This window comes from Rhinatrema bivittatum, chromosome 2 (genome assembly GCF_901001135.1).
Source record: "Rhinatrema bivittatum chromosome 2, aRhiBiv1.1, whole genome shotgun sequence".
Taxonomy (NCBI): Eukaryota; Metazoa; Chordata; class Amphibia; order Gymnophiona; family Rhinatrematidae; genus Rhinatrema; species Rhinatrema bivittatum.
Window position 1 is genome coordinate 50,054,849 of NC_042616.1, and position 271,637 is coordinate 50,326,485.

General features: G+C 44.7%; 2 protein-coding genes and 2 long non-coding RNA genes across 6 annotated transcripts; 2 read left to right on the plus strand and 2 right to left on the minus strand.

Annotated features, from left to right (window-relative positions):
- Positions 1–10,735: 10,735 nt before the first annotated feature.
- LOC115083924 (zinc finger BED domain-containing protein 4-like) lies at positions 10,736–40,172 on the minus strand. 3 transcript variants are annotated; one of them, XM_029588029.1, is made up of 5 exons: positions 40,022–40,172; positions 21,102–21,228; positions 17,630–17,848; positions 12,541–12,873; positions 10,736–11,964 (listed from the first exon to the last, which is right to left on the minus strand). In XM_029588029.1, exons 2-5 carry the CDS (start codon positions 21,148–21,150, stop codon positions 10,742–10,744), a joined length of 1,824 nt encoding a protein of 607 aa, XP_029443889.1. In that variant the 5' UTR covers positions 21,151–21,228; positions 40,022–40,172; the 3' UTR covers positions 10,736–10,741. The 3 variants fall into 3 exon arrangements, with proteins under 3 accessions (XP_029443889.1, XP_029443887.1, XP_029443886.1); XM_029588027.1 differs by having other exon boundaries at positions 10,736–12,873; positions 17,630–17,814; XM_029588026.1 differs by having other exon boundaries at positions 10,736–12,873.
- An 18,168-nt stretch (positions 40,173–58,340) lies between these two features.
- On the minus strand, positions 58,341–229,815 carry LOC115083208 (zinc finger protein 845-like). Its single transcript, XM_029587014.1, has 9 exons — positions 229,687–229,815; positions 219,227–219,349; positions 218,958–219,075; positions 212,371–212,610; positions 208,819–209,037; positions 197,380–199,152; positions 85,419–85,622; positions 70,653–70,862; positions 58,341–61,671 (listed from the first exon to the last, which is right to left on the minus strand). The coding sequence occupies exons 2-9, from the start codon at positions 219,284–219,286 to the stop codon at positions 59,987–59,989; spliced, it is 4,509 nt and encodes a 1,502-aa protein (XP_029442874.1). The 5' UTR covers positions 219,287–219,349; positions 229,687–229,815; the 3' UTR covers positions 58,341–59,986.
- Positions 229,816–242,425: 12,610 nt separating this feature from the next.
- LOC115086017 lies at positions 242,426–258,838 on the plus strand. Its single transcript, XR_003855008.1, has 3 exons — positions 242,426–242,691; positions 244,358–244,748; positions 258,544–258,838. It is a non-coding gene; the product is annotated as an uncharacterized LOC115086017 (long non-coding RNA).
- A 3,660-nt stretch (positions 258,839–262,498) lies between these two features.
- Positions 262,499–263,757, plus strand: LOC115086018. The gene is made up of 4 exons (XR_003855009.1): positions 262,499–262,621; positions 262,726–262,838; positions 262,987–263,115; positions 263,355–263,757. It is a non-coding gene; the product is annotated as an uncharacterized LOC115086018 (long non-coding RNA).
- The last annotated feature ends 7,880 nt before the right edge of the window (positions 263,758–271,637 follow it).

Consider the following 271,637-nt stretch of genomic DNA (forward strand, 5'->3'; position numbering starts at 1 on the left):
AACAAATTCAGCCCTTGATCTCAAGAGTTTACTACATTCCATTATTTGAAAAGGTTTCATCAGATCAAAAGGGGTTCCAAGTCCTTTCACCAATTAAATCTCCTCAGATTGATCTATCAAATATGTTGGAGACCACTCAGAAGGACTTGATTTCACCAGCTACATTAATTGTTACTTTCTTACTGGAGTCTGACCAAGAATGGATACTGAGGATGTTTTTTTGCCATTGTTTTTATCTATCCAGACTTGGCTAGGCAAACCCAAAAGAAAAGAAAGCAATTTTTACTATTTAGACTTAGGGTACTAGAAATAGGAGCCTTTTTCCTCCTGAAATTTCTATGCAAATGTATCAAGTTCCAGAATGTGTCCTATCTTTTCTTTCCACCGGCTCAACTTTTATTTTTTTTTGCCTGATAAAGTTCCACCTGCTTCTAATCTAATTTCTTCTCCTATTGCCCTAGATTGAGTGTAAGAGTCTAGCATTGTTACCCGTTGCAAATAGGTATGATTCCCGAATGCCTGTCCTTGTTCTTATTTGCAGTGTTTCCTAAGGTAGTGTTATGGATCCTCTTGTAGAGGACTTGGATATAAGAGACTATTATTATTAATTTCCTTTTCTGTTTTTTATGGAAGCTGGTATTCTTTTTGTCTCTTTATTTGCAAATTCAAGTGTATTTCTTGAAATGTATCTGGAAAATTAAAAAAAAAAAAAAAATCCAGAAGACTGGAACTGTCTTACCAGGTGTAAGTTGTCTTCTGGCACACCAATTCCCAAAAACTCTCCAATCTGAACATAAGCTAAAGTAATGGAAAACTTCCTCAATCTTAAAGGATCATTCACTACACTATGGGGCAGATATTAAAAGCTATGCCCGATTTTATAACATGCGCACGCAGCCGCGCGCACGTTATAAAATCCGTGGTCGGCGCACGCAAGGGGTGCACACTTGTGCAAGCCGAGCTGTGCAGCCTTCCTCCGTTCCCTCCGAGGAAGCTCCGAAATCGGAGTGGCCTCGGAGGGAACTTTCCTTCCGCCCCCCCCCCCCCCCCCCCCCCCCCCACTTTCCCCTTCCTTCCCTTACCTAACCCGCCCCTCAGCCCTACCTAAACCCCCCCTTACCTTTATCTGATAAGTTGTGCCTGCCTCCGGGCACGCGTAGGTTATGCGCGCCGGCCAATGACCGGCCTGCGATCCCGGGCACAGCAGCAAATGGCCTCTGAGCCTGGTGGCTCCAGCCCCGCCCTCCCCCAGACCGTCCCACTCCCCACCCCCTTTTTCGAGCCCCGGAACATAGGCTCGGCGTGCACAGGAGTGGATTCTCGGGGGTTACGCGAGTAACCCTTTGAAAATCCGCCCCTAGACTCTGATACACCAAATCCACCCCTAGACTCTGATACACCAAAATCTTCTGAATCACTCTCCGTAACATAATCAATGTAGGAAAACCAAAAATCACAGCACTTCCAATGACCAATGTTGCATCAGAACATTAATACTTGATGAGCGAATGTCTCTTGCCTGGCTGAAAAATTAATCTACCTTCATATTCTTGATGGCCACAACAAGATCTATCAGAGGAACTGCCCATCCAGTCACAATTTGCCCGAGGCTTTTCAGACAGGTATCATTCCCCAGGATCAACAATATTGCCACTGAAAAGGTTTGCCCAAGGTGGCTGCAATTACCTCACACATAGCAGCTCCACTTCCTAGGACACCTGAGGTATTTTATGCCTCCTTGATGACCTATATATGCCACCACCATGACCTTGTTAGACATTGCTCTGATTGACTGACCCTTCAATAGAGAAGCAACTTCCATGACAGTAAACCAATAATAACTCTGACCTCCAACCAACTGATGAACCATCTTGCTTCTTTGAGAGTCCACTGGCCTTGAATCATCGGTCCTAGGCAATGTGTCTCCCCAGCCAGTCAGACTGGCATCTGTTGTCACCATCACAAGTTGGGTGTTCGAGATGCTCCCTCAATTCCAATTTTCTGCAATTTAGTTACCTTTGCAAACTTATCCTGACAAATTTCAATATTCTCTGAAATAATTTTGAGATTGGGAATTCCAATGGGAAAGCAAGGCACTTTGCCAAGGACTCATATTTGCCCACACCCGGGGCATCAGATCCAGTGCCACTTATCTACATAACCACTGGATTCCTGGTGGATACAGTCTATCTTGGAGCTGAACAAAGCTCCCAGATACTCCAGGGCAAGAGAAGGCTGTAGACTGCTCTTGGAGGAAATGACTATCTAACCCAGTTATCACAAAACTGAGCTGGATAACTATTGACCGTGAACCCAGAGTTCTCCCCTGGACTGACTTTGCCCTTAACAACCAGTCATCCAGATAAGGATGAACCAACATCCCTTCTTTGTAAAGCACTACTGCCACAACCACAGTACCTTTGAAAAGGTCTTTGGAGCTGTGGCTAACCCGAAGGTAGAGCCTGTATCTGAAAAATGTCATTCTTATGAGAACATAAACAAACAGGACCAAGGAGGTCAGAAATCCTCCCCTTCGCACTGCCATAATCACCGATACCAACTGTGTCATTCTAAAATGAGCTATCTTGAAAAATCTAGTGACCTGTTTCAGACCCAGGATGGGATGAGAGGATACTTTTTTTTCTCTTTCCAGGACCACAAATTAAAGGGAAAAAACGAACCAGTCCCCACTAATCCATTAGGAATGGCACTACTATCTTCAGACCTAGGAGTCTTCCTAGTGTCTCTCATACAGCAATTCACTTCCTGGCAGAGGGACAGGGAGAACCACAAAGGCATCTGGAAATGGGTCAAGAGACTATCAAAGCACCTTGTTCATATGATTTCCATTACCAAATACCAACTTTCTTAGGAACCGGAGATAAGGCCCTTGAAAACTCATCAGGTGGTACAGAAGGGATCTGACAAAGGGCCCTGATTTATCTTCCCTTGGGCTAGAATGAAAGAACTGATATCTTCCAAAGGTTTCTAGGCTTTTGAACACCAGCAACAGAGAAGCTGACTGAGCGACGCTCTGTCAGCTCCTTGCTTCTTGGTGGACCGACAAGGTAGAAACGACCAAGAGAAAAAAAGGAAACATCTGACAATGTACGGGAGCACTCTAGGACGGAACTGCCCCATAGGATCACTAAAATCAGTGAAATGATGCAATATGGACTGAATTCTGACCAAATTACAATAGACAGCATTCATTACCAGACCTGGAAAATAGATTCCCCCAAAAAACTGCTTTGACATGTTGAGAGATATTTAATCCTAAGGAACCCTTTGTACTACTGAACTAAGTAAACACTGCTAAACTGAGGGAATGAGAGCTGATCTTTCACCTCAGGAGCTGCCTCTCATTTTTCTTTCTTTTTGTTTCTGAAGCTGGAAGCTTATTTTCTGCAATAAACAATGTAAACAAGAACCAAACCAAACATTAAGTCACAAACTTGACCATATGGCAGAGGCATAGCATATCCCTCAGGGGAAAATCTGGGTCCAAGGTCAGTTTCAAACAGAGACAGTATCAAAAGTTGACTGTGATCTCTGGACCATTTTGAAAAGGCCGCGATTAAGTGCAACAGGGCAGACCTTTCCTCTATACTGCTGATAGTATGACGCTTAAAATGGCAACTACCAGCAGGCAAGACTCTGACTCAGTCCTCCTACCCAGCAACTCTATACAAGCTGTGCTTCCTCTTTGGAAACCGCAATTGCTAGTAACCCCAAGGGTAAAAAAAAGACCAAAAGATGGGTTACCACAACTCTAACTTCTGGTGCCACTTATTAAAGGTGCAGAAGATCCTTATCTGCTTTATCTAGAGGAAAGGATCAAAACAGGCTTTCAGTGCTTAAATCACAAAAAGTTGGATATTATTGATAATTCTAAGTTGGCCAAAACATGGACTCCCATCGCGCTAGCTTCTGAGAACACCCATGCAAGGTCCACAAGATCTTAAACTGTTTTATGCAGCACAAAGAATTAAAAGGGCACAAGAATGCTTAAGAACATAGACTCCACTGCATTGTCCCAACTGTGGCAATATAGAGTGCACCGTGTAAGGCATGTCCCCTATTTATTTAAATTTTTTTTCGATACCGTCATAACGGTAAACCATCATAACGGTTTACAAAAAAGGCACATAATTCAAATATTTTGGAAGAAAGTTTATCATGCTGCAAATAAAGTTGTGGGTTATAAAATTCCATTTTCTTCATTGGTGGCACTTTTTGGAATCTTTCCTAACTCATTCAAAAGAAATAAGGTCTCGATTCTCTGGATTACAAAAGTTTTTTTATTAGCTTGCAAAGCCATACTAACAGCCTGGAGAACTTCAGAAGGACCATCTATATTATTATGGCGTTCTTCTATAATAAATCTACTAACCATGGAAACCTTGGCTATTAATCACCTGTCTATCAAGACTAGAAGAGCAATAAATGCAGTCTGGCTTCCCTTTATTCTAACCTTACCACATGAATCTAAAAGTCTTTTTTTAAATCGTATAGATATTTGATATGTGATCCTTGTGCTTCTTCGATGCAGGGAGGGAAAGAAGGATGGGGGGAGGTAGGGTTATGGGAGGAGGGGTAAAAATATGGATAGAGTTAAGAAAATATGTACCAAATGTTATGCTTTGGTAATGTTCATTATTTATAATAAAAACAGATTTAACATAAAAAAGGCACATATATTAGGGTATAGTTAGTACTTTACAAAAAAAGGTGCCAGTAGTATTCGGTAACATAGAAATGTTTAAAACTAGTTGAATAATGATCCAAATAGCGTATATTATTTGAATCATGTAACCGAAACTCTATTGGCACCTACTAGTTAATTTATAATCCTAACCAGACTTATTTATGTGCCTATCTGTAAACCGTTGTGATGGTATACTACTAAACGACGGTATAGAAAAGTTTTTAAATAAATATATATTACCTATTGATACATGACTCATGGGTGAAGCATATGTGATTCATTCTAGACTTTTCAGTTGTTATTATGATTATCAGTGTGATAAAAATAATTTCCAGGTAGGTATCTGGAGATTATGTGTTGGGTGCTTTATGCCAGCTTTACCTTACTTATTTTCACCGTTTTCTTTGTAAAAGGCTTGTTTGAAAAGCCAGGTTTTCAGATTTATTTTAAACAGTTTGAGATTTCTCTGTAGTTTTAGTTCTAGAGGCGGAGAATTCAGTGTGCCTTCGGGCAAGTGCCCTTGATCTGGATCTGATCTTATAGAATAAATCCCCAAGGAAGCAGTCAACCTAGGAAAAAGTTGCAAAAGGTTTGCTGACAAGTTTGAAGATTTTGCACCCCCAAAGCTCCACTGAAGCCATCCTTACTTCCTCTTAGGTCACTAATAAAACTGGGGAGGAAGGTGCTGCAAGCCTAAGAAGGACAGCTACCATGTGCAGCAGGACAAGACGAAGCTGTAGACCCATGAGACTAAGAGAAGGGGCCTTGTACCTGGTTTCTCTCCCGTGCAGTACAGAAGGCCACCGCTCCCACCCGTGACCAAACTTCCCAGTGGGAACCGAAGAAACATGTCTGAGCCTGTTGATGTGGCTCTCCCCAAAGTGACAGCAATGGCACTTTTCATCCCCACCTGATATAGGGCAGCAAAAAAACTTAGTAGTTCCCTCCGACTACAGTCGACGTGTCCTGATCAACTTTCCTGCACTCTTCCAATGCAACCCAGACTTAGACATTGGTGCTTGCCCAATAAAACAAACTCATCATTGCTACCAGCACAGTGAACATAAAGGGAAGTTTTCCAGAACCCAGACAAACATTGCTGTTCCCCCCGAAGAAGTCTTTATCACAGGAACGGAACTTGTCTCCCCCCCCCCCCCCCAGATGATACAGAATTGTTCAGAGTAGTTAATCACAAGCAGATTGTGATAAATTGCAGGAAGATCTTGTGAGACTGGAAAATTGGGCATCGAAATGGCAGATGAAATTTAATGTGGATAAGTGCAAGGTGATGCATATAGGGAAAAATAACCCATGTTATAGTTACACAATGTTAGGTTCCATATTAGATGCTACCACCCAAGAAAGAGATCTAGGCGTCATAGTGGATAACACATTGAGATCATCGGTGCTGCGGCAGTCAAAAAAGCAAACAGAATGTTGGGAATTATTAGAAAGGGAATGGTGAATAAAATGGAAAATGTCATAATGCCTCTGTATTGCTAAATGGTGAGACCACACCTTGAATACTGTGTACAATTCTGGTTACTGCATCTCAAAAAAGATATAATTGCGATGGAGAAGGTACAGAGAAGGGCGACCAAAATGATAAGGGGAATGGAACAGCTTCCCTATGAAGAAAGACTAGAGAGGTTGGGACTTTTCAGCTTGGAGAAGAGACTGCTGAGGGGGGATATGATAGAGGTGTTTAAAATCATGAGAGGTCTAGAACGGGTAGATGTGAATCGGTTATTTACTCTTTCAGATAATAGAAAGACTAGGGGGCACTCCATGAAGTTAGCATGTGGCACATTTAAAACTAATCGGAGAAAGTTCTTTTTCACTCAACGCACAATTAAACTCTGGAATTTGTTGCCAGAGGATGTGGTTAGTGCAGTTAGTATAGCTGTGTTTAAAAAAGGATTGGATAAGTTCTTGGAGGGGAAGTCCATTACCTGCTATTAATTAAGTTGACTTAGAAAATAGCCAATGCTATTACTAGCAATGGTAACATGGAATAGACTTAGTTTTTGGGTACTTGCCAGGTTCTTATGGCCTGGATTGGCCACTGTTGGAAACAGGATGCTGGGCTTGATGGACCCTTGGTCTGACCCAGTATGGCATGTTCTTATGTTCTTACCCATCTGCTGGAGACAGAAAATATTGAGAGACTGAGGTCAGTATGGATGCATATATAAGGTGAATTTTAAAAGCCCGATGCATGCCAAAATTTGGAGATACAGGAGTATGTCGGGCCAGCGTGTGCTGAGCAGATTTTAAGTCACCCAAGTAAGCGCACAAATGAAAAAGTCCAAAAAAGGGGTGGGGCATGGTCTGGGTGGAGCTAGAGTGTTCCTGGATTTATAAATGAAACCAGCACGTTAAAACTTACTGCGTAACATTATTTCTGCTATGGTTGGTGTGCAAGTCCTAAAACAAAAAATATAGGCATGTAAGCAGGGTTATAAGGGTCGAGGTTAAGAAGGGAAAAGGAAGACTATTTAAATATGGGGGTTAGGAAGTCCTATCCCTTATCTGGTCAAACCGAGAACGAAGTAATTTAATTGGTGATTGCACTGGCGCATGTTTCTAAAGTCCCCCTACTTTACATGGCAGAGGCGTCATTTGCGCGCACTTACGTGCATCCATATAAAATTGTGCACACATGTCCGCGTATTCAGTCTATTTCATACCATGCGCACATATTATTTATTTTATTTATTTATTTATTTAAAGTCTCTTCCATACCGATAGCCGTTCGCACATCGCATCGGTTTACAAAAAACAAGAACTTTTGGGCGGAGCCCTTACATATAACCGATAGAAATACATATATACATGTATGTTATAATATGGCTGCGTCTCTGGATGCAAGCCAGCATACATAGTACATGAGCAGCCGCACACAGGTATTAAAGCTACTTTCATAAGGAGTGACATCAGCGAACTTGTTAGCCTCTGTCTCCATCTGCTGGCTTGTGAGCATAGCCCAGTCATCTGGACTAGTCTGACTGGATGAAGAGGAATTCCCCCTCTCTCCAATTTTATAATACCACCATTTCCACCTTGCTCAGCCATCAGAGTACCATTTCCTGACCAAGGGCCTTGCTCCTTCAGAACAAAGCCCACGTGCATGCTCAGTCTGGACACTAGGTGCTGCTGTTGTATAATAGATAAGGCTTCCTATCTCAGGACCTGTGAATGCAGTTCCTACCGTAGCCACAGCCCTAGCCAGCCTGAGAAACAGGAAAGCTCTTTATTTTGAGATGAAATATTTCAGTTTTATTTCAGCATTCACTGCTCTCTCTTACCCCCTCTAGGACTTCTGCCTGGACCCAGACCAGAGGTCTGAAGAAAAGGGATGGAGCTAAGCGTCATCTCCGCATGACACTTCCAACCCGGAGCCTTCTTCGTCCAATCCCAAGATAGTGAGCCTCTGCTTATGGTCACAACTAAAGGGACATACCCCTTTGGACAGCCTCTTAGTGAGACCTGTAAGCCCCTGGGCAACTATCTACCTTTCTGCAGGAGCAGGAAATATGATTGTGAGTAACAGAGTTTAGCTGTTTGAGGATGAATCCTGGATAACAATTGTTTTTCGTTTTACACCAGGTGACTGCTTCAATCTGCTTACTATCCTGGTTTGTTATGTGGTTTTTGTGTTATTCATTGTCCTCCAGATGAGACATGTAATACTTTATCCATGCTGGTAGAAAGGTTGGCTGATCTGGTGCTGCTAGAAAAACCTAAACTCTTGATTTAGGAGATTTTAAATTGCATGTTGATAATCTGCTCTCTAAATTAAGAGACTTTTTAGAGAATTTAGAATGGTTGGGTTTTTGTCCAGTTAACAGGTGAGACAATGCACTCAGTTGGCACATAGTGTATCTTTTATTTGGTGGAAAAGCAACGTACAAAGGTTAAAGCTTTAAAAATTCTTACACTTTCTTGGACGCAGCATTGCCTAATTAAACAGAATTAAAATATTAGTCAATTTACAACACATAATACGTCTAGGTCAAAGTACCTAGCCCAGAGGGTTTTCTAAAGGAGACAAATATTACATCAGAATTAGAGTTACTCTCAGTAGAAGAGTTAAATCCCTAAAATATAGAATTATCTAGAGTACTTGAGGTTCTGGCACCTGTTGAATGGCATACTGTGCAGAAAAGCACAGTATACCTGCCCCAGGGAAGGTACCCCCACCCTTCAAATTAAAAACTCACAAGAGCTGGAATCGCAGAGCAGCCACGCACATGCGGCCTCAAGTCTTCAGTTTTCTACCAAGTGTTCTAGCGCCAACAGGACACATTCAATAGGAAGTCCTTTGCCCTCCATAGTTTTGCAGGTATTGTGTACCCCGTTTCTTCTGTAAAGTGCTCTAGCTTCCACCCCGTCTGGTAAACCCTCGGATGCCTGTGGTGTGGAAGCAGGTCCCAGAAAAGGAAATTCATTTTACTAATGATTTGGCCCACATTTAAAACTTATTTTTTTTATAGACAGCTTTTGATGCCTGACTCCAATGCTGAAGCCAAGCTTTGCAACTAGCTAAGTTTTCTGTATTCTTCTTATTCAGGATTTAGATGATATTTTATCAGTTTTAAAATCTATATTGCTATGATTTGTTGGTTTTAAATGTCATCTGTGCTTTCATTACTAATTGCATATTTTTGATGCTATCTTTAGAATGGTTTTCTGTAATTGTGTAGTAATTATATTTTCATGATTTATTGAATAATTATGATTTAGTGATTATTTTGGCTTTTATTATGGTATTTTGATATGTAATAGTAGTATATTTATATTCTGTATTGTTTTTATTATTTGGATATATATTGGATTGAATTTAATACTTGTCCTTGTTGATCCATGCTTCAAACTTGAATTCACAAGCATGAAATGAATGGATTGGTGATTTCCCTCTGCTAACCCTACTCTGCCCCTTTTCCTTGGCAGATAAAAATGTGCACATATACTTATACCTCACTGGGGTGCAGCGAGGAGGAGGAAAGAATAATCAAACTGTATTCTTACACAGGTAATTACTGCCCTCATATGTTATTTTCCCATTTTGCCCATCTTATGCGCAGATGGGTAATCTCTCTTGTTCTGTTGCCTCTAACACTTGACAGGAGTCACATTCCAGAATAAGGTGAAAGACTTAACATCGATAACATCTCTATTAGATTTCTTTTACTTGATAAAGATCCTTGATCAAAATATGTGCCAGAACCTAATGAGTTTTGAACTTTTTGTCCATAAGTTGCTTCTTTCTTTGTTTTCATGGTTTTCCAGGTGTTCTGTATCACTTTTCTTTGATTATATGAAGAACGGGATCTCAAAATAAAAATATTCATGTATACTTTTGCTTTAACATTTGCTTGGTTGACAGCAGTATCTTAAGTCCCTGTTGTGACATCATAAACTGCAGATTGTTCAACCTACCCTGCTGTTCTATTGCCATCAGCGATGTACCTTTTTATTCTGTTTTGACAGCACAAAGGTTTAGGCATGTTCAAGAAAAAAAATGTTGTGTATCATGTTGTTTGGGTTTTATCATTTATGTAATTTGTGTTGCTTCCATTAAAACCAATGAGGGAAGCAATGAGCATACTGGTTTTGCCAATACCATTATGGGTTTCCCATTCGAACTTTATAAAAGTTTCAGGCATTAAAGGAGGTCTACAGATCACTGTAGGCACTGAGTTAAGGGCAGAGCAAACAACAAGGGCAGCATGGAGGAGGCAGAAACAGGCTACCTAGGAGCCAAAGCAGAAGAGGCAACAGCACCCCCAAAGCACCAAGAGAGAGGCAAGGCAGCACTAACAGACATCAACATCCCCAAGGCATTGAGTGAAGTGTACAACATGCAGCAGAGACATTAACACCCCAAGGCACTAAGGGGGAAAAAATGTGGACAGTGGTGTTCACTAGGGCTGAACCTCTAAAGTTTTGGGCACTGGTGTTCAGCGAGTAGGAACCCCGGCTCCCCCCCCCCCCCCCCCCAAAAAAAAAAAAAGAAATGATGCTGCATACTCAGTCCTCTTGCCACTCACATGGAAATTCAGGGAAACCCAAGAGAGGGAGGTTTATCTTAATGAAGACCAACTGTTCCACCAACTCTGGTGCCAGCTGTGCATGGTGTGTGTTCACGTCTCCCACCATTGAAAAAACCCGTTCACTAGGTACACTGGTTGGTGGACAGGAAAGGAAATGCTGGGCAACTTTGGCAAGGTCTGGCCAGACCTCAGCCTTGTGTGCCCAATACGCCAAGGGGTCTGTGGCCATGTCCTCGATGGGCTCCGCAAAGTACCGTTTGACTGAAGTTTCTGCAGGAGTCTCCTCTGGTGGGTGTTGATAGAGGCCTCTGCTGCCAACCGCTGATGCTATGGCTTGTGTCAGGAAATCCTGTCCAGCCACCACTCCTCCTTTCACACTACAGAGGGAGGAAGAGACAGAAGCCAATAGAGTACTGCTGATAGTGCTACAAGGGGAGCCCACAATTTCCCCCATATTGCCCCTCTGCCTCATCTGCTCACATTCCTGCACCCTAGCCACTAGCTTCTCCTTCCAGTAACACAGAGTGTTGGACTGGAGCGCAATACTGCCTTTGACCCTTGGATCACACATGGTGGCCAACATGTAACAATCCAGCTGGGTAAGAGGTTTGAGCCGATTCTGGAGCTGCAGCTGCAAGCACTCAATAAGCACCAACACCACCTCTGCAATTCCCTGCTTCTGCCGGAAACCCTCCAATGTCTGTTCCAGGAGATTGATGATGGGGATGACCCAGCCCAGGGTGGCTATGTCCGAACTCAGGGCCTCCATCGCATCCTTGAAGGGCTCCAGTACATACACCACCTGAGTCATGTGCAACCAATCCTGATGCCCAAGGGGATGATCCAATCCTATCTCAGCCTCCAGAGACAACTCGTGAAGGGGTGTCTGCTGCTCCAATAATCTCTGTAACATGAGGTAGGTGGAAGTCCACTTGGTGTCCACATCTTGAATCAGGTTGTTCAGAGGTGCCCCAACCAATACCTGCTTCTGCCGAAGCTGCTGCCCACCCGTTACACTCTGGTTGAAATGTCTGGATATTTTCCTGCATCTCTCTATCAAATCATTCAGGATAATGCTGCAGCCATCCTTGCCCCCGAGCCCAAGGGCATCCTTTACTGCCAAGTGCATCAAATGTGCAAAGCACTGTATCCTTTTGTTGCTTCCATCATCCACTGCCTTAATCAAGTTATCTTCACTGTCTGTAATGAAAAACCCTTTATTAATGTCTTTGCTTCCTAGCCAGTCCTCCATCATTCCCTGAATTGCTTCCAGTATACGAGGCGAGGAATAGCTCTGGTCTAGTACCTGAGTATGCAGCACAGCCCACTTGTATCCTACTGGTGTGCTCCCTCTAGAGCTGATGCCAGTGCCTGCCTTGTCCATCTGCCACCAGTGTGCTGTCAGGGACAGGTAGGCGTGCAAGGCATTCTGGCTTCTGCAGATCTTGGTGGTGAAATGTACGCTACTCCCCTCTGCCTTGGCCAGCTGCTCCTGCATCTGTGCATGGCACTGTGCATACAGGGTGGGTATAACATTCCTACTGAATGTGGTCTGGCTGGGCACTTTGTAGTCGGGGGCTAAAAGGTGGAGCAGCCGCTTGAAACCCACATTCTCAACAATCTGCAGGAGCTGGTCGTCCAGAGCAATCATTTCCCCAATGTACCTGGTGACGACCTTGGGTGATGCCTGCCTCTTACCCTGGGGCAGTGTTGCGGGACACCACTCCATCTGGTCCTTGAGGGCTTGCCACGGTGGGAGGGGTGGAGGCTGCTCACCTATGTCCTCACCGGGGAAAGGTGCCAGGGAGACAGTTTGGGAGATTGACCTCCTCTTCTCTGTTCGTCTGCTGTAGCTTCTTGTAGCCGAGCTCCCCAGAGTTCCTGTGTCCCCTGCAAGCAGCACTTCCAAATGTTCTTTTTTCAGATGGTATTGCATCGAGGTGTTCGAAAGGTGTCCCATTATCTTTCCCCGGCTGACTTTCTTCCAGCAGTACAGGCACTCGGCAAACCGCTGATCCTTCAGGACACGGAAGTGCTTCCAGACCTGCGATTTCTTCCTTGAGCTCCTCTGTGGATCCATGGATGCCACTGGAGAATCTCTTGGCAAGGCTGGGGGTTAATAAACAAGGACAAGAAAACAAAACAAAATATTTGAAAGAAGAGCATTTAAAATGAAAAGGTTTAAACCAAACGGCACTAGAAGGGGAAGCAAAAGGACAAAGGGGAAAATGGAATGGATTAAATGGGAGAATAAGCAATGTCTCACGCACTCAAACACTATCAAGAAAAGTAACTTTAAAAAAATTACAGAATTAAAGTGAAAGCAAGGGAATGGGTAATATGAATTTGAGGAAAATAGACATAGAAACATAGAAATGACGGCAGAAGAAGACCGAATGGCCCATCCAGTCTGCCCAGCAAGCCTCACACATTTTTTCTCTCATTCTTATCTGTTTCTCTTAGCTCTTGGTTCTATTCCCCTTCCACCCCCACCATTAATGTAGAGAGCAGTGATGGAGCTGCATCCAAGTGAAATATCTAGCTTGATTAGTTAGGGGTATTAGGGGCAGTAACCGCTGCGATAAGCAAGCTACACCCATGCTTATTTGTTTTACCTAGACTATGTTGTACAGCCCTTGTTGGGTTTTTTTTCTTCTCCCCTGCCGTTGAAGCAGAGAGCCATGCTGGATATGCATTGAAAGTGAAGTATCAGGCACATTTGGTTTGGGGTAGTAACCGCCGTAACAAGCCAGCTACTCCTCGCTTTGTGATTGCGAATCCTTTTTTTCTTCACCCCTGTCGTTGAAGCTATGCAGGATATGCGTGAAGCATCAGTTTTTTGTTTTTGGTTTTTTTTTTCCCCTGCCGTTGAAGCAGAGAGCTATGCTGGAAATGCGTGATGTATCAGTCTTTCTCCCATGCCGATGAAGCAGAGAACCATGCTGGATATGCATGGAAAGTGAAGTATCAGGCACATTTGGTTTGGGGTAGTAACCGCCGTAACAAGCCAGCTACTCCCCGCTTTTTGAGTGCGAACCCTTTTTCTTCTCCCTTGCCGTTGTAGCAGAGAGCTCTGCTGGATGTGTGAAGTATCAGTTATTCTTCTCCCCTGTCATTGAAGCAGAGAGCTATGCTGTATATGCATTGAAAGTGAAGTATCAGGCATATTTGGTTTGGGGTAGTAACCGCCGTAACAAGCCAGCTACTCCCCTCTTTGTGAGTGCAAATCCTTTTTTCCATTACCTCTTGCTGTTGAAGCTTAGAGCGATGTAGGAGTCACAGTAAGCATGTGTATGTTTATTTAATAAGGGTATTGTGTCAATAGCCATCATTCTGGCGAGTCACCCACTCTTCATTGGCGGCCTCTTGACTTTATGGATCCGCAGTGTTTATCCCACGCCCCTTTGAAGTCTTTCACAGTTCTGGTCTTCACCACTTCCTCCGGAAGGGCATTCCAGGCATCCACCACCCTCTCCTTGAAGAAATACTTCCTGACATTGGTTCTGAATCTTCCTCCCTGGAGCCTCAAATCGTGACCCCTGGTTCTGCTGATTATTTTCCTACGGAAGAGGTTTGTCGTTGTTTTTGGATCATTAAAACCTTTCAAGTATCTGAAAGTCTGTATCATATCACCTCTTCTCCTCCTTTCCTCCAGGGTGTACATATTTAGATTCTTCAATCTCTCCTCGTACGTCATCCGATGAAGATCCTCCACCTTCCTGGTCGCCCTTCTCTGTACCGCTTCCATCTTGTCTTTGTCTTTTTGTAGATACGGTCTCCAGAACTGAACACAGTACTCCAAGTGAGGCCTCACCAAGGACCTGTACAAGGGAATAATCACTTCCCTTTTCTTACTCGATATTCCTCTCTCTATGCAGCCCAGCATTCTTCTGGCTTTTGCTATCGCCTTGTTGCATTGTTTCGCTGTCTTCACATCATTAGACACTATCACCCCAAGGTCCCTCTCCTGCTCCGTGCACATCAGCCTTTCCCCCCCCCATCGAGTACAGTTCATTCGGATTTCCACTCCCCATATGCATGACTTTGCACTTCTTGGCATTGAATCTCAGCTGCCATATCTTCGACCACTCTTCCAGTTTCCTTAGATCCCGTCTCATTCTCTCCACTCCTTCCGGCGTGTCCACTCTGTTGCAGATCTTAGTGTCATCCGCAAAAAGACAAACCTTACCTTCTATCCCGTCCGCAATGTCGCTCACAAAGATATTGAACAGGACCGGTCCCAACACCGATCCTTGCGGTACACCACTTAAAACCGCTCTCTCTTCAGAGAAGGCTCCATTTACCATCACACATTGTCTTCTGTCCGTCAACCAATTTGCAATCCAGGTCACCACCTCGGCACTCACTCCCAAGCTTCTCGTTTTATTCACCAGTCTCCTGTGCGGAACCGTATCAAAAGCTTTGCTGAAATCCAAGTAGATGACATCTAGTGCTCTTCCTTGATCCAATTCCTTGGTTACCCAGTCAAAAAAGTCAATCAAATTTGTCTGACAGGATCTTCCCCTGGTGAATCCATGCTGCCTCTGGTCCATCAATTCTCCAGACTGTAGATAGTTCACTATTCTCTCTTTCAGCAGTGACTCCATTACTTTTCCCACCACCGAAGTGAGGCTAACCGGTCTGTAGTTGCCTGCCTCTTCCCTGTTCCCACTCTTGTGAAGCGGGACCACCACCGCTCTTCTCCAATCACTCGGCACCACTCCCGTTTCTAGGGATCTATTGAACAGGTCACACAGCGGACCCGCCAGAACATCTTTGAGCTCCCTCAATATCCTTGGATGAATCCCATCAGGCTCCATGGCTTTGTCCACTTTCAGGTTCTTTAGTTCTTCCCACACATTTTCTACTGTAAAAGGATTTTCATCTATTCCCCTTCCCTCCAGTTTCTTGTTGTTTAGAGATGGTCCTTCTCCAGGGTCTTCTTTAGTGAACACAGAGCTGAAGTATTCATTTAATATTTCTGCCATTTCTTCGTCTCTCTCCACACATTGATCATTACCACCTTTCAATTTCACTATACCACTTTGGACCTTTCTCTTTTCGCTGATGTATCTGAAAAATGTTTTGTCACCATTTTTTATCTCCTTGGCAATCCTCTCTTCTGCTTGACTCTTTGCCAACTTGATTAATTTCTTTGTCTCCCTCAGTTGATACAAATATTCTTCTTTGTGCTCCTCCCTTTGGGATCCTTTATATTTCTTGAATGCTGTTCTTTTAGCTTTAATTTTGTCAGCCACCTCCTTTGAGAACCAGATAGGTTTCAGTTTTCTTTTGCTTTTCTTTACATTTCTAACATATAGAGCAGTTGCCTTGGTGATTGCTCCTTTTAGATTGGTCCACTGCTGATCCACATCTCTCTCTTCTCCCATCCTTTAAGTTCTTCCTCCAGGTAGTTCCCCATTTCCTCAAAGTCTGTGTTTTTGAACTGTAAAACTCGGGTCTTTGTGGTTCTTTTCCCTCTTCTTTTAGTGATATTAAACCATACCGTTTGATGATCACTGCTGCTGAGGTGGGCGCCCACCTGGACATCTGAGACATTATCTGCATTAGTGAGCACTAAGTCGAGTATAGCTCCTTCTCCTCGTGGGGTTCCAACACCATTTGTTTGAACAAAGATACTTGCATGGCATCCACTATCGCTCTAACTATTTTTAGTTTCTGCAGATGGGATTTTCCAGTCTACATCTGGCATATTAAAGTCACCCACGATCACCACTTCTCCCTTCTTACCTATCTTATGGATGTCTTCAACCAGATCTCTGTCCAGCTCTTCCTTTTGGTTTGGAGGCCTGTAAACCACTCCAATATAAATGGACGCTCCGTCATCTTTTTTTAGGTCGACCCATAGAGCTTCTTCAATATCCCAACTTCCTTGTAGCTCAGTTGCTTGGATGTTGTTTCTGACATAAAGAGCCACACCTCCCCCTTTTCTATCCTCTCTGTCCTTCCTTAACAAGTTGTAGCCTGGTATTGTTGTATCCCATTCATGAGATTCTGTGAACCATGTTTCTGTGATAGCAACAATGTCCAATTCTGTGTCAGCCATTAGGGCCTGCAGATCTGGGATTTTATTTCCCAAACTATGAGCATTTGTGGTCATAGCCTTCCAGGTACTCTCTTTACGGTTGTTGCATTTCCTGGACTCCTTGTGAGATATTTGTTGAGATTTTTTATTCACTTCACTATTTCTTTTTGCGGTAGTGCCACTGTTGACAGAGTTATCCATCTCAATTAGATTTTTCTTTTGCTTATGGATCTTGAAATACTGCATGCATTGTGTTTTCTCTCTCTTTTCTGGTAATACTGCAATGCTTTTCTCAAGAAGCATTGCAGTACTACATTGCATTGCATGTACTACAAAGCATTGCATTTACTACAGTAAATAAGAGCCAAGAACACAATAAGATCACTTTCACAAAATTAAAATTCTCTCTCCTTTTTTTTTTTTTGGAGGTAGGAAGTTTGGAGCGGCACACAAGCACCCAGAGGTAGTCTTGTATATATATTATCAGTAATTCAAATGTAAATGAAACAAAACAAAAAAAACGGACAAGCCACGATTGACCAGATTCAAGCTCTGATGGGCCCTGGCTCCATCTCCCCTGCTCTCCCTTCCCAACTCAGCTAAAACAGGAAAAAAAAATTCAAAAACTAAGCTAAACTAAACAATCCACAGCTCTGCAAATTCAAAAGTGAAGCAGCTCTGGAACAAAACGACATGTCATTAGTTTCTGCGTTGTGTCAGATGGCAAATGGCACGGACATTTTCATGGCAGTTTAAAATGACAGCACATCCCTACAGGAGTTTACCTCTTAATACTTGTTAAGCGCTTAACATACTCACTTGACATGAGAGCGTCTCTTCTCTCGGAGCCAGGATGCTCTATGGCGTACGGCTCTTCCTCCTCTTTGATGATGACTGAAAACACAGGCGTGGTATCCGAGGACGTGCTGCTGGGGCTCGTGTAGTTTTTCTTCCCATCAGAGGCAGCACGAATACTGCAGCACGGCTCATCTTCTTCTTTAATCCTGGATAAAACCTCAGCATTGGCAACTGTAGAATCTGGTGCGTGCATTAAAACACAGATACAATAATGTTCAAACTGCGAGTTTGTCATCTGATACTTAATCATATGGAAAGGAACAGGAAAGCACCACACCTCATACAGGGGCCGATGCAATACAGTGCACTCAGCCGGACGCGGGTTAAATAGGCACTAATCCATGCAAATGCATGTGAATGAGGCTATTACTCATTCACTCCAAATGCAAAAAGATAAATGTGCGTCTCAGATGCACATTTATCGCTCAGATATTGACGCCTGCCTGGAGCAGGCGTTAATAGCTGAACGCACTGAAAAAGTACAGAAAAGCAGAAAAAAATGTTTTTCTGTACTTTTTTAAAAGTTAAAAAAAAAAAGAAAAAAACCCTTTGCCGGCCGCTTTGAAGTCCGATGCCAATATGCTCGGCGTCAGTTTTCATAACTGGTCGGCTGCAGTTATGAAAACAGATGCCGAGTTTATCAGCGTCGGTCACTTTGCAGATTAGAAAAACTTGTAATAAATTAAATTAAACAAACATACACCGCTGCTGCCATATGCCTGAGGACAATCAGGTTTTCTCAGGCCAGGACCTGCTCCTGCTATAGTAAATTCTGAATTAATGTTCGAAGGCAGAAAGCCTGATCCGATGAGAGGAAGGCTTTCTCCTCCAGACAATCTAACCATGCCCTAATAAAAACTTGATTCTTCAGGTAGAAACAAGGCAAAATTGATTAGAAAACTAGCAACTGAAGGAGCTGGACCATCTTCTGCAGGGAGCCAACACCCCTAATTGGGAAGGTCCCATCAATAGCCAGTTGTCCAGGTAAGGAAAGAAACAAATCCCCTGGCAACGAAAGTGTGCAGCCACTACTGTTAGGCACTTCCTGAGGATCCTTGAGGCTGCCAAGAGCCTGAGGGAAGAACTTTGTATTATTAGTAAGAGGAATCCACCACGAGGTATTTCCAATGAAACTGATGGATGGGTATGTGAGCATATGCATCTTTTAGACCTAGGGCACACATCCAGTCTCCCGATTGAATGAAAGGCAGAATGGTGGGGAAGGAGTTCAGTTTGAACCGCTCCCATAACAAGCTCTTGTTCAGTCTTCATAAATCCAGGATGGGTCTCAATCCTTGACTTCTTGGGAATAAGGAAATAGAGGGAGTAGAAATCCTTGCCAAGTTCTTTGGGAGGGACAGGTTCTATCACCCACTGACTAAGCAGTGCCTCCACCTTAAGATGGAGCTGGATCAAGTTATACAGATCCGGATTGAAGGCTAAATACCACTGGAGCACTGGAGGACAGGGAAAAAGCAAACGGTAACCAGATACTACAATTTTGAGGACCTAACAGTCCTTGGGTGATCTTCCACCACCAGAAGGTGTTGAGGCCTGAGGGTCAAGCCTTGTCAAAAACTAGGCCCAGGTTTAGGCTGGGCCTTTTATGGTGCCGTGGCCTAAGTCTTTCACGCGGACATCTGCATTCTGGAAGCTTTTGTTGCAGCGACGTAAGTGGTGGTCTTTGGAAGAAGAATTTAAAAGTGAAGGATGCCCATAGGAAGACAGCTGCTCAGTTCCCGTTGATAGGATTGAATGGCAGCATGTTGCTCCTTAATCTGGGCAACTGTTTCTCTGACCTTGTCCCCCAAACAAGGGACATCAGCAAACTTGTCAAACATCCTAATGCAAGCTGCTGGGTCTCAACTAGGTCACCTAGCTTGCTCCAATGGCTGCTGCAGAATACTCCCAGGGAACGCTCCAGACTCTGTTGTTCCATATTCCATCCTCAAATTGGCTACACTCCTCCGCAGAGAGGGATAGCTAAGGGCTAAAATTTACAAAAACATTTTTTATAAATATTGAACAACAGAAAATGTAATAAAAATTATATCGAGTGGATGGTAATACAGGTAAAGCTGTACTGATGTTCCCCTTTTTGGAACATTTTTGTTGCATTTGGGAAATTATATGCTCTTTTTTTTGATAAGTAAGGACTTAGCCAGCTACATCAAAGTCTTGGAAAATTCACCAAGGTTGAGAGGATAAATTTATTCATCAAAAATTCTGGGTGGGGGCTTGAGGGTGGGACAGGTCAGGGGAGAAGAAGTTAGGTGCTAGCCAAATCTAAATATTTGAATAGCAGACCTGAATCTGACCTGCCAGCTCCTCTCTCCATCCCAAAGTTCCAGTACAGAGGGGAGGTGATTCTGCAATCCTCCTTCCCCCCCATGATTTTCCCCTCCCATCCAAACTGACTCTCATAGTTACGGTGGGGGAGAGGAACAGCCCCTCCCTACATCTCCCCCCCCCCCCAACCGAAGACAAATGTTGGCAAAGGGGTTGATATCCTGCCCATCTTACAAAAAGAGAGAGGTTTGGTAGGGGGGCTAACATATTCCCATCCCACCCCCCAATAATACTACCAGTACAATTCCTTAAGAAAATACCCAATTACCAACCTTCTTATCACAGCACCACACCACCCCTCTGCCCCCCCCCAAAAAAAAAGGTCTCCTTAAATCTCCCCAAGCCAGAAAGAGGTTACAGGCTTGGTATCCAGCATTACTCTGATTAATGTTTTTACTGTAAGATAATAGCACCAGAAAGCTTTACAGGGAATAATTTTCAAACATCATGCATAAGTTAGCTGGCAAATATGCATACAAGTTACACCAATTTTCAAAGCTGACTTAGGGGCACAAGTCCACTTTGAAAATGATCCCAGCAAATCTGCAAAAGTATCACCTGCTAAAACATACACACAAATTTCTCATGAAAATTTACACACATACTTTTGAAAATCCACAAAAGCACGTGCCTATTTGTAAACTCGTCCCCAGAAATGCCTCTGCTAAGTCCGGGTAACCTTACAGCCAAACAGGACATAAGCATGTAAGGTCACCCACATTTTAGGCTGGACAATTAAAAAAAAACAAAAAAAAACCCGACAGCTTCTGCAGTTGAAACATGGTTTTCCTATAAGTGAATTACAGGATTTCCAAGCACTTTTTAGCACTGGGAGAACACTAGTCTTAGTCTGGAGGTTTGGCAAAACAGTACCTAGACCACATTGTACCAAACTTGTTAGAGGGATCAAATTCCAGATGGCTCACAAAGTTCCCTATAATGCGCTTACAAAGAATCTCAGGATTTCTATAAATCGTGTAAAACAAACATCAAATGAAAAAGGAAGAGGATCCGCAACATCAGTGGCTATGACTGACCCTTCCAGTCCACCAACACACTTCTAAAAGAGAAAAGAGATCTTTACCCAGTAAGACTGGAGCTTCAGAATGATCCTTCACCATTTCTCTGTGCATTTTCTTTCAACCTTCATCTAATCCCTTCTACTCTTCCTCTGAGAAATAATCTGTGGCGACATCAAAGATCAGCAGCACCTGAAAAAGAAATGTGGAACCCCATTCATCATGCTCTTCAGCTTGTTAGACCTCTACTTTATTTTAGCAGATTTTGTCATGAGATCAACTAGGGTATGTGGCATTATAAACAGAATAGCTAGGCCTTATGGTCCAAATCTGAAATCTAGCAGAGGAGGCACAATGAGAGAGAAGGTAAAACTTTGGCAACTGTAATAAAGAAGCATAAAAGCTGGATGGTAAGGAAATCTGTATTAGTTTAGTCTTTCTCCTTTTTAATTTTATTTTTATAAGAAACATTACCTAGTTTCATAACCAAATGAGACAAGATTTGGTATGTATTTTTCCTATAAATTATAATTGTGAAGTCAACATGGATATAAGATAAGCTAGGGGCCTCTCTTAAAAAAAAGTCACAATGTCAGAGAAATTGAGTACCCAACACAGTATAATAAACACTGAGGGTAATCTCTTAAATATAGCTCTCTATATCTCTATCATAAACTCAACCACAAAGTTAGAGAGACAACACATTTAACCTGTGTAGTATTTATTGTAAATATCCACATATATACCTACATAGACATTTAAAACCAAGCTAGCACATTCATACAACCCAATTAAAATAACAAATGTTCATTCGAGATGTTAGATTTAAATAACATAAATCACTCCTTCCAATGAGGATACTAATTTAACTGAGAATGAATGTTTAACAATACAAAGTTTAAACCCACTAGAATTTCAAGTCTCAATTGTAACCATTATATCTTCTTCTCTGATTTCATATGTGATCCACATTCGATGTATCTTTAATTGAGTACAGCATTATACTTCTGATGGTGATTCACAAAATGAATTGAATTTATGTGCTTAGGTCTGGGATTTGTCTCTTTTGTAGTTTTTCCCCCAAAACAATATATTTGAAATAAATAATATTTATATTCCACTGTCATTATTGTGGCTGTCTTACATATAAATAGCACAGGAATGTTTCTTGCTTAATATCATTCTCTCATTGTATCGGTTTTTAGACACGCCCCTTTTTGATGAGTGACAGATACCCTTTTCGTTATCTTAGTGTAAAATGCAGCGATCTTTCCACCTAAATGGGTAGTTTTTGAAATTTTCTACTTAATTGGTTTTATATAAGCACATTCTTTCACATTGTCACTAACAGCATTCTTTCTGTTCCAATTGCCTTTAGACACACCCCCTTTGATGATTGACAGACACTGTTTGTTTTCTTAGGTTTAAATATAGTGATTTTTTCTTTAAATTGAGTAGTTCATATATAACACTTTTTCTTACCCTGTCAATAATAGATTTGTATATTAATATCGGACTTTCACGATATTCACATTTTTCTAGACACACCCCTTTGATTTTGACGCCTTTTTTGCCTTTATAAAAGTATAGAAAATAAGCGAGCACTAATACAAAGACAAGAGTGGATATTACATTTCTGGATTTCAGCACACTGGTAAGAATCGATTTATTTTTTGGCGTTCTTTTCCTCTCTGATTGGATGTTTAAATGTCCCGCTGTAAGTTTAAGCTTGTATCACCACAGCGATCGCGGTTTTAGCGTTTTTTAATAACAGGAGACATTATGTGGTACTATCTTCATCATTACCATTTAGGAAAAGTTTGAGAATTAGTTTTTGAATAGAAAGTAAGTTGTTTTTGAAAAAATAGCACATTTACCGGCTTACTACGGTTTCAATTTATACGGGTTGCCTGACTGACAATAGTGAAGCAGGCTATAGAACCATCAGAAAGGTGTAAATGTACTTCGAATATTGATGTATTACAAGAATAAATGGACCACTAAATAACTGTGTTATATTATTTAGGATTGACAAAGATACATATAGAGTGAATAGAAAAATTAGAAATCTAACATTCATTGCCTTATATTTTGAATTATCTATTACAGATAGATACTGATTGGTGTTTCATACCTTCACAATAAACGATATATGCATGTTCAAATCCTTGAACTAGTCAGGTAATCTCTTCGTTATTCAGAAGTTTTTCTTTTTTTTCACCTTGAACAGCATGGTCTTTTTGGTTTTATTCATCTTCACATGTGCATTTTACATTATAATTCACAACATCACGTATATAGCCATTTTAAAGTGTGTTGTGATCAATATCAGCAACCTTCATTTATGTCCATGTTACTCAATTTTTTAGTTGTGTACCTTGCTCATTGACATGGTTGGTGTATTTATAATTTTTATCTATGTGATGTTCTTGTATTTATGATTTTTATCTGCTATATGTTATGTCACCACAAGAGGGTCAAGAGGGTTCAAAGCATGTTACAATAGGTTTTGAAGTTGTAGCAGTTATAATACACAGAAATTACAATTAGGTTAGGAAGAGCCCACATTTTAATAAATAACAAAACATTACAATTTGTAATAAAAAGAAGTTATTGACAGGGGGACCAGTCAGTTCAAAAAAGGAAAGCAGTAGAGCAGAGGAGGACAAAGCATGCAGTTTCAGTAAAGAGAACTTAAAAGGCAGAGGGACCAATCAAATTTAAACTATAACAAGGCATTACTGTTACAATATAAAGAAATTAATAACATGGAGACTAGTTGGTCAGATGAAGAACAATTAGTACAGTAGATGAGGGCTGGGGAAGTCATGGTCTGATTAGGGGTGTGGACCATGTGCTCCTTCGAAGAACAACGTCTTTAAAAGTTCTTCTAGAGCAATGGATCCTACTTGGTCATACCATCCAGGAAATGCCAGTGTGAATCATGAGGGGTCACCAGGGATAAACAGATGGAACCCAGAGTGTGAGTTCATTACCTCTGAGGCACAATGAAAATACTGCATTAACACCCCCCCCCCCCCAAAAAAAAAAAGAAAATTGGTTCTTACCTGCTAATTTTCGTTCCTGTAATACCACAGATCAGTCCAGAAAAGTGGGTTGTGTATCCCTATCAGCAGATAGAGTCAGAGAGCAAAACCCTTGGGCACGCTATATATACAAGAGTATCACCTGCAGTCCCTCAGTATTGGCCTGTACCCAAGATTACACTAGAAACAAACGGGCAAAAGGGTGGTTGAAACCCAACCAAACTCAAAACCAATTTGCCCCCAAAACTCAAGAAATCGTAAACACCCATGAAATTGCTCCTTCAAACATGTCTGCAAAACGGAGCTTCTGAACAAATAGGAAACAACTTAGCAACGGCAGTCTTTTGGATTCTGAAGTAAGGGGTGGGCCTCTGGACTGATCTGTGGTATTACAGGAATGAAAATTAGCAGGTAAAAACCAATTTTCATTTCCTAAACATACCCAGATCAGTCCAGAAAAGTGGGATGTACCCAAGCCACCATACACTGGGCGGGAAGCCGAAAGACCCGCGCGTACGACTCTCTCACCAAAGGATGAATGTTCAGAAGAATTAACATCCAACCGATAATACTTAGTGAAAGTGTGAAGAGAAGACCACACTGCTGCTCTGCAAATCTCCTGGGGCGACAGCAACTGTCATTCAGCCCAGGAAGTAGACTGTGCCCTAGTGGAATAAGCTCGCAGTCCCACCTGCACCTGACGTCCTCGAGATATATAGGACGAACAGATAGCTTCTTTAATCCAGCGGGAAATTGTCGCTTTCGATGCCTTGTCCACTCTCTTTGGTCCGCCGAACAGAATGAAGAGATGATCTGAACGGCGGAAGTCATTGGAAACCTCCAGATAGCGTAATAAAATGCGGCGAACATCAAGAGGAAGATCCCTCTCAGTAGCTGACTCTCAGGACCACTGCGGGAACCCAGGAAGCTCCACAGTCTGATTAACAAGAAAAGAGGAGACCACCTTGGGGACGAAGGACAGCACCATGCGCAACGATACCCTATCATCATAAATCCGAAGAAAAGGGTCGCGACACGATAATGCTTGTAATTCCGAAATCCGGCGCACCAAACAAATGGTCACCAAGAAAACGGCCTTTAAAGTCGGATCCTTAATGGAAGCTCGACAAAGAGGTTCAAAGGGTACTCCACAAAGCACACGAAGCACCAAATTTAAATTCCAATTCGGACACATCGGGCTCACTGGAGGACACAAATGCTTGACCCTTTTGAGAAACTGAGCAATATCCGGGTGAACCGCCAGCGAAGAACCCTGAAACTTGCCTCACAGAGCCCCCAAGGCCGCCACCTGGACACGCAGGGAATTGAAGGCAAACCTCTTAGTCAGTCCTAGCTGTAAAAAGTCCAACACCATGGGAACATCGACAGCCAACGAATTGCAGGAGCGCTGAAGACACCAAGTCTCAAAAAGCTTCCAAACCCGAATGTACGCCATGGAAGTAGACGGACGTCGCACCTGAAGCAAGGTGGAAATGACTTGTTCTGAATATCCCTTTAAATGTAAACGTCTCCTCTCAAAAGCCAGGCCGCGAGAGAGAAGCGATCCTCCCAATCCGAATATATGGGCCCTTGACGCAGCAGCCACGGAATGTGGGCGAGGTGCAGAGGCCCCTCCAGTGCCATGCAAACAAGATCCGTGAACCACGGGCGATGCGGCCACTCCGGAGCCACCAGCACCGCCCTGCTGGGATGGAGTTCTATTCAACGAAGGCGACCGATGAGGGGCCAGGGAGGGAAGGCGTACAGAAGAATTCCCATGGGCCACAGACATACCAACTCGTCGAGACCGACTGATCCCTGTGCCGACTGAAAAAGCTTTCCGTTTTCACATTTGCCCGCGTTGCCATCAGATCCAACTGCGGTACGCCCCACCTGGCGCAAATGAGGTTCCAGGCTTCGGTCGACAGCTCCCACTCCCCGGGGTCGAGTTGTTGCCTGCTGAGAAAGTCCGCTTGAACATTCTCCACTCTGGCGACATGTGAAGCCGCAATCCCTCGGAGATAGCGCTCTGCCCAGGCAAACAGGCGCGCTTTGAGCGCCACTGCAGGACTTCTGGTTCCCACTTGACGGTTTATGTAAGCCACCGTCGTCGCATTGTCCTGTGTTCGAGCAAGGGTAGGAATGCCTGGAGGGCCAGACGAACAGCCCTCGACTCGAGCCGATTGATGGACCAGAACGTTCCGTCGTTGACCAAAGCCCCTGTGCGGCCCCCTGCCTGCACAGACTGCTCTCCAACCGGAGGAAGAGACTGGCATCGGTGGAAACTACTACCCAATTTGGAGGGTCCAGATCCACTCCCTGACCCAAATTGTCGAGAGACAGCCAGCATGAGACTGAGCCTGGACTCTGGAAGCAACGGCATAGGCAAATGGAATTGCTCGACACTGGACTCCACCATGACAACAGAGCTCGCTGCAACGGTTGTAAGTGAGCAAACGCCCACGGGACTAAATCCAAGGTGGAGGACATTGATCCCAAGACTTGTAAATGATGCCACACTGTGGGGTTCTCCCTTTGCAGTAAGTTGCGGGTCTGGCCCTGCAACCTTGTCACCTAGTCCGCCGCCAGAAACACCTTGTCCTGAAAGGTATCGAACAGTGCTCCCAAATATACCAGTCTTTGGGATGGCTCCAAGTGACTCTTTTGTACATTTATTATCCAGCCGAGCGACTGCAACGTGAGCCGCATTCTGTAGACCGACGTCTCGCAGTCTTCCCGAGACTTCGCCCAGATCAGCCAGTCATCCAGGTACGGGTGGACTAGAATGCCCTCCCACCTGAGGAAGGCAGCCACCACGACCATTACTTTGGTAAATGTACGAGGCGCTGTAGCGAGTCTGAAGGGAAGCACACGAAACTGGAAATGTTTGACCCAACACTTGAAGCGCAGGTAGGGCTGATGGTTCCAGCGGAACGGAATGTGAAGGTACGCTTCCGTGAGGTTCAAGGACACTAGGAACTCTCCTTTTCGAACAGCCGCCATAACTATCCACAGGGTTTCCATTCAAAACCGAAGGACCCAGAGACTCCGATTCACCTTCTGTAGATTGCGGATGGACGAAAGGTGCCCTCTTTCTTGGGAACCACAAAGTACACGGAGTACCTGCCCCAACCCTGCTCGGACTCCGGAACTAGGACAATGGTCTGCAGCATCGAGAAGGCGGTGCAAAGTGTCTCGAAACGCTTCGTGCTTTGCAGCGGGAGGACACGCGAGATTCCACAAAGGCTTCTGGAACTGGACGGGAAAACTCCAAGATTGTAGCCGTCCCTGATCACTTCCAAGACCCAGCGATCCGAGGTGATCCTTTCCCATTCCATGTAAAGTTGGATAATCTGCCTCCGACAGCTTCGACGACGAAATAGGTGCTCGTGGCTTCATTGGGAGGATTTGCCTCCCTCTGTCCCGAGACTTCCCATGTCCCGTCCGGGGCGACGACCCCCACTAAAGGACTGCTGGCATCCTGGAGTCTGTTTAGATCCAGAAGAAAGAAGAAGAAGAATATCTGCCAGTCCGAAAGCGGCGCGTATCCCGGTAAAGGGGCCGAGGAGGAAACACCTTCTTTGAGGATCGCCTATCCTCAGGCAGACGATTGCCCTTGGACTCCACGAGTAGCTTAATCAACTGGTTGAGTTCCTCCCCAAATAGGAGCTTGCCCTTAAAGGGGAGGTTACAGAATCGGGATTTCAAGTACAAATCCGCCGCCCAGTTCCGCAACCAAAGGAGTCTACATGCTGACACCTCGGACACCATGCTACTTGCCGAAGTGCGCACCTGCCACATATGCAATACTGCTTCCAAGCGAGCAGACTGCAACGGCCCACCACCAGTCGCTCCAGAGCCGGGCGCTGCCTCCTGTACCCAGCAAAAGCAAGCTCTTTGCATAAGGCTGGCGCAGTCTGCCGCTCTGAGACCCAGAGCAGCCACCTCAAATACCCGTTTCAACTGGATCTTCAGTTTGTGGTCCTGCATGTCCTTTAGGGCAGCGGCCCCAGTCACTGGAATGGTGGTTTTCTTTGTAACCGCTGAAACTGCCGCATCCACCTTCGGAATCTTGAGGAGATCCACAACATCTGACGAGAGAGGATAAAGCTTGGCCATAGCCCTGCCAACCTTGAGCCCCGCATCCGGGGCAGCTTGCATACCTTTTTGGGCAAAGGAAAGGAAGAAAGTCGGTCCCCGAATACCATCGGATTAACCCCCTTCATTATCTGATTCCTCCTGAGAAACTTTAAGCCCCAAGATATCCAAAACCTGAGGAATAAGGGGGCATAGCTCGTCGCGCTTGAACAGAAGAACCACACTGGGGTCGTCACCCTCTGTGAGGATAGGATCGTCCCCATCCGAATCATCGTGTGGGATATCACCCAAATCCGAGCTTGTGTCTGGATCCCCATCTGGATCAGTATCTGGCGCAGTATCAGGATCCGGTGCAGGTCCTGGTGCCGGTCCCGAGATCGGGTTTGGCCCTTGAGGCCCCCTGGGAGAGCTCCCCACTGGAAGAGGCTGTTGTGCCAAAGGCTGCTGGGCCTCCATGGGCTTTCCCCGTTTCGGAGGTGGCTCCGAAAGATCCAGCGGCTGTCCGGGTCCCCTGTACACCGCCTGCCTCCTAGCCAGGAAGGCTTGGTGCATAAGCAGAATAAACTGAGGAGAAAAATCTTCCGGATCCTCTGCTGCCCCAGTAAAGGCATCTGGGTCCCCACAATCCATACCCAATGGAGGATCTTCCCCCATGGGGGCTAACTCTGGGGGGGCATCCCCCCCCCCACAAATCGGCCTGTGCCTCATTCCCCTCCCCCATGGGAGGGGAAGTAATTCCTGACGAGCCCTCCCGGCCTGAGGAACAGTCAGGGCAGAGAGTACCCTCATCAAAAAGCTGACCGCGCGCTCCACAAGCACGGCAGGGTGCCGACATGGTCCGGGGCACCATCTCGAAGCTCGCGCTGACACGCGGTGAAAAAAAAACACAGGGGTCGTCCGGTCTGAAGAAAAACTGTGGGCAGCAGGTCCGAAGTTTACTGTCTGTGACGGAAGGCAGGCCGGCCCCGAGTAAAGCGAGCGCCTCAGCGGGGCGGGAAATTCTCGCAGGCAGGCCAAAAATAGTACAGCCTGCGACGGGAGTAAAAAGACGGAGACTGCCGCTAATCAACACTCCCTACCTCACCAGCCAGCCCGGAGCCCCGGGAACGGAGGAAAAAGACGGGGGGAGAGACCTCCGACACACCCCCGCTGCAGGAGAAGGTCCCCGACTCCTTACCTCAAAGCCGAGACGCCGTGTAAGCCGAGGCTGCTCTTTTATTATTATTTTTTTTTACTAAGAAACTTTAAGCTCACAAGCCTGGAGTCGAGGGAGCAGCTTCAGAGGCGGATAGCCAGGAGCCCCTGGCCTAACCACCAAACTGGAGCGGGCGAGACCCAAGTCAGGGGTGTCCAACCCCCCGGACGCCCGGCTTCCGATGAGGGATGGCCCACGAAGGTGCCTAACACCTCAGGAAGCAGCCAAAGAAAGGAAAAACAACAAAAAAGAAATTCCTCTCTCCCTAAACTAAAACTAAGACTGCAGGAGTGCACAACTACCAACTGCTGGAGTCAGAGAAATACTGAGGGACTGCAGGTGATACTCTTGTGTAAATAGCAGTGCCCAAAGCTTTTGCTCTCTGACTCCACCTGCTGGTAGGGATACGCAACCCACTTTTCTGGCCTGATCTGAGTATGTTCAGGAACCTAATCTTCTATTCAAAGCCAGACCCTCACATTCTTGACTTTTGAGATGCTAATATAGCGCAACCTATTATGACCCCCAGCAGAATTTTAGAAAAGGAACTTTGACAAATTAATTTCAGCCCATTTTTGTTGATGCTGCCGGAGGTAGTTCTAATAAGATCAAACAATTTCAACTATCTAACTCACTGGTTTCCACTTACTCGGAAAGGAATGGACACTGACTGCTCAGTCGAATCTCTGCAGGGCAAGGATAATGCTTACGACGCACATAAGTGAAAGATTCATGGATCCCCACGTAGCCAAACCACTCAGCAAACACAGCAGTAAATTGCACCAGTTCTCAAAGCGGACTCGTGGGCATTACTTCCACTTTAAAAATTATCCTTACCCAATTACACCTGCTATTATGTGCATGTTAAATTTGGGGGGGGGGGGGGGAATTTACACGCGTACTTTTGAAAATCCAAAAAGATGCTCGCAAGTTCAAACCTCCGTCCTCCCAACTCTGCTCCCAGGAACATCTCCACTCAGTCCAGGTAAACGTAGGGTACAAACAGGCAGTGTGCACGCCAGTTCAACCCGCTCTATCAGTTGGGGAACTCTGTAAAGGACCATTCTGTGGTTAAAATAATGCTTTACCCATGGCAGTGCTCTTGAACCTTACCCTCTCTTTAGTGTGTGGCCAAGTCCAAGCCCAGCTCATCCAAAGACCCAGAATATAGGTTTGAAGAAGGAAAACCGTGTTTTGTGTTATGTCATTTTGTTTCCCCGATGTATGCTGTTTATATTGCTTCACTGGCCCCTGTGTATCATTTGTATTAAAGCCAATAGGGGAAAGACCACATGCTCTTTTTGCCCACAGCACTGTAGGTTTTCCTTTTTAAGAAGTTTGCAGATGGGCCGACACAGAGGTAAAAGAACCCCACGGCAAGAAGAGCAAGGAAGCATCAACGCTCAGAGGCAAAGAGGGCAAAAAAGCATGGGCATAGGTGTTCCTAGTCTATAATGAACCACAAAAGGTTTGGTTATTGCTTGTCCAGGGGGTGGGAAGTCCTCAAAATGGAGAAATTACTTACCTGATAATTTTGTTTTCCTTAGTTTAGACAGATGGACTCAGGAGCAGTGGGTTTATGCTCCCCTGCCAGCAGATGGAGATGGAGCAAGCTGACATCACAGTATATATAGCCCTGAGAGTGACCCCAGCCTGCCAGTATTCTCTTCAAAAGCAACTGCGGACAGACTAGCGAAAAACCTGATTAAAAACGGGTAACCAGAACTGTACTCAACCACCATGCAACACTGAACATAAGAACATAAGAACATAAGAAATTGCCATGCTGGGTCAGACCAAGGGTCCATCAAGCCCAGCATCCTGTTTCCAACAGAGGCCAAACCAGGCCACAAGAACCTGGCAATTACCCAAACACCTAGAAGATCCCATGCTACTGATGCAATTAATAGCAGTGACTATTCCCTAAGTAAACTTGATTAATAGCAGTTAATGGACTTCTCTTCCAAGAACTTATCCAAACCTTTTTTTGAACCCAGCTACACTAACTGCACTAACCACATCCTCTGGCAACAAATTCCAGAGATTTATTGTGCGTTGAGTGAAAAAGAATTTTCTCCGATTAGTCTTAAATGTGCTACTTGCTAACTTCATGGAATGCCCCCTAGTCCTTCTATTATTCGAAAGTGTAAATAACCGAGTCACATCTACTCGTTCAAGACCTCTCATGATCTTAAAGACCTCTATGATATCCCCCCTCAGCCGTCTCTTCTCCAAGCTGAACAGCCCTAACCTCTTCAGCCTTTCCTCATAGGGGAGCTGTTCCATCCCCTTTATCATTTTGGTTGCCCTTCTCTGTACCTTCTCCATTGCAACTATATCTTTTTTGAGATACGGCGACCAGAATTGTACACAGTATTCAAGGTGTGGTCTCACCATGGAGCGATATAGAGGCATTATGACATTTTCCGTTTTATTAACCATTCCCTTCCTAATAATTCCTAACATTTTATTTGCTTTTTTGACTGCTGCAGCACACTGAGCTGACGATTTCAATGTATTATCTACTATGACGCCTAGATCTCTTTCTTGGGTGGTAGCTCCTAATATGGAACCTAACATCGTGTAACTACAGCTAGGGTTATTTTTCCCTATATGCAACACCTTGCACTTGTCCACATTAAATTTCATCTGCCATTTGGATGCCCAATCTTCCAGTCTTGCAAGGTCCTCCTGTAATGTATCACAGTCTGCTTGTGATTTAACTACTCTGAATAATTTTGTATCATCTGCAAATTTGATAACGTCACTCATCGTATTCCTTTCCAGATCATTGATATATATATTGAAAAGCACCGGTCCAAGTACAGATCCCTGAGGCACTCCACTGTTTACCCTTTTCCACTGAGAAAATTGACCATTTAGTCCTACTCTCTGTTTCCTGTCTTTTAACCAGTTTGTAATCCACGAAAGGACATCGCCTCCTATCCCATGACTTTTTAGTTTTCGTAGAAGCCTCTCATGAGGGACTTTGTCAAACGCCTTCTGAAAATCCAAATACACTACATCTACCGGTTCACCTTTATCCACATGTTTATTAACCCCTTCAAAAAAAATGAAGCAGGTTTGTTAGGCAAGACTTCCCTTGGGTAAATCCATGTTGACTGTGTCCCATTAAATCATGTCTTTCTATATGCTCTACAATTTTGATCTTGAGGATAGTTTCCACTATTTTTCCCGGCACTGAAGTTAGGCTCACTGGTCTATAGTTACCCGGATCACCCCTGGAGCCTTTTTTTAAATATTGGGGTTACATTGGCCACCCTCCAGTCTTCAGGTACAATGGATGATTTAATGATAGGTTACAAATTTTAACTAATAGGTCAGAAATTTCATTTTTGAGTTCCTTTAGTACCCTGGGATGCATACCATCCGGTCCAGGTGACTTGCTACTCTTTAGTTTGTCAATCTGGCCTACTACATCTTCCAGGTTGACAGTGATTTCGTTCAGTTCGTCTGACTCATCACCCCTGAAAACCAACTCCGGAACTGGTATCTCCCCAACATCCTCACTAGTAAACACGGAAGCAAAGAATTCATTTAGTCTTTCTGCAATGGCCTTATCTTCCCTAAGAGCCCCTTTAACCCCTCGGTCATCTAATGGTCCAACCGACTCCCTCACAGGTTTCTTGCTTTGGATATATTTTAAAAAGCTAGGGACTGGATGAACACTTACCAGTAATCCCTTGGGATCCAGAGCCCCACAGGACTACTGACACACTCATGAGGCAGCCAAGGGTGGCAAGCTGAGTCCATCTGTCTACATTAAGGAAAACGAAATTGTCAGATAAGTAAGTTCTCCATTTCCTAGCGTGTAGACAGATGGACTCAGGACTAGTGGGATGTACCAAAGCTACTCCCCAACAGGGTGGGAGGCTGCCCGCGGTCCGGTCATCACCACCTGAGTATCTGACCTGACGGGATTGGAAGGGATTGAGGACTGCGCCTGGAGAAAGGATTGCAATCCTTGAAAAAAATTCTAGCCAAGACAGACAGAAGGATCCATGCGAAAACCAGAAGGCACTTGTGCAGCGCCCACTGAGCTGCCGGCCCCTGCTGAGGAAGTTAAGAGAGTTCCAAGGTCAGGTGTCCCTCCTGCAGGGCCGGTGCAAGGGGATTTGGCGCCCTAGGCGAGCCTTCTCCCTTGTGCCCCCCCGTTGCGCCGCCACCCCCAGTCTTGGCCCCGATTCCTACCTCATTCTCGATCACGCCCGTTGACTGTGTGGTTTTCCGGTCACAGGCAGGTTGGGCACTGCTCGCGGCCCACCAAATCTCCACTCCTCTTTGCCACCGCTTGCGGCCCCATATGACTCGCACCCAGTGGCGCACCAAGGGTCTCCAGCACCCAGGGGCCAATGCATTTGTGTGCCTCTCCAGCATCGCCCCCTTAATCCTTCTTGTACTAATGCTTAAGGTCACATAAAATCAGTGGTGTCGCTAGACAGAAGAATTTGCGGGGGGGGGAGCCAAAATGACATTTCTTCATCACACCCACCTCTATAGCATGGATCCTGCTTTCAAATTGGTTATTAAAAAAAAGTGTTAATAAAAAAGTCCAAAGGCTCTTCTGGGTAATTTTAAAAAGCTGGCCAGTTTCACACTATTAAATTATTTGATAGCCTCATTCAACTAATTCTATAGGGCTATGAGAGTGAAGTCAGGAATATATAGGAAGGAACAGAATGTCAATATAAATCCTGCACCTCCAGTTCTGTAACTCTCTGCATCCACTGAAATTCCCCTAAACAATGGAGCTTGGATGTTTCCCTTACAGCTCATCATACTAAAAGATATTTTCAAATTCTGGTGTCACCTCACAGTAACAGCAGCACAAACACCTTCCACTGCCAGGCACATTGTGAACTAACACAAAACCCAGCAAAAAAGACACTCAAAATCTATACTGCAATCCCATCGTAACATAAAGCCACATAAAGTATAAACAGAAATGTGCAGACAAAAACCGAACTGTAAAACGCATCACGCCAGACTCTATACAGTATAACAATGGAAAAAACAAAAATTTCACCATTCCTTGTGAAACAAATCAATAATATAAAGATATATAAATCATTAATCATAATTATAAAACCATACAAATAAGATAATTTCAAAACAGCTGATGAATAGAATATCCAATAATTAAAGATTAATGCAAATTTTGAAAGCTTTACCAAACACCAATAAAATATTTCAAACAGCAGACACATCACATACTACCCAATAATTAAAATGATAGTCAATCAAGAAAAATGAACTTAAAAAGCCACCTTTACTTACCCTCTCCAGCAGTTCTCCTACTCCTTTCCCTTGCAGGCCATACCAGAAGCAGCAGTGGCTGCTGAAGCTGTCCTCACAGTCCTCTTCCTTAGGGACCACAACCAGTCTCTTCTCTCTCTCTCTCACACACACACACACAAGTCACACCCTCAGGACCAGTTTCTGTCTCTCACACATCACTCATCTCCCCAGCCAGTCTCTCTCTCTCTCTCTCTCACACACACACACACACACACACACACACATACCAGTCATCTCTCTGGCCAGTCTCTCTCAATCACACAATGCTCTCGCTCTCTCTTACTAACACACAGGCTTTCAATCACACACATGCTCTCTCTATTTCACTTCACACAAGCTCTCAATCACACACGTTCTATCTCACTTACAAACAGGCTCAATCACACACATGCCCTCTCTCACAGCCACAAGCCAGCCAAAAACATGCTCCATCTCTCTCGCACACACACACTGACACACACAAGCACCCTCCCTGACTCACATATACACCACACACATACAGAAGCATTCTCCCTGTCTCACATACACATTACAATCACAGAAGCACCTTGCTTTCAGACTTACAGCATTTTTCACTTTTACTAAAAGTGAAAGTGATGCTCCCAACCATTAAATAAGAAAACCAAATTCCTATCAGAAGGCGAAATGACACCCTTCCTTCAGGTTCTGTCCTCCCAAGGGACAGCCACCTACACCTTCTCTTGTTTTATGCTTTCAGGCAATAAAGCAAGTGTGTTTCTTCAAACTATCAGTCGTATGATTATTCATGTGGGAGATATGGAACAGAAAGACATCCTTAGTCAGCATCCCTTTTAAATGGAAGACTCCAGTCTTAGTCATTTAAAAATATACATTTTCTAAAGGCTTAAAAAAATAAAAAAAAAGCAAAACTGTTTCAGGTTGGAACTATTCTAGTCTTCATGCTTAAATTATGCTTAAAAAAAACAACAAAACCCCACCTGGCATCAGTATCTTAAATTTGTGATTTTGCTGAGATGAACATTTTAAATACTTTAATTTTTTTTTTTTTTACTTTAGTATTTGTCTCTACCCACTTTGTTAAATTTTATTTTCCAGCAGAGGGATTCTTAAAATTTAGTAATTTCATCTTTCATCCAACTTTTCAACAAAATCAGCACACAAGTTGAGGTATATGTATTATCACACTTCATTTTTTAAACTGGCAGATTCCTTTCTCACATACACATCACACACACAGAAGCTCCATTCCTTTCTTACATACACATCACATACACACACAGACACACAGAAAGAAGATCGGCGCAGCCGGTCTAGCTGATCACGTGGCCGAAGAAAGGAAGATCGGTGCAGCCGGAGACCAGGCGTTGAGACTTAGGGGGCGCCGCGGCAGGCAGCCAGCCCCCGACTCGCCCTGCCTCCCCCCCCAGTGCCACACTCCCGACGGCCCCCCCCCCCCCCCCGGTGGTCCAGCGGAGGCCCCGGGAGCGATCTGCCGCTCCCGGGGCCTCCGCTGCCACTCAGCAAAATGGCGCCGGTGGCCTTCAGCCCCTGTCACATGGTAGGGGCTAAAGGTCACCGGCGCCATTTTGCTTAGTGGTCCAGCGGAGGCACCTCCGCTGGACCACTAGGGGGGGGCGTCGAGAGGGTGGCACTGGCGGGGCGGCAGGGCGAGTCGGGGGCTGGCTGCCTGCCGCGGCGCCCCCTAAGTCTCGACGCCCTAGGCACAGGCCTAGCTCGCCTAGTGGTTCCGCCGGCCCTGACCTCCTGACATGTCCTTAACCAGGCCATCAATAGGCTGGGAAGAACCAGGCTTAGTAAAATTAGAGGAAGATAATTCTCCCTGAGCCTCTAAGCAACGCTGGAACAAGTTAGAGGGCACTCCAGGCTGAGATGCCCGACTATGACAGGCAACATCATAAACACAAGCTGAAACAAAATTTTTTTCAAAATATTTTTGGCAAGAATGTGATACCTCATTTGTCAATTGAGCTTCTCAATGTTTATCAGGGAATGCTCACAGCGAATGTGTCAAACTTGCGCAAAGACTGTTCGCCAGTATGTTTGAGAGCTGTTTGACTAGATTAACCTTGATTTTAATCATTGGTATCCACATTCTATAGTTTGCATTTTTTTCTTTTTTATGTTTTGTTATTTTGAGAGACAAGACACTTATCGTTTTGCGTAGCGTAGGTGGTGACAGCTTTTTGACAAACACCGGCCTGACCCGACACGATACGTGTTTCGTAGGCTTCTTCAGGGGTAAGACATTGCTGCGGTGTATTTATGAAGTCTGTACCACAAATAATGGTATAATGGTATAATGAAGCATGTACCACAAAATCCTTAATGTTTTTACTTCTTTGGTATGAGATTAGGGGTAATTCTGAAAAGGAAGGGTGAAGCTGTAAAATGTGCCAATGTTTTTTTATGCTTTGTACTATCAAGTAGGATTTGTCAGTGTGTGGTAAAACACAGATATTAGCTGTGACCGGTGTTTTTGACCAATACTGAAGTAATGTGTCACATGAAGAGTAGTAAGCACGTTTATAGGCTTTGTAGACTATTGAGTATGGATACCCTCGATCAAAAAATCTTTTTGCTAACAATTGCGCTTGTATTTTAAATTCTTGATCCGATGAGCATAAACGACGTATTCTGAAAAATTGACTGATCAAAGTTAGGTTACGTGAACACAGGAGCCGCGTTAATACTGCCAACATTGAAGCTCCTATTGTTAAGCATTGTCTTCAATTTTCCCACCCATTTGATCAACTTCAGTGGACAACATTGGAGCAAGTTGCAGCAAGTGAAAGAGGGGAGACATCAGCGGCCATCTCAACTATCGCGAGCAATGGTGGATTTTCACTCTCGCAACCGAAGCCCCAGCCGGTCTTAACGACAGCGTTGAATGGTCATCGCTTCTTTAGTTTCTCATTGGGACACGTATTTCTCCTCTGCGCCCTCATTGGTCTGCTGGGAATTCAATGATCCTTTTAAATAAAGCTCGGTTTAATAATGGCGGATCCTGCTTTCAGTAAAGCTGAGATCATGCTACAGCGTAATGCAATGGGACAGACTTCATAAATACACCGCAACAATATCTTACCCCTGGAGAAGCCTACGAAACACGTATCGTGTCGGGTCAGACCGGTGTTGTCAAAAAGCTGTCACCACCTACACTACGCAAAACGATAAGTGTCTTGTCTCTCAAAATAACAAAACATAAAAAAGAAAAAAATGGAAACTATAGAATGTGGATACCAATGATTAAAATCAAGGTTAATCTAGTCAAACAGCTCTCAAACATACTGGCGAACAGTCTTTGCGCAAGTTTGACACATTCGCTGTGAGCATTCTCTGATAAACATTGAGAAGCTCAATTGACATATGAGGTATCACATTCTTGCCAAAAATATTTTGAAAAAAAATTTTGTTTCAGCTTGTGTTTATGATGTTGTATGAAATATAGTCTATCAATACATCATACATTTTACTGTTCCTATTTTCAATCCGTGACTATGACAGGCAGCACAGAGAGAAAGGCGATTAGGTTTCTTAAGTAATCAGTACACTTAACAGGCAACTGAAGATGTGTGTCTAGCTGAGCTCCTGCTGAAAAAATGTAGGTGTCCCAAGTCTTATGCGACGCAAAACTAGGCACCCTGTCACCGCTCCAAACCTGGGCGCACAATCGATATGTGCCAGAATGTGCACACATGCAGTGCGCCTAAAGAAACTGGATGAACAATTTGCACAGCTGGACACACTTGTGCGCATCAACAGTCCTGTAGAAGGCAGCAGAATGCACAGAAAAAAGGACATGAAAACGCTACCGTGGCCTACTACATGGCGTACAGAAAGAAGCCTAACAGCGGGGCCTAGCCCACCCGGGCTACACAACCCACCAGGCTGTCCAGTTCCTTTAACCCCCTTAGGAGCGTGAACCAATGTCAGAATGGCATACCAAGCACGGAGACTGGAAGTCCTACAACAACCCCTCTATCTGTCTCTGACTTTCTTTTTTTGTTTAAAACTTACCTGAGCTCAGCCTTCCCAGATGAGTACAGAGATAATCTCTGGCTGCAGGGGGGGAAGAGGGCATATACAGTCACCTCCGCGCTTGGCTTCCTGCACCCGCTGCCTTTCAGCTGCTTAATTCAGCTAAGTCCACGCTGGCTGAAGAACCAGCTACCGGACCAAGGCACTCATCGGAGGGACCGTGGAAATCACCTCAAAAATTCTCAACTGGGGGAGGGACCATTAGGTATCATCGCAGGAGAGCAGGGCAACTCAAATCTCCAATTAATTCTCCTCTAAATTTTAAAGCAATACCCAGTAAGGAAATTCACATCCACCATTTGCTGGAGATGGAGAATACTGGCAGGCTGATGTCACTGCAGGAGTATATATACTGTGATGTCAGCTTTGCTCCATCTCCATCTGCTAGTAGAGGTGCATAACCCACTGACCCTGAACACATCTGTCTAGATGCTAGGAAAAGGAGCATCTCTCAAGCTCTTAACCACACTGGAGGGGTTCTCTTGCTGGGGGTGGGTGTGTGGGGGGTAGTTTTGGCCTCAGCAGTATCGGTTACATGAATGCAAGTCTATTCATTGGACTCCATCATGCACATTATAAGGCCAGCAGGATCTCAGTTATACTCATGTCCTGCATATTTACTGGATAATTCTCCTCAAGCTATGGTTTCTATTGGTTGGTTAGGTCTCATTCCCTTCCCCCCCTCCTGGCTGATGCAGCAAAAACAACCCACCCACTATATTACATGCAGAAACACAGCAGGCACTGCTTCCCTCACTGGTTTTAATGGAAACAAAGACATTTTGTTGTTTTATGTCATTTCAGATAGGAAATAAGAAAATGAAACAGTTGTGGTTGACATTTCATGTAGATTAAAAATAAATTAAAGCACATCCCTAGTTTAAGGGGGACTAGATTAAGCTGCACCAGGTTTCTGAAAGAACGGCCATTTGACTGCATGATTTGGGTCTTTCACTTTTGCTTCTGTCTATATTTTGCTGAAGTGTTTTGTTGATCTGTTTCTGTCCCAGAGGACGGTAGGAGATGAGATACTTCTAGTTTTCTGCACTGTAACATATAGCATCTTGCATTCAAAACCACTCCCATCATAAAAAAAAACTCATACAGGAATAAATTCAAATTCCTACAGTCACAGATGCAAACTGTACTTTAATCTTAGTGAAATCCTTTGTATAAAACTTCTGTCCCACAGAATACGGGAGCTCTCCCTATCTGAGGTAAATCTATTGCTGGGGACTCTCCAGTGTGTTTCCTGTACTCAGGCTCATTCCCTGCATACTCCTACCTGAGCAGAAGCCCCTGCAGGCATTTCCTGCTCTGCTCTTCCCCGAGATTTGTCAGATGATTGCAGACTGAAGTCCCGGGGCTGGATCCTGAGCTGGAACATCAGAAATCCTAAGGACAGAGCTCCCTCCCTCTCCTCATGGCTGCTGCCTCTCAGGAAAGGTTGTGCAAGCCATGCTGGGACTTGGAGTCCTTCCTGAACAGAATCTCCTCCCCCAAATGCTGAACATGCTCAAAACTACAACTCCCAGAAACACCAAGAACATCCTGTTTTCAGATTCAGGAAACTTTATTGGCATGACAATTTGCACATGTGCTGCCAAAGTGATATATAACGTGGTTATAATAAAAAGAAAAAGGGAGGGCAGATTTTATCCTTATGCAGGCTGTCTGAAAATTAGCCTTTTACACACAGGCTGGTCAGTCACAATCACAACCCACTTTTTTTTTTTTTTAGCATGGGGAGGCGTAATCTGTGTTGACTATAGCACCCTCAAACATTTACAAAATCTGGCTCCTGAATTATGGGCCACTTCACTGATGTCAGGGTACCATCGGCTTTTTTCTCTGGAGTGCAGGCACTGGAGTCACCAGCAGGTACAGGCGTTCCGCCGGCTTCTCCAGGCCTCGAAACATTGTCTAGCCCAGGGAAGCAGGCATGGATGAGATTCCTCCATTAGTCCCTCTGCTCTGATGCCTACTGATGATGTTGATTTCCTCAGAGTGGTTGAAGGAACGTATGGTGCAGGAGATGGACCAGCAGCTTTCCTGCGGGTCAACACAGAGAGTCCCAGCTGATACGTGGAGCTTCAAACATGAGTGTGGGAGGTTTATTCTGCATCGTGAGACAGAGACAGAGGATGGAACACCACAGCTAGCAACTGCAGGTTTGACTTTTCAGGCTCTATGTAATCAAGAACTTTTTTTCTTTACCATGACTCAAACAGTTTAGTAAAAAAACTATTTGAGACACCGTTGCTAACTTTGGAATGTCTATCTGGACAAATGCATACTTTATTATCTTGAGCAGAATGCAGAGAGATGCTGTAATCTGGGTCTTGTTTATTTTCCTAAACTTTCAACTTTCTCCATTTGAGGTTTAGAAGATACATGACTGAAATTTTGAAGATTCCATCTGATAAACTACTGCCTGTATCCAGGATATGCTACATACAATCATTTATGAAAAAAGCAAGCAGAGTTGCTTACCTGTAACAGTTGTTCTCAAAGGACAGCAGGATGTCAGTCCTCACAAGTGGATGATATCATCCAACAGAGCCCGGCCTGGTACTTTTATGTCAAAGTTTCTAGAAGTTTCACTGTGCCTCACTGGGGATACTCACCTTCCCCTTGAGTCTTATTTCTCAGGTTAATTAACGAGAAGCCAACTCCAAGGGAAGACAGGGGGGGGTTTCGTGAGGACTGACATCCTGCTGTCCTTGGAGAACACCTGTTACAGGTAAGCAACTCTGCCTTCTCCAAGGACAAGAGGATGGCAGTTCTCACAAGTGGGAGAATCCCAATCTACAGACTGCCCTGAACAAAACCAAAAAGGAGGAAAGAAAAGTGCCAATGAGCACAACAGTAATTGTTTTTGTTGGCAATAGGTCTTTTTTATTATATATTTTTCGAAAGAAAGACAGCCTGGAACAAAAACAGACTCCAGGAGGGATGGATTTGGGTTCTATACCTCAAAAGAGATTCCACAGGACAGACTGGCTGAACCTGTCACATTGGGAATCCCTATCTAAACAGTAGGGCAATATGAATGTGTGGTGAGCTCTCCATGCCACAGCCTTGCAGATCTCCGTGGATCCTAGGTGGGCTACCAATGCTATAATGCTGACACGGTGAGCCTGGACATGACCCACCAGATTCAGGCCTGCCTGAGCATAACAGGAGATGCAATTTGCTAGCCAGTTGGATGAAGTGTGTGTTTGGCAATGGCAATCCCCAGTTTGTTAGTATCAAATAAAACAAAAATCTTAGTGGACTTTCTATGGCTTCAGTCCGTTCCCTGTAGAAGGCCAAATGCTTGTTCACCTTGGGGGTCGTATGGCCTGGGAAAAACTGTTGGAAGGACAACTGACTGGTTAAAATGGAATTCCCACACCACTTTAGGATTGGTGCACAGAAATGGCCTATCATGAAGCTAAGTATAAGGTGGATAAATAAATAACGTGAATAATACGTACTAGGGCCTTGAGCTCATTGACCCTGTGCTGAAATGACTGCCACCAAATATATGACCTTCCTGGTCAGGTTCTTTAGAGTACAGTGACTCAAAGGGAGTTTTCATCAGCCGGGTCAGAACCTCGCTGAGGTCCCAAGATACAGTGGGAGGCCTGATGGAAAGTTTCAAATAAAGCAGGCCCCACATAAATCTGATAACTAAACGCTTTACAGGGATGGGCCTACTTTCCACATGTTGGGAACAGATATCATATGCATCAAGGTGAAACCTTAACTGATTTGGTCTTGAGAACGGACTCGGACAATTGTAGAAAGTAATCAGTTTCTGTGCGGAGCAGGAGAAAGGTTCTAAAGCCTTTTGCTCATACCACAACAAATCTTTTTCCATTTTAGTCCATAGGACTTCCTTGTGGATTCCTTTCCTAAAGCTAAAGAGCACCAGTAACATTCTCTGACAAATCCAAGGGTTGCAGATTTACTCACTCAATATCCAGCCTATGAGAACCAGATATCCTGAGTGATGAGATCAAGGGGAATTCTCCAGCCTGATCGGTCTCCTGATGACCATATCCCTCAGAAGCAGGAATAAAACCTGTCTCAGCCAAAAGGGGGCTATGAGAATCAAGGTCCCCCTGTTCTCTCTTAGCTTCAACAAAGTCTTCACAACAAGCAGAATCAGAAGATACATGTACAACAAGCCCTCGCTACAATCAAGGGCAAAGGAGTCTGAAGCTAGATTATCTTATGTCCCTTTTCCTTGAAAAGAGAGGGACCTTCCTGTTCACAGGAGACGCAAACAAATCTACCACAGGTGTGCTCCACTCGCAGAATATCTGGTTTGCTACTCCTTGATTCCAGGACTCAAACAAAATAAGTCCATCAGGATATTCTCCTCACCTAAAATAATTGAATTGGCTTTGTTTGTATTCTCCTTACCTGCCAGATATGTGGCTCCTAGGACCACTGCATGAGAGATGGCCTCTATCCCACATCTGGACAGTCTCCTGACAGCAGAGATACAATCCCGTGCATCCCTGCTTGATGATGTGAATCACCACGTCATTGGCCATCTAGACCAGACCACTCTGCTGGCCAACGAACCTCTGAAAGCTTTGAGAGTATACCTAACAGTTACAGGAAGATTCTCTCTATTTTTCTCCTGTGCAGACCAAAGGCCTAGAGCACAGAGCCCCTCACTTGGCTTTCTACCCTAGGTTGGATGCATCTGTGGTCAGGAAAATTTGAACTGGAAGAATTACCTCTGGTCAGATTGGAATTATCTTGTCACCAGCACAGGGAGTCAATGAGTAGCTTGAATCCACTTTGATCTGAGAGTCCAGTGGGCCAAGAGAATAATATGGACTATTGATGCCATGAGGTCCAACACCCTAAACATGTCCCATACAAACACCTGCTAAATCAATTGGGTCTTTTCCCCTGAGGATGTCAACATGATAGCCCTGTGTTGTGGAAGGAAAGATTTTGTCTGAGTCATATCTGGCAGTGCTCCAATAGACTCCAATTGAAATGACAGGCTCAACTGGGACTTGGGAAAATTGTTGATGAAACCTACTAACTCCAACTCCAGATAGCTTTGCGCATTGATTCTGTGGCACCTGCCTGAGATGTGCTCTTGACTAGTCAATCATCCACACAGAGGAACACCAGCACCCCCAGTATGACAAGATATTTGGTAAAAACATGAGGGGCTGATGACAGGCCAAAAGGAAGCACGCGATATTAGAGGTGACTGTCCCCTACTACAAATTTGAGATATTTTCTGTGACATGGAAATTTCTCAATGTGGATGTAAGTTTCCTTGAGGCTGAAAGAGTATAGCCATTTCCCCTTTTGTAAAAATGGTATTAAGATGCCCAAGAAAATCATCTTGAGCTTATCTCTTCTCAGAAACATGTTCAAAGCCCTTAGGTATCCTAGACCTTAGGTATAGGATGGGACAGAGTCCCCATTTTAATTGGAATCAGGAAATACTTGTAATAGAATCCCCACCTTTCTCTTGCTGGAGCAGACTTGACCGCAGTGGTCTCTAAAAGGGAGAAGAGCTCCTTCTAAACCAATTCCTTAAGTGGAGAGTGCCCCCAAGCAGGATCAGAAGGTTGATTTGGAGAGGCACCCAACAGATGTAATGTATACCCTTTCCTGATAATGCTGAAGACCAACAAGTCCAAAGTCACACTGGGTCCTTGGTTTATGTAAAACCTCAGGGACCCTGCAACAAACAAATCCTGCCAAAATTAGGCTTGAAGAGCAGGACAATGAACATCTATGACTGGTGGGCTCCACGGAAGAGACTGAAGGGGCCCCTGCGTGGACACGTGTCATAATGGCAGGCCATGCATACTTAATAAGGCGCAATCAAAGTTCTAGAAACTTTGACATAAAAGTTCCACGCCAGACTCCATCGGATGATGTCAGCCACTTGCGAGGACTGCCATCCTGCTTGTCCTCAGAGAACTGGGAGAACGAATAGAGATTCCCCACAAGATCTGAATGAATTGGACTTGACTGGATATTTAGGAGAAACCAGATATAGATGCGACAGATTCTCCTACTTTGGTAGTACATTTGGCACTGGACTCAAATAGAGATGGTTGTTGCATGTTTTCTTTAAGTATAGAGTTGTGAGCTCTTAAGTTGTAACGTTTCCTAATGTTGCTAGGGACATTCAAAACAAAAGGCTGCAATTTTTGCCATTGAGACTTAATGTACTGCAGATTGGTGCTTTTTGCTTTCCCTTGTAAATGTATATTTAAATATCGATCTGTTTGATATATTTTTATGAGCCATCACAACTGTCTGCTTTCTTGAGTAACAAAAAAAAAAAATCAAGATCTCCCCTGGCTTTCAATCTCCTACCTAAATTTTGCTTCCAGAACTTCCCTCCTGCACTTTCAAATGTGGTTAATTCCTACATGTACCATGACAGCATATTCCCCCCAGCACTTTCTAAAATTCTATTTATCCCACCTAGGCTGTACCCCAACACTCCCCACTTCCCCTGTGGAATCCACAATCTCTCTCTTTCTCCCTCAGAACATTTCTATAACGCAAAGTGTATGCAATGCTGCCCAGACACATTGAAGAGACAATGCCTTCTCTGCAGAAAAGAAAATTGGTTCTCACCTTCTAATTTTCTTTCCTATAGTACCAAGGATCAGTCCAGAGAAGTGGGTTGTGTATCCCTACCAGCAGGTGGAGTCAGAGAACAATTAGAACTTTGGGCACTGCTACATAACGAGAGTGCCACCTGCAGCCCCTCAGTATTGACCTGTACTCAAGCCAAACAACCAATACTAATGGGCGAAGGGGTGATCAAAAACCACTGTCCTCCACTTCGCCCCAAGGAAACAACATGAGTAAATAAACCGTTAGAAAAAAACTGCTCCAACAATCGTATTCTGCAAAAAAGGAGCTCTATGAAAAACGAGGCAAACTGTAGCCAACACAGTCTTTCGGTGAGTGAAGTAAGGGGTGGGCCTCTGGACTGATCCTTGGTACTATAGCAATGAAAATTAGCAGGTAAAAACCAATTTTCTTTTCCCTATACGTACAAGAATCAGTCCAGAGAAGTGGGATGTACCCAAGCCACCCTACACTGGGCGGGAACCCGAAAGACCCGCGTGTAAAACACTTGCACCAAAGGACGCCTCATCAGAGGCCTTAACGTCCAAGCGGTAATGCTTAGTAAATGTGTGCAAAGAGGACCACACCGCCGCCCGGCAGATCTCCTGAGGTGATAGCAACTGACACTCCACTCAGGAAGTAGCCTGAGCCCTGGTGGAATGAGCTCGGAGACCCAAAGGCACTTGGCGGCCGTGGACAAAGTATGCTGAAGTAATAGTCTCTTTAATCCATCGAGAAATGGTCGCTTTAGACGCATTGTCCCCTTTCTTTGCACCCCTGAAAAGAATGAACAAATGATCGGGACATCAGAAGTCATTGGTAACCTCCAGATAATACAATAAGACCCGGCGCAAATCCCAAAGATGAAGATCCTTGTCCTGAGGCGACCCCCAAGACCACTGAGGGAATCCCGGCAGGTCCACCGTCTGATTAACATGGAAGGCCGAAACTACCTTAGGAACGAAGGAAGGCACCGTGAGTAAACTCACCCTATCGTTGTGGATCCCAAGAAAAGGGTCCTGACACAACAGGGCCTGCCATTCTGATATCCGACTCGCCGAACAAATGGCCACTAAAAACACTGTCCTCAACATCAGATCCTTCAGGGAGGCCCTGCAGAGAGGATCAAAGGGAGCGCTACACAGCACGTGCAGTACGAGATTTAAACTCCAATGCGGACACACCGCACGGACCGGAGGCCGCAAATGCTAAACCCCTTTGAGAAACCGAACAATGTCCGGGTGTGCTCAAAGCGAGCAGCCAGCACACTGTCCCCGCAAGGTACCTAGGGCTGCAACTTGAACTCGAAGAGAATTGAATGCTAAACCCTTAGTGAGCCCCTGTTGCAGAAAATCAAGAACCAAAGGGACCTCGACCGTTAAAGGATCACAAAGACGCTGGTGACACCACGCCTCAAAAAACTTCCAGACTCTTACATAGGCCATAGAATTGGTCAGACATCTCGCCTGCAGGAAAGTAGGAATAACCGCTCAAACGTAAACGTCGCCTCTCAAAAGCCAAGCTGCGAGAAAGAAGCGATCCTCCCAATCCGAAAATATAGGACCTTGTCGAAGTAGACGTTGGAGATGAGCCAGCTGCAAAGGCCCCTCCAGGGTCAAGCGAATCAGATCCGCGAACCATGGGCTCGCGGCCACTCTGGAGCCACTAGAACCACCCTGCCTGGATGAAGTTCAATACGAAGGAGAATCATGCCGATGAGAGGCCAGGGGGGAAAGGCATACAACAGAATCCCCGTTGGCCAGGGGCACACCAGAGCGTCGAGCCCCATGGAGCCTTGTTCTCTTCGACGGCTGAAGAAACGTTCTGTCTTCGTATTCTCCTACGTTGTCATCAGATTCAACTGTGGGATGCCCCACCTGGCGCAAATGAGGTTCCACGCTTCGGGAGACAGTTCCCACTCTCCCGGGTCGAGTTGTTGTCTGCTGAGAAAATCTGCCTGCACATTCTCCACTCCGGCAACATGAGATGCGGCAATTCCCCCGAGATGACGCTCTGCCCAGGTTAATAGGAGACACGCTTCGAGTGCTACCGCGGGGCTTATCGTCCTGCCCTGACGGTTGATGTAAACCACTGACGTCGCATTGTCAGAGAAAACTCGAACAATTCTGCCCTGAATCCAGGGTAGGAAAGCTTGCAGGGCAAGGCGGACAGCTCCCGTCTCGAGCTGATTGATGGACTATGAGCCTTCCGTTGGAGACCAAAGACCTAGAGCAGATTTGTCGCGAACACTGCTCCCCAACCGGAAAGGCAGCCAATTTGACAGGTCCAAGTCCACCCCCCTTTCCAGATTGTTGCGCGAAAGCCACCACAACAGACTGAGCCTGGACGCGGGAAGCAGGGCCAACGGGGGTGGAACTGTTCCGACACCGGACTCCATTGTGACAACAAAGAACGCTGCAACGTCCGCAAGTGAGCGAACGCCCATGGGACCAAGACCAAGGTGGAAGTCATGGAGCCCAGCATTTGCAGATGATGCCATACAATGAGACATTTCCTGAGCAGAAGCGCCCGGATCTGGCTTTGCAAATTCGGCATGCAAACTGATGCCAGAAAGACTCCGCATTGTAAGGTATCGAACCGTGTGTGTTCCAGGTGACACTTCTGCACCTTGATGACCCACCCAAGAGACCGTAAGGTGAACATTACCATGCGAACTGATCTTTCGCAGTCCTCCCGTGACTTGGTGCGAATCAGCCAGTCGTCCAGGTACAGATGGACGAGAATCCCTTCCTTGTGAAGGAAGGCTGCTACCACCACCAGAACTTTGGTGAATGTTCGGGGAGCCGCTGCGAGAACAAAGGGAAGGGCTCGAAACCGGAAGTGTTGCCCCAAAACCTTGAAGCGGGGAAACCACTGCTGTCTCAGCCGGATTGGAATATGTAGATATGCTTCTGTGAGATCCAGAGATGCTAGGACCTCCCCTGTTCAGACAGCCGCCATTACCATCTGTGGTGTCTCCATGCGAAAACGAGGTATTCGAAGATAACGGTTCCCCTTCTGGAGATTGAGGATGGGATGGAACATGCCCTCCTTCTTGGGAACCACAAAGTAAAACGAGTAACGTCCCTGGCCCTGTTCTGCCTCCGGCACTGGGACAATGGCCTGGAGATCAATGAGGCGCCGCAGAGTCTCCGCACCGCATCCTGCTTGATGCGTGAGACCACGTGGGACTCCACAAACACCTTCCGCACGGGATGGGAGAACTCCAGAGCGTATCGTCTCTGTTCACCTCCCAAACCCCAGAGGTCTGAGGTAATCCTTGCCCACTCCGTGTAAAAGTTGGATAATCTGCTTCCGACAGCTTCGACGACGGAATGCGGACTTGTGGCTTCATTGGGAGGTCTTACTGCCTCCTGTCCTCAGGTGACTCAAGTCCCAATTGGGGCAACGACCACCTTGCTGGTGACCTGGAGCCTGTTTGGGCGTGGACGACAAAGAATATCTGCCGGATCGAAAACGGCGTAAATCTCGAAAATGAGTCCTAGAAGGCAAAACCTTCCTGGTAGACCTTCTACCTTCCGGCAACTTATTGCCCTTGGATTCTCCGAGCAGTTGCACCAACTGAGCAGGTTCCTCCCTGAACAGGAGTTTACTCTTGAACGGGAGGTTACACAGCTGAGATTCCGAGGACAAATCTACTGACCAATTGCGCAGCCAAAGCAGTCGACGAGCCGCCACCACAGAAACCATGTTTCGCGCCGAGGTTCGCACCAGGTCGTAAAGCGCATCTGCCACATATGCAATGCCCGCCTCCAAACGGGCGCCCTCCAGGATGGCAGCTGAACTGGCGTTAGTGTCTTGAACCCAACACAGACATGCCCTCTGTCTAAGGCTAGCGCAAATCGCTGGCCGAAGAGTCAAAGCAGACACTTCAAAGACTCGCTTCAACTGGATCTCCAGCTTGCGGTCATACCTGTCTTTCAAGGCAGCAGCCCCCGCCGCCGGAATAGTGGTCTTCTTAGTCACTGCCGATACCGCCGCGTCCACCTTCGGAATCTTCAGCTCCAAAACATCCACCGAAAGAGGGCACAGCTTTGCCATAGCTCTGCTCACCTTCAGTCCCGAGTCCGGAGAATCCCTTTCGCAGGTCACCAGCTTGCGGACCTTCTTAGGCAGCAGGAAAGATGTGGTTGGTCCGCATATGCCTTCGAGAACCGGATTAACTCGAATACCTGGGGAATAAGTGGCCGCAATTCATCTCACTTAAAAAGACAGACCACATGGGGATCATCGCCCTCCGCGGACGGTAGATCATCCACATCCGTGTCCGCTGGATCGATGTCCCCCAGATCAGGACTCTGAGGCAGATGCCAGGGCTAGACCCTGTTGGCCTCTGGGAAACCATCATCTATCCTGCTAGAGAGCTGTTCCGTGGGTCAACGTCTCTTCACAGATTGTTCCGTGAGAACAAGCAGTTGGCCGGACTTCTTAAGCACCTCCTTCTTCCTGGCAAGGAAAGCCTGGTGCCTGAGGAAGATAAACTAAGGGGAAACCCCATCCGGGTCCCCCTCCCTCTCCGAGGGGTCAAGCTCATCCACATCAGCTGCCCTCACATAGACATCCTCCCCCATGGGTGCCAAAAAAGGAGGGGATCCCCCCCCAGCAACTCGCAGTGAAAGGCACCTCCCCCATAGAGAGGGGACACCGGCCCCGACGATCCCTCCATCCCCGAGGTGCAGTCCGGGCAGAGGGAGGCATCCAATGATTGTCCGCGTGCCCCACACGCACGGCAGGCTGCTGGTTTGGAGTGGGGCCTCATTAATCACCAGGCAGCCACACGGTGATAAGGCTGAGAGAGGAGAATGGAGGCCGGGATCGATGCCGCTGGCATAGGAAAAACTAGCATCTCCTTTTTGACAGGAGCGGCGGCTGTCAGCGGGTTTGACAGCCGATGCTCAATTTTGCCAGTGTTGGTTCTCGAGCCCGCTGACAGCCACGGGCTCGGAAACTGGACGCCGGCAAAATTGAGCGTCCGGTTTTTGGCCCAACAGCTGCGGGCCGAATTACATTTTTTTTTTTTTTAACTTTTTTTACCTTTCAGGACCTCCGACTTAATATTGCTATGATATTAAGTCAGAGGGTGCACAGAAAAGCGCACTGTACTGTATCGGCCTGTCAGTCAGCAGGCAGAAAACTGTGAGGCAGCAGTCGGCTCCATCTTTCTGCTGCCCCCCTGGGATCGTGGCGCCTAGTTTGCCAAGCGCTTCCACCAGCCCTGCAGGCATAATAGACTTGCTCCAGGCCGATTTCGCCCCCTTGCTATCGTGTGTGTACATTGGGAGAAATCGACCTGAAGCGGGATAAAACGGACGCTCGTATTCAGCGCCCGTTGCAATTGCGGGCTGGAGACGCACAATTCTTTCCTAGCGCGTCCTTTTTAAGGCAGCAGCTCATTTAAATATTGCCATGGGCGCTGTGTGTGTGTTAAGAAAATGGGAACTCAATACGAGCACCCGTTTGAACGCGTGTCTCATTGCATTGTCTCCCAAGCTTGGATGGTAAACTCTACAAACTAACACAAAAAATACACGCAACACCCATGTAGCAAACCTGCCATACCAGAATAGCACTAACTCCCAGGAACCACATATCAACAATTCTACCACACTGACAATGCAATCTGGCCCTGTAATGTCCATATGTTTTGTACCCTAGCCCTATGGAGACCGACATTCAAAAAAATGATGAGCACCTACATTTAGTCACCTAAATTAGATTACTAAATTATGCACCTGCTTTCAGCTGAGAAGTCACCTAAATGTAAGAGCCTAAGGGTCTTATCATAACAAACCCTCCTGTACATGGTGACTGAGGGAAAATGTTATAGTTGTAATAATCTGAGAGGTTTTTCTGAGATGGATCCGCTCGCTGAATGCCACAAAAAACCCTCCTCTTTTTCCTTGTTAGATTCTGGAGATTAAAGGGGCTGTGTTAAGTTTGGCGGCTCACGGAGCACTCCCGTGAGCCACCGCACTCACTCCAGGATGCTCCCGGCAGCTGAGAGCACCCCAGACTGTCCCATGCGGCACGGACGCCACCAGCCTCCCTTCCTCTGCTGTGCTGAGTTGCTTCGTAGGTGTGCGGGCGCACGACGCTCTGAAGCTTAAAGGCCCAGCGGCAGGAAACCTCAACTTCAGTGCCTCTTGATGACATCGTGTGGTTGGGTATTTAAACCCAGCTGTAACTCCAGTACTTCACCTCAGCCACAGATCTCCTGCCTTGTCTTCTCATCTATCCTTGCCTTCCACTCCAGCCTAGACTTACTTATTTGTCCTGTTCAGTGTTTTTAGGGTGTCTTCGTCCACTCTTGGCCTGACCCTCCGGACCTGATCTCTTGCTTGAACCTGATCGCGATTGTCTGCCACCTGGACCCGACTCCTCGCCTGGATGTCACTATTCCTGCCCCGACCTTGGCCCTTCTCCAACTCTGCTATACCTGCTGCCTACTCTGACTCTCGTGTGTCTCTCTGGACCCTGGTTACCACTTCTGCCTTAGGGACCTGCCTAAATCCCGCCGGCCCCCAGAATTCGTAAGCTCAACCTGCGGAGGAGGCATTGGTAAAAGTGAAGCTCCAGACTGTCCCGCTACAAGGCACGTTCTTCACCTGCTGGTGCGGGCCTGGGGAGTTTGCCCTCGAGGCTGCGTCAGCTACACTGCGGCACTACACACATCCACTACTCCTTATAGGCTGTTCATCTTGGAGAAGAGATGGCTAAGGGGAATATGATAGAGATCTATAAAATCACGAGTCTAATAAAATGAATGAATGTGAATTTATTTACTCTTTCGAAGAATAAAGAGATTAGGGGAGATTCCATGAAGTTAGTAAGAAGCACATTTAAAACTAATTGGCTGAAATGTAAATATTTCTTTGTTCAATTTCTTTGTTCAATTTCTCCCCCTTTCCAGATCCTAGTTAATTTTCCCTGTTTTATTGTAACTTTCTCACATCCATATTATTGTTTTACTGTATTTGAAGTTTGAATTGGGAATATTGTTTACTATGTTACTCTCTGCCTTACACACATTGTTAATTGTAAACCGGGTTGATGTGATTCTAGTCATGAAACTCGGTATAACAAAAATAATAAATAAATAAATAAATAATTGGAGAAAATTCTTTTTCCCTCAAAGTACAATTAAGCTCTGGAATTCATTGCTGGAGGATGTGGTAAAGGCAGTTAACATAGCTATATAAAAAAGGCTTGGATAGGTTTTTAGAGGAAAAGTCCATAAACTGTTATTAACCAGATAGACTTGGGGGAAACTACTGCTTATCATTGTGCGAAAGCAGCATGAGATCTATCTGCTGGTTGGGATCTTGCCAGGAACTTGTAGCCTGGATTGGCCCCTATTGGAAACAGGATGCTGGGCTTGATGGACCCTTGATCAGACCCAGTATGGCAATTCTTATGTTCTTACATAACTTAAGTAGTCGCGCCTTCTCCTGGACCTCAGCATACATATTAATTTCCACATGAGATAGGAGGTCAACTACTTAGTCCTCCATCTTCAGGTTTCTCTCCTGCCTTGCCTCTTCACTCTGGTTCTTGACCTGTCTTCCATTGCTTTCATTCTCCTGTGTCGCCCCTTATCTTTCACTGGTATCTCACCTGTAACATTTTCCAATTGTTCTGGCTGTTTGGCACCTCTCTTCTGGCGCTGATCTTCAGATCTCCTTTTTCTCCTGCCGGTTTTTTTTTTTTTTTCTGCATCTCCTCTCAGCTGTTTTAAGGTGTCACCTCTTGATTTAAATGTAGGTTCTGCAGCATGAAAATAGCAGTACATTATCTCCTTTTTATCTTCAGCAGGGCTGCCTAACTGTAGTTAGTCCTTTTAATTTTTTTCATTGGCTTCTGTGGTCTGTCTCCCGCATTAGCGGGTTCACGAACATGTTCACCATCGCTTGTAACTGCACCGAGGCTGTTACCATCCCCTGAATATTTTGCATGGTTGCTACTTCCATCATCAGCCCTAGTGCTGAAGTTAGGTTAATTCTGGGTGACGTGCAGCCTGTATTAAGTTTTCTTTTCCCTTCCTTTTGCACTTCGGCACTAACGGTTGCCTTGCTGAGATATCATCTGAATGTTATACAATGAGATCACTGTGTGAAAGTACTCAGCAAGATCTGGCGAGAGAGATGCAACGCTATTTGATTATTCTCATCCCTCTCAGACCTCACCTATGTGGCTCCTCTCAGGTGTTTTCAGAACCAATTTCTGACTTAAGCTTTTATAACACTTAGAACATTTACATGGTTTTTTTTCCCACCATTCATTTAAATTTAGCTTCAACTGTGATTTCTGATGGAATGGTTTATTATACTCAGTATAGTTAGATATTTGTTCCCCTTAGGGTAGAATATCCAAATTAGTTTATTTTGTGCATATAAAAAATAAACAAAGCTAAAAAACTCAGTACCCAGGTATCAGCTCTACAGAAAATGTATTAGTGGTGTGTTAAAATGTTTATTTATAATTTATAAATTTATTACAATAAATAAAATGATTTCACAGAATTGCATGTATTATTATGTAAATTATGAGAGATTTTTTTGCATATAGTGTGAATTCATTTTCTGTTTTTGTAAAGAATTGTGGTTGCCATGTTAGTCCTCTTGGATGTATGGAATTGAAGGTCAACAAATAAGGTATATGTGTTGCCTTTTGTTGCAACCGTCCCTTCCCGACGGCTTCACTCCACCTACCTTTCTTTCCTGGCACCTCTTCTTGCTGTTGATGGACGCCTGGCTGCCGCGGTGTCTGCCTGCCGTCCTCTCTGGCGTCCCCGGACCAGCTTGGGCGCTGCTTTCCGCCATGCTCCGCCTGTACCTTAGGGTGCACGTGCCGCACGGCCCTCACTCTTATTTCCTACTTGGCGCGAACCTCAGGGGCGTCCCCCTGTGATGACGTCACGCTGCCCGGATATTTAAAGCCTACTTTATTTGCTAGCCTTTGAGATAGCAAGGGGGAATCTTATGGATGGGATTCGCTCTCTGTACCCAGCTACTCTGCCTCCAATCTACCACTGGACTCTTAATGCAAACAGGGTACCCGCTCCTCGGGGGCCTCACTTGCTTTTCAGGTCACTATCAGGAAACCGGTACTCGCTTCTCGAGGGCCCATGTTCCCTGACTCGCTGCCTGCTCCTACCTTCTCTTCTGCCTGGAAGGATTCGCTATCTACAACACCAGTGGGTACTACCATCTTCTCCTCAGAGCTGTTCCCTGGAACCAGGCACTCGCTCCTCGAGGGCCTGCCTCTGTTCCAGCCCTGGTGCCATCTCCTACGTGGAACCGCTGTGTGACTACATCACCTTCAAGCCTCTCAGCTCTCAGGGATCAGGTACTAGCTCCTCGAGGGCCTGCTCTCCCTATCCTGGGGTTCTCCATACTGGGGCTTTGTGCATATTCCACTGTATTCATTATTCTCAGTTCTTTCCACTACAGCACTGCTACCGGAGGAGTCGCTGTTCCAGTGCCTGAGGGATACTGGCCCAGCCGGGCTACTTCAACTACTCACCACTGCCACCTCTGGTGGCTTCACCACATTGTTTCATAAAAGATCAAACTCTGTGTTTGTGTGTCCTAAGCTGAGCCTGACCTGTGGCCCCTCACGGGACCTCCCCCCGTGGGCGTGGTTGGCTGCCACAGTGTCCAAGGGTCCACCCAAACCTCACTAATTATAACACCTTTTGTATTTAAGCTAACGTCATACATCTGTTAAGAACTCATCCCAGATGAATTATATTAGTCCATTTAAAAAAGTATCACAGCTTGCATGTTGACCCCATTTTTGTATTAAATGTATACATTCTAAAATTAAAAATTGATCATTTGTGCATTTATATGTTACATACATTTTTTTTTGATAAATTTAATTTAAATTATTTTTCAATTCATTTTAAATTTGATTGTTTTTGTACGCCATGAATGTTTTCTGCATATCATGATAGTAATGAGGTTCATTCCTAAACCAGACAATGCTGGACGTAATCTCTCGGTGTTTCAGATTTACTGCTAGTGCTCATCTTAATAAACAGAAAGTCTCCTTCTGGAGCTTATAAGGTGCGATAGAAATAGGGGGGAGGTGGAGGCAAGATGGCGTGCTGGAGCTCCAACCTTTTTCTTGAGACTTTTCCTCAGTTATAGCTCACGCTAAACGGAAGGCTAAAGTTTGGGAGCTGTTCCCAGCTGCTCCCTCACCGGACCCTTCCCAACCTAAGAGCGTCAGATTTCTAGCCCCTCAAGCTCCTTCTTTGCCAGAGGCTGGATCTTTGGTCGGAGGTCCAGAGGAGGGCGCGGTCCTCCTTCCGGAAGCTGTTACCTTGAGCCCCCGCGTGTTAATCACTCCGTCTCCTCCACGGCCGGGCTCCCTAGCAGGACTAACGTTGTCGTCGTGTAGGCTGAATCAGTGCCCTGGATCGGCGACTTCTGGGGAAGCTTTTCCCGCTTCGAGAGTGTCCTCTGTGGATGTGGACGTGCCAACTGGTCCCGCGGCGTTTCCGGGATTGTTTGGAGAACCCGGGCTTGCCGCTGAGTCAATGTCGATTTCGCGAATCCAAGTTTCAACACCTTTGTGAAGTACAGAGGCTTCTAGTGACCTTCCTATGCCCTAAAATAGACAAGGCTTGGAAAATCTACTTCATTCTCCCTTATTCCTAAGCCTTCTGTGGTTATGTTAGATACGGGTTGGTCAGCTTTGATGACCTTAGAAAGGTCTATTTCCTCGCAGGTCTCAGTTATCTCTGATATTTATAATCGTTTTCAGTCTACTGATGTTTGACTGGCTCAACAAGGGGAAAAGATATCTGATTTAGAAAACCAAATTTCTGCGTGTCAAAATGTTCAAGCAAATTTGATTCATTCTGAACTGGCTCACTCTAGAAAACTGGAAAATATTGAAAACTCCTTTCCTTATTTAAATCTGAGGGTTTTGAATTTTCCTATTTCTGAAATGCTTTCTCCAATGGAAATTTTCAAGAAATATATTACTGAAGTGCTTTGAATTCCATCTGATACTATTGCCAAGCTTAAGTTCCTGAAGGATTTGAAAGTGGACTCTAACGTCTCGAGTTGCCAGCCTATAGGGTAATTCATCAAAATGCGTCATGGCGTTAACGCATGCGAAACTTTATGAACAATAATGCACAGTGCAAATGCAAATTTTTCGGTGGGGTGGGATCAGGGAAGAGTTTGGGTGGGATTTAGTTAAATTTAGTTAAATCGATCATTCACGATAGCTGGAATCAACATTTGGAACAAAATGCCCACAGATCTGTGCCAAGAGCCCTACTACAAGAAATTTAAACAGAACCTGAAAACCTGGCTGTTTAAACAAGCCTACAATTTATGAACACTTCCCCTACTAATCATATGACTTTTATGACACATATCCAATAACATCTATCCATACCACACAGTTTCTTTCAATATCACCAAACACACCCTATATACTTGCAAGACTCTTACTATTGCAAAGAATAATATGATCTAACCTGTATATAAATGCCTGACTCAAGCAATCTCCATCTCCCATTCCTTATTCCAGTATTGTAAATATGTGTATTATAATGTTAATTAGTTTATAGTTTTAATTTTTATCCGATATGTACCATTCTATAATTGCTAGATCGTATAGATTGTTGCTAATTTAATGTTCATTGTAAACTGATGTGGATTGTAAAGCTTGTTGCTAATTTAATGTTCTCTGTAAACCGAGGTGATGTTTCCCAACATGCCGTGGTATATAAAAACCCTTAAATAAATAAAATAAATAAATAAATGAGGGGCAATATCGCACCATCCAAAAATAATGCATGCTATTGCACGATTTTAATGCTGGAAATAACTACACCTTTTTTCCTGGCATTAGGCTGTGCGATATGCCTGAGATAGCCATAATGCAATTCGTGATAAATTTTTTGAATTGCATTTTGGCCATTTCTGGGCTTAGGGAGAGGGGCAAAGGGGAGAGGGAGTGGAGTGGAGAGAGAGAGAGAGAGAGCCTCTGGGGAGGGCCTCACTGTGTGCACCTATTTATATCTCTATAGGAGGGCCATCTAATAAGTCAAGGTGAGGTGTTGGTAGGGTGGTTTAGGTTTAGGGGCCAGTTTCTCATGTAGAGTGAGATGTACAAACAGCACAGTAACACCTTGGTGAAGATTTGACATCATTTGGAGTGATGAAAGTCTCACAAAGATGAAATTTTATACTTTGTTATCTCACCCTAGCTTGATGGTACCCTGCTATAGAGTCCAGTTTCCAAAAATGCCCCTTTTTGTTATCACGGGTGTTATCAATGCGTTATTATCATTTTTTGATGAATCTAGGGGTTTATTTGAATCTAACAGATTTCTTAGAATCTTCTATTGACTTGTCTGTCTCTAAATGAGGGGCATTGCTTGTCTCCTTTGTTTTTTCTAAGAAGCGGGATTTAATCTTGAAATTGTTTTTTCACCACAGACCATCTCTTTTTCTTGGTCAGCATGTTTGGATTTTTCCAGTTATTACATGAGCTACTCAGGATAGGAGGAAAAAATTTCTTTTGATGCTCCAATAAGTTATTTTTCTTGGTGCTAAATTCATTTTCTTGCAAATATGTTCTTATTCACTCAAATTCTAAATTTATTTATTTTTATCCTCCACAGTTAAGGCCATATCTGAATGCTCACCTTGTCACTCAGTGATTGGATAATTGGTTTATTTGTCTCTGCTTTTCCCCTTATGTTTCACATTTCCTTTGATCTTGCTTCCCCCCCCTTTTTCTTATAAACTTGAGACTCTAGTATTTTATTTTCCTGATTAAAAATTATAGTTTTAATACCTTGTATGATTGTGTTCTTAGAGTCTCAATTTTTTTTCTGTAACAAGTCTGATCTTGTGTATTTTGAAATCATAAATAAAAAAATAAGGTGAAATAGAAATATCTTGGAAATGCTTCTTTTTAAATCAAGATTACAGTTTATTAATACATTAAAAAAATTAAAAAAACACAGAGAGTGATATTGCAGGAAATAAAATTATAACAATTATCAAGGACAAATAAAAACAAGAAAATAAATTAAATACATAATGTAAACAAATTAATTTAAAAAAGAGAGAGAAAGTGGGAAGTCCTACAGAATAAAAATGAAATAATTCAGATCAATACACAATAAAGTGTTCACACAGCAGAATACAAAGAGAATGAAAACTTATTATAACACATCACTCTACAGAACTATGCAGGGTCCAAGGGAGGCCTAATTGATTTATCAATAATAAAACCCTTTATATATTTTGCATTAAAAAAAAACAACAAATAATTTATTCCCTTGAAATTTAAATATATATTTATAGGGATATTCAAGGAAGAACTCAGCTCTGACTAAGATAACCTGTGAGTCCAATTCCAAAATTCTCTTCTTTAAGGCATGAGTTGATCTAGAAATATCCAGAAATCCCCCCTCACTTAAAGAAAAGGCACAGGACAAAATTCTTATCCATGCCCAAAGCAAAGGTTGCTGCAAGAGTAATCTGCACACACTTCTCTCCCTGGAAAATCTCCAGCAATGCAGAAATATCCAAATTATTTAGAGAAAATTTAACATAGTCCTATCCTCATCTTCTGAATTAATTACACATTTGAACAGAGGAATATAATAAACTTGGAATACTGAGGGGATAACTTCAAATGAAACTGCTAATATGTGCAAAAAATATTTGCATACATAGCATTAGAAAAAATCATTTTTCACCAAAGGAAAATGAATAAACCACAGATTTCTCTATCCAGATACATTCTCCAAAACTTCAAGTTTACCTTGCAAGACCAAATTATCCTTGATCAGAGCTTTATTGGGCTTCTACAAGTTGGAAGTCTGTTCTTGACAAATAGATAGATTAAAAGATATATAAATATAATTCTGTGCTTGGAATTTAGCTTCTGCATCTACTGTAAATTCACACAGTTTAGAAAGGCAGCTAGCCAGAACTCTCTCCATTCTGGTCATTGCATGCCAAAGCTCCTCCAGAAAAACCCTTCCAGAAACCAGCAGAGTCATCTCTGGAGCTGCTTGGGTCTGGAGTAAGGGCTTTTTCTGCCTTCTGGACTTTGATGTGCACATGCTTCACAGTTAACTCACCAGCAGTCCCCGCCACACTCAGGGAAGATATAAATGCTGGCAGTCCCAGTTCTTCACCTGTGATGTGAAACCCGGATCCAGTGCACAATTGCTTTGTTGGACCTTCTCCTCCTGGCTCCAGGTTTCCAAAGACTAACATTTTGGCACCCCGCCCCTCTGACTGTGTCTGATGCTTGGCTGCATAGGTCCATGGCAGGCAAAGGCAAGTTGAAAGAAGCCCACCAGGGTGGAGTCCTAAGTTCTGAGCTCAGTGAGGTCACCAAGCAAGAAAGGGATACCTGCACACCAGACTCAATCACCTCCTTCTTCCCACAATAGAAATGTTAATGGACTGGGAGATTGAAGAAGGGCCCACAAAGTTGTCCATGAACCAATGTTAGAAATTTGCAAAGTCCGTTCTCAACTTATTTTTCCTTTTAGCAATTTTTAAGCAAGGCATTACCAAGCACAGAGGGAAAAAAAAGGGCTGAGGTCTATCAAAGCTTACTTCTGAAACTGCTGCTGTGCAGATTCCATCCTGCTATTTTCTACTCCACCCAGAAGTTCTGTATAATCAGATGGGTGATGCTGAAGACAATTGGGACTATTTCTGAATCTTTCAGCCATATTTTCTTGGTCTCTAATTGCATCTCCTGGTTCTTGATTATCTTCTCTCTTTTCATGGTCATGGGTTATTTCATGTAGGCTAAGTTTTGATACCAGATTAAAACTATTATCACACTCACTACATTCAGTAGGCTTATTTCTTAAGTGGATCATTTCATGCCTTCTTAATTGTGATAATGTACAGAATTGCCTATCACAATTGTTACATTTAAATGGTTTCTCACCAGTGTGACTCCTCTCATGAGTTTTCAGAGTTGATTTCTGACTGAAGCACTTATCACACTCAGTACATTTAAATGGCTTCTTGCCTGTGTGGATCATTTCATGTGTTTTCAGAGTTGATTTCTGACTGAAGCTTTTCTCACACTCTGAACATTTAAATGGTTTTTCACCAGTGTGGGTTCTTTCATGAAGTCTCAATATAGATGCAACTGTAAAACCTTTATCACACTCAGTACATTTAAAGGGTTTCTCGCCTGTGTGGCTCATTTCATGTCTTCGTAAGTGCGAAATTCTTCTGAAACTTCCATTACACTCAGTACACTTAAATGGTTTCTCTCCTGAGTGGATCATTTCATGTCTCTTTAGGTGTGATATTATACTGAAACTTCTTTCACAATTACTACATTTAAATGGTTTGTCACCAGTGTGGCTCTTCTCATGTGTTTTCAGAGTTGATTTCTGCCTGAAGCTTTTACCACACTCAGGACACTTAAATGGTTTTGCTCCTGTGTGGATCCTTTCATGTAATCTCAGACATGATTTCAGACCAAAGCATTTATCACATTCAGGACATTTATATGGTTTCTCACCTGTATGCCTCCTCTCATGAGTTTTCAGGTCTGATTTTAACCTGAAGCTTTTATCACACTCACTACATTTAAATGGTTTCTCTCCTGTGTGAATTTTGGCATGCAATCTCAGGTACGATATCATACTGAAGCTTTTATTACACACTGCACATGTAAATGGTTTCTCTCCTGTGTGGATTTTGCTATGTAGTCTTAGGTATGATATCAGACTGAAGCTTTTATTGCACTCAGTACATGTATATGGTTTTTCTATTGCATGGGTCCTCACATGGGTTGTCAAATGTGATTTTTTAATGAACCTTTTATCACATATAGTACATTTAAAGGGTTTTTCTCCTGTGTGTGTCCTAGCATGTGCTGTCAAATTTGTTTTCTGACTGAATATTTTATCACACTTTGTACATAAATATGTTTTTTCTCCAGTACACCTCTGATGATAAAAAATAAAGGGGTCTTTACTGATGAAATTTTTTCCTAACTTAGCGCCTGTGTATAATTTCTGTTTTATTGTATTATTCTGGTATGTAGTTGTGTCACTGCTGTAATTATAAATGGCGCACATGTCTCCTCTGCTGTCTGGAGGGCTGATCCTGTCCTTGATTGGTTTAGTCTCACTTTTGCACTCTGCTTTGTTTTCAGATTTATGAAAATCCTTGCAAAAGGGTTGTCTGTCTATCGCAGGATACATCTTGTTTCGTTCCAATTTCACAGCACTTTCCTCATGGTGGTTCTTATTTTGGGGTCCATTACCTATTGGGGAAAAAAAAAATCCAGGCATTAGTTTCTATTTTTTGCACAAAGAAAAGTCCAAACGCTCTACCATTATAAAACCGCATCCAGGAACCTGAGGTTGATATGTAAGCAGGCTTCCTGATGTGAGGACATTCCATTTAGCTCCAGCGAATCATGATCACAAAATCCCCCTCTATCTATATATATATATATATATATAGGGATTTTGTGATCATGTGTGTATATATATATATATATGGGGAGAAAAGAGCACTAAGTTTGAATTTTCTTCAACTAAAAGTATATATCTTCATTAAATTTGATAAAATAAAATAAATGAACACTTACAGATGTCAATTTGTGACTGTACACAAATTCTTAGATTAAGGACACATATATATAAAACATTGGTATCATCACATACATTTAATATAATAATGTTGTGCTGTATTGTTTAAACAACGTGACAAATATATACAATAGTTGTAAACGTTTCATTGATTTGATATTACAATACCACACCTATGGCTCACTCGCAGAAGAACTTAACAAGTGCAATGTCAAACATGATTGTAAACCTTCACCTTGATTCAATGTTGCAATATCAAATATGTGGAACAATATTATGAGAACTGACAAGTACAATATCATATCAAAAGGCTACAAATATATATGAACTGATTATGAACCGGGGTGCTGTACTTCTTAGGGATGTTTCTTAGTTATGAGTTGAGCACTTCAATCAGTACCAACATTATATAAATCCTCTAGATATTAGGCACTGTAGGTACTGAAATAAACATTTAACAAACCCTAGAATATTTTGCTTAATTATACATAATCCTTGTCATTTTCTTAATATTGTATTGTAGATTTGACATGATTGTGGGCCCTTGGCTGCTATACTGATGACTCCTCCCACGGGAAGGGCCCCCATGGGGAAAATACAGCAGTAGGCCGGCTCTACAGTAAGCAACACAGAGAGAATGGAAGCTTTATTAGACAGCAATAGAGCAATGGCCGTGGAGCGGGTAGCTCTCTTCAGCCAAGGAATTGTCTCAGATGACGGTGTTCAGTCCAGGCACTGGTCTCACCCGATGCTGGAAAGTGAGGGGTCCGGTAGTGGTCCTCAGAGCGGGGTAGGCCGAGAACCCAGTCACAGATGACGTAGCCAGCAGTTGTAGATCCGGTAGTGGTCCGCGGAGCGGAGTACGCCGAGAATCTGTTCTGTGGTGAGACAAGGCATAGAGAGACTGAAGAGTGAGGGTACTCACAAGGCGGGTAATGCTGTTGGAGAGATGACCTCCGCAGTGCGAAGGTAGTGGCGAGGCAAGGCCCGGAGCGCCAGTGCCAGAAAGTCCTTGTAGAAGCAGGTCGACCCAGGAAGTAGACAGGAGCGAGGCAAGGCCCTCGAGGAGCGAGTACCTTTAGGCATCCTTGTAACTGCAGGGTGACCTGGAGAGTAGATAGGAGCGAAGCAAGACCCCCCGAGGTGCTGGTGCCCTGAGTGTCCTTGCTGGACCAGTGAAACCCCGGAGGGTAGGTAGGAGCGGCAAGGTCCCCGAGGAGCGGGTACCTAGAGCGTCCTTGCAAGTCAGCGTAACCCCGGAGGGTAGGAGCGAGAACTCAGAGCGGAGCGCCTCTGAAGAGTCAAAATTAGCTGGACCGGAATCCTTGCTAACTCGTAGCTGGATTAGAGATCGGAGGCTGAGTACCCAGAGGTAGTGAAGTCATGTGGTGGGGACGCCCCCGAGGTTCCCGCCCTGACGTATTCAAAAGGGAGGGCGACGGGCGCATGCCCTAAGTGACCTCAGTGTAGGAACGGCGAACGCAATCGCCCATACCGGTCCGGGGACACGGAGAAGTTGGCGAGGTGAGGCGGAGGCAGCCATCTTACCCAGAAGAGAGGAAAGAACGAAAAAAGAAATGAGACAGAGAGGGCTCAGCCGTCTACAACCGACAGGTGCAACATATTTTTTGGATTATTCACAGAAGGAGAAACTAACAAGAAAGAAAACAATGATCACTGCCCCATCTTGTCTGGATTTAGGCACAGGGCACAAAGGCAAAGTGACTAGGACACCAAATTCTGAAGGCACCCAAAAACTGGAACTGCCCTGCTGCTCTTTAAATTTCCGGGTTGAAATCACCTACCTCTGGTATTCTGGCTATGAGCACCATAATCTTAAATCTGGCGGTCCTGGTTCTAGAGTCTCACACATCATAAAACAGTGACATTAATTTATTGCACTGGCAATAATGGACAGAAAAAAAAACCCCAAAACAAAAACTTGGACTTTTCTTGACAAAAAAATTAAATGCCAATCAACAGACAGAATCCACGAAACCCTGCCAGTAGCACCAGGCTACTGGTGCTACTGGCAGCAGTAGCCTGGTGGCCCAATGGAACAGCAGTGGCATATGGTGCTGTAAGCACCATATGCCACTGCTGTTCCATTGGGCCTTTGCTCCCCCTTCCGCTTCCTCCCTACCTCCTCCCAGGTTGGCTACCTTCCTGGGTACCTTTGCTCCCCTTCCTCTACCTCTCTTGGTCCCTTTGCTCCCTTTTCTCCTCCACCCAGCGTCACTGTGGTGCACTGAAGCGTGTGGCATTTATAACAGATTTTATATGAAAAAGGACAAAGTACAGTCTTCTGAGAAATATATTTATAACATGTACCTTAATATTTACGTGCACTGCTGTGGTGCCAAACAAAAAATTACACTTGGAACCCATATGGAATCAGGCATATTATAAAAGAAAGAGAGAGAAGCGCCTCTGGAGTTAAATATCACAAAGCTGAGATTTCTACAATGTTCTCTCACCCTAGCTTGATGGACTCTCTACCAGGGTACTATCAAGCTAGGGCAAGACAGCTTTGAAGTGATCGCATGTTAGTCTGACTTTCCTCACTCCAAATCATGTCAGATCTTCACTGAGGTCTATTTGCTGTTTGTTGTAAACTGTGAGGTTTGGGTGGACCCTTGCACACTGTGGCAGCTGACCATGCCCACGGGGGGGAGTCCCGTGAGGGACCACAGGTCAGGCTCAGCTCAGGACACAGGAACCCAGAGTTTGATCTTTTATTAGACAGTGTAAGGAAGCCACCAGAGGTGGCAGTAGTGAGCAGCTGGAATAGCCCGGCAGGGCTGGTATCCCTCAGGCGCTGGAACGACGACTCCTCCGGAAGCAGTGCTGTAGTGGAAAGAACTGAGAGAATGAGTACAGAGAAGAATATACAAGACCCCAGTATGGAGTTCTCCAGGGTAGGGAGAGCAGACGCTCGAGGAGTGAGTATCTCAACCCTGAGAGCTGGGAGTCTTGCAGATGATGTACTCACGCAGCGGTTCCACGGAGATGGCACTGGGGCTGGAACGGAGGCAGGTCCTCGAGGAGCGAGTGCCTGGTTCCAGGGAACAGCTCGGAGGTGAAGATGGTAGTACTCATTGATGTTGAAGATTAGCAAAGTCTTCCAGGCAGAAGAGGAGGTAGGAGCAAGCAGCGAGTCAGGGAAAATGGGCCCTCGAGGAGTGAGTACCAGTTTCCTGATAGCGACCTGGAAAGCAAGTGAGGCCCCCAAGGAGCGGGTACCCCGTTAGCGTTAGAGAGTCCAATAGAGATTGGAGAGACAGAGTAGGTGGGTACGGAAAGCGAATCCCATCTGTAGGATTCCCGTATGATAACCCTTGCTAACTCAAAGGCTAGCAAACATTGTAGGCTTTAAATATCCGGGCAGCGTGACGTCATCACGGGGGGACGCTCCGGAGGTTCGCGCCAAGTAGGGAATAAGAAGGAGGGCTGCGCGGCACGCGCGCCCTATGGTAGAAGAGGAGCATGGCGGGAGGCAGCGCCCAAGCTGGTCCGGGGACGCCGGAGAGGACGGCAGGCAGACGCCACGGTAGCCAGGCGTCCATCCGCAGCATGAGGAGGAGCAAAGAGAGGTAGGCGGAGTGAAGCCGTCAGAAAGGGACGGTTGCAACACTGTTCATATGTCTCACTCTGCATGTAAAAATAGCCCCAAAACTCTAGACCACCACCAAACCCTACTATGTGTGCCACCCTAGAGGTGCTCTCTCTCTGAAATTAACATAGTGCCCGGTGCTTTAACTCTGAAATTATCATAACCACACCCCTTTTCCTTATCACGTGTGTTATTCATGCGAAAATTGTCACATTTTGATAAATCTAGGCCTAAGTGTGAGCTTGGCCCTCAGAAAGCCATGAATAAACTGAATTAAAATTATAATAATGTAAACCTCTCATACCAAAACAGCAGTAACTGCCAGCATTCATACAGTAATAACCTAACCATAAAAAGCAACACTGCAAATATTACACCAGGCCCTATAACACCAATGCACTGCCAATAAAGAAAACAGAACAAGCCAGTTTCTTATAGATCCCTACACATAAATCACACGTTAGCAGAATACCTCACCTCTGTCACACATGCAGAACCTTCACCAAATACATAATAAAGAGACCATAAAGTATAAATAGAAACATGTAGACAAAAACTGAACTGGAAAGCGCAACAAGCCAGATTCTGTATGCAGCGCAATAAGAAATTATAGTACTAAAACATATTGGGCCAGATTTTCAAAAGGTTACGCGTGTACATCTGGAGGATATATGCGCGTAACCGGCCTTGCGCGCGCCGGGCCTATTTTAAAAAGGCCCGGCAGTGCACGTAAAGCCCTGGGACGCGTGTAAGTCCCGGGGCAGGGTCAAGCTCCCGGCACAGCGGCCGTATTTGCCACTGTGCCGGTAATCTTGCGTCGGCAGTCGGCTGGCAGGCGCAAAAGGTAAAACTACATTTTTGAGGGGGGGGTGGGAAGGTCAGGTTAGGGGGAAGGGAACGGGTGAAGGCAGTGCGGCTTGGCGCACCCCCTTGCGCGCGCCGACCCAGGATTTTATAACAGGCGCGTGCATGTTATAAAACCGGGCGTACATGTGCGCGTGCCGGGTAGCACATGTAGGCCGCATACGCTCCTTTTAAAATCTACCCCTAGCTTTGTTGAATGGGGTACAGAAAAAAAATCTGAAATATTAATTCAACTCGATATACGGTGTGCCATAAACAGTTGTTGGCCAGATTATGAAGTATTGGAATAGGAGGGGTGGTATTGCAATGGTTCAGTTCTTTTCTGGAAGGCAGGGTGCAGCGGATATATCAAAATAATTGTAATTCTGATTGGTGCATGGGTGACATTGATGTCCCTCAGGAAGCAGTGTTATCCACAGCACTTTTTAATACGTATATTTTCCCATGGGTATGAATTTGTCTGCTCTAGACAATTTAAAAATTGCATGCCGATGATGTACAATTCCTGATGAGGTTCCCACCGACCGGTTTATGTGGTGTTTAAACAAATTCAGGACTAGCTTAGAAAAGGCTCATTGGGACTTTTCCCGATATTATTCTTGATAATCATTTCCTGAGAATAAGAGATGAAGCCCGCAATTTGGGGATGATTGTAGACTCAAAGTTATCTTGAAAATCCCAAGTTAATAAAAGTAGCTAGGACAGCTTTTCATAAACACCATCTTCTTAGGTCTCTTAAGAGTGCTGCCTGCTAATGACGTCAAGCTTGCGCAGGCCATAGTGCTTAGTCACCTTGACTATTGTAATTCTATTTGGGTTTAACCTATTTATTTGTTAAAGGTATTGCAACTCAAACAAAATGCAGCACTTAGAATGATTTTTGGTCTTCAATGGAGAGTGAGAGAGTCTTCTGTTTTCTAGGAAAGAGCTTCACTGGTTACCTGTTGCCCAGTGGATATAGTTTAAGCTTCTCACTTTAGTTCAGAAGGCTACAATTGGGATCTCACAGTTTGCCAAAGAAATATATATGGTATGTTCCAACTTGCGCCCTTCGCTCGTCTTCCCAGATGTTGTTAAAGCTTCCATCGCTGCTGGACTTCCGGTCTTCACGTTACTAGATCGAAAGCTTTCTCACTAGTTGCTATGTTACTGTGGAATATTCTTCCTTTGGTTTTATTTATTTAAAATTACTCGATTGGCACACCCTCCAAAGTTTGGGATGGGGTACAACAACATGCACAAAATAATCCATAAAAGAAATTAAAAGAACAACAAGACAATTAATACCATCATCGGGTATTCGGAGTACCTGGGACTTAGTCTATGACAAAAGTGTCCTCAAATTCCTTCCCCTTTTAGTCACAAAGGGTTCTCACTAAAGCCCAGAAGGGATGACAATACACACTAGTGTTTGAACATGATCTGTTTAATGCGAGACATCTTAGTCGATTATGAGCTGAAGCACACTATACGAGAAATCTGCGCATGGTTAATGGACATTAACAAATTCTGTCTATTAGCATACAGCCCTCTCTAATATGCTTGTTTCACACATTTCTTAGAATACCCTCATCATATATCTCATCAGCATTGGACACTATCAACCACAACATACTCTTAAACAGTCTCACAGAAATAGGTATTTCAGGAACCATCCACCACTGGTTTCAATCTTTCCTTAACGACAGACACTATAAGGTTAGAATTGGTAATAAGGAATCCACCCCCATTAACCTAACGCAGGGAGTCTCTCAAGGATCTTCCCTCTCCCCAACCATCTTCAACATCTACCTCCTCCCCCTTTGCCAACTCCTATCCAACTTAGGCCTTACCCACTTTCTCTATGCGGATGATGTCCAAATCCTCATTCCTATAACTGAATCTGTCTCCAAATCACTCAAGACCTGGGACAACTGCCTTAACTCTGTTAACCTGCTGCTTACCAGCCTCAACCTCGCCCTCAACCCTTCAAAAACGGAACTACTCATTATCTCCCCTGACAAAAACCACCCCTCCCCTCCTGATCTGACCGTCCGCCAAGTAAAAGACCTAGGTGTCATGCTGGACAACCAGCTGAACCTAAAAAAATTCATTAACACCACAATAAAAGATGGCTTCTTTAAACTCCAAGTTCTAAAAAAATTAAAACCCCTCCTCCACTTCAACGACTTTCATAGAGTCCTCCAAGCCACATTATTCTCAAAAATCGACTATTGCAACTCTCTGCTCCTAGGCCTCCCCATGAATACCATTAAACCTCTCCAAATGCTCCAAAACTCCAGGGCCACAATCCTTACTAATACCCGCAAAAAAGAGCACATTACCCCTATCCTCAAAGATCTCCACTGGCTCCCCATTCGCTTTAGAATAATCCATAAGAGCCTTACTATCATCCACAAGTCTCTCCACAACCAACACACTCATTGGCTAAATGATTCCTTAAAATACTATACATCTAACAGACCAGTCAGATCCGCTTACAAAGGATCCCTCCACACACCATCTCCCAAATTGTCCCACCTCACCTCTATCAAAGAGAGGGCTTTCTCCTTAGCAGGACCTATGTTATGGAATTCCATGCCTCCAGATCTACACCTGGAACACTGTACCCAAACCTTTAAAAAAAAACAACTAAAAACTTGGCTGTTTAAGCAAGCCTTCACTTAGTCACTTCCTCTCATTACGATTCCCCTTTCGCTATCACCAGCCTTCGCCTCCCTAGTATTCCCCTTCCCCCTTTGCTCACTTAAGTACCTTTTACTGTCCTAACTGTATATAACCATTGTATATAACCCATTGTATATAAGCCTTTGTATATAATTCCATTGGACTATCAGTAGACTCCCTTTTGCCTCCCCAGTTAATCCATTTCTGTTCTAACTAGTCACCCCTGACCTCTAAATCTGATTCCTACTTCCAAGATATTTTCTCCTGTTCATTGTAATTTTGCCTCTTTTTCCGTGTTATGTTATCAGAGTTCCATGCAAACCGATGTGATATTTTATATGAATGTCGGCATAGAAAAGTGTTTAAATAAATAAATAAATAAACACCCGCACTGGATAAACTTCTGCATCAGTTCAACTGATCTAACCTTGTATTTGGCAGCAGAATACAACCCCACCACCCCCTCCACAAGCCCCCTCCTAACAGCAACTCATGTGCTCTCTCCCTTGATCTCAGATTCTATCCTCCAGATGCTAGAACCTCTTTTCTAACTTCTCTCTTCACACTACAAATCCTGGAACCCATCCCTCCAGTCCCTCCTTCCCTTCCTCAATCCCAGAGCCTCCCTTTCTCTACCTTCTTTTCCCCTATCCCAGTTTCATGATCTCCCATCCTCCCCCCCCCCCCCCATCTCTGGCCCTCTCTTCTTCTCACACTCCTCTCCCCCATCTCCATTCCCCTCACCTTCTCACCCCATTCCTGGTCCTCCTCCCTTTCTCTCCACATCCCTGGTCCTCACACCCTTTTCTTTTCTCCTCATCCCTGAGGTCTCCTCCCTATACTGACACTTGAGATCCCTTTGCCTCACCCAATATAAAAGAAAAGAAAATTATACAGACACAAGCAAGGCTAGAAAACTACTTTATTTTTATCATGTACAATAAAAGATGGAACATGTTTTTCAATGCACTTTAGAATTTCCAAATTTTCCTGAGCTGCCAATGCCCTAGAACATGTCCTCCTAAGTTGTCTGATCTTATGCAGGGTGGGGAAGGGGCGGGAGAGCACCAACAGTACCTAGGAGCAGCAAAAATCCTAAAATCTGTCATTGATGTCACCAATAGTGCAGCAGTTTGTTGTAAGAGAAGTGTAGGTCATCCCCTACGATCACTAGCTTCCTTATTAGGTACTTCCCCCATGTAACATGATAGTTCAGTTTTAAACATTTCTTACTGCTCACACTAGGTATGTGCATTTTTTGGTTTGGTTTTGTTACTTTACGCACGTGCATCTTTTTTTTATACGTGCAACTTCATATTTAGATGCATACAAACACATTTTATGCAAGTAAGTGATAAAAGAGTAAACCAGTAAATAACGGCAGATAAAGACCCAGTCTGCCCAGCAAGTTGTTTAGGGTTGTAATCAAACAGAACAAAATTTAAAAATGCAAAGGAAAAAACAAAAGAAAGACAGGTTTTTCCCATGCACACCCCTACTACCTACTGGTTACGGGAGCTTCTCTTCTCTCCGAGTCAGGATGTCCTATGGCGTACGGCTCCTCCTCTTCCTTAACAATGACCGAAAACACAGAGGTGATAACTGGGAGGTCTGTGCTGGGATTAGGGTTATTTTCCCTTGCCTCAGAGAATAACTGATCGCTGCAGTGGGGCTCATCCTCTTCTTTAATCCTCCAGGAAACATTAGGGTCAGCAGCTATGAAAGGAGACACATAAAAAACACGGTTACCGCAAAATGTACATTTCTCATTATGTCAGAATCAACATTAGCCCAAGCCTTCTCAAACAGAGACAGCAATGAACGCGGACGCGTGTATTCTCTATATGGCAGTGGAAAACAGCAGGTCCTAAGAGAAGTGTGCGTCGTCCCCTACGATCGCTACCTTCCCTTATATCCCAAGGAGTCAGTACCAAGCCTAAGGGTTCAACTTGATTAAAACCTCACAATGGATCCACACACACATCACTGAGGGGTGAATTTTAAAAGTGTTGCTTGCATTATAAGGTCCTGGTGCACGAGTATTTGGGCTGAGCCATCCTCACCACAGGGGCAAGCCTGGAGTCAGGCCTCCACCTTTGCACATCCCTTTCTGCATTTCCTGGGTATTACTCACAGGCGGCTGGGATGGATAGGCTGGTTTATTGATCAAAAAAGCTATTCGTATTTTAACAGCATATTTGATATATTTGTGGCGTGCATTTCCTCCTGGTTGTAGAACTGGTTTCTATTTATCTTTCATAACGTGTGTGACTTCAACTGGATCCAAATAAAATGGATTATATTTCTGGAATGCGTACTTATCCCAAGTTACAGAGGTATAGGAAGTGCTGGCATGACATTTTGTTTGCTGACTAACCCTTTTTTTTTTTTTTCCATTTATAGCTTTTATTGGCATAGAATATAACAATAAGGCACCTGATACAGAATAAAATGCAACCATAATAAAACACAGAGTGCAGATACGCTGCATTCCATAGCTAGAAGCCATTTTACACATATTTACCCCCTGATAATCCCCCCTCCCCATAGAGGTAGCTGATAAAGAACATGAAGACACATGGTACACAATGAACATGCAGTCAAGCGACAAAGAAAGAAAGACATGGTTAATGGTAAGCTCCGTGATAGAACAGCAGCCGCAACACTATTTAAAGTCCCATTTAACGCTGTTATCCCAGAGCTAGTACATAGGCATCCAGGTCTCCCGGATCCAGAAGCAGCAAGTACCCTCCGTTACTAAACAGCAGAAATCCGTAGCCATCGTTCATATGGACCCCATACCCTATGAAAGTTTTGGGTCGTCTTGTTGCGAAACGCAGTGATGCGTCCCAAAGTGTGCGTTTGGCGGACCATTATTTGTACCGCTGATAACGTTGGTACAGTGGGGTCCTTCCAGGTACGTGCTATGGCACATCTTGTCGCGGTTACCACAAATTTAATAAAATTGTTATGAAATCGTGATCTGTCCTTGAGTTCCTCATTCAGTAATGCCTGTGCTGGGGTCAGTACTATGTGGGCATGCAAAATCGTAGACAGCCAAGTCGATGTAGCTGACCATAGTTGTTGAATTTTGGAACATTGCCACCAAAGATGGAAGAAAATACCTCGCTCCTGACAACGTTTCCAGCAAAGACCCGGTGTATTTGGCGAATAGCGCTGAATGAGACAGGGAGTGACGTACCAGCGAAAGTACAATTTGTATCCATTTTCTATATGCTGGGTTGATATCAGTCCCTTTCGAAGAAGTTGAAAAGTCCGCAACCAATCCTCTTTAGTCCAATCACACTGTAAATCTGCATGCCAAGCTCGTATGTGAGAAGCAGACATCGCAAAGTCATCACTTAGTAAGCTATAAAGGTTAGAGATATGTTTGGTAACCCCATGTGCCTGTCGACACATGCTCTCAAAGGTAGTGATACCCTTGGCTAAATCAACCTCTATCCCTTGTCTGAGAAAGAAATGGCGAACTTGAAGAAAGCGAAATAAATCATCAGGGCCCAGCTGGTATTGACAACATAGGGTAGGGAATGTAACCAACCCTCCCGGAGACCAGAGATGCTCCCATTTCAGAATGCCCTTGTCCATCCATGGTTTAAACGCCGCCGGGTTGCCAGCCGGCCGGAACTCCCTGTGATAAAATAAGTGTGTACTGTGGAAGTAGCGTTGAGACCCCACTAATTTTTTCTTCCACCGCTCCCAAACGGATAAAGTGGATTGTACAGTCTCAGGTAAGGTCAGGCTGGGGCACCGGGAGGCCTTGGATTGCCATAACAAGGCTGTGAGGGGAAAGCGACCCAGCAGAGCTTGCTCCAAACGTACCCATGGTTTGCTGTGTTTGGAGTCATGCCACTCCACCGCGGCTTTCAAGTGCGCCGCACCATGATAACGGGCAAGATTAGGTACTCCCAACCCTCCGCTATATCTGGGCAAGAACAATGTCCTCTGGGCAATCCGGGGTCGTCTCCCTTTCCATAAATATTTATTTAGCCTCTTTTGCCATTTATCCAACAGTTTATCAGGAAGGACTACGGGTAAAGTCTGCATTAAATACATAATCCGGGGCATAATGTTCATTTTTAACACGGCTAACCTCCCCAGCCATGAAATGTGATACCTATCCCACTCTTCCAAGTCCTTATATATTTTCCCCATCAGCGGAACATAATTTAATTGAAAGAGATCAGTCTCCACGCCCAGATAGACCCCCAAGTACTTTAGTTTACGGTTGGCCCACTTAAAGGGAAACTCCATTGCTACTTGTGCCAACAAGGAAGGGGAGGCACTGATATTTAACAGTTCCGACTTTTCCCAGTTGACTGAAAACCCCGAAACCCTACTAAAAGCATCCAGTTCAGCCGAAACGGCCCGTAAGGACCAAAGGGGGTCAGAGAGGGTAAACAGAATGTCATCTGCGAAAAGAGATAATTTTGAGGTAAAGTCTCCAGCCCGCACGCCAGTTATTATTTATTTTATTTATTTAAGTTTTTTATATACCAACATTCAAGACAATAGTCCCATCATGCTGGTTCACATGAAACAGGAGTGCAAAATAAACTTAAACTTGAACAATAGTGCGGAAATAGCAGTTACATGTAACAAGGAAAATTGAACTTGGAATGAGAAGGAAAAAGGAAAAAGGAAAACCAGCTAATTACATATAATTACATTGTAAGAGGTAGCTAATAGTGATGTTGATGGTGATGTGATGATTGTTAGGAGTTAAATGATATTGGAGTTAGGAAAAGCCTGCCTGAACAGCCAGGTCTTGAGTCTTTTCTTGAAGGTTGAGAGGCTGGGTTCCATTCTAAGATCTGGGGGGATAGAGTTCCATAAGGTAGGACCGGCTGTGGAGAAGGCCCGATTTCTTAGCGTAATGTGTCTGGTAGTTTTGGCTGGGGGGACTTGAAGTGATCCTTTGTAAGCATCTCTTGTCGGTCTTGTTGAAGTGTGTAATCGGAGGGGGAAATGAAGGTCAATTGGGGCTAGTTGATGAATGTGTTTGTATATGGTGAGAATGGCCTTGTATATTATTCTGAAGTGGATGGGTAGCCAGTGGAGGCCCATTAGGATAGGGGTTATATGGTCTCTTCTCCTGGTATTAGTGAGTATACGGGCACAGGCATTTTGAACCATTTGCAGTGGTTTGGTGTGTAGAGAGGGGAGACCAAGCAAGATGGTGTTACAATAGTCCAGCTTTGCGAAGATGATTGATTGTAGGATTGTTCTAAAGTCATGAGTATGGAACAGAGGTCTTATTCTTTTCAGTACTTGGAGTTTATAAAAGCAGTCTTTGGTGGTTTTGTTGATGGTGGCTTTCAGGTTCAGGTGATTGTCAATTTGAACTCCTAGGTCTCTCACTTGTGTAGTTTTTGGTATGGCTGGATGAGTGGGGGTGCAGGAGCTGTTCTCTGGTGTGATGAGTAGTAATTCCGTTTTGGATGAATTTAGTACCAGGTTGAGGCTTGTGAGAAGCTGTTTGATATTTTGGAGGCATGTTTCCCAATGAGACAGTGTTTTCGCGAGTGACTCCTTGATGGGGATCAGGACCTGGATATCATCCGCGTAGAGGAAATGTTTGAGCTTGAGGTCAGTGAGAAGTTGGCATAAGGGTAATAGGTATATGTTAAATAAGGTAGGAGATAGGGATGAGCCCTGAGGGACTCCTACTGACGCGGGGTAGAGTGAGGATTCTTTGTTATGAATCTTAACCTTGTATCCTCTATTGCTGAGGAAGGTTCTGAACCACGAGAGGGCAGTGCCTGAGATACCTATGGCTATTAGTTGGTTGATGAGAAGGGAGTGGTTGACGGTGTCAAATGCTGACGACAGGTCCAGTAGGATCAGAAGGAAGGCTTGTCCTTTGTCAAGGCCTAGGATGATGTGATCTGTCATGGAGATGAGGAGTGCTTCCGTACTTAAGGTTTTGCGGAATCCGTATTGTGATGGGAATAGGAGGTTGTTGTCTTCAATGTAGTTTGAGAGTCGTGAGTTTACCAATTTTTCCATAATCTTGGCTATGAAGGGGAGGTTAGCGATCGGTCTATAGTTGTTGGGATCGTTGGGGTCGAGATTTGGTTTTTTGAGTAGGGGTTTGAGTGAGGCCAGTTTGAGGTTTTCTGGGTAGAGTCCTTGTGTGATGGAGCAATTTATGATGTCTGCCAGGATTTTGGAGATAGAGTCTGGAATTGATAAAAGTAGTTTAGCTGGGATGTGATCCGAGGGGTGAGAGGAAGGTTTCATTTTCCTTAGAATTCCTTGGATCTCAATGGCTGAAGTTGGATCAAGTTCTTCTAATCGGGTATTGTTGATTGCGGATTGAGGAGTGGTTAGTGATGCAGTGGCTTTGGTGGGGAGCTGAGATAGAAGATTGCTGATTTTGTTGCTGAAGAATAGTGCTAATTCTTCAGCTTTCGATTGAGCTTGGTCATGTGCAATCTCTGTCTGGTTTAATTGCGTGAGGTTGGCTACATAGCTGAAGAGTGCTTTGGCATCGAAGACAAGGTCGTGTATCTTAGAAGCGTAGAAGTCCCTCTTGGATCTTAGGGTGCTTGCTTTGTATTGATGAAGAATTGATTTGTAGATTGAGAGGGTATTGGTTCCTGGGTTTTTGCGCCATTTAGCCTCATTTTGTCTTAGTTGGAGTTTGAGTTTCCTTAATTCTGAGGAGAACCAGGGCTGTCTTTTGGAGGAATTGGTGTGTGGTTTTTTTGTTATAGGGGGGCATAGCTTGTTAGCTATAGTTTCCGTAATTGTATTCCATGTTCGAAGCGCTGAGTTCGGGTCAGTGAGGTCCAGGTGGTAGAGGTGTGGTGATAATTGATTATTGAGATCTTCTGGTGAGCAAGTTTTCCTGTATGTGAAGGAGGGCGAAGGAATGCAAGCCGGGCTAGTATCTTTTATTGAGAATGAAGTTGTTATGAGGCAGTGATCTGACCACGGGACCTTTGTGCAGTTGGGGAGGGACGTGGGCTTGATTGCAGAGTTAACGAAGATAAGGTCTAACGTGTGGCCGGCTTTATGGGTGGGTTTGTTAACTAATTGAGTGAAGCCCAGCGCGGAGAAAGCTGTGAGTAATGCTTCACAGTTGGGTGATGGTGTAGGGTTATCAACGTGCAGGTTAAAATCACCTAGAATGATAGCTGGAGAGTCTAGGTTGATAAGGGAAGTGGTTAATTCGACCAGAGGTGAGGCATCTGATTCCAGGAAACCTGGGGGGGCATATACGAGTAGGATTTGGAGTTTGTCTGAAGTGAAGAAGCCGATTTCAAGTTTTGAATTAGAATTGGTCTGGTGCAGAGAGAATCTGAGGTCCTTTTTGGTTGCTAAGAGAATTCCTCCTCCCTTTTTTTTATGACGAGGAAGCGAGAAGAAGTCGTAAGCCTCTGTAGGTAACTGGTTGATTATAGCGGTGTCTGATGGTTTTAACCACGTTTCAGTGATTGCACATATATCAGGCTTCACATCAATGAGGTAGTCGTTTAGAATTACGGACTTTTTTGTTAGAGATTGAGCATTAAATAGGCTTAAAGAAAATAGGGTGAGGCCTAGCAGTTGAGTGGTGGGAGTGATCATGATTGAAGAGAGGGATTTGAGGTTGTGATGTTGAGCTTGTCGGAATGATTCTCTTTTGGGTGGTAGATTATGTTGGAGAATTGGAATTGGGAAAGATGGGGCCATTGGTTGGCACAACGTTGCGAGATTAGAGATACTGTAATAAAAGTTGGAGAGGTTGTGTGAATGCTGGAAGCTTACAGATGAGGCTGGATGAGTGTTGGAGGCTTGCAGGAGAGGCTGGATGAGTGCTGGAATCTTGCAGGAGAGGCTGGATGCGTGCTGGAAGCTTGCTTGAGGGTTGAATGAGTGCTGTTGTGGCTGGCGGAATGTTGTAGAAGCGGATGTGTGTGTGAAACAGTGAGGTGGAGTCACTGGCCGAAAGCTTGTGTGTAGCTGACGTTGGGTGCTTCGTTAGAAGAGGGTGGTGTGGCCGAGGTGTTTAGTGTGGGTGGTTTCTGGTAGTGCCCAAGATCACCCGAATGGGCACACAAGGTAAGGGAGGATCTTGTCGGCGAGTTTGCTAAGACGGTCGAGCAGAGAGAGGGGCTTCCTTGGGGCTGCACGAAGGGGCGCACAAAGGGGCGGGCCCCTTTGTCGCGCTCCTTCGGCGCGCGACGCCGGCGCGCGGCGCCTGTAGTCTTGCCGGCTCTTTAAATTTATCGCGGTCGCGTCGTGGTGAGGTCACCAGCGCGACTGGGGCGGCGTCGGTCTGATTGGCCGGGTGGAGGAGGGCCTGTCTCGTCGATTCCTGCGGCGGTGGGCTGAGAGGAAGCCGGGTCGGATCGCTGCGATTAAAGAAGAGAGGCAGGAAGAGGTAAGTTAAAGTTCCCACGTGGCCGGAGCGGGGGCCCACGGAGGCAGGGCGAGAGTTGATGGCCTTACCCCGATGGGCTCAAGCGCCGGCTGCGCGGGCCTCTCTCCCAGCCCTGTCCTCCGCTCCGTGGACTTGCTTCGAGGTGCGGTCGGCGTTCGAAGAGGGCGCCTGGAGTCTTGCCGGCTCTTTAAATTTATCGCGGTCGCGTCGTGGTGAGGTCACCAGCGCGACTGGGGCGGCGTCGGTCTGATTGGCCGGGTGGAGGAGGGCCTGTCTCGTCGATTCCTGCGGCGGTGGGCTGAGAGGAAGCCGGGTTGGATCGCCCGATGGGCTCAAGCGCCGGCTGCGCGGGCCTCTCTCCCAGCCCTGTCCTCCGCTCCGTGGACTTGCTTCGAGGTGCGGTCGGCGTTCGGATTATTCGGCGTTCGGATTATTCGGCGTTCGGATTATTCCGAATGCGGTGGGCAAAAGGCTCCAAAAAGAGCGCAAAAAGCAAAGGGGAAAGCGGGCACCCCTGTCTCGTGCCTCTACCCACTGCAAATGCAGAGGAGTACCCACCATTAATTTTTAAACAAGCAGTGGGTGCTTCATATAATTTTTGAATCCAGGTAATGAACTTATCCCCTAAGTTAAATAAGCGCAATGTGTGAAACAAAAATGGCCAATGCACATAGTCGAAAGCCTTTTCGGCATCTATTGCTAAGAGTAGCAGGGGGACATTATGCGAACGAGCCCACCCCATAACGGCAACCGTCTTGCGGACATTATCCGACGCCATTCGACCTGGAATAAAGCCAGATTGATCGGGGTGTATCAAACCTGGGAGGGAAACATTAAGTCTATGGGCCAGTATTTTGGCAAGGAGTTTCAGGTCCAAATTAATTAACGAGATGGGGCGATAAGAGCCACACACTGTGGGATCTCGACCAGGCTTCACCAACAGTGTAACCCCCGCCTTGTTGTCCTCCTGAGAAATAGAGACCGGCCCCTGTAAAGAATTAAATAAGGTAACCAGCGGGGGCACCAGGAGCGGCATAAATTTCTTATAAAATAGGGCAGTATAGCCGTCGAGGCCTGGCGACTTGCCTAATTTCAGCGTCTTGATAGCCCATGTCACTTCTGCGGCAGTTATGTCCCGAGTTAAAAATAATTGGGCCTCAGGGGTGACTTGCGGTAAGGATAATTGGTGAAAATAGGCCTCGAGTTCAGCTTGGGGGATGGTAGCGTTAGGAGCGTAGAGTTCCTTATAAAAGCGGAGGAACCGGTTCCGGATGGCCGCATTTGATGTTAGAATCCTCCCGCTGTCATCTTTTAACTTTACAATATTTGTCTGGGCCTGTTGGACTTTCAATTTTCGGGCTAACTGTCTGCCCGCCTTATTACCCCCTTCATAGTAAAGCTGTTTACTGCGGGTTAAGTTATACGCTATTTGGGCCGCTTCCAGATCCGCCAAGCGCTTACGCAAGTTATCTATTTGCTCCAAGAGGCGCTCGTCCCCAGTAACTGCATGTACACGCCCCAGCCGTTGCAGGTGCATGAGGATATCAACCTTTTCCTGCTGTTTGCATCTCTTTACAAAAGCTCCCCGGGCAATGAACTTGCCACGTATCACCGCTTTTAGACAATCCCAGAGAACAGCGGGGGCTATATTAGGGGTATCATTAAGCTGAAAATATTCTTGGATATCCCCATATAATTGGGTGCAAAACTCCTCATCCTCCAGGAGACTGTCATTTAGTCTCCAGTATTTTTGACCTTTATCGTACCCAGAGAAATGGAAATCCATAAATACAGGACCATGGTCAGACCAGGTGATAGGGCCCAGAGACGGATTAAGAACTTGAGGGCAGCATCCCTTGTCTACCAACAAATAGTCAATGCGTGAGTGGGTTTTATGCACTGTGGAAAAGAAAGTATAATTCCGGGATTTAGGGTGCCACACCCGCCACACATCTACCAGGTCATGATGCCGCAGGAAGCGGCGAAATACCTGACGATCCAAGCGTCTAGCCGGTGAGTTAGGGTGGGAGTTATCTAAGCGCGGGTCTACTGTCAGATTAAAGTCCCCGCCCATAATAATATGGCCCTCAGCCCACAAATCAATAAGCTGCGAGAGGCCTTCCAGGTAAGCACCCTGCCCCACATTAGGTGCATATGAACTAATGAGGGTATACCTGTCCCCCCCAATGGCAATAACCAGTAATAAGTAACGACCTTCTGGATCCGCCCTGCATAAGATTTCTTCATATATCAAATCCTTATGCATAAGAATGCCCACTCCTAAGTACTTCCGGGCCAAGGGCCTAGCAGCCCAGTATTGTCTAGGAAAACTAGGATGTTTAAGCAAGCGCTCATATCTCCGCTTTAAATGGGTTTCTTGAACCATGGCAATCATAGTGTGATGAAAATTCAAATCATCAAACAAAGTGTGCCTTTTAAAAGGTGAGTTCAGTCCCTTTACATTTAGGGACATAATGTTGAAGGCTGTCATGGCAGCAGAAAACCAGGCGCATGAAGCCCCTGAAGCGGCAACTGCTGTCCCATCCACTCTATAGTGCCAATGTGTCTATGTTTCTTCTTTGTTAGCCTAGTATCCCCCATATCTGAAAATCTAAAATAAATGCTACTCTCTAACTTCCCCCCCCCCCCCCTCGCTTTCCCACCTCCCCCACAGCCTGTCCCCTATCCCAGGGCCATGCTGTCTGAATAAGGGAGGAGTCAGTCATCCCATCAAAGCCTACCCCCTGTGACATCTTAGAATCATGAAAGAACAGTTTCGAGCACAATAGGCAACCCCATCTTAGAAACTAGAGAACTCAAAACATTTCTTCAAAACAGGAAAACAAACAGAGGTCATATTAAGGAACACAACCAACAGATAAGACTGTGATAGAAACTCAAAAGCAGAAGCCTGTGCCATTGACCCAGGTTTACTGCCCGGTTCAGAGCTGCCAGGCTACTGCGTTGCAGCAAAAGTAGTGATCCCTTGCCAGGTCTCCAAGTGTCTCACCCAGCCGGAGCTCAACGCTGCGGAGAGGAATCGGGCTGCCGTCGCAGTCTTTTATCTCCTCTGTTCACCCGTTGCCAGCGGGGTGAGCCCTCCTTCCGCCCTGGGGGCTTAGGAGGGACAGATAAACCCATAATCTCAGGGTACCCTGCTTCACGCAGTATAGTGGAGGCCTCCACTGGCGTTTTCGCCCTGTATGGTTCTCCTTTCAAAGTAAAATTGAGCCCAAATGGGAATAACCAGCGGTACCGGATATCTTCTTTTCGGAGTAAATCTGTAACTGGCTTAAAGTCCCGCCGTTTCTTTATCGTGGTAGGTGAGAGGTCTAAGAAAATCATGACCTCGTGGCCCTCCCATTTCCAGCTGGTTTGTTGACGAGCTATAGTGGCAATTTTATCTTTAATAGCGTATTCGTGGTAGCAAGCTATGATATCTTTGGGCAGATTATTCACCCGGGGAGCAAAGACTCTATGGGCCCGCGCTATTTTTACCTCCACCTCCTGCTCCTGGGTAGCTGTTCCCGTGCCTGCAGCAAGAAGCATGGCGCTGATCTTGGCCACAGTGCCCATACAATCGGCGTAATCAGGTCCCTCCGGTATGCCCCTGAAACGGAGGTTGTGGCGCCGGGACCTGTTTTCCAAGTCCTCCAATTTATCTTGCAGGCGTTCCACATCCTCCTGCATAGTCTGTAGCTTGCCTTGCTGTTCTGTCAGATCCACACTATTTGCCTCCGCTCTAGTTTCGACTTCAAAAAGGCGGCGGCCATGTTCTGCTAGATCTCCTTTGAGCTCTTCAATGGAGGACATGATTACCTCGGTTTTCGCCGCGATTTCCGATTTAATTTCAGCGAACCAGCCCTTCATCTCCGCCTTGGTGGGGATCACATTTTCTTCCGCTCGGACAGCCGTGCCCTCCGCGTCGGAAACCACTGTCTCGGATCCTGCACCCGCCATGTTGTCGCCTGGGGGCTCTTCTTCCAGCGGCAGTTTATTGTAGGAAAACTTTTTTAAATCTACAGTTTTCCGCCGATGAGACATCTGCCGGTGATCCCGAGGGTAAAAGGAGGCTGTGTGCCGCAAAACGCCAGTCGGGGTGCCCGATGTTAATCGATATATCTGATGTCGAGCGAGAGCCTCAGGGTTAACCAGCCATTTGCTGGGGTGACGTCACTTCCTCCTTCTGCTGACTAACCCTTTAAATAAGAAATCTTGGGGTAAGTGGGAATACTGGTGGTATTTCCAGTGTGGGTCTGATTAACACCCATTCAGTGAAAACAAATGAATACAATTACGGATCTTTTAGAAGAATCAAAGGCAAACATTCTTTCAATTATAGAAAGCTGGCTGTGTTTAAGAGATTATTTAATTTTAGCTCAACTATTTCCTCCCCCCTCCTAGTTTGCAATCTTTACCCATGGCTATGCTGCTGAATATAACCAGATAAGTTCTAGTTAGGCAGATAAGTTCTATCCAGATACCTTTAGACCTATTATTGAGCAGTCTAAGTTACTCAGTAAACTTAACTGGCTAAAGTTGAATATAGGCACTTATCTGGTTAAGATAATTAGATAAGTTGCCCCATCTTGATCTGCCCATTGCCTGCTCCAAGATATCCAACTATCTACTTAGCCAAATAAGTACCGGTATTTATCTGGCTAAGTAGCATTTGAATATCTACCCCGATAAATTTTAGGTATCCTGGGTGTCACAAGGTAATAAGTCAACTTTTAATGATCTGGCCCAATTAATTTGGAATATTCAGATGGAATATCCTGATCCCTTTTTATTAGGGGATTTTAATATGCATGTAGATACCCCTTTGTTTGTCAATGAAGCAGAACTTTATGCAAGATTGATTGAGGAGCGTTCTCCTTGCAACATCAAGTGTCTAACAGGCCACAGTCCTTTTGGGGAACCTTTAAGACTGCTCAAGTAACCTCCAGCTCTAGCTCCAGAGGTCTTAAGGGGACACAAAGAAACACAGCTCATTCTCATCCACGAGGCGCCCCAACTCCGCCGTCTCCTCTTTCATGCCAGCCAACATTTCAGCTATCTCCCGCTTGTAAGATTTCAAATCTTGCCGTAGCTCGCCAAACCACCTCCGCATCTCAGATCAGGAAGGGGGAGAGTCATCTGCGGTAGTTAGTTCTTCATTCTCCTCCTCTCGTTCCGCGAGGAGATCAGCCGCCGCCATCTTGGATTTTCCCGGGTCAGAATCGTCGTCGCCGCGGGCATATGAAAATTTTCGTAAATCTAGCGTTTTCTTTTTTGATGTCATTCCCGGTGCTTATTTAGAGCAGGCAGAAGTCTTTGCTGCAAAATATCGGCGTTGGAATCGGTATAAAAGCTTTTTAGCCACAGAAGCTTGAGGAGCAGTACTGAAGTGCTGCTTACATGGGGAAGTGACGTCACTTCCTCAGCAAAGAATAGTTTAAATATGCAAGCACACCTTCCTGGCCTCCCCCCCAACCCGGTGAAATAGAGCAACCCACGCTACAGCCCCCCTCTCGGGAGATGTGGAGAATGAGTGGCCCCCCCCCTGTGAAAAACGCGCGGCGGAAAATAAGAACGGTCCCCCACCGTGCTCCTCCCTGGCTACCTGTGTAAACTGCCAGCCGGTGGCGAGGGTGTGTGCTAGGGTTTGTTCCGCTGGCTGCCATGTCGCAAAACTTCACCGGTGAAAGTGGTGCGTCAGGATTCCTGACCTAGTAAGGGCAAATGTCCACTGAAGATATGGCGCCGACCGGCTCTTGCCCTTACTATGTCACATGGTGTACCGACGTCATTGTTGTCTCCATATAGCATAGTAAGGGCAAGGTCCGCCGGCACCATTTTGGTTGCTGGCATCCGACGGTCCTACTGAATGCGATGTGTCCTCGACCGTTCCTGTGGTGCCGGCGGAGAAGCACGGACTTGTTTCAGGTGTAGTGTGTGATCGGAGTGCAGTGCGTGGGTGGGTGGAAGAGGGTACTTTAATTTAAAATCGGAGGGTGTGTGAAATGCGTGGCTTCCCAATGTAGCAGCCAGGAATTCGTGTTTTGGTGTGTTTTGGGAGGGTGGGTGAAGTACGTGACATTGGCAGGCGTGTGGGTGGGGGTGTGTGGTGTGATGAGTGTGGATTTCTGTGTGTTATGAGGGAATGTGAATGAAAGACAATAGCCCTGTGTGGGGGTGGGGTGTGGTGTGTGAGTGTGTGTGAAAGGTGTAAGAGGTTGCGCTTGCGCTGACAGCCACCAGATGTCGCTGTTTTGTGTAAGCAATTTTTAAACTTGTATTACCTGTCACAGGTGTGACCTATATGTAATGTAAGTGTATAAGATTCTTCCCGTATGGGAAGTGAATGTTGTGTGCAAATTTGAACGCATTCGGTTAAGCGGTTGGCGAGATTAGCGACGACGTACAAACTATTTAACATTTTTATTTATATAGATAAAACATTTAAGAAAGAAGTATTTATTCAGGAATAGGCCATAATAATACTCTTAAGTGGCTGAGTGCATTTTCTTATTCTATTTTTGGATTGTGGGTTCCTCTTTCTAACTGGATTCTTTGACTGGTATGTGCACACTGGGGGCACACTGAAAAGCCGGTGAACTAAAGCTTGGTTTTTAATATATCAAACAGCAGAGGTAGCTGTTCGGTGTGGTGGGGTGTGGTCTGCCTCTCTGTGGGCGTGGGGTGTCTGCCTGTCTCTCTGTAGTTTGGTGGGTGGGTGTTTGCTCCTTTCAGCAACTTGAACAGAACCAAGAGTAGGCATTGAGTTGCTGACTGGCAGCGTGGTTGCCTGCTATTTGGCAATCAGTTCGAGGAATCCAGGTCTGTTCACCCCTCTATTAGAAATCTCATTGAAACAGTGTTCAATATAACAAAAATGAAAACGAAATAATTAGTCTTCTTTGGAGTTTGTGCATAAAAATGCACATTTTTGGTAGGGTTAATTAACATCTTTGCAAAACTTAACTTGCCATCCCCTTGAGTAAGATAAAATTGCAAAGTAGGCACCCCACTTTAACACCATCTATTCTAACTGACCAGTCTTGTTTTTCAGACTTCTGGCATTCGCATATAGATATTTTAAAGTAGGTTTCTTTGTATTTCTATTTTTATATGTATACACAACCTGCTTATTATCAGATGATACAGGCAGTCTGGAGTCATTTTTATCTGCGTGCTCTATATTTAAATACATCTGGGCTTTTTCAGCTCACTCATCTACTATAATTTTCCCTAACGAGAGAACATTTTGCCAAGATCTTTTTAAGGCCTCTTATGCGTGGACAGGTAATCTCTCTTGTTCTGTTGCCGCTAACATTCAACAGGAGTCACATTCCAGGATAAGGAGAGAAGGTTTCACAACAGACTTCTTAACAATCTTTTTTCCTGGATACTGATCTTTGACTAAAACTTGGCAGGACCTAAGGAGTTTTGAACAATTTGTCCATCAGAAAAAACATCTTTGTTCTTGTTTTGTTTTCCTGGATTTTTTCTAAAAACTTCGTATTTAACAAGCAGAAACTCACAAGTACAATATGTGAGCTACACAATCTCACTTTCTCTATACAATTCAGAATTCTCCCTCTGTCCACATTTTACGACAATTTTATTTGCTTTGTTTTCTTGGCTTTGCAGAAGTTCTGTATTACCTGTCTTGGATTATATGTTTCTACAACTACCAAGTGTGTGATTGCAAAATACAAATATTCTTGTTATACTTTCACTTTAGAATTTGCTTGGTTGACGGCAGTATCTTGTTGTGATGTCACAGACTGCAGATTCTTCATCCTGCCCCCTGCTTTTTCCTCGTCATCTGTGATGCAATTGTTTATTCTGTTTTGATAGAATAAAGAGTTCACCTGTAATCCCGTCTTACTACTCACTCATTCTCCCTCTTCTCTCGGAGGCAGGATGTTCGGGGGCGTACGGCTCTTCCTCCTCTTTAATGATGACTGAAAACACAGATGTGATAACTGGGAGGCCTGCGCTGGGACTGGGGTTGTCTTCCTTTCCCTCAGAGGCAGACCCATCGCTGCAGTGTGGCTCCTCCTCCTCCTTAATCTTCGATAAAACCTCAGCTGTGGAGTCTGGAGTGTGCAAGAAAACACAAAAGATAATAACGTTCAGACGGTAAGTTTAATCATCTGCACTTCATTATGTGGAAATCAACAAAACAGCAGCACATATCACTGGGAAGTAAGGTGACTAGAAGGGATGATTGTGCTGGTTCAGGGTGGCCATCCTGCGGCTCTTTCAAATGCAAAATGTGGCCCTTGCCCTCCTGGCCACGTGGCAACCGAGTGGCACTGCCGAGGACAATGGGGCAGGAAGTCCCTCTCCTGATCTGCTGGTTGCTGCAGAGATAGAAGGGAGAAGCTGGAGCAGGGATCAGAGGGTTTTCACTACTACTTCTCCTTCCCCACCTCTCCAATTTGCAATCAGCAACAGTGGAGGACAGGAGTGGGCCAAATTGGAGCTGCCAAGAAGAGCCAGCCACCTCCCTGCTCCAGGCCTCCCTCATCCTGCCCGACCTTCCATGCTGCCTGGAGTAGAGAGCTCTTCTCTGGTCTGCTGTCTGCAGGGGAAGGGGTGGCGTGTACACAGCCCAAGACCCCATAGCTCAGTGTGCTCCCATGACTTGGGATTCAGCTGACAGCAGAGGGGAGAGGCAGTCACCCAAAGCTCGGGTCACACCAGAATATAATGTGTGGCAAGGGAAAGGCGGTGAATGCTGAAAGGGGGGAGGAGAGAAGGGAGTGAATGAAGTTGATTAATAGTTGTGGGGGAGCAGGGCATGAAGTGAATGTTTGAAGGAGAAGTGGTGCAAGAGGAGGGAAGTGACATAAGAGATGAATGATGCAAGAGTTGGGCCAGCCTGGCATCTTATCCACTTCCAGGTCCATGCTGCCACTTGTTCTGCAACTGTTATAAAAGGGACCCAAGGCTTGGGGTATGGGAAATAGAGGGAGAAAGAGAGGGCCAGGATAGGGTGTTGTATGAGAGCCATATGGGGGGGAATAAAGGTGGCATGAGAGAGCCAGGGATGGGTGTAGAAGGGGTGTGAGAAAACCGAGGGGAGGGAATGTGTGCAAGAAAGTCAGCGGTTGTGATTGGAGGTGGTGTGTATGCCTGTGTCTCTCTGTGTGTCAGAGGGGTGAAAGGGGAGGGAGAGTGAGGATGACAATCACAGGTATTGGAGGTGGAAAGCAGGATGAGAGAGGTTTAATGGGGAGGGGGCAACAGAGCCAGAAGGGGTGATGGGACAGAGAGGAGAATGGAAGCTAGATGTGTGATGCGGTACATGGGAGCGAGAGCTAGGAATGGTGATTGGAGGGGAAAGGATTTCAGAGAGACATGGGGAATGCAGGGCAAAAGAGGGTGAATCCTTCTAGGAAGACTGATTTGAAAAAGGGTGAATTTGGGGGAAGAAGGGGTAATGGTGGAGGGTTTATGCGAGACAACCAGAGAGTGCACTGGAGGGGAGGCATCAGAGGGAGAGAGAAAGAGTGAGAGTGCAAGAGGGAGTGGGGCAGAGGGAGAAGAGTAGCACAGGGGGTGGGGAGGGAGGTGTTAACGTTGGGGCCACTGAGATCATGTCATTGCTCTTGAGGGGTTTCAGGTATGTTATGCTGGGGCTCCTGACAAACAGTAAAAATTATTTGATTTATTTCCCGCTTTTCGGCACCTCAAAGTGGATTACATTCATGTATTGTAGCTATTTCCTTATCCCCAGAGGGCTTACAATCTAAGTTTGTACCTGGGGTAACAGAGGGTAAAGTGAGTTGCCCAAGGTCACAAGGAGCAGCATTGGGATTTGAACCCTGGGGACAAAAGAAAGAGAGAGAGAGCGCGAGCGAGCGAGCGTCACAGACACTGGGCAGAGCATAGGGGGAGAGAAAGAAGATGCTGGTCAGAGACAGGTGGGAGGACAGAGAGAGACTGGTGTGAAGACAGAGATTGGAAGATAGGATAGGATTGAGGGAACGAGGTGCTGGATTAATTGAGAGAGACTGGTGAAAACAGGATGAGAGGATATTGAGGGACAGAATGGGATGGATTGAGGGAGAGAGAGAGAGAGAGATGTTGGGTTATTTGAGAGAGAGAGACTGGTGAAAACAGGATGAGAGGATATTAGGGGACAGGAGGCCTCCCCCTCCCACCCTTCCTTTTTTGAAAATGTGAGGCTCTTTGGCCCTGTGCATCCCGATTTCTTGGCTCTTGGTGCAGGGAAGGTTGGCCTCCCCTGTGTGGTTAATATTCCTGGATCTGATTTGAACCTGTTTTGCAGGGGCAGCTGCAGCCTCATTTTGTCTAAGATTTCTCCTGAGAAAGGCGCAGATCGCATGCATTTCCTCAGCTCTGCGGAAGCTGTTCTACAAATGGCCTGCACTAATGCCCTGATAACGTCAGTTTGGTGTAATCTTTTGTTCAAAATTAATAAGTCCTGAACAAATTGAGTCATTTGGCAAAAGAAAGGCATATAGATAATGGAAAACCTCCTGAAGGGAAAGAAGCCTATATCCTTTCAGGAACTGAGAGAAAATGCATTCTTCAATGAAATTAGATAACAAATGCTGGTTTTGTTGGATTGATATGACATATGGGCAAAGATCAAACGTACAGTACACTTCCAGGATGAGACTGAGTTCAGCACCATTATAAGTAAATCTATTGTATTTAGGGAACATAAGAAATTGCCATGCTGAGTCAGACCAAGGTCCATCAAGCCCAGCACCCGATCTCCAACAGCAGCCAATCCAGGTCACAAGCACCTGGCAGATCCCATCAAGTTAATCTAAAATTCTTCTTACTCAGGCCCAGAGATAGCAATAGCAATCTTTAGTCTACCTGGCTAATAGTGTGCTATGGACGTTTCCTCCAGCAACTCGTCCAAACGTCTTTTAAACCCCACTGTGCTAGTCACCTTGACCACATCCTCTGGCAACAGATTCCACAACCTGACTGTGCGCCGAGTGAAAAAATACTTTCTATGACCTGGGTAGTTTCCCAGAAGTTTGCAAAGTGATTTCCATGGGTAGAGAGAGTGTTTTATTCACGGAAATCAGCCTGAATCAAAATTGCCCACCCTGAATGGGGCCAAACGTATGTGTGCAGTTCCTAAACGCATGTATTTTATATATATATATATATATATATATATATATATATATATATCACTTCTTTATTGAATCTCACATCAGAAAAAAAAAAATCAACCACTCGCCATACATATTATAAGGAAATCCCTCCCTTTACCTTCCCGTAATTTCTATTCCCAAAAATTCAACCATAATGCTCCTTTCCCTGCCTAAATATGGGAATCAAAGAGATATTATGAGTGCATCAAATGAAATGAAAAGTCTTAAACACCAGGCTCCTCGCCTGTGCAGACAACTGCAACAAGAATTCACGCACATTGCCAAAGTCAAGTCACATTTCTCAGTCAAATGTTCAAATATGAGCAGCTTGTGAAGTCTTAGTTTCCACTGGGTAATGGCAGAACATCCGGATATGGTCCCAGCAAGCCAAAATGGTCTTCTTGGCCAACAGAAAGGTATTTCGCAAGAACAAATTGCTCTGCCTCGATCATCCAGTAGCCCGAAGAGACAGGTACGTGGCAATGGTGGTATCGCGCAGTGCAACAGTTTAACCAAATACGCCAGTGCTTTAGACCAAAAATTGTAAGTCTGAGAGCCTGTCCAGAAATCGTGCATGTGTGAGCCTCTCTGCAAACAGATGCATCTTTTGCTAAATTTAGAATAGTGGAGCAGTTAGGATGGGGAATAAAACAAGGTGTGTAATTCTGCACCTCAAAACTAGGCGCCTTGTTTTCATCGGGGGGAAAGAGTACCTACAGGTAAAGCAGGTGCAGCCTCTGAAGGGCAGCGTTTGCTGGAGAAATCTTCAGAGTTGAAGTGCACGTGTCCGCTCCCTTTGAAAACTGGTGCGAAGTCCATGGGCAGTATGAGCACCGCCCCCTTAGTCAGGAAATTCCCCCTTGTTAAGAGAGCATTAATGGGTAAACTTACCGTCCCGGAGCGTGAAACCCTTTCTCAATAATTAGATAGACGCTGCCCCCACTGAGGAGCATTCCTGATGGAGCTCGGTGTGTTTAACATACAGGTAGGAAGCGGCAGCACCCGAAAAACAGAAAAGATCTGGTAACCACTGGATTGAATTAGATGATTCAGAATATGCAGTTACATTTCATATATTATATATATATATATATTCATAATCATTACATTTATATAAATACCTATGCTTTCTGTATATATTTAAACAAATTATCCATCATGCCAAGGAGTTCAGAGTTTAAGTTTGACAATATTATTTGTATTAAATATAAAAATAGCATAAAAAGATCTGAACACAAAAAAAAAACACACAGCCTACTTTCCCAGATAGCAGAGGATGTGTAGCTAAAGCCATGTAATAACTGGTAACGATGATGTCACAATGCCAGTGATGTAATAATTCTGTGACACGGGCTCCTGGCACTATAAAGCCACAGCCACTTCCAGCTGGTCTCCATTAGTCAGCACTATTGCATTTGTGTAGGGACCAAGGATATAGGAAGGAAGAATAAGGCTCCTACAGGTAAAGTCTCTGTGTGCTGTGACTCGAGTTTGGAACAGGTTTAGGGAGTTTTCACATTTATTTATTTATTTATTTATAACTTTTATATACCGGAGTTCAATCAACAGAGTTAATTACCACTTCGGTTTACATTACAACCAGCAAAAAATAACAGAGACAAAGTCTTGTTTTACAATGAACAGGGTAGAAGTAACCTGGAATAACATTTCTATGATAATATCTTACTCCCAGAATTTTCTGATTCTTCTCTCTAAGGCTGACATTCTTTCAGGAACCTTAAACCTTTCATGAAATTATATCCAACAGAGAAAAGGAATATGTAAAAATTTGTCCTAGAAATATTTTACCCCTTTTTAACATAAGGTGTGCCGTACTGGTTCAGATCAAGGTCCATCAAGCCCAGCATCCTGTCTCAGACAGTGGCCAATCCAGGTCACAAGTACCTCCCTTCTTGCTCAATACCAAGGAAAAGCAGCAGTTTTCCCATCTATATGGCTAATAATGGTTTACGGACTTTTCTTCCAGAAACTTGTCTAAAGCCTTTTTTAATTTAGCTACACTAACTGCTTTCACCACATCCTCTGGCAGCAAAATTCCACAGTTTGTGTGCTGCGTGAAATAATTCCTTATCCAATTTGTTTTAAAAGTGCTACCTGTTAGCTTCATGGAGCGTCCCCTAGTCCTAGCACTATCTGAAAGGGTAAATGATCATTCTCTATTTACCCCTTCTACCCAACTCAAGAACTGATACAACCTCTATCATATCTCCTTTTAGCCTTCTCTTCTTCAGGCTGAAGAGCCCTAACCTGTTTAGCCTTTCCTCATAGAGAAGCCGTTCCGTCCCCTTTAGCATTTTGGTCAGTTTTCTCTGTACCTTTTCCAGTTAAAAAAGTATATAGTGGAACTGGAAAGAGTACAGAGAAGGGCAACCAAACCGATAAAGGGGATGGAACAGATCTCCTATGCGGAAAGGCTGAAGAGGTTAGGGCTCTTCTGTTTGGGGAAGAGACTGCTGAGAGTAGATATGAATGCAGTTAGGTTTGGGCAATACTAGGTAGGGTGCTTCCTCTAAGACTGAGCTCTCAGTAAATATTCTTGGGATATGTGACATTCTGCTTAAATGGCTATTTACCCAATGGAGAGATGGGACGCCTAGAACTGCACACAGTACTGAAGGTGCGGTCACACCATGGAATCGACACAGAGGCATTATGATGTCCTCTATTTCCACTCCTTTCCTAATAATACCTAACATTCTGTTGCTTTTTTGACCACACCCCTGGGCACTGGGCTGAGGATTTCAAAGTAACTGTCCACAATGAGTCCAAGATCCTTTTCCTGGGTGGTGATGCCATTTGCCGCTGTGCTTGGGATCACGCGCCGGCAGTCGGCTGGTGCGCGCAACTTACTTCAGCCCCAGGGCTGAAGTAAGTTGTGAAACAGAACCGAAAAAAATGAAAAGGTAGGGGGGGGGGGGGAGGGAAAGGGCGGGGAAGGTGGGGTGGGGGGTAAGAGAATGGGGGAAGGCAGTGTGGCTCGGTGCGCGCAAGGTGCACAATTGTGCACCCCTTGCGCGCGCCGTCCCAGGAATTTATAACTTGCGCGCACATGTTATAAAATTGGGTGTCCATGTGTGCGCGCCAGGTAGCGCGCACAACCTTTTAAATCTACCCCTAAATAAAAACAACTCATCCTTGTCCACATGTTTGTTAACCCCTTCAAAAATAATCTAAAATTTGTAAGACAACACTTCCCTCTGCTAAATCCATCTTGACTCTGCCCCATTTGCTTTGTTGGAGCATGGAGACACTGTGGGGATAAGCCAGGAACCCTAAAAGGAGTGTGCAATTGAATCAAACTCTGCAGGCCTGAACAACACAAGATGGAGATCCAGCCATGTGGTGGCCCGTGCAGTTATAATGCCTGCGAGAACTACGCAGAGGAGAAGAAGCTGCTATTGTTCTTCATATCAAGCTTCTGTCTTCACCTTACAATTCTGCTGTTACTGCAGACAAACTTGCTAAGCTGTGACCTTGCCAAAACATTGTATCTAGTAATGAAACTCGATATTGCTCACAGATGTCTTCTAATTCATGCCAGCATTTCTGTGAGAATATGCATATACGAAGCAGCTAAGACAAAGTCATATTGGAAGCCCCCCTCCCCCCAACCCCCCAATCCCATGCCAATGGATTGTGGTAACATCCAATCAAGATTAACTTTGGATCCTATCCATAGGCAGGAAGTCAGGAGAAGAAAGAAAAGAACTTTGGACTTACAGTTCTGGACTGCACCAAACTGCATTGCATATTGCTGTTCACATCCGTGAACTTTACACCGAGGCTTTTCGCGAAGCTGGAGCTAAGCTTTGAGACTGGGTCAGCTCTGCCCAGACCTTTTCAGTTAACCTTGGAGTGGCTGCCTAAACATACTTGCTGATCTTATCCTCGCCTAAGCCTTGACAAGCCATGCCATCTTCACCCCGTCCTTGCCTGCACAGTTTACAGAGGCATCTGGATATTCTGGGATTGCCACCCTGAGGCAGTGGTGTTAATATCTGTCATTTGCCCGCTGGATGTCTAACTGGCTGACCTCCATGCTCATTATCCAGAAGGATGACAAGAGCCTGAGACTATCCCTGAGATGTCTTCATGCACATTTGGACAGCGTAAGATAAACTGGCAAAATTACTACTTTAAGCTGGGGTAGTTTAATTGGCATTGCATTTGACAAGGGAAAGTTGCCTTTGAGCTAAATGCAGGGGGTTTTCATAATCTTTCTAAAAAGAGTTCTTTGCTCTGTTAAATCAGAAACTTTAAAACAATATCTATCTTTTATAAAAACATCGAGGTCCATATTCAAAAACATTTAGCCAGATAACTCAGAAACCATCCAACTAAATGAAGATTTGGGTACTTATCTGGCTAGAATTTAGCAAGATAAAGTTAGGGGTGTTCCAAGGGCGTAACTGCAACAAGTTGATTTAGCCAAGTGACTTACCCTCCGTGAGCCGGCCTCTTACCTCTGATGCCGCTGGGAAGCCGCCAAAGTTCTTGCGGCCTAGACCGCCGCGCTGCCAGGCCCTGCCTTCGTCTTCGTGGCCCGGTGCCGCCATTAGCCCATGCTGCCAAGATCCCCTGCTTTGCAGCAGGGAAGCCACGAACCTCACCTTTCTTCGCAGCCTAATGCTGCCGCCAACCTGTCTTGCGGCCTCGGGCCGTACCTGGACTGTCTCTCGCGGCATAGAGCCGCCCTGGATCTTCTTCATGCAGCAGGAAACCGCCTCTTCCCGTCGGGGCCTGTGCAGAGGCTTGTTCCTTTGTTTTGCTCCGGCACACGGGCTGCCGCTGTCCGTGGTGCTGCTTCCTGTTCCTGCCTGCCTCTAGGCACCGGCATGCACCTCTTCACTGTGTTTAAAGGGCCCGTGGCCGGATATGCCCCAGGTCCCACCTTTTGACAGCTTCCTGCTTCAGCCCTATAAGAGGTGCCTTTGGATCGGGTTCCACAGTTGTCTGTGCTTCATGACTGGTCCAGATCCTCCATAGCCTTCTCCTGCTTTGATGGCTTCGTCTTCAAGTTCCTGATGTCCTTCGTCTGTGCTTTCAGATGTCTTCGTGTTCCTGATGTCCTTTATTCGTACCTCCTGATGTCCGATGTCCTTCCTGACGCCTTTGCCTTTGTCTCTGCCTCCATGCCTTGGTTCCTTGATGTCCACTTTCCCAGCGTGCCATTGTCGTAGTCCGCGACCAGCCCATGGGCAGGCTGTGTAGGGCGCCTCACGGTACAAGGCCATCTTCTCCTGTGCAGTGCAAGCCTCCGGAAGACTTCTGCTTGTCTCTTGAAGTTTTGAATCCCGAGTTGTCTGAAGAATTGTGTATTTTGAATCCTGTGCTTGAATCTTGTCTCCGTCTTTGGAGCTCCTTACATTTGCGTCCGTCCATGCCAAAGACTCTGTTCAAATCTGCTCCGCACCAGCGTGGTCCATGACCAGTCCCGCGGGTGGATTGTGTAGGGTGCGCTGCGTCGCAGTCTCGACCCAGCACTTTGATCCTATGCCTTGATCTTGCTCTTGTATATTCTTGCTGCTGTACCTTGCTCCTGAGTCTTCGCCTACAGTGTCCTCACCTGAGTCTTCGACTATGTCTACGTCCAAGAGTCTTCCATGTTCCAAGGTCTCCATCTGCCCTCGTCCTCTGTCCAGCCTGGCGCCTATTGCCATTACCCAGTGGCAGGTCTGAAAGGGAATGGAATGGTCTGAGGAATGTTCATTGATCAACATTTGTTGTTGGTCATCCTGGGGGTGTAGGTCCGGTATAGGGTCAGACCTTCTGTCTCCTTGTCTTCGCTCTAGCCTTGTCCTGCTACTTGTTACCCGTGCTCACACCAGCTCACCTCCCGCGGTGTGTCTTGGGGCTCCTCCCTGAGTCGTGCCGTGGCCCAAGGGCTCACAACACCCGTTCCAGAAATGACCACGCCTCCATGCTTGTAACAACCATTGTATATTTTATGCTGATATAAAACTATTATTCTCAGCCTCAAGAAAGGTGTAGATATCTGCTCTCTGTACATAAACTTGGACCTTATTTTATCTGATTTAAATGTCATACAAACCATCTGAGACTAAAATGCCTTACAACATGATGGTGGTCACTGGTTTTAATGGTTTGACTCAACACTTACTAAGAGCGTCTCTGCTCAGATTTACAGGAAGCAATTTCCAAATATGTGTGGACAGGCGGAAGGGCAACAGATACTTTTACCTGTGGACTTTGCAACAACTTTGAACATTGTCTAAAGAGAACACATCCACAGAGATTTGCACCTCTTTTCTCTGTGGATACAGCATTTTTCTGACCAAAATAACGTGCATAGTTTTGAAAATCCCTATCTGACCTCGCCCCTGGAATGCCTCCACTACAATGAGGGTAAAAGCAGGTGATGTTAATTGTTATGTGTGTGGACCCTTGAGCCGGTAGAAGGTAGATGGAACTACTAAAGGAAAATCCCTTAGAATTACCTCCAGCCGGAATACGGACAACCCTAATAGCTTAGACAGGAACTTCACCTTACTATCCCACGTTCCCCGCAGGTTGAACCTTTGGGTACCAGAGCCAGTAGGACTTACCAGAAAGTCTTTTAGCAGAAGAGAGTCCAGGAAAGATCTAAGTCAAGATTGGTGATATTAGGGTTAATAGTAGTCTGATGATCCAGGCAGACGGTTAAGACATAAATCACTGAGGTAGCTATGACTCCAGATGTAACCATAGAAAAATAGAACTTTATTCTTTTAAAACCTCAGCCAAATATACAGTCCAGAGAAATACACGCTTTTTGAGACCACAGGCAATGAGACTGATGGGAAAAAAACCAAAGAAGAAAACAAAATAATAAAAACAAGAATCCACCGGAGAAAACCCTGACAGTTGCTTACTCTAAGCAGACTCATTGCCAAAGCAACCAGAGGCGCTGACAACAGCCTTACCCAACTCCCACGTGATGACATCATCTGGAATGTGACGACATTGTCAGCTGCTGCTCGCACATGCATCCAATAAAGAAGATTCGCAGGCAAACGATCCACCTCGGCCTGCTGACCCGAAATGCCGCCAGCACCCGCCGGCGCCCCCCTCCCGGAGCAAGTGCTGTGAAGGCTCAAGCCACGCCACCTGCCCCGAATGAGCAACAATCCACCATGACCCAAAACACCGCACCACTCCCCTCCATCTCAAAAAAGCGCCGAGACCGGGGACCGCAACCAGACCCATGACCAAAAGAGACCGGGGACCGCAACTAGTATCAACAGGTGCATTGTAATACAACATGCATGCTTTTACCAGTGTACAGGGTAGGCAATTTTCAAAAAAACCAAGTTTGCTTACCGTGAACGGTGTTTCCGTAGATAGCAGGATGAATTAGCCATGTTGTCATGGGAACTGTCCATCAGGCCCAGGAGGCGGAGCTTCTGAGTAGAACACAGAGCTTTGCTCTGTGCGGCTGCACGTGCCTTCCAACGCAGAAAAGCAGTCTCTCCTCAGTCTTTTTGATTTAGTAGCGTACACACGTAAGTGGTTGACTATCCAGGGTCAGCATGGCTAATTCATCCTGCTATCTACGGAAACACATTTTACGGTAAGCAAACTTGCTTTTTCCCATTGATAGCAGGGCTGAATTAGCCATGCTGTCATGGGAGTCCTAAGCTCCCAATCACGCACACAGATATTTAGTAAGATATTATGCGTGATGTAAGATTGTGGATAGTCAAGTAAAGTTTCAGGTGGACATAGTTTGCAGAATAACTCATCTGAGTTTAGCACAACCGCAGGGTTTGAACCCTGGAAGCTTCGGAGCCGGTTTTTGAGATTTTTTTTTTTTTTTTTTACTAGGTCTGAGGAGGAAATAGCTCCACGTGCGCTCCTGCACACGGAAAAAAACAGACTGAGGAGAGACTGTTTTTCTGCGTGGGAAGGCACACGCAGCCGCACAGAGCAAAGCTCTGTCTTCTACTCAGAAGCTCCGCCTCCTGGGCCTGACGGACAGTTCCCATGACAGCATGGCTAATTCAGCCCTGCTATCAACGGGAAAGGTCTTTTACCTGGGTAAATAGTCATTTACACATGTGAAGGACTTTTGAAAAATTATCCTCATAACATGATCTGTCTGCCAATGAAATGCTCCATGAATAAGACTCCCATGTAGCCTTCAGACTAAGGAGGTACATAAGAATGACTGGCGATTTAAAAAAAATATGCAATCTTTCTAACATTTGCAGAAAAATAAAACATAAGAACATGCCATATTGGGTCAGACCAAAGGTTCATCAAGCTCAGCATCCTGTTTCAAACGGTGGCCAATCCAGGTCACAAGTATCTGGCAGGATTCCAAAAGTTAACTGATTCCATGCTGCTTGTCCCAGGGATAAGCAATGGATTTCCACAAGCCCACCTTAATGGTTTATGGACTTTTCTTCCAGGAATTTGTCCAAACCTTTTTAAAATCCAGCTCACTATCAACTTTCACCACATCCTCCGGCAATGGATTCCAGAGTTTAATTTATGCGTTGAGTAAAATAAATTCTCTCCTATTTGTCTTAAATGTATCATGTAGTAACTCAGGGCTTCCCAAACTGTGGGTCATAAAACATTCTGCTGCGGTCACAAGTGCCTCAAATGGCAGCCCTCTTCAGGTGCCAGAAGCAGAGGCATTAGTAGTGAAAGTCAGAATGGAACTTGTGAGCCACCACGTGCTCATAGTCCCTGCAGTAGCACTGCCCTTGCATGAGATTCTCTGGTAACAGGAAGCTCTGTATGAGGAGGGATCAGGGCTTGTGCTAGTCCAAAGGGCCCATGCTGACTTTCATTAGTAATGCTGCTGCCGCTTACAGATCACTCTCAGGCTTGGGACCAGCCATGAGTATGCATGGATCTGTGGAGATTGCCACTGCTCCTCACCCACCACTGAACCTACCCAAGAGAAAAATGTTGCCACCGAGGGGATGAAGATGATCGGTTGGAGGTGATAAGAAGTTGCTTGGGGTGAGAGAGGATCAGCAGGGGGACTTGAAAAAGGGCTGAAGAGTATAGGTTGAGAGAAGAAGCCCTGCTAGAGGGAGTGAAGGTTGAGAGAGGATCAAATTAAGTGCAGGGGAAGATGAGGATGAGTGATTGTTTGGAGGAGGACTGCACCCCATGCTAATTTATTTTGGTCATCTTCTGGGGTCATGTGAATTTTCAAGTGGCAAAATGGGGTCACATTGGCTAGAAATTCGGGAAGCCCTGTAGTAACAATTCTGGAAACTGCACCTTCAAAAGGACATAAACTGCACCTTCAAAAGGACATAAACAGGATGAAGTTGGGCCAGAGGGTGGCTACTAAAATGGTCAGTGATCTTCGTTCTGAAGCATATGGGGACAGATTTAAAGCTCTAAACAAGGAAACCCTGGAAGACAGGGGAAGATATGACAGACACATTGAAATATCTCAAAGGTTTTCATGCACCGGAGATGAGCCGTTTCAATTGAAAGGAGGCTCTAGAACAAGGGGGGGAGGTGTGTCATGAGATGAGACTGAAAGGGGTAGACTCAGGTGTAATCTTAGGAAATATTTCTTTTCAGAGAAGGTGGTGGATGTGTAGATCAGCCTCTCAGTGAAAGTGGAGAGACAAAAACAGCATCTGAATACAAGAAAGCATGGGATAAATACAGGGGATCTCTAAGGGAGTGATAGGAATTATAATGCTACAATAAATTGGACAGATGGGCAGAATGGATGGGCCATATGGTCTTTTTCTATCATAATGTTTCTATGTAACTTCATTGAATGTTCCCTAGTCTTTCTACTTTTAGAAAGAGTAAACAACCGATTTGTATTTACCTGTTCCTTGCCATTCATTTTTTGACCTCTATCATAACTCCCCTCTGCCGTCTCTTCTCCAAGCTGAAGAGTCCTAACCTCTTTAGCCTTTCCTCATAGGGGAATCGTTCCATACTCTGTCATTTTGTTTGCCCTTCTCTGTATTTCTTCTAATTCCGCTATATCTTTTTGAGATGTGGTGACCAAAACTGCCCACAATACCATGGAGCTATAGCATTATGATATTATCTGTTTTATTCTACATTCCTTTCCTAATGATTCCTAGCATTCTGTTTGCTTTCCATTTGCTTTCTTGGCCACCGCTGCACACTGAGCAGAAGATTTCAACATATTATCCATGTCAAGAACAGAATGTCACATATTTGCTGAAAGCTTAAACAAATAGTCACAATTATATTAAATATTATTGCACAGTTATATCTAAGTAAAAGCAGTTAGACATTTAAAACCATATACAGGGTATGTTAAAATCATTTAAAAACAGTTTTAAAAAACCTATTAAATAATTTTAACACCCTTTAAAATGATTTAAAACAGCTGTTTACTTTGTGTTTTCTAGTTCTCTCCAGAGCATGCACTGTATTTGAACTGCACTTGGACTATAATAACAGATAAGTATTTCTTGTTTAAGCAATTTCAGTTTGTTTCTCTATCTTAATTGCTGACTCTGTTTATAAGAATGTTGATACTTTAAGTATATTTTTGTCTTGCAGATTCAAATGCTTAAGACTAGGACTTATTTTGGTAAGCATCTTCTCAATTATTCCTTTGCCATTAAAAGCTTTTTCTGAACTTTCCCTTCGTTCAGTACTTGTTCCTTTAAATTCACAGTGCTTGCTGTTGTCCAATGTCTTTTGGCTCTGTATATTAATTTTAGGAATGGTCTGTCTAGTTGTGGCCAGAATGTGTTGGATGTGTGCGCACTTCTCTACCAGGTAAGTCTTCTTCACTGTTGTCCTTTTTGTCTTTCTGCTCTGTTCGGTAGTGCTTTTTATTTATTCTCAGATATCTTTAGTTGAAATCTGTGCTCCCTATCTCTTTAATAAAGCAAAAAAGAGACACCAGTTCCCTAAGCTGAGGTATCTTCCGCAAGCAAGTGTTACCTCCTCCAGCCAGAATACTTTGGTGAAACTGGATTTCTACTAGCTACTGGTGTACAATAAAAATCAAAATTCAGCATGTGCTCCTAACTTTTAGGTCTTTGATACATTGTTCCTCTAAAATATTATTGTAGCACTGAGCAGGTTTTTATTTTTTATTTTTAGTCACTTTTCAAACCAGTCATTCAGTTTTTTTTTCTATAAAGAGGGTTTCCCCTTTCACTTATTCCACTTTAAATTCCGATCAATTCTTCTAATGGTCACTGACAAGTGTTACAGCTCTGAACATCCTACTACTATAGCAGAGACTTTAGTGCTCCACTGGCAACTACTGCAGGTCTCTCTACATTCCTAGGCTCACTGACTACTATTGCTGCTGCTGACCTGGACATTCTGTGGCTCAGAGAGGCTCAAATTTAGCTTTCTGTGTAGAAACCTCTCTCTTACTTTGAAAAAAAAAAAAAAAGATCCCAATTCAGAGATAGTTTCCTATTTTTACACTCCTAATTCAAAATGTGTATGGTTCAAACTGTGGAAGAGACTTTGTCAGCTCTGATATTTTTTGTCAGTTTGTCAGCATCCTAGATGAAATCAAATATAAGAATCTTTTTTATATCAGGACTATATATATGGCAATATAACACTTAAAAAAAAAAAAGACTGTGAATATTCTTGCAAGTATAAACAAATAATCTTCCCCTCTGTCTTATTCACGTCATTAAAAACGAAACAATTTAATTTCCATGGCTCTGTTTCTTTTGATACATTAATTTTCCCGATTTTCTTATCTTTCAGAACAAAATGGTTTATTCAAAACACTATAAGAAAAAACTCATTCATACAACTAAAAACGCACAAAAATGTTTCCCAAATTAGTGTGGAACTATTGTGTTTGGTGTTACTTAGTACTGTCTTCTCTTCCAGGCAGTTTTCCTCTCAAGTTTCTCTAAATCTGAGCTTCTCAGGGAGGTACAACCTCTCTACAGGTCCTCTCTTTTCAGGCTTTCAGCTGTCTCTCCCAAATTTCACAGATATCTCACTGTGCATTCATACTCCATGACATCGTAAGAAATAGTTCACTCGGATCAATAAAAGTCCCTGCGGAAAATGCAGAGTGGAGCTTGCCCAAGGCTCCTCTCCCTTGATTGATGCCCCCAGCCCCAGAGGAGCACCACAGCAGCGGTGAGAGGCATCGAGAAACCTCCCTGCCACTCCCAACTGCCACTCCCCTGGCCCTTTTAACTCTGCAGGAGCCTGAGAGAGCATCCCCGGCTGCTGGACTGATTCTCCATGGAACGGATCTCCCGCCACTGCAAACTGCCTCCTCCTCCTCTTCTGTCACTGGCCCTCTAACAACCTCAAGCCATGGCAGATTAAAAAAAACAAAACAGGTTCTCTTTTTAGCGGGGCAACACAGACCTGTCTTTTCTCCTCTTCTCTATCAGCCAGTGGGCTCTAACAGCCCCAACTCTTGCCCACCAGCTAGATGCCAGCTCACCTGGGCACCATCAAGAGCATCTTGGCCATCAGTGCCCCAACAGGTAACACTTTTATTTTTATTTCACCAGGTCACACCTTCCTGTCTAATCATTCTGTAAGATCAATTAAAGCTGCAGCACCCTGTGGCACCCTACCAGTCTCCCTCTTCCATTTTCACACTTGGGTATACAGTTAGGAAAGGCAGTGATGACTTAAAATTAGAGCAGGGTAATTATATATCTATCTCTATATCTATATATACACACACCCTAAGGAAGTGTTCTTAGCAGAAAATGTAATTTTGTTCTCCCCATTTCAGATATGTTTTATAGAGCACTGAATGCTGTTAAGCCAGACAAATGGCCGAAATGCTTAAAGAGTTTGTGCCTCTAAGTCTGAATAGACCCTGCAACATATCAAGGATTATTTCTTCACCAAATGACACCATTCTCTCTACAGCTGTTATGCTGAATTGTTACTGTTCATTAAATATACAGAATAATTTAGAAAGCCTTATAATAAGTGGTTATATAGTTCCTAACCTATAACTGAATTATAGGATGTCCAGTTACCATTCAGTACTAGAAGAGTACAAGATGTATTTTGGGGGTCTGACACATTGGTACCTAGACCATATTACACCAAACATGTCAGTTCTGAGGTAGAGGGACCAGTTTTCAAATGGCTCACAAAGCTCCCTATAATTCACTTACAGAGAAGCTCAGAACTCCTGTAAAATATGGAAAACAACTTTCAATAAATGAAAAAAAAAGCAAAAAGGATCTGCAACGCCAGTGGCTATGTCTGATCCTTTAGGTCAACCAAAGCACCTTGAAAGAGAAAGAGTCTGGCTATTCTCCATTTTCTTAAACAATTTAATAAATACACTAGTTTGTTAGAACATGTTTAATAGCCAGAAAAGGGCATTACGCTGAGTTGGCTTAAGGAAAAGGGGTCCGATCAGGGCTGGCCTTAGGGTAGGGCGAGCCGGCTGGTTGTCCAAAGTGCCATAAAAGAAAAGGCTCCCTGGCACCAGCAGCATTTGCCTAGTGACATTGGCTGGTTATGCTTCCAGTCCACCCCTTGCCATACAACCAAATGAAAGGCGGAGTGGTGCTTCTTAGTGCATCTTCTGCGTGGGGTCAGTCTTGCAGTTTGAGCCACGAGATCATAATCTTGCAGCTCATACCACATGCAGCAGAAGAAGCAGAAATGCTATTAAGCACCACTCTTCTTGTACGCTGATGGTGGATCCAAAGAACAGCTAGGGATATGGCTACTGGGGGGGGGGGGGGGGGGGGGGGGGTGATTGCACCAGACTAAACAAAAGCTTCCCAAAACAGCAAAGTTTTAAGTTTCTTCAGAAACTGAACATAATCAGTTAGGGAACAGAGCTCCTCTGGGAAGGCATTTCACAAGACAGGGCCTATAACAGAAAAAGCCCAACATCGAGTGACCTGCAGGTGTGCATATTTTACAGCAGAGCCGAAACTCTGCAGGGAGGAATACAGAGTCAATAAGTTGGCAAGATAAACTGGTCTGTCCTGATTAATGACTCTGAAAACCAAGCAGAGGATCTTAAATTTTATCCTGAGCTTGACAGACAACCACTGTAATGCTTTTAGCATGGGGGGGGGGGGGTCATATGCTCCTAAGTGGATCAACCTAGGGCTAGATGTGCTGCAGCATTTTGCAAAAGCTGAAAGACTCTAATCCGACCACTTGGCAGACTCACATACAAGGAGTTATAATAGTCAACAGAAGTTAAAACAAATGCCTGGACGACAGACCAAGAGTCATCCCTAGAAATAATGCATGTTAATTGAAGTAAAAGCCTACGTTTATAAAAATTGACTTTAAAACAGCTCTTATCCGTGGAGTAAGGGCTGAACAAAGGTAAATACAGGCTCCTAAGTCTCTAAAAGCAGTTGAAAAAGCTACTGGTATCCCTTCACTAGTCAATCCTGGCCAATTGAGAATGGGGGGAGGAAGGGGGAAAATGGCTAAACCATAGGGCTTCTGTTTTGTCACAGTTAAGGAATAGCTGACTGTTCTCATCCAGATACTAATCACTTGCAAGGAGTCAGTGACAAAAGCTACTACCGCCCCAACATTTCCATGAACCGGGAAATAAAGCTGTATAACATCAACATAGATTTTAAAGGTTAAGCCAAAGAGACTGCACATGGAAAACCATCTGAATTCAATGCCATCAGTCATGCTATATTACTAAACAGACGGTCTAGCCTTGGTATTGGGGATGCAATCTGGCGTTGGTTTCGTTCTTTCCTCTCTGAACATCAAGCGTGGGTTAGAGCTGGTGAAAGTACGTCAGCATGGCGTCAGATGAACTCTGGCATTCCTCAGGGATTAGGACTCTCCTCAACATTGTTTAAATTGAAGAGCATTAAGATGACTGAACCATGCAGTTTATTAAGTGAGTTGTTTTTTTTTTTTTTAATACAAGTAGAATAACAGTTCCTCTTTGTTTCTTGTATGTGTGATCTGTATTGACTTAAGGAGCCCTGATAAAGATCCTCATTGCATGGCTGTTTGTCTTTATGCTAACATCTCTCTCAAACAGAGTGCATGTTTTCCTTTAGATAGCTCTGTAGTATACCATATAAAACATTTTTCATATTTTTCTCCAACTTAATGGTTCTCTCAGTGGTCATGTTTTCATATATATCAGTTAGAGTACAACACAACCATTCGGTCTTTCCATTAGCAGTATCCAACTCCTGCGCTAATAACGTCCAAGATCTACTGCAATGCAAATAAAATTTGTCCAGATCTGAGCCTTTTGTTCTGAGTGGCACTGTTTCTCTGTTCCCTTAAATCCCACATTTTCTAATCCAGCTCCTCCTCAAAGACTGTAGATGCCAAGACTAGTTGGAATACGGGAGGAGAGGACACATCTTCCAGGGAATATAAGAAGTGCCTTGCTGAGTCACACCAAGGGCCATTGAGCCCAGCATTCTGTCTCCAACAGTGGTAGTGTGGGTGACAAGGATTCGTCAGATCTTTTTTCTTATTTGGGGGTGTGGGGCAGGTGTTTTTCAGGCTGCTGGCCCTTTAAATGATGGTGACCCCCCGGCTGAGGTGGGCTGCCATCACAGGGGAAAGAGAAGTACTGCAGCACAATTTTTTGTTGCACGTTTGTGGTGATATATTTTTTTTTATTTATAATTTATTTATATACTGTTTTTGCAAAAATGTAAAAGACAAACCAAATGTAAAATGAAGTAGGAAAATTACATAACATAAAAATTATACAAACAATACAAAGTAAATATTACAAAATTAAAGAAAAGAAAAGGAAGAAGCAGCACGTGGAGTAGAGTCATGGTAACAACTGTGTATTGTGAAATTATGCGTGGTCTGTGTCAGAGATGGCAAAAGCTTTTGAAAATAGGTATGGTTTTAATGATTTCTTGAATTCCTTAGAGTTTGAGATTTGACAAAGAGGGGGGTCGGTAAAGAGTTCCATAATAGTGGACCTGCTACTGAAAAAGCTCTTTTTGTGGTGATATCTAAACGTGCCAGATGTATTGAAGGGATGTCTAATAAGTTTTTGTTTAGAGATCTTAAATGCCTAGATTTTATTTTATTTATTTATTTATGGGTTTTATATACCGGAAGTTCCTGTATACAATACATATCACTCTGGTTCACATTTAACAGAGGTAACTATCGCCGGGGAGGCGGTTTACATGGAACATATTGAATATAATGAACGGGTTTATAAATCCGAAGAATGGAACAGAACCAAATCGAAGATGGGTTATGTAGTAGTGAATGAGCAATAGATAGTATTTTATAAAGGATTCTGAATTTGATGGGTAACCAATGTAAAGAATATAGAGTTGGAGTGATATGACTTAACAGGTGGGCTGAGTAAAATGCAAGCAGAATTTTGTATAAGCTGTAAAGGTCGGATCGCAGAGTCAAGAAGAGCCAAGTAAAGCCCATTACAGTAATTCAAGCCTGAAAAAATTAAGGACTGGAGAACAGAACGGAAGTCATGAAAAAAATAGAAGCGGACGTAAGCGCTTAAGTAAATGAAGCTTAAAAAAAAAAAAAAAAAAAAAAAGAGTTTTTGACAATTAAAGTAATATGTTGTGACATTGATAAATCTGAGTTTAGTAAAACTCCTAGATTTTGAGCTTTAGTGAGAATTGGTATAGGAGTGCCATTTAATAGTAGGTGTGCCGGAGGACCATTTGAAGGGTTTGCGATCGAACATAGAAATAATATTTCAGTTTTGTTGGGGTTTAGTTTTAAACAGCTGTGAGGTAACCATCTATCAATCGTATTTATATATAGAACTACAGTAGAAAGGGTCTCAGACCAAGAAGATTTATAAGGTACGAAAAACATATGTCATCAGCGTACACTTTAAATTGAACGTTCAGGGCAGAAAGTATATGACACAGCGGGAGTAAGTAAATGTTGAAAAAGACTGGAGAAAGCGAAGATCCCTGAGGGACCCCAGAACAGACTGTGTAAGGAGCTGAGGAGTTGAACCAATGTTAACCTGATAAATACGGTTTGATAAATAACTTTTAAACCATTCAAGCACTGTTGAGTTTATTCCTATAGAAAGAAGACTGGACAAGAGAATTTGGTGATCTAAAGTGTCAAAAGCGGCCAAAATGTACAAGAAAAGCAGGATGAAGTCTGTATTTGAATGAAAACCACGTAGATAAGTGTCAAAGGAAGATAGGAGTAGTGTCTCAGTTGACTGTCTTTTTCGAAAACCATGTTGTCATGTTCTGAGAGAAAAATCACTCAACTGATGGAGAACAATTGATTCGATGAGTTTGGCTAGAGAGGTGATACAGGCTATTGGCCAAAGATTACTGAGGTCCATGGAATTTTGAGATTTGTTTTTTTAATATGGGAAGAATAGACGTTTGTTTTAAGGCGTCAGGAAAGATTCCAGACTGTAATGATCGATTAATTAACTTGCAGAGGTGATCGCAGGCTACTTCACCAAGAGATTTAAATAAAGGTCCTGAACATGGGTTTAGAGGAGAGTTTGAATTCTTTTGTTTATGGAGTGGGATTCAATGTTGCATTAGATAGAAGTAAGAAGGAAGACTAGTCGCAGCTGGGTGTGCGGAACGAGAAAATTTTGGGACTGGAAGATTAGTGAATTCTTCGGAGATTTTAAGTATTTTATTTTTAAAATGGTTGGCTATCTGATTACAGATAGAATGATTAACAGTTAAATCAAGGTACAGCTGCGATAGTTTGTTGGGGAAGGGCCAACTATTGCAGAAACATCCCCGCGATATTTGGCCCCCTCCCGCAATAAACTATCGTGGCTTAATAAATCTCCCTCTTAGCCGGTTAAGTCTGACCAGGCCAAAGAGCTGTCCTAAAGTTAGCTGGATAAAGTTAGCCAGCTAACCTTAAGATAGCTGGCTATATTCAATAATGCGGCTGCACTATTGAATATATCTGGCTAACTCTGCTATTCGGAAGTGACTTAATATGGATCTCCAAATGTCTAACAGCACCAATAAGTTAAATAAAAAAAAAAAAAATTATAAATAAAAATGAGGACTAAACCCAGAATTAAAAAAAAAAAAAAGGAAGAACAGAGATTTTTACCCAGCGAGATTGGAGCTTCACAATTATCCTTCATTTCCTTGCACGTTTTCTGTTGACCTTCATTTAACCCCTTCCTCTCTCTGAGAAAGAAACTGCGACATCTTCAAATGTCACCAGCACCTGAAAAAGAAATATTAAAAACAGTCATATTCTTCAATCTGTTAGAACTCCAAGTTAGTTTTAGCATATTCTGTCAGTAGGTCAACTGGGGTCTCTGGCATTGTAACAGGAAGTAAACTTATCAGACTAGTCCAAGATGGCCGCCCTATAGAGAGGACGCAGCTAGTCTCGCTCCGTGGAGAGATTTTTCTTTTGCCTTTCCTGCAAATTATTTCTTTGAAAAGTTACCTAATAATGCCCCACACGAAAAGAAAGGCAAAACTGAAGCCTTCTATTACCTCGATGCCGATTACAGACTTTTCCCAACCACGAATCGAGACAATGTTTGCAAGTGCTCTGAGAAGTCAGCCGGCAGGAGGAAACGCGGGAACGCCCGACGCTGAGCAGGCTACGGGAACCCATGTGGAGGAGGCATCCCTCAGCTCTGGCGCGCCGCTCACCCCGGATCAACCATCTGAAATCTTCAGCTCGTCCGGAGAAGTTACAGCCAGATGGCTGGAGGGGAAAATGGAACCTAAGAAAATTACTGCCCCGAGAAAGGAGGAGAGCAAAGCACCCCTTTCGGAGAGCCAAGGAGAACACGGCTCCAGGGGCCAGGCAGCCACGGAACAACAGACTGATGGTAAGACCGGGGACTTGGAGACCTCAGGGAAGAGTGAGACGGGAATACATATTGTGGGAACCCTCCCTCTGGTGAAACCACAAGAAATAACTATTGAAACTATTTGGAGTATATTTGTCTCAGTTGATTCCTCTATAAAATCGATGTCGAGTTTACTGAGGGAAAATTTGCAACATATAAAGAGTATGGATGAAAAAATGATAACTTTAGAGAAAAAAGTCTCTGAGAATGTGGAAAAAATTAAGGATATAAAGGAGATTCAAGATAACTTAATAAAATCCGAGACTATGTGTTATAATAGGTTGGAGAGATTAGAAAATGAGAACAGACGAGTGAATCTAAGGATTCTTAATTTTCCAAAAATGAAAGGACACTCACCACGAGATTTATTCAAAAGCTATCTCAATAATATCTTGAAATTTCCAGAGGAGGGTTTCCCAGCTTTGTCAAAAATGTATTACTTACCAAGGAAAAGAAGCCAGAAAATATTCCCCAACAGCAAGAGAGAATAGAAGAATCTGTGAATATATCAGCACTCCTGGAAATGACTTTAGATACAGTGATTGAAACCAGAGAAACTTTGTTAGTAACTTTTCAGTTTATATCAGAAAGAGATACTGTATTGAGAAATTTCCTGAGAAACCAAGAAAAGCTATTTCACGGATATAGAATCTGGATTTATCCAGACGTAACTAAAGCAACCCAAGAAAAGAGAAGGAGATTTCTCCAAATGAGATCAGAAGCAATAAACAGGGGTGCAAAATTTATATTGCGTTTTCCATGCAGATGTATATTGATATTTCGAGAAGCAAGGTATATTTTCCTGGATCCAATACAATTACATGTATACCTGGACTCGCATTCCTGATATGACCTCCAGGGAACGGCAATTATTTAATGCTCAGGCACTCTCTCTAAGGATATGTGTTTAGTTAGGATTATAATTTCCTTATGACTGCTCAATTTGAATTGGACTCCCCCTTTTCCTATGATTTAACAGATATGAAAATGTTTCTTAATGATTACTCAGTATGTTTATTAATATGATAATATCATTATCTGTTATCCTGAACTATCAGTTCTGTATAATTGTTTAAAATTCAATAAAAATAAAATTAAAAAAAACAAAAAACACAACCCAAAAACTGATCAGACTGGATGGGCCTTATGGTCCAAATCCGCCAGAGGCAACATGTGAGGTCATGAGGTAAGGTCTGGGCAGTGGTTACAAATGTGTAAACTGGTTGGTAAAGAAATCACTATTCGTAATCCTGAAAAGACTCCCTGTCAGTGTTGATTGTCACAGGAAGCAACACATCCACTGCATTCCATTGCATAAAGAGGAGCTGAATATTAAATATTAAAGGTAAAGAAAAAAAAAGCTAAAAAAAAAATCCTAGAAGAAGGAAAAAGAGTGAAAATATTTGGAAAGTCTGAAGAAAGTCGGGAAGGGAAGGTTGTCAGGACAGAAAAAAAACCCAGGATAAAAAAATTCTTAAAGTAGTAAAAGAAAGGGGAAGTAACATCACCCGACGAGTATGGACGCTTGAGTCCCTAGCTCTGACCTCGCTATTTGAAATCTGTTGTGATCTGTTACACTCACGGTGCTCTGACCTCCTGATCGTGGCTCTGATCTCTTACCGTTGTTACTGCTTTGCTCTCTGATGGCTTTGTATAAAAAGAAGTCGGATCTGAAGCATTTTTCCTTTGCGAGCCAGGAGGTAGGCCATGCCCTGGGCCTTGAAGGAGGAGGAGGAGCCTGACGGCGAGGTGGTGGTGGCATCCTGCAAGCCCGGAAGCGAGGTGGGGGGAGAATGCCGATGAAGGCTTGCCGTCCTGGGGAGAATTCTGCAAATGGTTCACGGACCTGCACAGCAAGCAATATGGCATCCCTCCATTCTGAACTGGGGGTCGCTGATAGCAGAGGTACACACGGACATCTCTGCCCTCAGCAACATGTTGAGGAGGCTGAAATGCGTCTGGATGAGCAGACCTTGGACCTCGTGACCTGAAGGAAAAAGAGGTACAGGAGATGGAAGAAAAAATCGAAGACCTTGAAAATAGGTCTAGACGTGCAAATTTGCAGGAGCTCCCTGAATTTGCTGATTGCTTCCAAATGATGGTGAGCATCTATGCAGCAGTTTTGGAGTCTGCGGAGGACATTGGGCAGACCCAGAGATTAAGCTGGAGTGGGCCCATAGGGCTTTGGGGAGTCCAAGAGGAAATCTCCCTAGGGACATTGAGGCTTGTTTTCACTCCTTTGTTCTTAAAGAAAGGGTAGTCCAGCTGGCGAGAAAGCAGGGACACATCCTTTGGAAGGGACAGAAATTGAAAGTATTTCAAGATATCTCTGCCTTTACTATTAAGAAGAGGAGAGAATTTCGGGCTCTACTCCTGGCTCTGCAGAAAGCGTTTATCAAATATCGCTGGCTGTTTCCCTTCGATTTACAGTTCGCTGTTCAAGGCAAGTCCACCAAAGTCAAGACGGTGGCCATGGCTAGAGTGTTTCTAGTAGAAATGGGCATCAATGTGATTGAGGAATCAGTGACAGCTCGTCCTTCGACCCAGTCCTAGAGGAGAGATGATCAGGCCCGCTGGCAGAGTGTACCAGGTTCTGGTTGCAGGCTGTGGAGGCATTTGGACAGCCCCTCGTCACCTGGAATGGTGAGTGGGTGAGGATTCAGCATTGGGATTTGATGATCTCTATACTGTACAAACTCACTTTCTTTAATAAGGGTGTTGAATGGAAGTTTTCCTTGGCTAAGTTACTGCTGGCAGGGGGAGGGGCGCTTGTGGTTGCTCAGATGGAGCAGGGACGAGAGCTATCATGCTTGGGCGACATCATTCCTCCAGGGGGAGATACCTGCCCGAGTAGGATTTGGATTATATGGTGGGGATGGGTTAAAGTGGGGGAGTGTTGGGTGGAGGAAGGGAAGAGGGAGTCTTTCTGGCTTTTATTGGTGGGTGATTATTCTTTTTCTACGAGTGTGTGTGGTAAGGCACTGGGGAGTTTTTTTCTTTCTGTAGGGTGTCATGGGAGTGATCAATATTGTCTCCATTAATACTAAGGACCTCAATACTATAGGGAAACGAAAAATACTATTTAAAGAAGCTGATGCGTTAAAGGCCAACATAATCTTCTGTCAGGAAATACATCTTAAGGCTAGATACAATGCCCTTATGTCTTCTTCAATATTTCTCTGCAGCCTCTAAGGAAAATAAGTATGGAGGAGTGGACATTCTATTTGCTCATGACTTATTGGTGGATGTGAAGGCTGTCCTCCAGGACAGGCTGGGAAGATTTTTGCTTTTGAAAGTTGTAATACATGGGGAATAGTTTACATTACTCAATGTGTTTGCTCCAAATTCAAGAAAGGGCCCCTATTTCGAAGCACTTTCTAATATGTTGACTAGCTATTAAGAAGGACATATGGGTGGCGACTTTAATTTGAGGAGGTATCCCTATTTGAATAGTTCGGCTGGGGGACATGGTCATATCAGATCCATCGAGGACAGTTTGGTAAAATGTGAGTAGAAAAGAGGGAGAACTTCCTGAAAGAGTAATTGATGAAACATCTCAAGCAGAATTAGAAAATCAAAGAACTGTAGAAGGGACTCCACTAGGTGGCACCAGTAAGAGTCTGATGAATTTTAAGGAATCATCAGATATTACATTGAGAGACCTGTGGAAAATGCTTGTCAGATTAGACTCCAATGCCTCACAAGTTAATGCTTCCCTTACTTCTCTTGTAAATGTTAATAAGAGTTCTATTGAAGATCAAGGAAAGAGATTATTAGAATTGGAAACAACTGTAAAAAGTGTAACAGGTAACATTCAGAATGGATAGCTTGTCAATGCATACAGAATAGGAAAATGTGGAAAATATGTTGAGGATAAAAAAATAAATCTACGTTTGGTTAATTTTCCAATAACAAGATTACTGTCACCATATGAAATGTTTAGGAAGTTTTTGATAGAAAATCATTCATGTGAAGCAGACAAGATCCCTAGTATTTCTAAAATCTTTCCCTTCCCAGTACAGTCTAGAGCTGTACAAGTTAGAGAATTAGAGGAGCCCAGGGATTTCATCCTTCTTGGAGGAATCCCTGGACATCATAAATAAGAGAACTACTTTATTTGTTTCCTTTTCTCTAGAGAGAGAAAAGGACGAGGTATTTGAGAAGTTTTTCAGAAACAAAGATCTCTCCTTCTGTGGGCAGAGAATATATTTATTTCCTGATGTCTCCAGGCCCACACAGGCCTGGAGACAATTCCATGCCCTAAAAAATAAAGCCCTAGAAATTGGGGCTTCATTTTATTTGAAATTTCCCTCGAAGTGTTACATTAATTTTCAGGGCAAAAAAGTCATATGTTCTGATCCCACACATTTGGAGACTTTCGTAGTTGATAAAGGTGAGACAAAAGAGAGTCTGATAACAACTAGTAAGTAAGGCCCATGCATTAAAGATAGCTGCACACTCCTCTCCTCACTTGTATTATTGATAACTGAATATGTTTTGAATGTATGGACCCCCATAGAGTTCTTACAGTCAGAGCGGCTCCAAAAGCCGACAAAAGGTAGTGTGCATGCAAACAGCAGCGGTATACCAAGCTATTTGTTAAGATAATAGCTTGGTATACATTGTATACTTCGAATGAATTGGGATTACAATTAAAGTGTTACTACAGTTGGGCTGATACTGAACTCCCGCTGCTGTTTGCATGCACGCTACTTTTTGTCGGCTTTTGGAGCCGCTCTGACTGTAAGTACTCTAGTGCTCAATCTTCATGTGCCTAAGAGCCTGCTTATGAACTCCTATGGAATGAGCACACCAACAAAACCTGCCATTAATGTTTTGGATATCATTCTGAATGAGGCTTGAGAGATTGAAAAGTACATCTTAAAAGTGACATTCTGTTGTTTACAGCCCCTGAAGCAGCCCTCCAATGGGCGAAACTCAGGCCTAGAGTCAGGCACTCATTGATTTTTAATAAATATATTTTTTTGAGGACCTTCGGCTATTCCTTGTTTTATTCCTCACAACTTTCTTGATTAGGCAGGATTCATGCTATAAAGATGAATATCCTACCCAGATTCTGCTATCTTTTCCAGACCCTATCGATAGCTCTCTCACTCGGTCTCCTTAAGGGTTGGCAGAAGAGGTTTTTCCACTTCATTTGGAAGCGTAGACCTACTAGAGTGGCGAGAGCTGTGCTCTAGCGGGCCACGAGCCAGGGGGACTTGGGAGTTCTTAATCTTGCCTTTTACTATGCATTCTCCCAGTTGCAAGTTCTATTTGAGTGGCACTCCTTGTCCAACCTCAAATTGTGGACTCAGATTGAGCAAGATTTAGCGGGCTTGCACTCATTGGAACATTTGGTGTGATCTTATGATGGCACATCCACTCTGTTGAAACGGGCTTCTCCTTTTACCCGGCTTACGTGTTCCATTTGGGAGTGGTAAAGAAATAAATTAATGGGGGAATATTCATTGTGGCCATGTTCCTCTTTCCTCCTTAACAGCCTATTCCCTCCGGGTTTGGAGAAATCAACGATTTGTCCCTGGCACCGGGTGGGGATTGTAAGGCTGGAACAGGTTTGGGATGGGAACTCCGTTTATTCCTTTGAGGCACTTTCTCAAAAATACCTATTGACAGAGTGGGACAGGTTCTTATTTTTGCACGTGTCCTCCTTTGTTCATTCTCCTCATGTTCTGACTGCCCTTCAGAGGCCAAAATCACGTTTTGAAGAGAACTACTCCAAAATGACTGTAGCATCTAAGGGTATTTCCAAAATGTATGCGTTAATATCAGGTTCAAAAACCCAAGCATGTTCTGGATTGGGAAAGGGATATGCAGGTTTCGTTGGAACTTTCTGACTGGGACTTGTGCTACCGAATGACGGGCAAAAAATAAACCTTGTCCATAGGTGGGGTTTGTTCAGAGGCAAATTCTAAATTTTCTAGGAGATATCTCCTCAACGTAACACGGGGTAATTCCCCCACCACTTTGGGAAAGTTTAAGAAACGCAGATTTAAATGTCTCAGTCTGTTCTCTATGAATTCCACCCTCTTACTCAGGATGTCTCCATCTTGAATAAGGGAACTTTGCACTTCTTTTATTACCTTTATATCTTCCTCCATTTTCACAAATTTTTCCTGATTTTCTTTTATTTGAACATTATTTTTGTTAGAAATTATTTCCATTTGTTGAGACAGAGTTGTTATTTTCATTGAACAATCATTTACAGCATTACCCATGTTCTTCAACACGTCCCAAATAGAATCAAGGGTAACATTTGCTGGTTTTGGAATCATGACAAAGGCTGGCTGAATTTTCAGCGTCTCACCTTCTCCTCCGCTCGCAGATGTTGATGTTTCCTCCGCCGGACACCCATCTCTCTCTCCGGTTGAGGATTCCAGCATTCTTAGAGCGGGATCTGTCTCAGCAGTTGCTCCCTCCAAGACCAAATCCAAGGTCACCATTTCAGGGCTTTGGCTGGCTGACTTCTGCTGGGGTTCTCGCTCTTGTGGCGGAGGTCTGACGTCTGGGCTCAGGGAAACATCTTCCGAGGTCGAAGGTAACTCTCCTCCGTTACCTTCGACAGCCGGACCTCCTGGCCCCTGCTTAATAGCTGTCTCCAAACACTGCTTGATGGTCGGCTGCCCGGTTAAGGTAGGGGATTCGGAGGGATAGGTCTTTGTTTTCCCCTTCCTTTTCGCCAGCATTTCGATTATTTAGAGGAAATTGTCAAGAGAACAAAAAACGCCGAGCAGCGCAGTGTTAGGGTCCCGCCGCCATCTTGGCTCCACCCCCCAACTAGGCCTTAATTGGGCCTCCTATTTGTGATTGTTAATCTCTCATATGGTATATATCGCACTGTATTGACATTCATTGTCACTTGTTGTGGTTGTTTGTTATGTTCCTACTTTGCCTAATAAACATTACATTATAAAAAAAAAATAGTAGTAAAAGAAGGCAACAAAGATTTGCTTTCAGATATGTTAGTGAAGGGAGGGACTGTAAAAGTAAGAGGTGCAGGAAGGGAATGTGTGCAAGTGACATGGAAAAGCAGCAGACATGCCAAACACTTATGCGCATTATTTCCTGAAGAGAGGGGGTAAAGTAAGACGACAAATTGTCAGAAGCCCAACTGGAAGACAGACAGACCCCTTATCCATTTACAAAAAAGAGTGAACGCATGCAAAAAGTAAAACTGAAAGCGGATAAGTCCGGGATGCCAGACGTGACCCAGGGGGTTTTAGAGGTTCAGGCAGCTGCATAATCCGTCTTTAGCTGCAAGAGCCAAGCTAGAGGGCTGGAAAGAAGCAGATGTTCTCCCCTTTCATCAAAGAGCAATTAAGGAGGAGGAGTCTGGTTAGTCTGACCTCAGTGGTGGGTAAATTAATGCATTCACTTATTAAAGAAAGGCTAGTGGAGTTCTTAAACGCAGCAGATTAGAAGATCCAAGGCAGCACGGTTTTACCGGAATGAAGTCAGGTCAATTCCTTTGACGAGCTAACCAAGGCATTGGATCACAAAAGAGCACTGAATGTGGTTCATGGGGATTTTGGTAAGGTTTCTGAAACTGTGCCACGCCGGTGGCTTATAAACGAGCTGAGCAGCCCACAGGGTGAGTCCGAAAGTGGGACTAGAAAACGGTTGAGTGATAGGCATCAGGAGAGGGCCGGCGCTAGCCTTTTGGCTACCCTGTGCAAACAATTATTGTGCTGCCCCCCTCCCATTTTCATTTAGTCTATCTTGGGCTCACCAAAAACAGCCCAGCTCCTTCCAGCAACCTAAACTTTAAAAACGGTCACCCCCCCACCTCCAGGTCTTCACCCCCTGCCCCAGAACCCATGGCCAGTGCAAGAGTATTAGATGCCCTAGACAAATCTTTTACCCTGGTATCCCGCCCCCACCCTCTCCACACACACAGTTAAAAAAATATGCGTTCATAATAACAGAACTTACATGAAAATGAATATTCAGAGTACAGCCTTCTGAGATAAATATCACAACATGTATATTATATTTACATGCACTGCTATGGTGCCAATCAGAAAACCCTTTAAAAAAGAGACATTTAGAACCCATATGACATTAGGACCGCCGTAACACGTGTTGGGTGTGGGCTTGACCCTCAGAAAGCTAAGAGTAAATTACAATTAAAATATAATAAGCCTCCCATACCAAAACAGCACTAACTGCCAGCACTTATAAAGTAAGAACCCTATCAATGAAAAGGCAGCACTGCAAATATTACACCAGGCCCTAAAACACCAATACACCTCCCATTAGGAAAATAGAACAAACCAAGCTGCTATAGATCCCTAAATGCTACCAGAATACCTCTCCTTGGTCACACATGCAGAACACAGGCAGAGCCTCACCAAATACAGAAAAAGACCCCCATAAAGTATAAACAGAAACATGCAGGCAAAAACTGAATTAGAAACCACAAGTCAGACTCTGTATGCAGTGCAACAATGGAAAAGCAGAAGCGTCACCAGAACTCAGCCATTAAACAATAAGATTAAGAAATATAATAAATACATAAACCATAATAGTATAAACATACTAATAACAAGGATTTTTAAAAGCAGCTGATGCATGGAAGATCCAATAATTAAAAACGCATATTAAATGTTTCAATTGCCCAAATACCAATAAAATATTTCAAACTGCAGGCACATCAAATAATATCCAAAAATTAAACTAATAAGGATAAGGATTCATGCTTTTCATACCTGGGAATTTTTTTTATTTCTAGTCACCCTGGAATTGTCGTAGATTAGAGGGAGAGGGATGTACAAGCTTTCTCTTCCCTCTCTCATAGATATAGATACAGTATATATCTATACATACACACACACAAACATATAAACATATGTTCTCTCTCATGCACACGCTCCCTTTCACATACACACACGCTCCCTCTTACATACACACACATACACGATCTCTCTCTCACACATCTACATGTGGAAATTGCTTCACGGCTTTTTTTTTTTTTTCTTTTGGCTGCTTGGCGGGTTGGGAGTGCTGGGCAGCCTGCAGCTTCTTCCTCTGAGCCATGTGGCAGGTTGGGAGTACCCAGCAACCACTTTGAAGTGCCAAAAAGCAGAATATAAAATAAGTAAGTTATCTATATATCCTGATGTGACATTTACAAAATCAACACTCGGATAAGTCTCCCATTATTATTATGTTACCCATTTTAGTGGCCAGTCTAATCTGTTAGCATTTTACAGTCTGTTTCCTCATCCTGGCCTGCCGGACGGTAAAATATACCCACTACTAAACTCTTCTCTTTTGGAATTTCAATCCATAAGGATTCCAGAGTGCAGTTTGTTTTCTGGGAAACTTTTGTTTTGCCTGACTCTATGCCATCTTTAACATTTAGTGCCTCCTGTCCACCAATTTCATCTGCTCTGTCATGTTGAGATAATTTCTACCCTGGTATCACATCTCTGAGATGCCTATTATTTTTTTTTGTCAACATGCTTTTTTATTTCGGGGATAGGCAACAAGAACAATATCAAATGCGGGCACAGTAAGCCATCAAGACAAGATAGTACAAAACGCAAAAACGTCAGGACATGAAGTTACTTGATGCATCCCTCCTTTTCTATTTGTTTCTATTAACCCCACCCTCCCCACTCCCCGTACTGAACATAAACCATCAACCGAGGCCATCAGACTCACTACCCATTCATCTCATTCACACCAAACAACCGTCCCCCACCCCTCCCACCCTCCCCTTTGTGGCAAAAGTCAAATATGCAGACTATACCAGAAGAACACAGCATTATGTCCATGAAGGCGAATAACCAAGTGCTATCAGATTACTTTGTGTTCAATATTTTTTTATTGAGTGTAACAAATTCAACAGAACAATCAATAAGACAGTCTGGTAGCCACACAGAGTCTCCATGACAGAATACGCAAACAATTAACCAGGCTTAGAACTGAACAAACACTCAAACAGTTTCCAAACCTTGAATGATCCCCCAACCCTGCCTCCCCCCCCCCCCCCCGTGAACCCTCTTGAGACCTATCGCCATGGTGAAAGATATCCGGGTAGTGGCACAAATAGCAATTAGCCATTCAGCACCAAGCTGCGAGCCTTATGAGGTAAATGTTGCAGATATGGGTCCCAAGTTTGTAAAAAAATGCGACGTTGCCTCGGGGAGGATTGTGATGCCAAGTTATCAAATTGCATAAGACGATGCAGATGAAGCCGCCATGTCCAAAAGGAGGGTCCCTTCTGATCACGCCAAAGGATTAAAATGACTTTTTTCCCCACGAGGCCGGATTTCTTTAAAAGTGTTCGGGGACCTGCGCTGGAGAACAGATGATGGGTTACACAATGAAAGAGCCACAAGTAGGGAGAATGAGGGAGACGAACTCCAAGTAAAGACTCCAAATAAACATGTATTTGTCGCCAATATCGTTGTACTAGTGGACACCCCCAAAACACATGTGCTAAGGTCCCCTTAGCCTTTCCGCTGCGTAAACACCGATCCGTCTGACTGAGCCCCGCTTTATGGGCAACCTGTGGTGATATAAATGCCCTACGTAGGAACTTTAAATGCATCTCCCGAAAGTACATGTTGCTTGTAATAGGCAGGACCCCTCTAACGCTGCAAGAAAAGATACGGGGTGTTAGCTGAAAATCCCCATCCCTGTTCCAGCGTTCAACCGAGAGAGTATAAGGTTCCAGCGGCACGGCCTTAGCAAGTTGTTTGTAATATCGGGACAAGGAAGGCTCCAAGGTAGCATCCAACTGCAAAAAGCCATCAATTTTTGTGAAAATTGCCACATTCACGTCAGGTCTCCCAAGAGATTTGATGTAATGACCTAATTGGAAATAACCAAAATGATGTGTCCCTGGTAAGTCATACAGTTCCTGTAGGCGAGCATAGGGAATATACCCCCCGTCTGCATCAAACATGACCTAGATAGATCACCCCCTTAGCCCCCCAAGTGGCAAAGTAAGTGGTGGTAGAGCCCGGTGAAAAATCGGGATTGCCTCTCAACGGGGTCAAGTAGGCGCACTGCTGGGGAAGCCCCAACAGACGGGTAAGGCATACCCAAGTCTTCCGCAGGGGTCGCACCAATGGATGCTGCGCCAAAGTCTGGGGCACTCTATCTCCACTTGCCATAAGCACGTAACCCAATGCAAGGGGACTAGTAAAAGTGGCCTCCGCCAAGACATTAACAAAAGGGGATTTCCCCAAGAACCAACCCCTGATTAAACGCAGATTCGCTGCCCAACCGTATCGATTAAGATGTGGAATCCCCATACCCCCTTCAGACCAGGGCTGCTTTAACCAGCGCAGGGGGATTCTGGCCTTTTTCCCTTTCCAAATAAAACGGTGTAGAAGGGAGTCTATTTGATTGAGATCACCAAGCTGCAGTATCACCGGATAATTTTGCAAAACATACAGCCATTTGGGTAGCAGCACCATCTTAAATAATGCTATACGTCCTGCCACGGCAAGTGGCAGGCTCCGCCATGAGGTCAGCTTTTCCCGTGTTTGCCGTGGTAGGGGATGGATATTAAGGGAATAGAGTTTAGACAAATCAGTCGCCAGATGTACACCTAGATATTTAAGGAATCCCCAGCCCACTTCAGGGGGAACACTCCCTCCCAGCTGCCCCGCAACGAGTCCGGAAAGGCCAGAGCCTCTGACTTATCCCAATTGATACGCATACCGGACAGAGCGGAGTAATGATCGTAAATGCCTAGTAGAGTGTCCAACGATCTGCGGGGAGACGTTAAAAACAGTAAAATATCATCGGCAAATGCCGCGTACTTGAATATTTCCCGTTGCCGCCCATCATTAAATTGGATGCCCCGGATATGGACATTAGATTGTATCGCTAACAAAAAGAGCTCCAGGGTAAGTATAAAGAGCAGGGGGGAGAGCGGGCAGCCCTGTCTCGTACCCCGTTCAATTGTTAGGGGCTCCGTCAACCCTCCATTGACTTGAATGCAGGCCTCTGGGGTGTGATATAACAGTTCCACTGCCTGATAAAAGAACCCACTAATCCCAACAAGGCGGAGAATATGGAACATAAACCCCCATTCCACCCTGTCGAACGCTTTTTCAGCATCCAGACTAACAACCAGGTAGGGATCATTCACCCTATTGCAAAGAGCCATTGCCGTTAGTACCTGCCGAATATTTCTAAGGGAATAACGCTGTTTAACGAAGCCCACCTGGCCAGCTTGGATAAGCGATGGCAAAACATTCCCCAGACGGTCCGCCAATACCTTGGCTAAAATCTTATGATCCACATTCAGTAGGGAGATGGGACGATAAGATTCCGGCCGCAATGGGTCTTTACCAGGTTTAGGTATCAAAGTAACAAATGCTTGGTTCCCCCGGGCCGGGAACTCACCCTGAGCTATAAGGGAGTTGTAAACAGCGGGCAAAATCCCCGAGAGCGGGTCAGCTAGGCACTTATAAAACTCTGCGCTGTAACCATCAGGGCCCGGTGCTTTGAGTCGGGGCATATTCCTTATCACCCGAGAAACCTCCTCCTCCGATATGGGATTATTAAGGTATCTACTATACTCCAAAGTCAATGAGGGAAGGTTAATTAATTCCCCGAAATCCTCCCACTTGGCAGCATCCCATCCGTCTGACCGATACAGAGAGGAGTAATACCCATGAAAGGCCCTTTTGACACTCTCCGTATCAGTTACCACCCCTCCCGTGGTTCGAATGGCCGGAATGTGGCGGGATCCCCGGGCTGACTTTACTAAATTGGCCAGCATTTTGCCTGATGTCTGGCCAAACTAAAATAATTTATATTGATAATAAAGAAAGCTCTTTTTGGCCCACTGGTGTATAATAGAGATTACTTTGAATATCTGTTGACAATAAGGTGTAGCAAACAGTCCAGATATCGCAATATTCCTTACTCATCTTTCGACGCCCTTCTTTAAAGTCCAGCCACTCCGTCTGCATAACAGCAGCTAGCCGATGGTGCCAGGTGACTAGCGATGGTGTGGTTAAGGGTTTGACCCAAGTGTCCAAAATTGTGCGACAGGCAAGGAGGATAGCTATTCGTCCAAACCTGTCTTTCGAGAGGGAGTACCTCTGTAGTAAGCCTTTCAATCCAGCCATCAGTATTGTGCCGGACAGCTGAAGCTGGACTGCCATACATCGAGAAATAAACTCCAACACTGCGTCCCAATACACCCTCAAACTGGAGCATGTGAGCAGTTGATGTGATAAAGTCCCAGCTGTTTGATCACATTTAATGCAGAGCATAGAGGACAGCCAGCCCATTTTAAAGCGTCTGACATCGTCGCAGATGGCGTGATGTAGTATCCTAAACTGCAACTCCCGAAGGGTAGGATCAGGAACATGGGTTTACAACGACTTGAAACATGCAAGAACATAGCCCAGCATTGCTACCTCAGTCCCGGCTGAAGTCCAATAGGACGCTAGCTGATCAATATGTGGAAATTTTCGAAGGCGTTTACTTAAGTCACTCCACCCTTTAATTAAGTTACGGGTCAGGGCCGCATCAAACACCTTTGCGTAAACTTGGATTCCAACCCATGATGCTCATCCGTCCAGGAGAAGGTCTACAGGGCTTGCAGGTAGGCAAAAAAGTGTGTACGGGGGAAGTTGGTAAAGCCGCATTAGGTTTTCAAAGGACTGAATAATGGGTTGCTCTGGATCATACAGATGATAAATGAAGGGTAGCCCCTGTGTTCTCCAAGTAGCGAAAATGCTGCCGCACTCCTGGCCAGGTATGAAATCTTTATTTCCCAGCAGCAGAAGCAAAAGGGAGAACGCCCCAGGCAAGTTTTCTTGGGAGCAAAGCCAGGACCAGGTCTTACGACATGGAGCAATAAAGTGTTTGGGAATGTCCAAAGTCTGTAAAGTCTGCGGGCGCACCTGTATACGGAACAGGGGAGACCAGGGCGCCATCATACTAAGCAAGAGGCCAGCTTCGCAGTAAGCTGGCCTCTCCCCCACGAAACATAACTGACACGCTACATTATATATTCGAAAATCAGGAAGCCCCAACCCTCCAGTCTCCCTAACATTTTGAAGCATTTGATAGTTGATACGCGCCCGGCCCATAGAAACTTTTGAAAGAAAGATCGAGCGCAACCACATCAGGTCCTTATTGGGCAGTCAACATAGAAGCATATGTAGCTTATATAAAAGTATGGGGGCTATAACCATCTTTAACAGCGACCCCCGCCCAAAAAGAGTCAAAGGGAGCGATTGCCAAGTCACCAGCTGTGCCTTAATGCCCGCCAAAGTTTGCCTTATGTTAAGGGCATAGAGATCTTTCAAGACATGGGGTATCCAGATCCCCAGGTATTTTAATTTTCCTGGGGCCCATGTGAAGGGAAATTCTCCCTGCCAAGTATTTGGCAACTGCGGGTCAAAGGCCAGAGCCTCCGATTTAGAAAAATTGGTGCGGAGACCTGCAAGTTCATGAAAATGAGTGAAAGTTTGGATGATCACTGGGATACTGTGACGAGGCCTCCCTACAAACAACAAAAAATCATCGGCAAACAGAGCAAGCTTCACCTGGCTTCAATACTAAGCCCCCAAAAATCAGCATCCAGTCGAAGCTTTACAGCCAGAGGTTCTAGGGCGAGAACAAAAAGGAGAGGGGATAATGGGCAGCCCTGATAGACCCCACAGTGCAGAGAAAAAGGAGCAGACAGGGACCCATTGATCAAAAGCCTTTCACTCGGGTTACTGTACAAAATCTTCAACCAAGTGACAAAGTGCCCAGAAAACCAGCAGCCCTGCAATACCCTAAAAAGATAATCCCAGGACAGGGAATCGAAAGCTTTTTCCGCGTCCAGGCTGAGAATAAGAGCCTCTGTCTGCAGGTGATAACTCAAGTCCGCTATCAGCCGGCGCACGTTCTTTACTCCCTGACACCTTTTGACATATCCTGTCTGATCAGGATGTACCAAGGAAGGTAATAGTTTACTGAGGCGAGCTGCCAGGACAGCCGACAGTATCTTTATATTGACATTAATGAGCGATATGGGATGGCAGGAGCCTACCTCCTGAGGGTGTTTACCTTTTTTTGGGAGAAAAACTATGGTAGACCCGTTTTCTAGGGGATTTATAAATGTCTCATCACGGAGAGTATTATGTTTAATATGTTTATTATGTGATCCAACAAAAAAAAACAGAACAGAATACAATAGGCCACAAAACAAGGTAACATCCAACAAACTCCACCCAGCAACAATAGAGAATTCAACCTGATAGGGATGACCTTGCAGCAGAATTGTAAGGATCATTACTCAGTTTATCTCCATAAGCGGGCATTCGCCCCCCGATGCAGAGCGGCAAGGTTCCCCTTTACTTCCCCCCACAATGCAAGGTCCCCGCCGCGTCTGCACCGAGAGCGTCTGACCTCTCACTGTATTTCCCTCCCCCCCCCCCCCCTCCCCCCGCCCCTCAATCCATGACCGCCAATCACACAGTTCAGGTTTCATGCCGTCATAACAGCTGAGTCATTGAGCACCAGACTTCTCGCGCGAGGAGGCAGCTTCTGAATGTAAGGTTCCCACGTCTGAAGAAATTTTCCTCGGGCTGTCTTGGACACTCGAGCGGCCAAACTGTCATATTGCAGTAGACGATGAAAATGTATCCGCCACGTCCAAAATGACGGTCCCGTCGGCTCCATCCAGTGAAGGAGGACAACTTTTTTCCCCACCAGTCCAGCTTTTTTTAGCAAGATCCTAGAGCCCAAACTCGGGACCAAAAAGCGTGTTATGCAATGAAACAACCAAAGATAAGGAGAAAAAGGCAGACGCACCCCCAGCAACCCCTCTAAATAACCCACAATTCGTCGCCAATACTGTTGTGTAGTGGGGCATGACCAAAAAACATGGGCCAAATTGCCAGGCCCCGTACCACACCGTGGGCATTGAGCAGTAGGTGTTAACCCAGATTTAAACGCAATATAAGGCGAGATGTATGCTCTATGCAGAAATTTTAAGTGCATCTCTCGGAAATACATGTTCCCAGTAATGGATAACACCCCCCTCACACTGCCCACAAAGATGCGGGGTGTTAACCGAAAACTCCCATCTTTGTTCCACCTCTCAACTGGAGTTACATAGTCATCCAGAGATACTCGCCGCCCCAGTCCCCTATAATACCTGGAGAGGGAGGGTTCCCGAGGCGCATCAAATAACAAAACCCCATTGAGCACTTTGAAATTCGCCAAATAGTGAGCCGTGGGACCCAAAGACTTAATATAGTGACTGAGCTGCAGGTAGCCAAATCCATGGTGAGCAGGGATCCCATATAAATCTTGTAACACCGGAAAGGAGAAGTATCTTCCCTCCTCATCAAATACATGTCCCAGGTATTCCACCCCCTTAGACTGCCAACTATGAAAACAGGCGGTTGTAGAACCCGGTGTAAACTCTGGGTTACCACGCACGGAGACAAAATATGCACATTGTCGAGGGATCCCCAAGAATTTAGTGAGGAGGACCCAAGCCTTCCGGATTGGGGAGATCAAAGGATGCTTGGACAATAAAGATGGTAGTGCATTCCCCGCTCCCATCAAGACATGGCTTAACGCCAATGGTCTGGTGAACGTTTTTTCTGCCATTATATTAATAAAGGGAGACTGCCCCATCAACCATCCACGAATTAAACGCATGTTTGCGGCCAAACCATAGCGTTGAAGGCTTGGCACCCCCATCCCCCCAGCCACCCAAGGCTGCCGCAGCCAACTTAACGAAATCCTGGCCTTTCCCCCTCTCCAGATGAACTGTCGCAGGAGCTGATCCACCCTACGAAGATCCCTGGTTAACAACAACAGCGGATAATTCTGTAATATGTACAGCCACTCGGGCAAGATCACCATCTTAAATAACGCTATCCTCCCCGCTAGGGAAAGTGACAGATGACGCCAAGCCAAGAATTTCTCCTGTGTAAGCTGTAGCAGGGGAGTAATATTTTGCGAGTAAATAGTATGTAATTCCGGGGCAATATGGATACCAAGGTACTTGAGAGAGCCAGAGGCCCACTTTAAAGGGAAGGGTCCCTCCCAACTGTCTCGAAGTGATTCAGGGAAGGCCAGCGCTTCAGATTTATTCCAGTTAATCCTCATCCTGGAAATCTCCGAGTAATGATCATATACCTGAAGCAAAGTTCGCAATGAGCGTGCCGGAGAGGTAAGAAAAACCAAGACATCGTCGGCATAGGTCGCATACTTAAACACCTCCCGTTGCTTCCCCGCCAGAAATAGGATCCCCCTAATAGCGGGATGAGCTTGTATGGCTAAGAGAAAGGGCTCTAGTGTCAACAAAAAGAGTAGAGGCGAGAGCGGACAACCCTGCCTAGTTCCCCGCCCCACTCCAAAGGGTGCCGACAGCTCCCCATTAACCTGCAGGCGGGCTTCTGGACAAGTGTAGATAAGTTGCACCGCTTGATAGAAAAATCCACTAAACCCCATTTGTTGTAACACCTGATACATAAAACCCCATTCCACCCTGTCGAAAGCTTTTTCAGCATCCAGACTGATAACCAAATAGGGATCAGCCATCCGATGACACAATGCCATTGCAGTGACCACCTGTCTGATGTTTCTCAGGGCATACCGCTGTTTCACAAATCCCACCTGTCCAGGTTGTATAAGCGAAGGCAGGACATTCGCCAATCTGTCCGCCAGAACTTTCGTTAAAATTTTGTGATCTACATTTAACAGGGAGATGGGGCGATAAGATTCGGGGAGTAGAGGATCCTTACCCGGCTTCGGGATTAGAGTAACATACGCTTGGTTACCCCGGACAGGGAAGGTACCTTGAGCTATAAGCGAGTTAAAAACCTTAGGCAGCAGCCCCGACAAAGGCACCCTCAAACATTGATAAAACTCAGCACTATATCACGGAGAGTATTAAAATATAATTCCAGGGTTGGCAGCAAGGGAAATCACAATCTCTTATAGAATTTGGAACGTATACCGTCGGGCCCTGCTGCTTTCCCAAGCTTTAAGCCCTGAATAATAGCATGGATTTCACTATCTTTTATGGGGGAATTCAGAGCCTCTAAGCGGGCCGCAGAAATTGATGGCCAAGGGAGGTCGTGAAAGAATTGGGAAGCAAGTGCAGGGTCACTCGGTTTACTACTATACAAAGTTCGATAGTACTCAAGAAAATTCTCCGAAACCTCATCCCAGGATGACTGGCACATTCCCCCCCTCCCCGTCCCCTAATGCACGTGATAACAGATTTAGGATCGCGGGCCCGCACTAGATTAGCCAAAAGCTTACTCGGTCGGGAACCAAAATTTATATAGTTTATATTTATAGTATCGTAACGATTTAGACGCCCTTTAATGTAAGAGCAGGTTCAAGGTCTCCCTAATTCGATTCACCTCACTTTTAGCAGAGTCTGCCATGTTCTGTATGTGGCGTGATTGGGCAGCTCTTAACTCGGCAGTAAGGCGAAGTATCTCCGCATTACGCTGTCGATTACGCTTAGCCACATACGTAATAATAATACCTCCCCTCAGCACCACCTTCCCTGCCTCCCATAAGATCCATGGGGTGACATCCGACGTGGAATTAAAACGGATATAATCATCCCAGCGTCCTTTCAAGTATGATTGAAAAGTCTTGTCAAGCATAAGATCAGGCGGCATGCGCCACGAGGCCGCGGCCAGAGGACCTCTTCCTATTCCGATAGTAATCAAAACTGGGGCAAGGTCAGATTCAGAAATGGTGCCAATAGTGGCTTTTTTTTTTTTAACCTGGTGAAATATAGAATCAGGAATTAAGAGATAATCTAGGCGTGAGTAGGAGCCGAGTGGGTTAGAGAAAAACGTATAATCCTTTTTTCCAGGGTGCAAAGTGCGCCACACATCTAGTAGGTGTAATTCCTGACAAATAAAGCTGACACACCTCTGCTGCTCCCTGGGCTCTATCATCTTAGGGGGTTGACAATCTTCCTGTCTATTCATGACAGTGTTAAAATCCCCTCCCACTAACAACGTGCATTGAGTCAAATCCAGTAATTTACCCACCAGCCTGGTAAAGAAACTGTGCTGATAATCATTAGAGGCATATGTATTGCAGAATGCGAACTTTGGCTGGTGCAACTGCCCCACAAGGCAAGTCCGCATCCTGCCAGAGCTTTTCCAACTGAAATGGCAACTGTTTGTGAAATAAGATCGCCACCCCCTCGCCTCCTAGTAGAGTAAGAAGAAAAGTAACATTGGCTCAACCATTCCCTTTTTAAATTTGGCATGTTCTGCAGCAGACCAATGCGTTTCTTGAAGAAATATCACTTGGGAGTGAAGCCTCTGGAAGAGCGTAAGAAGTTTTTTTTACTTTTAATGGGGGAGAAGTAATTTTTATAGTAGCCAGACAGCCATCTCATAAGTAAGAGTACTCCCACATTCCCCCATCTCATAGCCCCTCAGCCTGGGTCATGAGAACCATTTAGTGAATCCTTTAAGTACAATAACACTGACAAACATATAGGGGCAGATTTTCAAAGGGATACGTGCGTAAGATACGCGCGTACCCCCCGAAAACACCTGCCCCAAGCTTTCCCTGTGCACGCCGAGCCTATGTTGAATAGGCTCGGTGGTGCGCGCAAGCCCCGGGACGCGCATAAGTCCCGGGGCTTTCCTGGGGGGGGGCGTGTCGCGGCAGGGGTGGGGCGGTGGCCTCCGAAACTGCTCCTGGGCCGGGGAATCGCACGCTGGTGGCCGGGCCAGTGCACGCGAGTTACGCCTGCCTCGGGCAGGTGTAACTTTTCAAACAAAGGTAGGGGGGGTTTAGCTAGGGCTGGGGGGTGGGTTAGGTAGGGGAAGGGAGGGAAAGGTGCGGGGGGGGGGGGGGGGTGTGGAAGGAAAGTTCCCTCCGAGGCTGCGCGGCTTGGCGCACGCAGGCTGCTGATTTTGCGCAGCCTTGCGTGCGCCGACCCCGGAGTTTAAAAGAAAAGCGCGGTTACGCGCGTATCTATTAAAATCCGGCGTACTCCTGTTTGCGCCGGTCGCGCGGGCGTACTTTAAAATCTGCCCCATACGTGTCTCCAAATCTCAAGGCCCCCCCCCTTTTAGCAACCATCCACACCCCATTCTCACTCAGACATACCATTAACCCCTGAAACCGCGTACACCCACACTCCAAGAAGCTCAGAGAAACCACCCCACAACCCTAGAGAGGCTGCGGTGCAGAGACTCCCCCCTGAACCCCCCCCCCCTTCGTTCTATTAAGACAAATACAGTAAGTACATTTGTGTCACGTCTCCCTACATTGCAACTAGGCAGCCTACACAGTGCCAAATAAACCTGAAATTGAACAAATTGACCTGTGAGGCAATACGAGGGCGAATCCACAGGCAAGGACTTAACACGTATATCAATACCCATATTGAACCGAGAACTAGAGATTATCATGAAAAACCAAAGTTTCTGCATATAAAGAAATACATTAACAGCGATACAATCCCTGAGCAGCACCATTCAGCATCCTGAAGTGTAGGAATAGTGCACGGGACTCGAGCTACCCCCGAGGCGGTCTGTCACAAGCTCAGAAAAGCAGGGAAGCCCATCAGGTGCTGTCTGCAGGCTCCAGAGAGGACAGAAAACCCGATGCTTCTTCCTTGGTAGAGAAGAAGAGAGAGTGTTTTATTATTGTGCCGTACTCTCAATTGAGCTGGAAACAGAAGTGCAAACGAGATACCACGGTTATGAAGCTCAGTGCACGCTGGTGACATGGCCTTGCGTTGGGCTGCTACTGCAGCAGAAAAATCATTAAACAGCAGAATCTTCCTTCCCTGGTACTCCAAACCAGGCCGCTGCCTGCACGCCCGCATTAGCTGCATTTTATGGGACCGTGACGTCGGGGCAGACTATTAGCCTCTCGCTGAACCCGCTCGCAGCAAATTTGGTGTGCTGGCAGGGTTATCCCCAGAGTGCCAGGCAGCCAGCTCTCCACAAAATCATACAGCTCCTTCCCGGTCACAGATTGTAGTAAGCCCACAATTTTAATGTTATTCCGCCGATTACGATTTTCTTGATCTTCTAGCCCGTCTACCAGTAAAACCTGCTGATCCCTTAATTCTTGCACTTGCTGCTGGTAGTAGCAAGCTGGTCCTCTTGATCGGACATGCGGAGCTCCACCTGATCCAGCCACTTGGCCTGTCCCTCCATGGATGTTTTTATAGCATCCATTGCTGTCTGCAGTTTTAAGGAGCCTGCCATCTAAGGCTGAAGAAACACTTTTAGAGATTTGCTGCAGCACCTCCGCTGATACCGGAGCAAGCTGGCCCGCGGTCTCCGATCCGGCCGCCATCTTGGATGCCCGGGCGCAGCTTGGTTTACTGGGCCTGGCACTTCTCTGGTGCATAGCACCGGGCCTGAGCCTTAAAAAAACAGCCCAAAACGCAGCGATTCGGTCGCCCACACCTCGGGCTGTCAGGGGCTGAAGAAATGTCCCGAGATCGCCCGGATTAAAAGGAGGATTGGCAGCGATTAAGTTGGGGGGGGGGAGGGGCGGAGCTTCAGAGTCAAGCTCTCGGTCCCGATGACGTCATCCCGGAAGTCCCCGAGGTGCCTATTATGAGGATAACTTTAAAACATGTGCGAGCGCACCCATATATGCAGTCATGTGGATGTGCATGCACAAACATTTTATATGCGCGTGCAAATGAGCGCACACTATATAAAATACGTGCAAGTCTGCCCAACAATACATTTGCAAATCAAAAAACATGTGGCATGCATTTTAAACATAGCCGCATAAGTTTTGACTTCTCTGGCTATGTGGCGACAAATATCCGGCAAGTAGCCCTGTGGCAATTAATCCAACTAAGTACAGCGGTTTAAAACGTATCCGGCTATGTAAGATAGCCAGATAAGTAAAATAAGTGTGCCATATAGGCGGATAAATAAGATAGATGGATAACTAGCATTTGAAGACTTATCCGGCTACCTTAAAAAGCGCAATATAGCCAGATAAGTATTTATTATTTTTTATTTATTTAAAAACTTTTTTAGTCCACACAATTCACTTTCATCATGTAAGGTGGATCACGTCTTAAAACTTCCATATTCTCTTAAAAGTACAACACTTAAGACTAATAATGACCAACGTATACTAATAAACAGTAAAAGCCTCAGTAAAGTAAAACACCTTCAAGCCTTTTTCTAAAAAACTTTATTTCCCATATTCCCCCGCAAATCTAAATGGCTTTCCCACCACTTACCCGGATAAGTTAAAAATTATCCGGCTAAGTGGCGGACGTCTACGATGCGCGCAGATCTGTGTTCCTAATTTTAAAAGGACTTGCACGAGGAAATGCAACTCGAATATTTTCCTTCGTACTGGCCGGCTTTTACGTGTGAAAATCATCAAATTCCATGACACGAGCAAGCGAAGGAAATTACCGGCTAAACCAATTAGTCCATCGGTTTCCCCAGTCTAACTTTGTGTCTTCGGTCTGCGCTCCCCCCTCACCTACTCAGTACTTGCCTAATTATATTCTGACTTACAGCTGATAATTAGCAGGTACAAATATGCGCAGCTAACAGCCATATACGCCTGTCGTCTTCACAGGTTTTAAAATAGCTCCTTATATTCGTAAACATGTTGGTCCCTCCCCACAATGCCCCCACCACGCCCCTTTTTATATATTAGAAGATTTATTCAGGGACCAATACTTTCATGCGTGCGTCTGACGTTTATAAAACAGCACTCACACGAATGTGTGCTACTTGCACATGGGCTCATTTTTATGCACGCAGCTCTTAAAATTCACCTTTAAGTCTATATCTTCCTTTAGTGCCATGCATTTTACCGCTCCGGTCTTATTTTTCCCCAGACATCTGGCATTCGCATACGGACATTTTAATGTAGGTTTCTTTGTATTTCTATTTTTATATGTACCCACAACCTGCTTATTATCAGATGATGCAGGCAATCTGGAGACATTTTTATCGGCGTGCTCTGTACTTAAATACATCTGGGCTTTTTCAGCTTTTCAATCATCTCTCTGTTGGGACATTCTAACTTACTTGGTTTGCCACATCCCTTGAAGATACTTCCCTCCGAGCGACTCAACTCCCTCCCCCCCCCATGTTCTAGTTTAAAAGCCGCCCTATCTCCTTTACTCCTGGGGGGAATTCTGCACACACAAAAAAAAATTTAAATTCTGCAAACTTTATATTGGTCAAAACACCACAATATACACGACAGTCTTTAAGTAATTAATTTAAAATGTAATACAGAAAAATGTTACTTAAAGATGCAGAGTTTTAAATATTTTGAGCAGAACTTCCCTAGAAGTTCACTGTAAGAGTGTCCCTTCCACCCTCTCTCCTGGCCAGTCTCCTTTCACTAATCCCTCTCAGGCCCCAACTCCTCCACCTGCCACCATCTCTCCCCTCCCCCTCTGGGCTCAACGCCTTTAATTCTATCTCCACTCCCAGAGTTAGACCCCTCTTTCAGTACTGCCCCTCACACAGCCTCCCTCTGTCCCTCTCTCTCTCTCACACACACACACACACACACACACACACACACACACAGGCTCCCTCTCTCTAATGCACATACACACACCCTCATACAGGCTCCCTCTCTTTCATGCACACACCCTCTCTCTCTCTCTCTTGCACACACACACCCCTTATACAGGTTCCTTTCGCACACATATTCCCTTGTACAGGCTCCCTCTCTCTCATTCACACACACACAACACACACACACCCCTCATACAGGCTCCTCTTTCGCACACCCATATCCCCTCACACAGGCTCCCTCTCTCACAAACAAGCACCCTCACATACACACAATTCCTTTTTCTTATACCCTAGCTCCCAATCTCTCACACATATACACACTCTTTCACAGTCTTCTCACATAGGCTCCCTCTCACCAGCACTCACACCACCTCACACATGCTCTCTTTCACCCCCCCCCCCCGCCCACCACCACCAGGCTCGCAGTCTTACACACACACACAGACTCACTCTCACTAGAGCTGCTTTATCTTTGCTGCGAGTGGGATGGCCTCTGCTCACGGCACGCTGGGGCCTGCCAAATTCTGTGCAAGAGGGGATTTCTGCACAAATTCTGCGCTCTGCAGTAGCGCAAAATTCCCCCAGGACTACTCTTTTTTTTTTTTTAAGTTAGCACTGGCAGCCTGGTTCCACCCTGGTTAAGGTAATCTCCCATCCCATTGGAAAAGGCTCCCTCTTCCCCAGAATGCTCCTCATTTCCTAACAAATCTAAAAGCCTGCACCATTGTCTCATCCAAACATTGAGACTGTGGATCTCAGCCTGCCTCTGCGGTCCTGCATGTGGAACGGGGAGCATTTCTGAGAATGCAACCCCTGGAGGTTCTGGATTTTCAGTTTCCTACCAAACAGCCTAAATATAGCCTCCAGAATCTCCCTCTTGCACCTTCCTATGTCACTAGTACCTGCATGTATGATGACAGCTGGCTCCTCCCCAAACACTCTCTAAAATCTTATCTAGATAACATGTGAGGTCTGATGCCATCGCGCTAGTAACCAAGTGATCCTCTCACTGACCTGCCACCTAATCATCTATTACCCTTCCCTCATGGGCACAGGTCCCTAGAGACACATCCTTGGTGCAAGAGGAAAAAACATCACCTGGGGGACTTAATCTGCCATATCAAGGTGATAGTCTCCTGCCAGGTGACCTTGCCCCTCCAAAACAGCTCCAGGGCTGCCAGACTGGAGTTGGGTCCGCTCCACTATGTCCCTGAAGGTCTCCTCTATTTACCTTTCTGTCTGTAAAAGCACCTCCAGGTCTGCGCTTCCCACCTCCAGAGACCTAACTCGTTCTCGGACAGCCAGGAGCTCTTTGCACAGATAGATATCCATTCATGTGGCCAATGGTGCAAAAGACTGGAGCGCCCCCATCGCGCTGCTAGGCTTCTGTCTGCATCTTAATTTGCTGGGTTGATAAAAGTCTTAAAGACTGAATAAGGAATGGGTGTGTTTCAGCTGAAGGGTTGTGCAATTTGTCCAGGGTTTTAAAAAAATGCATTTAAGTGTCTTTTAAATCTATAGAGGAAAAAATTTAACAGCCTGGCACGCGCCAAAATTAGGAGGCGCGCGCACATGTGCTACGTGCGTACGCCTGCCCAGTTTTAAAAGGCGCCCACACACGTGCAGAAATGCCGATGCACCAATATCTCATGGCAAACCGAAAAGGGGCATGGCTGGGCCATGGTGTGGGCGGGGCCTGGGCCAAGAGATGTGCTCGAAAGTACTCGCCCAAGTCCAGTACCGCGTAACTTTACTTCTGCTACGGAAGAGGTGCGAGTCTAAAAACAACTGTTCCCCGGCATCTTTGAGGTGTCTGAGGGATCTGAGTCGGATGCAAGCTAACAAACCAGTGGGGTTTGGAGGATCTGTCTGTACGCTGGATGAACTGGTGAAACTGGTCATGGCTTGGACACTCGCCTGTTATAAAAATTCCTCCATTTATGTTGCTGGGCGCACCTATCTGCAAAAATGGGCACGCACATATGCGTGCTGGAGCTATTTTATAACCTGCACACGCGTGTGTGCGCGCAAGTTATAAAATGTCGGCATATCTGGGCACGCTCCAACACACACATGCATATGTTTGAACGTTACCGTCATAATTTTTAAATTGATTACTAGGTGACTGTTAGTTTGTGAATGACCAGCAAGAGAACTAAAATTAGTCAGTCGCTAAAATCAAGGTTAATTGAATGTTATTCTAAATCACTTCCTTATTTTGTAGATTTTCCTTCCAGTGGGGGCAATAATCTGTATATCAAAAATTTTGACTGCAGTGGGAGGGTAGGAATCAAGCCAGTGACTAGCTGCCCAGGAACCAGTACTCTCACCATCTCAGATCGAGTAAGTGAGCTTGTCAAACTCACAGTTCTATAGTAACACTAGCAAACAAATACTATCCATTACTAGCTCACAAAATTAATGCAATGTCTTGTTTTCCCAGAACACATACAATTCTAACACTGGCAATCAAATACAAACCTTCAAACTAGCATACAGTACATATACAGCCAGTAATAGTTTAAACCTCCAAGACATTTTTTCTCAATATTTAAACACTCTTTCCCAGCGGCTTATCTCTAGCAGATGAAGGTTCTCCTGTCAGCATTTCCTCTGAACAGGTCAGAGGGGTGCAGGCTGAACCCCATATAGTCTAGGTCAGGCTCAAACTCCAGGTAGAGGAAAGCAGGACAGCACAGCTCAGGGAGAAACGGATGGGAGAAAGGAAAGATAGGAGATATTAAAAAAAAAAAAAGAGGTAGGGTTTCCTCAAAGCATGCACCTCCTATGTACACCAAGAAGCTAAAGCATGTTGAAGAGGAGGAGAGGAAGAGGAGGTGGTGAAGGAGGGACAGCAGACTGCAGACAAACACTAGCACCAGGAAGATGATCACAATGACTGCATTCTGGACTCGGTCCTCAAGAAGTACAGCACACTCTTTGGAAAAGATGGCAGAAAATCCCAGGCAGCAAAGGCACATATTACAAAAAGAATTGCCTCAGAGATCAGTAACCTCTAAGTCCACCCCAGAACTTACACACACACACGAAACATCACTATTAAGGCATTAAAACGGGGCCACTGAGAAAAGGTAGGCAAGATCAGTGCTCCTCAGAAGACAGGAGCATCACAACACTGAAATGCTGGGTTCAGACATCATCTGATACAGCATCAGTATCAGGGGTGAGCTGGTACGTTACCTATATTACAAGAACACAAAGTAGGAACACACACACCAAGAATCCAGTAACAGAATCCAGGCCCCAACCTGTCTGTGGAGCCTATAGGAGGTTACAGGCCTGGTGGATGGAGGATCTTTAAACAGGCTTAGAGACATAGCGGGTTTGGGACCTTTTGGGAGAGATGGGCCTGAAGTGTTTAGTAAGGTTGGGGATTTGGTGAGCCACAGACAGCAGGGCTGGAAAGTTGTAGGGTAAGGGCCTTGCAGTAGAGGAGCCTCTTTTCTGACAGCAGCAAAAGTGATGTACGCGTTCCAGCACAACAGCTTATCTCTGAATGCAAAGGCTTCGATGACAGATACACAGGACAAAACACTGAGGGACCTCCCAGCTGCCACGCCTGCTTTGAATCAGTCCAGGCAGGTGCTGGCTTTATTCAGGAGTCTGTGCCACGCCCACCAACCCTTAAACTCAGCTGACATCCAGCCTAAAGAGACCAGGAGGAGGACTGGGCTTAGATGTAGCCTAGGCCAGCACCATCAGATCCATTCGAGCAGCACCTGTGAGCAATGGGCACAGGCAGGTCCCCTACCTCTCTCTCAGCTGCTCAAGCGCAGCAGCCTGCTGCCGATGCCGTCCTCCGCAGCCCAGAGGCTGCGGCCTTCTCCTGCCCTGCAAGGCAGGGCTGAGCTGCTCGACGCGTCTCTTTGCGGCTGGAGCCGCTGCCGGGGTCCTCGGATGGCAAGGAAGCCTTCCTTGTCGTTGCCGGGGGTCTTCAGACGGCAGGGAAGCCATCCCTGCTGGTGCCTGCCTTCTTTCCTCCATCTTCGTGGTAGGGAGCCGCTCCTCTTCGGGTCTTCCACGTGGCAGGACGCCACCAGCATCTGTCTCTTTCTGGTTTTTAAAGGGCCAGCGGCGGGAAAAGCCCCGCGGCCCTTGGAGATTGTGTCATCGACCTACTTTCCTTCAGCCCTATAAAAGGGACCCGGTGTCAGTCCCTCGTTGCCTTCGCAAGTAGTCAGTTCGCTCCTGGATGTTCCTGTCCATCGGTCCAGGAGGCTTCTGAGGTCCATCTCTTCTTCAAGGTCCTGTGTCTTTGTTTGAACCTTCGTTCCTGGAAATCCTGATGTTACATGTCCAGATGTCCCATTGTCCTGTGAGTTCGTTCTTGAAAGCCTTGATGTTCTATGTCCTGTTGTTCCGTTGTTCCGTTCCTGAGTCCTGATGTTCCAGATGTTCCATGTTCCTGTTACTTTGAGCCTGATGCCCTTGTCTTCTCCTCTGCATCCAGTTCCCAGGTTCCTTGTGCCCACCTCTCCTGGCGTGCCATGTCATGGTCTGTGACCAGCCCACGGGATGGATGTGTAGGGCGCTTCATGGTACAAGGCCTTCCTCTCATCTGCAACGCAAGCCTCCGGGAGACTTCCATCTTTAAGCCTTGTTGCTGTGTATCTTGTTCCCGGTCTATGGAGTCCCCTTGTCCCTGCTCTGTCCATGCCTAAGACTCTGCCAGAATTTGCTCCGCGTCAGCGTGGCCTGCGACCAGCCACAGGCGGCTGTGTAATGCGTGCCCCGGTGCAGGCCTCTATGGAATCTTCACCATGTTCCAGTCTCAATCTCCATTATCTCGTCTGGAGGTTGCTTCGCGTACAGCATGGTCTGCGACCAGCCATTGGCGGCTGTGTAGGGCACGCTGTGGCACAGTTTTCACCCAGTGCTTTTGCCTGATTTCTGTATCCTTGTTTGAAACTCTTGAGTAACCCGAATCCTTGCTTGAACTCTTGATTAACCAAGTCCTCGCTTGAGTCTTCGTCTGAGCATCCAAGTCCTTGTCAAGTATCTTAGTTTACGTCCGAGTCTTCATGTTCCAGCACTCAGCCCCCATCTGGCCCCAAGCACTAGTCATTCCCAAGCAGCGAGTGTGAAAGGGCTTCCGAGTGGCCGGAGGGCTACTCTCATGACCAGCAATGCGTTGCTGGGTCACACTGGTGCGTGCAGGTCCAGCGGAGGCCGGACACAACCTGGTTCCTGTTCCGGATTCCCTCATTTGTCTTCAGTCCAATCTTGATCCTGTCTTGCCCAATCTCGGGCATGCCTCGCCTGCCTCGGTACCGCTTCGGAGTTCCTCTGGGGTCGAGCAATGGCCCAAGAACACACATTCTCCTCGGAAGTGGAACCGCTCTCCTAGCGCTTCCTAACACAATATTGACAGCAATAGCTCAGGAGGACAATGTCATCTAAGCTTTCTCCTCCTATAAGCAGCCTATGTGTTGTATTAGGGCAGCAACCACATAACAATGCAATCTGTGACAACTTCAAAGAGACACAGAAAGAGCTGCACATTCAGACTTCCCAAATTTCCAAAAGTGGCGAGGTGAAAGAAGCCACAGATGCCCAGACAGCTGTTCAAAAATTTCTACATGAACATCTGCTGTGGCCATTGGACAAACAACCCCAGCAATAACCACTGCGGTATGCCAGCACCATCTGGCCCTTCCACCACATCCAACCCACGCAGAAGCAGCCATCTCAGAGAGCCCCAGGATCAGCGGTAGAAAGGTCTGATGGAAAGAGGCTGCCACTTGACCGTCCTTCCAAGTTCACCCTTGATGGTTTCTTCGAGGGGATCTAGCCCTCATCTGATGCTTCCTTGTCCTTGCTCTCACACCTGTCTGGGTCATATGTGTGAACCATCTTAGACCATGCAGGACATACAGCATATGCAGTGAAATGTTTGTGCACTGCCATGACAATGGCAAAGAACTTGTGGGGGGTGGCCCTGTATTTCCACTCATGACAGCATGGTGCCTTTCACATTTTGAAGAGTACGACAATGTTTCTAAAAATGAGTTCAACAATTTAAAATTTTTTCTTGGAAAGTCATTTGTGTTGTTTAAATGCAGAACTTTTTTTTTTTAAGTGCTCGATCGTGTATTGGCATCTCTACCCTGTTGCCTCCTCCTGTGTCTGTCATTCTCTTCCTCGTCTTCTCTCCCTGTCCTGTAGGCTAAACCTCCCATAACTCCTCCTGTGGCAGCAGCCCCACATCTTCCATCTGTAATCCCCAATGCATCCAGTTGCCAGCGCCCTTTCAATAATATATGAGCTAAAAAAAAAAAAGTTAAGGCCTGGTTTGAGCAGGTGTTAAAAATGTTGTGTCAGTAAGTACATAGTAAATAGTATTTGGAGGAGAGCATACCATGTAATTTAGTCTGCCCACTTAAACCTCATTTGCATCTAATGTGCCACCATTGCCATGCACGTACATGTTAACTTTAGCGTGCACATGCTAACATCTATTCATACTGGTCCAGAGGGAATGCAGACTGCAGGACCTTCATATGCTGGTGCTAAAGTTAGACTTGCTGGGAAACAGCGCTTAAATCTTGAGAAAACAAATTTTAGAGAGACTAAACTGTTACTAGCTCTGTATACTGTGTGCTATTTCTTAAGGTTAGTATTTGATTTCAAATGTTGTAATTGTATATGTTCTGGGATTAAAAAAAAACCAACTTTGGATTTATTCTGTGAGCTAGATTAGGTTAGCAATATTTGCAAGTGTCAATAAGCATATCTATTTGGTAAAATAGACTTTGGAGCTAGTAAAGGTTAGTATTTGTTTTTAAAATGTTAGAATTGTGAGTTTGCAAAGGTCACAAAACAAGATGGTTGTAAAAGCTGAAAAAGCCCAGATGTATTTAAACACAGATAAAAAAAAAAAAAAAAAAAAGGACTCTAAACTGCTTGCAGGTTGTGGGGAATATATACAAATAGAAATACAAATAAACCTACTTTAAAATGATGAAAGTAAATGCCAGAAGTATGAAAAATAGGACTGGAAAGTTACAATGTATGGCACCAAAGGAAGATATAGACATAACAGCCATCTCAGAGATATGGTGGAAAGATCACCAAAGGGACATTGTAATACCAGAGAAAAAAAATTATATCAATGTCACCCCTCCAACAGTTTTATGTTAAAATGGCATAGAGTCAAACAGGATAAAAGTTTTACAGGAAACAAACCACACTCTGAAATTCTTATGGATAGTAATTCCTAAAGTAAAACAGAAGAGTATAGTAGTTAGGATCTACCAGCCCCCACCTGGACAGGATGAGGAAACAGACTAACAGAAATTAGACTGGCTAGTAAAATGGGCAACAACAACAGCAATGCGAGACTTCAATTACCCAAGTTTTGATTGGGTAAATATCACATCAGGCAGGACATGCAAGGGAAGTAAAGTTCTTAGATGCCATCAATGACTGCTTCCTGTAGCAGTTGGTCATGGAACCAAGAGGGGAAACTATATTGTAATTCGCATTTGAATATTTTAGATTATGCAGAATATAAATGATTTTTTAAAATAAATATATTAGATCTAGTTCTCAGTGAAATGCAGGATCTGGTGCAAAAGATAAAGATAGTGGATCCACTTGGTAATGATGAGCATAATGTAATTAAACTTGACAAAATCAATGGAGAGAGAATATTAAGGAAAACTATTGCAATGACATTTAACTATAATAAGGATTGTGAAAAATTAGAGGAAAGTTAAGAAAAAAAGATGAAAGGAGCAATTCACAAAGTTTAAAACATGCAGGAAGCATGGACATGATTTAGAATTGCCATCCATGAGGCCCAGACAAAATGTATTCTATGCATTAAACAAAAGTAGAAGGAAAGACAAACAGCTGCTAGTGTGGTTTAATAGCGAGGTAAAAGAGGCAATTAAAGCCAAAAGGTCACCATTCAAAAAAAAATAGAAAGTAGACCCAAATGAGGAAAACAGGGAAGACTATAAGCATAGGCAAGTTTGGTGTAAAAAGTAATTAAACAGGCTAAGAGAGAATTAGAGAAAAAACTTGCCAGTGAGGCAAAAAGTAATAAAATCCTTCTCTAAGTACATTCAAAACAAAACGCCTGTCAAGGACTCATTTGGGCCTCTAGATGACCAAAGAGTAAAAGGGAGGTCCAGGAAATAGCAGAAAACTAAATTAATTCTTTGCTTCTGTCTTTACTGAGGAGGATATCAGGATTATACAACAGAATCCTTTTTTTTTTATGGTGATGACTCTGAACAACTAAATTAAGTCACCGTGAAACTGGAGGATGTAATAAATCAGACTGACAGACTAAAGAATAACAAATCACCAAATCCTTCACGCCAGAGTTCTGAAAGAACTCAATTAAGAAACTGCAAACCTGTTTCTGGTGATCTGCAGCCTACCATTTAAAATAGCCACAATACCTAAATACTGGAGCGTGGTCAATGTGATGCCAGCTTTTAAAAAGGGCTCCACTGGTGTTCCAGCATACCACAGACCAGTAAGCCTGACAGCGGTGCCAGACAACATGGTGGAAGCTAGTCTTAAAAACAAAAACACTGACCACGTAGACAAGCATGGTTTCAGGGGGGAGAGTCAACATGCCTTTTGCAAAGAGAAGTCTTGCATTACCAATTGATTAGACATTTTTGAAGGTGCAAATAAATATGCAGATGTAGGTGAGCCGGTTGGTCTGGTGCATTTGTAATTTCAGAATGCATTTGACAAAGTCCCTCATGAGAGACTCCTCAGGAAATTGGGAAATCATAGGCTAGGAGGCAGTGCCCTATTGTGGATTGGAAACTGGATAAAAGATAGGATACAGGGTAGGAATACACAGTCAGTTTTTCAAATGGAGAAATGTCATTAGTGGAGTGGTCCAGGGGTTTGTACTAGGACCTGTGCTATGTAGGATATTCATAAAATGATCTGGAATGGAAAGAGCAAGCGAGGTGACCAAATTTGCAGATAACACAAATGTTTTAAGTTGTTAAAGCAGTAGTAGATTGCGAAGAACTGCAGAAGGACCTTATGAGACTAGAGCAGCGCTTCTCAACTGGTGTGTCGACAAACACAGGCAGGTGTGTCGCGTCTCCCGGTGTCCCACTGCCCCGTTGTACTTTCATTCTCCCTTTTTCCAACCCCTGCGAGCAAATTGGAAGCTTCCTTTCTTCCTACCCCCACTGCCCAATGGGAAGTCTCCTCCCTTCTATCTGCCAGCGGGAGTAGGAAGAAGGGAGGAAGCCTTTGACTGGCCAGTGAGGTAGGCAACGTATAGCCCGGGGGTGGGGTGGGAGGAATAGTAGTGTTGAACTCCGACGAAGCAAAGGCCGCCACGAGAGCCTTTTCCCATGGCGGCGAAGAGGAAACCCGACCCCGACAGAGGCCACCTTGGGAGCCCATTCCCATGGTGGTGAAAAAAGAAGGCCCACCAGACTAAAGCCGTGGCGGAACTGGAGCCCATCCCTTCAGTGAAGGAAGAAGATGTTTTTGGTAAGAGCTGGTGTGTCTGTGTGTGTGAATGGAGCGTGGGTGAGAGCCTGTGTGTGTGGGTGTGAATGGAAGTCTGGGTGAGAGCTTGTGTCTATGGGTGAGAGCTGGTGTGAATGGGTGTATATAAGTTTGTATATAAGAGACCATGAGTGTGATTAAGAGAGAGACTGGTCAGGAAGATGACTGGTGTGAGAAAGACAGACTGGTCATGAGGTCTAATTGGGGGTGTGTCTGTGTGTGTGTGTGTATGTGTATGTGTATGAGTGACTGGTTGTGGGCACTAAGGAAGAAGACTGGGAGGACAGAGCTTCAGCAGCCCTTGCTGCTTCTGGTGAGTGCTATTGGCATGGAAGGGAAAGGAGTAGGAGAGTTACTGGAGAGGGTAAGTAAAGGTGGCTTTTTAAATTTATTTTTCTTGATTGACTGCCATTTTAATTATTAGGTATTATGCGATGTCCGCTGTTTTGAAATATTTTATTGATAATTGGATGTTTTAATAATTTCTATGAGTTTTTAATTGTTGGACGTTATTCTGTTCAGCAGCTGTTTTGTAACATTTTTAGTATAGCTTTACAATTATTTCTGTGTGGGGCTCTGTAGCAGCTTGGCTTATTCTGTTTTCCCAATAGGAAATGTATTAGTGTTTAGGGCCTGGTTTAATAGTTGTATTTCTTAGATAGGATTGTTACTGTTTGAGTGTGTTCCATAATATAGGTGTAACTTTGTGCAGGTTAGTTTGTGTGCTATATTTCTCTTTCCATTTCTCCAGGTTCGTGCTGCATGCAGAGTGGCTTTTTTGGTTTTCCATTCCAGTTTCTGTCTCCATATTTATAATTTGAGGTTTTTCTGTACTTGGTGATGGGTGTGAGACCGAGGTGAGGTATTTAACTAGCATGTAGACATTTGTATCAATCTTATTTGTTGTGTTTTCTCAATAGGATATGCATTAGTGGTAAATTACTGTCTTTTCATAAGGAAAGATGTTTTGCCTGGTAGTAAAAGGAGTATTTTTTTGCTTTTACTGGGATGTCATCAGAACCAGAATATCTTTTTTGTATGGCGAGTTGTACAGGGTAATGCCCTAGATCTGCTCTGCACTCATTGCTGGGGGTTGAGGGGATTCCTATGGATGCAAAGTGCATGGTTACATTTAGCCCCGTGATGGTCACATGTTCAGTGTGTCACACATGTGAGAACCATCTGTCAGGTGTGTTCCGGCCAAAAAAAGGTTGAGAACCACTGGACTAGAGGACTGGGCATGGAAATGGCAGATGCAATTTAATGAGAACAAGTGCAAAGGCAGCAAGCAAGTGTAGTCAAGTTCCAGGCAAAGATCAATCCGAAAGTCAATCCGAGGTGAAGGCAGGAGAAAGGCAAGAGGACTGATGGAGGCAAGGCAGGGCAAGCTGGATGAGATGAGGCAAGGCAGGGCAGGCTGGAGAGCAGAACAGTAGCAACACGCTTTGCTCAAGGCAAGGGGACCTGCTGCTGAGGCGCTGACTGAGAGCGCGGCTGGGGTTTAAAGCCCCAGCTGGCCCCAACGTCATCTTTCGGCACTTTCCCCACTGTGGGGCTTTTAAGTTCTGGTGTGTGCCGTGCACACGCACCAGTGGGGACCAGCAGGAGGAGAATGGTGAGGGTAAACCCAGGTGCATTAGAGACTCTTTTGGCTTTGGCGGCTCCAGGGATTGAGTGCAGTCGGTCTTGGGGTGGTCCCATGACCAGCCAAACGTAACAGTACCCCCCTTCAGCTTCTGGGGCAAGCGCCAAAGGAAGTCTCTCACCAATTGAGGGGCCTGAAGATTGTTTGTAGGCTCCCAATTGTTCTCCTCTGGTCCAAAGTTTTTCCAGGACATCAAGTATTCCAGTTGGTTCTGCCATCTCCTGGAGTCTATAATCTCTTGCACTTCATAGTCTATCTATCTCAGATACTGTCTTTGTGGGTTTGGGATTTTGTTGTGACAGCTAGGAGAGATTAAGGGTTTTAGCTGCAAAGCATGGAACACACTGTGTATTCTCAGTGTGGGTGGTAACTTTACCTGATACGTTACATCCCCAGCTTCTTGCAAGATGGGGAATGGCCCAATGAATCTGGGAGCAAATCTAGTTGAGGGTATTTTAGGCCGTAGGTTTTGCATGCTTAACCACACTAGGTCCCCAGGTTTAAATTGAGGGGCTGTTCTTCACTTTTATCTGCTTGTTTTTTGAACCGGCTGGCTGCCTTGGAAAGCAGTCGTTGGTCTTTTACCAGAGGTTCTTGAGATCCAGACTTGTGGTATTGGCTGCCAGGCAGGTTACAGAGAGCGAGATGGGGAGAAGTACCCAGGACTATTTGCTGTAGAAAATTTGGAATGATGATACGCCTAGGGAACTGCCTATATGATTAATATAGCAGAAGTCTGCCCATGGGAGAAGAGTAGCCCAGTTGTCCTGCCACTTATTGATGCACATTCTCAAAACAATTCTTGAGGACCTGATGGTTTCTCTCTGTTTGCCCATTTTCTTGTGGGTGGTAAACTGATGTGAAGCCCAAGGTAATTCCGAATTTTGTGCAGAGACCCCTTCAATACTGGGTCATAAATTGGACATCTCAGTCTGAAAGAATGTGAGAGGGAAGTCCATGAAGGTGAAATATATGTTATACAAAGCGATGGGCCAGATCTGGTGCAAATGATAAGCCCAGGAGTGGCATGTAGTGGGCCATTTGTGAAAATTAATACATGATGAAGTCAGTGGACAGGTGGGTCCATGGTTCCTCGGTGCTGGCAACAGCTGTAACAGCCCCCAGTGTGCACGTGAACTCTTGTGCTTGGCACAGGTAGGACAGGATTCTATGTAACATTCTATATCCATCTTCACCTGAGACCACCAGCAGTAGTGAATTAAGAGTTCAAGGATTCAGGTAACCCTGGGATGTCCTGCCACATGAGAGTCATGGGCCCAATTTGAGTACCTTTTCACAGAACTACCGTCACTGTTGCAGTGATTATCCTTGTTAGATCTATAATATGGAGAGGAGATTTTTGGATATCCTCAGTATGGAAAGAGCATGAGAGAGCATTCGCTCGCTGGTTCTTCTCCACAGGTTGGTAGCGAAGCTCGAAGTTGAAGCAGTTGAAGAACAGTGACCACTGGGCCTGCCAAGAGTTGAAGCGTTGCACCTGTGGTAAATATTCCAGATTTTTGTGATCAATGTAAACAGTGATCAGATGTTTGACTCCTTCTAAAAGAAGGCGCCATTCCTTTAGTGCGAGCTTCAGAGCAAGGAGTTCCTGGTACCTGATTGTATAATTTTTCTTCACTGGTGTAAACTTCTTGGGAGAAGAAAGGACATGGTAGGAGAGTCCCTTGGTCATTGTGTTGGGTGAGTACAGCCCCTACCTCATGGGTAGAGGCATCTACTTCCACAACAAAGGGCTGATCGGGATCAGGATGTCTAGGATATGGTCTTTGTGAAAAAGCTTGCTTGAAGGATTGGAAGGCCCAGATAGCTTCTTACAGCTACTGTCGAGTTTCCATACCCTTCTTAGCCAGGGCAGTAAGGGGTGCTCTAGAGAAAGAATATCCAGGTATGAATTGTCTATAATAGTTTGCAAAAGCTAGGAAACACTGCAGCGCCATGGGTCCCATGGGCTGGGGTCAGTCCAGAATGGATATTACTTTAGCTGGGTCCATGTGAAACCCATGCCGGGAGATGATATATCCCAAGAAGGGAAATTCATCCTGCTTGTACCTGCATTTTTCCAATTTTGCAAATAAGTAATGCTCCTGCAATCTCTGTAATACTTGCTTGATGTGCTCCCAATGTTGATTCAGGGAGCGGGAGAATATGAGAATATCGTCAAGGTAGACTACCAATGTGAGAGTACAAAAGATCCCTAAAGATCTCATTAACCATGTGCTGGAATACTGCAGGGGCATTGCATAGCATAAATGGCATGACTAAGTATTCATAGTGGCCATCTCTTATATTAAATGCAGTCTTCCACTCATCGCCTTCACATATGCATATGAGATTATATACTCCTCGTAGATCAAGATTGGTGAAAACATGAACTCCTTGCAGACAAACAAACAAATAAATACAAGATAAGGGGCAAAGGATATTGATTCTTCTTAGTGATGGTGTTGAGGCCCCTTTAGTCTATGCAGGGCCTAAGAGACCAGTCTTTCTTACCAACAAAGAAGAAACCCACCCCATCGCGTGAGGAGGAAGGGCGGATAAAACCTCTTTCTAGGTTTTCCTTTATGTATAGTGATATGGCAGTGGTCTCTGGAACTGAAAAGGTTTATACCCTACTCCATGGAGGCATCTTTCCTGGCAGGAGGTCTATAAGACCTATGTGGGGACAAGGTCTTGGCCTGCAGCTTGTTAAACACATCTGCACAGGCAGCATACTGGGGTGGCAGGCCCAGCATAGCCATAGCCACAGTCAAGGCAAGCAGGGGCAGAACTATTGAGAGATATGTCCTGGCATGCCAGCTGTAGTGTGTTCCAGTTGATGACGGGTTGGTGTTGTTGGAGCCAAGGTAGTCCCAAGATGATGGGTTGATTACCCTGGGTATTAAATGGAAGGCAAGCAATTCCTTATGAAGAAGACCCATCTGAAATATGAGGGATAGATATGGGATAGATAGATAGATAGATAGATAGATGAGAAATGATGACCACATTCTCCAGAGATGTTGTGGGTATGCCATGCTGGCATACAGCAATTCCTCTATAAATTTCCTACCTGCCCCGGAGTTGATGAAAGCTTCAGTGTAGATCTTAGAGTTGTCCTAGAACAGGTATACAGGTACCAGTAGTTGTGGAAAGGAGGATATAGACCTAGGGTTGCCTCTCCAACCAACTCTAGGTGCAGGAGTTTCCCTGCTTCTCAGGGCAATGTGAAGTGAAGTTCTCCTGACTGGCACAAAACAGACGTAGTCCAAATTGTCATCACCTCTGTTTCTCTTCCTGAAAAAATTCTGAACATCCCAATTGCATGGGCTCCTCTGCCGACTTCAGTTCCTGACCCGGCAGTGTCACAGGAAGGTACTGGAATTGGGGGGCCAGCTGGATAGGCTGCCAGAAGACCCTACATTCGCTGCTGAAATCTACAATCTACCCGGGTGACCAGAGTGATCAAGGCATCCAAGGTGGATGGGACCTCGCGTTTGGTTAGCTCATCTTTAATCCGGCCTGACAGCCCCTGTCAAACTACAGTATCTTCTTCCAAATGTAATTCTGAAGCAAAAGCACGAAACTGAAACACATACTCTCCTATGGTATGAATACCCTGCCAGATACAAAGGAGCTCTGCCGCTATAGAAGAGATACAGTTGGGTTCATCAAAGATGAGGTGAACTGGTGGAGGAATTCGTGAAAATCTTGGAGCATGGAATTTTCATGCTCCCAGTACCACCCAGGAGCGAAATGATGTATATTATCTTGGCTCAATCAGTGGAGAACAGAGCAGATTGGAGCTCAAAGTGCATCTTACACTGGTTCAGGAAACCCCTTCATTCCTTAGGGTCCCTGTGAGAATGGGGAGACAGAGGTAACTGCGGTGTGGGCCTTGGAGCCATGGGAGGTGGAATCGGCACTGGAGGCTGCATGGCCTCCATCTTTACGGCTAGTCTCTCAAGTACACCTGTCAATTGATGCAAGAATGCTTACTGCTGTTTGAGGTGCTGGGAGAGCCCTGGAATGGCATGAAAAGCGGACAGGGCTGCTGGCTCCATGGCCTCAGCAACATGTGAGGAAGGAGCACCCTAGTACTGTGGTGTGGTTGGCACAGCCTAGAGGGCAAACCCCCTAGGGCCCACACCAATAGCTGACAAATGTGCCCTGGGATGGAACTGGGCTGCAGTTTCACCTTTACCAACCCCTTTTCCCGTAGGTTGAGCCCTTGGGTTCTGGGGGCTGGCAGGATTTAGGCGATAGTTCCACATGGTAAAGAGAGACAGGGCATCTAGGGCCAATGTAGGTTAAGGCAGGCAGCAAGCAAGAGTAGTCAAGGTCCAGGCAAGAGTCAATCCAGAAGTTAGTCCGAGAAGAAGGCAGGAAGACTAATGAAGCAAGGCAGGGCAAGCTGGACATTATGTGGAAGGGTAGACTGGAGAGACAATACGAGGCAGGACAGGCTGGAGAGATGAGGCGAGGCAAGGCAGAGCAGGCTAGAGAGCAGGAACACTAGCAACATGCTTTGCTCAAGGCAAGGGGACATGTTGCTGAAGTGCTGACAGAGCGCAGCTGGGATTTAAATCCCCAGCCCATCCTGATGTCATCTCCTGGCGCCTCAGGAACTTTCCCACAGCACCGTTCGCGCCTATAAGGACCAGTGGGAGTGATATAGTGGCAGCATCCCAGCTGTGTCAGAGACTTGTTTGGCATCAGCAGCTCCTAGGGGTGAGAGCGGTCGCCACGGGGCAGTCTCGACACCGGACAGACGTAACATTGGGTGCAGTTCTGGTTATGCCATCTCAAAAAGACATAGCAGAACTAGCAAAGGTGCAGAAGAGGGTGACAAAAAAGTGCTAAAGGGGATGGAAGATCTCTCATATGATGAGAGGCTACGCAGGTTAGAGCTCTTCATCTTGGAACAGAGGAAGGCGAGAGGGGACATGATAGAAGTTTATAAAATCATGACGGCTCTTCTCCCTTTCCAATAAATGCTAAAATAAGAGGACACGCCATGAAACTAACAGCCTGCAGATTAAAACAAAATTGTAGAAAGTACTTTATCACTCTGTGTACAATCAGGCTGTGGAATCTGTTGCCAGAAGATGTGGTCAACGTGACTAGCATAGAGGGATTTAAAAGAGAATTGGAAAAATTCCTGGAGGAAAAGTCCTCACACTATTAGCCTAGACCAGTGATTCTCAACCTTTTTTGTCGGGACACACCTGACAGATGGTTCTCACATGCGTGACACACTGACCCATGATCGTCACGGGGCTAGATGTAAAAGTACAGTTTGCATCCACGGGAACCCCCCTGACCCACAATAATGGATGTAAAGCAGAATTATGACATTCCCTGTACAACTCACCTTACAAAAAAGATATTCTGGTTCTAGTGTCATCACAGTAACAGCAACTCAAACTCCTTCTACTTTCAGGCTCAATAGCCCTACTTATGAAAAGACAGCAGTTTACCACCAATGCATATCCTCTTGAGAAAACACAACAAATAAGACTGATAAAACGCTTACATGCTAGCAAAATATCTCATCTCGGTAACAGACACAGAACCGACCTAACATACTCCCAGGATCTGCAGTAATGCACATAAACTAATCCGCACACAGTTACACCTGTATTATGGAATACACTCAAACAGGAGTAACCCTATCTATGAAAAGGCAACACTACAAATATTAAATCAGGCCCTAAACACCAATACACCTCTTATTAGGAAAACAGAACTAGCAAGCAGCTATGGATCCCCACACAGAAATAATTGTAAAACTATACTAATAAGCAGAATAAATGTTTCACAACAACTATGAACAGAATAACATCCAACAATTAAAAACTCATAAAAACTATTAAAAATTCTCCAAACACCAATAAAATATTTCAAAAAAAGCAGACACATCACATAATATTAAATAATTAAAATGGCAGTCAATCAAGAAAAATAAACTTAAAAAGCCACCTTTACTTACCCCCCTCCAGCAGCTCTCCTACCCCTCTTCCATGCAGGCCGTAGCACACACCAGAAGCAGCAGTAGTGGCTAAGCTCTATAGTCATGCCCCCATGACCAGTTTCTGTCTCTCACACACCAATCATCTCCCAAACAGTCTTTGACAAACACACCAGTCACCTTCCTGAACAGTTTCTCTCATGCCATACACACACACAGGCTTCCCACTCCCGTGTTCTACTTACATATATGGGCTTCTCACTCTCATAATCACTTTCTCTGTCTGTCTCACACACACTCACCAGGCTCTCACTCCCATGCTTGTTCTCTCCACATGCACAGGCTTCTCATTCCCATAATCACTTTCTTTCTCTCTCTCTCTCTCACACACACACACACACACACACACACCAGTTACCTGATCTCTCTCATGCATACACACACATAGGCTTCCCACTCCCATGTTCTGTCTTACATATACAGGCTTCTCCCTCACATGCTGTGTCTCACACACACCCAGGTTTCTCACTCCCATGCTCACTCTCTTCACATGCACAGGCTTCTCATTCCCATAATCACTTTCTCTCTGTTACACACACATACATACACACACCAGTCTCTCTCTTATTTCCATGCTCGCTCTCCACTGCACAGGCTTCTCATTCCCTGAATCACATTCTTTCTCTCAGATTCACACACACCAGTCTCTTTCTCTCATACACACCGTCACCTTACCAACCAGTCTCTCTCTCTCTCTCATGTATGCACACACACACACACACACAGGCTTCCCATTCCCATGCTCTCTCTCACATAATCAGGCTTCTCACTCCCATGCTTTCTTTCACACACATCCACCCCCCCCCCCAACAGCAGGCTTCTTACGCCCATGCTTTCTCACATACCCAGATTTCTCACTTCAATGCTTTTTCTCTCACACACACACACATCAGTCACCTCCCTGACTAATGTCTCACACTCTCACATACACATCAGTCATCTCCTTGAGCTGTCACTTTCATTGTCTCTCACATATACACATATATCAGCTCTCTGACCAGTTTCTCTCACTCACACGCAGGCTCTCAATCACACGCAGGCTGGCTGCTTCTTTCTCTCACTCACTTCCTCTTCCCCGCCCCTCCCCAAGCACAAATGGTAGCTGCAGCGGCCTCCTCCTCCAGCCCCCGCAAGCCAAGAAAGAAGAATCCCATCGGCCGCGGGAGGCTCAAGCTGCTCCAATTGCTCGGGGGCCGATGCTGCAGCCGCCGCTGCTACTTTATCACGCGGCACTGCTCTTTCTCCTTCCCGCGCACCACTTCCTGTTCCGGGTCACGGGGAGGGGGGGGCAGGCGCGGGAAGAAGAAAAGGCCGAGCCACAAGTGCCACAGCTTTTTTTTTTAGCACTGCTGCCGTTCCCACTGGGCTTGAACGTGTTGATAGCCCGGCGGCAACGGCAGCAGGGAAGAAAGAGCAGCGGGAGGGACCGGGAGCATGCGACACAGCAGCCGGTGCTTGGCGACACACTAGGGTGTCGCGACACACCGGTTGAGAACCGCTGGCCTAGGAGACTAAAGAAAGTTATCGCTATTTCTGGAATTTGAAATAGGAAATAGATCTACTTTATGGAATCTGTCAGGTACCTGCGACCTGGTTTGGCCACTGTGCGTGACAGGATGCTAGGATCGAAGGACCTTGATCCGACCCAGCATGGCATTTATGTTCTTATGGTTATCATGCACACTAACCACCTTCATGCATGGCACACTATTTTTGGTGTGGGTTAAACAGTCGTAGCATGCACCCCAAGCTTTAATACATCAGCCCCTAATGAAAGAAGTGTAGCCATACATTTGGGACATAGAAATCAAAAGGCTAGATTTTAAAAGCCCTGCGCGCGTAAATCCTGCCGGATTTACGCACGCAGGGCACTCGGGCACCGGCGCGCCTATTTTGCATAGGCCGCCGGCGAGCGCAAAGCCCCGGTACGCGCGTAAGTCCCGGGATTTCGTAAAAGGGGCAGGAGGGGGCGTGTCCGGGGGCATGTCAGCAGTCCGGGGGCGTGGTGATGGTTCGGGGGTGGGCCGGGAGGGCGGTCCCGAGTCCCCCGGCACTGCGGCCTGTGCCGGGGGATGCTGAGGTGGAGCGCGCAGGTTACGCCTGCTTCAAGCAGGCGTAACTTGCACAACAAAAGGTAGGGGGGATTTAGGTAGGGCTGGGGGGTGGGGTAGATAGGGGAAGGGACGTGGAAGGAAAGTTGGAGGGAACGGAGGCAGGCTGCGCGGCTCAGCGCGTGCAGGCTGCCGATTTTGCGTAGCCTTGCGTGCACCGACCCCGGATTTGATAAGATACGCGCGGATCTTATAAAATCCGGCATACTTTTTTAAGATCTACCTCAAAGGGAGCAGTACACATTAGAGCAAGATACTGACGCACACCGAACAGGAGAGGAATCCCAGGATGATCACAACTTATGAGTGAAAGGTTCTCAAGCAATCAAACAAAACATAAAAGCTTATATCTTGAGGTCATACAGTCACATCGGAAGAAAGGACCAGCATGGTCTCAGAAACCTCATGCACAACAATATACTTTTTTTTTTTTTTTTTTTTATATTTACAATTTTTATTAGATATAAACCAGCATATAACAAGAATAAAGGCAGACAAGCATGGAAATATCAAACAGAATACGTCTACAAGACATCAACGCATCATGCACATCTGTCTAATACAAGCACAACTAGAACATTTTCTGCCAAACCCTACCCTCCCACCCCCCCCCCCCCCCCGGGTGGATCGAAAATGAAAATACGAGTGGGGTTTCCTAGAACAGGTGTGTTAAGGAGCTAGACTTTCTGTCTCTCTTCTCGTTTCTTGAGCTGCCATGTGCGATATGGGAGCCAGACGTTCAGATTAGGGCTCCCGATCCCTTGACGGCACTGATGCTGATAGTCGTGTGCCAGACAGAGCGTATGTAATCTGGGATATATTTTATCAATAAGTATAGGCCCTGCGACTTTCCACTCGCATGCTACAACACATTTCGCAGTAGCTAGTATGTGAGATATAAGCTTACCCTGGGTAATCGAGACATCCAGGGGTAGGTTCAGCAGGACATGTTCAGGAGAGAGAGCTACATCTATTCCCAAAATATCCCTGATAAGGTGTGTGACCGAAGCCCAAAAGCTCATCAGGATTGGACATGTCCACCACATATGGTAGAAGGTACCGATAGAAGGTACCGATCTCCCCACACCCCTTCCAACACTTGGGATCGTATGTCCCCCTAAACTTATGTAGCTTCGCCGGGGTGCAATACCATCGTAGGAGTATCTTATATCTGTTCTCAGCAATTTGGTATTGTGAAGCTCCTCGTTTAGTGTTCAGAAAAATCTCATCTCAGGTCTCCTCCGATAGAGGGCGTGCCAAATCACGCTCCCAGGCCAACATGTAACCGGGTTTAGCCTTGGGGTCACCATTGAGATAGTTATACACTTGAGACATAGCTCTCCGCAGGGTATCAGCGTGTTCACACCAAACTTCAAATTGCGTTTTACCTTTAGCTAGGTCCCTCCCCACAACAATATACTTTTGTTGGTTCTTTAAACAGGTATCACAACTTACTAGGACTCCAAGTTAAGTGGGGTTTGTCATTTGGATGCAAGATCTCCAAGGCGCACCATGTTTTTTTCATGGCTCAATAATGGATGCTCTTCGTGCTGAATCAGAACCAAAACAGTGTCCCAGCAAGATATAAGGGGCACTTCACCGCTGAGGATTACATCATTACACTGAGGTCCCATGAAGAGATGGACTAATTTTTGTATCGAGAAGGCAGCAAATCAAAAATGCATGACCCCTCTGTGAGGATGTTGTTTTTGAGAAGGAGCACAAAGTGTATCATTGCTCTCCCTTCCTCATCACTATAGACCAGAGGAGGCAATCCCAGTCTTCGAATGGCACAAGCCAGTTGGGTTTTGAAGATGTCCATACTGAATATTCATGACCTGCATTTGAATGCTCTGCCTCCATTGCATGTAAATACATCTCATGCATTTTCATTGTGGGTATCCTGAAAATCTGACTGGCTTGCAGCGCTCAAGGACCAGACTCTCTGGTTCTTGAGCGCTGCCATAGACACTCTATACTTATCCCACGCTTTCTAGAATTCTGCCAATTTCTCTCCTTCCCCATCACTTCCATTGAGAAGCTGTTCCACACATCCACTATTCTTTCTAATTGTTTTTTGTCACCCCTGAATCTTTCCTTCCTCTTAACATGAACCCTGTTATTAATTCTTTTAAAAAGCAGTTTATCATATCTTTCATTGTTCCTCATGACATATCAAAACCAGTTACTGGAGATATTATGAACTGGCAAGAATTATCTCACTGCATTTTGGGAAAGGAAGACCTGTATAAACTGAAGCTCCTGAAATAGGGCCCAGAACAAAAAAAGTGTCACCCTTGGTCTTAACTCAACAATGCCTTGAATAAGTCTTGTAAAATGTAGGGAGATATCTCATGTTTACCACTGAATCATCAAATATGAATCATATACCCAAGAAACTGACAGGCCCCAAGCACTGTCACAGCAAGAGAAAGACTTTTACCCAGGTGAACTTTAAAACTGCACTGTCTCAGTGGAAAATGAAGAACTTTTGTCCTGTTACACTGAAGGATATCTTAGCAGATCTGCCTGTTTGTATGCTTCTGTGTCAACAGGAGCAAAGCAGACAGAGAGACCACAACTTAAGCCAAGCAGCCAGAGGTCACAAAGACCCCCACCCTTGGGGGGAGGCAGTCAGAGATGGAGAAAAACGCTGACACTGGCAGACAGCTTGGCATACATAGTAACATAGTAATAACGGCAGAAAAAGACCAAAATGGTCCATCTAGTCTGCCCAGCAAGCTTCCCAAGGTAGTAACTGCCGTTCCGTTCAGGTCACCCCCATGTTTCTCTTAAGGGCGGTAACTACCGCTCCGTGCAGGTTACCAGACGTGGCAGTTCTCCCCCAAAGAAATGAGAAGGGGGAAGAAGACCTGCAACGTGGCAGGAACCCCCCCCAGAAGTAATGGGGAGGGGGGAAAAACACCCTCTACACACCACATGGTTATGCATGAGATTATGCATATTCATTAGCTGGGAAGTATAAGACAGGGGGGGCAAAGAAGGGAGAGGGAGCAATGGACCTTCTAGAGAGAGCAACCCTGAAACCAGAGAGGAAGGACCACAAGCCCTAAAAGGGAAACCAGAGGTAGTGTATCCAGAGAGCATCCCTGAAAATGAAAAAGGGGGGTGTCAGAAGCAGACCAGCGCTCCCTGCTATCGAGAAGGGAGATCTCCAGGTGTGACCTGGAGACTGGAGAGACGAGGTGCCTGCTCAGGTGCGGAGAGTGACACGGAGTCTGAGATGGTGAGGGGCGCGAGCGAGCCCAGACAGCCGGTCAGTACCAGAGCCAGAAGCAAGTCTCCTTCCTGGACCTCCTGCCCGCTCGGCCAATAGCAAGCCTCTCCCCTGCCCACATTCTCCAGCTCTCCAGCCAGAGCCTGCTTCAGAGGAGAACAGAGGTATCGCCTGAGGTTAGAATCAGGGGTAAGTAAGTTAGCCCTAAGTGTTAATATACTAAGCAGGCTAAGGTTTATGGCAGGTCTGTCACCACCCATGATGCAGAACTTTCTTTAGGGGAAACTGGTGCTTAGTGGCCAGGATGTTGGAGACAGGAATTGTTGTTATTTTCTAAATGCTATATCCTGCCAAATCTGATGGATAAAATTATATTTGTGAGAAGAATACACATTGTCTTTTCCTGACTTAGGATCGCAAGTAAGGTGGGAGGGCAGCTGGCAGGGTCTTGTAGCAGACAGATCCCTGCACCCCCTAAACTCGCTTACAAAAATAATGAATAAAAAACTCCCACTATACATAGATGAATGATAAACCTATATAATAATATCCAGCGTTTCTCATTCCAACAAATGTGTGCTTGTGACTGAGGTCCAGCCATGGCATGTACACCGTCGGTCACTCCCGCTGACCGGGCCAGAAGACAGATGAGGAGGTGGCATTGGGCCACACAGGCCCTAAGGGTGAAGGAAGAGGGTGGCTTTGGATGTCTGAAGAAAGAGGCAGCAGTGGCTGAATCAGCGCACAAGGGCCAGAGGAAGAAAGCGGCTTCAATGACATAAGCCAGGAGGAGGTGGCGGCTGAATCAGTGGCACAGGCCAGAGGAAGAAGGCAGCAGTGGCTGAAGCAGCCCACGCTGGCCAGGACGTAGCCTGCAGCAGCCACAGCTTCACAGACAAGTGATGTTATGCCTGGGGCAAGAGAGGGAGATGAGAGGGGAATAGGACGAAGTAGGAGAAGGAAGTTTAGGGGGGGAGGGGGGAGGGGGGAGGAAAGGGGTGCTGCAATAGAAATACTAATTTGCTGACAATTTTTTTGTAGCTTTCAGCTAGTGATAATAATACTAATAACACAATCCTAATTCTGGTTATTTACTTGGTCATACCATCCAGCAAATACCAGCTGAGAGTCATGAGGCAGTCTCTCGGGATATAGAGATGGATCCCAGAAGCCTGAGTCCATTACCTCTAAGACACATGGGAACCAGAACCAGATTCACTTAACTCCATCCAGAAATACTACATTATACACCTGCCTCCCTCAAATTTGTGTTCAGATCCAAATGTTTACCTTCTTGTCTCTTCTGGTGCTAAAGAAATGGATGGTTATTACACTGCTACCTGTTGTGTCCCCTGGCAGAATTTTTGCAAGCAAACTTTGACAAGTTAATGATTTCAGTCAAATACTTTGATGCTCCTGGTGGTGGTGGTGGTGGGGGGGGGGGGGGGAATAAGGGGTGGGCTAGAAGGGTGGCTGCTGAAGGTAGGGGGAGGGGGTGCCACACTGCCCTTTAGAGTCGGTTTGCAAGCATAAAAGCCCCAAAGTGAATGGGGGGTGCTGAAAGTAAGCCTTGTCTCGGTTGCTGTTTTGTCCAGCAACTGCTCTGGATGGCAGCTCTCAGATCCAACTATTCAACCCACTGGTTCCAACTTACCCAGAAAGAAATGGGCACTGCTGAATGAAATCTGACCAGGACAAAGAAAAGGGTGCATACGACATGCGTTAGCGGAAGATTAACGTAGCTCCACTTTACGTGTATGGCCAAGTTCAAGCTGTTATCCGAAAGCCCAGAATAGAGGTTTGAGGGGCCCCGAACCGAGCTGTACCAGGTTTCTGAAAGACCTGTCATTTGGCTACAGGATTTTGGGACTTTTGCTTTTCCTTTTGTTTATAATTTGCTGCAGCGTTTTGTTGCTCTGATCCTGTCCCACAAGACAGGAGGTGACACTTCTTCTCTGTGCTGTAACGTGCAGTATCTTGTATTCAAAATCAATTCCATCATAGAACTAATAAGAGTGACAAGGTACATTTCCACACAGCGACGGACACAAAATGTATTTTAGTCTTATTACAACCCCTTCTATAAAACTCCTCAGTGCTACAGAAATCAGGAGATCCCCCATTCTCTGGTTAATCTATTGTTGGGGGGGGGGGGGCTCCCCAGAATGTTTCGTGTTCCTAGGCTCATCCCCTGCAAACTCCTACCTGAGCAGAAGCTCCTGCACGCATTTCCTGCTCGGCTTTCCCCGGAATTCATCAGATGATTGCAGACTAACCTCTTGGAACGTCAGAAATCCTAAGGAGAGAGCTCTCCCTCTCTCCTTATGGCTGCTGCTCCTCAGGATAGGTAGCGTAAAGCATGCTGGGACATGAAGTCCTTCCTGGAAAGACTCTCCCTCCCTCGAACGCTACACGAGCTGAAAACTACAACTTCCAGCAGCGCCAAGAACATCCTGTTTCACTTTCACAAATTGCGCTGTGAACAGTAACGTAAGAATGCCAACCTGCAGGGGTTGTATTTATACAATTATTCTCAAGTAGGTGAAATCCTGCAAACGATCCGAGGACATATGAGTATCTCTGCTGCAATACCCTTTTCTGCTTACTCCCTCTCCCTCCCAGCTCCTGTTCAAAATTGCCAAGGGGGGAATAATTTTTAAGTGGAAGATTTTCAGCACCCATTCTCCCTTCTCACACATCCCCCCCCCCCCCCCCCCAAATAACCAGTCCAGAAAAATACCTTATCTAAATCAGTGACTACAGAGCTGGATGAGAAAGATAATAACCAGCTAAGTAATAATAGCAGTAATAATTTCTCATATCCCCGACTCTGATGTAATAAAGTGTGCAGGGCTTTGCGCACAGTTTCACTCATTAATATGTGAATATTTTTAGGCAAAAATCATTACTCTCCATGCAGCAAGGAGTTTTGCATGCAAAAAAATGTGCACAAAATACAGCATAAAACTGTGTACACATTAGCACGCCCTCATTTTTAAATCCCATGTTAAAGAATGCATTAGCTATTTCTCCTTGATGGCTTAACATGGTTTCTTATGGCTGGAAATTTAACTTCTGGTCAGATCTGGAATAAAATTGGTTTAATATTATTTATTTATTTATTTAAATAACTTTTCTATACCGGCATTAGTAGGAGACATCATGCCGGTTCACATAACAACAAAAGAATGGAAAATACATTATAACAGGGCGGTGGGTGGGGAAAATAACAACAACAGAGAAGGCGAGAAAATATAGGTCTGAACAACTGGTTAACAGAAGCTAGGTAATACAATTCAACAGGTTATAAATTAGAGATGTACTGAAACGGGAAACAGCACCAGTAGAGTATTTACAAAGTCCATATTAGTCCATATTAGTCCAATATTAGTCCATATTAGTCCAGGGGTAGGCAATTCTGGTTCTTGAATGCTACAAACAGGTCTGGTTTTCAGGATATCCACAATGAATATGCACAACATATGTTTGCATACAATGAAGTCAGTGCATGCAAATATATCTCATGCATATTCATTGTGGATATCCTGAAAACCAGACTTGAGGACCGGAGTTACCTACCCCTGCGGTAGTGTATGGGGCTGAACCTGAAATTTGTGGTGCCAGGATCCTGTACTCACCATTTATGTGAATAAAATTAAATTTGTGTACATAATGGGGCCGATGTAATAAGACCCACTGTGAAATTGGCGCTAGTTGTCTGTGCGTATTTTTATTTATTTTTTTATCACGTGACAAAAACAGGCCCCCCTCCCTAGGATTGTCAGACTCTTCACTATACCCCCTTCAACTGATCCAAAACTCTGCAGCCCGGATACTAACCAGAACATCTTTACGTCATCATATCACCCCTATTCTACAATCATTACACTGGTTACCCATAAAGTTCAGAATAAAATACAAAATTCTCTCTATTATCCATAGTTTAATTCATAACCATAATCATACTTCTACCTGGCTTTGTTCAATACTGCGCATATACAAACCGACGCGACACTTAAGATCACTTAACCAAAATTTACTAGATATCCTCCCTTCTCCTAAACAAGCCAGATTAGACCTCACTAGAAAAAGAGCCTTTTCAATAGCCGGTCCAACACTTTGGAACACTTTACCAAACCATCTTCGCTCGATATCCAACCCTGCACATTTCAAAAAATCTCTCAAAACATATCTTTTTCAACTTGCATTCAACACGTCTTCTAATTAAACTTAATCATCAATACCGAAATTACCCTCTTAAACATAGTTACACCCATTACAATCCCATTTATACTACACATAACTACAACATACCTGCTCATTCACACGTTTCCAACTATCATACCCTTCTCCCTTCTTCCCTTTATCTCATATAATTTTTACGCTCTATTTCTCCCACTTCCCCTTCCTCCTCCCGTTCCCCTTCCCCCCCTTTTTCCCCTTTTCCCCCAAAACAATAAGCCCATGGTTCCAAACTTTTTATATTTTTAATAACCTTATATACTAGCATTCTGTCTAGTTATTACCAATTTTATGTAAAGTTTAAAAATTCCATTTTATTTTGATTATTTTATTTTTGGTTTTAAATCTGTGAACCGTTTTTGATAAAATTTCTTTTTTAAAAAATGGTATATAAATACTTTTTAAATAAATAAATAAATAAAATGCATATGTAAATGAGATGCGCAGAGAAGTAAAACACGCGAAAACATGCGCAAACTTGTGTGCTCAAGGCCCCATGTAATAGACTGCACAGAAATCCGCGCTGAAACCCGTATTAATGTGGTGAGCCGCGAGTAATTCTCAAGGCGAAAGCCTTCTCTTTTTATACAACAGTGAAGAAGTTAGCAGTCTGGGAGTGGAACTGAAGGTGCAATGTCTAACCCCTTCATGTTTCGTCTCCGACCGCATCGCAGTTGTACCGGCTGATGCCGATAAGCGTGGGAAATAAAGCAGAGATTTCTACAGCCAACCCACAAAAATGTTCCAAACATTTGGAAAAAGTGAAAGTAATTCATAATTATTACCCCAGAGTACACCGGTCTCCAGACACGTGCTTTAACTTAATCCCTGCCCTGACCCAGGCACTAAAAAACCCGCACTAACCGATGCACGGCTCCCTGCATAGCCCGTGAACAGTTTATTGCCTCATTTGCGTGGACTCACACTACACCAGCCGTGTGTTTTAAAGTGGATTTGTGCACGCTGAATACTTTATTACATACCCGCGTAAGGCTAGCACGGGAAAAATGACACGCATAAACCTGCACAAGTACACGCAGCTTTAATGCTGGCTATTACATCAGCTTCATCAGGTTTTCTGCACATGAAGCATGTTTTACGCACAGAGAATATGCCCAGGGGCAGGCACCTCTGGCCCTCGAGTGCCACAACATGAAAAGCCAACCGGCTTGTGGCACTGGAAGACCAGAGACTACCCTAGCACAGGAACAGAGGCAGGACATTCTTGCCAAAATTTAAACAAACAATGTTTCCAACCTGTGTGTCTGTAGCTTGATTTCTATCCTCTGTCTCTGCTTGTGTTTCATCTTCTCATGGTTCCAGCTCTGCCTTCTCGTGCTCCTTTTTTAAAACCTTATTTTTCCTTTTTCCTCTCAGTTCTTTAGTTGTTAACTCTTTCCCTAATTTGTGCATCTTGATATTCAGCAGACAGCTCCACCTTTTTGCCCCTCCCCAGCCTGTTACCTTCTCTCACCTTATTCATATAAAGAGCTCCTTAATATCAGTTACAAGAATTATTTAAAGAAAAAGTAGTTTACTCACGGAAATCGCTTTGATTGTTGCCTTCAAATGAATTAAAATCTTTCTAAAGGGATGTAGGGAACCTTTGCTTTCCCAACTAAAGGGAGTGTACCAATTGACTGGGGAGGTTCTGTGTAGAAATAAATGAGACAGGTTTGGTGTTTTGCTCCCCCATGTGGGAATGGCAGATGGTGTCACCAAGCTGTTTATCATCCCAAAGCAAAGCAGTCTATCCTCCTGGATTTTTAATTCAAATTCTGTGGAAGCAGGTTGCTTTCAGTCTCCTGCTTGCTAATTTTTCCTAATTTATGGTAAAAGGAATAGGGAAGTTTTCCCATTTAACGTCAGCCTCCCGTTGACTTGTCTATCCAGCCTTTAAGCCTGTTTTGGACCCTTTTAAGCTAATTTTTGCAAATTCCCTGTGAGAGCCTTGGTACCCCTTCGCAGTGGATTGGGGGCGTCTGCTGCATTCGGTTGGATCATGTGTTAGGGAAGATGCTGGCAGACGTTTGTCTCTCCTCCAGAGGATAGAGCTGGCTAGTGACCCGATGCAGAGGAATTATATTTTTTTATTAACTGTCTTTTTGCACTATCTCCTCTGCTTGGAGGCTAGGAAGCTTTATTCCACCCTTCCTGCGTCTTGCTTGATTTTTTCCCCTTTTTTGGGTTCAAATAACATTTTTGTTCCACTTGGAGTTGATGGCCCTTGGTACCCAGGACTCGGTAAACCAAACACTTTAGAGAGTGGAGTCTTGCATTCTGAAAGAAACAGAAGTGCGGAGATACTCATCTGAAGGAAGGCATCCCAGCAAAGTGCACTCAAGGACAGAAGCTGAAGGATGCAAAATAAAGGTAACAAGAACTTTGTTGCTGCTGTGTGAAATGTTACATAAGGGGGAAGAGAAATACCGACCCGGCGCTGCGCAAGGAGTTAAAGCATTGAAAGAGGATTCTGAAAGAGTATGAATTCTGGGACTACGTTCTGATCAATTATTGGGACTATATATTCTGACCACCTTCAGTGGGAAGAGCTGGGAATTAAATTGGGGCGTGAAGGATTGAACCAATTTCCGTCTATCAGAACACTGGATTTGATGGGAGTGGATAAAAGAAGGAATTCAGTGTAAATACAGAGCTTCCAGTAGAAGTAGAGACTTTGCTAAAAGAAAGTGGAGTCACAAGTTGAATATATCTTTCTTCTGTCTTATTATTTAATTGAATGGAATTAAGAAACAAACTGAAGTGTAAATACAATTCAGTCATTTAATCAACTATCAGTAAGGAAGGTGGAAATCACCATTCATTTCATTGTGTGTTTATTGGATGCAGAGACAGTGTTAATTAGCAGTACTGGGTACCCAGGATGGAGAAGGGCTGTGATTGCAAAAAAAAAAAAAAAAAAAAAGGTATAAGAGCTATTGTTGGTCCTGGAACTCAGAAAGTAAAGTTATCTGCTGGGGTGAAGGAGAGACTGAGAGACATTTAAGGAGTGATGTGCAGACAGGGTCTGTCTCTTTTTCTTTCTTCTATGTGCCCCTGGGTGCAAGTTAAAGGATCTGTTCTGCCCAGGGGCTACAGTTGCATAATCAGATATTTCAATTGAAAACAAACCAAAAATACATACCTTTGTCTTTTTCCCCCCATACTGCTCTCTCTCCTCTCATCTTCTGGCTCCTTATGACTGTTTTTCTTTCCATTTCATTTTTCCCTTTTATGACTCTCCTCCTCTCTCCATCTCTCCCTCCCCTTCCATGTCATTTCTTCCCATCTCTCCTCTGCCTTTCTCCATCCATCATCACTTCATATTTCAGCCTTTTCTGTCTAATCTTTTTTTTTTTTACTCTCAATCTTCAATCTCCTATTTTATTCTTCTGTCACCCTATCCCAGCCCTCTTTTTCCAATATCTCACTCCAGCCCAGCCATCTTTCCCGTCTCTTACTCCCCACTTCCCAAAGCCGGCTCTCTCCCCTTCTCTTAAAGCCTCCCAGCCTTCCATTTCTCTCTCCCTTGTGCCCCCTCTCTGACCCACTGTGCCCTCTATTTCTCTTTCCTTTTCTATCCCTCCCTGTTCCCTCCTCTTTCTTTTTCCCCACCCTTTCCTGGGCTCTCCTGTCTCACTCTCCTCTCTCTCTTCCCCTGCCCTTCATCCTCTTTTTGTCTCTCCCTCCCCTGTCCCCTGTGCCCCCCCCCCCTTGTTCTCTCTCCTTCTTCCGTTCCATGCCCCCTTCTATTGTTAACCTTTGCCATTCTCTGCAGGGATCCCTTTTACTGCAGCAAGAGATGTCCTACTAGTGGACAAATAACATTCACACGATTTTTCTTTTATTACAGCACTAAACTACAGGATTCAGATTAGAAACACACATCTGCAATTCCAATAACCGATTTCAAGATAGAACTGTGAGTAGGTTCTGTCTTGAAACGCAGGCCTTCTCACCTCTCCCTCCATTAAGGAATTGCCTCGAGTCACCACAAGAGAACGCGCCACATCTATAGCCGGCCCTCACCTCTGGAACAACCTTCCACCCTCTCTCAGAACGGACCCCCCCTCTACGCCATCCTCCCGAAAGAACCTCAAAAACCTGGCTCTTCCAGAAAGCTTTCCCTCCAGATAAATAACCATCTCCTTATACCACCCATCCCCCAGATAAAATTTTCCCCCTCCCCCGGGCCCTGCCATTCCCCCCCCCCTCCCTGCCACTGTACGTAAGTCAAATCAAAACATATTCTGTTAAAAAAGTTCTTTCAATATATTTCACTATTAAGTTAATTCGTTAAGCAAACATAAGTACCGAGTTAATTAATCTATTCTGTTACAATGTACTATGTCATTATAAGGCCTGCCTTTTGACATCATGTTATATGTAAACTGATGTGATATGCCAAATCGAATGTCGGTATAGAAAAGCAAATAAATAAATAAATAAAATAAAAATAGATCATACCTACCCAAGCAATGAGATATCTAAGGTTGGCCAGACCCAACCCTCTCTGCTCTCCGGGTCTGTCTTCTCTCTTCTGAAGATGGTTGTCCTGTTTGTGTTCTGTGTTCATACCAATACATCCCTTTTGTGGAAAAGTGTTGCTATGAGATTTTTGGAATGTCACTCAACGGGAATTGTGGCAATTGCAAACTTTAATTAAAGTGTTTACTTTACCCTCTGTAAATTCTGTTGCTAGGTCAAGGTAATCTTGGCTGTCAGGTGTCCACTACAGGTCAGGCAATTTTGCCCTTTTGTTTTTTTTTTTTTTTGTGGACTTGCAGCGTTGCTAATTGTTGTTAAACCGTAGGCATTGGAATGGGGTGGGCCACCCGAGCCCTGGGTTGACCAACTTTTCCTTCTGTTGGCTGCGATCTTTAGACTTTCTCGGCCGGTGTCAGAACAGCTGATGCTGATAGTGCGCAGCTCTCTGTAAGTCTGAGCCAGGTGGAGCAAGCCAGCAAGTTCTTAGGCAGCTTAGCTTGTTGGGTGTGGATGCAGGCAGGCAGGCAGGCAGGCAGGCTTGCTGGAGGAGGGGTGATAGAGGGAAGCAGGCGGGAACGGGGAGGGTCGGAGACAGGCAGACTTGCTAGAGAGAGTGGTGGTGGAGGCAGGCAGGCTTGTTGGGGTGGATGGAGACTGATAGGCTGGCTGACTGGCAGATTGGCTGGCCTGCGAGAGTCTGGCTGGTGTGGGGGGAATAGTTGATTGAAAACAGGTTGTCTGGGGGGGGGGGGGGTAATAGCTGGTTGCAAGGGCAGGTTGATTGGTTAGGGGGAATGGCTGACTTGGGTGGCAGGCCTTCCAGCTGGGGGGGGCCGACGGCAGCTGGCTGTATGTGAAAGAGGGCTACAGAGCAGGTGGAAATGTGAGAGGAGGTAGCACCAGAGTACGGATGATTATACACCCAACTTCATTCCCCCAATCCAGATCTAACCTTGATACTCCAGATCCTGGAACCTCTCTCACTTTCTCCCGCTCCCTCCTCTTCTCCCATCCCAGATCTTCCATTTCCTCCTGATCAAAAATCCTCCTTCTATCTCCTCTCCCCATCACCAGACCTCTCTTCCTTTAGCCCCATCCTCCAGTCCTCTTTCTCTCTCCTCTCCCCAACCCTGGTCCACTGGTGGGGGCAGAGGAGAGAAAGAGAGGAGGTTGGGGCAAGGGAGCATAAAATGGGGGAAACTGTTCTCTGGGCCAGGGGAAAGAGATAGGGGTTGAGAGGAACTGATGCAAAGAGAGAGGACCAGAGGGAGCAAAGTAGTACAAAGGGTGAGGCTGTCTGTGTTATATTAGAGCTACTGAATCCCTGTCATGGTCTGATACTGTGCAGGGATCTATAGCAGTCTTATTTTTTGTGTTTTCCCAATAAGTGTATTGGTGTTCTAGGGCCCAGTGTAATATTTGCAGTGTTACCTTTTCATAGGTAATGTTGTTGCTCTTTGAGTACTGGGAATTAGTGCTACTATGGTATGGCAAATGTGCTGAATTTTATTTTATTTTTTTGGCAGGATTTTGCCATTATTTCACAATGTGCCTGGTAGTGGAGGGAGTTTATGTTACTGTTTATTTATTTATTTTTTTATTTAAAAGCTTTTATATTCCTCATATTCCATAGTTCATAGCGGAGTACAAATTAACATAGAATTTATTTATTATTTATTTTTAATTTTTATATACCGAAGTTCTTGGAGGGACTACAAATCAATCCGGTTTACATAAAATGAAGAACTGCTCAACAGAGAGCGGAGCTTTACATGGAACCGAGGAACATATGGAACAGTATAACTGATTGACAATTTAACATAGTGCTAAATAAAGTAATAATAGTTTAACTGGAAATAAATAAAGCAATATAATATTTTATAAAGACAGTTTAACTGTTTAATGTATCAATAAATATAAATATAAGCAATGCCAAATATATATATAAAATATAGTAAATTTTTGAGCTCAACGGTAATTGTCCAGTAGCAGATTCTAAAATTAGTACTTGATGCAGTGTCCATAATTAGGGTAATTAGGATACTTAGGAATTGGGAAGTCTGTTCCCAATTAAGTCTGTTCCAATTAAGTCTGTTCCCAATAGAAATCAGAAGTTGTATAAAACATTTAAATCATATAGACAAGAGAAAGGAAAAACAATAAAAACAAATAAAACCAAAATAAATGAGAAGATAAAAATTAAATGTGATAGTAAAAATACAAGAAAGAATACAATGTAGAAATAAGTTCATTGCAATGTTTACCTATCTTCAATCACAGTTATAAATAGGTAAGTTTTAAGTGCCTTTTTGAACGTCTTGCTGCATGCTATTAAACGTATGTTTTCTGAGATCGCATTCCAAATAATGGGTCCTGCAACTGAGAAGGCCCTTTTGTGGGTAACACCAAGCCTGGCTTCTTTAATAGAACTTTAATAGAACTTCTTTAATAGAGGGAATTTCTAATAGATTTTTGCCTTCAGATCTAAGAGCACAAGTTGCTTTGTAAACGGTAAGGATAGCTTCCACCCATGGTGAAGAAGCGTTTTGCAGAGTTGTATGTAATTGTGGATATTATTTTGTAATAAACTCTTTGTTGTATTGGAAGCCAATGTAAGGCTTCTAAGATTGGTATAATATGTTCGCGCATCTTAGATGCTCCATTCTGTACTATTTGTAAAGGCCTGAGAGCAGTATTAGGTAAACCAATCAAAATGGCATTACAGTGGTCCAATCCAGTTGACGCCAAAGCCTGCAGGACTGTTCTGAAAATCCTGCAGGTCTAGTAGCGGTTTTAATTTTCTTAGCATACATAATTTGAAGAATGAATTTTTGACTAAATTACTAACGTGGTGTTTCATTGTTAATGAGCTATCAGTCACGACACCCAAGTTACAAGCTTGTGTTTAATAGTTATTTCTTGTCCTTTAAAATAAAACGTTTCGGGGAAAGTTGTGTTATTTTTCTGAGCAGAGAGAATTTAATATGTCAGTTTTATTTACATTTAGTAGCAGTTTGTTATGAGAGAGCCAGATATGAACTGCGTTCAAGTAAATGTCTAATGATTTCAGAGTAAATGGCCATGATTCTTGATGCGCAAATAAAAACTGGATATCATCTGCATAGATCTTATAATTAACACCAAGGCCAGCGAGCAATTTGCATACAGGGACCAAGTAGACATTAAAAAGAGTCAACTACCTATGTTCTTTCTGAAAGATATGAATTGAACCATTTTAGAATGGTGCTTTGTGTTCCTAGTGCAGATAACTGGTGTAAAAATAACTGATGTTCTAATCTACAGTGTCAAATGCTGCAGAAATGTCGAGTTGTACTAGGACATAATTAGTCCCTTGATCGAATCCACGGATCATAGTATCGGTGGTAGAGATTAGTAATGTTTCAGTACTTACATTTGTTTCTAAAGCCAAGCTGATGTTGCTCAGTTAACAAATGATGGTCTAAGTCAGTGGTTCTCATCTCAACCTTTTTTCTATTGGGACACACCCGACAGATAATGCTTACATGCGTGACACACTGAACACGTGACCATCACGGGGCTAAATGTAAACGTGTACTCAGCATCCATAAGAACCCGCCTCCCCCCCCAGGTCCACAAACAATGGATGCAGAGGAGATTTCTCCATACAACTCGCCATAAAAAAAAGATATTCTGATTCTGGTATTCTCAGTACCAGAAACACAAACTCCCTTACTAACAGGCGCATGCTAAATATTCAAAACCTGAAAAAAACCCCAAAAAAACACTAAGAACTCAGACAGCAATAACAGCAATATCCTTACCTTTGAAAGGGCAGCAGTGCACCCCCAGTGCACATCCTATTGAGAATGAGAAAACACAACAAATAAGACTGATACAAATCCCTACCTACTAGTAAAATACCTCACCTCACTCACACATACAGATCCAGCCTTCACCAAATACAGAATAAAAGACCACAAATTACAAACGTGGAGACAAAAACTGGAATGGAAACCTCAAAAAGCCACTCTGCATGCAGTGCAAAACTGGAGAGCTAGAAACAGAAATACATATCCTCCTACACTAAGCAAAGTACAAAGACAGAAGAAATGCTCATTCCCAAACCTGACATATTATGGCTCTTGCTCCCTGTCACTCCCCCTCCACGCCTGCATCATCCTTCACTTCTCCCAATGCTTCCTTTCAATCATTTTCTCACACTCACATCCTTGCGCAGCATTCCTGACCCCCCCCCCCCATCCTCTTTCCTGTGCTCCCTCTCTCCCCTGCTTGACTCTTTCTACCTCCTTCATCACATCCCCCTTCCTGCTCAGCAGCCCCCACATTCCCTCTCCCTTCCACCTCTGTCTGCTCAGAATCCCCAACTTCCTTTCCCCCACCCTCCACAGGGTGAGGAGATCAGCAGCAGCGTCTCTCCCAGACTCAGCAGGGGAAGATAAAGTTGCGTCCCATTGGGCCCAGAACAGCAGGAGCTGGCAACATAAGAACATAAGAAATTGCCATACTGGGTCAGACCAAGAGTCCATCAAGCCCAGCATCCTGTTTCCAACAGAGGCCAAACCAGGCCACAAGAACCTGGCAATTACCCAAACACTAAAGATCCCATGCTACTGATGCAATTAATAGCAGTGGCTATTCCCTAAGTAAACTTGATTAATAGCAGTTAATGGACTTCTCCTCCAAGAACTTAACCAAACCTTTTTTGAACCCAGCTACACTAACTGCACTAACCACATCCTCTGGCAACAAATTCCAGAGCTTTATTGTGCGTTGAGTGAAAAATAATTTTCTCAGATTAGTCTTAAATGTGCTACTTGCTAACTTCATGGAATGCCCCCTAGTCCTTCTATTATTCAAAAGTGTAAATAACCGATTCACATCTACTCATTGAAGACCTCATTATCTTAAAGACCTCTATCATATCCCCCTTCAGCCGTCTCTTCTCCAAGCTGAACAGCTCTAACCTCTTCAGCCTTTCCTCATAGGGGAGCTGCTCCATCCCCTTTATCATTTTGGTTGCCCTTCTCTGTACCTTCTCCATTGCAACTATATCTTTTTTGAGATGCGGCAACCAGAATTGTACACAGAATTCAAGGTGCAGACTCACCACGCTCTTATCTGGATGAAAAAGGAAACAGCCTCCCACTGGGCCAGAAAGTGGAGAAGGAAGTGGCGCGGCGGGGCTGATGCCGTCGGGAGCCTCTCCCCTCTGCGGCTGGGCCACCACTGCCGCTCCTGCTTCCTCTTCACGGCTGGAGCTGCTGCCGGGGGTCCTCGCACAGCAGGGAGGCTATCCCTGCTTGTGCCCATCTCTTCTCAGTCTTCTTCGTGGCCTACTGCTGCCGCCAGGACACCTCTTGTGGCTGGGAAGCCGCCGAAGCTCCTGCCACTGTCTGTTGTTCTTCGTGGCGGATGCCGCTGCCAAGCCTCACTCCCACACGGTAGGGACGCCACCGACATGCTATCTTCTCTTCTGCTCTCCAGCTTCTCACCCTAGGTGCGGGCATGCGCCTCAGCTCAACATTTAAAGGGCCAGTAGCAGGAAGTGCTCCTGGCTCCACCAGAATCCAGCTCCATCCAGTTTCCTGCTTCAGCCCTATTTAAGGGCCTCTCTTCAGTCACTCCGGGCCTTCGGATCGGGTTCCACAGTTGTCTGTGTCTTCTGACCGATCCAGGTCCTCCGTGGTCTTCTCCTGCTTTGACGGCTTCGTCTTCATGTTCCTTATATTCTTCATCCAGGTCTCCAGTCGTCTTCATGTTCCTAATGTCCTTCGTCCAGGTCTCCAGTCGTCTTCATGTCCTGATATCCTTCATCCAGGTCTTCAGTCGTCTTCATGTTCCTGACGTCCTTTGTCCGTGTCTTCAGATAACTTTGTAATCCTGATGTCCTTCCTGATGCCTTTGTCTTCGCCTCTGCCTCCATGCCTTGGTTCCCTGATGTCCACTTTCCTGGTGTGCCATTATCGTGGTCCGTGACCAGTCCCACAGGTGGGCTGTGTAGGGTGCCTCATGGTACAAAGGCCATCTTCATCGCTGCATTGCAACCCTCCGGAAGACTTCTGCTTCAGTCCTAAGTTTTTAATCCTTGAGAATCGTGAATCCTGTGCTTGAGTCTTGTCCCGGTCTTCGGAGCCTACTGCACCTCGCGTTTGTCTATGTCAAGACTCTGTTCGAACTTGCTCCGCACCAGCGTGGTCCGCGACCAGTCCCGGGGTGGACTGTGTAGGGCGCGCTGCATCACAGTCTCGACCCAGCACTTTGGTCCTATGCCTTGAGCCTACGTCTACAGTGTCCTCACTTCAATCTTCGTCTACAGTGTCCTCGCCTGAGTCTTCATCCAAAGTTTTCTGTGTTCTAAGGACTCCATCTGCCCTCGTCCTCTGTCCAGCCTGCCGCCTTTTGCCGTTACACAGCAGCAGGTCCAAAAGGGCTTGGAATGGTCGGAGGACTGTTCATTGATCAGCATTGCGTTGTTGGTCATCCTGGGGCGTGCCAGGTCCGGGAGAGGGTCAGACCTCCGTCCTTGTCTTCGCTTCAGCCTTGCCCTGCTCCTTGTACCCGTGCTCGTACCAGCTCACCTCCCGCGGTGTGTCTTGGGGCTCCTCCCTGAAGTCATGCCTTGGCCCAAGGGCTCACAACACCCACTTCAGAAACGACCATGCCCTCAGTTCGTAACAGCAGCCAAGGTCGCGCTCGTAACATTTTGTTAACATGGCCAAGGCAAATTTATCGCATTGTTGGTCATTAAATAAGTCGTGTTCTTGATTTAAATTAGAAGCTAATTGCCATACAATAGTGAATACTTCTCTTGGATTATTCAATGCAGTTTATGTTTTAGAAGAGTACATTTCTTTCTTTACTTTCTTTGCTTGGTCTCTATATGCATTGAGTGCGAGATGATATTTGTCTTTCAATGCTATGGTCTTATATTTATGCCACTGGCATTCAGTTTTTGGTAAACTTTGTTTTTCCTCCAGTAAGGTGTTTACATACCAAACTGCTTTTCTATCATGCTTAATTTTTTTTGTTTTTTCAGGTGCTATTTCATTTATGATGTCAGATGTCAAATTATTCCATGAATGAATAACTTTATTAGTATTTGTTAAGGATATCTCGATTGTGTAGTTGTAATTTTTCTAGAAAACTATTTGGGTCTATATGCCCACGTTTAGTGATGGTCTTTTGAAAGGGAGATTTGAGTCTCAATGGATTAACATGGCATGTTAATGAGATTAGGTGGAGATCTGACCACAGAATTTCGGAGATTGATATAGATGGCTTAGGATTAATTAAAAAGCTAGGATTAATGAAAATTAAGTCTGGAGTGTGACCAGCATTAGGAGTAGAGACATGAATAAGTTGTTCCCAACCTAGACCATGAAAAGTGGTTAATAATGTTTCTGCAGTAAAGGTTAGTAGCTCTTCATCTGTGTGGACATTAAAGTCCACTAAGACAATAGTGAACTGAAGGTCAATAGTGAGATTCGCTACTGCGAGATTTGCTGTTACCACGATGACCCCAGAATTTTATTTTTTGTTGTATGGGGAAATGTCCAAGTTCGGCTCTGCATCCATTGTTGGAGGGGTGGATCTTTGAATGCAGAGCATATATTTATAAAGACAAGAATGAACCTCATTCTTTTGGTAATGATCTCAATCTCTCAGATTTACTGCTAGTGCTCTTCTTAATACTTGTGTAATGGACTCTACAGACACATTACCAGTAAGACCTAGGTAATTCATGATTCAGATAGTCGGTGTATGTTAGTGAGTGAGGGGAGGCACCATTCTTTACAGCTCCTCCCCTTGAGGGTGCTGGAATAGCTAACCCCTTTATGAGGCTTTATAAGCAGCTCTCTCCAGGGAGCTCGGGGGGGGGACGGGACGGACGGACGGACAGTGTGAGTTGTTTTTGAAGTAAAAGGACTGTAATGGAAAAAGAGGAAAAATTGTGGTGCTGTGGATTTAGTTGAATTGTGCCATTTTCACCTAACTTTTCTATCAGTAAAATCTTTAATTTTGGACACTAAACCAGTGGCTCCAGTGTGATTACTGACACATACAGCACACACAGAAAAAAAGAAGATACCCTGCTCCCAAGGGAAAAAGAGTTTGAAGTAAAGTCACCCTTAGCATACCGTGCCCTGAAAGGGAAATTTTTCCCCTCATCCAACAAGAAGCAAGCGACTGTGTTCAAGCTAGCCTGGTGAGGTTCTTTTTTTTTTTTTTTTTTTAATGAATTTTCAATAATTATAACGACAAAGTTATAAATATATATTGATATATAAACGTACAATAGTAGTAATTACATTCTCAAATAATATATCACATTTACATAAATGATTCATATATCAGTATTAATTACTCAAGGAAATCCAACAGATATGAATTATTCAGATATGAGCGATTTAAGGAAAATCAAAGCGAGTGAAGTTCTAGCCCCAAGAAACAGTAAAATTCTTTTCTGGCCCCATCAGTGTGCAGTCCGCGCCCAGGGATGGGGGTTATATAAAATGGCACCCAACATGGGGCCTGGAGGAATGCAGGGTGTGAAGCATGTCAAATGGCACTTAGAAATTATTGCTTTACAATTTGTCCTACTTGCTGAGCATTTTGTAAGAAAACCGTGAAATTCTGTAACATGGCTGCCAATCCTGCCGAAAGGGCAAGGATAAAGCACATCAAGAGGAAGGAGGTACGTCCACAAGCTTCTGATGTCAGCGCTTGAATCAGCATTGGGATGTCTTCGTCACATCATCACGTCAAAGGCATTTCTGCACGAGACACAGCCTGCACCAGCGAAGCACTGGAGAGAGAAGCAGCGCTGGCAAAAACTAGTGACGCACTGTTTCAAACTTCTGCAGCGATGGCTTGTTCAACCCGACTGAGGACCGGCAACAGCCACCCTTCCATCTGTGGTTCGGAAGAAAGCACCAGGGAACAGCATGAAGCCAATAGTAGAGCCGGATCTCCAGATCAAGAAACTGCCGAGGCACTGGCAATGCCAGGTAGGAGTGTCTTGTCACATGACGACTCTACTATCTTCTTTAACCTGAAAAGGAGAATCAAGATAACCCTCAAAGAGGTTCAACCGATGGGAGCGTTGGAATATGCTCGATGCTACACATTGCAGCTGGCACATTCACTGTGCTGCAGCTGTTTGGATTTCCTCTAGATGGAGGCTAAGTTGCTCTATGCAATCATCGAATAGGGAGCTTTGGACACCAGCTTCAAGCAGAATTAGAGAGGAAAGAAAACATTGTTCGATGTCTCATCCCGACAGACCAGGGCAGGGCTAGTGCTGTTGCTTCAAAAGATTTAAGAACTAAAAGTCTAATCCCCTGGTTCAACATGTGTTAATCCCATATTTGTGGTTGGGAATGCTGTTAGGCGTTATCCTTATGCTAATAACAATTTAAATATGTAAATGGTTAAATACAGAGGCCTATTTCTCTACAAAAGTATGAAAAAAAACCCCATAAAAAGAAAAAAAAATGTATGGTGTTCAGAACCTTGCTTTGTATTATTATCTATTAATAATTTTCAATTTGGATGGATAGTCAGATGCCTTTTCCATTTCCTTTCCTATGGTTTGAAGTTCCAGTATTTCCTTAACCAGGGAATCTCTGTAGGATCTAAGTGAAGGGGAGACACTCCAATAATGTCTCACCCAGGATGTGGTATATTGTGTGCTGGGTTAATATAGAAATTGTGTTTAAGTGATGGCGGCCACATTCCCTCAACCTGGGAGTTCCAGAGGTTAAGGCGATTCTCTCCCAGGATCCCACCCCAGGGAAAGGAAGAAATGTATGGAATTAATGTATTCCTGAGGATAGTCAGGCATGGGAGGTCATGCTGGAGGGATTCATGCACCTCCCTCTGGTATTGTTTGTCAGAGGGGGCCCTGGAGTGCCCAAGACTGGGGATAATGACCCAGAGGTAGTGGCCAAGGGAGGTTGGTGACTGTCATTCCCTATTGTTCTCCCCATGGAGAGCAACAGAGATGCACAGTGGGTGTGGATAAGGATGGATAATTATAGAAGTCTCCCATCCAGTATGTGTAAAGTCAATGACTAATGTACTTTTATTATTAAGGGATGGTCTCCCACCATCCCAAGGGTTTAACAAAAGGTGTGGTGAAGGGTTGAGTATTTATTTGATCTTCCTCTTGAGGATTAGGAGGTAATAAATGTTAAATGTATAGGGCCAGATTTTATAACATGCGCGCGGGCGTAATTTGTTCGCGCAACCCGGCGCGAACAAATCTACGCCCGATTTTATAACATGCGCGTGCTGCCACACATGTTGTAAAATCCAGGGTTGGCGTGCGCAGGGGCGTGCACAATTGTGCAACCTGCACGCGCCGAGCAGCCTGCCTCCGTTCCCTCCAAGGCCGCTCTGAAATCGGAGCGGCCTCAGAGGGAACTTTCCTTCTGCCCTCCCCGCTCTTTCCCCTCCCTTCCTCTATCTAACCCGCCTCCCCAGCCCTAACTAAAACCCCCCCTGACCTTTATTGAAGAAGTTACGCCTGCCTCCGGGCAGGCGTAACTTGCGTGTGCCGGCTCTCCATCCCCCGGCCCGGTGGCTGTTTCGGAGGCCTCGGCCCCGCCCCCGGAACGCCCATTTTTTCAAGCCCCGGGATTTACGCGCGTCCCGGGGCTTGTGTGTGCCACCGAGCCTATGCAAGATGGGCTCGGCGCACGCAGGGGGGGAGGCAGGGGGAGGTTTTCGGGGGTTGCACGCGTGTCTTACGCTCGCAACCCTTTGAAAATCTACCCCATAATGTGAAATGTAATGTTCTGCCTTTTGCAAAAATGTTTCTTGATCTCTATGCTGGCCATAGTAATTGCCCTTGGGTTAAAGCACCCCAAGTCTTGAGAAACTGTAATATCTACTGCAACTGTTAATTGTTCAAGTGTATTAAGATGTTCTGTGATAGGCTTAGTAAGAAAAATAATCTGCACCATCAGCCTGGCTTAATTATTTTTCTTTTTGTAGTCAGGGGAGAGTGTGACGGGGGATTTGCCCATCACTAATTTCAATCCCTGGTATTTTTCCATCTTTGGGCATTGGGAATGGGTTTTTGCATTTTTTAATCCTCCCCTTGCCAAAACCCCACCTTTTTTTTGGGGGGGGGGGGGAGGCTTCTGGGGGTTATATAACCCCTCGGAGCATGTGCAATTCTTTAAATGGCTAGGAGCTGGGGAAGAGGGAAAGAGAGACCACAGAGCAGTAGGAGCTAGAGAACCCGTTAGGATTTCAAGATAGATATCGGGTGGTTGGATATTTTTTGCAGAGAAAAGAGGAGATGCCCTCAGGATCTCAGCCCAGTGATTTTTTTGAATTTTGTGGACTTTGAGAAGGTTTTTGGAACTGTGACCAGTCTGGAAGGACAGGCTCCCCTCAGGTATCCAGAAGGGCTGGGTCAGTTTTGTTCTTTTTGCCCAAGCGACCAGAAAGCAGGGGTGAAGAGATTTGCATGTTGGACTCTTGGATTGGAGACCTCTAAACAAATCTGAATCTGCATTGCAAGTTGAGAAGTTTTGACCCACGTTGAGGGGATTTGGGTATTTATCTTGTCTCTGGTGGGTAATGGTGCAAGAGAGATGGACAAAGGAATCATTTTCCAGTGTGATCACTGGTTTGATGCTGATCCTCGCTTTTGTAATGTTTGTACTGGGTATTTTTTTTCTTTTAAGTTGCAGTAAACATTAACAGGCTCATTTTAAAATGAACGTGTGTGCGTCCATACACCTAAAGTGTGTAAGTAGGCTCCTAATTATAAGAGGTTACTCAAGCACAGGTAGGCACATGTCTTCCATAGGACTTTGTCGGCTTTTACGTGCGTATGTAGGTGGATTTTAAAACATGCTCACGCGAGGGACAACCCAGTTTTTCCAATTAGACCTCCAGTTTGCCCAGTTAATATTGAGGTCTTCAAAACCCCCTCTGAATCTTCATCCTGCACACTCCCCAGCTGACCCAGACCTCTCACCCTGTCCTGTAAGCCCCAAAACCCGAGATCTACAGATTTCCTCCTCATCTGGAGCCCATCCTGCAAAAGAAAAGAAGTGTGGCCCTGTCGAAAGTGACAGCCTGGTCAGTGCGGCCTTATTGAGTGGAAAAGCAGCGCAGCCCCGCTGGCAACGCTGCTGATTCTGGCAGGGCCGTGCTTGTTCCAGTTCAGCTTTTGTCTGTTTGGAATCTTAATTCTGTATTTGGGGATTTATCCAAGGTTTTGGGGATTTATCCAAGGTTTTGGGGATTTATCCAAGCTTTTGTCTGTTTGGAATCTTAATTCTGTATTTGGGGATTTATCCAAGGTTTTAATGATCCAAAGGCAACGACAAACCTTTACCATAAGAAAAAAATCAGCAGAACCAGGGGTCACGATTTGAAGCTCCAGGGAGGAAGATTCAGAACCAATGTCAGGAAGTATTTCTTCACGGAGAGGGTGGTGGATGCCTGGAATGCCCTTCCGGAGGAAGTGGTGAAGACCAGAACTGTGAAGGACTTCAAAGGGGCATGGGATAAACACTGTGGATCCATAAAGTCAAGAGGCCGCCAATGAAGAGTAGGTGACTCGCCAGAATGATGGCTACTGCCTGGAGACAATACCCTTATTCAATAAACATACACATGGTTACTGTGACTCCAACATCACTCTAAGCTTCAACAGCAAGAGGAAATGTGGAAAAAAGGATTTGCACTCACAAAGACGGGAGTAGTTGGCTTGTTACGGCGGTTACTACCCCAAACCAAATAACCAAATTACTACCTCCACCTTCCTCTATTCCTGATGCATTTCAACTAGCTTGATCACTCCATTCTTATACTTCACTTTCAATGCATATCCAGCATAGTTCTCTGCTTCAACGGCAGGGGAGAAGAAAAACTGTTACTTCACACATCCAGCAGAGCTCTCTGCTTCAACGGCAGGGGAGAAGAAAAAAGGATTCACACTCACAAAGCGGGGAGTAGCTGGCTTGTTACGGCGGTTACTACCCCAAACCAAATGTGCCTGATACTTCACGTTCGATGCATATCCAGCATAGCTCCCTGCTTCAACGGCAGGGGAGAAGATAAACAACCAATAAGGGCTGTATAACATAATCTGGTAAAAACAAATGGGCATGGGTGTAGCTTGCTTATTGCGGCGGTTACTGCACCTACTACCTCTAACTAATCAAGCTAGATATTTCACTTGGATGCAGCTCCATCACCGCTCTCTGCATTAATGGTGGGGGTGCAAGGGAAATAGAACCAAGAGCTAAGAGAAACAGATAAGTATGAGAGAAAAAAATGTGTGAAGCTTGCTGGGCAGACTGGATGGGCCATTTGGTCTTCTTCTGCCGTCATTTCTATGTTTCTATGTTTCTATATCTGTGTTTTGCATGTGTGACTGAAGTGAGTTATTCCATTACGGGTAGATTTGTAAGATGCGCGCACTTCCCGGCACGCACACATGGATGCGCTGATTTTTTAATATGCGGGCGCCGGGGCACACGTTATAAAATTGGCGGGCTGCGGGCACATGCGCATCGGATTTTATAATCCGCGTGTAGTGCGCGCAAGGGGGGTAAAATTGTGCAAATTCATGCGGCAACACATCGCGGGCTTCCAAAGTTCCCTCCCAGTCCGCTCCAATTAAGGAGCGGACTGGGAGGGAACTTCCCTAACCCCCTACCCTAACCTCCCTTCCCCAACCCTTAAATCTAAATTTATTTATTTTTTTACCATTTTTGGTCAACTTACTTCAGCTCCCGAGCTGAAGTAAGTTGCATGCGCCGGCCGGTGTGCGAGGCTCTGGGACAGTGAACAATGGTGCTGTCCCGGCCCGCCCCTTCCAAGCGGCTCGGCACTTGAGCATGTACCGGCATTTACGCGCGTGGCCGGACCTCTTGGAAGATTTGCCCGGCGTGCGTAAGGCCCGGCCACACTCGTAAAGGCCGGAAATTACGTGGGCCGGGCATTTAAAATCTGCCCTTTAGTGTATAGTTTCCATGTAGGGATGTATAGCAGCTTGGCTTGTTCTATTTTCCTATTAGAGACTGTGTTATTATTTCAGGCCTGGTATAATAGTTAATACTATAACTTTCAGAGATAGGGTTGTTGCTATTGTGCTGGCAGTTAGTGCTATTTTTATATAGAAATTCTTTTTTCTCGTGGCTCTCTGAGGGTCATGCCCATTCTCAAGACGCATAACACTAGGCCTAATACCATACAGATTCCAAGCGTCTCTTGCTTTTTTTGCAGGGTTTTCTGGTTGGCACCTCAGCAGTGCATGTAAATATAATATTATTTATTTATTTATTTAAGAATTTTTTATATACCGGGGCACGTCAAAAACATCACCTCGGTTCACATTGTAACGTAACGTAGCAACAGGCTTTACAATAATTTAGAGTAGATAAGTATAGATAAACATTATTTAGCTTTACAATAATATACATATTGTAAGCGATATTTTTTTTTTGTGTTTAAATGTTTTATTAGACAATGCAAAAAACATTGTACATTGCATGTGAATTTTCATACAGCTATATCTCCTCGGAGATGTAAGCGATATTTTTACCTCAGAAGTCTGTGCTCTGAATGTTCTTTTTCATGTAAAATCTGTTATTATAAATGCATAATTTTTAATTGTGTGGGAGGAGGGTGTGATGGGGTGGGGGGTACAAGGCTATAAAGTTTTCCTAGGGCCATCAGCATTGCTGTACAAACATTTAACAGAATCTCCCAACTCATGGTGTCATGTCTTGTGTAAAGGGGAAGGTGCAGATTTTCACTTGGCCCTAGGCGCCAAATTACCCGGCTACGGCTCTGGCTGAAGAAATGGAAGAGAAGCCCAAATGTCGCCGCTGGAACCCAGGAGAGTGACATCCGAGAGGAAAAAAAAGAGACCATGAGTCACCACCGGAACCCGTGTCAGTGGCGGTCAAAGAAAAGGTGATGGAGGCCACAGGCCGCCGCCAGAGCCCAGGTCGGTGGAGGCGGAAGAATGGAAAAAGGCAGTGTGTGCGTGCATGCGTGTGCGTGTGCGTGGAACCGGCCCTGGGGAGAAGTGTTGCTTGTTGAAGGTTTTAATTTGCCAGCTGTAGTTTGGAGTATCCCTACTGCAGAAATCTGCAAGAAGTAGAGAGATAGTAGATGCCCTTCAAAGGGCTCTGCTCCAACAGATGGAACTTGAACTCGCAAGGGAGGGAGTGACACTCAACCTAGTGCTCGCAGATGGGGATAGTGTCTCTAATGTCAGGGGAGGGGCTCCGGAACAGCCTAACAGCAAACAGACTGAAATATCATCAGCATTCATAAATGCCTCAAAACTGAGATCCCTTATGATTTTGCCAAAGGAACACGCGAGAGCCCTGTGGAACCCCATAAGGCATTTGACGCACCCCAGAAAAAGAAGAACCAACAATGATTTATTGTTTCCTATTTCTGTGTGTAGCGGCACCTCCGTTTGGTTGTTTGACTTCATGCGGGGAGCTAATTGCCGGGGTTCGTCCAGCACGGGGGAAGATTCACTTACTGGGCCCTAGGCGTAGTCGGAGGACACCAGTCCTCGCAACTGCACGATTCAGATGGATGGTGCCTCGAAGGGGCAAAAGGTCCCAGAAAAAAAGAAAAGAAACAGATGCCAGTGCCAGTCCCTGTCCATTCACCACAGAGGAAAAAAAAGCATAAAGGATAGGAAAATAAAATCGTAAGAGGCCGATTTGGTGTTAACAAAAAGAATTTTACTTTAGTTTGAAGACAAGTATCCAAGGCAAGTAGTAGTGTGAAAATGAGAAACAGAATAAAAAATGTAAGAGTCAGAAAAATCATAGTCTCCTTTTCCATTTTATTCCTCCTAGTTGGTCTTTTCCCTTCTGCACCACCATCCATATGTAACCCTTGAAGTTCAATTTTCTTTATGACTCCTTGTGTCTGAAACCTGCACTTTGATTCCCAACCCAGTATCAGAAATGAATCCACACGCTCTTTAGTGAGTAACAGTTTTATCTTTACTGGAATGAATGACTGAAATAAATCTGTTCACTTCCTAAGCATCTGCATTTGTCATATAAACACATGTATATAGTACAAGAGAAAACTCAACTTTGTCATAACTCATGTTAAGTATTTCAACCAGAATCAGCATGTGATATAGCACCCGACCTTAAGCAGTCTCTGAACAAGCAAAGTCCCAGATTGTATCCTACTGTGTGTCCATTTGAATTTAGAGCTGAAGAGGGCGTCAGTACTGCTCTTTGCTTCAACTGCCAAATCCACAATACAGCAGCCTCTATCCGAAAGAAGAGCTTCAAATCCTGACAGGGCACAGTTCAATTACTCCCAAGTCGTCCACAGCAGGGTTCCAGAAAAGAGAACCTTAATCAGTACAGATAATATTTATTAATTCAGAGCAGGGCAGGAACTCTGTTCAAGCTGAGCAGTGATCTGTTTGCACATGCTCAGACAATCCAATTTTGAATCTCCTTTCCCCCCCCAGCTCTTAAAGAGACAGCACTCTATTGTCAGTCTTTTCATGTCACAATGATGATTCAACATTTCTCTGCCCTAGTTCCTAGAGGTATGTTACATGGTCCCCTCCTAAAACCTGACGTCCCCGGCAGGTATTTATGTCCACAGCTTATATATTAACTCTGTTTGTTTGCTCAATATCTCTTGCATCATACTACTTAGTTGCTGCATGGATATACACGCCTCTAATGGATTCCTTGAATATGACTGTCTCAATATGTTGTGGCTGTGCAACCCCTTGGGCAATTGCACTTCAAAGTCATCGAATCTACTAGGCAGTTTCCTTGGTCTCTGCGATCTTTGAGGTAACGGTAGAAGTCCTATTTTGGTCATTGATTCATCAAGAGTTTTCTTCTTCCCCAAGGAGGATGCACGCTGTTCTTCATTGACTGAGCTGTTCAAATCGCATGAATTGTTATGATTTACTGGTATACTAACTTCCACAGGATCCTCTTCCCATGACTCTGGATGAAACTCCTCCGCATTAGGATTTAATGTTCCATTTGACTGAATTTCACCAGTAATTGGACTCTCTTCCAGTTCAGCTGGATCTGAACTTCCGCTCTCCATAATAGAGCCATCCATACTATCCTCAGCGTCCTCCTTCTGCTTTTTCCTCAATTGCTTGGTACTATTGAATGGTTCACAGTGAATATCAGCCTCTTCTCTTCCAGAAATAAATCCACAGGGGCGCAGTAGATCCCTGTGTAACGTCCTTTCGGGTCCATCCCCTGTTTCTGGCTTCACCACATAGACTGGTATACCTTCAATTTGTTTTACCACAATATACACTGAAGACTCCCACCGATCAGCCAATTTGTGCTTGCCCCTCAACTTCACATTCTTGACCAATACTCTATCACCCTCTTCCACTGAGGATGGCATTACTTTCGCATCCCATCTGCGTTTGTTGGCTAGTTGATGTTTCTCAGCTTCCTGAGTAGCCAGCTCGTATGCATACTTCAACCTCTGACGTAACTCTCGTACATATTGGTGATGAGTTTTAGCGTTATGACCCACTGGACTGATGCCGAAGCATAAGTCTATTGGAAGTCGAGGTTCTCTTCCAAACATGAGAAAAAACGGAGAAATTCCAGTACTGTCATTCCGAGTACAATTATAGGCATGTACTAGTGGCCGAACATATTTTCTCCAATGTTCCTTACACTTATCCTCTAATGTACCCAACATTTCTATTAAGGTTCTATTGAAGCGTTCTACTGGATTTCCTCGAGGGTGATATGGAGTGGTTCTGGATTTAGTGCCTGCTATTCTACATAGCTCTGAAATGAGTTCAGATTCAAAATTGGCTCCTTGGTCACTATGGATTCGTTTTGGAAATCCATAGTGGCAGATGAAATTCTCCCACAGGGTAACAGCAACAGTTCTTGCAGTCTGATCTCTAGTGGGATATGCCTGAGCATACTTAGTAAAGTGATCCGTGACTACCAAAACATTTCGTGTATCCTTGTCGTCAGGCTCTAAGGTAAGGAAGTCAATGCAAATTAGCTCCATGGGGGCGTAAGCTTTTATATTTACCAAGGGGGCTGCTTTTTCTGCTCTAGCTTTTCTCCGCACACATCTTTCGCATGTCTTCACCCATTGCTCTACCCCATGTGCCATTCTCGGCCAATAAAAACGTGCACGTGCTAAGTCCAAGGTCCGTTCACAACCCAGATGGCCAGTTTCATCATGTACCCCCTCCAGAGCTCTCTGACGATATTTTCTTGGAATCACAAGTTGTTGGTGTGGTCCTCCACTCCTCATCACTTTTCTGAAAAGTACTCCCTCTTGAAGACATAGTTTTTGCCATTCTCTGAAGAATAATCGAAATTCTGGATGCTCCCGATTCCTGTCTCGATCTTCAATTTTCTCACCTCTCTCCAGCATCATTATGACTTGGGATAAACATGGGTCTTCCCTCTGGAACACTCTCCAGTCACCCAAGGTAAACCCAGGTAGGGTGGGTTGTCCAGGCCACAGGTCCGGGTCATCAAAATCATCTGGAACAGCATCTCCTCCTGCAGGTAAGATTTCCACCAAGGCACCAGGGCTGCACTCAAACTTGGAAGTAGAATGAGGTGTAATGGGAGTGTCGTAGTCTCCCGAATCTTCTGAAATATGTGTCAAAATAGAGACATCATGCTTCTGGAATGCCGCCTTACATATTACCTTAGATAGAGTGTCCATTCCTTCTTGATCTGTCTTCACACAAGATAGCATCTTGGCAACCCTCTCCTCATATTTCAAAAATTCTTCATCATCTTCTTCAGGATCATGTGGTCTCCTAGACAACCCGTCAGCATCTATATTGGCTTTACCAGATTTGTATCCGATGTCAAAGTTGTACAGGGAGAGGGATGCTAACCATCGATGACCTGTGGCATCCAATTTAGCAGTCGTCAGGACGTACGTCAGAGGGTTATTATCTGTCACTACTTTAAACTCTGCACCATATAGATAATCATGAAATTTTTCACAAACTGCCCATTTAAGGGCTAAAAATTCCAATTTGTGGATAGGGTAATTCCGTTCACTTTTAGTGAGCCCACGACTGGCATATGAAATCACTCGCAGTTTTCCTTCTTGAATTTGGTAAAGTGCAGCGCCTAGCCCTGTAGTGCTGGCATCAGTGTGTAATACATAAGGTAGCTTCCAATTTGCGAAAGCCAACACAGGGGCAACCGTGAGTTTTTCCTTTATAATTTCGAATGCTTTCTGACATTCTGAAGTCCACCGCGTACCCAATAGCTGCTGACTTTGAATCCGGGCTTCTTTCCTATCCTTTCGACTGTTTGTTAGTCCCACCAACAGATTACTGAGCGGCTTCACCAAGCGTGAGTATTGATTCACGAATCTTCGGTAATAGCCCGCAAATCCTAGAAAAGATCGCAGCTCTCTAATGTTTTTAGGTTGTGGCCACTTAGTAATGGCTGAAATTTTCTCTTCATCGGGGAGCACCCCCTTCTCTGAGATATGATGACCCAAATATTTCACTGACTTCTGAAAGAATTTACATTTAGATGGAGAGAGCTTCAATCCGCATTTCAACAGTCATTGTAACACCCTCATCAATCGGTCCTCATGCTCTTCCAGTGTGTCCGAGAATATTATAAGATCATCCAAGAAGGCCACAACTTCATGTAGATTAATATCAGTCATTACTTTCTCTATCATTCTTTGAAAACTTGCTGGAGCATTTGTCAGTCCTTGAGCCATTCTCTTAAATTGCCAGTTTCCAAAGGGCGTGGTGAATGCAGTTTTAGGCCTATCCATTTCTTCTACCTCAATCTGATAGTACCCACTCTTGAGATCTAGTACTGAGAACCACTTGCTACCTGATAGGAGAGTGAATGTCTCTTCAATTCGAGGCAATGGATAGGAGTCTTTTCTGGTTATGTTGTTCAATTTACGATAATCAACAACCATCCTCAAGGTACCATTCTTCTTTCTAACCAATACCACAGGTGAAGCATAAGGGCTATCAGACTCCTCAATCACTCCTGTGGCTAATAGCTCCTTCAGGTGCTGCCTGAGATCCTCAAAGTCAGCTGGGGATACATGACGTGTGCGCTCTTTAAATGGAGTTGGATCCAACAGGGTGATTTTATGCATTATTCCTGGAATACATCCAATATCAAGGTCATGACAGGAAAATGCTCCTTTTGCCTCTTGATTAATTCTCTTTTCTATATGCTGTTTAAACTCTTCAGATATTGGAGAATCTCCGAAGTCTAGCGACACCTTCTCAGACTCCATGTTACCCTCTCCAATAGATTCTAGTTTAGCACCATCCTTATAGGTCGAGCCTGTAACGTTCATGGTCCTCACTATATCGACTGGCTCACCTACACCCAGTGTCCTTCTAGGAGGCAAACTGATGCTACAATCCGATATATTCTTCATTAGCACCCTAGCCTTTGTGTGCGACTTACTGCCAGTTCGGATGAGTTGAGGTTGTACTAGTAAGCCTCCGGGTAGAGGATAATTTTCTGAAGCCTCAAGCAATATGGACAAACTCTGACCATGTCTGGGCATTCTCAGAATGCATTCCACTTCCTTCGCTTCATCCCTTTCGAACACTATTGGTCTGGTGCTGGTCAATCTAGCCATCATTGGCCTAGTAACTCTTTGATTGGAACTTTGATGAGAAACATAGGTCTGATATGTAGTTACCCAATTTTTGTCCATGGCTAACTCCTTAAGGTAATTTGGGCCAGCCAGTTCTTTACAGTCATGTATTAGATGTCTGAGAATATTCGTTCCCACTATTAAAGGCAGGGGTTTGTTCTTTTGATCGGGACAGACTAGAGCAAGGACAGAATATTTGTTCCCACTTCCACAGGCCTCCTTGGGAAACTGTACTTCAACTTCAATATACCCCAGATAAGGAACAGGTTGACCTCCTGCACCCGTAACACAAAGTAAGTCTTCTAGCGGGTATAGCTTCCGATGTGATAAATAGTCTTCATAGAAGGTTTGTGTTATGCACGTCACTTGAGAGCCAGTGTCCACTAAGCAAGGGCACTGCACACCATCCAAATAAGCGGTTGCAGAACAAACCTTTCCCACGAGGCGTTTCAAAACATCATCTGGTAGAGGACATGGTGGGATATGATCACTGGATATTTTTCTTTTGGGACTTATCTGAATTGCATTTGGTGCCTTTCTCTGCCCCTCGCAAAAGCACCTTTTTAGTTTAAAGGAGTATTTGAAACCTGCCTAATTCTGGGTATTTTTTTTTTTTCAAATTTTTCCCGCAATTTCTGTTGGACTAGAGCAGCATTTACAGGATTGATGCATTCTCCCATCATGTGTCCATTCTCTCCACAGTTATAGCAAAATGAAAGTATCTTGGGATGATGCCTCCCTTTTTGAGGCATCTTCTCTACCCAAGAGTTTCTTCGCATCATGCTGTTTGCAGCAGGGCTATTTACTATTTCTGAATTGGCAGCTCTACAATGAGTGATCAATGGGGCGAGCAAAACATTATCTTCTCCTGAAAATGTTCCCAACTCAGATCCCACCTTAAACTCACTTGCCTCTGGTGTCATATGTTGAGCAATGCTTATGTCATTTGCTAGGTAAGTCCTGCTTACAGGTTTAATCTGGGTAACTCCCAATTGACGTATCCTCCTAGATTCTTTCATGTTTCTTTCTTCCTCAATCGTTCTAATTTTAAATAGCAGCTCCGAGTACTGTGGCAGTTTCTTCGACTGGCTCTCTAATAAGTCCCTCAATTGCAGTCGGGTAATCAGGGTCTCCTCCCAGCACCCACGTACAAACTGTTGTAGTAACTGCCTGTCTGGGGCGAGCCCAAAGAAAATTCCCCGCTCCACGACTTTCTGTAACAGGACCTGAAGCCTTCTCAAATAGTCTGAAGATTTTTCTTTGCCATTCTGGAAAGTTTCAATAAATTGAAAAAATAATTCCTCTCCATTAGTTACACTGCCATATGCCTTCTCCAGTTCCTCTAAACACTGCTCTGCTGTGGCGCTTTTATCTATGTAAGAGACAATATTTAAAGCTGGAGGAAGGAGACTTTCAATTAATTTCCTTTTTTTTGCACCTGCGGTGAGATCTGGATCCTGCAGTAATTGCTTAATTTGAATATGCCAAGTTTCATAGTCTCCTTCATTACTAGGTTTAGGGACATTTCCAGAGAAAACTTTAATTTTGTAGTACGTATGATTCAACTCTGCACCCTTTTCCTTAGGAGTTTTGATCACATGCTCCACTATAACCTTTGAAACATCCGCAGGAATAGAAATTGGTGGAATGGAATATTGAGAAGAATTGACTGCCACAGAATGTTGGGTCAGCATAGCATCCCGCCACTTGGGAACTTTTTTTTGGTTTTTAACTGGAGTCTGCAATATACTCTGGGGTGATTGATCCATATCTCGTGTTTCTTTTTCTTGTGACCCCAAACTCTCAATCATGAGAGCAGATGTTCTTTTCCTCAGATCTTGAATATTGATTTTATGACTGTCAGCTATATATGCTAATTCTTCTTGAAGTCGATCTGTTATATCTAAAAGTATGTCACTCACTAGTGGGTCAGTGCATGCTTCAGGGGACATCGACTCAACATTCTGTTCTGATACTGTCTCATCTAAGACAGGTAAAATTATCCACTGACTGTCCAGTTCCCCTTTTAAGCTCATTCTTTCTAAAATAATTATAGAAAGCGGTTCTTCAAACTCACACAAAACTTGATCAGATGACTCAGCTCTTAAACGTTTCAATTTTGTAACTACACCCGCTGGGCTTAATGCATCTTCTACACTTGCTAAAGATATTTCAGGATTTACAGAACTCAGAATAACAGATCTATCAGGAATACAATCATAGTACTTGCAATACTCCATTTTGTATGAGAAAGAAACAAAGAGAATACTGTGCTCACTTCACTAATGATGCTGGGTCGCTCAGTAGCAGGTCAGACAGAGAGAAGAAAAAAAAACACTGCCCCACGTTGATGCGCCAGAATTTGTTGTAACCCTTGAAGTTCAATTTTCTTTATGACTCCTTGTGTCTGAAACCTGCACTTTGATTCCCAACCCAGTATCAGAAATGAATCCACATGCTCTTTAGTGAGTAACAGTTTTATCTTTACTGGAATGAATGACTGAAATAAATCTGTTCACTTCCTAAGCATCTGCATTTGTCATATAAACACATGTATATAGTACAAGAGAAAACTCAACTTTGTCATAACTCATGTTAAGTATTTCAACCAGAATCAGCATGTGATATAGCACCCGACCTTAAGCAGTCTCTGAACAAGCAAAGTCCCAGATTGTATCCTACTGTGTGTCCATTTGAATTTAGAGCTGAAGAGGGCGTCAGTACTGCTCTTTGCTTCAACTGCCAAATCCACAATACAGCAGCCTCTATCCGAAAGAAGAGCTTCAAATCCTGACAGGGCACAATTCAACTACTCCCAAGTCATCCACAGCAGGGTTCCAGAAAAGAGAACCTTAATCAGTACAGATAATATTTATTAATTCAGAGCAGGGCAGGAACTCTGTTCAAGCTGAGCAGTGATCTGTTTGCACATGCTCAGACAATCCAATTTTGAATCTCCTTTCCCCCCCCAGCTCTTAAAGAGACAGCACTCTATTGTCAGTCTTTTCATGTCACAATGATGATTCAACATTTCTCTGCCCTAGTTCCTAGAGGTATGTTACACATACTCAACAGTCCCTCCCTTTGAAGGCTAGGGTAGCTAGAGTGCAATTCCAGCATCCACTAGGCAAATCCCCCAAAACAGTCCGCAAGATCAGAAACAGATCTTCAGACTCCAAACCAACTCCAGAAAAAATCCTGCTGAAATGACAGGGATCCCAACTTCTCCTCACTCTTGCCTTCGACTTTCAGCCTGGGCATAAAAACAGTGACCCAGCCTTTCTAGAGCCGGGGGGAATATATCTGGAGGGAACACCTTTGCTTCCAGACTGGTAAAAAAAAAAATCCAAACAAACAATCCACAGCAATCTGCTTCTCTTCCTTATGATCACCAACTTCCAGGAATGAGGCTATGACCACCAGCAAAGCTCCTCCTCCTTCCTTCAACACCAACAACTAACTCTCAATCTGAGCATGCTTCAGGGTACATACATGCCCCTTAAGCTTACCACAAAAACGTGGGGTTAAAGCTAGGGGTGGATTTCAAAATGACAAAAATCCCTCCCACTGCCCAAGATGGAAAATTACAAGGGGGATGTCTTTAGTGACAGGCAAAGCTGGGTCACACTAGAAAGACTTGAACCAATCTGAATAAGTATCCAAGATTGTAAATCACTGGCGTCTGTCCACCAATACAGGGTGATCAACTGTGTCAAAGGCTGCAGTGAGGTCTAATAGAACTACCTGCAGTATACCAGCCTTTGTTCAAAGAGCTTCAATACTCTTTCCTTGCCCTCTCTTTCCCTTTATTCCACTCTCCCTTTCCTCTCTTTCACCTTCCCTGCACTCTCCTCATCATCCTCCTAACCCTCTAAACTCCCCCTCCCAGGGGCGCAAGAAGATTTTATCTCTTATCAGTATGGGGACTGGCTTTGCCAACAACCCCGCCGCTTCACAAAAAATGTTCTCTGACCTTTTAAGACAAAAACTGAAATTATTAGGTGGCACATTTAAAACAAATCATAGGAAATTCTTTTTCGCTCAATGCACAATTAAGATCTGGAATTTATTGCCAGAGGATGTGGTTAAGGCAGTTAGCATAGCTGGGTTTTGAAAAGGTTTGGACAAGTTCCTAGAACAGAAGTCCATAAATTGTTAGAATTGAGGAATAGCCACTTCTTATCCTTGGGTGTTAGCAGCATGGGATCTATTTACTGTTTGGGATCTTTACAGGTATGTGTTACTTGGACTGGCCATTGTTGGAAACAGGATACTGGGTTTGATGGACCCAGTATGGCAAATATTAAGTTCAAACCTCAGGTTCTAAACAGGTAGCTAACGACAGGCCTGTTGTATTGTGTGCTCAGCGGTTGTCTGCATATTTGTTGTGCACATACTTTACTCCTGATACAGCAAGTTTTGCACACAAGGTGCATACAGGTTAGCAAGCTATTATAGAAATCTCATGCAAATGAAGGCATTAACTATTACTCCCCAGTGCAGAGAGGAGCATAGGCTTGATCCGTCTTTTGGTAATGCTCAAAATTTAACTCCTGCTCAGAGTGCGTTCAGTTACTGGGGCCACTGTTAGTCTGTGGAGCTGAACCTGGAGTTGGTGGTGTAAGGGTCCTGTACCCAGAATTTACACACAGAAATTATATTTTCTGCACCCTTATTTCCTGATAATGTCATCTTGTGCTCATTCTATTCTGATCTGAAGAAGAAAGTTAGTAGAGCTAACTGTTTAAAAAAGGATTGGATAAGTTCTTGGAGGAGATGTCCATTACCTGCTATTAATTAAGTTGAATTAGATAATAACTAATGCTATTAGTAGCAACGGTAACATGGAATAGACTTAGTTTTTGGGTACTTGCCAGGTTCTTATGCCCTGGATTGGCCACTGTTGGAAACAGGATGCTGGGCTTGATGAACCCTTGGTCTGACCCAGTATGGCATGTTCTTATGTTCTTATGTATTAATTCTCATAAGCTAGTCCAATAAAAAGGTATCACCTTATATATTTTCTTATTTCTTTTGGTTTTATTTGCAAACCTTTATAGCACAGAACTAAAGCGGAACGTGTAACTCTGTAAGTAGGTAAAAGCTGCAGTCTGTATTTAAAATGCTTTTTAATTTTATCAGCATAGGTCAATAGTTTTATATTCGCTCTCAAAAAAATAAATGTTCACTTCATCTAGCCTGTTACGTTCCTCTGGAAAGGGTTCCTTAACCCTTTCAAACTGCGTACTTATTAAAAGCGTTTGAATATTCATATCCCCTATTATTTTATTTTATTCCTAGCCCTGCCTACTTTATTTAACTGCTTGGAAATAAAAGTTAACAAACAAAAAAATACTGTGATATCTGTTTATTGAACTAATTTAATACATTTATTGACTATTTCAGGAGCTTACGCTTCCTTCCTCCCTTTATTTCTCTTCATGCAAGTGGACTAACAGGGTAATTACACAACTTCATCCATACGAGAGCAGAAACTGGAGAAAGATGGTTTGGGTTTGGGAGCTGTGAAAGTGTATCCAGTGTTCTGGCTTCTAGACAGGAAAGGGAGCCGGGGAAATCAGGCAGCCTTTGAAACTACAACTGAAATGGCTCTTGGACTACAACTGTAATGGCTGCAGGTCACACAGTTTCCAGTTCCCAATAGCAACCAGGAAGCTATCCCATCCCGCACCAAGCCTTTACAACGGAAGGGACGTCATTCCAACATGGCTGCTATTTAGTATTATGGTGTTTTGTGAGTTTTAAGAAACATTGAGTAGATTGTTGTGAAAATAACATTAGTCCAACCCCCTTTATATATATATATATATACACGCACACACACCCTGCGCACTCTCTCACTTGACCATCTCCTAATTCCCATTCTAGTTGTCTGACTAGCGTAACTGCACAGACGTCTCTCTGCGAGGGTGGAGCGGAGCCTGGTGGGGGGATTTAAAACGATATACCACATTCTGAATTCTAGGTAGGGAGAGGGCTTCAAACGTGGGCTTGTTTTTGAGGGTATGGGGCGTAGAAGAGACTATGTTATAGTAAAAAATGCACACGGGGTATGGCTAATGGAGTCTGAGGCAAGGAACGTGGGGGCAGATCACTTGTGAGGGGCTTGGTTTGAGGAGCAGCTCCTAGGGGACATGGTTAGCGGCAGAGCTATTCTTCATTCATTTCCTGGGGGTTGGGGGCAACATGGATGCTGCGTGACTGAAAGCACCTCAAAGGACATGTTTGAGTTTGAGAAGTATTAGTGGGATGGAGGGTTATGTGTAACGAATGGCTTCCTACAGTTCAGCCACCAGCTGTGTTCAGATGTATAAACACCAAGCCAGCCTTCCATACCAGCAGGATTTTCTTAGCTGAACAAACGGTCAAAAGAAACTGTTTAATAATTGCCATTAATTTTGCTTTATAAGAGAAAACAGCAAGTGATCATATAAAGTAATAAATTATATGGTTAAAAAAATTAAAGACACACAAAATGGAAACAAACTGCTGTATATTGCCCCTGATAATCAAACCATACCAACGCAGTCTAAATTACTTCGTTCTGAACTCCCTGCGAGGCTGATGCAATAAGGTGAGTCCAGGTGAGTGCAGAATTTTACCCACTGTTTAGCATGAAATTAGTGTGTACAATAATAACCACGACTGCTGTACGATTAATGCATGTTCTAACACGCACATAGGGCTGGATTTTATAAATTAGCACGAGCGCGTACTTTCGTTCGTGCGATTTTAATAGATACGCACGTAGCCGCGCATATCCATTAAAATCCAGGGTCAGCGCGCGCAGGCTGCCCACAATTGGCAGCCTGCGCGCGCCGAGCCGCGCGGCCTCGGAGGGAACTTTTCTTCCACCCCCCCCCCCCCCCGCACCTTCCCTTCCCTAACCCCCCCCCCCTACCTTTGTCGGCAAAGTTACACCTGCTGGAAGAAAGGACTACCACTGAAGAAAACAATGAAGAGAGGAGAGAGGACCATGCAGTCCATGCTAGAACCATAAGCTGGAGACCCTGCAGGCAGCATATATTTTGACCAAGGACTACAATCCTCAGATGGCCATAAATGGATATGGTGTAAAGTAAGCATTTAAGCCCAAGGGAAAGTTTGTGCCTTTCTGAAGACCTTTGTAATGACATAGAATCTCTAATGGTGCACAACTATGCTTGACCCGGGTTGGTGAAACTGCTCACTGCTTTACATTGTTTTGCCACTGAAGGTTTCCACCATACAGTACACATAGTGGGCTGGATGGACCAGTCCTTTTTCTCGAGACACTTCAGTCAGGTACTACGCGCAGTGATGAAAACACATGAAAGACTATATTAAGAACAACTGCACAAGATAAGGTGCGGGTTTTATGACATTGCTGGGATACCAAATGTGATTGGGGATATAGCTTGCATCCATGTTGTTCTCACCCCTCCGTCAAAGAGAGATGGGTGCAACAGAAAGCACTTTTACTCTGAATGTCCAGGTTGCACACAAATCACATCTTAAGCAATCCTTTATCTGGCCTACAGGCTTTCATCGCCACATGGGGGTGAACAAATGGTTTTCAAAATGCATTTTTCCAACATTAAAGTCAATAAACTTTGGTAATATAACCTAAAAGAAGCACACATAACAACTGCACAACTTAGATGGCTGGTATACTAAACTGCGCACCAGCAATGCACTTTTCTTCTTCAGTGTGCCTTTTTTTTATGCCACTTCAATTCCAATATCATTTGAATACTGCATCAGGTGCACAGGGGATGTGGTTGTACATATGTTAAGAAAACTGCTCTATATCAGTGCACGTTTTGGGTGCGTGTTTTATTGCACTGGCCTGTGAGTTATTGCCTCATTCAGCTAGAACTAAATGAAAGCAGACTTAGGTAATTTGGAGAAAGCTCCATTTCAATATTTTTTGTGCTTAACACATCTTACCTCATCAGATAAAGCTTACGGAATGACGTCTGACCCAGGCATCTTGAGGAGGGAGAGGGAAAGAGGAGGGAAGCACAGGGGACAGAAGGAAATTCTCCAACAAACTACTCATGCTCAAAATTGACTTAAAATATCAAAATAATATTTTCTCCTTACTACAATCTTAATATTGTTTCACATTTGCGTTCCTCTCCCCTTCAGCCATGGATTCAGTGACAACGTGCAACAAAAGAGGCTTTAGGCAGAAAGGGTCTAACAACTTTATTTTGTACAGATTTGTTAACAGCAGTGGTGCGGCAGGTCGAGGCTGCTCACAGTTTTAGATCTCACTATTCCACAAAATGAGAGGTTTGAAATACCTCTCATGCTGGAGATGTTGGCTCTGTGCTGCTGGTAGGGGCTGCTCCATAGCACACACATTCACATGTGGTGATCCTTCAGCACAAGCACTGGCAGATACCACCAGCCCTCCCTGGGGGCAGGTACCTTTTTGGACCCATTACAGGCTGGGCCTCCCAGCCTCTTCACCAGGATGTCCCCCCGTCCCCCCCCCCAGCATGGTTTCCCTAGCTAGTTGCAGGGACCTCTCCCTTAGAAAGTTCTAGTCACCCACCTACAACGCTTCAGGCTCTGCTACCTCTAACAGTGACAGTTCCTAACTGCTTCTACAGTCCTATGGATGCTCAGTCCAGTAGCTCCTCAGCACACTAGATGACTTAGGTTGGTGCTTTGGCATGGGCACTGGCAGATATGGGTAGATAGAAGTAGCCCTACCTGTGTACAGATGCTCTCCTGGTCCAGTTACTGGCCGGGCCTCCTAGCCACCCACCTGCAAAGCTTCAGGCACTTTTGCCTTTAAAATGTACAATAAACTAACAATGCAGCAACTTTACTGATCCCATGCACTGTTTCATGTCTTTCTCTCTTGGCTTCTCAGGTTCTGTGCCCACCTAAAATTCTATGTAGTTATACCTGCTTCCTTTCAGAAGGCGTTTCTCTCCTCCCAGTGGCTGTGTTTCCAGGTCCGTGCCTGTGTACACTAACGGGCATGGAACTAGAGGGCGAGCAATAACAGCAAGCAGCTTTGCTCTGTGTCTGTAGCATGAGAAACAACAGGAATTGGAAGAGAGGTAGAAGAGCACACCAGCAACAGCAGTTGCTCCATGGTAGTCACAGATGTGCTCCTGCCCAGGTTTACAAACAGAACTATTAAAAAAAAAAAAAAAAAAAAAAGGCACTAAGGACTGCTGGCTGTTCATGGACATAAACAGTTACAACAGCCTAACTCCCCTACTGCTTCCATGTTTTAAGAGTCCAGCAACCCTTATAGACCATGCAAGAATGGAAACCAGAAGAAAAGTGCATCTAAGGAAAATTCACTAAAAACTAAAAATAAGGAAAAAACTCCAATCAGAATATAATCAAAAGGAAAAATGTTTCTCACATTATTGTTACATCTAGTACACATGGCTAGCAGCAGAAGTAAGGAGGGCAAGGCTGGAGTTATGCCCCATTCATTTCTATGGAGGATATGGGCAGGGTTTAGACCAGAAGTGAAGGCTGATTGGCTGACAGCATCTGTCAAATGAGTTTGACAAGAACGTACCCCGTATACTACTACCATAGCAACTGACCCAAAAGCTGTTCCTTGCCACAGAGCAACCGAAGCAATAAAGTGCACTCAACCTTGCGCACAGATTAACCCGCGTTTGGACACGCGTTTTGGGCATGCTAGACTAACACTTGATGCAATAAAGGGATTAGCATGTCCAAAATGCAGGCCCAAAAACATAGCTAACAGCGCTTATCACATGTAAATGTCATGCAGATGAAGCTATCAGCTATTACCCCCGCTGCAAAAAAAAAAAAAATCACCAGTCACCCAATACATTTTCCGTGTCAAAAAGGGTTTAACGCCAGCCTCTGAGCTGATGTTATGTCATACTGTGAATCAAGAGCCATGAAAAAAACAAACAAACCCAAAAAGTGGTCTTTGTGGTCTTCCGGTTTCCATTCTTGCATGGTCAATGAGGGCTGCTGGACTCTTAAAACATGGAAGCTGTAGGGGTGTTAGGCTGTTATGACTGTTTATTTCCATGAACAGCCAGAAGTCCTTACTTACTCTTTTTTTACTGTTCTGTTTGGAAACCTCGGCAGGAGCACATCTGTGAGAAGCCAAGAGAGAAAGACATGAAACAGTGAGTGTGATCTACATGAGCACCCATTTTCCTGGCCCCCGCACAGCCACCTCTCCTGGGTGCCCAATGCTTTTGAGCACCAGAGACGCACTATTTTAGCTGAGTGCATCCATTTTAACACAGCAACTCATTAAAATAGAGCATTGTACACCCAGGAGAGGTGGATGTGCGCACATTGAGAAAATGGGTGCCCGGTTTAGATGCACGTTTTTACGTGCGTGATATTGCATTAGCCTGAGAACAGGCTGTCCCCCAACCAGTTCTAGGAGGGACCCAGCTTGGGCATGCAGGACTCTATTTTTCTCCTTCCCTCTCTTGAGCCCAACCCCCAGTCCCTCATCCTTTTCCCCATTCTCCCCTCTGGATCACGCCTCTCACCCACAACAGACTTGAAAACAAAGCCGTGTTTCGTGCCTGCATCAGTCTCCTCTGTTGCCTGGGGCAAGTCTCATGGTATCGCAAGGGAAGACAATCTCCCTAGACCTAAATTGTCAAAAAACAAAGTTGGCCCCAGGTGGCAGTGAGGGTTATGGAGATATAAAAGTATTATTCTCCTCAGAGTTGGAGGAAGATTAGAAGACCAGAAACTGAGTTGTTTGGGACAGGGGGGAAAGCGAGAGGACCATGGTTCGCGTTAGGAAAAATAAGAATGAGATAATGGAGGAGAAGACAGCTGGGGAACAAGAAAGGAGGAATGACATGAGGGATAAGAGGTGGGTGGTCAGGGTGGATAAAGCAGATAAGAGGGTCACAAATGGTGAGAGGTTGGATAATAAAGCTGGAATTGGGAAGTGGAGGGAAGAAAGACTGGGGGGAGGAGAAGCTATAAGAGGCTTCATGCAAGCCAGTGAGGAAAGAAGAGATCCTTGGAAGATGGGTGAAAAGAATATAGGAGTATATACCAGATCTCTGGAGAGAGAGGTAAGCCGTTCCCCAGAAATTAACGATGCTTTGGGTTCTTGTGGAGTCAGGATTCCTCTGGCATGGTTGCCCAAAGAAGGAATTGGGCCATAGTTCCAGATAGGATTGGCAGGTATTTGGAGGGATAAATCCATAATGATCCGTTCCACTTGACCGGGTTGAGTTAAGGGAGCTCAGAGTGATTATACATTTCCTCTCCTTAGCCATTCCTGTGTCAGGTTTTTAACTCTGTGTGCTTGCTGAAGTAACTATTTCTCACTATAATTAGTCTCTTGCTACTTGCTTATCCTTGTTTTCAGGTCCAACTCTTTTAAAAACTTTTTTTTTAACTTAATTTTATTGAATCTTGATAAACAATCGAAAAACACATAATAGCCACACACACTGTCACATTATCTAATCCATCACAGTAAGACACTATACTTGATGCAAAACAAAGCACCCACCCTCCACAAACAAAATTTCCCCATCCCACAGAGGAGTAAAGAACACGCATTCTCGGCTTTTAAACAGAATTTACAAACCAAGACAAAATAAAACAAAGAAGTGCCTCCCACTTATATTTTCAATTATACAGATACCGCACCGAGGTTTACTAGAGCTGCATCCGTAGACCCTTTCTTGGTTACATCCTATTACTCCTACCAGTATCTTCAGAAGGGGCGGGAGAGATGGGGGTGCCAGGGCAGCAGAGCTTCATCCTGCCGCGGCAACAATGGCAGGAGCTCTTCTGATCAATTACATGGCTGCAGCACCAGAGGGGGGAACCCCCTGATGGGGATCTCCCCCATTGTGGTCAAAGCTTCCGAGGGGACCCCCACCTAAGCCATAATGCTGGTTGATCTGAGGAAAAAAGTGTGCTGCTAGACTCAAATTATCATCAGGGTATCTTCCTGAAGTGAAACACACTTGACAAGCCTACTCATAGCCCGGCTCAATCTGTGTGCAAGAACCTGAGCAAATATTTTAAGACCTGAATTTAATAGGAAAATGGGATCACAATCTTCTCTAGGCTTTCTCTCTTTACGTATCATACTGAACCTGGAAGGTGGCCCGATACCAAAACATCCTGAATAATCTTAACAAGGGGACAAGCTGTGCAGTAAAGGTTGTGTGTTAGCTGATCAAAGCCACTTGCCTTACCTTAATTAAAAAAATGTTTTAATTGCTTTCATCACCCTGATAAGCAGTAATTAGGGTTGGAGGCATCTAGGCTATCAGAGTCATCCTGCTGCATTCTGGGAAGCTCTGCAACTCTTAAAAAGTCCAATCTTTATTCTCTTCTATTTCTCCTTGGGGTTTAGAGAGAATTTTTATAGGTGCTTCTAAATATATCTGCTACTGCCCTTGCTGAAATTACAGTTGAATTACATTATATTATTTCTCTAATATTATTGATGAGATAATATATCCTCTGGTTTATTTTTTTTCTATAAAAAGAATCTTAATACGTTTTTTTTTCATTCTTTTAGTCAATGAGGCATGAAGTTGACTTTTACATTATTCTTCCATCCCTGAAGTTTAATTTCTCTTTCTAGCCAACTAATTTTAATCTCCTTTCATTCCCACAGTTTGAAAATACCACCAAGGATAACAGAGAACAGAAATTGCAACCAATATCATCAAGGAAGTCCTCCTCTCTTATCCACCACACATCTACTGTGGAGAGATGTTAAGAGAAAAAAAAAATAGTCTGTCCCAAGCAGATTGAGCATCACCAGATCTCAAGGAGTCCAATTTCTTTCTTATACCGATCAGGATTTTAATAAGACCTCTTTCTTGAACGTGGTGTGGGGAAGATCTCATGATCTAATATACAAAACACGATGAGAATATCAGACTATTTCCCCCACCATTATTATTACACCCTTGCCCTCTGCACACAATAATTCAAAGAACCCCCTTATAAAGAGACTTAACAATATGGTTTTGTCCTGGGTCCATTATTTTCTTTTGACATCTAAAAACAGGAGATCTTGGCAATTAATATAGCCATCCCCTCTTCAAACCCCAGTACATGAGGCTGCAAAGAGATCCCCCAACCCATCTAGCCTTGAGTTTATTTTGAATCGGTCAAGTGGGTTTGCTGTTGGAAGGCTCTCTCAACATGCATTTGATGCAATGCATGTAAAACCTTATTTTTAATGAGATCAATTTAACCCATGGACATTCCATGAGCAGAGATCTAAGGAACCCGTGCCGTATAACAGAAAAATGTCAATGTTAAAAATACATATATTTATGCTACATTCAGCCAGAGCTATTCCACTCAGTGTCAGGAGCACCTACATAGATACAGCACTTCATTAACTTGGGGCCGGACCCAAACAGGGTCAATATGCCCTTCATGTCCACTTACAAAATGTATTTTAGCAGTAATCCAACCGATAAACAGAACCTGCCATCAATCATTCCACTTCCGCTCCCCTTTTTATGTTCCTACCCATGAATTTTCCCTTAGAACAAAAATTCTCAAATGTGATTTCATCTTAAGTCAACCCCAGTAGCTGGCAAACCTCTGGCCCCTGGTTCCATTTTCCTCCTTCTCCTCCCCAAGAACTACCATACAAGACTTGGAACTTTCAGAGCACCTGGAAAAAATGCCATCAACTGTGAAGCAACAAGTACCAGCTACAATTCCACTCGCCCAGAAGCCCATGCATAATCCCATATAAAAGCATCTTGACAGAAGGGAGGAAAAAAAAAAAGAAAAGCACTTGCAAATCTTATTGGTCACCCCACTACAAGGTGCCAGAGCTTAACACACTCTTGCAAATCTTATTTGTCAGGGAGTTTTTCGCTTGTACTCTGATGTCCTGCTGGAATTAATAAAGGTAAGTTAAAGCACAAACAAACAAACTCTGCTAAGCAACAGGAATTCTCCTCTACAGCTCAGCTCCTCCTTCAGTAACTGGAATGATTGTGTCTCCCCCTACAGCGTTGGCTCTTTCTTCAGCAATCCATGTGCATCCTTTTCAGCAGAATTTCTCCCATGCCATGGCTAACTTCCAAACTCACAGGCTGACTTATTCACATTTTCTTAGCTGGGCTATTCCTGTTTTTCTTTGATGCCAGTGAACCTGCACATGCCAAAAGAAGCAGTCATCCTTCCATCTCCCGGAAAGTTAAGGTATTGTCTTGGCATACTGGTTCTTATAGATTAGCTGTTGCGCCTGAAGGAATTTTTTTTTCCACATTCAACAGATTGAGGCTTTTCTGGAACCATTCCATGATTCCAAAGCTGCATGAAAGTGCAGGGACTACAAGGTGATAGACTCTGTATTTGTCTTGTATCTTATTCTGTACTGTTAAAGCACTTTTTAATGCTACCTTCAGTATGATTCAGTGCACTTTGTTTATTTTCTCTCTCTCAGTTGTTTGTTTGCTTTCCCTTGTGGGTTCTTTCATGTACTCTTACAGACGATTTTCTATTGAAGCTTTTATCGCACTCGGTACATTTAAATGGCTTTTCTCCTGTGTGGATCATTTCATGCCTTTTTAGGTGAGATGATATACTGAAATTTCGGTTACAATAAGTACATTTATATGGTTTTTCTCCAGTGTGGATGACTTGATGCCTTGTTAGGTGTGATATCCTACTGAAACTTCTATTACAAGCAGCACATTGAAACGGTTTCTCACCCGTGTGACATTTCTCATGTGCTTTCAAAATAGAATTCAGCCGGAAGCCCTTATCACACACACTACATTTGAATGGTTTCTCTCCCGTGTGCATCATTTCATGCAATCTCAGGTGTGAGCTGGTGCTGAAATGTTTAGCACATAGAGTACATTTAAATGGTTTTACCCCTGTGTGGGTTCTTTCATGCAATCGCAGTATTGCTACCTGGCTAAATGTTTTGCCGCATTCATTGCAGTTAAAAGGTTTCTTTCCCGAGTGGATAACTTCATGCCTTCTTAGGTGCGATCTCTTGACAAAACATCTATCGCAATCAGTACATTTAAAAGGCTTTTCTCCTGTATGGATCATTTCATGTCCCTTTAAGTAAGAGATTGTGCTGAAACTCCTCTCACAGTTAGAACATTTGAATGGTCTCTCACCCGTGTGTCTTCTCTCATGTATTTTTAGATGCGATTTCTGCCTGAAGCTTTTATCGCACTCACTACATTTAAAGGGTTTCTCCCCGGTATGTATCATTTCATGCAGTTTCAGATGTGCTCTGTTAGTGAAACTTTTTGCACACTCAGTACATTCAAACGGTGTTTCCCCTCTGTGGGATCTTTCATGAAGTCTCAGTTTTGCTACCCGCGTAAATCTTTTCTCACACTCTGTGCACTTAAAAGGTTTGTATCCTGTGTGGATCATTTCATGCCTTCGTAGGTGTGATATTGTATTGAAACTTCCATCACAGTTAGCACATTTAAATGGTTTATCACCTGTGTGATAACTCTCATGCGCTTTCAAGGATGCTTTCAGCCTGAAGCTTTTATCACACTCAGCACACTTAAATGGTCTCTCTCCTGTGTGTATCATTTCGTGCACTCTTAGGCAAGCTTTCTGACGGAAACATTTACTACATTCAACACATTTAAAAGGTTTCTCTCCTGTGTGAATCCTATGGTGAACTCTTAACGATGATTTTAGACTGAAGCTTTTACAGCACTCGGTACATTTAAATATTTTCTCTCCTTTGTGAAGCTTTCTATGTAATTTCAAGTATGATATCAGACTAAAGCTTTCACCACACTTATTACATGTAAATGGTTTCGCTCCTCTGTGCGTGATAGCATGCGCTGTCAAATTTGATTTCTGACTGAACCTTCTGTCGCACTCAGTACATGCAAATCTTTCCCTACCACATCGCTGATGGTACAAAATAAGAGGATCTTTAGCAGTGAAGATTTTCCCTAACTTATTGCGTGTGTGTAATTTTTGTTTTGTTATATTTTTCTGGTATCTAGTGGTGTCTCTGCTGTAATTGTAAATGGTGCACATGTCACCTCTGCTTTCAGGAGGGCAGTGCCTATCCTTGAATGGTTTAGTCTCACTCCTGCAATCGTCTTTGCCATCTGATTTATGAAAATCCTTGGGAAAGGTTTGGCTGTCTGTGTCATGAAACACTTTGTTTGGTTCCTGTTTTACAGCATCTTCCCCATACTGCTTCTTAATTTGGGGTCCATTACCTATTAAATAAGAAAAAAACACAAATTATTTCATGCATTACTTTTTAACTTGCTGGGAAAGTCCTAATGCTCTGTAGATAAAACCTCATCTGAGAACCTGCAGTAGATACTGTACAAAAGGAAGCTTCCTTCTGGGAGGAAATTCCATGCATTGCTATAGCTCATCTCCCCAGTTAATGGTAATCACACACACTTATTCCAAACCCACATGAATTAACATTTCACAAAGTCTAGAATATTTTGCTTACTTTTAATTTAGTTCTTCCCTGGAATTGTGGCAGGCGGAATATAAATAATTTAGTTATATAGTTAATGACCTTCAACGTCACATTTTATGCTAACATCCTTAGTTTAACCTACTTTAATCCTTCTCAATCGTGGCTTTGCTGACCTAGAATAAAGTCCTTTTATTTGATTTTTAGTTGTTTCTCTTCTCTGTCTTTCTTGACTAGCTTGTAAGTTCCAAGGAACTGTCCATTCTGTGTCTCTGGACAGCACTACCTACATCCGGTGTGCACTATAGAAATGATAATATTGTAAAATCCATGCCATTTTCAGGACAATCATTGGCAGATGCCAAGGTTGCCTACAAGCTTGATTTACTTAAGGAAGAATATTTTGAAGGGGGTAATACGGCTGGGCGCTATTTGGCGAGACGTTTAAAGGCTATGCAATTCCAGAATCCCATCTCCAAAATTAAACACACCACAGGGACTGGTGGTCACTAAATCAGCAGACATACGAAATTGTTTCACTCAGTTCTATAAAACTCTTTATAGTGCAGACCAAACTTGCCTGACTCCTGAACAACAGAGTTTTCTTCACCACCCAGTTAGTACACCTGAGATACTGCAGGTCATTAAGTCCCACAAGGCTGCCCATTTTCCCCTCTGTTGTTTGCTCTTTTTCTAGAGCCCTTTACCACTCGGGTTAGGCTCTCTGATCACATTAGGGGTCTACAGATTGGTCACCAACAGTTTAAAATCTCATTATTCGCCGATATATTTTTCACTATATCTGAGCCATCTTTATCACTGTCTGGGGTACTGAACGAACACAACACTTTAGCAATGTTTCAGGGTTCAAAGTTAATTGGGAAAAATCTGAACTCTTGATTGTCAAATCTGGATGAATCTGATCGGTTTAGACTTAGTCAAAAATTCCCCTTCTGCTGGGCTAAACCCTCCTTGAAATATTTAGGCGTACACATCAGCTCCAATGTAGATGACTTATTTCGTTTGAATTACAATCCATTATTGAGGGCATAAAGACTTGAACAGGTGGAACAGGGATTGTTTTTTCCTGGCTCGGCTGAGTTGCCATTATTAAAATGAATATTTTGCTCAGATTTCTTTATTACTTTATCACTCTTCCCATTTTTCTGTCGGCAGCGATTTTGCACTTCTGGCAAAAGAAATTTTTCAATTTTTTTTTGGAGGAGGCGACCGCCACTGGTAGCCCGGACAATCCTATTTCAACCAAAGCAAAGAGGTGGTTTGGGCAAACCAAATCTTTTACCGTATATGGTATTAAGCCACATCCCAATTAGGAGCCTTTATTGGCTTTCATAGGTCTGTGGAAGTCAAGCGATGGACCTTCCTGGAACACAGGATGGTGGGGTCAATGCCTCTATCGGCCTTACCATGGCAGCCTCGTTCCACCTGGCCATAGTGGAAACAGAGTTGAGGGCGGCGCTTCATATTTTCATTTATCGCATCTTTCTCATAATATGGCCTTTCCTATGTGTAAACCTCTTAGATCCTTTGAAAATTGGAAAATGCATGGGATAACAAGAATCGATCATCTATTGCAGCATGGTGAGGTTATGAAACTGAGTGATGTTGTCAACCGATATCCTATGGTAACTGAGCTTTTTTGAACTCACTCAAGTTAGACTTTTTTTTTTATTGGCACAACAGAAAGCTGTAACATTAAGACAGGGTAAATCTTTTTGAAAATTACTATGAACAGGTAGATAAGTTAAAAGGTTTAGGGTCTAAGGTCTATGATATCCTCAATCATTGTACGGCCGGGTAAATTCTCAAATCTTACGGCTTGATAGTTGGATTTGGGGGGAGAATTGAGAGTGGAGGATTGGGAAGTCATTTATTCTAGCGCTTGCAAATGCTCGACATCAGCTAATCTCCAAGAAAATTGTTACGTTATTTCACAGGCATCTAACGCCTTCAAAATTACACCCTTCAAAGTATGTATCCCTCGGTGAGCAACTTATGTTGGAGAAATTGTGGGAATAATAAGTTCATGTATACATATTTGGTGGAACTGCCTGCTGATTGCATCTTGCTGGTGTCGAATTACTGATTGGATGTCCACTGTGTTGGAGACTGAAAATACATTTGATGCTTGTCATGTATTGTTGGGGCTACCAATGGTGGATGTCTCTAAATGACATCAGCATCTCTGCTACCAGATCTTTATAGCAACTCGGTGCAGGAATGGCCTGTTATGGAAAAGCTCTACCATTCCCTCTTTTCAAAATATAATACGCTGTTTAAATAACATTTATCATTTATCTCATACCACAGCTTTACGCCATAATCATTTAAAGCCCTTTAGGGTTATCTGGGACCCTTTCGTACTCTGGAGATGTTCTCATGGGATGGATAGTAATTAATTTGAGTCTTACAATCACTGAGGTTAGCTTAGTGCCTCTTCTAGGCAGGTTCGGGTGAGCTCTTTTGTCTTTATTCTGTTTGTAATACGTGCTCTGATAATATACCAGTGCAGTCCTGCAACTAAAATATCTAACCTATGCATATGTATGTATATTTTATTCTATTTGGTTTTGAGTTTGCAGCTATCTTATTTTGCTTAAGGAAATTTATTTTCACTTTTATTTTTCATTTTATTTTACATAGCATAAGGGGTGGGTGGGTTCAGGGGATATACTGTAAAAAAAATTTTGAATGTCTGTTTGCTGTTGTCTCAGGCTATTGTAATGTTTTCTATGCAGATATTCAATAAAAAACTTTCAATATGAAAAAAAAATCATGATCTAAGACCAGGGTCTGTAGGGTCATCCCTGAGTGAAGAAAGAGGCGAGAAGGAGATGAGTAAGTGCTATAGACAGTAACATTGTTGCTTCCTAGCTCTGTGTTCCTGGGAGGGTCCTGGACTGGTCTAGCAGGACTCAAGGAAAGAAAATTATCAGGCAAGAATAATTTTACCTTCCTTTTCATCCTGCTAGTCCAGTCCTTTCACATGGGAGTTATCTAAGCTATGCTTTATCAGGGTGGGAAGACAGGGTTGTCTTACGGATTTCTGTCCCAAAGGCAGCATCTGCTGTGGCTTGCATGTTCAGTCTATAATACTTCACAAAGGAGTGTAAAGGCCATCAGGTAGCCACTGTATAATTCTGACTGCTGTACCTGCTAAGCCTGTGCCAGTACATGTCAAATACGTGCTATGCTGTTTGCTGTAAGGAAAGCAGCGAATTACAACTACAGAACGTGGGCCTAAGTCAGCAAGAAGTGAAGGACATTTCGCAGGGCATGTGTGTGTGGACTTTATGAGAACCAACTGCAAAGGAGAATACAGAGTCTGAGAAGAGATGATCTATGTCTTCCTACAAAGTATTGTGGGGAGATGAAAATAGCATGGAAAGCTGGACCCGAAAGAAAGAAAGGAAGAAGGAGAACAGATATTGGGGTGCAGGCAGTCTAAGGAAAGGAAGCCAGGCCAGAGTGACGCATTTAGAAATGATCAATACTTGGCAAAGGTAACTAGAAAAAAATGTATATAAGCCTTGTAAGGTTGTGACATAGGCAAGGAGGGATCTTATAGTAGCATAGTAATGATGGCAGAAAAAGACCAAAATAGTCAATCTAGTCTGCCCAGCAAGCTTCCCAAGGTAGTAACTGACGCTCCGTGCAGGTTACCCCCCAAGCCTTTTTATTTATTCCCATCCTCTAGCCTTTAGGGATCCGCAGTGTTTATCCCATGCCCCTTTGAAATCTTTCACAGTTTTAGTCTTCACCATTTCCTCTGGAAGGGCATTTCAGGCATCCACCACCCTCTCCGTGAAGAAATATTTCCCGACATTGGTTCTGAGTCTTCCTCCCTGGAGTTTCAAATCGTGACCCCCTAGTCCTACAAAATTGTTTCCAATGGAAAAGGTTTGTTGACGACCATGGATCATTAAAACCTTTCATGTATCTGAAAGTCTGTATCATATCACCCCTGCTCCTGCTCTCCTCCAGGGTGTACATATTCAGGTTCTTCAACCTCTCCTCATAAGTCTTTCGATGGAGACCCCCCACCATTTTGGTCGCCCTTCTCTGGACTGTCTCCATCCTGTCTCTGACTCCTTTGAGATACGGTCTCCAGAGCTGAACACAGTACTCCAGGTGAGGCCTCACCAAGGACCGGTACAAGGGGATTATCACTTCCCTGTTCTTATAGATATTCCTCTCTATGCAGCCCAACATTCTTTTGGCTTTGGCTATTGCCTTGTCACACTGCTTCGTCGACTTCAGGTCTCTCTCCTGCTCCATGCACATCAGCCCTTCATCCCCCCCAACGCATACAGTTCTTTTGGATTTCCACACCCCAGATGCATGACTCTGCATTTCTTGGCATTGAATCCCAGCTGCCATTATCTTTGACCACTGTTCAAGCCTCCTTAAAATCACTTTTAATTCTCTCTACTCCTTCTGTCATGTCCACTCTGTTGCAGATCTTAGCATCATCCACAAATAAGACACATTTTACCTTCTATCCCTTCGGCAATGTCGCTCACGAAGATGTTGAACAGAACCGGTCCACTTAACACCATTCTCTCTTCAGAGTAGGTTCCATTTACCATCACCCAACTCCTCTCTGCCTTCTGTACTCAGTACTAACCCCAAAGGACTGCCTCCCAAGCTGTACTAAGGGCATGGTTATGTAGCATTACATAACCATGGGATGACCATGGCAAACCCCGCAGAAGAAGGAGGGGCCGCATCTGCATGGACCTCCCAAATCCATCCTCCTCTGGCTAGCTGACATTGTCACTTAACACCCAGGACTTACTGGCAACCTGAGAAGTGCCCGGTTGCATTTAGGACTTGTTCGAATGGAGCATTTTTGGGGATCAAGCGTTATTTCTTATGAGGCATTAACAAGAAGTACCATTTTAGGGGGCTAGATAACTTTTTATATTTACAGGTTTGTCATTTTTTTTTTGAGGTCTAGAGGGATCAAAGAAGATCTGTGTTTGGGAAAATCTCATTTTGATTGCCTTTGTGCGAATGTGGATAAAATACAGGGACAGATATAAAAAAAATGTATGAGTTGCTTCATAGTGAAACCAGGAGTCTCCTTATTATATGAAAGCATGGGAAAGAGATTTGGGATCAGAGATCTCTAAGAATGAATGGGAAATGGCTTTTCTTTATACTGGTGTGTGGCCAAACCTTTGGTCAGCCACTAACTGGGCACAGCTCCTAGCCCTTAGGATTTATATCAGTTTAGATGGAGCCAGCATTCCTGCATAGGCCCTCCCCCAGTGGCTGCCTATGGACGATGATCTCCCAGGCCACAAGGGGGAGTGAGCTCTTGTGAGAGTGTGGCAGTCCGTGCTGCCAACCTCGCTTTATTTCCCTCCAGTTTGGGCTTTTTTTCCCTAGCAATTCGCTTTTTTTGTTTTTCAATTCACGGGTTGCTTGTTATTGAGCATTTTTTGGGGGCTTGGTGGATGGGACTTGTGCCCAGCTGTCCCTGTAATTGGCTGCTGCCGCCAAGGAGATGTGTCCACAGTCAGAGGAGCACGTGGCCAGACAGGCACTGACGGCAAGCAACAGCATCTGGTGACCAAGGAAGATTTTATGCAGCATGTAGGGTTGTAATTTTTCCACAGACCACAACTGGACACTTGAGTACTCTTGGGGAAGGGGGGGGGGGGAGGTATCACAAGGGGGCATGTTTGTTCCCCCTCATTTGCATACATTTCAGATCCACCTTGATCTCATGGTATCAGGCCTATTGTAACATGCATTGTTTGTGGGCTTGGCCCTCAGAAAGCCATGAATAAATTAAATTACTATTACAAAATGGTAAATTTCCCAGACAAAAACAGGATGAACTGCCAGCACTCAAACAGTAACCACCTTACTCCTAAAAAGGCAACACTGCAAATATTACACCAGACCCTAAAACACTTCCTATTATGGAAAAAGAAGAAACCAAGCTGCAATAGATTCCTACACAGAAGCTAGCATGCTAGCTACCTCACCTCAGTCACACATGCAGAGTCAGATACTTGCCAAAAACAGAATAAAAAGACCATAATATAAATAAAAACATATGACAAGAATTGAACTGGAAACACAACTCTACATGCAGAGCAATAGTGGAAAAACAGAAACATCACAATTTCTCATAAAATAACTAATAAATCAAGAAATATAAAACATCAGTTGTAATAGTAAAACCATATTAATAAATAGAGTAAATAATTCAAAACATCTGATGAATAGAACCTCTAATATATAAAAGCTCATTTAAACTAAAACATTTATAAAAGTTTCCAAACACCAATAAAATATTTAAAAACAGCAAACTAATCAAATAAAATCCAATAGTTAAGGATTTAAAAACCTCCAACTCTCTATACCTGGGAACTTTTGATTTTCAATCATTCTGAGATTGTCATGGATTGCTGTGGAGTGGAGGGAGGAGAGGGGGATGAACAAACTTTCTTCTTTCATATACACACACTCCCTCTCTCTGAATGGATGCACTGACAGCAGGCTTGTTCTATCACAGTTGGTCACCCTAGCCCTCACAAGCTCCCTCTGTCCTTCTCTCAAACACACACCCTTACACAGGCTCCCTCTCTCTCGCACACACACATGCACCCTCAGAAAGGCTCCATCTCTTTCTGGCAATTATGCACTCACACAGGCTCCTTCTCTCTTTTGCACACTCCTACACCCCCGCACATAGACTCTCTCACTCATACACACCCCTTCACATGGGTTCCCTCTCACACACAAACACACACCCCCTCACAAACTCCCTTGCTCACACACCCTCACTCAGGCACAAAGACACACACACACACACACACACACACACACTCCTGTCACTGTGCTTGTCATTTGGTGCATGCACACACACACACACACACACCTTCCTCATCTACAGGCATGAGCGGGATGGGCTCCGCTCACGGCTCACTGGGGCGTCCTTCCACTTCGAGGCATTCTGCTCACGGAGCACCCAGGGCCTCCTCTCAGCCACAAACGTCTTCACCCTTTGCTCAACCGGGTTTTAGTGTCCGGTTACCATTTGTAACCGGACACTGTACAAGAAGCTGCAAAACCGGGCAGTTGGTCACCCTAGCAGCACGGCAGGCGGGGGAATGAGTGTGAGGGGTGCTAGACATGTGCTTGGAGGGGGGGGAATGAGTATGAGGGAGGGCCAGACATGCTTGGAGGGGGGGGGGGGGGGGAATGAGTGTGGAGGGTTTTTTTTGTTTTCACTTTAAAGGAACTACAAAGTTCAGTGACTGAGACTGGAGTGGTGGAGCACCAGTAAACCATACAATTGGCCTGCATGGAAAAGTGGCCAGATAGAAGCCATTACTGAATAATGAATTGTGAGTTTGAAAATTTACTTTTAGTGAATACTGTCTGGAACAATCTTGGCCGGATTTTAAATGCCCTGCGCGTGTAAATCTGGCACTCGCGCGCCCATTTTGCATAGGCCGCCGGCGCACGCAGAGCCCCAGGACGCGCGTAAGTCCCGGGGCTTCGTAAAAGGGGCGTGTCGGGGGCGTTCCGTGAATGACGCGGCTTTTCGGGGACGTGACGCTGTGTTTCGGGGGCGGGCGTGGCGCCAGCCCGGGGGCGTGGTCAAGGCCTCCGGACCAACCCCTGGGTCGGGTGATGGCGTGCCAGCAGCCCGCTGGTGCGCGCAGATTTACGTCTGCTTTCAGCAGGTGTAAATCTGCCAACAAAGGTAAGGGGGGGGGTGGGTTAGGTGGGGAAGGTGGGGGGAGGGCGAAGGAAAGTTCCCTCCGAGGCCGCTCCGAAATCGGAGCGGCCTCGGAGGGAACAGGCAGCGCGCGCTGGGCTCGGCACATGCAGGTTGCACAAATGTGACCCCCTTGCATGCGCCGACCCCAGATTTTATAAGATACGCGCGGCTACTCGCGTATCTTATAAAATCCAGCATACTTTTGTTCGCGTCTGGTGTGCGAACAAAAGTACGCGCTCGCGCAAAATTATAAAATCTACTCCTCTGTGTAATGTAATGTCGCATAATCCACAAAAATCTGATTGACATTTTAGGGGGTTAAATACTATTGCAAGCCACTGTATTTCCTCCATTACACTCACAAAAGCATTTTTCAAGTGTTTTCTGTATATACCGTATCTTTCGCTCCATAAGACGCACCTAGGATTCAGAGGGGGAAAATTTAAAAAAAAAAAAAATTGTGCTAAACCGGCTCTGTCCCCGGGCGTCTTTGCGTCTTATGGAGCAAATTAGGGGAGTGCATAACTTTTTTTATTTCATCCCATTTTGTTTTCGGGTCTGGGGAGGGCCATTTCGGTCCATTCCCTAGATCAGAAAACTTTTGTCTTTCTAATTCCTTGAGAACCCCTCCCCCCCCAAAAAAAAAGAAAAACCCCATCCCAACACTTTAAATTAACTAACAACCCCCACCCTCCTGACCCCCCCCCAAGACCTGCCAAATTAATTAAATACAACCCCCCACCCTCCTGACCCCCCCCCCAAGACCTGCCAAAAGTCCCTGGTGGTTCAGCAGGGGTCCAGGAGCGGTCCGGGAGCGATCTCCTGGACTTGGGCCGTCGGCTGCCAGCAATCAAAATGGCGCCGACGGCACTTTGCCCTTACTATGTCACTGGGGTCGACCAATGGCAGCGGTAGCCCCTGTGACATAGTAAGGGCAAAGGGCCGTCGGCTGCCAGTAATCAAAATGGTGCCATGTTAGTTAACTTTGAGAATCTTCTAGCAGAAGGGGGTTCAGAGGAGTGCAAGAGGGGTGTGCAATTTACTGGAGTGACAGGGTGGTTCTTTCCCCAAAGGGGATGGGACACTGAGGGAGTATAAAAATGCCTCCCACCGTGCTCTGGGTGGAGTGTTGCAGGGATCCCCCTGTCTGAGCATTTCTTGGGAGTTTCCAAAGTGGAAGGTGCAACGTATTGAGTGAAAGAGGTAGAAGCAGTTGAAGTTTAAGGAGCTGGGAGAAAGGGAGGGACAGCCAGAAGAAGTGTTCCTGGCCAGTTCTTTGGCGTTGCTCTGGAAATGAAGAGAACCCTAATCTTGGGATAAGTCAGAAGTGAAACCTGGAGTGTCTGTCCAGCAACACAAATCCAAAGGGGTCTGATTGTATTAACCTTTAGAATTTTCTGGATGCTAGCATGTTATATTTGAGTCAATGGATAGTATTTTAATTGATCGTATGATGTTATTATATAGATTTCATTATATAGTTTTATTATATTTGGCATGTTGTACCTTGCTTTGGTTTTTTTTTTTTTATATCAAGCAAGTAATAAAACAAACATTTGCTAATAAAATGACCAATGCAGAAGTTTTAAGTCTGATAAATTCTAAGTCTAATGCTGATAAATTCTAAGTCTAATAATTCTGATAAACACAATAGTTCAATTATAAACACATCTTACTACTCACTCATCATGGGCGCTTCTCTTCTCTCGGAGACAGGATGTTCTGTGGCATACGGCTCCTCCTCTTGTTTAATCCCGAATGAAAACACCGATGTAATAACTGGAACGCTTGTGCTAGTCTTGGTGTTGTTTCTCTTGCCTTTAGAGAAGAACTGGTCACTGCAATGCGGCTCATCCTCTTCTTTAATCCTCCATAAAACTTCAGAGTCAGCAGCTTTCGAATCTGAGGGGTATTTGCAAACACATAGACAAAACAAAACTGAGCAGGTGAAATTACACGTCACTCTCAAAAAAAGCAGATTACCTTGCAACACAAAATGAGAGATATCCAAATTTGAATAAAAACACAAATATTCAATGTATTATAAAAAAAATTCATAAATATGTGAAGATATACTGTTAAAATTATAATCACGTATATCATGAGCACATTGTCTCATATACTTAAAAATGCAAACATCCCCCTATTACCTCATAAGTTTCTCATTCGAAAACCCCACATTACTCACTCCACAACTTCTCCCATTCATACTAGACCACATACATTACATCTAAAAACTCAAATATCATCCTTCCCCAAACTTTTCCCACTGGAATAACCAGACCTTCCACTGAATGTCAAACAATCCTCCCCAATTTTCCCCAAATATATATATCAAACTGGACGTTCTCCTTCTCCTTCTTGCTCAAGGGCTTTAGAAGATGTCGGAGATATCATTGTAACACATTTTGAATATTTGTATTTTTATTACCATTTGGATATTTTGGAGATTATTGTGCAAAATGTGAATTCATCCTTATGTGAAAAACAACACTAGACTAATACATCTTAGACTGAGGCAGCAATGAACATGGGTCATATCAAGATGTCTCCCGTCCATGACATGGAAAGGGAAGCATGGTAATAAGGAAACGACAGAAAACGCTCAGAATAACCTATCTGAGTTGGGTCTACGGTCCATCCAGAAATGTCCTGTATGTGACAGCAGCCCAACAGCAGGTGTTTAGAGGAAATGGTTAAGGAATAGGATGTGATAAGTGGACCACCCAATCAAAACGTTTTATTAAGAGCAACCACTCTTCTGTCATTTACAAATTACTCTACCCCCATCCTTCCACTAACTCCCTCCTCCCTACCTCCCAACTTCTCAAAGAACACCAACAGATCCAATGCACAGCTTCATATCTATCAGACCTTTTCACGACGACTGGTTTAATCTATTTAAGCGCTCTTAAACCCTCTGGGAAACTTCTCTCAAAGTTTAACAATCATGACTGGCAGTAACATTTAAAAACAAAATCCAGATGTTCTTTAAATCTCTTTCTGCACAATTTTCCAATTTGTCAGGATTACTCCTGCTGCTAGAAATATTGTTACGCTGTTCCATGTATTTGACCAGGTTTCTGTGACAAATCTACTGACATCTACTCCTACCAAGCACAGAGGTCAATCCAGCCATCTTTCCAGATTATCCTTAATTATTTTGTATGAGCGGAATATTAACACCAATCATATGCTCCAGTTTTGGTGTTAAGAAAACTCCTACGTATTTTAGCGTGTCTGCTTTTTGTGACCCTTGACACAATTTGCTCAGAAGAGGAAGTCACATCACCTAACACTAATAAGTCATCTGCATAAAAAGTAAGAGTTTCTTTCCCCATTTCCCCTCTTGAAATGCCCCTGGTCTGGTCAACACAAGGCCCACGTTTCAAACTCCCCATGGCCAGTGAGAAACCTTTTGCCCACGTGGATCGGCCGTCTGAAGACGGCCGATCCACGTGGCCAGAAGTCTGCACCTTGCTCCGCAGCCCTCTTACTTGAAAGCCTGACTGAGGAGAGGCCTTCACGGGGAGTGGGGAAGGGGGGAGCGTGATTAGGTCACGGGGGGGGGGGGGGGGGGGGTTGGTGGAGAGGAAACAGCGATTATAAATTGCATTTTCAAACCCTACGCGTGGGCTTTTCCTGCAAAAGTTCTACCTGCAGATGAATCAGGCACCGGCGTTCATGCGCACTCCCTACACCCATGGCGAGTTTCACGGCAAAAATGTACACGCGCGCATTCCCTTTAAAAAAAAAAAAACAAACAAAAACAAACAGATGCAAAGACCGCGGGTAAGAAAGCACACACGCGCGCGTGATGCATCAGTCCTGCAGTTTGAAAAGTAGCCCTCACGTGTATTTAGTCGGCTGATCAGCTCTGGTGCTAAAACCGTCCACAATTTCCTTATAACATTCCACTGGCAACCTCCGTCTTCTCCTGGCGATTTACAATTTTGACATTTTTTAGGTTTTAATCTTTTTATTGAAAGATTCCCAGAAACAGATACATGCCATGCTTAAAACAGATTCTCTACATACGGCCTTTTGTTTTTCCTCCCTCTCTCCCCCGTCCCCCCTTGCAGACAGGAGGATCGTCCCCCACAGAGACAGACCTGACTGATGTATCTCTGGATATCAAAGCTCTCTTTTGAAGATATTTCCTTTTTCTGGCTAGCTCCAATGTATTTCATCATCTTAAGTTACTTCAATAGTAATGGACCACCAAACTGTGACCTGGGTGGCAGAGGCTGAATACAAGCATCCCAGATATCTAAAAGTGGGAGCATTCTTCCCTCTAGCAAATTTTCTCCATTATCCTTAAATTATGCAAGGAATTCCTAGTGCCAGAGGCTCAGACTTCCAGGGGTAAGTACAGATTCCTTCACTAATAAGACATCTTTCCTTACCAACACCAACTTCTTGCGCTTGTTACCAGTCAAACTTATCGGCATATCATCAAATAAGTTCACTTTCAATTGTATATGAAGACCTGTAACAGATGTTAGGTATTGCAGGACTTTTACCTGGTGAATTAAAGCACAGGAACAAAAGCAGTGGCCCAGTGGACCTGTCTCTGGGTTATATCTGCTGTATAAATCTCTCTGGCTTAATTTTTGCCACAGAGGCCTGTCTTTCTGAAAGACAGAATCTTGTCAGGCATTTGTATTGAGTTTCCCTCCAAAAAAAAAAAAAAAAAGGTTCTTTTCTGCTTCAGCCCCTCCCCTTCTGTCTTCTGCAATGCTGCCATTGCCACAGGGACAAAACGGGGGGAAGAGCTGGAGTGGGGAGCCCATAGGAGGCTAGGAACAGGAGGGGAGGGGCTGGAGTAGGGAGCCCATAGGAGGCTAGGAACAGGAGGGGAGGGGCTGGAGCAGGGAGCCCACACATCCGGAGCAGAGAAGAGCTCTTCTTCAGGGCAGTGTCCAACAGAATCAGGGCATGGCCCTCTGGGCTTGTGCCGGATGATGCCCCTGTTTTGATGACAATTTCTATGCTACAAAACCTCTACAAAACCAAGAAAAGAAAGTAAGTATCTCCTTCCTTTAATTATAAAAGTTTATAAGACTACGGTACATAGTATGCAATCTCAAAATAAAAATATTCTTGTATACTTTCCCTTTAACATTTACTTGGTTGACAGCAGTATGTGGGGTCCCTGTTTTGACTTTACAGGACTGCAGATTCTTCTCCCTGCCCTGGTCATCAGCAATGCTGATAACCAGAGAGCTTACTCACTGGTTACGGGAGCTACTCTTCTCTCCGAGTCAGGATGATCCGTGGCGTACGGCCCCTCCTCCTCCTCCTCCTCCTCTTCTTCTTTAACAATGACTGAGAACACAGATGTGATCAGAGGAAAGTCTGCGCTGGTCCTGGGGTTATTTTCCATCCCCTCGGACATAAATTGATCACTGCAGCCGTGCAGCACATCCTCTCCTTTAATCCATGATAAATTCTCAGGAACTGCAGCTGTGGAATCTGGTGCATGCATAAAAACACAAAGACAAAATGTTCAAACTGTGAGTTTAACATCTGCTCGCCATGATGTGGAAAGGAAGAGAAGAGCAGCACCTCATACAGTGCTGCAAGTCACCAGGAGGGGTAGATGGGGGTGCTGGTTACTAGATGGCTGGGACTGAACAAAGTCCCATTTGCCCCTGTTTAGAAGGGTCAGCCACAGTCTCATTCTGGCAGCGAGTTTTCACGGTTACGCCTTTATTTCCTCAGCTCTTTAGAAGTTGTTACAAAACTCGCCTATGACAAGTCTCCGATTACTTTGGTATAATTTATTTAAAATAAGTAAATTCGCACAATAACTGTCCTGGTTGGCAGAAGGAGGGAATATGGACAATGGAAAACATCCTGAAGAGAAAGCCTACTCCATTTCAGTCATCTAAGTCATCTGGCTAACTCAGATATTCAAACTTAGCCGGACAACTTATCTAGCTAACTCTGGTTGTGCCATAGAGTAGTCCTAAAGTTAGGCAGATTTACTTATTTGGCTAACTTTAAGATAGTCTGGTATATTCAGCGGTGCAGCTGCTCCATTGTTACTCGGATAAGCTAGCTAATTCTGCAAGTCTGCCACTGGCTGAATTATTACCCCCTAAATGTTAAGTGGCTTCAGTTTAGGACATGTGTCCTGGAGGGCAATAATAATATTACATGAAGAAACAGAATGTGTACAAAAATAATAGCCTCATCTAAAGTTACATCCAGCTTTTATAAACTTTTACAAAACGCAAGTACTCTTGATCCTAGGGGTTCAGAAAAAGATTTGGAGTATGATCTCGAACCTGCAGAATAGTCCTACTGCTGGGATAAGTCTCTCAGTGCCCATATATACTAAGATTTTTCTCCATAGATACAAAACAGAGGTCCCCTGAGTAAAATTACCAAATCTTATCACTCCGATACCTAATGTTGGTTCCGTTGGATTGCAATGGCAATATTTTCCCTTTCGCTATTTTATGCAAGCGTTTTGACATATGGGCGAAGATCAGAACTACGCTCATGGTGAGATTTCATTCAGGCAAGTTATAAAAATATCTATTGTATTTAATCAGGAAATTCCCCCTTGTTAGCGAGCGTTAATGGGTAAACCTGCCATCCCGGAGCGTGAAACCCTCTCTCAATAATTAGATAGACGCTGCCCCCCCACTGAGGAGCATTCCTGATGGGGCTCGGTGTGTTTAATATACAGGTAGGAAGCGGCAGCACCCAAAAAACAGAAAAGCTAAGATATCAGCGGTTTCAGAAAATCTGGAAACCACTGTGTAGCTAAGTTGTAATGATTTTGAATCTTTTGTATATGCACCAAGAGACACACATACAGATGATTTAAAAATGTGTTAAACTTAACTGATAATATTCTTTTGTATTAAATGTAAACAACATTTTCTATAATGATGGGAACACAAAGAAACCCTACATGAATAGAAAGCAGGGACTGACCGCTTAGGGGGTAACTTTCATTAGGATTTATCTTCTCTGCATAAACCCCAGGCTGTGTGTGTGCAGATCTCTTTTTGAAAATTATCCAGGGGTGGGGTAAGCATGGAAAAGTATTTGCTTTTTTATTTCAAAAAAAAAATTTTTTAAACTCACGCACTTCCACAGTTTGTGGTAGCATTGAAAAGTAACAAAAGATTAAATTAACAAGCGTGTAATTCAGTTACATGTGTACTTTGCCCCTGCACTCGTGGTAGACGTCCCGGGGGTGGGGCATGCTTAGGAGCAGGTTGAACTTCCTGCACGTATGTCTACGTGAGTACTGGGGCCATCCACAGATTTTCAAAGCAAGTAAGATGTATGCATTTCGAAAATTCGAGCATTGCACGGGCTGCTGAAAGTGACCCTCCCTAAGCCATCTAATAACGGGTAATGATGATGTCATAATTCCGTGTCACGGGCGCCTGGCACTGTAAAGCCATAGACACTTACAGCTCGTCTTCATTAGCAATGCTCCTGCTTCTGAGAAATAGTGTGGAGAAACCAATCGTATAGGAGCGGAGGAGAAGACATTAAAAAAAAAAAAAGGACCAGTTATCCAGCTAAAGTTAACCAGATAATTTGACTGGCTGTTCGGCGGGAGAAATGTCCTGCTGAATGTACTTTCTTAAAGTTATCTGGCTATGTTTGAATATAATCGATTAGGAATTTTAGATATCTGTCCGGATAACTTGCTACTTGACTGGATATCTTTCCTCCACCACCTCAAAAACTCAACGTGGCCAAGACAGAGTGCCTTGTCTTTCTCCCCAAACCCACTCCCTCTTTCCGTGGATAACAATGTCATCCTCCCAGTTCCCTTAGCCCTTAATCCTGGGGTCATCATGGACTCCTCCCTCTCCGTTTCTACACATATCCGACACCTTGCTCCAATGTGTGTCAATTCTTTCCTTTTAGTAGCACCAAAATTCATCCCTTCCCTTCTGAACACACTGCCTTAGGGCTTCTCAAACTGTAGATGGGACTCCAGACGGGGGTTAGAAAACCTTCAGCTGGGGGTCACAAGTGCTTCCAAACGGCAGCGCTCTCCAGGTGCCAGCAGCAGCAGCAGTAGTAGTGGAAGTCAGTGTGGCGCCCGAGAGACAGCACATGCTCACAGGCCCTGCAGCAGCACTGCCCATGCACGGGTTTCGGTGGTAACAGAAAATCCTGCGCAGAAGTGGGATCAGAGCTGCTGCAGAGTTTGGGAGCTTGCACCAGCTCATAGGCCCCGTGCTAACTTTCATTACTAATGCTTTTGCCACTTGCAGGTCATCGTCGGGTTTGGGAGAGGAGAGGGCAGAGAGTTCATAGGCCAGTGGAGACTGCCACTGCTTCTCACCTCACCCACTACTGAACCTAGCACCTAAGAGAAATATGTTGTCTCATCACCCTGCCTTCCCTTCCCATCCAGCTGTCATCCATCTTTGGCCCAGGGCTGAAAGGAAAATGTTGCCACTGCCCTTGGCCAGAGGGATGTTTGTAGAAGGGATCAGATGTAGGAGGGATTGGGTCAGATAGAGAAAATTGGCTGTAGAGAGTGAGGGGGGGGGGGGGGGGGGAGGGAACATCAGAAGGTTGACCGGGGATGGGAATAGGAGTGAGGAGGCAATGCCATAGGATACATCTGGGGTTATAAGAAGGGCTTGGGTGTGAGAGAGGATCAGCTGGAGGGCTAGAGGGGGTGAAACAGGGGTGAGCTGAGGAGGAGAGAGGAACGGAGGGATATAAGATGAGATCCTCTGGGAGGGGGTAGAAGTTGAGAGAAAGGAAAAGATCAACTGGAGAGGGTAGAGGTTGAGAGAGGGGATGGGAATCTGTTCTGGTCGTCCTCTGGATAAACATTTGGGAAGCCCTGCTCTGCCGGAACCCTTCTACAATGTCACCATCTCCCACTTAGACTACTGTACCCTGCTCCTCTCAGGTCTCCCAGTGAACCGTCTCTCTCCTCTACAATCAGTCTGAAATTCGGCTGCATGACTTATTTCGCCAGTGTCGCTGCGCTCATGTAACCCCCCTCTTTTCAAGTCACAACATTGGCTCGCTATCCGTTTCCAGGTACATTTCGAACTTTTCTTCCTGGCAAGAGCCTTCGCTCTGCAGCTCCTCACCTCTCTTATTTCTCCTTGCACCCCCCTCTTCGTGAATTCCCTTCATCGGGCGAGCAACTCTTACCTATGCCCTCCTCCTTCGTTATTGACTCTCGATTCCGTGCTTTCCACCTCGCCGTGCGCTTGGAATAGCCTTCCCGACTGAAGCGTCCTGCCCCTTCTCTGGCCTTATTCAAATCCAGTCTAAAAAAAAACCCCACCCTTTTGTGACTGCTTTTAAAGCTTAACCCCCTCCAATTATCCCGCTCACAGCCTTACTGAGTTTAATCATTTTCTTAATAAGTGAAACTCCCAAAGTCTCTTTTGTCCTGTACGTTTGTCTTGATTAGGGTATACGCTCTATTGAGCAGGCACTGTCTTTAATGTATATTTGTACAGCGCCGCATATGTCGAGTAGCACCATAGAAGTGATAAGTAGTTGTGGTAGTCATGGTTTTTTGGGACAGTGGGGAGGGAAGGGAATCCACTCTAACCGTCCAGCCCTGCCTCAAAATTTACAAAAACAGGGCACATGCAAACCCTGGTACCCTAGTGCAAGGACTGAACCTCACCGGACTACATTTCCCAGGTTCCCCAGGTGCAGGGCGGATAGGAGCTCCAAACTCACATGCAGGCAGATGCAGAAAAAAGCGCGGGAGAGCCGGCGAGCGCACAAGCCACTCTTCTGGGAACGCAATTCAGAAAGTCCAGGTATGTAAATGAGGGCCCATGGTAAAAGGAGGCGCTAGGGACACTAGCGCGTCCCTAGCGCCTCCTTTTTGACAGAAGCGGCAGCTATCAGCAGGTTTGACAGCCGATGCTCAATTTTGCTGGCGTTGGTTCTCAAACCCGCTGACAGCCACGGGTTTGGAAAACAGACGCCGGCTAAATTGAGCGTCCTTCTTCCAACCCACGGGCAGAATTTTAATTTTTTTTTTTTTTAATTTTGGGACCTCCGACTTAATTTCGCTATAATATTAAGTCGGAGGGTGTACAGAAAAGCAGTTTTTTCTGCTTTTCCGTACACTTTCCCGGTGCCAGCCGAAATTAACTTTACTGTATCGGCCTGCAAGCACTGAAGAGAGTTAAATGAGAAGGTTTTGGAGTTGCAAAGATGGCAGAGGGAGAGTTAGCCAAAATGGAAATAGAAGAGGCTGGATTACCAGGAGACTGACAAGGGGACGTATTTTATTTCATTTCATTACATTTATATTCCGCCTTTCAGGCCCTTCAAAGCAGATTATATTTCAGGTACAGAGTTGCCAGACAATAGGGACATGAAAAACTGACGAAAGGTCGCTCCTCACCAAGGCCGGTGCAAGATTATTTGGCACCCTAAGCAAACCTTTGGACATCCCCCACCCCCACCGGCTTCATACTGGAAGGATTTTGCTGCCCCCCAAAATGTCAGTGCTCTAGGCGAGAGTCTAGTTTGCCTAATGGAAGCACCAGCCCTGCCCCTGGCTTTACTTCTTACCAGACTTAAGCTCTCTCTCATTCTTGAAAAGATTCTGCCAACACTGCTCCAGATCTCAATGTCTGTGTTGCTGTGGGGGAGGAAGGGGTGAGGAAAACCAGTGCCATTAAGGAGAATCTACAACTCTCTGCCAGCGTTTGCAAGGTCCTCATTATTGCTAGAAAAGCCGGCGTTTGAGTCACTGAGGGTGGTGGGGGAGCACGCAGCCTGCTACCGCGAGGATTACAAACTCTGCAGGATCGCCGGAGGGCTTTTAGCAGGGGTGGGAAGGGACGAGCAGCGCGAGCCGTTGGGTTGGACTTCGCTGCGGGGACTGGGGACGTAGCACACTTGACTGCAACCACTTTTTTTTGGGGGGGGGAAAAGGAACGTTGTAGTGCAAAGTCCTGCTCGGATGGCCATCGGGAGCGGGAGCCAAAAGCCCACAGCTGCCCATGCAAGCCCGTGTGGCTGGAGTTTGCATGGAGACCCAAAAAGGAACACACAGTGACGGTTTATTGCCAAAGCAATGGGTCTGGATTAAATGTGGAAGGCCAGGGACCCCAGGACGTCTGCTTATACAGGGACCTGCGGCCGGAGCTTCGCTTTGAGGGAGGGGGGGCCTTTCAGCCGCAACACCCAGTGGTTTTCAAAGCCTGACTCTTGGTGGAAGGCTTGGGAATCAGGGGAGGGGGCCATGTCCAGCTTGGGCAGGGGGCGGCGTGGCTGTGATGCCCAGCTGTGGGCTGCTACTGGCGATTTGGCTCGTCTGAAGTAATATTCAGAGTTGACTAACAGACAAGAACGGAAACCGGCTCTCTGCAGGGAGAATCTACCAGCGGAAGATGCACCAGAGATCTGCGTCGAGGACGGACCCCGACAGGTAAATTCCTAGCCCATGTTTAGGGACCTTTATTTTCAGCTTCTGTTTTATTTTCCCTGGAAATGTTTTGGTGTTTGTTATAATGAACAAAAATGGGAGAAAATCTGTGGGGAAAAAAAAAAAAAAGTAATTTTGTTCCCACTTTTTTGTTCGTTATAATAAACATTGATAAATTCCTGGGGGAAAATAAAATACAATAAAAAATGAAAACAAAATGTCACTAGCTATATTGCATCTAAAAGCATGTCAGCTCCCTTCAATTCACTTACAGAGAACCTCAGGAGCCTCTCAAAACCCGCACTGCAAGCCTCAGTAAACAACAAGGAAGAGAATCAGTTCCAGCAGCGGCTGAGCCAGACCCTTTCAGATCAACCAAAGTCCTCCCGGCGAACCACTGGAAACTCACCTTTTCCCAGCGAGATCAGAGTTTCGGAATTGTGCTTCATCATTTGCCTGCACACGTTTAACCCCTTCCACTCTTCCTCTGAGAAATCAACTGCAGCGTCATCGAAGGTCACCAGCGCCTGAAACAGAAACGTCAAAACAACCATGGTCACCAGCAGAATGGATGGGAATATTAAAAAAAAAAAAAAAAAAAGGCATTTACAGGCGTACAGTCAATGCCCCTTTGCTCAGAGGTGCAAAGTACTTCGTGTGGTAACAAAGCGCACTTACTCTTCCCAGTGGGCAGAAGCAGGTACGCCGTCCCGCTGTGTCCACACCTTTTACCTGCATCGGATTTCATGGCCTAACCCTCATAGTCAGGACCCTGAAGACCACTGGCCCCCACATATCCTACTAAAAAAGTAAAAAAAAAAAATCAAAAAACAAAATAAACTTCTGCTCGAGCCAAAAGCAATAGCAAGTCGCCCCTTCAAACCCTCCAACTCGAGAAAAACCTCAATCCCCACCTTTCAGAGGAGCAGCACCAGAACTACTGAATACACTTCCCTCCCCCATACAAGGGATCAGTGTTTATCTGGCTTCCAATGCCAACTAAAAACATGGCTATTGGCCCAAGGATCACTTTTAATCGACACCGGTGATTCACAAAGCACCAAGGACTAAAAGAAAGAAGCTACTACGTTATATATTGTATTTATTTGAAACATTTTTTATACCGCGTTATTCACAGTTCTAAGAGGCTTACATGAGAACGTTCACAAATAAAATGCAAATATTATCAACTCTTAGTTATCCAAAAAAAAGTATCTGTTCAAGGAATTTGTCTCCCATAAATGACTTAAAATGACCTCACACAGCATGCAAACTGTCCTGTCTGTAACTCTGTTAATTTTGACCTCACCGACCATCCTGTAATCTGCCTTGAAGTGGCTGACCAGACATGAAAGGTGATTTAGTCCACCTTCCCAGCCCTGGGGAGCATTGGTCTGGTTCTGCCAGGGTGGGGGAACACTCAGCCTCTCTAGGTACCATGGGCCAGGGCTGAGGACACTCATGAAAAAAAACAAACCACAAGGTCCAGACCATACTTGTGCTCCATAAAAACAGATAGTTTACTTTAAAAAATGAGCAGTTCAACAAAAAGATTAGAGAGAATGAGAGGTGATTTAAGGAAGCCTGAACAGTGGTCAACAATATGGCAGCTGGGATTCAATGTCAAGAAGTGCAGAGTCGTGCATCTGGGGTGTGGTAATCCAAAAGAGCTGTATGTGATGGGGGGGTGACGGGCTGTTGTGCACAGAGCAAGAGGGGGATCTTGGGGTGATAGTGTCTAGCGATCTGAAGGCGACAAAGCAGTGTGACAAGGCGATAGCTAAAGCCAGAAGAGTGCTGGGCTGCATAGAGAGAGGAATATTGAGTAAGAAAAAGGAGGTGATAATCCCCCTTGTACAGGTCCTTGGTGAGGCCTCACCTGGAGTACTGTGCTCAGTTCTGGAGATCGTATCTCAAGAGGGACAGAGACAGGATGGAGGCGGTCCAGAGAAGGGCGACCAAAATGGTAGGGGGGAGGGGGTCTCCATCAAATGACTTATGAGGAGAGGTTGAAGGCCCTGAATATGTACACCCTGGAGCTGAGATGTGATACAGACCTGCAGATACCTAAAAGGTTTTAATGATGCACAATTGACAAACTTTTTCCATTGGAAAGAAATCAGCAGAACCAGGGTTCACGAAATGAAACTCCAGGGAGGAAGACTCAGAACCAATGTCAGGAAATATTTCTTCACGGAGAGGGTGGTGGATGCCTGGAATGCCCTTCCGGAAAAGGTGGTGAAGACCAGAACTGTGAAGGATTTCAAAGGGGCATGGGATAAACACTGTGGGGATCCCTAAATGCTAGAGGATGGAAATGAAGAAAAGAGTGCATGGGGGTAACTTGCTGATGCTGCTTTTACTACCTTTAACCAATAAGCCTGATACTTTTCATGCAATTCCAACATTGTTCTCTGCTTCAGCAGTAAGAGGTACCTGGGAATTGGACTCAGACAGCGACCAACAAGGGCCGTAACTTTGATGCTCTGGGAAACTAAGTATGGGGGCGACCTGTATGGCACGGCGGATGCTACCATAAGCTTGCTGGGCAGACTGGATGGACCATTCGGTCCTTTTTTGCCGTCACTTCTATGTAAAAAAAAAAACACATGTCACTCAATTCACAGATCATTTTCATTAGCCAGATGAGGAAAACCACTGGTCAAATCACAAAAACCACAGTCCCTTCTCTTTCACCCCTTAATTCCACCACTGTTATTCCTCATCTTTAATTCTCCCAGGTCCTCTGCAGTCCCAGACTTAATACACAATGGCTTTCTCAAAATTCACCTCTCCGAATCTCTTTTATCCCCAATCTTCCACGCCAGAGCCTCTTTAATAAATTCCCTCTCTCACGCCAAATACTCACACAGCTCACGACTCACACCTCCCTCCCTCCCTCAGTAGAGACAGATGCGGTTCCTCAGCCACACACGAACTTCAGACCCTTCTCTCTCTTTGTTGCTGAGCAACTCTATCATAGCTTCTCACTTTTACTCCAATTGTCTCTGGCTTTGGGACTCCTCCTCTCCTCTCTGCTCCTGGTTTGCTATTCCTTAAGGGCTTGTTGCAGCACCCCAAACTCCTATCAGCTTCACCACGTCTCAGAAAATCTCTTGGAACCTGCAGCACCAGTTCCTTGGACCCTCCAGGGGCTCTCTCCCTCCAGAGGCCCCTTCCTCAGTGACCAGCTCCTAAACCCTTGTCAAATCCTCTTCTTAACATCTCCCCTTATTGGACTGGATCCCCTTGTCACTCACACTGCATTCACCTCCATGCAACGAAGAGTGCCACATTTTTAACATATAGGCTAGATTCCCTTAATAAACTCTGCTATCAATATGCCATCTGGTGGCTGTAGTGCCCCAGATGGAATAGAAATACTAAAATGCAAAGAGCTCCTAGCTCTCAGAGAATGAGTGCAATCTCTGGAGGCTCCAGTGGCAGACCTCCAGTTGCTGGGCCAGACAAGAGGTTATACAGAGGAAGCCTTCAGGGAGAGAGTGGAGTGGTCCAACCTTCAGTCTGGCAGCCCATGTAAGGCTGTGGAGGGCCCAAGTTCTCCAGAAGGAGAACATCAGTCTGACAAGGCAGGAAGTGATCCTGTAGGTGGGACCTGCCTTCCCAGTGATATAGTAACATAGTAATGACGGCAGAAAAAGATCAAATGGTCCATCCAGCTTGCCCAGTAAGTTTCCTATGGTAGTAATTGCTGCTCCATGCAGGTTACCCCCAAGCCATATGTTAAAGGTGGTAATATTAACATTCAAAACAAAGCACTGTCAAACCCATACAAAAAAAAAAATTAGCAACATTTTTACAGGGTAAGCAGCCTTCTTGATAATTCAGACAATGCTGCCTGAATGTGCTTTGCTTTAGGACTTGGCCATAGAGGAAGTCATGAGCTTTTTCCCATAAGGTCTGCGTATCAGTATCCCGGACCCAGCATTGGTTGTTGTCTGAATCCAATTACCCTTTATTCCCCCTGCCGAAGCGGAGAGAGATGCTGCAGTTACCTCAAAATAATGAAGGATAATTGTCACGGTTGGTAATCCCCATGCCCTTCAGTTAGGGTAGCAGCTGCCGCTCCATGCAGGTTAACCCTCATGCACCCTTTTCTTTATTTCCACCTCTAGCCTTTAGGGATTCACAGTATTATCTCAAGCCCCTTTGAGTTCTTTGACGGCTTTTGTCTTCACCACTTCCTCCAGACACAATTATCTAGTCAGTGGGATGTGTCCACTTCTTACTTCTGAGAATGAAAAACATGGAATGGACTTTCCTCTTAGGATCTGTCGGGTACTATTCAAGTGACCGGGCTGGCCACTGCTGGAGGTAAGATCCTGGGCTCAGTGGGCCATTGGTCTGACCCCAGCATCACATCTTCTTGTGTGTTATGTACTTATTGGAATAGCAAAACCAAAAGTGGGCAAGGCAATGGGCCCAGGCAGAACACTTCATGGGATATTTAGGCAGCTTCCAATGCTTCTGCTAACTCATTCTTTAGATGCAAGAATAAAAAAAAGACAGAAGACCAGCAACAAGCAGGCTGACCTGCATAGTGGACAAATTAATAGAATCACTGCTAAAAGAAAGGTTAGTGCAATATCTTGAATGCAGCAGATTACAAGATCCAAGGCAGTATGGTTTTACTAGAAGACGGTCATGTCAATTCCTTTGAATGTGTGACCAAGGAATTAGATCAGGAAAGAGCACTGGATGGTATGTACATAGATTTCAAAAAGGCCTTTGACACTCTGCTATCCAAGAGGCTGACAAATAAGCCGAGTACAGAAACAGAGGATATTATGGCAGACAAGGGCCTGAAGGCCCATATTTTCTTCCCAATTTGATTTCTGGTGCAATGCCTACTCCTGGGGGAATTCTCCACAACTTTGCAATGCAGAATTTTGAGATATCTTGCATAGGGCAGTGGCCTTGTCAGGATGGACCAGCGCCACAGCAGCTTCAGCCTACACCAGTGAGAAGGAGGCTGGTAAGGGTTAGTTGGGGAGGGAGCAGGCTTAGGAAAAGAGGAGAACGAGAAAGCAGAGAAGAACAGGCCTTGGGATGGAGAAGGGAGATAGAGATTGAGAGCAGAGGAGGAGGTCAGGCCTGGAAGGAGAGAAGAGTGAAATAGTCATACCTGGGAACTCTCAGGATTTCACGAGACTCAGAGAATTTGCATCACTGAAAGGTTCTCAGGGGAAGCACTAGAAATCTCAGGGCCTCCCTATATACAGCTCAGCCACTCCCTTTCCTCAGTAAGCCTGCAGAAAACAGGAGGAGAAGTGGGGGTGAGCCTGGAGCAGACACTGCAAGCAGCCTGTGGGGAGAAGCTGAAGAGGGACTGCAGTACACACACACAAAACTCAATCCGCAGCTGTGGTTCCAGGACTTGGGACTCACTCAGCTAAGGGCAGAGCGAGGATGCAAAAGTCATGGAGCTGAGACTTATAGGGAAGAAAGAGGGCTGGGAAGAGGAAGGAGAATTATGGTGGGAGACACAGGCAATGGTGGTGGGTGGGAGAAAGGGAGAGAAACCGTGGGAGGTGGAACAGAGAAAGCAGATACATTTTATTTCATGGTTTCCTCTCCCTCCCTGCCATCTGCTAATGAACAGCAATCTCAGGGTGACCACAACTCAGAAGTTCCCAGGGATGGAAATAGTGTGCCTGCCCAGGGATCTGGCCCCAGGGGCGAGAAGAGACAGACAGGATAGGAAAGAAGTTAGGCCCTAGGGGAGAGAGCAAGGAGGGGGGGACAGAGGGCCGGGCCAGCAGGGAGGGGAGGTGGAATGTGTGTCTGGGGATAGAGTGGAAGGGATCGAGCCCTGGGAGTGGAGGGGTTTAGGCTGGAGAGGTGGAGCAGAGTGTAGAGAGTGAGGCTTGGTGGGGGAGGGATTCAGGCTAGGGGAGCAGGAAGAGAAAGTGGGAAGGCCTTAAGATCTCTTCTTACAGCGAACTCCTAGTGGAATTCTGCACCTTTGAGTCATAACTATTTTCCATATTGTATTTCAAATTACTAACTTAAGGCCTGCGATCTGCAGTATATTGTGCTATTTCGCAAATATAAAGCATGCGGAACTGTAAAATATTGTGTGAAGAACTCTTGCGTTTTTTTTGCACAAGATTCCCCCAGGAGTAAAATGATCTCTGGCTCCTCCCTTATTTCTTCACCATTAGGGATCCTTATCCCATGCGCTCCTGAATTTCATTACCATTTCATCTCCACCACCCTCACCGGGAGGCCCATTCTATGCATTCTCGCCCTTCCCATGAAGAAATATTTTCTAACGGTGCTGAGTCCTACCACCTTGGAGCCAAAAAAAAGGTTCATTTCGAGGGCGTTATTTACACCTTTGAGGTATTTGGATGTCTCGATCATATCTCCCCCAGGGCAATACATATTTAGATTCTCAAACAGTATTCTCCTATGGCTCCTGGCGTAGACGCTGCGCTATTTGGGCAGCTTCTCTCTGAATCGCTTCAGGAGGTACGGCCTCCAGATCTGGCCATAAGATTCCAGCCGAGGTCTCCAGAGGCGTCAGGACTTCCTTTTTTCTGCTGGCGGGGTCACTCCCTATGACCCTTAGCCTCTCTCTGGCTCCAGCAACCGCCTTAGCAAAACTGTTTTGCTACCTTGAGGTCAGACAGGATAACACCCCCCCCCCCCCACCGAGGTCTACCTCCAAGTTGGTGCACTTCAGTTTCTCTCCCCTCCAACCCCATCGTCTGCCTTTCCCCAGGGGCAGTTGAATGCCTTTTGTACTTTGCTTCTCCCTGTATCCCCAGACTCCCCTCTTTTCCCTGTGCATAACAGGCAGGTAGCCTCACGCTCTCCCTCCCCCTTTCTCAGCAAGCCTCCAGCCCCAGGAGCCGCCACCAACCTCAGGACCCCCCCCCCCCCTTCCACCCATGCCTCTAGGGCTCAGTGACCATTCATCAGTTTCCTCTCTATGCTCTTACCGGCACTAGCAAGGGACACCCCCGGTTCTCTGGCTCGTACCCTTCATGGGGCTTCCTCGCTCCAGTTCCTTCCCATGGACTGCGAGGTCTCCAAACCATCCTACGCTTGCCAGGAGTCAGGGCAGGTCCCCTGGTCAGTTTTTCCCCTCTGGAAGACACACCGCTCTGCCTCAGGCCTTTCCTCCTCGAAGGGGAACCCCCCCCCCCCGGCCACCCCAGGCGAACCCACGCATCGGCCGGATACCCTCCAACTCCTCCTGCCAAATCCTCAACCTAGCATTTTCTATAGGAGGAGCACTCCCTCCACAGGGCTCTCTCCTCTCCATCTTCTTTAAAAGGAGGCATCCCCCATTAAAGCCATTAACCACTCTTCCCACACTGACACAGTGCAAACGCATTATGTACTTTCTACCAGAATGGATGTCATCCGGTGCCCTTCAAAAGCGCCATCACGCTTGCTCCTCTGTACAGAGAACAGCGATGGATAGTTTCTACTCTCTTACAGAAATGTACCTACAAAATCCAAACAGACAGACTTGGGGGAGGTCTTCCTCCACCCAAAATCTTTTCTGAGGAGCCTTCCGTGACACAGGGTCCTTCTGGAGGCCCTGCCACATACACAAGGCAAAAACAAAAGAAAAAAGCCAAACCAAATAAGCAAAATAGCAACAAAAAATGTAAAAAAAAAAAGCAAGAACAAATAAGGAAAATATTTTCTCTGGCAGTGGAGTTTTCTAAATATATTTCTGGCCCTTATAATAATAATAATAGTAATAATAATATAAGCCCTCTTCTATATCTACCACAAATTGATCCAGAGTCACGAGGGGTCACCCGGGATATTCAGCTGGAACCCAGATGTCTGAGCCCATTACCTCTGTCACACACTGAAATCAAATTCTCTAAAACTGAAAATACTGCATTAACCACCCCCCTTCCAAATATTCATATTCTTGTCTTTCTGGCACAGAAAGATAGTGCAGTTAATATAGCACAACCTGTTACATCTGCTGTCAGAACTTTTACAGCAAATCTACACAGGGCTGGCAACCTAGATGAACCTTTAGCTTTGTGCTCTCCGTCCCCCACCCAACTAACTTTCAGGCCCATAGGCCACCCCTAAGATTTTAATAGTTAAGATCAACCCTCCCAGAAGAATCATCATACTTTTAAACACTGAATGTACACACATGTGTGTGTGTGTGTAAAATACACACACAAATTCAGTGCCTGATGAATGTGCCATCTGTGATTTTTAAGGATTGCAGAAAAATTATTAAGATAAGCATGCATATATATAAATTATCTGAATATGTATACCTTAGAGAGGAGGTGCAGGGGAGATATGATGTAGACCTTCAGAAACCTTTCCCGCTGGAAAGCAAACAGAACTAAGGGGAGGGGAGGACTCAGGACTAAGGCCAGGAAACGTTTCTTCACAGAGAGGGTGGTGGATGCCTGGAATGCCCCTCTGAGAAGAGGCGGTGTAGACGAAAATAGTAAACGAATTCCAAAAAAAGTTACGAGATAAACACTCTGGATCCCTAAAGCCAAGTGGCGGAAATGAAGAAAAGGGGACATGGGGTAACCAGCATGGAGCGGCAGTAACTACCTCTAACAGAAGGCATGGGGATTACCACCCTTAACCAATTAGCTTACACGATTTTGGTGCAACTGCAGCACCGCTCTCCGCTTTGATTGGGGGGGGGGTTGGGGGGGTGGGGAGAAGGGGGAATTGGATTCGGACAACATCCGGTGTTTGGGACCTGACTTTTATGGTCCGGGGTCCTGAATCACAGATATTAGGGAAAAAAAAGCACAGGACTGCTTCCTTGGTCAAGTCCCAAAAGCAAAGCACGTTCAAGAAGAATTGTCTGAATTATCAGGAAGGCTGCTCACCCCGTAAAAATGTTGCTAGCAGTAATTGTGTTATGGGTTTGAAAGTTGCTTGGTTCTGGTTGTAAATATTACTACCCTTAACATAAGGCTTGGGGGGGGGGGGGTAACCTGCATGGAGGAGCAGTTACTACCATAAGAAAATCTTGCTGGGCAGACTGAATGGACCATTTGGTCTTTTTCTGATGTCATTTCTATGTTAAACAAAATCCAAACTGCACTGGTTGAAGGTGATCTCTGAAACGGCTGGCTAGGCTGAGCTAGACTGTTTCTCCTTACTACTCGCCATAGAAAAATAATTAAAGTTCTCAGTGACGTTAACACAAACTCCCTCCATTACCAGGTGCTTTGTGAAGTCATGGAAAACCCTGCAAAAAAAAAAGTCACTCAGAGCCTACAGAGCAAACTTCCAGCTCCAGCTCCCAGAACTCAAAACAGCAACAACCTTACCTATGAAAAGGCAACACGGAAACGACGGCAGACAAGGACCAAAATGGTCCATCCAGTCTGCCCAGTAAGCCTCCCATGGTGGTATCCGCCGCACCGTGCAGGTTACCCTCGTGTTTCTCTTAAGGGTAGCAACTGCTGCTCTGTGACGTTATCCCCGAGCCTTAGGATAACCCATAAAGATTTAACGCTAGCAACATTTTTCCTGGGTGATGAGCCTTCCTGAAGAGTCAGACAGTGCTGTGCCACGTGCTCTGCTCATGGACTTGGGCGTAGAAGCAGTCCTGTGTATTTTCTCCCAGATCACAAACGTCGGGGTCCTCGTTGGTCACTGTCTGAATCTAATTCCCCTTCCCCGCTCCCCCCTACCGCAGAAGCAAAGAGCAACGATGGAGTTGCATCAACAGGGTAAAGGCAGTAACTGCCGCACCAGCCAGTTACCCCCATGCACTCTTCTCTTCATTTCTAACTCTCGCCTTTAGGGATCCCCACAGGGTTTATCCCATGTTCCTATGAATTCTTTCACTATTTTGGTCTTCACCACTTCCTCCTCTGGAAGGGCATTCCAGGCATCCACCACCCTCTCCGTCAAGAAATATTTCCCGATGTTGGTTCTGAGTCGTCCTCCCTAGAGTTTCATTTTGTGACCCCTAGGTCTATTGGAGAACTGGGGATCAAACAAGAGGAGGGAGGGAGAGCACTGGGGATCCTTGGCTCATGGTGGAAAGGAGGGGGAGGTTCAAACAGTGGGGAGAGGAGCAGGACTGGGGCTTCTTAGATGAAGGGGGAAGAGAGGGAGAGAACTGGCCCTGAGAATCAAAACGGAGGAAAGGTCTACAGCAAGAGGGGAGAGACTTCATCTGCAGGGGGAAGGATAAGGTCTGCACCAACAGGAAGAAGAAGGGAGAACATCTGCAGGGGGAAGAAAAGAAGGATGAATGTCAAGAGGCAGTTGAAGGACAGGAAGAGAGAAAGTTCCTGCATCCATTCCTCCCCCCCATCCTGAGATGGGTTATATGCTGGTGGGGTCCGGTAAGGGAAGGAGAAGAGGAAGAGGGGGGGGGGGGGGGGGGGAGTGCTGGGGTCTGGCCTGGAAAGGAAGGAGAGGGGAGGGGTACTGGGTTCTACCTGGGGAGAGAGGGAACAGTGCTAAGTCTGCCTTGGGGAAGGGGGCCGGTGCTAGGGCCTGTCAGCCTGAGGGCAAGGTGGGTGAGTACTGGGATCAAACCGGGGGTGGTGGGGAGGGAGAAGAGAAAGAATGGGTGCGAGTCTGTGGGTAGGTGGAGAGAGAAAGCTAATGTGTAACACCCCCCCCCATCTCCCAGCCATCCAGGATGAGCAGAACTCAGACATTTCCAGAAATGCTCATACCGCTCTCACTGCAGCGGATCCTGGCTGGCTGGCAGGAGGTGGTGCCTCGGGCCACACGCCCTCTGTCACCAAGTGCCCGACTTGTGCTTTCAAACCTCTCTGCAACGTGGTGCCTGAGTGGCTCAAAGCATCAGTGGGAAGTCAGGGAGGGCGGCTGGTCTAAGGTCACGAGCCACCTTAAGATGGAGAGGAGGTCCAGTAGGAAAGGGGCCACACAGGCAGCTGCACTCTTTATCCCTGTGGGACAGCAGCATATCCAAGCAGCAGGTGGATATCTGCCCCATATGCCACCCCTCGATTCTTGCTGTACCTATACAAAAATACAGACCTGATTCTCCTGGCGTACAATTTTTCAGTGCCACAAAATACTGAAGCTTCCCAGTCCCAGGTAAATCTATTGTCAGGGACTCTACAGGATGTTTTCTGTCCCCAGGCTCATTCCCTGCAAACTCCTACCTGAGCAGAACTCCTTGCGGACATTTCCTGCACTGCTTGCCCCAGCTTTTATCAGGTGATTGCAGACTGAGCTCCTGGTGCCGGAACATCAGAAAGCCTAAGGAGAGAGCTCTCTCTTCGCCTCCTTATGGCTGCTGTTTCTTAGAATGAGCTGCACATGGCATGCTGGGATTTGGAGTCCTTCCTGGATCGAGTCGCCTCCCCCCGGGCTCTGCACAAGCTGAAAACTACAACTCCCAGAAGCAAGAAGAACATCCTGTTCACGTTCATAAACTGCCTTGTGAATTTTACCAGTAGCTATTGTGCATCTTTCATCTACTGTGGTAAATCCAATTATTTTAAAAAGATAGAGAAAGATCTTTATTTGTATTCCACATTTCAGCTCTTCAAAGTGTACCTCAAAGCGGATTACATTCAGGTATTATAGGTATTTCCCTATCCCAACAGGGCTTAAAATCTAATTTGTACCTGAGGCAACAGAGGGTAGAGTGACTTGCCCAAGGTCACAAGGAGCGACAGTGGGATTTGAACCCTGGTTCATAGCCCACTGCTGTATACATCTGACATGCACTCACTTCAGACTTGGAGCAAACAGGTTTGGTCATTCAGGCTGCAACGCTACAGGGCTTTCCTTAGAAAATATAAATATCAGTGGGAATCAAGGTGTGCAGGAGGGGGATATGATTGTCCTGGGAGGAGCAAGGAGAGAAGAGCTTTTTTTTAAATTCTAAAGAAGTTAACCAACCTTGGGATTGGAACTAAAATCATAAAAATATAGTAACGATGTGTCTGCCTTCTCGTCCTCTTTCTACAGAAATTTCAAAGCTTGCTTAATTCTGTTTAGGCTTTTGGATTGCCCTGTTTAATTAAATTCCAAGTGAGAATCTTTAGCCATTCAGGGGATCTGAGGTATAAAGAGAATGCCCTTGGTACATGAGTAAAATCTACTTAAGTGAAATTTATGAATGATTCTTGCTGTATTTTTAAGGTTTTAGCTCTGTTTCCAAGTTCAGAATCCCAACTTCCTTTTCTTTTCAAATGTGCTTTTCTCCCAGCCCCTCTCTTCCTCCCCTCCTTGGACAATCGCATTCCCCTGCAAACTCTACTGATATTTGCATTTCCCAAGGAAAGTTGTTAACATTCCAAAGGGCAGATGCAATAAGACGGGGGTGAAAATGTGCGTCCAGAATGAGTGCCCGGCCACATCTGGGCGCCCGATGCAATATTTAAATGAGCTGCTGCATTAAAAAGGACGCGCTGGGAAAGAATTGTACGTCCCTAGCACTCAAATGCATTGGACACCCACAATTGCAATGTGTGCTCACTATGGGGCAGATTTTCAAAGGCTATGCGCGTAACCCGAGAAAATTTGCCCCTGCGCGTGCCGAGCTTATTTTGCATAGGCTCGGCGGCGAGCGCAAGCCCCGGGACGCGCGTATGTCCCGGGGCTCGCAAAAAGGGGCGGTCCGGAGCGTGGCCAGGGGGGTGGCGGCGGATCGGGGGCGTGGCTGGGGGCATGGCGGCAGTCCGGGGGCAGGGTCGAGTGCTCCTGCACAGCGGCCTGAGCTGGGGCATGGCGCGCCGGTGTGCGCAAGTTACGCCTGTCTCGAGCAGGCATAACTTTTTCAACAAAGGTAGGGCTGGGGGGTGGGTTAAATAGGGGAAGGGAGGGGCCGGAGAAAAGGTTCCCTCCAAGGCAGCTCTGATTTTGGAGTGGCCTTGGAAGGAACTGGGAAAGCCATCGGGGCTCCCCTCGGGCTTGGCGCGCACAAGGTGCACATGTGTGCACCCCTTGCGCGCGCCGACCCCGGATTTTATAACATACGAGCGGCAGCGCATGCATGTTATAAAATCTGGCGTAGATTTGTTCGCGCTGGGTTGCGCGAACAAATCTACGCCCGCGCATAAGTTTTAAAATCTGGCCCTATGAGCATCTGTTTTATCCCGCTTCTGGTCAATTTCATCCAATATACATACAAATAGCAAGGGGCGAAATTGGCCAGGAGCGTGTCTGTTATGCGTGCATATTGTTCTTCCAGAATTTTTTTTTTTCCCATCAAGCCATTACATTATATCATTATTCTTAAAGACGGCAAACAGTAGATTTAAGTATCACAGCGATTCTAAGTAGGAGGAACCACAGAGGACGGTATATTTTAGTTTCTCCTGAGCCCTTGACTCGTGGAATGACTTCTAGCCAGCTCCGGGGCTGGAGTTAAATTTGCTGCTTTAAAAGGTGTGCATTGGGTGCCCAGTGATTTTCTGCATCGAGGGAAATAGCTAAAAGCCTCATCTACGTGGAATTTGCACGTGATGAGCACTATCGGCCACGCGTTTGTTTGGGCGCACATTTTGGACGCGCTAATCTTTTATTGCTTCAGGTGCTAGTCTAGCGCATCCAAAACGCACGTCCAGCCGAGGTTAAACCTGTGCACTAGGCTGGGCACACTTCATTGCATCAGCCCCCGAATGTTCAGCCGTTTCCGATCCAAGCATGAGGTAAGTAAACGTGAGATATACTCTCCAATTTAGATAGATTTTTTTTTTGTAAAAACTGAATTATGAGTGCATACGAAAGATGCACAAATGGACAGCAGCCAGGGTTGAAGCCTTGACAAATCAGCGCCACGGCTGAGAAGTTTCAAACTTGTGCTAATTCAGCCCCCTTTTTGTGTCCGTTACCATGCGTCCAGTGTACAAGTATGAATTTTTCTTTGTACTGGAGCAAATGCGTGGGCTGGCCCTGAACCCAAAGAAGAGGACAGAGGACGTGCATAAAAATAGAACTTTATTTCCTTTTAATCACCAGCAGTTATAGCCACCACGAGGGTGCAGTTCCTCTCCTTGGCACAATTTCTCTGCACTCTGAGGGGTAGATTTTGAAACGTTACGCTCGCGCGCGTTCATGTGCGCACGCTACCCGGGGCATGCACATGGACGCTCGATTTTATAACATGCATGCGCTGGCAGGATTTTAAAATCTCATTAATTGAAGCGGACTGGGAGGGAACTTCCCAACCCCCTAGCCTAACTTCCCTTCCCCTTCTCCTATCCTGCCCTCCCCCTATCCCTATCCTAAATACCCCCACTTTTTTTATATTACCTTTTGCTCCTGCTTCCGAGCAGGAGCAAGTTGCGCGTGCCGGCACCCTGCTGGTGCGCGATTCCCCAGCACAGCGGCCGCTGTGCCGGGTGCCTCTAGTCCCGCCCCACCCCCGGACCACCCCTTTGGCTAGCCATGGGACTTACACGTGTCCCGGGGGTTTCTGCGGGTGGCCGGGCCCTTTGAATGTTCCTTAGAGGGGACACCACAGTGAGCAGTAAAACTGAGCCTTAAGCTTCAGAGATACAAATATTCACCATCTGTATATTTGTTTGTTTCTTTTTACTTTCTGCGGGTCTCCCCCTGTGAGCTGCTGCTTTTACCTCCAGCCTCAAGCTGCCAAGAGGAATCCCCGATGGTGACGGATGCACGGTAGACCACTGCACTTGAGCAGCACCAATGCGACACCAGAAACGCTGCCAGCCCCAAACATAGTTGTCTTTAGGCCTGCACACGCCCAATCTGCCCTGATTTAAAGGGACCATGGCAGGAAATCCCCCTCAACACTCACAGATGATGTCAGAGGTCTTGGCCTATAAAAGACCACTTCACACCACAGTCCTCGCCTCGGCAACAGGTCTTCTACCATTGTGTAGTGCAAGTTGTCTCAGCATTTCTCCTATTTATTTATTTTTTTATTTAAAAACTTTTCTATACCGTTGCTAAGTTATATACCATCGCAACGGTTTACAAATAGGCACATAGACTAAGGTTGTGCTAATTCAACCCCCTTTTTGTGTCCATTATCATGCGTCCAGAATACAAGTATGAATTTTTCTTTGTACTGGAACAAATGTATGGGCTGGCCCTGAAACCAAAGAAGAGGACAGAGGATATGCATAAAAATAGAACTTTATTTCCTTTTAATCACCAGCAGTTATAGCCACCACAAGGGTGCAGTTCCTGTCCTTGTCACATTCCTATCTTCAGTTCCTGGTCTTCTCCAAGTCTATAGCTTGGAGAAGACCAGGAACTGTCTTGTTAAGCTTGTTAATACCCAAAACCATCTCTAAACCACTTGCGGACATTATAAACTGCTCCTTAACACAGGGAATCTTCCCAGAGGCACTAAAAACAGCTTCTCTTAAACCTCTACTAAAGAAACCAGATCTGGACCCCATGAACCCAAACAACTTCCGCCCAATCTCAAATCTACCCTTTGTAGCAAAGATCCTGGAAAAACTGGTCAATTCGCAACTCTCTACCTACCTCGAAGATCATGAAATACTTCACCCCACACAATACGGGTTCCGCAAGACCTTAAGCACTGAAACTCTTCTCTTATCACTAACTGACCATCTCACCATGGGCTTGGACAAAGGACAATCGTTCCTACTAATCCTACTGGACTTGTCGGCAGCCTTCGATACGGTCAATCATGCCACCCTCCTCAACCGCCTTTCAGACATTGGAATTACAGGCTCTGCTTACACTTGGTTCAAGTCTTTCCTCTGTAACAGAGGCTACAAAGTTAAAATCAATAATAAAGAATCTCCCCGCTACAATTCCTCACAAGGAGTTCCTCAAGGCTCCTCACTATCCCCAACCCTTTTCAACATATACCTTCTTCCTCTATGCCAACTGTTAACCAACCTACAACTAAAACATTTCTTATACGCCGACGACGTACAAATCTTGATACCCATCAAAGAAACCATCTCTAAAACCCTCAAATACTGGGAAAACTGCCTACAAGAGATCAACCAACTCCTCGCTAACCTAAACCTGATTCTAAACTCGGCCAAAACAGAACTCCTCCTCATCTCCCCTGAAAATAGCAACTCCCCACACTCTGCAACAGTTAACACCATTGCTACACATGCAAGAGACCTAGGGGTAGTAATAGACAAACACCTGAACCTAAAAGCATTTATAAACAATACAACCAGGAACTGCTTCTACAAGCTGCAGGTAATCAAGAGAATGAAACCACTACTACACTTTCATGACTTCAGAACAGTCTTGCAATCAGTAATTTTCTCCAAGATGGACTACTGCAATTCAATATTGCTAGGTCTCCCAGCCTCATACATAAAACCACTTCAGATGCTACAGAACGCGGCAGCCAGAATTCTGACAAATTCCAGAAGAAGAGACCACATCTCGCCAATTCTATCTAATCTTCACTGGCTGCCAATACACTACAGAATCCTACACAAGTCCATCACCATCATCCACAAATCCATCCACTCACAGGCCCCTCTCAACCTCCAAATCCCCCTCAGAATGCACTCATCATCCAGACCTATCAGAGACGCCTACAAAGGCTCCCTGACCGTTCCTCCAACTAAATCTACACTCCATAAGGCACTCAGAGACCGGGCCTTTTCTACAGCGGGCCCCTCTCTTTGGAATACCTTACCACCGGACCTTAGACTTGAACCCTGCTTACCAACATTCAAAAAAAAACTTAAGACTTGGCTATTCAGGCAAGCCTTTCCGGAGTCAAATATCCATTGAGAGACCTCACTGCACAATGTTAATATCCATAAAGAGACATCACTGCACAATGTAAATAAGTTACCTCTGTAAATTTTTACGCTACTATCCTTATTTCCTTCCTCTCCCAGTTCTACAACCTTGTTTTATTGTAACTTTTGCTTCCGTTGCACTTGTTAAAAGAACAGTTTTTGTACCCCCTGTTATATGTAAACCGGCATGATATGATCTTATCATGAATGCCGGTATAGAAAAACCTTAAATAAATAAATAAATAAATAAATAGCTCCTGGTCTTTGGTTCCTCGTGGTTTTTGTCTTGTCTGTCAGCCCATGTGGTCAGTCTTCAATCCAGCAGTCCTTCTGTGTGCCTTGCCTCCTGTGGTGCTCCTCGTCTTTCTGCCCTACCCATCCATCCACCTTTCTTCGGCTTGGACCTTGGCTTGTTTCCTGGACTTACTTGACTGCTGCCTGCCACTGACCACTACCCGATCATTGGACCTCCTGTGAGTGCCGCCTCCCCTGACCCTGGCTGCCTTTAATCTACGGATCTTCAGGACCTCAGCAGAGACCCGGACATAAGATCTGCCGGCCCCGGCATGCGAGGGCTCAACCTAAGGGGAATGTGGACTGGTATAGGCGAAGCTCCAGCTGGGCCTCTGTCTCATCTGACTCCGCTAGCTCCTCCCTGCAGGTTGCGCCAACTCCTCCTCAGTCCAAGGCTCCATGCCTTCAACACCTAGGCTATGGATTGAGACCATAAGAATTGCTCTGAGTATTCTTTTGATTTACTTGTTTGTTTATCTCTTCCCCACTGTGGACTAGATAATAAAGGCTAGGCGTAGCTCTTTTTCATTATTTTTCCTTTTTTTTTTTTTTTTAATAAGCTTAACTTCATGTTTTAACATGCAGTGTATCTTAACAGATAGCGCTTTTTCCCATTCTGTGCCTAAAGAAAAAAAATCTCTCTCTCAAGGCGGCTTATTCAGTAAGAATGTTTTTCCTCAAGAGATTCAAAATCCAGAAATGTCACTTTTCTATCTGTCTGAGAAATATTATAGCTTTCTGTCTCACATACCTCCCAAAATAAATGGAATGCAGAGATCAGGCCACTCACACCTAAAGCAAGTTTGCTTACTGTAAAAGGTGTTTTCGGTAGATGAATTAGCCATTACATTTGGCACCAGATAGACTTGTCTCTTCAAGCTTTATTGAGCTTGGGTGGGAGTTCCCAAGGGGGTACTGCCTCATGAGCCTCTTCAATCTATATCAGAGCTACATCTAGCTATGTAGTTGACCCTTCAGAGATGTGGGCAGGTATTCCATGGCTAATTCATCCTGCTATCTACAGAAAACACCGTTTGCAGTAAGAAAACTTGCTTTTTTCAGTCGATAAGCAAGCTCAATTAGCCTTTACATGTGAGGAGTCCCAAGTTGAGGATTATCCAAAACTAAAGCCTCTCTGGAGATTTTGAAAATTGAGACACTGGGTGTTTGGGTAATATGCACTAAAAAAAAAGCAACTGAACATATTTCTTCATAGATGAACTCTGAAATCTTAACACTTGAAGTTACTTCAAAGCTATAGCAGGTACCAATCCTCACGTTTGCCCATATACATCCTTTGTCTGAGATCTGTGCATGAGGTAAGTGCAGCCCAGGTAACCTAATATTTGGAACTCTTATATTTGAAACCTTTCTATTATGCTGTTTGGTTGCAATAAAAATAATGACTGCATTGTGTTATAAACAAAATACGCCAGTCTCTTCAACATTTTCTCTTCCTGCACCTGATGTACATATGGCTTCTCGCCACTGTTCTGTGTCACATAATCACTGACAATGCATCCTGGGAACTTTAGGCACTTGGAAAATAAGATGGCCACCCTCTTGCCACCATTACATTTTTCTTTAATTTCCATATTTTTTACTCACATAATATTTAAAACATCAGAAAAACCTGAAATAGAGTATAATATTTTTATGCTTGCAGTTTGCGAGACCTTTCCGGTAAGTCTCTCTGGCTCACAAACAAAAGAGATATTGTGACTGCTAACTTCCAGAAAAATCTAACTGGTGAGTTCCTCCCCTTGTTTCCTCTGTTTCTGAAAGTAGAGGGAAGGTTTGCACGCGTAACGAACAGGGTCCACAGAAAATGTTCTGCCCCTGTTAACGTTTGCTGGTCCATGGGGCAAGGCTGTGGACTGCAGCACTCACCCTCTCTCTCGGAGACTCCTTTCTTTCTCCACTCCGCTTCGTGGCCACCCTCCTTGTTTCCTAACTCCCAAGCCAGCCAGCTCCTTGGGTAATTGGCATGTCCGTTTACCGCAGGCCAGCACGCCCGCCGGAGTGCATTGGGGCTTGCCTGCCTTCAGTGTCATCTGCATTCCTGGCATCCACTAGGTGTGCGCACACCAAATGCTTCTGATTTAAAAGCCCAATGGTGGGAATTATCTGAGGTCGCCTCCTGATGACATCACTTCTTGCTTACTATTTAAGGCACCTTCACCCTTCATTCAGGGCCTTGGCAACAGGTCATCTCCCTAGAGATTCACTTTGTCTCTGCATTCCTGATCTCTTTGTTCCAGTCTCTGTTCCTGTGTTTGTCTTCGCATCCCCTGTGGTCTCCTGTGGCAGTCTTCTTCGTGAGTCCTAGACTTCGTGGTCAGTCTCCTTAGTTTGTCTTCAGCGTCTCTGTGTTCCTGGTCCTCAGGCCTTCCTCTGTTCTGTGTCCTCATTGATTTCCTGACTTGACACTGGTTTGGACCCGACGCTGCTTGACTGCTGCCTGCCTTTGACGCTACCTCCACACATTGCCTTCGATTGAACTCTGCCTGCCCTGACCAATGCCTGGACCCTGAATCTGTCTTTATGCCACCTGCTTTGACCTTGGACTGGACTTAACTTGAGCATTCCTCACATGACTCCTCTGTCAACATCTGTTCCTGACTTTGCCCTTCTGTATCGGCTTGCAGCTACTTCTTCGCAGATCATCAGCCAGGCCCGAGGCTACGTCCAGCTGCCCTTGTCACCCAAGGGCTCAACCTAAGGGGAACCTGGGCTGATAGTGGTGAAGTTTCAGCTGAGCCTCAGCTTCAGCCAGCTATGCCTGCTGTCGGCGGAAACCTGTGCATGTAGCGTCAACTCTGCCTCAGCCCAAGGGTTCCAACAGCCCCTCACATCAGATCTGCCTGGACAGGAAAAGAGTCACAATATCTAGTACTTTATAACAAAAAAAATTATCTGTATGGCTCTTCTTACTGCACCATACATCAGCGGCTCTCAAGTCTTCACACAGATACCTGATACTCACCCCACTTTGAAGCAGACCGCCAGTGGAGTGTTTGTTTACAATTGTTTAAATATCTTAAAATTATTTACTCTTATACTGCTGGTAAAATAAGTCTCTCAACAAAACAGCAATTGCCAACTTCATGCTCAGAATATTATAAACTATTGCAGCATAGATGACATCAGATGCATGTATGATAAGCAATGCAGAAATGTTAACCATGATGTTGTCACTCAACAGTTTTGCTCCCTCTTGTCAGTAAGGCAGTTCAGCTGCCAACATGTCTTGGTCACCTTTGAGGGACTATTAATTAATATTCTGTCTATATTAACATTAGTTGTGCTAAGCGAATTACAAACCTAACCATATAAACACAAAAAAAAAACTATGCAAGACATACAAATAAAACAAACTAAAAGCATTCTGTGCTGCTTACCAACTACAAGGACCTGGAACTGGTCTCCTCTCCTGAGGACCCCTGGATTACTGACTGGGTTACCTCACTGCTGCCACCCCTGGGCAGGACCACCAAGCTGTATAATAAATACTAGGGATGTGAATCGTTTTTTGACGATTTAAAATATCGTCCGATATATTTTAAATCGTCAAAAATCGTTAGGGCCATGATACAATACCAATTCCCCCAATTTATCGTTAAAAAATCGTAAATCGGGGGAAGGGGGAGGGCAGGAAAACCGGCACACTAAAACCCCCTAAAACCCACCCCGACCCTTTAAATTAAATCCCCCACCCTCCCGAACCCCCCAAATGCTTTAAATTACCTGGGGATCCAGCGGTGGTCCAGAACGGCGGCGGTCCGGAACGGCCCCCTCAATTGAATCCTGTTGTCTTCAGCCGGCGCCATTTTGCAAAATGGCCGCCGCAAAATGGCGGCGGCCATAGACCAAAACGATTCGACGCAGGAGGTCGTTCCGGACCCCCGCTGGACTTTTGGCAAGTCTTGTGGGGGTCAGGAGGCCCCCCAAGCTGGCCAAAAGTTTCTGGGAGTCCAGCGGGGTTCCGGGAGCGATTTCTTGCCGCGAATCGTTTTCCGTACGGAAAATGGCGCCGGCAGGAGATCGACTGCAGGAGGTCGTTCAGCGGGGGTTCCGGACCGCCACTGAACGACCTCCTGCAGTCGATCTCCTGCCGGCGCCATTTTCCGTACGGAAAACGATTCGCGGCAAGAAATCGCTCCCGGAACCCCGCTGGACTCCCAGAAACTTTTGGCCAGCTTGGGGGGGCCTCCTGACCCCCACAAGACTTGCCAAAAGTCCAGCGGGGGTCCAGAACGACCTCCTGCGTCGAATCGTTTTGGTCTATGGCCGCCGCCATTTTGCGGCAGCCATTTTGCAAAATGGCGCCGGCTGAAGACAACAGGATTCAATTGAGGGGGCCGTTCTGGACCGCCGCCGTTCTGGACCACCGCTGGATCCCCAGGTAATTTAAAGCATTTGGGGGGGGTTCGGGAGGGTGGGGGATTTAATTTAAAGGGTCGGGGGTGGGTTTTAGGGGGTTTTAGTGTGCCGGCTCACGATTTTAATGATTTTCACGATAGTTTACACACCCATACGGCAACAATACGATTCCCTCCCCCTCCCAGCCGAAATCGATCGTTAAGACGATCGAGGACACGATTCACATCTCTAATAAATACGAATTCACTGTGTTTCCGTGAATTGAATCTAGCCTAGTACTGCGGTTCCTCACGGGGCTCCTCCCCATGGGAGTGACCATCGCCGCAGTACCCAAGAATCCACTCCAACACCACAAAACCCTAACACTCTCTAACTAGACAACCGCTCCTCTGGGGTCTTTCTCTCTCTTCTACATTTCAGGATATCGGACCATCGGGTACTCGCTCCTCGAGGGGCTACCAGTCATATATCCTGCACCACGGACCTTCGATCCCAACTTTCCACCATCAGGAAGACGCCATCATTCCTGTGAGTACCTCTACGATCCGGTGCTCCAGCTCCACCCACCAGCTGCGACATTACTCCCGCACTGCGGGCTCCCGCCATTGTGAAACATCTGGGTGAGGCTTCACATCTAAGCCTGTTGAACGTACTGGCACTTCTGGCATCAGTGCCTTACCTTCCTGCTTTACCATCTATCTACAAGCAGTACAATAAAGCCTCTATCCATACTGTGTCTGCTATTTGAGTTCAGCTTATCGCAGTGGTTCCCCATGGGGCCCCTCCCCGTGGGAGGAGTCATCTCCATTGCAACCAATGGGTCCACAATGCCACAAACACAACACATTGCTTCTGTTGCCGTTCCATATGGCATTCCAGCACTGTCTGTAACTAAGATCCCCCCCCTCAGGTTAATGTCTGACTGCGCCACGATTAATCAGAAAGTTCAGGTCCTGCTAACAAGATCAGATTTCTGCTTTCCTCTGGCTGCCACCATCACTGCATTGTGTTGTGAGCAGAGAGCCTGGGCTGTGCAGACCTGGAGTTACAGTCAGGGAGAGGCTGAGCTCAGAGAGGAAAAGAGAGAAAAAATGCAGTACAGAGAGGATCAGGGGCGAGAGACAGACATTTCATGGATCATTCATTCCACCAGCAGTAAAGCCAATCCAAGGATGGGGAAATACTGTGAAGTGTAGGAAGTGCGTAATTAAGATGTCTGGTAGCAGAATCACACCCCCATCCTCTCTTTTCTTTATCCCCCCTTCCAAAGCCCCTTTCACCCGCTCATTCTCCCTCTTTCACTTCCTGCTCTCACCTGATCCCCTCACTCATCCTAGCTCTCTCCCCCATGAATACCTCACTCTGGTTTATTCACCCCTCCCAAAACTCTTCACTCACCCTGGCTCACATGAATCCTTAGTCACCATGGTTTACTTACTCCTCCCAAACCCCTCACTCACCCTGGTTCACTCCCTCTTTTCACCCCACAGACTCCTCACCCTGGTTTACCACCTCCCTCCCTCCCACAAACCCCTCACCCTGGCTCCCTCCTCCATCCCTATTTCACTCACTTCCCCTCCCCCACTCCCCAGTCAGTTTGTCCCTTCCCTCAATCCCGCAATCTCAGGCTAACTCTCTACCGGACCACCCCATGCTCATGGACCCTCTCACTCACAGGCTAAAATCAGCAAACCAGGAGGAGGCACAGGACAGTGACTCTGCAGCGTTCCTGATACATCCTCCCTCCTCCCTTGCTGGGCCTGGGTTCAAACTGCACTGTTCAGGTCTCAGAGGGGGAGGAGGGAGGACGCACTGAAGGATCTGCAGGGCCTCAGTCCTCCTCCTCCTCCTCCTGTTTGTCCGACAGGAGCTGGTGAGTGAGGGGGTCCGGGGGAGGAATATTGTGCTGTCCACTGCCTCCTATGTCTCTTCTAGGGGCAGGCAGGTAAGAGAGGGTTAATGTACCATCCACTGCCATCAATGTTTCTCTTCTGGGGTAAATGCGCTATTTCCCTGCCTCCTGTACCCATGCTCCAGCAGCAATTTGCCCAAGATTAGCCAATTCCATGGCAAGGGCTGAATTTTGTAGCCTCTGTCACTGCCACACAATCAAAGGAGAGTGGGGACCCTAGCAGAGAGTGGCTTGGACAGTTTTGACAGAGAGAGGGGCAGAGCTGGAGAGCACAGCAGGAAAGTTCCATACAGAGAGAGAGAGAGAGTGAGGGGCAGAACTGGAGACTACGAGGGAGGGGCGGAGTTTATTTTGCATACCAGTGATGCAGGCATGGGACAACTTTCCTCTTTATTATATTCAGATTATTTTAATTAATTTGTACTGAACTGAATTCAGTTGCTCCTCCTCTGCCACCTCTCCCCTCCCCTCACCATCAGCCTCACATGGTCTCTCCCCCCCCCCCCTCTTGTGATGTTATGATGACAGGAAGTGACATAATAAAAGGCAAAGCTGCCAGGGTGTCTGTTATGCATAGGATGGCAGTAAGCAGTGAGAATTTCTGCTGATTGGGGCTCTGGATAGCAAGAGACCAAAGGACCTGAAGCTTCTGGAAATAAACCACAAGCAAGAGGCAAAAGGGGAGGAGCACTGCAGCACAGAACTCAACTCCACCTGGAACTGAACCACAAGCAAGAGGAGAAAGGGAAGATTAATGCAGAGCACAACCCAACTCTACCTGGAACTGAACCACAAGCAAGAGGAGAAAGGGGAAGATTATTGCACCTGGAACTGAAACACAAGTGAGAGGAGAAAGGGGAGACCATTACAACACAGAACTTAACTCAGAAACTGGGGATGAACATTTTAACAGCTCCCATCCCTCCCTCCAAAGTTTCCTCTGCTTTCCCAACTCATGCCCCTCCCTTTCTTTATCTCCCTTCCTCCTTCTCCCATCAGTCTTCCTGCCTTATCTACCATCTTTTTTCTGATGATCTTGAGCTGGACATCAGGCAGCAGTATAACTATGTCCCCTAGCCCCCCATAGACACCAGCAGCTGGAGCTGACCAAGGGTGAATCCCAGAGTCAGTACAAGCTGAGGACGGTCGCTGCTGCTGAGGGGCCCTGAGAGAGGCAGAGCTCTGGGTTATCAGGGACAGACAGGGAGAGTTTGTAAAGCTAAGGAAGTGCAGCCAGTTGTACAGTCTGAGCTGATCTGATCAGCACCCTCACACCTGACTGAGGCAGGTGCAGCATTCAGCTCTGCAAAAAGGTTCACTTAAAAACCAGTTGGAGTTACTGTGAAATTCCTTTTCTTCTTCCCCTGCTTGTAATGCAGTTTATTTAAAATCCTTTATATTCACTGTTCTGTCTTCTTCATAACAAGCTCTGGTTTATTAGCACTGTGGATGTATTTTTTGGATGTACTGTGAAACCCCAGGTTTGGGGAGTCACAGTGTTCCCAGAAAACTCTCAAGAAGGAGCAGGTGGTACATACAGTACTTGCCCCAAATTCAAGTGGAAACCCAGTTGGGTGGGAGGTTGTCAGGAGAGAGGCACAAGTGCAGGAGTAGGCAAGGCCTCTGGAGTGCTTGCCGGGACCCTCAAGTGAGCAAGGGTCTCCAAGTGTCAGCTGAAACAGCTTTTGCTTTACTTCTGCTATGAATGTTTTATTCCGGGGAGGTGGAGGAAGAGATGTGATGTGTGCTTTTCATTCCTGCTATGTATTATTTTGGGGGGTGGCTGGGGAGGAGCCAGAAGCAGCAGCTGCTCTTGCTCTGTTTTCCCTGTGAACATTTAATTCTTGGGGTGGGAGGCTGCAGGAAGGAGCCAAGGATGAGGCAGGAGCTCTTGTGCCACTCTCCAGTCCTTATAATTAATTCAAGGACAGGGTTGGGGGATGAACAAAAGATGTAGGAGCAGATCCTGCTCGCTCCTGCCGTGAACATTTGATTATGGGGGGAGGTAGGGTGGGGGAGTCAGAGACACGGAGCAAAAGCTCCCTCCATGAACCTCTGGTTTGGGGCTCTGGCAGTGACTGCCTGGGACTGAGCTGTGGGTCTCATTTGGGTCTGGATGTTTCACAGCCTTGACCTAAATAATCAACATATGCAAGGCCTGGCCAATCCCATCTGAATTTTAACTTGAAAGTTTGTTGTTGTTTCTTATAATGCCCCTCAAAAATACCAGTGTCTGCTTTTTGGGAGGGCACTTTGTTAAGGGAAAACTCTGCATATAGTTTCCTCCCCTGTCCTTATTCTAAATCAGAAATGTTTAAAATCTGCAACAGTAAAAGCCCATGCCTTGCTGATATATGCTCCTACTTTTACTTGTGTAGAGGATGGACATTTCTAAGGTTAAAAGAGCACTTTACTCCTGGAAATGGCTTTCATTATTGTCCTCCCTGTATATAATGGTGATGTGCATTTGGTCTTACACATTTTAAAGCCTGAACCTTGCTTTAACAGATCAAATTAAGAAATGCAAGCCATGAAGAAGACTGAGTGACTACACCCCTTTCTCCCCCTCATTTGCAGCCCCCTTCCCTTCCCCTCCTATCCCAACTCTTCTCCTTCTCCTCCACTTAACAACACCCTGTTCCCTTCCATGTGCTGATCCCACTGCTGTGACACCCTCGGCTCCCCTGCCCCCACTCGTCTTACCCCTCCCATACTTCCTCTTTCCATATGTCCATGTAAGCGTTCCCTCACCTTCACCCCCCTTCTGGTCTAACCTCCCCTTCCCATGAAAGATGCTTCCTATTCACTTACTCCTATGTCCCGCTCCCCTGCCACTTCCATCCATGACGCCCTTCCCTTCATCCTTTTCCCACCATCATCAATACCACTTCATAATCCGGTAAGTTACCAGCTACTCACAGGAAAGCTACAGTCTGTCCGGTTCTGAAAGAATACCCAACATCTCTCCCCAAATATTCCTGAAAACTATTGTCCTATCTCAAGTTTGCTTGTCTTGTCCAAAATTATTGAAAAAGTAGTTCAAGTTGCACTCTGGGGCTTTCTAGAGAAGATGTTAGTGTTTCATCCTAGACACTCAGTTTGCAGGAAATACTTCAGCACGGAGACAACACTCACTGCCCCGAGTACTGAATCGCTCTTCATCTCGATAACGGCAGGACATTACTCTTGGTTAGCTTACACATGATCACTGCATTAAACATTGAATAGGTTTGTTTGACATTAGCATGCGCATGATTATCCATTGGGCTGGTTCAAATCATCCTTAGAGGCCAGGGCTTATTAAGTAAAATGAAACTCTGCCATCGCGCAGAGCGGTCATCTCAAGACGTGGTGTTTCTCCTATTCCTTTCCACCTGTATCGAGCTTCATTAGCTACTCTGATTCAGAGTCTCGCTTTTTCTTCATGTTTGTATGTGGATGACATACAAAGAACAGCGACGTGTAATCCCTCAACCTCTGTTTCTTTAGCAACAGTCAATAATCGCTGCACTACAGTGGGCAGGTGGTTTAACCACATCTAAACTTAAAACCCATCCTTCAAAATACATTTATTACCGCGCTTTCTTGTATTGACCTCTAGAACCTCTCACTAATTCTATTACTATCCTAGTATAATTTTAGAATTCTATTAAAATGATGTAATTGTTTTACTCATCCTCCTGTCAAGTAATCCTTAATTTTTCTTATTTTAATTATTTTATCTTTTCATTATCATCATTGTTCTGTTTGTCATTGAATTTTTATAATTTTATTTAAACTAATCAACTATTACTCTGAGTTATATCATTTTACATTTTTTTATGTCTATTATATGACTTCAAATCTTTTTTAATTCTTGCTAGGTGGTGTTATGACTTGTAAGGTATTCTTTTCTTCCCTTATGCAGCCCTACAGGTTTTCTCCTCGTCTTTGTCGGCTCAGGTTATGTGTTTGTTATTAGTTTTAACAGGATGCATTTATTATGGCCCTTTATTTATACCATAGAATTCTGTTTATTTTTTTATTAATCAAGCTAATAAATCATAATAATAATTAAAAAGAAAACATGACAGACAAGTCAACAGGAAATCAGTAACAGTGAAATGAATAAAAATCACAATGTCCAGAACAAAATAAAAATAATAATCCAAGTGAAATTATACTTCCTAGACTGTTTCAAAGAGCCAAGTTTTGAGGCTTTTCCTAAATGGCAGATGAAATTTAATGAGGACGAGCAAAGTGACGCATAGAGGAAAGAATAATCCAAACTATAGGTACACGATCCTGGGCTCCATGTTAGGTGTCACAATTAAACAGTGGAGTTTGTTGCCAGAGGATGTGGTTAGAGCAGTCAGTGTAGCCGGGTTCAAGAAGGGTTTGGACAAGTTCCTGGAGGAAAAGCCCATAAACCATTATTAGTCTTGTAGACTTGGGAAAGTCACTGCTCATCTCTGTTTCCAAGCAAGAAGAGTTGGATTTATTCTTTGGGATTATGCTGGGTTCTTGTGACCTGGATTGGCCACTCTCGCAGACAGGATGCTGGGATTGATGGACCTTTGGTCTGATCCAGAATGGCATTTCTTATGTTATTTATCTAGCTCCAGCAGCAGAGAGAGAATAACTGATGTTATTCCATTTATTTTTAAGTTCAGACAGATTATCTAACCTTGCTGCCCTTTAGATGTAAAGTATTATGCTCTTTACAAACTAGAGGCATCATCCTCTCACTGGTAGTGCGGCCCGATTGATGGTGAGGGTGCAGAGTCCCATTGGAGGGACATTCTTGTAAGATGGAGCCGTGAAATTGCTCCGTGCGAAGGAATTACCTGCTGGGGGATGCCCGATGGCCAAGGTTTGTGCTTTATCACTGGCAGATCAAGTGCAATAACCACAGTGTATGCGAGCCCCTGGGGGTAGGAGAGGGGGACATGTGGTCTAAGATTGGGGAAGAGGGGTAAGATTGGGTCAGATGGGAGGGCTCTGGGGTCAGGGGAGGGGGTGAGCTCTGGGGTTGGGGGAGACGTAGGTATTTCCTTTAGATTAAGGGGCAGGCAGTGAGGGTAGATCCTCTGGAGCTGCTCAGGGTAAGTTTTCAGGAAGCTGCTCAGTGCTGAACCGGCTAAGCTAAATTTGGGAACATTTCCAGCTGCCATGCTGTGATTGAAAATTCACTGAAATTTATCCAATAAACATAATCAACTCTTGTGGGGCCACTCAGCAGCTCTTCTGAAAACTTGCCCCATACTTCATATACAGAAATGGACACAATTAACTTTTGGGCCGATTCAGTAAAGTCCGCTGGAGAGCGGACGAACGTCCGCTCTCCCGGTGTGCGATTCTGTATTTAAATTAGGTGGTGCGGTAGAAACGGGCAAAAGGAGGCACTAGGGACACTAGCACGTCCCTAGCGCCTCCTTTTGACACGGAGTGGCGGCTGTCAGCAGGTTTGACAGCCGACGCTCAATTTTGCTGGCGTCGGTTCTCAAGCCTGCTGACAGCCACGGGCTTGGAAACTGGACGCCGGCAAAATTGAGCATCCGGTTTTCGGCCCGACAGCCACCGGCCCATTTAAAAAATTTTTTTCTTTTCTTTTTTACTTTTTTTACTCTTCGCTATGATATTAAGTCGGAGGGTGTACAGAAAAGCAGAAGGGGAAGGGAGACTGCTGGGCACCCACATTTAATTCACATTCGGGCCGATTCAGTAAAGTCCGTGGGAGAGCGGACGAACGCCTGCTCTCCCGGCGTGCGCACAGGCCACTTGCCTGTGCGCGCGATTCTGTATTTAAATTAGATGGTGCGGTAGAAACGGGCAAAAGGAGGCGCTAGGGACACTAGTGCGTCCCTAGCGCCTCCTTTTGACCCGGAGCAGCGGCTGTCAGCGGGTTTGACAGCCGACGCTCAATTTTGCCGACGTCTGTTCTCGAGCCCGCTGACAGCCATGGGCTCATAAACTGGACGCAGGCAAAATTGAGCGTCCGGTTTTCAGCCCATTTAAAAAATTTTTTTTCTTTTTTTTTTCACTTTTTTTACTCTTCAGGACCTCCGACTTAATATCGCTATGATATTAAGTCGGAGGGTGCCGGCAGAAACTAGCGCCGACCCAAAGGTCGGCGCTAATTTCTTAAAGTAAAATGTGCGGCTTGGCTGCACATTTTACTTTCTGTATCGCGCGGGAATACCTAATAGCGCCCTCAACATGCATTTGCATGTTGTGGGCGCTATTAGGTGCCACGGGTTGGACGTGCGTTTTCCGCCCCTTGTTGAATAAGGGGTAAGGGAAAACGCGCGTCCAAGGGCAGCTTAACAGTGCTGTACTGTATCGGCCTGATTGAGAGCCCGATTTACTAAACTTTCCCCCCCTTAGACAGAAAGGAAAAATGGGCTTAGTAAATCAGGTCTTAAGGAGCTGTAGCTCACCTTGGATGTGAATCCCCCAGCGTCTCTCCATCAGCCGCTGCCCATAAAGTTAGAAGGAGCTGGGGGGATTCACATCCAAAATGTGTTTCAGTTACTTAAGGCTGGACTTACTAAGCCCATTTTTCCATTCTGTCTAAGGATATAAGATTCACTAACACAAAGATACAGCCGTGACAAAATCCCAATCCAGAAACCACTCGTCTACTGACAATATTGGAAAAACAGTAGGTATTTTGGTCATTTAATTAAAAAAAAATAATGAGCAAGGTAGTAGAGCTATCTTATTATATTTGTAGGCCCGACCCTGCAACTGCGGTGATCACGTGTAACAGCTAAAGAGCTTATAGGTCTACTTTTATGTTATTTTTTTAAAATATGTTTTGTTTGCAAATAAAAGAATTCTATTTAATCTTAAGGCAGCGTGAAATGCACAAATCTTAGGCAAGTGAATGTGAGCGCTATGACCCGTTTGAATAAAGCAGTACTTTGGTTTTATATTCGGAGTAAGAGTGACCCCCTGTTTCAGGGGGCTTTATATTGTCTTGATGCCGCTCAAATACCTTCAGTCCATCTTTTGTTCAGCATTTCACAGATCTCTAAAAAAAACAAAAAACAAACCACGAAAGAACCAGAAAGGTTGAAGTAGAAAGCAGGATATGAGGTCAGTATAAACCGCAATAGATGGAAAACATTAAACATGCAAACAATCTTAATATGTACTGTTTTATTCAAATGGGTCATGGCACTCACATTTACTATAAGCTCTTTAGCTGTTACACTTGATCACCGCGGTTGCAGGGTCGGTCCTACAAATATAATAAAATAGCTCTATTACCTTGCTCATTATTTTTTTGAATTAAATGACCAGAATACCTACTATTTTTCTAATATTGTCAGTTAAGGATATAAGATGACACGATTAAAGAGAATGACCCGGTGTTATTCTGCAGAACAGGAGAAGGTGCAAAGGTGAAGTTCCCAGGTAGAGGTATTGAGCAATCACAGACTGATGGAGCCAAGAGGCATGGAGAATGGTAAAGAATGGTTGAAGGAAGTTCAGAGAAGAACTATAAGACTGAGGAATGACAGAGTAAGGTCAAGAATGCAAAGAAATAGAAAAAGCAATCCAGCTCTACCACCAAGAGGATCAAGACCTGAACCATAGGTCAAGTCCAGAGCTGCAGAAGTGAAGGATGCGGCAGATGCACCACTGATCTCCTCCTCCTCCTCTTCCTGCTGCCTGCCTGACCCAGCCCAGATCTCCCTCAGCGATTATGCAGAAAGGACCAAATTTTGGTCAGATCTTGGCCATTGTGGCCCATCCTGTTCCAATGCCTATGCAGCCACCCCATGATCATTGATGTCAGGGTTATAAGCATGGACCTCCGTGCAGATAACTCCAATCTTCTGGGAAGCCAGATATAGTCATTCCAATTCTGTTTGAAGCAGGCACTGCAAAACGGAAAAAGCAAGTTGGCTTACCATAAATAAATTAGCCAGTCAGGATAAATTAGTCACTACATGTGGAGATTTACTGAACATTTAAGGCGTGAGGTTGAAGTGTTGTACTCTACCAGCCCATGTTCCCCTTAGGTTGAGCTCTCGGGTGCCGGGGCCGTCTGGCCTTAGTGGGGCCTTTGCGGTGGTGGAAGTCCAGATGGCCAGCACACTGAAGGTTCAATGGAGGAACAGCCAGGGCTCAGGAGACGCTTAAGCGAAGTAGGTACACAGGCCAAGGTCAGAGGCAGGCGGTGAGAAGCGCAAGGTTGGAGTCCAGTCCAAAGTCAAGCCAAAGATCAATCTGAAAGAGATATGAGGAGGAACCAGGCGAAGGAGAGAAGGACCAGGAAGGCAAGAACTCAGGAACAACATGTAGCAGAGTGATCCAGGAAGCAAAGAAAAGCTTCAGGAACCATGAATGCAAGCAATCCACTACTCCTAAAGAAGATGACCTATTGCCAAGGTAAGGACTGAAGGCAGGAGCCAGCCTTAAATGGTCCTGGGGTGGTGAGCTCATCAGTAGGCACTGGGGCCTGTTACCCGCCGCTGGCCCTTTAAGAAGGGTGGGATCGGGCGAGCGTCTGAGCCTGAGTGTTCATGGCAGCCGCATAAGCAGGAGGAGGGCTTCCCTGAGCCATGAAGTGCAACATCAAGACTGAAAGATTGAGATGAAAGAATGTCCCATCATCTTGGCTTAGAAAAGCAGGGTCTGACCCAGAAAGGTATAGGAGGATGGCTGGAAATCTTGACAAGGTACGCATACCAAATTTGTCTGAGCCACGCCAGCACTATGAGGATGAGGCAGGCGTAGTCCTGAAGAACTTATTGCACTGTTATGGCAATGAGGGGTATTGGCAGGAAAGTGTACAGGAGGCTTTGGCCCCAATCAAGTTGGAAAGCATCTCATGCTAGTCTGTGATCACTTGGTAGAGTGGAGCAAAATGATTTAGTTTCGTGTTTTGCTGGTGATGCAAACACATCCACATTTGGTAGACCCCAGAAGTCCAACGATTTGTCTGAGTTCCAGATTTTCATTGCTTCCTGGCTGAGAAGCCACCATCCTGTTCCTCCCATTTGATGACAATAGACTTGGCGACCTGATTGCCTGTTTGAGTTAGGATGTTCTTCCCTCAGAAGAGGTCTGAATGTGGTGAGGGCATGCCATAGCACTCTTAACACCAAGAGATTCAAGGAGAGACTCCAGAGGAGACCAAACTCTCTGGGTGTGGAAGGATCCCACATTCCTTCCCCAACCTCAGGTGGAATAGTCTGTGGTGACAATGAGCCGATGGGGAAGTAGACAAAATGAGGCACATTCTCAGAGCACATGGGGACGTAACCACCGCTGCAACTTCCTTGCTGCTGGCAGTGTGATTCGCACTATGGAGGAGAGGGGTTGAATGAGTTGATCCATTGAGCTCTCTGTAGGAGTAATGAAGAGCTTTCATCGCAGGCAGGAGGAGGGAAGGCAAAGAGGGCAAAGAGGGTTTGACCTCCCGAGCCTCTTCCTTTTATTGTACATTCATACAAAGGCAGATGATGTGTCATTACATGATTGGCTACTTTCCCATAGCAACAGAAGAGTCATTACACCATTGGCTTTGGCTCAGGGGGTGTGCACGGATCATATCATTGGCTGCTGAAATCTATACCTCCTGACTTTGTCCTGCCTCTGACTAGGGAACACCCAGCCCTTCTTTCAGGCTAACAGGATTAATTATAAGCCAGAGAAATACATGAAGTCAGGTATCCTCTCCTAGGCAGAGACTTAAGCACAAGTGATGCTTTTATTCAGGCAAATGTCAGGGAGAAGGGAAGTTAGTGTTTAACCCTGATGAAATGGCTTGCTGGCAAGCGCATATTTCCCACATCTCACCCTTTTTGTTTTTGTTTAGGGCAGCTCAGTAAAGCTTTAGACCCTTACTGAAATCTGTTATGTTTTGGTATGGGCTGGAAATAGGGGAAGAGGGATCATGGAGAGAAGAAAGCTATAATTCGACGTGGTGTGCCAGCTGTCGATGAGCTTCTGAATCTCCATATCACCCAGAGCTGGTGCAGGTGGTGTGCCAACTCTGCAGGGCTCATGATTCCCCATTAGGCATCTTACAAGACATCTTTGTATTCGGGCTGAGAGCAAGGTTTCAGTATGGATATGAGGTTGGGTATGCACTGAATACAGCATCACAGGCAAATAATTAAGATAATTACAGTAATTATAATAGAAATCACCCTTTTGAGACCAGAAATATCAGGGAGTCAGGACCATAGCCAGTCCCATGGAGAAGTTGGTATTCTGTCTGAAAGTGGTGCATCAGCAACCATGGTTTCTATCTGCTCTGTGGTATGTGTGAGGTTTGCTTTATAAACTGATATGTACACACAGCAATGAGATCCAATTAATGCACAAACACCATCCTTTAAGGCTAAAATAGCTTCTAAGGTATAGCTGTTCTGTAATGCTACTTCTCTAATCTGAGAGACTTTTGTTGTAAGTAGTTTTAATGCATGGACTGTCTGATTAAATATGGCAGTCGTCCAGTTAGCTAGGATGTGTAAGTCTCTGTAATTTATAGCTGTCCCCATTGGAGGAAACAGGCTTCTAGCTATCTGAGTTTCTGTATACTTTTCTATGGGATTATTTATCGCCTCCCTTTTGTTACAGAGCCTTGCTTTGGGTAACTTTTTGACTGCATAGTATGAGGGGAGGATGTAGCCTAAAGTGCATCTGTCTCTCCATCTTGGGGAAATGTACATATATGCTCTACGCCCACATAACATCCATATGTTTCCTAACAGATTAGTGGACATGTCATTGGTTATCATTTGGGCTATATAACTACAAAAGGTAAATCCTTCATCCCCTCTATACTTTCTGTACCTGCTTGGGTCTCCCACTGCACATCCTGTAATCTGCCAATTGCATACATATATGTGGTATAACTATGTAAGTGTTCAGTGATTAATACAAAAGTTCGGTTACAATATGGATATTTCCCATCTGAATTCCCTTTCCCATCCCCTGTATCATAGTCCCAACAAAGAGCGGCAGTCTCTTGAATACAGCTACCAATGTGTAGTATGGTATTACCACTGGAGAAGTAATGAAAACCTCTCTGTAAAGGATAATTAGTCCATACTGTAAGGTTAAATGGTACAGCATGTATCAGTAGTTCTCCGCAGGCTTGGGTTGGCATGTGTGTGCAGATCCAACAGTCTGTTCGATTCAACAGGTGTGAAAAGTTCTGTGCATGTTGTTCTGTCAGAGTCCTTGTTCTGAAATTGCCATAGCTGGAGAAATAAGGCAAAGGATGAGGATGCAGAACACAATTGTTAATGAGTTGGCATTCAGGCAAGAAAAAGCGGCTAATAAGTTCTCTGGAGTTTTCTCAAGGCCTTGCTGTTCTAAGAGTTGTGCAGATTGGTTGGATAGGGCCTTGATCTGTCCCCAGGTCATGTGGTGCTGCTTTTTGCAAGGAGTCCGGTCTCTGTCCTTCTGAGGGCTGTGGAGGCTCAGGGAGAAGTTTGGGATCGGGTCCTGTAGACCTGGACACCTTTCCATCTTTCCACGGCTTGATACCTGTGGAAGCAAGCAGAGAAACATATCCTCGTTCCCCATTTTAAGGGAACGGGACCATACCAGACATTAAATATTCTATACAAAACTGATGGCTGTGGGTGACTAACCCTAGTCCCATAATGATTACTCATGGCTGTGGTCTTAAATTTATTTTAAGTGATTTAAAACAATACTTTGTTCAGCCAATCCTGTTTAGGGGAAAATCCAGGGGCAATCCCCCTTTTTTCTTTTTGTTTGGTCCAGAGCTCTTAAGGGTATGATTTGCTCTCTCCACAATGGCTTGCCCTGTGGTGTTGTAGGGGATGCCAAATAAGTATTTAATATTCAATTAACAAAATTCATGCAAAGGAATGGCTGCAGTAAGCAGAGCCATTTTTAGTTTTCAGAACATAGGGTAGGCCCATTATCAAGAATTTTTTATGCAGTGATCAATTTTCATTCAGTAAAATAGCAATAAATGTAAATTAATCATTTAAAGGAAAAGTCATTTGCAGTAAGCAGAATCAAATGACAAGTATATTAGACATTACATTAAACATATGTTACACAAGACTGACATATATTCATTCATCTTGCAAATATTAATTTACACAAAACTGACACATTCATCCATATTCATTCATAGTCTTCTTGGCATCAAGACAGACTACAGATAACACATAATATGAGCTAAAAATCTTATCAAAAAGTTATCAAAAACAAAATTAGATCAAGGATCAAAAATCAAAAGGCGTTAGAAAAATGTTTGAAAATGTTAAAATAAACTGCAAAGTGTCCATCTTCACATCTCTTCATGGCAGGAAGGCTGTAAATCTGGAAAATATTAAAAACTGGCATACAGCAAAAAATTACTAAGGTAAGGATTAAAGTGAAATTCTTACTTTTTTAACCTTGAAGAAATCAATTCTATTATTAAATGTAATAAAATCAATTTGGATTTGCAAGAAAAGGCTTGGGAGGGATTGCTTTAGATGTAGCAACCTCTGTCAGTAAAAATTTTAAGGTTCAGAATTCTGTAAAAGTTTTGTGAAAAAGAAAATAAAACTGAAGTGTCCTTAATACAGAAGGTCTGTAGGCCTGAAAAATAAAAACTATTATACAACAGAATTATTAAAACAATAATATAATATACTTGTAGAATAACATAGCGCCTCCTAGTGGAGACCCCATCATTACTTTATAGATTGCAACTATTGTTCCAGGTTGCAATCAATAATACTCTGAGCTTAAATTCAATGTGGAGTATCAGAATAGAATTTCTTCTTATAATTATTAGAATAGGAAATTAAACACGCTGTTTGCTCAGCTCTGTCTGCTGCATGCTAAAGTTTGAAAGTATTAAAAGGATTAATAACAGATGAAGGGCTAGTGTAGTAATGCATTGAAGGTTGAGGGAAAAGATTTGGATCAGCAGGATATCTGAACTGTCTCGTGCCCCCCTTTGAAAGCTGCAAGCACAGTTAAAGAAAAGTATTAGTTATAACAAATATAGAAACTAGAGAGAGAAACTGCAGTACTAAGTCCAGGTTTTTTTCTTTCTTTTCAAAAGTTCTCCCTCCCTCCCCCATGAGTGGCTAGCAAGAGTTACAGAAAAAGGGGGGGAGGAGCAGTGTTTCTCAAAAGAAAAGAACTACACCCAAGGAGTTAATCCTTCAGTCAATAGAAACTTAAAGATAGCTTTGTTTAACAAATTAGATAACATCGACCACAGACAATGGCTTGGCAAGGACTGATTCCTTGCAGACAGACACCATTCCAATCCACTTTTGTCCTGAAAGGCAGAATCACAGTAAGAATACAAGTTCTGTGTGCTGGCAATTCAAACTATAAACTTAAATCTCAGAGAAATGGAGTCATTTTAAATGTGAGCCAAATAAACTTTGCAAAAGGGAAACTTTCACATGTAATTTACACAGAATATTATTCAAATCTCAGTACAGTTTTTAACATAAGCTCTGCATACACTTTGTGGGGGAAAATATTCTCAAAGTATGCAGATTTTTTGTAACTGAATTAAAATACTAATAGAAACCATTTTTTCCAAATTTGTACTGTCTGCACAGTTACTTTGCCTAATCTGGTCTGCAAGAGGTCATTGAAGTGTATAATTAAATCAATTTTTTCATAGTGATATTTTCTTTGCTTGTAACGCAGGAGTCTAATTAAATCCTTTTTTTCATAATGATATTTTCTTTGCTTGTAAAACAGGCCCAAGGTCTTCTTTGAAGACCTGGGGGCATAGTCACTGCACATGGCACTCAACTCTATTGCTGCCACACCTAGTTCTTTGTTTCTTTCTGTAATGGGAAGGACTTGAATCCCTTTCAATAATTCCTCTCTTGTGAGATTTCCATGTTCTAGGTGAAATCCCATGGTGGTTGGTGGGGGAAGGGCTTGCAGGCAAGATGGAGGAAAGCTAGTTTTTCTGACCTCAGTGTTTTCTATTTCCTGGGGCATTTTCTCTGAGGTGGATGCAGAGGAAGCCACAGGAGCCATGTGAGTGTGTGTCCCCAGATGTTCTATTTCATTTTCTGTCCCCCTTTGTTCATGGTTCTTTTCTGAGATGGGGAAGGCTTGAAGTCCTTCTAATAATTCTGTTTCTGTAAGGTTTTCTTTCTGCAGTTTCTGCTGAAATTCAATGCTAATCGCCCCACCCAGGCCAGGTGGTGGCTCTATTGTTCTCAAGGGTTGCTTTTCTGAAGAAATGGGGAAGGTGTGAATTGGTTTGGGTGTGGGTAGTTGAGGATACAAAGAATTTGCTGTCTCTGAGGAAGACTGAGAAGATGGGGGAAGGGTATGTCTGCCTGCTTCTAAAAGCACATGGTTTGAAACTGCTGTTTTTAAACCTTTTTTTTCTTTGCATTCGATGGCTTCTGTACATTTTTGCCAAATTAATAATTGCTTGATGGGAGCTCTTGGAGCTGTATGAAGACTATTGCCTATTAAAATCCAGTCCTGGATATTCAGAGTTCCAGCCTCTATTGAATACCATGGGCAGCGGCAAGCTATTTCACTTATCAATTCTTCTAAATCCCCTATTCTGACTTGCGCTATTTCCCCCCTGGTGACAAAATAATGATTCTTGATTATTTTCTGCAGCTTTCTTGCATGACACGTCTGCTTAGCTGACAGATTTCCCCCCATACTCACGATTGTTGGGAGCAGATTTGCTGAAAAATTACTTACGATTAGGGAGCAAAATTCTGCTGCTATGGTAGCTACCTAGGCTGTTCCAGCCGAGTGAGCAGGGAGCATCACGGCGCGGGTCACCACATGTAGGAGTAATGAAGAGCTTTCATCGCAGGCAGGAGGAGGGAAGGCAAAGAGGGCAAAGAGGGTTTGACCTCCCGAGCCTCTTCCTTTTATTGTACATTCATACAAAGGCAGATGATGTGTCATTACATGATTGGCTACTTTCCCATAGCAACAGAAGAGTCATTACACCATTGGCTTTGGCTCAGGGGGTGTGCACGGATCATATCATTGGCTGCTGAAATCTATACCTCCTGACTTTGTCCTGCCTCTGACTAGGGAACACCCAGCCCTTCTTTCAGGCTAACAGGATTAATTATAAGCCAGAGAAATACATGAAGTCAGGTATCCTCTCCTAGGCAGAGACTTAAGCACAAGTGATGCTTTTATTCAGGCAAATGTCAGGGAGAAGGGAAGTTAGTGTTTAACCCTGATGAAATGGCTTGCTGGCAAGCGCATATTTCCCACACTCTCAGATCCCGAGATGATGGATGTAAAGGTGGGTTAGTGGAACTACATAGATGGCCACTGCCGTATGACCTAATATTATGAGGAGCTTCCTGGCTGTGGACCTCAGATAGGACAGCTGTGTTTGGGTGAATGAAATCATGGTAGACATCTGTTCGCTGGGCAGGAATGCTTTCAGTAGCTATGAGTAGATGCATATCCAGAGAATGTAGAGGCTGGAAATACTAGAGGAGACTCCAGCAAAATGCAGAGCACAGGGGCTAAAAATACCAGTGCGAGATTCTGGTAAAATGCAGAGAGTGCAGGGGCTGACAATACCGGAGGGAGACTCTGGTAAAATGCAGAGAGCGCAGGGGCTGACAATACCAGAGGGAGACTCTGGTAAAATGCAGGGGGGACAAGAGCTGAAAATACCAGAGGAGACACCAGTACAATACAGAGTGCAGGGCTGGAAATAACAGAGGAAGAGTCTGGCAAAATGCAGAGAGTGCAGGAGCTGAAAATACCAGAGGAGACACCAGCAAAATGCAGAGCACAGGGGCTGAATATACATTAAAATGGGAAGACAAGATTTTATTTTGAGATATGTTAGCAATAGAAGGAAGTGCAAAAGTGGGGTAGTGAGACTCAGAGGTGAAAGGGAGCAATGCGAAGAGAGTGATGAGGAAAAAGCAAAACTGCTTAACAGATATTTGTGTTCGGTGTTCACTGTGGAAGGGCCTGGAACAGGACCACATTAAACAAACACAAATAAGATTGGAAGTGAAGTAAACCTCCTTGGGATCCTGCCACTGCTTATCCCTGGCTGTAAGCAGCTTTTAGTCTTGCTGCTATTTTGGATCCTGCCAGGTTCTTGTGATTGGGATTGGAAAAAAGCAGGCTGAGCTTTATGGGACCTTGGACTGACCCAGCATGGCTGTTCTTACATTCTTATTTACAGCTGTAGTTCATTGCCCAGACAACTTCCTGTGTTGTTGAGCTTTGGTCTCAGGTCTGGACTGCGATCATCTCATGACTGATGATTCACATCCTATTCATCTGATATTTATGTTTAAATTTATTTTATTAATTTTCCAACAAATACAGAATACTGAGTGAATAACTATGTCAGATACACGTTGCAGCATAACATTCAATGATGTAACCTTTCAACTATATATTGACAACCCTAACCCGGGAACCTTACATCCCTCCCCTCCCTCTCCCCAACTTAACCCCTATCGACTGTGTATGGTAATATCACAAAATAAAAATGCATTCTTATCAGAGCATGTTGAGTTAACAATATAAAATCCAAAAACATAAAATAAAACCTGTTCTCCAATTAAAAATCATTCAATATTTGATTTAGGGCTTTATGTGGAAGTTTTGAAATATACGGAAGCCACAGCTCTAAAGTCATTTTCTTTCGTCTAGGATGCACTGATTTACAAGACATCTGTTCCATTACTAACAGTTAGTGTATTTTATTTCTCCAGAAAGCAATAGAAGGAGTTACCGGTTGTCTACAGCAATGCAGTATAGTGACGCTAGCCAATAAAAAGACCTTCCATATCTATGACCTCTGCGATGTGGTACAATAAGTCGAGGAACGAATATCTCCAAACAATGCTAAGGAAGTATCAAAGACCAACGATTGCACAGTGATCCACTCCACACAAGCGTATACTCTCCTTCAAAAATGTATTTTTGAGCAGGGACCAAAAAGGGTGTCCGAGATGCCCTATTTCAGATGAACATTTAATACCTACATCTGGATTAGATAGCTGTACTAAAAAGGCTTGTCTTTGTAAAATAAATGCTCTGTTTAAGAACTTGAATTGAGTTTTTCTTGTAATTGTACATTATTGGAAATCTTGTGGACATTAGCATAACAGGTTAAAAAAGCTTTTACAGGTAATTGTATCTGCAGTTCTACCACCCGTCTGGACCACAACGAGGAGGGATCCCACTTGTAAAGCGAGGGCAAGGTGAACCTTCCGAGATTGTCTACATCAAACCCTTCTTGTTACGGCTTCCCATTTTTCCTTAGTTAGTTCAGAGCGATCTAAGGATCCCAAATGATGACGTGCTTGTATATAGCTGAAGAAATCTTTCTCAGTGAAAGCAAAAGATTCCCTCAGCTCTGCAAACGGAAGAGGATTCCCATGTTCTCCCAACATTTGTCCTGCTACGCTCATTCCTCAACGTCTCCAGTCAGCAAACATCCCCAACTGTCACCTTCCAAGGGCCAAAAAAGGGGAGACTTTGAAATTTAAATATAATTTGCGAGTTAACCAATGCCAGGTCCTTTACAAGGGGACAAGCAAACAATGGTTTTTCAGATGTATGGGTAAATGAATGTGAAGAACAAATGGTAAGGAAAAGGGAACTACTAACCCTGATTCAAAATGCAAGGATAGATAATAATTAGTCCCTTGAAGCCAGTCACCTATAGGGTGACTGGCTGGTTTGCTGCTATATACTAAAATTTCAGGTTAGGCATACTTAAACCCCCCTTTCCCCAAGGTTTCATAAATTGGGCAAATGAGATATGAGATTTTTTTCCCCTCCATAGGTAGCTCCATATTTCTCCTTAAATAAAGAACCAAAGATTCAAAGGTGTCTATGCTCTCAAAATTGTTTTAGTAGTAATAAGTAGCCATTTACCATTGAGATCGTGTAACAATGTTAAATCCCTTGACAAAAATATTCCCAGATTTCTAACCATCCCATCCACCCATTTCAAGGGAAACTCTCCTTCCTAGTTCTGTGAATGCCAGCTTCCAACTGGAAGACCTTCAGACTTATCGAGGTTCAACCTGAATCCCGCCAAATCTCCATAACGTTGAAATTCCCCAATTAGTTCCTTCAGAGAAGAAGTGGGTTCCAAGATGTGTATCAAAAAGTCATTTGCCAAGGCTGAAAGTTTAAATTGGTGGGAACCAATTTGTATCCCCTGTATTTGAGTGTTACGGACAGTTTGCTGTAGGAGAGGATCTAGAGATAAAGCAAATGGAGACAATGCACATTCTTGTCCAGTTCCTCTGTGCAGAGTAAATTCAGCAGATGTATTCCCATTATCCAAAATTCTCCCACAAGGATTTTTATACAAAATATTAAGAGATTGCATAAAATGTCCCTCAAACCCCTGATATTTCAAAGAAGCAAACTAAAATATCTAGTCCATCCTATCAAAGCTGTTTATAATTTAAGAGACTTTTTTTAGTTCTTTGGTGAAGGAGAGTATTTAGCTTCACCTGTGTAGCTAAATGCTGTGTCTTGTTAGCTTCTGTCTGTTTACTAAATATTTATTTGTCACTTTGCAATTGCCTTTCTAATTTCAGAATTTTGTTCACCATAAGATGGCTTTTATGCAGCATACATGCAATTATATGCCTCTAATGCATGCAGCTCTATCTCATGCATGTTCATTGGGGATATCCTCAAAATCCTGACTGGCTGGGGTCCCCCAGGATAGCTTTGGGAACCACTGCTCCAGGGTATACATGTTTACATTTTTAAACTTATCCCATCTTCTTTAGAATGAAGACCACCGACCATTTTAGTAGCCACCCTCTGGAACGACTCCATCCTGTTTTATATCCTTTTGAAGGTGGGGGATCTCCAGAATTGTACACAGTATTCCAAGTGAGGTCTCACCAGGGACCTATAGAGGGGCAATATTACCTCCCTGTATCTGCTGACCATTCCTCTATGCACCTAAGCATCTTTCTGGCTTTTAACATCGATTCATCCACCTGTTTGGCCACTTTAACATCAGCAGATACAATCACCTCTAGATCCCACTCTTCTTTTATGCTTAGATGTCTGTGTGTATATGTGTGTTTGTGTCTGTGTGTGTGTGTGTGTGTATATATATATATATATATCTATAAGTATAGTATAAATACTGGCACTCCCCCATAATAGAGAATATCAACACTATAATAATACTAAATGAGGGTAAATATATATATATATATACGTATAAGAACATAAGAAATTGCCATGCTGGGTCAGACCAAGGGTCCATCAAGCCCAGCATCCTGTTTCCAACAGAGGACAAATCAGGTCACAAGAACCTGGCAATTACCCAAACACCAAGAAGATCCCATGCTACTGATGCAATTAATAGCAGTGGCTATTCCCTAAGTAAACGTGATTAATAGCAATTAACTGCTATTAGGACTTCTCCTCCAAGAACTTATCCAAACCTTTTTTGAACCCAGCTACACTAACTGCACTAACCACATCCTCTGGCAACAAATTCCAGAACTTAATATATATCTAAATTACCCCCAAGATGGAGAATGGAAAAAACCACTTCAAGTTATATCATAATAAACACCATACAACAAGAATGTTTTGATCAAGCAGCGTGTGTGCTCCCTTTTTCTTCAAGGCATGTGCTGACCTTGCACGAGTCTTTATAAAATAGACCCCTTTTTGCACGTAACAGGGGTGGGAATCTACGAAACCTGCTGGTACATTCTGATTTGCGGGAAAGCTTGGTTGAGGGCATGAACGGACAGTACACATGCAATGGTTGTTCTGTTTGTAGACATGTGTTTGTCACACAGATATTTCAACATCCGACATTGCCCTGTAAACAGATTTTAAAGGGGCACTTTGACTGCAGCACACCTAGGGTTATCTATGTCATAGTCTGTCCCTGCTCTAAACTATATATAGGTCACACTAAGCTACCTTTACGGACCCGGATAATACAGCATAGGAGCTGTAAACAAACTGGAAAGGTAGATTCCCCATTGGTTAAACATTGGCAGGATCAAGGACAGTAGGACACACAGTTGACCAACTAAGATTTTGTGTCATTCAGCAGTTGCAAAACCAAAGGGGATGATCAATTTCTCAGAGCCTACGGCAAACTGAACAGAGATTCGTTTATTTTTGGCAGACATTAATCCCTAATGGTCTACATACAATGATCGAGTGGGAAGCATTCATGTGAATCAGCGTTGCTAGTTCGGACCAGGCAATGAGTAGTGAGGAGTAAACGGCACAAGTGTGGTGATTTTGAGATAGCCGCCATAAAAGTTTCATTCAACAGTAAAGGTTTTTGTGAGGGTTAGTAAGCAGCCTGAGCATTGCAGATACGGAGGGGGAGTGATGAGGGAGTGGTTTATTACGGAGATGAATTCAGGTAGTGTTTGATTGGGTGTTCAACGGGAGACAACATTTGATTGGATGTTGGAGAGGTAATAGGATCTATTTAAATTCGGATGGTTTCAGGGAGAGAGCCTCATTGTAGAAACATTTTTTAAACCGGTGAACGCTGAAAGAAACGCGCTTGGAGTAAGTGTTTTAATCTTCATAAGACGGAAGTCCTGGGACAACAGAGGACAAGTGAGAGTCAGTAGCCAGTTTGTTCTTTTTCTTTATTGAATGTTGATATAAGCTGGTGATGGATGTTTTTTTGGTTTGTTATAGAGCATATTAAAAGAGTAAGCATTCTGGCGGCTGACCAGGATGGCTGATGGAAAGAGCATCAGATGGAAACTTTAAGCCTTGTTACTCTTCAATTATTCGGAACATTTTTTGTCCAGTTCTGAGGTATGAGGATGTTCACTGGATGTATTAAAGATTGGGTTTTTTTTTTATTGGGAGTTAGGAGTAAGTATCATGTGTCTTAGGTTTATGGTATAATATTTTTACAGGTCATCTTCAAACTCATCGTTCATGTGTGATTCATAGCTCTATTGGAGAGCATTCGCAATATCAGGAGCATTTTACAAGTAGTCCGACAGAGTCGAAGAGATTGGTCTTGTCAGTAAGTAGTTATGTGGGAAAAGTTTAATTAGTCATCAGCTGCAATAAAGTGTTGTTTGTGAGCCAAGATAAATGGCAATTAAAATAGCAGCAGTGAAGGTGGTTGGGTATAGTGGGATGATGAGATCTTTTGTATATAAATATTTTAGGTGAACACATGGTTTTGGGAAACGTGCATTGTGTTTACAATTGAAGCTGAAGGATTTAGCCAGGAGGCAACATTGAACCCGATGACTTTTCTGACTCGCTCCTTGATGATAAGGTGGGAGAGAGTTCAGGTAAATATGCAAACTTTTTTTATAACTGATCATTTTTATCTTGAGATATTTGATAGTATTTATAATGATTAAAACAGCAAGCATAAGATCTTTTTACATAAATGAGATATTCCTATATGTATTCAAAAAGGGGAATAATAGAGTCATAGAGATGGTTAGTGAAGTTCTGAGTGAAAACATTGATAATGGAGAGAAAATGATACATTAAAAGTTTTTTGATTTTTTTCATTTATTATTAGAATCAATCGTTTGGGGTGATTTACTCGCTGTTGATTGTTCCTTTTGAAAAGTTCCCCTGAAGAAGCCATGAAGCCTTGTTGGGAAAGGATTTAACATAATCGGGAACACCATAGGTGGGAATTGAACCACTTGTTACATCTTAAATATTCACATGATAATTTATGAATTATAAAAGGGGGATACAATGTTTCATTGTATTTCCAAATGAATGTTGAATGTTGATAATAATATTATCATGGGGATATGATGATTAATGAAGAAGTCTATTTAGCTAATGATGTTTATCAACAGTGATTAATATTGTATGGTTTAAAAGGAGATATACAATTATTGAGGGTTAGCTTGAGTTTAGTAACAGTATAGTGGTGAGGGCTGTGAACAGTGATATATGCAGCTTTGCACATCTGATTCAGTATATGTTAAACTATTGTTTTACATAAAGGATTAATTGGATTATATTAAAAATTTGTGATTGACATTGGATATGAAAATGTTTTTACAAAATTTATAATTGAAATAAAAATGTTTTAACATATAATCAAATGTTTCTTGATGTATGGTGTTTATTATGACATAAATTGAAGTGCTTTTTTCCATTCTCCATCTTGGGGGTAATTTATATATATATAAATACACGTATACATATATATATACACATATATATAAAACATTCCAAAGGAATGTGTTGTGTTTGTGGTAATGTGTGGACCCTTAGTCGCAGTGGAGATGACTCCTCCCATGGGGAGGGGCCCGTGGGGAACCACAGCGATAGGCTAAATGCAGAGAGCGGACACTTGTATGTGGAAAGCTTTATTTTACTGCTGTAGATAGATGGTATCAGGCAGGAAGGAAAGGCAATGGAGTCCGGTAAGGTGCTAGATGTAGAAGTCTCACCCAGATGTTCAAGGTAGGTAGGAACCCGCGGTGTGGGATAAGCCGAGCCTGGTGGGTGGAGTTGGAGAACCGGATCATAAAGGTACTCACTGGAACGTAGTGCAAGCGTCTTCCTGGTAGTGAAGATGGTGAGACCGAAGGTCCGTGGTGCAGGATACTTAGACTGGTAGGCTCTCGAGGAGCGAGTACCTGATAGTCCGGAGATCCTGAAATGAAATAAGAGAGATAGACCCCCAAGGAGCGGTCGTCTAATTAGTAGAGGCTCCGAAGGGTGGATGGAAGCGAGAGACCCCCGAGGAGCGGGTGCCTAGAGCTTCTAAACGGAGTGAGGCCCTGGAGTGTAGAGCAGCGTCTAAGCGAGCAGCTTAGAGCGGTCAGAGTAGCTAAACCAAAGTCCTTGCTAACTCAAAGGTGGTAGTGAAGTGGAGGCTTTAAATACCCGGAGGTATTCACGTCAAGCGGTGGGGACGCCCCCGAGGTTCCCGCCATGACGTGTATTTGAGCGTAGGGGATGTGCGCGCGCGCGTGCCCTAGGAAGCCACGGGAATGAGCATGGCGGACTGGGACGCCCATGCTGAGCTGGAGACGCCGAGGCCCTCAGCACTCGGCACGGGAAGCAGCCATCTTGCCCAAGGAGGAGGAAAAAGGGAAGAAAAGAGGTAAGGCAGAGCGGTCGCAGCCATCTGCGACCGACGGACGCAACAGAATGGACAATAGAACACTGAAATTGGTAATGCAGTATTAATTAAAACAAAAAAATCTTTATTAAGCATTCACAAAAATGTTTAAAATAAATGAATACTTTAATATTAACAAATTCAGCACAAACTAACAATCATGTGACCCTATATGTTACTAAGTATAGACTGGTTGAGCATAGATCAATTTCAGACTGTACATAACTGGTGTAAATGCTAATGAAATTATTGTCAATGCTTAGCCATCGTAGTACTGTTGGTTTTTAAACACAACTCAGTATGTTACAACAATAATGGGCACGCCAAATGTTTAAACAGAAGATATGCTTTGCCTTGACAACAAGTACAATGATTTTAAATACACGATGATTCACAATAATAGCAATCTTAAAAGATACAGAAAATGGGTACCCAATGTATTATCCAAAAAGTGCTTGCTCTGGATCAAGAAACAAAATGCAAAAATGTAAAAAGTAAGGTGTTCCTCCTAGATATGGGGTCACTTGCCCCATCAAGGCCCTTGTTTCGCCAAAAGCGGCTTCCTTAGGGGGAGCCCCTGGTATAAAGAACAGCTTCTCATTTAACAGGGCAAGAAACCAAGAATATTGTGTAGGCTAAAAATGTCAATTAGCTAATTAGAAAAAGATGCATTAGCTTATAGGCTAGGCTGATATAGAAGATTCAGAAGTGGATGTAAGTTAAGCAGTCACCCTCATGAAGTGACCAATTTATTTGCCAAGGTGGCAGCCTAACCTAACTGTCTAAACTAAAGTATTGTAAAAATACAGGCTAGGAGAAGCACTTTTTCAATAAGAATCCGCAGTGTCTGAACATGCAGGCAAATACCCTTCTCAGGCTGCCTCGCGATGAGGGTCATGACTGAAAATATATTTACCGTGGCTAAACCTTCCTCCCACTGTGCGTTCTCACTGGTGGGAGAAATGTATTTATTTATTGTTTTTTAATCAAATTAATTAATTCTTTGTTTGTACCGCTCCTTTTGTTCCTTTGTGATATATTCTATCTGTATCAATCACAGTGAAGAGCTTACAGATTGTACGTAAGCAGTTTATTATTTATTTATTACATTTATTAATTGCCTTATTGTTAAAAACATCCAAAGCAATGTACAATTGTAAAACAAAATACAATATACAAAAGTACAATATAACATTACAATAATAAAATAATACATTTCTATACCACTTGCTAGCTACAATTATCACATACCAGTAATAATTACTTCTACTAGATCTCCTTAATGTTGTTATAGAGCTCACATTATGAGCTCTTGCAAACATTTTAGCAACTCTTGATAGTTACTCATTATGGGATTGATTGTAGATATCAACTAGAGATGTGAATTGTGTCCTCGATCGTCTTAACGATCGATTTCGGCTGGGAGGGGGAGGGAATCGTATCGTCGCCGTTTGGGTGTTTAGAGTATCGTGAAAATCGTTAAAATCATGAACCGGCACACTAAAACCCCCTAAAACCCACCCCCGACCCTTTAAATTAAATCCCCCACCCTCCCGAACCCCCCCCAAATGCCTTAAATTACCTGGGGGTCCAGCGGCGGTCCGGAACGGTCTCCTGCAATTGAATCGTGTTGTCTTCAGCCGGCGCCATTCTGCGCCGCCATTTTGCAAAATGGCGGCGCAAAATGGCGGCGGCCATAGACCAACACGATTCGACTGCAGGAGGTCATTCCGGACCCCCGCTGGACTTTTGGCAAGTCTTGTGGGGGTCAGGAGGCCCCCCCAAGCTGGCCAAAAGTCCCTGGGGGTCCAGCGGGGGTCCGGGAGCGATCTCCTGCCGCGAATCGTTTTCCGTACGGAAAATGGCACCGGCAGGAGATCGACTGCAGGAGGTCGTTCAGCCGGGGTCCGGAACCCCCGCTGAACAACCTCCTGCAGTCGATCTCCTGCCGGCGCCATTTTTCGTATGGAAAACGATTCGCGGCAGGAGATCGTTTTCCGGACCCCCGCTGGACCCCCAGGGACTTTTGGCCAGCTTGGGGGAGCCTCCTGACCCCCACAAGACTTGCCAAAAGTCCAGCGGGGGTCCGGAACGACCTCCTGCAGTCGAATCATGTTGGTCTATGGCCGCCGCCATTTTGCGCCGCCATTTTGAAAAATGGCGTCGGCTGAAGACAACACGATTCAATTGCAGGAGGCCATTCAGGACCGCTGCTGTTCCGGACCGCCGCTGGACCCCCAGGTAATTTAAGGCATTTGGGGGGGGTTCGGGAGGGTGGGGGATTTAATTTAAAGGGTCGGGGGTGGGTTTTAGGGGGTTTTAGTGTGCCGGTTTTCCTGCCCTCCCCTTCCCCCGATTTACGATTTTTTGACGATAAATCGGGGGAATTGGTATTGTATCGTGGCCCTAACGATTTTTGATGATTTAAAATATATCGGACGATATTTTAAATCGTCAAAAAACGATTCACATCCCTAATATCAACCCTTTTTTCCGAAATTGTTTTAAATCAGTTTCTGCTCTTATTTCAGCAGGAGTCTGTGTCACAAAATTGGACAGAAGCTGAAAAAGATCTGTTAAACAATCTCAAATGACAGAACGTTTTAGACGGTAGCAATTGCCCTAGAGGTTTTCTAACCAAACACAGATTTCTTACTGACTCGTGTCATTTCATACAATTTTTCAAATATGGCAAACCACTCTCTCTTAATATCTTAAAGCTGGAGGAGTAGTCTAGTGGTTAGAGCAGTGGCTACAAACCAGGGAAACCAGGATTCAAAACCTGCAGCCACTCCTCGTGACCTTGGGCAAGTCACTTTACCTTCCATTGCCTCAGGTACAAACTTAGACTGTGAGCCCTCTGGGGACAGGGAAATACCCACAGTACCTGAATGTATTCTGCTTTGAAGTACTGAAAAGTGGAATATACATTAATGATATTACATCTTACCTCTACCAGCAACCAATGTAATTGCAGCTATAACAGCAATGCTTGCATCCTTCTCAAACTACCTGACACAATCCTAGCTGCTACATTTTGGATCAATTGCAATTTTTGAGTTGTCTTACTTGGTAGCTCCGCATAGATGGCATTACAGTAGTCTATATGACTTAAAGTTAAGATATACACTACTGTACACAGGGTTTGCAGGTCTAAATAAGATTTCAATTGTTTTACCATTTTCAGTTCCCTAAATGTACATTTAGCAACCTGTGCTAACTGTTTCTCCATATTTAATTTTTCATTTATCTTTACTCCTAATGACCTAACTTCGTCTTTAGGAAACATTGAGAAATTACTACTTACTTGACAATTTCCTTTTCTTTAGGACAGTCAGATGAATCCAGAACAAGTGGGTTATGCACCTCTACCAGCAGATGGAGACAGAGCAAGCTGACATCACAGTATATATACTCCTGCAGTGACATCAGCCTGCCAGTATTCTCTTCAAAAGCAATTGTGGACAGACTAGCAAAAAACTTGATTAAAAACAGATAACCATGTCAATACTCAGATAAGAACATAAAACCACTATTCTAGGGACTGGATTAACACTTACCAGTAATCCCTATAACCTGTAAGCACACAGGAGGAGCAATATGCAACTACACGGCAGCCAAGGGAGGGAAGCTGGATTCATCTTACTATCCTAAAGAAAAGGAAATTATCAGGTAAGTAGCAATTTCTCATTTCTTAGCATCCAGTCAGATGAATCTAGAATAAGTGGGATGTACCCCAGCTACTCCCGAATAGGGTGGGAGGCTGCCCGCGATCCAGACAAAATCGCACACACAAAGGCCACATCCTCCCGAGCATGAACGTCCAGGCGATAAGACATGGAAAAGCTGTGTAAGGAGGACCATGTCGCAGATCGGCAAATATCGATGGGAGACAACAGTCTAACTTCTGCCCATGACACTGCCTGAGCCTGAGTGGAATGAGCCCGAACCTGCCTAGGTAATGGCTTCCCAGCATCCATGTATGCAGCCATGACTATCTCCTTAAACCAGCAAACTATCGTAGCCCGCGAGGCTGGTTCTTCCTGTCTAGAACCATTGTGAAGAACAAACAGGCGCTCCAACTTCCTCAAAGGCTCAGTAATCTCCAGATACCTGATAATATGCCTCATTACATCCAAGAGTCACAACAGATGATACTCCTCTGCATCTCGCCTTTTGCCCAGAGATGGCAGGGAGATGGTCTGATTCAAATGAATCTCAAGAGAAGAATGAAGGAACAGTATGCAGCTTTACCGCCCCTGGAGTCACCTGGAGAAAAGGCGCCCGGCAAGACAAGGCCTGCAGTTCAGAAACCCTATGCGCCAAACAAATTACCATAAGGAACACCGTTTTCAAAGACAGCAACTGTGGGAAATTATTTTAAGGAGGAAGTTAGCATGTGGAAGAGTATTGTGCCATGATAGACAGGAATGAAGCAGAGAAAATCATTGATATTATTAGTGTATTTATTTAATATAAGGCCTATAAATTCTGAGAATACATGTGCCATTTTTCTTAGCCTGCTTGTAACAAAACACTTTTTGTCACAAAACAAGTCCTGAGATCAGATACATTGGAGAGCCGTTACTTAGAAAGGCTAACTGCAGATATCTGAACAAAACAGAAATTAGCTTCTGGGCCTCACCCAGTTGTGTGTTGCTTATTTGATAACGGATAGTAGGGGCCTCAACAAGCTCATGGGGAGTGGTCCAGAGAAAGAAACTAGGACAAAGATCAGAAGAATTAACTTAAAAAGAGCAACATGAGACAGGTTGTTTGGAATCAGAGAACCAACAGCTCAGAGGAAAAGCTTTTTGGACATTACCAGTGTTAATGAAGTGCCCCTTGGAGTAGGGAAAAGCTTTCTGGACATTATCAGTGGTTAAGGAAGTGACCGATGAGTTGCTGCTGATTCTCCAATGCGTTGTGTTTCCAGATTTTCCAAAATATTTCACACCGGAAACTGTGAGGGGGAAGTATTTTGTATAGATATCTTTTAATGCAAACTCTATGCTTTGATTGCTTATTCTCAGACTTATAAGTAAAGCTTCTATACTTATAATTAAGTGTGCTATGTATTCTGTGACATATAACCCTACGACTTAGCCATCCCCCCCTCCCATCTTTTACAACAACCACAAGGACAGAGTATGCACATGTCTCAACGTAGAGCCTGCCAAAAAATCCAAAACCAAATTAAGACTCCATAGGGGCACCAGAAACTGCAAAGGAGGATGAAGATGTTTCACTCCTTTCAGGAAACGGGCTGTATTAGGATGATACGACAAGGATCCACTATTGACTGGACCCCTGAAACAGGCGAGAGTAGCTACCTTTATCTTTAAGGAATTAAGGGACAAGCCTTTATTCAAACCATCCTTCAAAAATTCCAAAATGAGCGGGACCTTAAACAAGGAAGGAAGAGTATCTCGATCCTCACACCAAGCCTCAAACACTCTCCAAACCCGCACATAGGCCAAGGAAGTGGAGAACTGTCTAGCTTTTAGCAAAGTGGAAATCACTGCAGCAGAGTATCCACAGTTCTGCAAGCGAGCCCTTGCAAAGGCCATACCGTAAGACAAAATTGAGTCGGATCTTTGTGAAGATCAGATCCTTGGTGCAACAGGTTCCTGTGTGCTGGAAGGCAAAGAGGCAAATCCACCAGTAGCCTTCACAAATCTGTATTCCACGGTCTCCTGGGCCAATCTGGAGCAATCAGGAGCACCATCCCTCTGTGGCTTTCGATCCTTCAAATCACTCTGCTCAAGATGGGCCATGGAGGAAAAGCATACAGCTATTTGTCTTCCGGCCACTCCTGCACTAGGGCATTGATCCCCAATGACTGCGAATCCCTTCTGCAGCTGAAGAATTGCTGAACTTTCACATTGCGCAAAGTTGCCAACAGATCCAGGAGCGGGAGACCCCAGCGATCCTGAATCAGCTGAAATGCTTCGTCTGACAATGCCCACTCTCCTGGGTCCAGACTCTCCCTGCTGAGAAAGTCTGCTCGTACGTTGTCTTTGCCTACAATGTGTGAGGCTGAGATCATCTGGAGATGTACTACTGCCCATTTCATAAATATGGCTATTTCCTGTGACACTTGTTGGCTTTTGGCACCTCCCTGCTGACTGATGTAAGCCATGGTCGTTGCACTGTCCAACATTATTTGGACTGATCGGCCCTTCAGCCTGTTGCCGAACTTGAAACATGCTAACCGGACTGCACTGGCTTCCAGCCGATTGATGTGCCAGAGAGACTCTTCCACACTCCATGCCCTTGTGCCATCAGCTCCTGAGAGTGTGCTCCTCAACCAAGGAGACTTGCATCTGTTATCAGCACTAGCCAGTCCGGTGGGGAAAGCGAAACCCCTCCCACCTTAAATGATCCACCTGCAGCCACCATTGCAGGTGGAACCAAATCAAATAATCTTGAGACTGCAGATTCCACCGATACAGCAGGGAGCGCTGCAGAGGACGATATGCGCTCTCGCCCATGGTATCATTTTATTTATTTATTTATTATTTATCATGTCCATGGTTGCCCCCATCAGACCAAGGACCTGCAGCTAAGACCACAAGGTCAAACACAGAATGTTCAACAATAGATGGAGTTGAGCTGGCAACTTCTGAATTCAAGCTTCCGGCAGGAACACCTTGTCCAGCTGCATGTCAAAATGATCCCCCAGGTATTCCAGTGACTGAGTATGCTGAA

Bases quoted from the DNA above. Each gene is read 5' to 3' on its own strand.
- LOC115083924 (XM_029588026.1), bottom strand. From the start codon at position 21,150: ATGCACAGAGAAATGGTGAAGGATCATTCTGAAGCTCCAGTCTTACTG. The intron at 17,849-21,101 runs GTAAAGATCTCT...TGCACGCACCAG, and splicing joins TGAAGCTCCAGTCTTACTGG to ATTCTACAGTTGCCAATGCT. The intron at 12,874-17,629 runs GTGAGTATGTTA...ATTAACCCCCAG, and splicing joins AAGAGACGCTCTCATGTCAA to CCTTGCCAAGAGATTCTCCA.
- LOC115083208 (XM_029587014.1), bottom strand. From the start codon at position 219,286: ATGCAGGTAAAAGGTGTGGACACAGCGGGACGGCGTACCTGCTTCTGC. The intron at 219,076-219,226 runs GTAAGTGCGCTT...TTTCTGTTTCAG, and splicing joins GCTTCTGCCCACTGGGAAGA to GCGCTGGTGACCTTCGATGA. The intron at 85,623-197,379 runs GAGAGAGAGAAA...TGCACACTCCAG, and splicing joins GGGAAAGCAAACAAACAACT to ACTCCACAGCTGAGGTTTTA.